At 43.5% G+C, this 219,941-nt stretch overlaps 4 protein-coding genes and 1 long non-coding RNA gene across 8 annotated transcripts; 2 read left to right on the top strand and 3 right to left on the bottom strand.

Moving 5' to 3' along the window:
* Positions 1-9,567: 9,567 nt before the first annotated feature.
* On the bottom strand, positions 9,568-25,394 carry UBFD1 (ubiquitin family domain containing 1). Its single transcript, XM_033962957.1, has 7 exons — positions 25,249-25,394; positions 21,336-21,605; positions 19,324-19,532; positions 18,856-18,921; positions 15,173-15,278; positions 14,583-14,665; positions 9,568-10,115 (listed from the first exon to the last, which is right to left on the bottom strand). The coding sequence occupies exons 1-7, from the start codon at positions 25,262-25,264 to the stop codon at positions 10,005-10,007; spliced, it is 861 nt and encodes a 286-aa protein (XP_033818848.1). The 5' UTR covers positions 25,265-25,394; the 3' UTR covers positions 9,568-10,004.
* On the top strand, positions 25,341-36,930 carry LOC117369048. The gene is made up of 2 exons (XR_004541072.1): positions 25,341-25,493; positions 36,242-36,930. It is a non-coding gene; the product is annotated as an uncharacterized LOC117369048 (long non-coding RNA).
* EARS2 (glutamyl-tRNA synthetase 2, mitochondrial) lies at positions 36,016-64,690 on the bottom strand. Its single transcript, XM_033962956.1, has 9 exons — positions 64,565-64,690; positions 57,252-57,407; positions 56,276-56,465; positions 47,601-48,073; positions 46,319-46,427; positions 43,758-43,911; positions 40,769-40,899; positions 40,056-40,188; positions 36,016-36,317 (listed from the first exon to the last, which is right to left on the bottom strand). Exons 1-9 carry the CDS (start codon positions 64,665-64,667, stop codon positions 36,216-36,218), a joined length of 1,551 nt encoding a protein of 516 aa, XP_033818847.1. The 5' UTR covers positions 64,668-64,690; the 3' UTR covers positions 36,016-36,215.
* Positions 64,691-64,717: 27 nt separating this feature from the next.
* On the top strand, positions 64,718-126,520 carry COG7 (component of oligomeric golgi complex 7). 4 transcript variants are annotated; one of them, XM_033962954.1, is made up of 18 exons: positions 64,794-64,918; positions 66,117-66,192; positions 75,143-75,291; positions 75,486-75,602; positions 75,713-75,881; positions 82,019-82,101; positions 91,013-91,135; positions 109,594-109,792; positions 110,280-110,407; positions 110,507-110,661; positions 111,034-111,150; positions 111,327-111,392; positions 116,425-116,611; positions 118,463-118,603; positions 121,708-121,791; positions 124,255-124,369; positions 125,491-125,634; positions 125,989-126,520. In XM_033962954.1, exons 3-18 carry the CDS (start codon positions 75,169-75,171, stop codon positions 126,153-126,155), a joined length of 2,118 nt encoding a protein of 705 aa, XP_033818845.1. In that variant the 5' UTR covers positions 64,794-64,918; positions 66,117-66,192; positions 75,143-75,168; the 3' UTR covers positions 126,156-126,520. The 4 variants fall into 4 exon arrangements, with proteins under 4 accessions (XP_033818843.1, XP_033818844.1, XP_033818846.1 ...); XM_033962952.1 differs by lacking the exon at positions 66,117-66,192 and having other exon boundaries at positions 64,718-64,918; XM_033962953.1 differs by lacking the exons at positions 66,117-66,192; positions 121,708-121,791 and having other exon boundaries at positions 64,718-64,918.
* An 11,173-nt stretch (positions 126,521-137,693) lies between these two features.
* Positions 137,694-193,086, bottom strand: SCNN1B (sodium channel epithelial 1 subunit beta). The gene is made up of 13 exons (XM_033962698.1): positions 192,868-193,086; positions 178,059-178,383; positions 177,659-177,977; positions 169,258-169,448; positions 164,931-165,034; positions 161,941-162,104; positions 157,688-157,795; positions 154,954-155,071; positions 154,338-154,413; positions 152,858-152,915; positions 143,981-144,042; positions 139,623-139,698; positions 137,694-139,068 (listed from the first exon to the last, which is right to left on the bottom strand). Exons 1-13 carry the CDS (start codon positions 193,067-193,069, stop codon positions 138,721-138,723), a joined length of 2,151 nt encoding a protein of 716 aa, XP_033818589.1. The 5' UTR covers positions 193,070-193,086; the 3' UTR covers positions 137,694-138,720.
* Positions 193,087-219,941: the final 26,855 nt, after the last annotated feature.

The following is a 219,941-nucleotide window of genomic DNA, read 5'->3' as shown; positions in this document are numbered from 1 at the left end:
TGTAACAAAGATTGGCCGAAGTGTCCATCCCGTCTGGAGAAGGTATCCAGATAGTAGTGAGTAGTGAACGTGTGAACTGAGGACCAAGTGGCAGCCTTGCAGATTTCCTCGATGGGCGTGGAACGGAGGAAAGCCACAGAAGCAGCCATAGCTCTGACCCTGTGGGCCGTGACAGCACCTTCCAGTGAGAGACCGGCCCGAGCATAACAGAACGCAATGCAGGCAGCAAGCCAGTTGGAAAGCGTCCGTTTAGAGACAGGACGACCTAGACGGTTAGGGTCGAAGGTCAGAAAGAGCTGAGGGGACGAGCGGTGAGCCCTGGTACGGTCAAGGTAGTATGCAAGGGCATGCTTACAGTCCAGCGTGTGCAATGCCTGTTCCCCAGGATGAGAATGGGGCTTAGGGAAAAAGACAGGCAACACAATGGACTGGTTTTGGTGGAAGTCCGAGACCACCTTGGGAAGGAATTTAGGATGGGTACGCAGAACCACCTTGTCATGGTGAAAAACAGTGAAAGGTGGGTCGGCAACCAGTGCATGCAGCTCACTAACCCTTCTGGCAGAGGTGATGGCAATGAGGAAAAGCACCTTCCACGTAAGAAATTTGAGTGAATTTGTGGCAAGAGGCTCAAAAGGAGGTTTCATGAGGGCTGATAAAACCACATTCAGGTCCCAGACAACTGGAGGAGGCTTTAGAGGTGGTTTGACATTGAAGAGGCCTCTCATGAACCGGGAAACCAGGGGATGAGCTGTGAGAGGTTTTCCGAGGATAGGCTCATGAAACGCAGTGATGGCACTGAGGTGGACTCTGATTGAGGTAGACTTGAGGCCAGCGTCGGACAGAGAGAGCAAATAGTCTAGTACAGTTTCCACCGCCAATGAGGTGGGATCGTGGTGATGTAGTAGACACCAAGAGGAGAACCGGGTCCACTTCTGATGGTAACATTGGAGGGTGGCCGGTTTCCTGGAGGCATTCAAAATACGACGGACAGGCTGAGACAGATTCTCTGGAGAGGTCAGCCCAAGAGAAACCAAGTTGTCAGGTGGAGCGAGGACAGATTGGGATGCAGTAGAGACTGATGCTGCTGTGTAAGTAGAGTAGGAAACACAGGGAGAGGAATGGGTTCTCTGGAGCTTAGCTGGAGCAGGAGGGAGAACCAATGTTGGCGAGGCCACCGAGGGGCGATAAGAATCATGGTGGCTCTGTCCCTGCGGAGTTTGAATAACGTCCGCAACATCGGAGGCAGTGGAGGAAAGGCATAGAGGAACCGATCCGTCCAGTTGAGCAGGAATGCATCCGGGGCCAGACGATGAGGAGAGAAGAGTCTGGAACAGAAATGGGGCAGCTGATGTTTGTGAGGAGCTGCAAAGAGGTCCACCTGAGGAGTGCCCCACCGAGCAAAGATGGAGCGGAGTGTGGGAGGATCCAGAGTCCACTCGTGAGGTTGAAGGATGCGGCTGAGATTGTCGGCCAGGGAGTTCTGTTCGCCCTGGATATAGACAGCCTTGAGGAAGAGACTGTGGGCCGTGGCCCAGGTCCAGATGCGGATGGCCTCCTGAGAGAGGAGGGGAGATCCGGTGCCGCCTTGCTTGTTTATGTAGTACATGGCGACTTGGTTGTCTGTGCACAGGAGAAGAACCTGAGGGTAGAGAAGGTACTGGAAGGCCTTGAGAGCATAGAACATGGCCCTGAGTTCCAGGAAATTGATGTGATGTTGACGCTCCTGAGGGGTCCAGAGTCCCTGGGTGCGAAGATCTCCCAGGTGAGCTCCCCATGCATAGGGAGAGGCATCTGTGGTTATGATCATGGAGTGAGGGGGTAGATGAAAGTGTAGACCCCTGGAAAGATTGGAGGAGTTCAACCACCATTGAAGAGATTGCTGAAGAGACGATGTCACAGAAATGGGATGAGAAAGAGGATCCGTGGTCTGTGACCATTGGTTGGCTAGAGTCCATTAAGGTGTCCTGAGGTGGAGTCGCGCCAGAGGAAGCACATGGACCGTCGAGACCATGTGGCCCAGGAGGACCATCATCTGCCGAGCTGGAATGGAGTGATGAAGGAGCACCTGACGGCAGAGGTGGAGCAGGGTCCGTTGGCGGTCGGAGGGGAGAAACGCCCTCATCAGAGTGGTGTTAAGAACGGCTCCAATGAACTGAAGTCGCTGTGTGGGAAGCAGATGCGACTTGGGGTAGTTGATCTCGAACCCCAGGAGATGGAGGAAGGAGATGGTGTGCTGAGTGGCTTGTAGCACAAGTGGAGACGTAGGTGCTTTCACCAACCAATCGTCCAAGTAGGGGAACACCTGGAGGTTGTGAGACCTGAGAAAGGCCGCCACCACAATAAGACACTTGGTGAACACTCTGGGCGATGATGCGAGGCCAAAGGGTAACACTTTGTACTGATAGTGGCGGTGCTGTATCTGAAATCGGAGGTAGCGACGTGAAGTCAGATGGATTGGAATGTGAGTGTAGGCCTCTTTGAGGTCTAGGGAACATAGCCAGTCGTGTTGAGAGAGAAGAGGGTAAAGCGTGGCAAGGGAGAGCATTCTGAACTTTTCCTTGACCAGACACTTGTTGAGGTCCCGGAGATCGAGGATGGGATGGAGGTCTCCTGTCTTCTTGGGAACCAGGAAGTAGCGGGAGTAGAATCCCTGACCCCTTTGGTCTGAGGGTACCTCTTCGATGGCGTTGAGAAGAAGGAGGGAGTGGACTTCCCTCAGGAGGAGGGAGGATTGGGAGGAGTGGAAAGCAGACTCTATGGGAGGACTGTCTGGTGGAAGAGTTGAAAGTTGAGAGAGTAGCCGTGGCGAATGATGTTGAGGACCCACTGGTCTGATGTGATGACCTCCCAACAGCTGAGGAAAAGTTGGAGACGTCCTCCGATAGGCTGAGGAAGAGGCAATGATGGTGGGAGACTGGACATGCCCTGGAGAAAAGAGTCAAAAGGGTTGAGATGGTTTTGATGGAGGGAGAGGCTTGGCAGGTTGGTGAGACTGGGAGCGAGCCTGAGTTTGATGCTGGTGACGAGGTCGGCGAGGCTGCTGTTGTGGCGGGTTGAGAGGTCTGGCCGAGAACTTGCGCTGGTAGGAAGACTGCTGTCTGTAGGGGCGAGCAGGCGGAGTCTTCTTTTTAGGTTTCACCAGAGTATCCCAACTGGTCTCGTGTGCCGAGAGTTTCTGGGTTGTTGAGTCCAGGGACTCCCCGAAGAGTTCATCACCAAGACAAGGTGCATTAGCCAGGCGGTCTTGATGGTTGATGTCTAGGTCAGAAACCCTCAGCCAGGCCAGATGCTGCATGGCAACAGCCATGGCAGATGCTCGAGAGGTCAGCTCAAACGAGTCATAAATGGAGCGTACCATGAATTTCCGGAGTTGGAGCAGACTGGAAATTTGCTGTTGGAAGAGAGGGACCTTAAGTTCAGGGATGTATTTTTGTAAGGAGGAGAGTTGTTGCACCAGATGCTTCATGTAGAAGGAGAAGTGAAAGGTGTAATTATTTGCCCTGTTGGCCAGCATCGCATTCTGGAAAAGGCGCTTGCCAAACTTATCCATAGTTTTCCCCTCTCTGCCAGGAGGGGTGGAGGCATAGACACTGGAGCCCTGAGTTTTCTTTAAGGTGGACTCCACCAGGAGAGATTCATGGGGCAATTGAGGCTTGTCAAACCCTGGGATCGGAATGACCCGGTACAAGCTATCCAGTTTGCGAGGGGCCCCGGGGACAGTGAGGGGGTTCTCCCAATTTTTGTAAAAAGTTTCCCGTAGGATGTCGTGGACGGGTAACTTAAGGAATTCCTTGGGAGGTTGCTCAAAGTCTAGGGCATCGAGAAAAGCCTGGGACTTTTTAGAGTCGGACTCTAAGGGAATGGAAAGAGCCGCCGACATCTCCCTGAGGAATTTGGTGAAAGAGGACTGTTCGGGTTTTGAACCAGTATCAGCCACCGAGGGTTCCTCGTCTGTCGACGAAGCATCTTCCTCGGTACCGGGCGGGGATTCTTCCCATAAATCCGGGTCCCTGATGTCAGGGTGCGCACAGCGGGACGTCGGTGTGGAGGGCTCGGCATGGGCGGGTCTTGGAGAGAGACTTGCCGCAGCGTACCGAGGCGGTACCGGGAGAGGAAGACCGGCGCCGTTCTGGGTACCGGGAAGGGTTGGCATCAGAGCGGGCCTGCACCGTAGGATGGGAACGGTGTGGTTCAGCCGAAAGCACTGGAATGGAAGTGTTAAGCGGTACCGAGGGGGTCGACACAGATGGGATCGTGCGAGGCTCGGACCGGTCTGGTACCGGAAGGTGTGGGGCCAACATCGCCGGCAACAGGTGCTGGAGTTGCTGCTGCAGCTGCTCGTGCAATTGGGCTTGGAGTATGGCCGCGATGCGGTCTTCCAGGGGAGGCACCGGTACCGCTTTTTTCTTCTACGGTACCATAGGTGCCGCTCCACGCTCCGGCGATGAGGAGGCCGATGACGAGGCACTCACCGATATCTGAGCGGAGCGTTTATGGGGTCGGCGCGGTGCCGGGAGGACCGGAGTCGCAGCCGTGGTAGGAGGGCGCTCAAGGGAAGTGGAAGGCTTCTTAGCCGGCTTACCTGGGGCCAGTGACCCTGAAGAAGGATCCGGTGGCGTCGAAGTAGTCGGTGCCGACTTTTGAGGTGCTGTCGACGTCGCGGCAGGTTCCATGGCAGATCTGGTACCGAAAAGAATATTTTGCTGGATCTGCCTATTTTTCAATGTGCGCTTTTTAAGAGTAGCACAGCGGGTGCAGGTGCAAGCCCGATGATCCGGACCCAAGCACTGCAGGCACCAATTGTGCGGGTTGGTGAGAGAGATCGGGCGTGCACACCGCTGGCACTTCTTAAAGCCCGGCTGAGGGGGCATGAAGGGAAACACGGCCTCCGCAAAATCAAAGACGGAGGCCTGTATGATGGCAACAGGCCCCGCCGGGGCCGGCCTGAAAAAATAAAGAAAACCGAGTTTTTTTTTTAAATAAAAAGAGAAGTAACCCGAAGGGAAAATAGAGAAAAAAAACGAAAAATTACGCGAGCGGGAAGGCAGAAACTGATTTTTCAACGGCCGTTGAAAACACATGTGTCTTCTTCGCTCCGCAGAAACGAAGAAACTGGGGACCACGCACTCCTCCGTCGGGCGGGAAGGCACTCGCGCATGCGCGGTGTGGCCAACTAGAACTTTCTAGTTAAGTGTCCGTACCGGGGCTCCGTCGGTGACGTCACCCATGCGTTAAGAATATGCTACCTGCTTGTCCTGGGATAAAGCCTGAATGTTAAATTGACAATTATCCATCAATGTCTAGGGCACCATATTAAAAGTGGTCCTAAACAGAGTGAGAGGATAACCATTGTTTTATCTTTATGTGGCAGCTGTGTCCATGAATATTAACTTGCTTCCCTGCTCATTAATTTAGGGAACTGCAGCTGACTTCCCTCAATCTGATACTTCAGATAATGCCAAGTACTAAATCAGCCATTAAAACATGGGAAGGATGTTATCCATTAAGAATTTGTTTTTTCAAGTTATAAATGTTTGCCATCATATGCAGATGCAAGATAGATCAGAAGACTAGCAATGACAACCAGCCACCTAAGGGTGAAACAGATTTTATGGCACCTTGGAAGTCTACAAAATAAATATGAAACTTTTTATAATTAACAGAAGAGCAGTTCTCTGCCTCCCACCTCCCAAAACATCAGATTCTTAACGTCTTATAGTCAGGACCCCTTTAACAAGGCTTCCTCAAGGAGTTCTACCAGTGATTTTTGTTCTCCCTGATGTTAATTTAGCAATGCATGTTTTATGTACACTGTTTAGACATAATTTACGGTATACAAGTTTATTAAATGAAATTAAATGAATATGGTCCAGATAGAGTAATGATGAAAACATTCCACCTGTACAGCCCATTGAAAGTGTTGCCTATGAGAAAAGAAGTCCTTCACCAGTAATAGCTGAGGAATGAAGAGAGAAAAAGATAAACATCCAAGTTATTAAGGTATTAATGCAAAGGCTGTTAAGATTCAGAAGACTGGGGAAGGATATCAGCCCTAATTTGATTCAAGGAAAAAAGCATCGATGGGAAGATGAGGTGGTGTTGAAACGGCTGGCAAAAGGCACTTTTCCTCAGATAGTGGTCAGGGTGGATTTTTGAAGGACTTCAGGAAACGTCAACAGCTTTTGTTCAAGTAACAATCAGTTGCTTTCCCGAGTTTATTACCCTGGAATGTGGAAAATAGCCAATGTGATGAATTATTTGGATCCCATGCTATGTTAAAACCATTGACCTGTATCAATTCTTTCTGCTCTGGTGAAAGCAATTGAATCACAAGTTATGTCTCAGTTGAAGCTTTTTCTCACAATCATGAATGCTTTAGATGTAGTCCAACTGAGCTTTCAAAAGGGGTTCAAACTAGAGCCAACTCTGTGGTCCCTTACAGATGATATGTAATGGATAATGAGTCACAGAGAAACAGCTGCTTTTGACTTGGATGACTGTGGACAGTGTTCAGTGGGGATGGGGAGAACATGATTAATCCTGCTTTTCTTGCTGAGCAGCTGCAGAGAGTTTGAGAGAAGGAGGAGATTGCTAATTTGACTCCATGGACATGGATGTCCCACTTATTCCAATTTTATTTAAAATCTATCTCCATGACAGACCAGACTAGACTGAAATATACACAAGCTCCACTCAGACCAAGTGGGAGGAAGCCATGATATTTCTCAGGTCTCTCAGTAAGGCCTGAGGCGATGATATTCAGATTATGATCCTGCAGGGCAGTAGATGGCAAGAGACCATGAAGTTTATGGGTAGATGTATGGAAATTCTCATAGAGTGAGCTGCCAAGCACAGGATGAGACCAAATAAGGAAGACAAGAAACGTGGGTAGGGCGCAATTCATAACAAATCCTATATTAAATTCAGGATACAAGAACAGATTCTGCATTGGTACCAGAGATTAGAAGTTTGGGGTTCTCCTGGACTTGCACAAACATTTGGCTAATATACTAAAGGCAGCATTTGAGACCCTCCTTAGTCCTTAAGCAACAATGACACAAGTGATTAGGCAGCTCTGCCTAGATTATTGCAATTCCATTCATACAGGATTGCTAAAAGATCTGGGAAAACTCCAGATTATGCAAAACAGAGCTGCTAGAACATGTGAACCCTCATCCCCTTTCTCATAGTTAAGCTCCCTATATGCAGTTAGGTCCAGTTACCAAGAATTTAAACTGTGTATCTATTTGGCAGCCAAGCTAAAACATGTTGTACCATCTCAAGGTCTCCAATCAAACCAAGGGAAGAAACTTGTCCTCAGGAGATAAATTATAGTGCTTTCTTGGATTCTCTCTCCTTCCATCAGCCTTTTAAAATGTCTTTTTGAACAGCTAAGCTAATTCTGCTGAGGAGCAGTTTTGATAGTTGTCCCTCCAAGAGCATCCGAAAGAGGAAAAACAACAAGAATTGCTATACTGGGACAAACCAAAGGTCCATCAAATCCAGTATCCCGTTTCCAACTGTGGCCAACCCACGTCACAAGTACCTGGCAAGATCCCAAAGAATAAAACAGATTTTATGCTGTTTATCCTAGGAATAAGCAGTGGATTTTCCCAAATCCATCTTAACAATGGCTTATGGACTTCTTATGAAATTATCCAAACCTTTCTTAAAACCTGCTAAGCTAACTGCTTTCACCACATTCTAGAATTTAATTACAAATCGAGTGAAGAAATATTTTCTCTGATTTGTTTTCAATCTACAACTTAGCTTCATCACATGTCCCCTAGTTATAGTATTTTTGGAAGGAGTAAACAAGCAATTCACACCTCCACTCAGTATTTTATAGATATCTCTCATATCTCCCCTGAAGGAAGGGGCGGGGCAGGGCAGGATAAATTATTTTTGTAGATCTTAATGGATTTTCTTGTTTGTTTTATAACTTTTGTAAGCATTTGTTTTGAAAAGTGTAATACAAACATTTTGAATTGAGCAGAAATTTCACAAAAACCAAAACCAAAATTGCAGAAAATGTACAAGGCGCGTACCGTTATGCTTTACCACAAGAACCAATCTTTGTATACAATTTTCCTTGGGGTTTTTGGTTTTGTTTTTTTAAATACCATGCTTTTATGATTTTTATTAAATAAATTCCTGCAGTTTTGGTTTGATTTTTGCATTGTAGTTCCCGTTGGTTCTTCTTACTTTGCAGAACTTTCAGAGCCATTTCCGGGTTATGGTCTGGACTATGGCATCATTCAAGGAATTTGATGGAGTTCAGTCTGTGCTACCAATTACCATGTAGTGAAATTTTCAGCAAAAAAAAAAAACCCCAAAAAAACAAACCAACCCAAAAAACCCCAAAACCAAATCAAAATCGTTGCCAGAGGAAGTAGTTAACAGTGATTAGCATATTTGGGTTTAAAAAAAGTTTGCTATTGAGACAGACATGGAGGGAAACCACTGCTTGTCCAGAGACAGATAGCATGCTACTATCTAAGTTTCTGCCAGTTACTTGTAACCTGGATTGGCCACTGTTGGAAACAGGATACTGGTCTTGATGGACCTTCGGTTTGTCCCAGTACGGCAACTCTTATGTGAGCCAACTACAGGGCAATTAAACCATTGTGACATCACTGATGTGGTTGGCTCTTAGGCATTGGTGGAATGAGGCATTATGACGACATCACAATCTCAATGTTGCTACTCTTTGGGTTTCTGCCAGATACTTGGAACCTGGTTTGCCCATTGTTGGAAACAGGATACTGGGCTTGGATTTATTTTCTGACCCAGGATGGCTATTTTTATGTTCTTAAAAAATAAACTTTTCCATAAATGTTTCCCACAACTAACATGTTCAACAGCAAGCTTGGAAACTTGCTGTCACTGCTGCCAAATGGGAGAACCTTGTTTAATTCCTCAGCTCAGGTTCTTGGAACACAAGTACCCTTCTGTAGCCCCTGGTCTATACGGGGGGTGGTTTCAAGTGTTATAAAATGTAGTTGTAAATGAAACTCACCACAACACTGGTAGAGGCTAGGATTGATAGAGCTGGAAGCCCTACAAAGAGAAGGAGGAAAAAAACCAGAGCAGGGGAGCGATAAAACCTTGGATGATTAAAGTATGGATCTGAACTTTTAAACTGGGCCTAGGTGCCAGTTTTATTCTAATACAGAGTTCCTCAACTCTATACTCACAGCCTATGATGGGATTCAGTGTTCCTTTCAGAGATGTCAGACTGTGGCTAAGAATGAAAGAAAGGATTTAGAGGTAGGAACCGAAGTGCCTGCTCCTATTCTAAGAAGAAGAGGGCCGTTCCAAGCGGAGTCTTATTTACTTATCTAACTGTTCTGCTGCTGCACCAACAAAGGAGAAATACTGTTATTATGCTCTGGGGATACAGAAAATGTTTTCATCCATCAGATGAGACAAACTTAAGGCCCAGAGCTCCACAGCAGGGCTTTGAGGGAACCAACAGCAGCAGGTTCAAAGACAGACATAATCTTCATTGATGGACAAAAGCGCTGACCCGAGGCCATAAGGACCCAGCAGAGAGGGTCTCTAGTCTACATATGATTTTACATTTATTAAAAAAGGATAAGACCTTCAAAACGTTATCATAAGCTGAATAACATTTTACTGTTTGCAATTAAAGGACTATGAAAATATCTGTATTTTATTCAAATTAATTTTAAAAAAAATTAGTTTTATGTTCTTTTGAAAAGAAAAAAAAAAAATGGAAGCTGATGGTTTTTGGCAGGCTGAGTTGTGGAAATCTTTCCTGTATTGGGCTTTAAGTATGTCCATTGCATTCACTTTTAAGTATGGCTGAAGCAAGCTGCAGACAAGGGGATCCTGCAGTGTAAAGTTAGAGAGTAAATGAGCAATACTGTCACCTCTGGCTGCCCTCTGATATTCAGTCTCCATCCAGAAGTCCCAGGGCTCTCCCCCATCCACGTCCTTTTGTTTGGCATCTGTCTCTTGTGCCAGAGGTGACGATGACTTCAAAAATATTGCCATTTCCCCAAAACTGTGTCCTTGATTGCATCCACATATTGTGTTGGCACCCAGTATACCCAATAATAAGAAGCTTCGGTCGGACCCAGCTGAAAGGCCTGTGGACAGAAGCAAAAAAATAAAGCACTATGAACCATTTAAGTCCAACAGTACTCACGCTTTCCTGCTTCCAGCACAGGAGCAGAGCAAGCTGACTTGAAAAATACTTTTCAGTTTTTCTAAATTTCCACAACTGGTTTTGTTAAAAATGTTTGAGCAAGAAGTAGTATAGTAAGAGGAAAAATATGCTAATACAGAAGGAAAAAAGCAAACTGTTTTTACATTAAAAATGTCTAACTACAGTATAAACCTCTTTAACTAATGACCACATACAAATACTTTAAAAAAGTTATATATACTACTAGTACTATTAATTATTTCTAAGAGTAAGAAAAGTCCCTGCACAAAAGAGCTTACAATCTAAACAGGCAAGACAGACAAACAAGATGTCATGGATATAGATACGGTTAATCTGCTGGCTGGGTTGGAGGGCAGAGGAGTAGGGTGAAGGATTGAAAGCTATATCGAAAAGGTGGGTTTTCAGTCTGCTTTTAAACAAGGGAAGGGAACATAAGTTATGAATATAAAAATAGTAGTAAATATGCAACTAAACAAACATTAAAATCATAAATAACCATGTGAAGAATCAAAAGCAACAAACTAAACAGATTCAAGTTTTATATGCCGTTTAATGTTTGATTTGTATGCGATTACCACTAAAAACAGTGTCCTCTGATGCCACTTTTCCTTTAAGTATGGCCACTATCTTTTCCAGCTAGTTAAATAGCATGCATAAATACAAAACTAGCCCTTTAATCAATCTCAAAATTCTTATTTGCCATCTCCGGAACAGACCCTAGGTCCATCAAGTCCGGCGATTTGCACACGCCAGGTGTACCCTTCACTTCAAAATCACTGAGCTCTGGAACAACCTTACCTGCCCTCTTCGGAACTTGAGCTCTCTCCAAGTTTTCCGCAAACATCTGAAAACCTGGCTTTTCTCAAAAAAATGTAAGTCTCCCTCCAACTTAGGAATCAAGGAAACTCTTATATCTTGGCATCCCAAGTCCTCTAAATTTTCTTCACACTTCTACCTCTAACCCTCTGTTGTAGTTCCTTCCTATTTCTCCTACTGTAAACCGCGTCAAGCTCTATGAACGTGGAGATGATGCGGTATACAAACCTAAGGATTAGATTAGATTAGTCCCCATATCACTAAGTTTCTCATAAGAGATGCGCATCTAGCTTACCCTTACCTATGTCACCTTAAGCCACTCATAAGGAGGTGTACATCTAACTTACCCTTAAACCTTAGAACGGTGGATTCCGCAATTACCTCTTCTGGGAGAGCATTCCAGGTTTCCACCACTCGTTGCGTGAAGCAGAACTTTCTGATATTTGTCCTGAACCTGTCCCCCCCTTAGCTTTAGTCCATGTCCTCTTGTCCTTGTCACATTGGACATTGTAAATAGTTTATCCTGCTCTATTTGGTCGAATCCTTTCAGTATTTTGAAAGTCTCGATCATATCCCCTCGCAGTCTCCTCTTCTCAAGGGAGAACAATCCCAGTCTCTTAAGTCGTTCCTCATATTCCAAGTTCTCCATGCCCTTTATTAGCTTAGTTGCTCATCTCTGCACCCTCTCGAGTACTTTTAAATTTATATATCTTAATTCTTACTTCTCTTTATTCTCTTGTGTCATTTAAAATCACTTATCTTTTTAAAGTTTTTTCCTTAAAGTTCAAACCTGCAGCAGACATGCACATTTCATTAAATCTGCCTCAGGGCTCGGTAATCATTACTTTCACATCCATTCTTTCATCATAATTGTTCACCCTCTTGCTTCTTTCCATGTCATATTGACACCAGTTGAGTGACACGGAAAGAAGTGAGAGGGTGAACATGCATGCCAGCTGCTCAACCAAACTGCATCAAACAAAAAGTAAACAAATAAACAAACAAAAAAAAAGCAGGGCTCTTGAGCTGGGGATTCTCTGAACCCCCTGAAGGCCCCGACAGTACTGATCTGATCTGAATTTGATCGGCTGAGCAGCATCTGCCTGTTGTCTGCTCAACCAATCAAATTCAGAATAGTGTCCTCAGGGCCTTTAGTGAGTGGGGCGAATCCCCTGAAGGCCTTCACCACACGCCACTGCACTAGTTAAATCAGTCCCCACTTTTCTAAAGTCAATATCTCACATTGCCAGTTCCAGCTGGTGAAAACTGGCCACCCCAGGTGGTTGGCAAGCTTAGGCTGAATGTCAGTGAGCATTTCACAAGAGCTTGGCTGTTGATTAGTGTCCAGCAATACAAGTGCTGTGCTGAGAAGGTGCTACAGCAGATTCTGTCCATCATCATCATAGAGCAGAAACACCATTACAATGGCTAAAAATGTAAAAGGGAGATAAAAAATTTTTCAGATATATTAGTGAAAGGAGGAAGATAAAAAATGGAATTGCTAGGCTAAAAGATGCTGGGAACAAATATGTGGAGAGTGATGAGGAGAAAGCAAATGTGCTAAACAAATACTTCTGTTCTGTGTTCACAGAAGAAAATCCTGGAGAAGGACCGAGATTGTCTGGCAAAGTTACACGAGAAAATGGAGTAGATTCTGCGCCGTTCACGGAGGAGGGTGTTTATGAGCAACTTGAAAAACTGAAGGTGGACAAAGCGATGGGACCAGACGGGATCCATCCCAGGATACTAAGGGAGCTCAGAGAGGTTCTGGCGAGTCCTATTAAAGACTTGTTCAACAAATCTCTGGAGACGGGAGTGATTCCTGGGGATTGGAGGAGAGCGGATGTGGTCCCTATTCATAAAAGTGGTCACAGGGATGAAGCAGGAAACTACAGGCCGGTGAGCCTCACTTCAGTTGTTGGAAAAATAATGGAAGTGTTGCTGAAAGAAAGGATAGTGTATTTCCTTGAATCTAATGGGTTACAGGATCCGAGGCAACATGGTTTTACAAAAGGTAAATCGTGCCAAACGAACCTGATTGAATTTTTTGATTGGGTGACCAGAGAGCTGGATCGAGGACATATGCTAGATGTAATTTACTTGGATTTCAGCAAAGCCTTTGATACAGTTCCTCATAGGAGGCTGTTGAACAAACTTGAAGGGCTGAAGTTAGGACCCAAAGTGGTGAACTGGGTCAGAAACTGGCTGTCGGACAGACGCCAGAGGGTGGTGGTTAATGGAAGTCGCTCGAAGGAAGGAAAGGTGACTAGTGGAGTCCCTCAGGGTTCGGTGCTGGGGCCAATCCTGTTCAATATGTATGTAAGTGACATTGCTGAAGGGTTAGAAGGAAAAGTGTGCCTTTTTGCAGATGATACCAAGATTTGTAACAGGGTAGACACCGAAGAGGGAGTGGAGAATATGAAAAAGGATCTGCAAAAGTTAGAGGAATGGTCTAATGCCTGGCAACTAAAATTCAATGCAAAGAAATGCAGAGTAATGCATTTGGGGATTAATAGGAAGGAACCGTATATGCTGGGAGGAGAGAAGCTAATATGCACGGACGGGGAGAGGGACCTTGGGGTGATAGTGTCCGAAGATCTAAAGGCGAAAAAACAGTGTGACAAGGCAGTGGCTGCTGCCAGAAGGATTCTGGGCTGTATAAAGAGAGGCGTAGTCAGTAGAAGGAAGAAGGTGTTGATGCCCCTGTACAGGTCATTGGTGAGGCCCCACTTGGAGTATTGTGTTCAGTTTTGGAGACCGTATCTGGCGAAGGACATAAGAAGACTTGAGGCGGTCCAGAGGAGGGCGATGAAAATGATAGGAGGCTTGCACCAGAAGACATATGAGGAGAGACTGGAAGCCCTGAATATGTATACCCTAGAGGAAAGGAGAGACAGGGGAGATATGATTCAGACGTTCAAATACTTAAAGGGTATTAACGTAGAACAAAATCTTTTCCAGAGAAAGGAAAATGGTAAAACCAGAGGACATAATTTGAGGTTGAGGGGTGGTAGATTCAGGGGCAATGTTAGGAAATTCTATTTTACGGAGAGGGTGGTGGATGCCTGGAATGCGCTCCCGAGAGAGGTGGTGGAGAGTAAAACTGTGACTGAGTTCAAAGAAGCGTGGGATGAATACAGAAGATTTAGAATCAGAAAATAATATTAAATATTGAACTAAGGCCAGTTACTGGGCAGACTTGCATGGTCTGTGTCTGTGTATGACTGTTTGGTGGAGGATGGGCAGGGGAGGGCTTCAATGGCTGGGAGGGTGTAGATGGGCTGGAGTAAGTCTTAACAGAGATTTCGGCAGTTGGAACCCAAGCATAGTACCGGGTAAAGCTTTGGATTCTTGCCCAGAAATAGCCAAGAAGAAAAAAAAAAAAAATAAATAAATTTTAAATTGAATCAGGTTGGGCAGACTGGATGGACCATTCGGGTCTTTATCTGCCATCATCTACTATGTTACAATGCTCTACCATACTTGTTCCAGTAGGAAGGAAGGAAACAAAGAAGAGAGCCTTAAAATCCTACAAAATTCCTCTTCCCTTTAACTTCAGGCAGTTTCTTACCATCATGTGATAGTCGTCATGTCCTTCAATCGGTTCAGTGATCACGTTTTTAATTGACCCCATTGGTATTTTTTCTGTTCTTTCTATGGCAAAAGTGAAAACAGAGCATAACATGATACCAATAGCTGATGGTGTAACTTTGTTTATTCACTCAATCTGTAACATTTCTAATCATTGTAAACCGCATAGAACTTCACGGTCCTGCTGTATATAAACTGTTATTATTATTATCGTAAAAGCAATGTTTATTACCCAAGCCTTTGCTGTTAGGTTAGACCAGTGCTTCTCAAATTTCTATCCAATGTGACCCCAGTTTTTACAGTCAGTCTCCTTAGAGTTGGAAAACCTTATGATACATACAAGTATTTTCAACACCACTCGAGTTAAGTCCTCTCTAAGAATAATAATGAAGACATATGAGCCCCCTGGACCAATGAAGAGCTAGATTTCCTCTGATGGTCCAATATAAAATTTTCTTCTAAAAACGTGATATTTAGACTGCCACTACTGGGCACAGCTCAGAGTGGAGGTACAGTCCTGTTCCGAGACCCCCATTTTGGGAGCTGAATCTGATATGCAAACATGTTTACCTTTTGTGCCAATCCAGAGCTGATCTTGTTCGAGTTTAAATGTTAATCTTACTTTCCCGCCCGTCTTGTTGTACATACCAGACAAAGGCACAGTAGGTAATCGCTCCTGACAAAACAAATGAAAACATGAGAAGCAATTGCAACAGAACTTATGCTAAGGACAGTCAATATATTTTTAAAGTTGAAAACTTTATTCCCAGTCAGTTGGAGTTTACAATTTTGACCTTATGAATGGTAAATTAACAGTCTTAATAACTATTCAATTTTCCTGACTTTTGCATAATTGGAGATCTGAAGATTCAATTTGATCAAAACATCAAATCATTAGGAGTCACTCTTGACCCATTTATTTCCATGAAAGAGCATTCGTTCTGCAATTATGGAAATCTCTTTTAAACTTATTATAAAGGTGGGTGAAAGAATTTTTAACCCCAGGAAAAACTTTTGAATTGTTGTTCAAAGTATGATTGTTCCACATTGTGACTACTGTTATTGTCTCCTTACAGGGGCCCAAGTTTAAAACTTCTTAAATCTGCACAAAATGCAGTAACATGTGTAATAATTGATCACATAAGTCCATTGGCTTCCTGTAGAATATCACATTTGTTACAAGTTACTATACCAATCAATACCTTGAAAAACATATCTGTTGTTGCCTCTACTTTGCACCTTCATGAACCTATGCGATTTACTAGATGTTACGTAGCCAAAACTTTAGCCTCTTACCTAGCGAATCACAACATACTCCACCCCACATAATCAGGATTCAGAGCCAAATACAGCACAGAGACACTTCTAGGAACACTAATGGACACTGCAAGACAACACCTCTGTACAGGCAAGAAAATCCTGCTGATACAACTAGACCTTTCTGCAGCCTTCGACTTGGTAGACCACGACATGCTTCTACAAATTCTCGACTCAATAGGAATCTCAGGCAAAGTACTTGCATGGTTCAAAGGATTCCTACAATCAAGAACTTAGAGTCAAAACAATGCAAGAAAAATCAAAACCAGGTCTAACCCCTGCGGAGTTCCCCAAGGATCACCCCTATCACCTACACACTATTCAATATATGCATAGCCTCCCTCAGTTACTACCTGGATAATCTTGGCATAATTTCATACAGCTACGCAGATGACATCACTATTCTCCTACCCTTCGACCAACCAGAACCCATCATGACAAGCAAAATACACAAAACCCTCAAATCAGTTGCAATTTGGATGACAGAGCACAAATTAAAACTTAACCCGGACAAAACAAATTTCATCCTACTAGAAAACAACAAATCTTCAACATTAACTAATCTTGTAATAAATTCATTCTCATACCCAATACAACCTATACTAAAATTGCTTGGAATCACAATTGACAGAGACTGCACCATGCAACCCCAAATTAACAAAATAAAGGCATCGTTCATGACCATGAGAAATCTAAGAAAAATCCGAACATTCTTCGAAAAGAAGCAATTTCTACTATTGGTACAATCTCTTATCCTTGGGATGATAGACTACTGCAACATACTATACCTACCATGTCCCGCGACCATGATGAAGCAATTTCAGACAATACAGAATACAGCCCTAAGACTTGTCTATTCACTAAAAAAATTGACCATATCACAGAGGCATACCATGACTCTCGTCCAATAGAAGCGAGAGTACACTTCAAATTCTACTGCTTACTTTACAAGGCTATCAACGGAGAAATCCCAACCTACTGGAATAACCGACTAAATCAATCCTCCTCAACCAGACACAGAAGAACCCACTCGCTATTCTCTCACCCATCATCCAAAAATGTCAAACGAAAAAAACTTTGACAACTTAATAGCCTCCAAAGCAGCTAAACTGGACAGACAAATCACCACTCTGTTATCTTCAACTACAAAACCTTCAAGAGAGATATTAAAACCATACTATTCAAAAACACATAAAACCTATCCAGCATGACCAATCCCAACCCAACATCCAACACTCTATACCCTTAGTACTCTAATATTCTTCTATCTACCAAACGTTATCTAAAACCCCATAATTAACCCTATTCTTATCTCCTAAAGACCTCTACTTCCCGTTGGTAAAAATTTTATGTCATCGCTTATTCTATTCCTTCAAATTTTGAATGTAATTCTTGTGTTACTTTGGATGTAATCCGCCTTGAACCGCAAGGTAATGGCAGAATAGAAATCACTAATGTAATGTAATGTAATTTCCTCTGATTATCTTGATGAACATAGGAATGCCATCTTCTATATTATTATTATTTTTTTTTTTTAATTTCTTATATACCGCTAAAGCCTCACAATTATGGAATACCCTTCCAGAGAAGACAGGTGTTATTAAAACCTTTAGTTTCAAGAGGCTTAAGTAAAATTGATACACGATTGCAGGATGGATTAGTCATGACTCAGACTTTTCTGGCAGTTATTGGCAGGATAAAATATAGCTGTATTTTATTGTTGAAAAGCTGGGTTTGATTATGATTTTGTTCTATGTTATTTTATTATGTTAATTTTATGTTGCATTGTTTTATCTATTGTTGTTTTGAGTATATGATTTAATTGTGTATGTGAAACTGTACTCTACCTAGAAATGTATGATAGAATGGAATATACAATTTTTGAAATAAATAGAAGTCTCCCATAGGCTCCTGTCATCCCATCTCAATAGTAACAAGATTCAGTTTTTTCTGGGATTATCAATCCAAGTGAGAGATCAAATGGCACTGAAGAACCCCTAACGCAAATCTGTTATAATCAAGTATGTTGACCTTAAAATGCTGTTATTTACAGACCCCCATACATCTTTAGTGACATTTGAAATTGATCTGTCCTGCAGAGCTTCCATCTTAACTCTCTCTTTCTCAGATCAAGCTCCTACTCCTAGGCACAGATTTTGGAATTTATGGATTTGGATTTAGCTGGTGTCTTTTTCAGTGGCAAATTCTATTCAGGTACAGAAAGTATTTTCCTGTCCCAGAAGGCTCACAATCTAAGCTTGTATCTGAGCCAGAGGGTTAAGTGATTTGCTCAAGATTGCAAGAAACTTCAGGGGGTTTTGAATCCTAGCTTCACTGGTTTTCAGCCTGCTGCTCTAACCATTAGGCTATGTCTCTAGAAATGATTAAATTTAGTTTCACTAATAGATAAAAAGGGAATCAGCTACACCAAAGTATTCCCATCTTTGAAGACTTAGAAACAAAGAATAAGCTGTCTGTTGAGACTTTAATTTCTTCCATTGCAAGTAAAGCAGCAAAACAGTGTTATCTGTGGTGCTTCCTTCTGTGCTTTATGCTATCACTACCCTGAAGGTCTCTGGACTTAGATGGCTGTCAGTCTCTACCCCTCTGCACCACTGAATTGATAAACTTAAGTGAACATTTATTTTTTTAATACCTGAGATACGAAAAAGAGCACAATTTTCAAATTAAGTTGGCAAGCAAAAGAGAATTGCTAAAATTGTGGCTGCTAGAACTACATTACAGCTAGACAGAGCTGGATAGGTTGGAGTGGGCTTCAGTAGTTGAGGAGTAGGACCTCTATGGTCTGCACCCAGAAAATGGCAAGGACAGATCAAGATCAAATATGCACCATATCAACTGTTATGAGTTTATTTTGCATGGAGCATGCAGGTCTTTATCTGCCATCATCTACTATGTTACTATGATGAACTCACCTGAACACCTTTAATAGCAGGCATTACATCTTCCGGTTTTCCTTTATCTAAAACTTTCCTGTGTTGCTATGGAACAGAAATGATATTGTAAGATTCCAGCTGGTATTTCCTAAACTGAAGGACAAGATCACAGAAACAGGGAAGGAACAAGGGTAGGGCTACCCACTTATACCCAAACCCCCCCCCCCCAACCTCCTCCTCTCGAGCTCGGAGCCACATTTGGAGTGCCCCTGAGCAGCCGCAGGTGTGACATGATGTCACCGCATCGCATCTGTGCATGTACAGATGCTCTCCAGACATGGACCCGAGCTCAAAGCTTTTCAAAATCCAGACAGAGTACCAGGTTTTGAAAAGCCATCCGGACACCTGGAAAGTCCTCTAAAAAGGAGGACATGTCCGGGTAAATCTGTAAGTTTGGGGAACACAAGCTACATAACTACCTGATTTTGTCAGTTGTCCTGTACAAACCTTTTGCCTACACAAGGGTTCCTTTGTGCTCTCCTCAGCTTTTACTTCCTGCTGAACGCTCTCTTTAGGTGTGGTTACTGCTAATACATCGTTTATTGTTGAGCCCACCACCATTATCTTTGCTCCATTTGTCACTTTGATATCCTTTAAGGTTTTTTCCTCTGGCAATAGACCTTTGTACATCACTTTCTGCATTGCAGGTGGAAGACCTACAAAAGAGACATTTTATCACCACTATCACTGTACTAGTTTTTCCAATAGCAGTACCAGATGTAAGCAGCATTGTAAACAAGCACAAAGCCAGCACTGCTAGACAAAGCTTACAATCTATCCAAAATGAACAGCACAAATAATAAATGACCTCGTCAGGAAGAAAATTAAGACCCACCTTTTCTCCTTGGACCTAAACCTCAGGAGCCTACCTCCTATCCTTCATTCAATGTTTATGTCCTCGGTTATTAAGCTTGTTGCAAACCACATTGAATCCTAGCTGAAATTTGCTGTATAGAAGAAAAATGTATGGTGTGCTTTCATTTATTATGGGAATGAATAAAAACAACAAGGATGCTAAACAGGTAAATAAGGGGTTAAGTGGCTTTTCACCTGGGTATGAAGCATGAGGTACTGACCTGGGAAGTCTATTCCATGCCTACAGCACAGCAAAATGGAAGGAGTGTAGGGAGAGCTAAGAGTAGCAAGATACTGAGGAGCCTCAGAATTAGAACACTTGTAAGTCAGTAAGAGGACTTTGTACTGTATTTGGAAGCAGACAGTGAGCAAATGAATGACTTGAGAAGAAGGGTTACCTGCGTCTAGTGACACTGGCAGAAGATAGGTTTGAACAGATTGAAAGGGAGAGAGATGGTTTAGTGGGAGATCTGCAAGCAGGTCACAGTAGATTAAGCAGCAAGTGATGAGTACGTTAACACATAAAAGGCAAAATAACCAAACCATAGGGAACGAAGCTGATTAAGACTCAAGCAGTCATTAAGGACCATTTGGGGATCTTTTTCCAGGACCAAGTGCACTAGAAATGGAGATTTTCTTGTATGTGGCTAGGAAAGGCAATAAAGCAAATTCAACTAATAAAATGAAACAAACCAAACAAAAAAAACAAAACAAAAAAAAAAAAACGTAGGCTACTCACAATAGACTCTAACGACGTTCCACACTTGTGAGACTGTCTAAGGCTATTAAAGAAGGACTTAGAAAGAGAGGGATCTTGTTCCCTATTGCTTTTCTCCATTTTGTGTGTACAGGAAATTCATTTAGTGACACGCTATTTATTATAATCATGTCTTTGACCAACCAACAGTGGATTGGACCCCAATCTAGCAGAGGATATCTGCTGTGGTACAATACCCACAATGGTTATGACTGCCCCTCACAAATTCATCTTCCGGGAGATCTCTCAACCAGTGTAAAGTGCCTGCCAAGGATGTACCCTGGAGATAACACTGCTGTTATTGTTCTCTTAGGCTTCCATGGCTGGTGTCATGATTGTAGCAGGTTTCCGGGTCTTGCTGCGTCTGTGTAGAAAGAACCGACGTTTAAACCACCATGCTGTTGCTTTCTTCAGGCTTCTTTCTACAGACGCGGCAAGACCCAGAAACCTGCTACAATCACTGCTGTTACTCATGTACTTTCATTGGAGTATAAAACACAATAGAATTTTAAATCCTAACTTAGCCTTGGGAAACATTTAAACTGATAAAACAGATGACATGAGCTTGCAAAGTGAATGGAGGGGAGGAGGGCTTGAGTTTTACCTATAAGCTGGGGGCAGTAAAGGGAGCTGGACTGTGAGACTTAGCTTTGAGCAGTATGTGTAAGTCCATTTGTGAGGAAAGAAGGTGGGCGATGATGGACATGACTATCTCCAGGTGGAAAGTGTAAGAAGTACAAAATTTACCTATAATTCTTGAGGCATGAACTTTATCAGAGATTAAGTGGGAAGGAGGGGAGGTTAAAAACTTTGGTAGGCGAGAGAGGACAGCATCAAGGAGCCTCACCTGTGAGAGTGTGGATCTTCTGCTTCAGGTTAGCTCCAGTGCTGTCCAAAGGAAGTTTAACATCATATTTATTCTTGTTCCAAATAATCTTGAGTTCCACCATTTCTCTGTCGGCCTCGGAACCACCCCCATTGCTGACCGAGCTCTGAGAAGGGGTCTGGTCTGCTTCTGGCTGTGGTACTGGATCTTCAGCCACTCCTAAGTTGCCTCCGTCACCACCTTCTGTGCAACTGAGCTCTGTGATCTTCGCCATCTCGGGCTCAGCCATTTCTATACTCAAAAAGAAAAAAAAAGAGAAAAGGCAAAAATTCACTACTCACCTTGTATAAAGTGGGCAGATGATGAGCTCACTGTTAACAGACCTGACTGACAGGTCTAAGCTTTTAACTACACAAAATTTGGAGCCATGAGGCAGAGATGGGAAGGAGATATTGAGAACAGAATAATGTGAAGGAGAAATGACAGATGGTGGAAGAAGCAGCAGGGATAAGCAATTATTGAGTTCCACCCTACTACAGGGGGAATGTGAAGGGTGGAGTGAGCAGAGAGGCCATGACACTCATTTGAAAACTCATTCTTTCAGAGCTTAAGTACTATTGCACTAATTTTGATCACTGCTTTCACGAGAGGTAAGCTTAAACAACCAAACTAAATGGTACAACCAGTAGGAAGAAATCTGAGCACACCTTCCATCTAATGCTTCCTCTTGCCAAGTCCCTTTCTGCAAGTACATGTGTTTTAACATGGCCTGTGTTGGGTTTCTGTATGTGCATTGTGTCTTCAGTGAAACAAACTGTTATTGGTTACTTCACCTTAGCTGATCTGCTGTTTTGACCACCACTCTGAAATCAATGGGTGAAAGAATTTTCAGCTCAAAAAAATTGCTTCCCGCTTTTGTATGTCGTCAGGGGATCCAAAGACAAGCCAGTATCATTTAATGCTGCCTTGATTCATTTGCAAAACAATACTACACTTAAATCATTCTAGATTTATACCCTGGATGCAGGGCTGGTGTTAGAGAGGGGCAAACAGGGCATAAGAACATAAGAATAGCCTTACTGGAACAGACCAATGGTCCATCTAGCCCAGTATCCCTTCTTCACGGTGGCCAAGGTCACAAGTACCTGGCAAAAACCCAAATAGTAACATCATTCCATGCTACAGTGACTTCCTCTATATCTGTTTTATAAGACTATGGACTTTTTCTTCCAGGAACTTGTCCAAACCTTTTTTAAAACCAGCTACGTTAATTGCTCTTACCATCTCCTCTGACAATGCATTCCAGAGCTTAAGTATTCCTTGAATGAAAAAAATATTTTGTCATGTTGGTTTTAAAAGTATCTCCCTGTAACTTAAGAGCATCCCTTACATCTTGGTCATTCTTCTTTGAACCTTTTCTAGTTCTGCTATATTTTTTGAGATAAGGCGAGCAGAATTGAATACAGTACTCAAGATGAGGTCACACCATGGAGTAATACAGAGGCATTATAACATTCTTAGTCTTGTTTACCATCCCTTTTCTAATTCCTAGCATCTCATTGTTGGTTTTTTTTGCGCTGCAGCACATTGGATGGAAGGTTTCAGTATATTATCTACAATGACACCCAGATCTTTTTCTTGGGCACTGACCCCCAAGATCCCTAGGACCTGGTAACTATAATTTGGGTAATTCTTCCCAATATGCATCACTTTGCATTTATCCAGATTAAATTTCATCTGCCCAGTCTTACAATTTCCTAAGGTCTGCCTGGAATTTTTCACAATCTGCATGTGTTTTAACAACTTTGAATAGTTTAGCGTCATCTGCAAATTTAATCACCTCACTCGCCATTCCAATTTCCAGATCATTTATAAATAAGTTAAATAGCACCGGTCCCAATAAAGAACCCTGTGACAATCTACTATTTACCCTCCTCCATTGAGAAAAATAGTCATTTAAACCTATCCTCTGTTTTCCGTCTGATAATCAATTCCTAATCCATAACTGAACTTTGCCACCTATTCCATGACTAATTTTCTCAGGAGCCTCTTATGAGGAACTTTGTCAAAAGCTTTCTTAAAATCTAGATACACTACATCAACCGGCTCACCTTTATCCACATTTATTCACATCTTCAAAGAAGTCAAGCAAATTAGTGAGGCAAGATCTCCCTTGGCTGAACCCAAGCCAACTCTGTCCCATTAAATCATGTTTGTCTAGGTGTTCCATAATTTTATTATTTATAATTGTTTCCACTATTTTGCCTGGCACTGAAGTCAGGCTTACCGGTCTGTAATTTCCAGAGCTCCCCTGGAACCCTTTTAAAAAATTGGCTTAACATTGGCCACCTTCCAATCTTCAGGCACTAAAGACTTTAGCAACAGATAGCAATTTCACGTTTGAGTTCTTTCAGTAAAAAATAGAAAAATCCAACGAATTTGCAGTAAACGGATAGAACCAAAAACAAACTGCAGAGAAGAATGTACAAGTTGCAGGAACTTTATTAAAAGTCAGTAAAATATTTTCCAAAGGATGGCTCTCGTGTGCATGAGGTCCAGTCTCCGTGCACGAGATTCATCCTTTGGAAAATATTTTACCGACTTTTAATAAAGTTCCTGCAACTTGTACAGTCTCTCTGCAGTTTACTTTTGAGTACTTTCAGTACCCTGGGATGTATACCATTCGGTCCAGGTGACTTACTCTAATTTGTCAATTTGGCTTAGTACATCTTCCAGTTTCACTAAGATTTCTTAAAAAGTTTCTCTGCATCTTCACCCTTGAAAACCATTTCTAGGTCAGGTAATCTCTTCTTCTGTAAAGACTGGAGCAAAAAATTCATTCAGTCTTTCTACTATGGCCTTATCCTCCCTGAATGCCTCTTTTGCTCCTTAATCATCCAATGTTCCAACAGATTCCCTCAAAAGTCTTCTGCATATGATACACCTAAAAAATTGTTAGTATAAGTTTTTGCCTCTTTAGCAAGTTTCTCGTCATATTCTTGTTTAGCTTTCTTTATCAATGCTTTGCATCTAACTTGCCAGTGCTTATGTCTCTTTTTATTTTCTTTATTTAGATCCTTTTTTCTGCTCTAAGCTTCTTTCACTTTACCTCTTAACCATGTCTGCTCTCATTCTGTGTTCTTTCCACCTTTGTTAATATGTGGAATACATCTGGTCTGGGCTTCTACAATGGTTTATAGTCCTAACCTTTGCCACCAATTCTTTTAGCTTCCTTTTAACCATTTTATCATAGTCGGCGTTTTGAAAATTAAGTGCCCCCCCCCCTACAGTAGATTTCTTTAGCGACATCACTCCAAATAGCTCAAATTTGATCACATAATGATCACTGTTTTCCAGCAGACCAAACACAGTTACCTCCTGTATAATGCCCTACATTTCACCAAGGACCAAATCTAAAATAGCTCCCCTCTTGTTGCTCCAAGAAGCAGTAATTTATGACAACTACTGCTACTATTTACGATTTCCATAAGGCATACCCAACACTATACATTTAATATCCCTAGCACTCCCTGATGTAACACTTATCCTGCCAATATTGGGGTAAGTCTAGGCATTTGCATTAGAAAGATCAGTGTTTCTAGGGTAGTAAAAACAATCTCCTGTTCACCCATTTTAATACTTTCTTCCATGGGCTGCTCCCTTTGTAGTATAATCCTACCTTCATATTCCTTCCCTTCCTAAGTCAAGGGGTTGCCCTCTTTGCTGCCATGCTGGTGACCCCTTTGCATGGGGGGGTGGGGGGGGGTTTGGGAGGGGCCCTAGAGCAACCAGGGCGGGGGAGGGGGGAACTGGGGGCTCCTCCTCTTGCTTCATGTCTGCCCTGGGGCCCAGCGTGTCGAACCCCGGCCGTGCCGGTTGCAGGAGCTGCTGGCCAGCGTTGAGCGCAGCGCCCCCTCTTCCCCTCGGTACCCACCGTCCGGCGCCGCCATGATGATTGTGTACAAGAGCGCAGCCGCTTGGCCCCTGCCGGCTCCCGTAGCCGCTGCCGTCGCCGGAAACAGGAAGCGCCGAGTCAGCTGAGCGCGTCATCACCGTCGTCGCGGCCCTTTATGCGTCGAGGCGCCTCAGGAGCGATCGAAGCGCGCGGCCGCTTCACACCCCGGCGCCTGAGGAGAACCCTCCGCGCCGCCACCGGAAACAGGAAGCGCCAGGGAGGAGGTGAGCCGCTGCCCCTTGGGGGGAGGGGGGGGCATTTGTGCGTCCGCCCTCATCAACCCGAGCAGCAGCTCACCCGCGACCTGGCCCGCGCGTGAAGACCTGCATCACGTGTCCCACAAACGTTGGTGAGCGCGTGCGCCACCCCAGCGCTCGAGAGAGCCTTAGAACAGGCTGCTCCTGGCTGGCTCCGCCAGGGCTTCCCTCTGCCACGTCACCAGAGGGAAGGACCCAGCAGCGCTGCTGCTTTAGGAGCCCTCAGCTCCAAGGCCTTCTCGGCTGATTTGTTCTCTGTCCCCAGGCTAGTAGTAGAAAAGACACTTAGCCCTGAAAGAATTGAGCAGCTGCTCTAACCACTAGGCTATTGCCCCACTAAAAGCAGCAGGTCAGTCTCCATCTGCTGTGCCAGTGTAGAGGGATAGGGCTATGGAGGAGATTCCTCGCTCACATGGCCAGAAACAAGTGGGGAAAGCATGCAGAGCATGAATCAGGGAGGAAAGGAGACCCTGCTTTTCTCAAACAACACTATTCCTGTCATGTGTGACTGTGGCATTCTGTTAAATAATTTGGCTTATTGAGTTCTCTCGATAGTGACAGGGATATTTATGAAGGGCAGGGGAGACAGGGGTTTTGTTGATCCTTGTTCTGTATTATTTGTCAATTGTACAGAATATTGTTTCTTTTTATACTTTAATAAAATAAGTTCCATATAAAATCATAACTATTCGAGGCTTGTGTGGATAGGATCAGAATGTTTGTGGGGACAGGGGGGGAAGACGGGGACCGAGCTCGCAGGGACAGGGGGGGAAGACGGGGACCGAGCTCGCAGGGACAGGGTGGGAGACGGGGACAAATTTTTTCCCAATGTCATTCGAAAAACAGGTGAAAAAAGAGAGTTAGTTTGAAAATGGGCTATATATCATACCAGAAAACCAAAGGAAAACTGCAGAACAAATATACTTGATGCAGGTTCTTTGACAAATAAACTTTGTTTTAAAAGAAAGACACCTTGTTTCCAAAATACCATCTTCCTCAGGGGTCCTAATAAGAGATAAGTATTACATGGTGTATGGTTTTAATGAATGATGGGAGGAAGTACCATCTAAGTGTTATGTGAAACATATTGAAAATGACTGAAAATGATATGCAAGGTGTAACATCAGTGTTGACGTAGAATCTATAATATTTGTGATGAGGAAACATAGTTCACCATATGATGGAAGGTGAGACAGGTGTGGGTGGTGGTGGAACTAGAGAGTTGCAAGGGGACAGAAATCCCACCCATCCCTGCCCGTTCCCACCAGGATCCTCTCCATCCCCACCTGTCCCCATCAGGATCCTCTCCGTCCCCACCCATCCCCGCAAGGAATTACCTCCATCCCCGCCTGTCCCCATAAAAAGCAGCAATTACTTCTGACAGGATCATCAATTCCACAGTTTCTTTTGTGTTTGCGCTGCTGTTTTCCTTGTGGAATCTCTTTGGTAGAACCCTTTTTTGATTTCTGTTCAGGTAATTAACTTATAAATACCCTCTTTTACTAAGGCTGACGTGTCCATTATATTATATGGACGAACCCTGCTTCCAAAGCCTTCCATCCCCTTGGGAGTCCCGTTGGCTAGAGGGGGGTCCCCGTGGGAGTCCCGTGGGTTAGGGGGGATTCCTGTGGGACCCACGGGATTCCCACGATCCCCGTTCCTGTGCAGACCTCTAGGTGGAACCCTGGTGAGTGACCAAAGGGAACTGCTGGAGACAGCGATATTTGGGTTGATAGTACTCGGAAAAAAAAGGGACATCAAACTGCGGAAATGTGAGCTTGATAAGTAAGACCTACCAGCCTTTCTTTTAGACAAAACTGAATGGACTGCTACAACGTGAAAGAGAACCCTATTGGAACAAAAAATGTGTGCTGTAACAGGACACTGTAAGATCCATTTTTGATTTGACTTGTGCAATTTGATGTCCCTTTAGCACATTTTTTCAAGCATGATGATCCCAAATATTACTGTCTACAAATATTAGATATGGATTCTATGTCAACATCATTTTCAAATCCATACACCATGTAATACTTATTTATTTCTTATTAGGACCCCTGAGGACCGTGTTGGGTCTCTGTTTCTTTGGAAACAAGGTGTCTTTTTCTTTTAAAACAATGTTTGTCAAAATAAAGAGCCTGCATCAAGTTGTCCAGTTTTCCTTTGGTTTTCTGACTGTTTGATATTCACTGCAGACTTATTGGATTTCCTTTTCTTTAGATAACCTCCTGTATAGCATACCATCCATTTCTACTAGGATTTTATGCAGCCCTAAAGACAGTTTCAAATAGCCCTAATTAAATCATGATTACAAACCAACTTGCAGCTAAGAGGTGCTAAGAAGATGTGTTAATATCTGATGCTTAGGATGGACAGCTTAGGATATACAATGGGTCCAGGTGCACAGATAACTAAGGTTAATCAGAAACTATTGTCAGAGGCATACTGGAAATTACATTTGACTTCCGTCTATTCTTTTCCTGTCTAGCACAAGTTTACTAAGGATGGGGATGCTTAACTTCTATTGAAGCTCAATAGATTCTATATTTAGAATAAGTTTCCAAACTATAAAAGCCCCCTCATAACATAACCCCCCTCTTCTTGTTCATCTTGCTCTCTACCTGAAGCTTGGGACATCACCCTCCCCACCCCTCTATTTCTCTCTCTTTCTTTGTGTGTTCTCTCTCATTCACAAGAACACAGAAGCAGTCTCTGTAATTGTAACATTTATGAATCCTACTTTTCTGTAAGCCTATTTCTATAATATATTCTTTATGCAATCACCTCTGGCTGTGCTTCTTATTTGAGTCTACTTCCTGGTGAATCTTCGGTGACGGTATTGAACTCGGGACCTGGCGTTTGTAAGGGCGCCTAACATAACCCCTACAACCTTACATTGTGGGGCCACTACAATCCTTACAATACCCTTGGATGTTTATCATAACGAACCCCATCACTTTAGTATTAATTATTTTTAAGTCTTCTGAAAATTGATGGCTACTTTAGTTTCACACCTATTTGTGTTTGCACTCCCAGCTTCTCCTCAACAAAGTGCCTTCATCAGCTTCCTCATATTCTTCTCGTTCATAGTCAAGTCTCATAATGCCACATTTGCACTTCTTCCTGTCAGTAACCCCCATTTTCCATCTCAGTTATTTTTTTCTTGAATTTACATCTCTGCCATCCTGTCTGATTCCAGTTTCTCTTAATGTTGTTGCCAGAGATCATTGCCTCTCTAAATGCAAACTTTGTCTTTACTTTTTCACCTCTTACCTGTATTCAATTGCTCTTACAATATTCCCTTTCAGTTGTGTTCACTGCTTTACCACTTGCTTCTTAAGATACCCTCCCCCTCCCCGCCTTAAAGTTCATTTTTCTGTAGTTTAAGACTCTGATCTTTGCATCATCCATCTTCACTTGTGCTCTAATACTGCACCACACTGTACAATAATCACTGCTCGTAGATAATCATCCACACCAACATAGGTGATGAATGTGTGGCATGGCCTCTTGGTGGAGACTTGGGCCAAGTACTTTGGATCTCTTAAGTGGAAAGATGGCATGGATAGGCAGGCAAGATGGGCCTTATGGTCTTTATGTGCCTTCATTTTTCTCTGTTTCTAATTTTAGAAATATGCTCCCCATCTGTAAGCACCAGATTCAGTATCTCACATGGATGAAGGCACACTCATACACTGGACACACTACAGCAGAACTTCAGGTTTTATTGGCTTATAAACAACACATATAGCTAACTGCTGTCGGACGCTTACATAAACAGCAAGGTAGGTTGTGCCTGGGAAGCTTCATGGACTCCGTCCCAGAATTCCCAAGACCAACTTACGTGTCCTTGTAATGTAATTTATTTCTTATATACCACTACATCCGTTAGGTTCTAAGCGGTTTGAAGAAAATAATACAGGACCAGGGCTGGTGTGAAGTATTTAAAAAGTGCTTCAAGTCATCTCAGCCTTTTCCGAGGGTGTTAACGTGCCTTTATAAAGCACCGTAAGCCTGAAGTCATTATGCCATTGTATAGATCCATGGTGAGGCCCCATCTGGAATACTGTGTGCAATTCTGGAGGCCGCATTACCGTAAGGATGTGCTGAGACTGGAGTCGGTCCAGAGAATGGCCACCCGGATGGTCTCGGGACTCAAGGATCTCCCATACGAGGAACGGCTGGATAAGTTGCAGCTGTACTCACTCGAGGAACGCAGAGAGAGGGGTGACATGATCGAGACATTCAAGTATCTCATGGGCCGCATCGAGGTGGAAGAAGATATCTTATTTTTCAAGGGTCCCGCAGCAACAAGGGGGCATCCGTGGAAAATCAGGGGCGGGAAAATGCACGGGGACACCAGGAAATTCTTTTTCACTGAAAGGGTGGTTGATCGCTGGAATAGTCTTCCACTTTAGGTTATTGAGGCCAGCAGCGTGCCTGATTTTAAGGCCAAATGGGATAGACACGTGGGATCTATTCACAGAGAAAGGTAGGGGAGGGTCATTGGGGTGGGCAGACTAGATGGGCCGTCGCCCTTATCTGCCGTCTATTTCTATGTTTATCTGCCATCTGTTGACAACCCAGGCAGCCACAGGAGAGGACGTGTGTTATTGTCAAATATGTTTCTTTAGCACTCTCCAGACCAGTAGAGGTTAACTTTACGATTGGGTATATATCTAATCATGACCAGCAGGTGGAGACTGAAAACAAAACTTTGGGACAGTATATCCTAGCCCCTCCTCTCTATTTCCCTCAGTCTTCTTTCAGTCTCCAGCAGGTGTTGAGTGATCTGTACCCATCTCCCTTGGTAGGGCTGTTGGAATTTGTTTAGAGGTTTATTGTCCCTGTTTTTAGCCGGACGGAGCTTGGACGGACTCTGTTTGGGGGTTCGTCCGACCTCGGGGGTGTCAAACCCGGCGGGTCACGAGCGGGGTCCCTCCCCCCACTTCCTCCACCTCCCCATATTTTTTTAGAGGAGCCTCAGCAGTAAGCCTTGCCCCCTAAATCAAGCAAGGCATATTGCTTCGAGAGCCTGTGGAGTCTGTTCTGTAAAAAAAAAAAAAAAAAAAAAAAATCCTGAGGTAGTGCTGGTCTGGAGGGTTGTATCCCTTTAAGAAAACTGTATTTTACTGTATTTTTTCAACTAACCGGCACTTTTTTACAGCTAGGTCGCGTATGGAGCAATGAGCACTTCTAAAGGGAAAAAGTGCTCATTGTGCTCCAGACGCGAGGCACTCGCGGCCGGCCTGTGCAAGCGGTGTTCAGGCCGGTGCGGTGGAGGAGCTCCGTCGGCAGCGGCTGCAGGCGCCCAGAGCTCCCCGCCGATGGTGCCTCGCGAGTCGGCAGGGAACGGTGGAGAAGCCCGGTCTTCTCCGTCCGCCCACGGAGGGATTCCCCGAGCCGCCGACGGTCGGGTTTTAGAGGATTCCCTCTCAGCTGATATTTTGACAGCTGATGCCGGCTTGCCTGTTTTAGCGGCTGAGACTATTCAGGTCTCTCAGCCGCTGCAGGCTGTGGAGGGAGCTGTTTTGGCGGGAAAGACGCCATCTTCTCTGTCTGGCCCCTCCATTTTGTCTTCCACCTCAGGTGACCTTCCCCCTGTTTTGTCTAAGCAGGGGCAGGTTTCTGCTGGGTCCCCTGCTGTGGCAGGGAGTCCCTTGGGACCCTCGGGGGGTTTTTCCCCTGATTTTTTCTTTTCATTATGCAAAGCCTATTTTCAGGCGGCTGGGGGTCCCGGTTGCGCCCAGGGGGTCTCGGGGGGTGGGGTTTCCTCCGCGCTCCCTGCGGCTTTGCCTCTCTCGTCTGACGTGACGTCCCCTCCGCCGCCTCTCTTGTCCAGGCGTCCGCGGGTGTCGTGGGACGAGGATTTGTGGTCGGAGGAACGTGTCGGTCTGGAGGAGGACCTGGACCCTTCTGAGGAATTCCAGGACCCTCTGGAGGGGACGGAAGCTGGCGGCGGGTTGTCGGGTTTCCCGTTCTCCAGTGACGAGGCGTCCGTGGTGCGCCTTTTTCAGAGAGATGAGCTGCCTGACCTTATTCAACAGGTTTCTTCGGCTTTGCGTTTTGAGGACGCGCCGCCGGAGACTCCGCGTGTGGGGGACCCTCTGTTACGAGGGATCCGTTCCGTTTCCCGCTCTTTTCCTATGCATCAGGATATTCGGGATATTATTCTTGAGCAGTGGAAAACGCCGGAGACGCCGTTTCGGCTGGCGCGCAGCATGGCTCGCCTGTATCCCATTCCTGAAGGGGATCGGGCTATGTTAGCTTCGCCAGTCGTGGATGCGGTGGTCTCGGCTATTTCCAAGCGGCATACCGTGCCTGTTGAGGGCGGTTCTGCCTTGCGGGACTCTGAGGAGCGCAAATTGGAGACCATCCTTAAGCAAAATTTTCAAGTCTCTGCCTTTGGGGTCCAGGCGGCTATTTGTGGGGGACTGGTCGCTCGCGCCGTGTTTCGGTGGGCGGAGCGGGTCTTGGATCGAGAGTCTGACGACTGGTCTCTGGTGGATCAGGAGGTAGCGAAGATTGAGATGGCTGCCTCATTCCTCTCGGATGCTCTGTATGACTTGGTGCGGATCTCGGCTAAGTCCATGGCTTTTGGCGTGGCCGCAAGGCGTGTGTTGTGGCTGCGCGCTTGGGCGGCGGATGCTGCGTCCAAAGCTAAGCTTACTAAATTTCCCTTTCGGGGGTCGTTTTTATTTGGAGAGGACTTGGATAAGTTGATTCAGACTCTGTCGGACTCGAAAGTTCCCCGTTTGCCGGAGGACCGTGCCCGCCCGGCGTCTCGGGGTGGTGCGGCCCGGGGGCGTTTGCGGGAATTTCGCAAGTATCGCCCTGGGCGTGGGGCTGCTTCTTTCCAGTCTCCGGGATTTTCCCGGGGTCGGTTCTTCCAGCGCATGCAGCCCTTTCGGGGGGCCCGTCGGGGGGCAGGGAACCCCTCCGCCGGTTCCCCCGCTTCCCGTCCTGCACAATGACGCCTTGCCGGCGCCCCCCTTGGTTCCGGTGGGGGCCCGGCTGCGCGACTTTTTTCCCAAATGGGCCGAGATCACTTCCGATCAGTGGGTCCTGGAGGTGGTGCGGGACGGTTATGCCCTGGAGTTCGCCCGCTCTCTGCCGGATTTTTTCCTCGCTTCTCCGTGTCAGACTCCGGGGAAGACGCAGGCTTTTCGCCAGACCCTTCAGCGCTTGCTAGATCTCAGGGCAGTAGTTCCAGTGCCCCCCCCGGAGTGGGGCACGGGCAGGTACTCCATTTACTTTGTGGTGCCCAAGAAGGAAGGGACTTTTCGGCCCATCCTCGATTTGAAAGGGGTCAACAGGGCTCTCAAGGTTCCCTCTTTCCGTATGGAAACGCTGCGGTCGGTCATTCTGGCGGTTCAGCCGGGGGAGTTTCTCACTTCTCTCGATCTGACGGAGGCCTACTTGCATGTTCCTATTCGGGCCTCTCATCAGCGTTTCCTGCGCTTTGCGATCTTGGGTCGGCACTTTCAGTTCTGTGCGCTTCCCTTTGGGCTGGCCACGGCTCCCCGGACGTTCACCAAGGTGATGGTGGTCGTCGCGGCAGCCTTGCGGTCGGAGGGCATTCTGGTACACCCCTACCTGGACGACTGGTTAATTCGGGCCAAGTCGTTGCAGGAAAGCTCCCGGGTTACGGCTCGGGTGGTGGAGTTTCTCCGGTCGCTGGGCTGGGTGGTCAACCTTTCCAAGAGTCGGTTGGTTCCGGCTCAGCGTCTGGAGTACCTCGGGGTGCTGTTCGACACCTCCTTGGGGAAGGTCTTCCTCCCAGAGGCCCGGGTGAGCAAATTGCAGTCTCAGATTCGCCTGCTTTTGGCGTCCCGGTGTCCTCGGGCGCGAGATTTCCTCCAGGTCCTGGGGTCGATGGCGGCGTCCCTGGACGTGGTGAGGTGGGCGCGGGCCCACATGCGTCCTCTCCAGTATGCTCTGCTCCGGAGGTGGTCTCCCCAGAGGCACGGGATGGATGTTCCGGTTCCCCTGCGAGGCTTGGCGCGCTGCAGTCTGCGTTGGTGGCTCCGGACCCCTCACCTAGTTCAGGGGGTGGGTCTGGATCTTCCGCAGTGGACGGTGCTCCTTACGGATGCGAGTCTCCTGGGTTGGGGGGCCCAGTGTCTGGGTCACTCAGCTCAGGGAACCTGGTCCACGGAGGAGGCCTCCTGGTCGATCAACGTGTTGGAGACCAGGGCGGTCCGGCTGGCGCTGTTGGCTTTCCACTCCCTTTTGTTGGGCAAGTCGGTCAGAGTCCTGTCGGACAATGCCACGGCGGTGGCTTATGTCAATCGTCAGGGGGGCACCAAGAGCACTCTGGTGGCGCAGGAGGCGGCTCGGCTCATGGTTTGGGCGGAGTCGCATCTTCTGGACCTCTCGGCCTCTCACATTGCCGGGGTAGAAAACGTTCAGGCGGACTTCCTCAGTCGTCACTTCTTGGATCCGGGAGAGTGGTGCCTCGGCGCCGAGGCGTTTCAGTTGCTAGTGCGTGCTTGGGGGCAGCCCCTGATGGATCTGATGGCTACAAGTGGCAACGCCAAAGTACCCCGCTTCTTCAGTCGTCGCAGGGACGGTCTGGCCGAGGGTCTGGATGCTCTGGTCCAACCGTGGCCAACGGAGGGGCTGTTGTATGTGTTCCCTCCTTGGCCATTAGTGGGCAGAGTACTGCTTCGCATTGTTCGCCATCCGGGGCTGGTGGTCTTGGTGGCTCCGGATTGGCCTCGTCGTCCGTGGTATGCGGATCTGGTGAGGCATCTGGTGGCGGATCCTCTTCCTCTGCCTCTCGAGTGCGATCTTCTGACGCAGGGTCCCATTCCCATGTTCGACCCGTCTCCCTTTTGTCTTACGGCTTGGCTCTTGAAAGGGGCCGCCTGAGTAAGAAGGGATATTCCGACAAGGTGATCTCTACACTTTTGGGGTCCCGGAGGCTTTCTACCTCTCGGGCTTATGTACGGGTTTGGCGTCTTTTTGAGGAATGGTGCCGAGCGCGGGGAGTGGTCTCCTTTCGCGCTTCTCTGCCTAACATTCTAGAGTTTTTGCAGGATGGCCTGGATAGGGGCCTGGCCTGGTCTTCTCTTCGGGTTCATCTGGCGGCCCTGTCGGCTTTTCGGGGGCTGGTGTCAGGTCAGCGTTTGTCAGCCATTCCTGATGTGATTCGGTTTCTTAGGGCGGCCAAGTTGATCAGGCCTCCCATAAGGCCCTCGATTCCCTCTTGGGATCTCAATCTGGTTCTCTCTGTTCTAGTGCGCCCTCCTTTCGAGCCGTTGGATGGCTGTTCGTTGAAGGACCTTACGCTGAAGTCGGTCTTTTTGGTGGCCATTACTTCCGCTAGACGGGTGTCTGAGCTACAGGCTTTCTCTTGTAGGGCTCCCTTCCTGGAGTTTTCGAAGGAGCGGGTTGTTTTGCGGCCTGTTCCTTCCTTTCTGCCGAAGGTAGTTTCTCCTTTTCATGTCAATCAATCGGTGGTCCTCCCGGTCTTGGGTAGTCGGGAGGGTTCTTCTGAGCAACGACAGCTGCGCAAGTTGGATGTCGGTCGGGTCCTCCATGCTTATGTGCAGCGGACCCGGGATTTTCGGAGCTCCGATCATCTCTTTGTGCTTCTGGCGGGTCCTCGTCGGGGGGCTGGCGCTTCTAAGGCTACTATTGCGCGTTGGATCAAGGAGATGATTGCTTCCGCTTATCTTCTGAGTCAGAAGCCGGTTCCGGAGTTTCTCAAGGCTCATTCCACTAGGGGTCAGGCGGCTTCTTGGGCTGAGTCGTCGCTCGTGCCTCCGGTGGATATTTGTAAGGCTGCGGTTTGGTCCTCCTTGCATTCATTTGTTCGGCATTATCGGGTAGATGTTCAGGCGCGTCGGGACGCGGTGTTCGGTGAGCGTGTTCTGGTATCGGCCCTTCGGGGGTCCCGCCCGTGAGAGGGACTGCTTTGGTACGTCCCAATCGTAAAGTTAACCTCTACTGGTCTGGAGAGTGCTAAAGAAGGAGAAATTAGGTTCTTACCTGCTAATTTACTTTCTTTTAGCTTCTCCAGACCAGTAGAGGTCCCCACCCTGTCTGTTGTTGTTGTTGTTGGGGCTGTTGCGCGGGCAGTTTTTGGTTTTTGCTGCGGGTTCTAGTATTTTTCTAGGGCCGGGGAGAATTGAAGAACAGCGGCTGTGGCTCGGCTGGCTTAGCTGGCGAGCTGTGGGGACCTTCTTCCTTCGGGAATTTCTCCTCTGCATTTTCCAACAGCATTTTTTGGGTATGTTATTTGTTACTCCTTTCGGAGTATTGTTTTTTCTCTCTGTTGTTTTCCAGTTCTTGGTTCTGCTTGGCTATTCGGCAGACTGAGGGAAATAGAGAGGAGGGGCTAGGATATACTGTCCCAAAGTTTTGTTTTCAGTCTCCACCTGCTGGTCATGATTAGATATATACCCAATCGTAAAGTTAACCTCTACTGGTCTGGAGAAGCTAAAAGAAAGTAAATTAGCAGGTAAGAACCTAATTTCTCCTTACTGAGCCCAACAAAACGGCAAACAGAAAACATAGCAAAACCAGCTCAAAGTTTCAGCAAATATCAAACCACCCTTCCCCCCACCCTGAGGACATATGTTATAAAATATAGCTCCTTGTTTAATACCCCTTGCAGATATTGTCTAAAGCAGGGCTAGAAAATCCTTTGCAGGGTCAAGAGAGAGCAGCAGGATAGTTTCCTCACACATCACTTCCTTCCTTGCTAGAGACAGCTCTCTGGATCCGCTGACATGATTCCTCAGGACCCAGTAATATCATCATCTCAGCAACACTGGGGCCATGCTGCAAATGGAAGAAAAGGAACAGTGAAAAACAGCAAATAACCATGCCAACTGCATAAAACAAGCAAAGAACAGACCTATTGCGAGTTCCTGTCCCCTCTTCTCTGTATTTCATATGCTGTTTGCTCATTTCTCTGCATTTTCTGTTTATACCTCTGCTGAGAAATTGTTTTTAAGTAAATGTTATATTCTGGGGAAAAGTGTATATTGAATTACTGGTTGGCTGATGTTCCTCCCTCTTTCTGGTATTGGAGGAATAAATTACATGAACTTTTAGGTTGAGAAGCCGCCATGACTTACTCCTCTCGCCACTTTGTCCGTATTTGGTCTCCTTATTTGGACATTCTGCCTCCCCGGAGTCATAGTCGCATTTTGAACAGACTGTAATTGTATCCTACCCCACCTGTCTGGCCTTGCTTTTTGGAATTTGAGGGAGGGGGAAGGGAGGTATTGGGGGGGGGGGGGGTTGAAGTGCCTTTGTACCCTGGGAGGACATAAGAGTCCAGTCCTCTGGGGGGGGGTCCCTGTTCTGTATAATTTCAATTTTTGTCTGATGTATTGCAATCGTTGCTGTGTGGTTTTTCTTGTTAATAAAAACAGATTTAAACATAAAACAACAAAGAACTAATCTCTGCAAGGCTCCACTGCCATTTTACTTGCTAACTGCAAAGATCAGCTACACGGAGCCAAGCTGCTTAGACTGAGAAGGAATTAAAGCAAAATTATATACAATGGAACCAGCTTGTGTTGAATTAATAATGTTTAATGCTGCTTTTCAAATATTTTTGTCATCAGGAAGAATAAGCCCCATTGTTGCCATTTTAGGACACTGTCCCAGCAGTTGTTACCAATGGCTACGAGATCCAGGGCAGCTATCAACACTGGCAGGGAGCAGAGCATCTGTAGGAACCTGTGTGTCACCCTTCTTCCCCACTACTCTCCCTTTAAGGTCAGGGAAGGTGGTCAGGTTGATATCGGACACCACAGCAGTGATGTACATCAAAAAGCAGTGGTGACCCTGGAAGCCAGCTGGATTTGCGGTTGGGCCAAGACCTACCTTTCAGTGATTTTGGTGGTACACAGAGCAGCTGGAATGTTCTGGATGTGAGCAGTAGGAGAGGAGCTCCTCAGTCTTCCAGCGAGCACTAGGGCCTTCACGGTTTGACTTGCTGGTGACGTGTGTTAGAGCAGTGTTTTTCAACCTTTTAACACCTATGGACCGGCAGAAATAAAAGAATTATTCTGTGGACCAGCATCGGTCCGTGGACCGGCGGTTGAAGAACACTGGGCTAAGACATGGGCCAGATCCTGCCCATCTCTACCCCAGACACCGCCCCCATAATAGTACTAATTGCACCTTGCACGTCCCGTGCCTCATTGGCTAGTGATGAGGGCTCAGCGCAGGTTCAGAAAAGTAATGTGCTGGGCCAGAAAGTGCAGTGATGTACAGCAAAGAGGTGCTTATATAAACTTTACTTGGCAAACAATATAACTAGTTTTCCCTACAGATGTGAGAGGTGAAATCTTGACCTCTCTTCATTACCTCTTACAAGTCCAACACATCACTTTTAGGTATTTATTTCCAAAAGTTTACCAAGTTTATTTAAGATTTGATGGATCGCTTAATCAAACATCAAAGCGATGTACATAACTAAAATCCATACAACTTTCGGGGACAAAACATGCCACATACAACCACAAACAAGACTTACGCATAGTGAGGAAAGAGGGAAAGAAATACAATATTTTAAACATTTGTAGCTGTAACAAGCAGCATGTTTGCAAAAGAGATAATGCACAGTGTTATGTTATTAATCCATATTATGTATATATATATACTAATTAACCATAACATAACTTTATTTTTCTATACCGCCTTAATCGAAAGAATTCTAGGCGGTTTCCACAAAAGAGAAAAACTGGACAATCAGTGAAATACAAAATAGTAAAAAATGAATACAATCTGTTGTATTAAAAAAGACATTAAAAATTTAAAATTAATAGGATAAGATTAATTATGTTTAAAATATAAAGATAAAAGCACAGATTAAGTGATACTGAGGCAGAATGAGGGGTTGATATCTACAAGAAGGCAAGAGTAAGAGCCCAATACCACCTCCGGACCAACTGGACAAGGTGTATGTGAGAAAAGGTAGCTTCCACCACACAAAGCGGCAACTGAAGAACTCTTCAGGGCAGATCCAGGTCTCAGGGATAGCAGGTGGAGTTTGTGAGATAAAAGAGGTCATGGATGAAGGTAAGCTTGTTGGAGACAGAGCGGGCATGCCACAGGGTGCATGAGAAAGGCAGAGAGGAGACTACCAAAATGGGTGGTTATTACACACTCCTACCAGCAGATGGAGACTAAGAATTACTGAGCTTCAATTTAACCTGTAAACAGGCTGTCCCTGAAAGCCAGTCAACAAATAGCAAGACAAACAGACCAACACCTCTCAAATACATAGAAACATGATGGCAGATAAAGGCTAAATGGCCCATCTAGTTTGCCCATCCGCAGTAACCATTATCTCTTTCTCTCTCCGAGAAATCCCACGTGCCTATCCCAGGCCCTTTTGAATTCAGACACAGTCTCTGTCCCCACCACCTCTTCCGGGAGACTGTTCCACGCATCTACCACACTTTCCGTAAAAAAGTATTTCCTCAGATTACTCCGGAGCCTATCACCTCTTAACTTTATCCTATGCCCTCTCATTGCAGAGTTTCCTTTCAAATGAAAGAGACTCAACTCATGCGCATTTACATTATGTAGGTATTTAAACATCTCTATCAAATCTCCCCTCTCCTGTCTTTCCTTCAAAGTATACAGTCTGTCCCCATATGCCTTATGATGAACACCACACACTATTTTAGTAGCCTTCCTCTGGACCTGAATTTTCACTCTAGAAACAGGGCTCTAGGAGGGGGGGGGGACCTGGCCACCTGAGTACGACACCCCCCCCAGGCAAAAGAGATTCCTATAGGCCTCAACCTAAGTCCAGCAAGGAAAACACCTGACACAAGAGAGTTTTTCTTTTCCTTAGATTGATCTGAGGAACAAAACCATGCCAACCCCAAGGAAAAAGTAAACAGTTCTTTTAATTTATCAAACCCTAAACCAAATTTTTCCCCCCCCCCCTCCTGATACTCTTTCTCTTCCCTCCTGGGAAACAATACTCTGTAACTTTTATCCCCTTTTGTTCTTTCCCAACGTATCTTAGTCAGTCCGTAATGTCAGTCTGTCGAATACCCCCTTTTAATGTAGTATAATATATATTTTAATGTTGTAAGTTTTATATTTTTTTTTCTTTTAATGTTACTCGCTTAGATTGTAATAAGCGAATTATCAAATTTAAATAAACTTGAACTTGAAACCACAGCTACCATTTGCTGAGAATGAGAAAAGACTGGCTTTCAGGGGCACTTATAGGTTGAATTGAAGGTCAGTCATTCTCAGTCTCCATCTGCTGGTAGAGGTTCATAATACCCATCTGTGCTGGTCTAGAGGGACACTATAAAATTAAAAAATAAAGCTAGAGGATTTAGTTGTTAAAAATAACAGGTAGAGATATCAGATTGAAGAACATTTGTTGTACTGTATGTGATTCTGTTTGTGTATGGAGTCTATTGTGACCCTCCTTGGGAAAGGCGGGGTATAAATAAATAGAAATACGAAACAAAACTGGCTGCCTCTATCTATGTCGAGAGGCACTGTACAGTTTAAAACTGTGCTCAGTGTTACCTGCAGGCCGCTGAGTGCAAGGCGTAAAACCTTCATAATGCTGCTGAATTTGGTTTCCTTCATCTGATCCTGCAGAGCTCTAAGTTCCTTAGCTAACACATCAATGGTTAGAACAGACTCTGATCGGAGCAACCTGGATAAGAAATCATGAAGGCAGCAATCAGAGAATGACATGGGGACAAAGTTTGTCCCCACCCCTTCCCCATCCCTGTGGACTCTGTCGCAAACATTTATGATTTTATATTTAAATCTTTTTATTAAAGTATAAAAAGGGACAATAAAACTGTTCTTAAATCCATTTTGATCTGGTTTTGGTACAACCTTCCCAAAGATTTTTGCCTATGTTTTTACATCATCTGGGAAGGTAATTGGATTGTCTTTCAGACATAGCTGTAGAAGTGAGCCTAAAATGTGTAGTGGATGAACAGGAAAATAAGTGTTTATTCGTTCGAAATGTTCCTTGATGCCAGCAATGATGGACAAATCTGATGTGGTGACAGTAAGACTTTGCAGATGGCAGACAAGACACAAGTGATGTTATTTATCAGTAGTTCATTGAAATCCCAAAGCAGCTTCTGCAGGTTTTTTTAATCATTGAATTTAGCTGCCAATTTGTCTAAGACATATTAATTCTCGTCTCAAGTTTTTAGAGAATGACATGGGGCCAAAGTTTTCCCTGTCCCCATCCCTGTTGCAACACACTGTGCCATCACCCCATTGTCAGCGATCCAATAGCAGCAGACTCTGTGGAGATGGCCTGCAGCTGTTCCAGTGGCACCGAGGGTCTCACCCACAGGAAAGAGTAGGACGGAGACACCAAATCCTTCAAACAGCTTATGTGACCCTGAAAAACAGAAGTTCTGCAAGTGAGTTTTAAAACACATTTTGCCATTTGCTCCTAAGCCAGGACCAGAATAATGCCACAACAGAGCGCGAGATTGCCACCTTTCTCCGCAGTGCAAACGACTTCAAGGATCTCGGAGCCAACAGTGATGCTTTATCATTTAACATAGCAAAATCAGCCTGAGTGCCAACTCTTAAATTCAGAGGGTTGGATGAATACACAGCTGCTTTGTGACAGTCATTTTACCATCTGTGACAAAATGGTTTACATTCAGGTACTTTATCATATTTTCCTCAAACTCTACCTAGTGTACCTGGAGCAATGGGGTGATTAAGTGACTTGCCTAGGGTCACAAGAAGCAGTGAGGGATTTGAACCCTCAGGGTGCTAAGGCTGTAGCTCTAACTCCTACGTCACACACTCCCACCTATAAGTGTTACGTTTCTAAAAATATAATAGTTTTAAAAAAAAAAACCCAAAAACTGTACACACCCAGGTGGCAAATCTGACACCACTATATTCTTTTATCAGACCACCTCTATACTGTATCTCATACAAGTTGTTCAAAGAAAACTGTTTTAGGAATACAGGAATTGTTTTTACACACAACATGGACAATTCAAAGTCTGTTCCTAGCATTCCCTCAGTGCTTTATTTATTTTAAAAATGTATATTCCGCTCTATGAACATTTCCAACAAACATACATAATTGAAAACATACAAATACATTAAAACAACAATTAAACTTCAAAACACTTTTAAAAATCTAGAAAATCAGCATTGATATACCTCCCTACACAAAAACATGTTCAACCGAATCTTGAAACAGTCATCACCAAGTCCTTGCAGGTAATTGGTTTCATAACTGTGGTCCACACACATAGAAAACAGATTTCCTATATTGCTCGCGGTGAATTTCATGAACAGATGGGACCACCAGGGCGTTACTGATCAAGGAACATAAGTTCCATGTTGGTCGATAAATACAAAGAGAGTCTAACAAAACTGGAGGTTTCCTGCTAGTCAATGTTTTAAAAACAAGTAGGAACAATTTATAACGAATACAATACTCAATTGGCAACTGGTGCAGTTCTTTAAGAAAAGGAGCGATGTGTTCAAATCTAAAAGTTCCAGAAATTAACCTTGCCATAGAGTCCCAGATTCTCAAAACTTTAACGCAGTCACTAAACTGTTTTCTGATGGTTTAGCCTGCACACATTTTAGCGGCTGATTATCAAAACAGATTATCTCTGTCTTTAGCGAGGTTTCTAGCAGTCTCCGATAATGAAATGCAAATGGGCTCGTCAACACTGAAATGAGCCCTCCAGTGGATTCTTAAAAATTGCCGAGACATTTTCTAAAAGCGGCATCAGCTTTTAGCTAGAAAAATAAGCAAATGGTCCAGGTACAGTGAGTGCACCGTTTTAAATCCTGGCATGGCAGTGTCAGAGACTGCTAAAAAGCCGTGTTGTGATGCAGCGGGAGAGATGATCATTCTCTCCCCTTGCATCACAACACCCCTCCCCAGCAGCGGCGTCAACCCCCCCCCCTTTGCAGCAGGAGAGATGCCGATTCTCTCCCGCTGCTAACCAACAACCTCCCCACCCCCTGCAAAGGGAGTGATGCCCAATCTCTCCTGCCACAAACAACACACCCCTTGCAGCGAGATGCCCATTCTCCCCCACTGCCATACAACACCCCCCCTTACCTCCAAGCGTGACCTGAAGGATGTGGATTCCCTCCACCCAGCTGCAAGGGGAGGGTTGTTTGTGGCGGGAGAGAGTGGGGGTTGTTGGTTGGCAGTGGGAGAGAATCGGCATCTCTCCTGCTGCAGGGGGGGGGGGAGGTTGTTGGTTGGCAGCGAGAGAGACTGAACATCTCTCCTGAGTTTTTTTAAAGCGCATGTGTGCCCATCGCTATCACCAGCGGCCACCATTTCCAGTGGCCTTCAGCTCCAGTCAAGTTAGACATTATCCAGGCATCAGAGTGGCACAGTAGATCTTTAAAAAAGACATCAGGCAGTGTAGAGCCGGAAAACCCTGTGACCAAAGATCAGACAACCATGACCTGTTGTAGAAAATCTCTCACAGCTCTGGAATGCACTGCCAGAGGATGTGGTAACAGCGGTTAACGTAGATGGTTTTAAAAAAGGTTTGGACAAGTTCTTGGAAGAAAGGTCCATAGTCTGCTATTGAGACTGCTTGCCCTGGATTGGTAGCATGGAAAGTTGCTACTATTTGGTTTTTTGCAATAAATATGTTTAAAGGATTATTTTATAATCAGTTTATATTATGATATTTTGGTATCACTGTACCTAAGAACTCCTTTTCTTTTCATATGAAAATATTTTTATATCCTGTTTTTCTTTTTCTCACAAACCCAATTAGTAAGCCCTCAAGTGATAAACTAGGAGGATGGTACATCATACACAATGGACAATTGTCAGTGCATAGGACCTCACATAACATACGTTATCCCAAGTCCACATTCTGTTCAATTTTACCAATAATCATTTATACCATTGCCTCCATCCCATCCCTTATCTTTTTGTAGTTTTATAATCAATGTCTATGCTTCAATATCAATCAAGCTTATTGCATAAATAAACTACTATATATTTTCTCAATTTTTTTCAGTTAACAGTTTTGTTTTTCAAATCAGCAACACTTATCTTGTACAGCAAACTGCTGGTTAAATGAGCTTTAAACTGCCAGATACTTGTGACCTGGATTGGCCACTGTGGAAACAGGATACTGGGCTTGACCCAGTAGGGCAATGAACCGGCATGCATTTTTCATCACTTGTCATTTCAATACAAATCTGCTGAATGGAATGATACCCAATCAGAAAGCCTCTTACCTTACGCAACATGAGGGTTTTCTCGATATACCCCTTTTCCAGAACCTTAGGGTCCAGCAATTGGTCTCCATGAACCTTTTCCACTTCAGCCTGAAGCTCCCTCACAAGTTGAGGCCGCAGACTCTCCGATTCAATGTGGCGGCTCAGGTGAAACCTGGATGATGAAAGCAGACACCCTTGGCAATACAGTTGAAGCTGTCCTTAGGTGTAGACTAGATTATACACAGGTTGAAGGACAGACAGCAGAAGGTTGTGATAAATGAAATTCATGAGCAGAGAAGGGTCGGTTCTTTACAAGTTTAAAGGGGGGGGGGCAGAAGTTATAAGAGTCAAGATCTCTGGAGCTGTTCCCCTATTAGAGTAAATCTGGGGTGGGGAGTTTTGGTCTTGGCTCTCTTGTGGTCCTTTCTGCACTACGGGTAAATGTTGGTTATTAGTATTTTTGCCCCCTGAAGAGTTGGGGGATAGAGCAAATTTCTTACTTAGGACTGCTGTCAGCCATATTGTCTTTTTCATTTGTTGCCTGATGGGGCTCTTCAGCTTGGAAAAGAGTTGGCTGAGGGGAGATAGGATTGAAGTCTACAAATTCCTGAGTGGAGTAGAACGGGTACAAGTGGATTGATTTTTCGCTCCGTCAAAAATTACAAAGACTAGGAGATACTCCATGAAGTTACAGGAAAATACTTTTAAAACCACTAGGAGGAAATATTTTTTCACTCAGAGAATATTTAAGCTGTGGAACGTATTGCCAGAGGTTGTGCTAAGAGCGGATAGCGTAGCTGGTTATAAGAAAGGTTTGGACAAGTTCCTGGAGGAAAAGTCCATAGTCTTATTGAGAAAGACATGAGGGAAGCTACTTCTTGCCCTAGATCGGTAGCACGGAATGTTGGTACTCCGGGAATTCCAGAATCTTGCTACTCTTTGGGGATTCTTTATGGAATGTCACTACTATTTAGGGTTCCGGAATCTTGCTAATCTTTGAGATTCTGGAATGTTGCTACTCCTTGGGTTTTGGCCAGGTACTAGGGATCTGGATTGGCCACCGTAAGAATGGGCTACTGGTCTGGCCCGGTAAGGCTATTCTTACGTTCTTATGAGTGTCAAGAGTTTTTTCCGCCACGACAGGATAAAAAAGCCTAAAGCAGCTTTGTTAAAGGTGGGAGGGGGAGTTAATTTGTAGTTCTTTTCCAATATTTTAATTTTAGAATGTACACTGCTTTGCTCCAACATAATAGTTAAAAGTGGTATAGGAAAAGCAATGTACCTCATGAACAGCTCTTGAGAAAATTAAAAAGTCATGGGATTAAAAATCTAAGTAGAGTTCCATAACCAATGCTCTCCATGGAGAAAGGCAGCGAGTGGGGGGTCCCCACAGCTCCGATGCTAGGACGAGTGAAGTGATTATTTTGCTGATGTCACAAAGTTATTCAAAATGGTTAAATCACTAGAGGATTGTGAGAAGCTGCAATAGAAGCTTACGAGACCGGGCACCCAAAAATAGCATCAAAAGATAAAGATGTGCAAAGTGATGGACGTAGGGAAGGGAAACTGAAACAACAGATACATGAGGCAAGGTTCCAGTGTTCAGGAAAAGGATTTAGGTGTCATGGTCGATATGTTCATGCTTAGCAGTGGCTAGGAAAGCACCACAAGTCATCTCGCTCCTCACGGGATCTGCCCACTGCTTTATCACAGTTTGGCAGCTTAAATTAGTATTCAAAGACCATATCAATAACATAGTTAGAACATGCTTTTATAAACTACGCTTAATACGATCTATTGCCAAATTTCTTGAGCCAAAATCGCACAATATTTTGATTCACTCACTAGTAATAGCTAAAATGGATTATTGTAATTCTTTACTACTTAACATTACTCAAAAAGAAAAGCAAATTATCCAAAATACTGCTATTAAATTGATCTATAACGCTAGAAAATATGATCATGTTACACCGTTATTTATTGACGCTCACTGGCTCCCTATTAGCCATCGCATATGGTTGAAGGTTATGTTGCTTATATTTAAAACTTTGGCTTGCAACGAAGCCCAGTTTATATCAAGAATGCTAATTCCTCACAGCTCTGCGCGTACACTCAGATCATCTTTTCAAAATCTATTAGTTGTTCCTTCTCTAAAAATAATAGGTACACGAAGATCAGACATGTTTTCTGTAATCGGTCCCCAATGGTGGAACTCTTTGCCTCAACACATCAAAAACGAAAAAGATATCCCTTCTTTTAAAAAAACCTTTTTAAAGATGCTTTTATCATTTAAACCTTTTTTGACTTTTATGATATTTTTTTTCTTAACTACCCTGTTTCCTTTTGTTTTTTCCCTTATTTGTCTTTCTTGATATAACAGATGCATCTTTTTACCCTCCTCCCCTTCCAACTAATGTTTGTCCTGTCTTAATCTCAATGTTCATGTATTTTGTATTTTTTAAAACTCTATCCTATTTTATAATTATGTACATCGCTTTGTAAACAGATTCAGCGATTCATCAAATATTTAATAAACCTTGAAACCTTCCCAGATCCCTCTAATCACAACATTCTCTCACCTGTTAAATTCTGGCAGTTTCTCCAGATCTAAGCAAGCTGAATGTGTAGTAATTCTGCTGATATCAAACTCTGTCAAAAGCTCTTCCAGGACTCTGCCCATCCGATTTTCTAGAAAAGATCCATATATTACTTCCTTAGAAGGGGAAAAGGTCAAAGCCAGCTTGCTACAACTCCCAGCACTGGAGAGAAAGATGTGACACATGAAGACAGAATGAAATTATCAGTCACGTCTGAAAAAGGATCTGTCATCTCAAACACTCATTTTCTCTCTCACCATCATGCTCATCCTTTAAAAGACTTCATAACCCGAAAGACTCCAGTTTGCTCCAAAATCTTGGCAGCCACTAGAGATCCCCTTTTCTTAAAACACGAACAAATTGAAATAACATTTTTCTGAAGGCAAATGTTATTACCATCCATATTTGGGGTGAGAGAAGAAGGAGGACAACTCTTGGTGTAGAAACGTAATGAAGATTAACTGTGGCCAGCCACTGGGAAAGGCTTTCAGAGGACTTCTTCAAAAATAAGATAGGACCCTGCTCCCTCCTCAAATCCAAAACCCCGCTTCCTTTTTAGCCACGCCATCAAAACTCATTATCCCCCATCTTGCTATCTCCAGCCCAACAGGTGCCCGATATTTCTCACTTCTCCCCCCCACCCCTCAGCTACCTGAGATCTCCTTATCCCAGAGCCTGGCACCCTCCTGTCTTCAAGCCAGAGCCCAGTCCGTTGCTCTTCTCCCTCTGCCTCTCCAATGTAACCTGCATTAGGGGCCGACAAGATGTCTTTCTAACTTGGACTTTGTTGCTTATTGAGTGATTGACCAGCCACAACAACGTTTACTAATGTGTTAGTGAGTTAACATGTTTTATTGCATATTAGATCCCATTAATGTTGCCTTGCATTAGCAGAAGGAAGTCTGTCTGTTCTGGCTGATTTGTGGGAAGATGGAAAAACACACACATACATTTTGCTTGGTTTCTCTGCCTTTTGCCTCTGAAATATTGGGACAGTGCAAAAGTCCAGTATACATTATAATGGGCCATACGGTACTTCCTGGATCGGTAGCATGGAATGTTGCTACTCCTTGGGTTTTGGCCAGGTACTAGGGACCTGGATTGGCCACCGTGAGAACGGGCTACTGGGCTTGATTGGTCTGACCCAGTAGGGCTATTCTTATGGTACTTATTTGTCCTTCTCTCCTGTTGCACCCTCCCCCAAGAGAGCCTGAACTCACATATAACCTTACTCTGCCAAATAATTCAACATTTCTCCCATTACCTTTGAATCCTGAGCCATAGTTTGTCACTAAATCCAGCAAAGCTTCAGGCAGGTAACCTCTCTTGGCAAAATGTTCAACCAAAGTATCTCCCTGCCGCTTGGAGAGTTTGCTGCCATCCTTGTTAAGAAGTAAAGGGAGGTGGGCAAACTGAGGTGGGGTCCATTCAAGGGCCTTGTAGAGCAGAAGGTGTTTGGGTGTGGAGGTAAGCCACTCTTCTCCACGAAGCACATGGCTCACACGCATCTCATGATCATCAACAACGCAGGCAAGGTGGTATGTAGGGAAACCATCGCTCTTCATTATCACAAAGTCACCCTCCACACTTGCTACCTCGTTCTGGTAGCAGCCATATACCATATCCTGAAAAGGCTCCACCCCCTTTTCCATCTGGAAGCGGACCACGTATGGGGTCTTCTGTGTAAGCTTCTCTTCTGTTTGCTGCGCCGTCAAGTGTCTGCACCTGTTGTCATAACTTGAATAGCAGGAAAAAAAAAAGTTAAATCATTCCTCAATGTGAGAATCTGCAATAAGAAAGCATCATTCTTTGATTTTATCCTAACCAAAACATCATGGAAAATACTAATGATCTGCGTGGATAATGCCACATTACCACACATGAAGTGTTATAAAAGGCAAAACATCAAATGCTTTAATAAAAGGAGGAAGGAGCCTGTGTTCTGTCACGTTCAATTAAATGTTTCCAGATAACTTTTGAGACCCTATTTTTCAAGAAATTCCGGCAAATGAATTAGTACCGCTAGCTCCTTCCTACTCCCAATACCATTTCCTAATACCTTCCCATTTCCCCAAAGCAACCTCATCCACTCATTATTTCCTCTGGAAATTACCAGATATCTTTTTTGTAATTCTTTTGTAATCCGCCTTTATCCAGGAAGCTGCTAATTTACCTGGATTCAGGTTCAGGAGAAGTTCTACAGGATGAAAATTCATCTCTTAAGCTGTAAGAGAAGAGCTTCTCGTCCTGATGTGTAAAAATTGGACATAAAACACTACAGACTTTAAACAAAATCTTCGAGATTTATTATAATAAAGGCAAAGTAAATATCAAATTATAAAGTAGTTATGTGTTCAATTGAAAGAGATATGAACTCACATTACTTCTCCTATTCAAATCTCTTCAACAGAATCAGTCAAAGCTATACATGTTATCCTTTCTCTGACATTAACATACAATAGTCTGACGTGTAAGTTTCCTAAACACGTATATCCTGAGGAGCCTAGTTCATTTACAAAAATGTATTTTTCCCCAAATAATTATCCAAATTAACTCTTGATAGTCTGAACTAAAGATAAATTTCCAATGTAAAAAATAGACCAATAATTGCTCATTACATCCAATAGACAGATGTCAGTGTTACTCCTTTTCTCCATATAACAACTGACATTTGTAACCTGTCAACCATACATTATGTCAGTAGAAAGATTCTACTTCCTGGGTTATAAAAACAGACTTCCTAACATTTGTGTACACTCCTAATTAACTTTTTGTGTTCGTTATCTATAAGAAACAGTGGCTTTCACAAGGCACTCACATAATTATGTGTAAGTCTATATATAAAGACAGTTTTCCTGTTTCCTCCAAAATCTTTATCTTTCTCTTCCCTGATTATTTAAACAATGGAATATGGATTTACTTATGTCTTAGAAGTCACAAGTCAAACTTTTGAACTTCCTTAGTATTAGCTAAAATGTAGCATCAGCAATTTAAACTTTCCAATCCTTAATTACAATTGCCTCAGACTGTGTCACTATAGATCTATCCGAGTCCCAAATCTTTAATAGACACCTTATTTTAATTCATTCTTAACCTCAATTTTCTGTGACACCTTATCCATCGCACCTGTAAGATCAGAAATTCCTCAACACCTTGAACCACAAGGCAATGGTGGAATAGAAATCTCTAATGTAATGTAACTGGTCCAAGGAATGCAGCATCCAAAATGTTACCGAACACTCGGCCTTAGACTTGCTACTCTATTACCCAATTCTCGTCTTCTTTTAAATAGGGCTTATCCCATATTCATGAGCATGGAGAAAGTGTCTTAAGAACAGAAGAACTGTTGTACTTGGTCAGCCCAAAGGTTCATCTACCCAAGTCCTATTTCAAGCAGTGGCCAATCCAGGTTACAAGTACCTGGCAGGATCCCAAAAAGTGCCTACCCCCAGGGATTTCCCCGTTTCTACCTTATTAATGATTTCTGTGCATTTCTTCTAGGAATTTGGCCAAATCTTCCTGAATCCAGCTACACTAACCGCATTCACCAGCAACGAGTTCCAGAGCTTAACTATGAACTGAGTAAAAAACATATGTTGTCTAACATTTGGTTTTAAATGTGCTACTATGGAACTCATTTGCAAAAGACAAAAACGTCTCAAATGCAGCACAAAACACCAGATGGATGTTGTTCTTGGGAAAATGTCCAAGTTGTGATTTTTGAAACTGAGGTTTAAGATGGATTTTTTAACAGTTTCTCCAAATTGCAAGGGGGAGTGTTTTAGGCAGGTCAGAATTTGGGCCTTTTCCTGGGATAATGGAACAAAATCAAACTAGGGCAAAAATTAGGACTTTTTTTAACTTAGTCTAGAATAAAAAGGTGCCCTAACTCAGCAACTGACTACTGGAGGGATTAAGGCATGACCCCCGTATGTGGATTTAATGTATTGTATTGTATTAAGACCTTTGTTATTCGCTGAATGTCCAGCCTTCTTACAATGTAAACCGCCTAGAAGTCGCCTGACTATGGCGGTATAGAAAAATAAAATTATTATTATTATTATTAAGTTGGGGGAGAGGGGGGTCATGCCTTAATCCCTCCAGTAGTCAGTTGCTGAGTTAGGGCACCTTTTTATTCTAGACTAAGTTAAAAAAAGTCCTATTTTTCTATACCGCCATAGTCAGGCGACTTCTAGGTGGTTTACATTGTAAGAAGGCTGGACATTCAGCGAATAACAAAGGTCTTAATACAATACAATACATTAAATCCACATACAATACAATACAGTGAGTCTAAATACAATACAGTAGTCTAAATGGGAAACTTACATATTAAGGTCTTGCACATCGGGAAAGGGAACCCCATGTACAGCTATACGATGGGAGGAAGGGAGATGGGGAAAGGCACCCTAGAAAAAGACCTGGGGGTATTGGTGGATACAACAATGAAGCCAGCGGCGCAATGTGCAGCGGCCTCAAAGAAAGCGAACAGAATGCTGGGCATTATCAAAAAAGGTATCACTACCAGAACGAAGGAGGTCATCCTGCCATTGTATCGAGCAATGGTGCGACCGCATCTGGAATACTGTGTCCAATACTGGTCGCCGTACCTTAGGAAAGACATGGCGATACTTGAGAGGGTCCAGAGGAGAGCAACTAGGATGATAAAGGGAATGGAGAACCTTTCATATGCCGAAAGGTTGGACAAACTGGGGCTCTTTACCCTGGAAAAGCGGAGACTGAGAGGAGACATGATACAGACATATAAAATCATGAAAGGCATAGAGAGGGTGGATAGGGACAGATTCTTCAGACTAGCGGGGACAACAAAAACAAGAGGTCACTCAGAAAAACTGAGAGGGGACAGATTCAAAACGAATGCAAGGAAGTTTTTCTTCACTCAGAGGGTGGTGGACACCTGGAACACGCTTCCAAAGGAGGTAATAGGACAGAGTACAATACTGGGTTTCAAAAAGGGACTGGATGACTTCCTGAAAGAGAAGGGGATTACAGGGTATAGATAGAAGGTTACACTACAGGACAAAAGCGAAAAGCATATGTGAGTTTTAGGGTAGGAGCACTATCAGGTCCTGGACCTGAGGGGCCGCCGCGTGAGCGGACTGCCGGGCACGATGGACCTCCGGTCTGACCCGACAGAGGCAAGTCTTATGTTCTTATGTTCTTAATTGGTGATCTAAGGGTAATGAGTGTCTGAAAGATTTAGAACATCCATGAGAGGAGTCTTAGTGGGGGAGGGGACCGTTTTAGTCAATGAATTTTGCGAATAGGGCGGTTTTGATCGATTTGCGGAATGCATTATAAGTCATGTTTGGTTCGTTTATGTGGTTTTTCAGCCAGATTTGCTGTCTGTTCGCTTGGAACTTAAAGGTTCTGTCCATGAAGGATTTGTATCTGCAGCCTGTAATCTTTGGGTATGCAAAGATGTTTTTGTTTCTGGTCGTTCTTGTGGGGTTGTGTAGGATGAAGTGAGTTTGCAGGTATGAAGGTGCTAGTCCCCAGGCTTGCCTGAAACAGGTGCAAGCAAATTTGAATAGAATTCGCGCTTCTATTGGAAGCCAGTGCAGCTTTTTATAGTAGGGGCTGATGTGGTCGTTTTTTTCTTAGTCTGAAAATTAGGCGAACGGCAGTGTTTTGTATTAATCTCAGTTTTTTATTGTTTTTTGTGGGATGCACAGGTAGATGATGTTGCAGTAGTCAAGAATGGATAGGATCAGTGCCTGTACCAGCAACCTGAATGACGTTGGGTCAAAGTATTTTTTTATGGTCCTTAGTTTCCATAGCGTGTAAAAATATTTTTTCACTAGTGAGTTTGTGTGGTCAGTCATAGTTAGATGAGTGTCTAGGGTGATACCCAGTATTTTTATGTTTTTGGAAATTGGGTATTCGTGATTGTTTATTTTTATCGATGTTCTCGTGATTTTGTCATTAGGACTAGCCAGAAAGACTTTTGTTTTCTCTGCGTTTAGTTTTAGTTTGAAATTAGTGGTCCATTTATCGATTTCGGTCATTGTGTTTGAGAGGTTATCTACAATTTCTTTTGTGATGTCGTTTAAGGGTATAAGGATGGATATGTCGTCCGCGTAAATGTAGTGTATTAAGTTGAGTTTTTGTAGTAGGTGACCTAAGGAGGCGATATAGATATTGAAAAGTGTGGGTGATAGGGGGGAACCTTGAGGCACGCCTGAAGGGTTTTTCCATGGTTTGGAGTAGTTTCCATTGCTGATTACTCGGTAGGATCTGTTTGTTAGGAACTCTTGGAACCATTTCTTTGCCTTTCCCGAGATTCCCATTGCTTCAAGGCACAGTAGCATGATTTCATGGTCTACCAGGTCGAACGCGCTGCTGAGATCTAATTGTAGGATCAGTGCGCTTTTGCCTTTGCTAAAGAGATCATAAAGGTGGTTCAGCAAGGAGGCTAGGACAGTTTCTGTGTTGTATCCTTTTCTGAATCCTGATTGGTGTTCGCTAAGGAGGTTAAATTTGTCCAGGTAGTTGACTAATTGAAGGTTGACCAATCCTTCCTGTATCTTTGTGAAGAGGGGAATGCTTGCTATGGGTCTGAAATTGGGTGTCAGAGCTGAGGAGGCTTTCTGATCTTTGGGGATTGGAGTGATTAGTATGTGTCCCATTTTTTTGTTTAGTGTTCCGCTTGCAAGGGCGGATGTTAGCCATGCAAAAAGTTCCTTTTTAAATTCTAGGGGGGCAATTGTCATGATTTTAGGGGGACATGCATCAAGTAGGCAGTTAGATTTGGTGTACTTGTTAAATAAATTTAGGAACTGCTGCCAGTTTGGGTATTCGAGGTGGTCCCATAACATGTCTACTCTGGTGTCTTGGTCATGGGGTTCCAGGAATTGAAGAGCATTTGTTGTGGATGTGGGTAGAGTTGCTCTTAACTCGGTGATTTTATTTTGAAAGAAGTTGGCTAGGGTTTATGCCGATGGAGTGGGCTCAGTGTCCTTTTTCAGTATTTGTGTTGTATCGGTTATAGTTTTTACTAGTTTGAATAATTCTTTGCTGTTTATTTTTGAAGTACCAATTTTTTTTGCATAATGCTTAGTGCGTTTTTCTTTGATCAGATTTTTGTATATTTTCATTTTTTGTTTCCAGTTTGTCTTGTCTGAATCATTGTTTGTTTTTTGCCAGATTCTCTCCAATTTTCTTAGTTCCTGTTTGGTGGTTAGAAGTTCACAGTCAAACCATTCATTTGGTGGTCTATTTTTCTTTTTGTATGTTTTATATGGTGCTATTTGGTCTAAGAGTTCTTTGCTGTAAATTTCCCATTTTGTGGGGAAGTCCTGAATTTCATTGATTATGGGCTGTAACTCGTAGTGGGTCCAGAATTCGGTTGGGTTAATAATGCCACGGCTGGTTACTGTGTTCATATTGGCGTTTTTGTGTTTTTGTTGTGTATTCTGTTTTAGCCAGTGTAGATTGAACTTGCCAATGTAGTGGTCTGACCAGATACATTTATCCCAGGGTCCTGAGTGATATTGTATTTTGGGGGCTATTATTTCTTTGTGGGAGAAGGTGATTAAGTCTAGTTTGTGTCCTTTTTCGTGGGTTATTTCTGCGTCTGGGTTTGGAAAGTCCAGTGACATAAGGAGGTTGGCGATTTCAGTTATTTCTGGTTTTGTCTTTTGTTCTAGGTGAGTGTTTATGTCTCCCAGAAGCAAGTTGTATGAACCTTTTAGGTTAGATAACGTAAGGAATTCGGCGAATTCCTCTTTTGCGCTTGACCATTTTTTGGGTGGGATGTAGAATAGAGTTGTGATTAATGATTCTTCTAACTGTGCGTTAGTGATTTTGCAAGTTAGTATTTCGAGGTTATCTGAAGATTTGGAGTCGGTCTTGATGTAGTCGAAGTGATCTTTTAGGATGATCGCTAGTCCTCCTCCTTTTTTCCAGTTTCTTGATAGTGGGATAATTTTGTATCCCTGAGGTAGAATTTCTTTCATGATAGTGTCGGAGTCAGAGATCATCCATGTTTCTGTCAGAAACAGGAGATCAGGTTTTGTTTGTAGTATCCAATCATTTATTGTGTGGGCTTTGTTTCTCACGGAACGGGTGTTTAGGTAGTATCCCTTAATGTTTTCGTAACTGTTTGCTGTAGGGATTTCCGAATATGTTATCTTTTTTATGTTTCTGTTGCAGAACTTGTTCTTGTGTGGTTTGCGGTGTTTGCGGGTGGTGTTTAATACTGTGATTTGATGAAGGTCTTGTTTTGGCTGGTTTTGTAGGAGTTGGAGAGGGTTGGAGGGCTTAGTTAGTTCGACTGGTCTGAGCCAGGAGATGGGGTAGGTGTGCATAGGTTGGGGGAGTTGTCTTCATTGCCCCAGCATTTAGAGCATAATAGGTATAGGTATAGCCTTCCTAGTAGAACAGCAACCATCTCCCAGGACTAGGCTAGCAGTTAGTGCTGTGGACCATAGAGAGGGGACCCAGGTCCACATCCCCCACTCTAACTAGTACACTTGTGGTGGAAATTGTGAGCCTTCCAAAACCCACAAAAACCCAACAGTACCTTTGGATAGGAAACACCTGTAGGTTTTTAGGTGTTCCTGAAGGGTTCACAGTACAAAATGAGGCTGTTAATGTGAGATTTGTACCTGGGTCCCTCCCTTTATGTAAAATCCATCGCACTGACCACTTGGCTGCCACTCAGCCTCTATGTGTCCAGGTACTAAGAAAGGTACCACACAGCCATCCTTATAATTTCTCTCTCTAGGATTTTTTTTTAAAAATGGTACCTAAAGAAATACGTACCGAGCACAGAAACATCTAGCCATTAGGAATTTTTGAATCAAAAACATAAATGTTTTTCCAATTCAAAAATTGCTATGTTCAGGCTGCAAATTTTATTTTTTTAAATTCTGACTGCTGTCACTGTCTGGTTTTTCACACTTGCTCTTAGTTTTTAGATTTTAAGTTTATCTGAGTATACGGTTTCAGGACAATTTTGTCTATATTTATTAGGTCTTTTCAAGACTACCCGAAATAGAGATACCTTGTTATCCTTGTTTTTAACATTTTTCAAGACTTCCATTGACCATGATTTATGATATTTACCATGTCTTATATTTTTCATGTATACTAATTATGGTTCTGTATTTTAGATGGTTTTAATATATTTTGTTCGATTTAATCTTTTATATGATTTATCATATTCTGTATGTTTTATCATTTTAATAATTGTTTTATTTAATATGTTTATTTCAGTTTGGTATGTCCCCTGAGGAAGGCAGTGTTCTGCTGAAACCAGGATCCTATCTGGGACTTTTCATAGGAACTTTCAATAAAATACCTTGTGTTGTACTGTGACATCAGCTTTGCCTTTCTTTTGTTTTGCTTCTTGCTGTGCTGGGCAACAGAAGACTCTTCTTTTTCTGTTGAGAATTTTATTAGACATTTTTACCAGACTTGGACATCATATTGAAAATGGTTCTCTAAGTCAGTCTATGGTACACGCCCTTGTGTTAAATAATCAATTTGCCAGAGGAAATGGTAAGAGTGGATATCATTGCTGGTTTTAAGAAAGGTTTGGACAAATTCCTGGAGGAAAAGTCCATAGTCTGTTATTGAGAAAGACTTGCTTGCCCTGGATCGGTAGCATGGAATGTTGCTACTCCTTGGGTTTTGGCCAGGTAGTAATGATTGGGATTGGCCACCGTGAGAACGGGCTACTGGGCTTGATGGATCACTGGTCTGACCCAGTAGGGCTATTCTTATGTTCTTACTTTTCCACTCCAGTCAGGATTTTATAGAACTTTATCATTTCTCCCCTAAGCTGATGAGCCCCAATCTCTCTCTAGCCTTTCCATCCCCTTAATTATTCTGTGTATTCCTGGGCGAATGATGGCAATGGGAAGAGGGAAGTCTTTCCTGCCAAATTATGGAGATGCCTCTGACCCTTCTCACCGTGAGATTTGCTGGCTGCGAAGCGCCTCCTTTCTCAGCAGTTCCAGTCGCTGGGGGGTACAGAAGCAGCGGTACGCAGCCCCGCTTTCCAGAAGCTTCTCTGTAGCTTTGTGGTATAGCTCAAGGCGCTGGGACTGCTGATATGGTCCTACCGGGCCACCACGACGAGGGCTTTCATCTGGCGCAATACCTGTAGCAGAAGCAAATCACAACAGGGATAGTTTTATAAGAGGGTATCTAGACACAGTTCCCCAAAATTCACTTAACAAATTTATATTATTAGAAAACTTAATATCCTGTGTTTATCAACATGCAATGTAAGCTTTGTTTTTCTTCTATTGCTTGATGATAGTTTATCATGTACTGTGGCTTTTTATGTAGCACTTTTGTATGTACAAAAAAAACAATATTAAGGAGTGGAGGAAACCTAAGACAAACACTACGATCCCCTTTTTTTTAAACTGCACTAGCAGTTTTTAGTGCGGGGAGCCACGCTGCTCCCGACACTCACAGAGTTCCTATGAGTGTTGGGAGCAGCGCGAGGCATTCAGCGTGGCTCCCGGCGCTAAAAAGTACTAGCGAAGGAGGCCTAAATTGAAACCTCCCCACCAAAATATGTTTTCTCATAGCAGAGAAGGAAAAAGCCTCAGACCATGGCTCTACCACACACACATCCCAGGCACAAAAAAGCTTCAGTGCTCCTTGTGAAATCTTGTAGACCCCCCCCCCCCTTTTTTTTAATACATAACACAGCTCCCTCTGGAGGCTAGCTTTTCATGGCAGTTCTTATGTTGTTGTTTTTAAATTGTAAGTAATTTAGATTTTTTTTTTAAGGAAGATTGTACATTTAAAAATGCATCACAGACTCGCTATATCCCTTACACTCAAAGGAGCACTTGTGAAGCAGCTCCTCCCTCTAGCATGCCACTAGCTCAGCTTTTACACAACAACGATGAATGCTTCCCTTATCACGCACCAGCCCATTCCAGCATGTCCTCTATGCTCTCAGCAGCCCCTGGCACCAGACGGCTCTGGTCTGTGTCTTCCAGTCTCAGGATAAAACTCCCTTTGTGCTTTCTGGCAAAAATGTAATTATACAATGCAGTGCGGAGGCCTCCCAAGTGCAAAAAACCTGTCGAGAAAGGAAGAAACATCACAAAGGTCATGAGAAGCAGCAGAGGGGATTCAGCTTTCTATGGATCCAAAAAGAGAGAGGGGGGGGGAGCCACCGTATTCTCTCACTATCGCTGCAGCATGAAAAGCAACAGCAAGAGTTTGGGTGATCCCAGACTCATGCCTTGCTCAAGCATTTCTAGGTATACATACCAATAACTTTGTGAGCTGTACAAAAGCTCTAAAAAGTGTATTTATGGATTTAATTGGCTCCATACTGTAAAAGCAAACCGAGTAGACAATACATAAAATTGCTAAAAAAAAAGATTAGAAAAATTAATTAAGCACAAGTCAATTGAGTGGGAGAGGTGAAAAGGTACCAAACGATTGAGAACACAGAGAATCCAAGAGAGCATGAAGAGGCTGAGTTAAAATATGGTAGACAAGAACAGAAGAGAAATTATGATGGGCTGAATTTTGCTACCGTGGTAGTTAAGCGCAGGAAGTTTAAAAAGAGCGCGCTTTGTTGGGTGCAAGCGACCAGAAAGTACAGTTACTTACTGTAACAGGTGTTATCCAGGGACAGCAGGCAGCTATTCTCACATATGGGTGACATCATCGACGGAGCCCGGTTGCAGACACCTCACAAGCAGACTTGCTTGAAGAAACTCAAAGTTTCGAGTCGCCCGCACCGCGCATGCGCGAGTGCCTTCCCGCCCAGCGCAGGGCGCGTCTCCTCAGTTCAAATAAGGGAGAAGGGTGGGTTGTGAGAATAGCTGCCTGCTGTCCCTGGATAACACCTGTTATGGTAAGTAACAGTGCTTTATCCCAGGACAAGCAGGCAGGTATTCTCCCATATGGGTGACCTCCAATCTAGTGTTGGCAAGTTAGGAGAATACATTTTGTAATACTGTTTGGCCAAACTGTCCATCCCGTCTGGAGAAAGTATCCAGACTATAGTGAGAAGTGAAGGTATGAACCGAGGACCAAGTAGCAGCTCTACAAATTTCCTCAATAGGTGTAGATCTGAGGATAGCTACTGAAGCTGCCATTGCTCTGATTTTATGGGCTGTTACTTTACTGTGAAGGGGTAATCCAGCCTGGGCATAGCAGAAAGAGATACAAGCCGCCATCCAGTTGGAGATGGTACGCTTAGAGATAGGACGTCCCAACTTGTTCGGATCAAAGGAGAGAAAAAGTTGAGGAGCAGTTCTGTGTGGTTTGGTGCGTTCCAAGTAGAAGGCCAAAGGATCGGGGAGACTTCACCTCGGAGACGTGGGCAGCTGAAGCCGATGTACGAATAGGACTAGAGGCTGTAGATCGAAGCTCCAGAGGCTTGGTGGAGGAACCTCGATGCACTCTCAAAGACTCTGCTCCTTGTATAGAGTGTGAGGATTCTCGTCGAGGCACTCGCAAAGAATCTGCTCCTTGCTTTACGTGCTTGGATGCCAGACCAGACACTCGCAGAGACTCTGTTCCCTGCAAAGAGTGTGTAAGTTCAGACTGGGGCAAAGGAAGCGGTTCGACCTCGCGGGAGTCTGCTGAATGCCCAGGCTGGATAAGAGGAAGCAGTTTTAGTCCCATATTTGTAAGGAACTGAATAAACTGCTTCTCTAACATGGTCTGGAAAGAAGCCAGCAAGGATGGATCCGCGTCTGAAACTGGATCACCTGCTTTGGCTGGAGGTTCCTTCGAGGTAGTGTGAGCGTGCTTCGACTTGGGAGTCTTAGACACTTTAATCACTACCGGCGGAACCGATTCCTGAGCTATCTGACCTGAAGAAACAGGGGAAGATACAGCAGATGACGTCGAAACAAGAGCCGCTGCAAACGACGAAGGTCTGATGAGGCTTGAGGTGGAAGCAGTAGGCGCAGAAGGAGCCTCAGTGGGAGTCGAGGCTGAAGATGCCTTTGAAGTCGAGGGATCCGTAGAAGACTCCATCTCGAAGAGCTTGTCCACCAAAATGCAACGACACTTAAAAGCACAAGGCTGAAGTGTTTGGCAAGGCAGGCAAGACCTAAGATGATGTTTTGGCCCAAGGCACTTGAGGCAGCGTCCGTGAGGGTCCATAAGAGAGATCGTACACTGACACTTGCTACACCTCTTGAAGCCCGCAGCAGGCCGGGACATAGAAGGAAAAATAGCCGCCGCAAAACCGAAGCCCTCGGGCTGCGGCCGAGCGGCCTCTCCCGGAAAACGAACGGAAGAAGAAAAATTATTATTTTTTTTTTAACTAAAATAAAATTAATAAACTAAAATAGCGATCCGTGAGGAAAAAAACACAAACCGCGGTTGAGAGAAGGCACAAAGGGATGAAGTTAAACGCAGAGAGTCAAAGACGGACTTCTCGGCTCTGCGGAAAACTGAGAACTGAGGAGACGCGCCCTGCGCTGGGCGGGAAGGCACTCGCTCGCGCATGCACAATGCGGGTGATTCGAAACTTCAAGTTTCTTCAAGCAAATCTGCTTGTGAGGCGTCTGCATCCGGGCTCCGTCGATGACGTCACCCATATGTGAGAATACCTGCCTGCTTGTCCTGGGATAATACAGTAGAAAAAGGAGCAGAGAGAAACTGGAGAATGTGAAGGAAGCAGTGAAGCAACTCTGAAGACAGGAGACACTGGGGGGAGAAAGCAGTGAATTTCCAAATTGTGAAGAAGCTGGAAACAGGGTGGAAAGAAAGTAAATATGAGTCTAGCGGCAACATTGACTTCCGAGCTACTCCCTGCTCCGCTTCACCTCTTTTGGCTCTCCGTATCTATCCATACCGGTATTTGAAAGCTGTTCAGCTACTTGACTTCTTTTCGTATTACCTTACCATAATTGTATTTGACTCTGACCTGGTCATGGACTTGTATCCTGACCTTTCATGTACGGTCTTCTACCCAATTCCTGTTAACCGCATCGAACTTCATGGTGTATTGCAGTGTACAAATAAAACTTTATGTTATAAAGGGCTGTGAATCAGGAAAACCAGGGTTCTAATCCCACTTCTTCCAGTCTAATAGTGTCATTTTGGGTTCAGGTTTGGACACACAGAAAGTCCAGAGAAGGGGCAAGAGCTGGACAGGACAAGCTATGAGGTTAAGCTATAGGAAACCTAGAGAACAGAGACAGGGCTTCAGTTACAAGGTCAGTGGGCTGGGTTAAGTTAGGACTGTGTGGGAGAAAAACTGGGGAGGTGTCAGGGCTGGTATCTGGGAGCACAAGGGAATTGATGGAAAATGGGGTTTATTGTTACCATTTCAGGGTGGAAAAAAAAAAATCAGATTTTTCAATTTAAATTGTGATTTTTAAAAAAATAAAATGCTTTTTTTGAGGAAAAATTTATCTAAGGATGGTTTCCTATTTAAGATACATTATAGTCCAAAAGTTATTCATCATGAAATAAGCCACTGCTTGCCCTGGGAATCTTGCTACTCTACGGGGAGTCCGCATGGACTGTTGCTACTCTTTGGGTTTTGGCCACTGTCAAGCCCAGTAGCCCGTTCTCATGGTGGCCAATCCAGGTCCCTAGTACCTGGCCAAAACCCAAGGAGTAGCAACATTCCAGAATCTCAAAGAGTAGCAAGATTCCAGAACCCCAAATAGGAGAAACATTCCATGCTAAATTCCCAAAGAGAAGCAAGATTCCGGAACCCCAAATAGAAGCAACATTCCATGCAGAATCCCCAAGAGTAGCAAAATTCCAGAACCCCAAATAGGAGCAACATTCCATGCAGAATCCCCAAAGAGTAGCAAGATTCCAGAACCCCAAATAGGAGCAACATTCCGATCCCAAAGAGTAGCAAAATTACGGAACCCCCAAATAGGAGCAACATTCCATGCAGAATCCCCAAAGAGTAGCAAAATTCTGGAACCCAAAAAGGAGCAAGATTCTGGAATCCCCAGAGTAGCAACATTTCATGCAGAATCCCCAGAGTAGCAAAATTCTGGAACCCCAAATAGAAGAAACATTCTATGCAGAATCCCCAAATAGGAACAACATTCCGGAACCCCAAATAGGAAAACATTCCATGCAGATTCCCCAAATAGGAGCAACATTCCGGAACCCCAAATAAGAGCAACATTCCATGCAGAATCCCCAAAGAGTAGCAAGATTCCGGAACCCTAAATAGGAGCAACATTCCATGCAGAATCCCCAAAGAGTAGCAAGATTCCGGAACCCCAAATAGGAGCAACATTCCATGCAGAATCCCCAAAGAGTAGCAAGATTCCGGAACCCCAAATAGGAGCAACATTCCATGCAGAATCTCCAAAGAGTAACAAGATTCCGGAACCCCAAATAGGAGCAACATTCCATGCAGAATCCCCAAAGAGTAGCAAGATACCGGAATCCCCAGAGTAGAATCCCCAAAGAGTAGCAAAATTACGGAACCCCAAATATAAGGTGACCATACGTCCCGTTTTGAACAGGACAGTCCCTTTTTCACATCCTCTGTCCCGTTGTCCCCACTCACAGCTTCGGGACGCCCAAAATGTCCCATTTTCAGAGAGGGCGTCCCAAAGCTGTGAGTGGGGACAATGGGACAGGGGATCGCAGCCTCCTATCTCTCCCTCCCGACCCTCTCAGCGAGTTGACAACCTCCCTCCAGTAGCTTCGGCAGCCGCAGCAAGCTAAACAGGCTGCTTCGCGGCTTTCTACTGCCGGTGAAGCGTCACTGATGACATCATCAGTGACGCGGCAGAGGGATTCGCAGGCAGGAGAAAGCTGCAAAGCAGCCTGTTTAGCTTGTTGCGGCTGCCGACGCTACTGGAGGGAGGTTGTCAACTCGCTGGGAGGGTCGGGAGGGAGAGATAGGAGGGTCAGTGGGGTTCGGCTGGGAGAGGGGGAGAAGCGGTCTGCCTCGGTGCTCCATTACCTTCTTCGGGCAGCAGCAGCATTTACAATTCGCTGCTGTTGCCAGCTTCGGGCCTTGCTCTCTGCCAGGTCCTGCCTACTTCCTGTTTTCATGAAGACAGGACCCGACAGAGAGGAAAGCCTGAAGCCGGCAACAACAGTGAATTGTGAATGCTGCTGCTGCCCGATGAAGTTCTTGGGTGACAAGGAGGAAAGGGAACAGAGGGGGAGAGAATTGGGGAGAGTGTTGAAGGAAGATGAGGGAGGGAATGAAAGGAAATGCCAGGGCTTGGAGAGAAGGAGGAAGGTATGCCAGCAAAAGGGAAAAGGAAGGAGATGTCAGAGCATGGAGGGGGAGGGAGATATGGAAGAAAAGGAAAGGAGAGAGATGCCGGGAATCAGGGAAGGGATGATGCCAGACCATGGGGGAAGGAAAGAAAGGAGAAGAGAGAGATGCCAGAGCATAAGGGAGGGGGTGGAGACATAGAGAGAAAAACGGAGAGGTGACAGAGCTGAAATTAATCATGTACAAAAGAGAGAAGGGGCATGGGATAGATAGTTTATGGAAGGAGCATAGAAAAAGGGAAGATGCCATATGGAAGAGAGAGGACGGACACTGGATGGAAAGAGCACAGAGGGCAGTGAATGGAAGGGGCGAGACAGAGGGTGAACAGTAGATGGAAGGGATAGAGAGAGGGAAACAGACACTGAATGGAAGTATGGGGGAGAGGAGGGACAGCCGCTGAATGGAAGTGTGAGGGACAGGGGGAGCAGACACTGGAAGGAAGTGGGGAGGAGAAAGAAAAAAGGGCACATGCAGGATTGAGGGAAGAGGATAGAGTTAGTTACTGGAAGGGGTGAGGGAAAGAGGTGGCAAGCTATAGGTAGACACAGTGAAAGAGGGAAATTGAGGATTGAATAGTAAGAAAGAATTTAGACAGAGGCAGAAAATAAATTGAGAAGGAAGACCAGGGAAGAACAGGAGGAAGGGAGCGGAGAGAGAGATGCCAGAGCAGGGGAGAAGGAGAGGAGACAGATACCAGACCTGGGAGGAGGAAAAGAGGAAGGAGACAGATACTAGATCCGAGGGGAAAAAAGGGAGGAGAGAGATATGCTAAAATCTGCTGGGAGGGAAGAAGGAGAGAAAGAGGCAGAGAAAAGGGGGGGGGGGGGTTGTAAGCACATTAGAAAGACTATAGAGAAAAAGGCTTTGACGAAAGTGGAAAGACAGGAGGCAGATGCATGACTATGGGAGGTTCAAACAGAGGGGGAGAGAGAGGAAGACCAGGAACAAAGGTAGAAAGGAGAACTTACACTGAATCTGGGGAGGGTAACAGAGGGAAAAGAGAGAGAGACCTGGACCCAAAGGGGATGGGGCTGGATTCTGAAAGAAATGTTGAAAGCAAAAGAAAGAAAGATTGGATGCACAGTCAGAAGGAAGTGCAACCAGAGGCTCATGAAATCACCAAACAAAGGTAGGAAAAATGATTTTATTATCAATTTAGTGATCAAAATGTGTCTGTTTTGAGAATTTATATCTGCTGTCTATATTTTGCACTCTATTTGTCTATTTTTCTATAGTTACTGAGGTGACATTGCATATTTTAAAGTAATCTGCCTTACCATCTTTGAAAAAACCCTGAAACTCATAAATGATAATTACTATTCTCTGCGTACAGTGTGCATTGTGTGTTTTTTTTTTAAATATATTTAATGTTTACCATTATGAATTAATAAGATATTGTGTATACAAGAAAATGAATGGAAGAAATTGGGGGTGGGATTGGGGGCGGGACTGAATATTAATAGATGTCCCTTTTTGATGAAAAAAATAAATGGTCACATTACCCAAATAGGATCCCCGAAGAGTAGCAACATTCCAGAACCCCAAATAGGAGCAACATTCAAAGAGAAGCAAGATTCTAGAATCCCCAGAGCAGCAACATTCCAGAACCCCAAATAGGAGCAACATTCAAAGAGAAGCAAGATTCTAGAATCCCCAGAGCAGCAACATTCCAGAACCCCAAATAGGAGCAACATTCAAAGAGAAGCAAGATTCTAGAATCCCCAGAGCAGCAACATTCCAGAACCCCAAATAGGAGCAACATTCAAAGAGAAGCAAGATTCTAGAATCCCCAGAGCAGCAACATTCCAGAACCCCAAATAGGAGCAACATTCAAAGAGAAGCAAGATTCTAGAATCCCCAGAGCAGCAACATTCCATGCTACTGATCCAGGGCAAGCAGTGGCTTCCCTCATGTCTTTCTCAATAACAGACTACGTCCCTTGTGGGGTTTGAATTCACGCAAGCCCGCTAGATAGATCCGGCGCTCGGTACCTGTCGGACTCGGCCCAAAGCGGACTCGAACGCCGGGCGCCGAACAGAAGCGTCGCACCTGCAGCAGCCACATCCTGGACGGCAGTGAGCGGCCTCCCGACATGCACCGCGCACTCCTGTCTAGTGCGCATGCGCAGTGGGCGGCGTGACCCGGAAGCGGCTCCGCTTAGCTCGCTGGCGCCTCCGTCATGGATTTCTCCAAGTTCCTGGACGACGACTTCGACGTGAAGCGCTGGGTCAACGGCGCCTTCCGAGTGGTGCAGAAGGAGACGCCGGCCAAGGTGGACGCACACGCCGCCACCCTGGTCATGAAGCTGCAGCTCTTCATCCAGGAGGTCAACAACGCCGTGGAGGGTGAGAGGGGGAGGGAAGGAGGGAGGAGGGGGAGGGAGAGAAGGAGGGGAGGGAGGGAGGGGAGGAGAGGGAGGGAGGGAGGGAGAGGAGGGAGGGGAGGGGAGGAGGGAGGGAGGGAGGGAGGGGAGGAGGGGGAGGGAGAGAAGGAGGGGAGGGAGGGAAGGAGGGAGGAGGGGGAGGGAGGGAAGGAGGGGGTGCGGCTCCGGCTCCCTTTCCTCGGCTACTGTCTGCTGGTCCCTCTGATAATAACAAACACCCTCCTACCCCCCAAATACTGCAATAAAATAGATAAAAAGAAACCCGAAGAGCAAATTTAAAAGCCCACCTCTTCTCAAGTTTATTGAGTTTTTAATATACCGACCATCAACAGGTATCTGGCCGGTTTACAATAAAATTATATAAAAAGAAAAGAGTCATAAATATAAAAAGCAGATGGGTGAACATCAAAAACATAACTTGACTAACATGAAAGTGAGGATAAAGGGGAAAGGAGGGGAAAAGTTACATATTTTGGAGAAGAAAGGGAGAAAGTGGGAATGGGAGAAAACATATTGGAAAGGGTCGCTTTTTTAAAGCGGTTGGTTAAATAAATTGGACTCAGCGGAGTGAAGGAGAGAAGAAAATAATAAAAAAAAAATATTTAAAAAACCCCCAAAGAAGGGAAATAGAGAGGAAGAAAAGGAAGAAGGCTTTAAGGATAGGCGAAAGCGTCACGAAATAAGAACGTCTTCAGGTTAGTCTTGAATTTATCTAAATGTTGTTCTTTAAGTTGTTGTGGTAGGGCATTCCATAATGTAGGGGCGACAACTGTAAAATTTATTTTCCGGGTATAGTAAAACTCTTTTACGGAAGGAATTCGTAAAAGTTTTTGGTCTGTTGACCTCAAGGCACGTGAGGAACATTGAGGAATGATGACCTTATCAAGATATAGTGGCTGGTGTGAAAGTTTTATTTTGAAAGTGAGCAAAATGATTTTATAGGTTATACGATGTTTGATGGGCAACCAATGTGCCTCTTTCAGAAGTGGGGTAACATGATCGTATTTGCCTATTTTGTAAATGAGTTTTATTGCTATATTCTGTATTAATTGTAAACGGCGGGTTTCTTTTTGTGGGAGGCCATTATAAAGAGAATTACAATAGTCTAAGTGAGAGATAACAAGAGAGTGAATCAGAATTGTGATTGCCTCTGTCCCTAGGATTGAAGTTAATGAACGGATAAGGCAAAGTTTGAAGAAACAGATTCTTACTACTGAACTGATTTGATCATGGAATGTAAGATCCTCATCAATAATGACTCCTAATAATTTTATTTTTGATTCCATTTGTATAGGAGTGGATTTGATAGAAATTTTGCCAGATAAAGATTCACTGTTTTTAATTGGGAGTAGTAGGGCGCAAGATTTATCAATGTTGAGAGAGAGTTTATTTGTATAGAGCCAATCATTTACAGTATCCAGTTTATTGTTTATGTCTGTTATATCTGAAGAATTTGAGGTGTTAATTGGGTGGAGTAGTTGTACGTCATCAGCATAGGCGAAGATTGTGAATCCAATAGATTGTGCTAGTGTAAGAAGAGGGGACAGAAAGATGTTGAAAAGTAGTGGAGATAGAATAGATCCTTGAGGAACACCATAGGTTAGTGCTATAGGTTGAGAAGTTTCATTCTTTACCTGAACTTTAAAGCTACGTTCATTAAAGTATGAAATGAACCATTGAAGAGCCAGACCTGTAATACCGCAGTCTTTGAGTCGATTAATAAGAAGAGAATGGTCAATAGTGTCGAAGGCTGCGGATGGGTCAAGGGAAATAAGAAGAACCGATTTTTGGTGTTCATGATAGTAATGAATAGTTGAAGTAAGGCCTAGTAGAGACAGTTCAGTAGAGTGTGAAGAACGAAAACCAGTTTGGCATGGATGGAGGGCATGGGTGTTTTCAATGAATTCTGTAAGTTGAGTGTGAATAATTTTTTCTGTTAGTTTAGAGATTAAGGGTAGGTTGGCAATAGGGCGATAGTTTACTGGCTGAGAAGGATCTAAGTTGTGTTGTTTCAATTTTGGGATAACGAGTGCTGTTTTCCAAGCAGTAGGTACTAGGTGATCAGAAAGAGACTTAGAAACCATTTCCCAGATGAATGGGCCGAAGAAGGAAAAAAAAATTTTAAGGAGTGGAGGGGGAATACTCTCCATAAGATTATTGGAGGTATTCAAGGATTGTAGGATAAGGAGAAGATTAGCTAGAGAGGGCATTTTGAAATTTGAACAGGTGCTGAATGAGAGATGGGAAGATTCATCGGAAGTATGGGAAAGAGAAGTAAAGGAGGGAGGTCCTAGATACGATCTAATGTTTTTTATTTTTGTATCGAAGAAAAGTGCCAGCTCATTGGCAGATGGTTGTGTAGTTGAGAGTGCATCCCCAGCCCTACATGTCATGTCTGTCTGTCCAAGTTAGATTGTAAGCTCTTCTGAGCAGGGACCATCTATAAATGTCAGCCCCCCCTCTTTGACAGTGCTTTCAACTCTTCTCACCTTGAGTCCTGCATCCCCAGCCCTACATGTCATGTCTGTCCAAGTTAGATTGTAAGCTCTTCTGAGAAGGGACCATCTATAAATGTCAGCCCCCCTCTTTGACAGTGCTTTCAACTCTTCTCACCTTGGGTCCTGCATCCCCAGCCCTACATGTCATGTCTGTCCAAGTTAGATTGTAAGCTCTTCTGAGCAGGGACCATCTATAAATGTCAGCCCCCCTCTTTAACAGTGCTTTCAACTCTTTTCACCTTGGGTCCTGCATCCCCAGCCCTACATGTCATGTCTGTCCAAGTTAGATTGTAAGCTCTTCAGAGAAGGGACCATCTATAAATGTCAGCCCCCCTCTTTGACAGTGCTTTCAACTCTTCTCACCTTGAGTCCTGCATCCCCAGCCCTATATGTCATGTCTGTCTGTCCAAGTTAGATTGTAAGCTCTTCTGAGCAGGGACCATCTATAAATGTCAGCCCCCCTCTTTGACAGTGCTTTCAACTCTTCTCACCTTGGGTCCTGCATCCCCAGCCCTACATGTCATGTCTGTCTGTCCAAGTTAGATTGTAAGCTCTTCTGAGCAGGGACCATCTATAAATGTCAGCCCCCCCTCTTTGACAGTGCTTTCAACTCTTCTCACCTTGAGTCCTGCATCCCCAGCCCTACATGTCATTTCTGTCCAAGTTAGATTGTAAGCTCTTCTGAGCAGGGACCATCTATAAATGTCAGCCCCCCTCTTTGACAGTGCTTTCAACTCTTCTCACCTTGGGTCCTGCATCCCCAGCCCTACATGTCATGTCTGTCTGTCCAAGTTAGATTGTAAGCCCTTCTGAGCAAGGAACATCTATAAATGTCAGCCCCTCTTTGACATGCTTTCAACTCTTCTTACCGTGGGTTCTGCATCCCTAGCCCTTTATGTCATGTTAGATTGTAAGCTCTTCTGAGCAGGGACCGTCTATATATGCCTAAATGTACAACACTGTGTACGCCTCTCAGCACTATTTAAGTGATAAGTACTAGAAGTAAATTTAGCTTTTATGTGTAAACTATTTTTTAATTACGTTTTTAAAATGTAGGCATAACAATCGGAGACAAAGTTATACAGAAATGTATAGGTCTGCATTTTTTGAAAATGAGTCCCTTAAGGTTCACTCAGGATAATTATGAACAAGCTCTACAGTTGCAATTGGTTAGGTCAAGGGGAAGAGCTTATGGTTTGCAAGGAATAATTTTCCAGTTCAACTATGAACAATAACCAAATCTGTACAACTTCAGAAAGAGACTTAAATTATCTCCCTCGTTTACAAACGCATAGCACGGGTTCCTATGAGTGTCGGAGCAGTTACCACCGCTGCCGGTGCTAAAACCTGCCCTTTGCATTCGTAAAAGAGGACTTCAAGACTGGATTCTAGACTAGTAGCAAGTCACTTAATCCCCCACTGCCCTGAGTGCAAAATAAGTACCTGTTTACAGTATATATAAACCACTTTGAATGTATAACCCAAAAAGGCAATATACAACTCCCATCCCTTTCCCCCTAGTACAGATGGGGCTATGCTTACCACTCAAAAAGACTGTGTTTACTTACTTCTATTACATTACTGACTTCTATTCTGCCTGTACCTTGCAGTTCTAAGTGGATTACATCAGAAGATAACTGGACATTTCCAGGAAAAAAGTTACAATTCAGGAGCTGGTTTCATAATAAAGTTTTGAGAAGAGAGTACAAGATAGGTAGAAAAATTAGGAAAACGTCAGATGAAGCGGAAGATTACGAGGTAGTTAAAGAGTGGAAGCTGGTTACATTGTTGAGTCTTAGGGGGATAATACAGGTAGAGAGGGTGAGAGGGAGGGGAATTGCAAGGGAGGAGGGGAAGGGGGGTTAAGCTACCTCGATAAATTTTTTGAATAGCAGGGTTTTGATTTCTTTTCTGAACGTTTTGAAGTCAGTTGTTGCTGTGAGCAGGTTGGAGATGTAGGGGTCCAATTTTGCTGCCTGTGTTGCTAGTAGGTGGTCGTACATCTTTTTGCGCTGAGTTCCTTTGAAAGGGGGGTAGGAGAATGGGGACTGGGCTCTCCTTTGTCTGGATGAGAGGTTCCGATTTAGGCGGTTATTTAGGTGGGTGGGTGCAGTTCCGTTTAGTGCTTTGAATAGTAGGCAGTATAGTTTGAATTGAATGCGGGCTTGTATAGGTAGCCAGAGTGAATCAAGGTAGGCGTTGGTGATGTGATCAAATTTTCCAAGTGAGTAGATCAGTCTGAGGGCTGTATTCTGTACAGTCTGTAGTTGTTTTATTAAGTATGTGGGGTATGGTAGGTAGAGGATATTGCAGTAGTCCACTAGACTCAGGACTAGGGATTGGACTATGAGTCTGTATTGATCTTTGTCGAAAAATTTTCTTATTTTTCATAGGTTGCGCATGGAAAAGCATTTTATCATTTTATTTTACTTAGGTTACAAAAATACATGTACAATTAAATATTCTAAAACAATACAACAAATAATATTGAATCCAAATTCCACTACTGGCCAGTAGGAAAAAGGAGGTATTGATGCCCCTGTATCAGACTTTGGTGAGACCTCATTAAGAATATTGTGTACAATTTTGGAGGCTGCACCTTCAAAAAGATATAGAAAGGATGAAGTCGGTCCAGAGGAAGGCTACTAAAATTGTGTGTGGTTTTCATCATAAGGTGTATGGGGACAGACTTAAAGATCTCAGTACTTTGGAGGAGAGGCGGGAGAGGGGAGATAGAGACATTTAAATATCTACTTAATGTAAATGCGCATGAGTTGAGTCTCTTTCATTTGAAAGGAAACTCTGCAATGAGAAGGCATAGGATGAAATTAAGAGGTGATAGACTCCGGAGTAATCTAAGGAAATACTCTTTTACAGAAAGGGTGGTAGATGCATGGAACAGTCTCCCAGAAGAGGCGGTAGAGACAGAGACTGTGTCTGAATTCAAAAGGGCCTTGGATAGGCACATGGGATTTTTCGGAGAGAGAAAGAGATAATGGCTACTGTGGATGGGCAGACTGGATGGGCCATTTGGCCTTTATCTGCCATCATGTTTCTATGATAGAAATGCATGTGAAAACAAAATATGCCCTCAACTGTCTTTTTAAACTACAAAAAATCAGCAAGCTCTCTTAAGCACCCAGAAACCCATTCCATAGTAAAGAACCTGCAACAAAATAGGGTTGCTTCCTTCATTTCAAGCTAATGAAGCTCACATAACAGTTGCCATACTGCGACAGAATGAAGGTCCATCAAGTCCAGTACCTGGCAAGATCCCAAAAGAGTAAAACAGATTTTTTGCTGCTTACCCTAGAAATAAGCAGTGGATTTTCCCAAGTCCGTATAAATAATGGCTTATGGACTTTTTTTTTTTAGGAATAATCCTACTGCTACTACTACTATTAATTATTTCTATAGTGCTACCAGATGTACACAGCACTGTACAGAGTCACAAAGAAGAAGAAAACAGTCCCTGCTCGAAAGAGCTTACAATCTAAACAGATAAGACAGAAAAATACTGGATACAGTTAAGGGGAACGATTAATCTGCTGGCTGGGTTGGAGGGCAAAGGAGTAGGTTTAAGGATTGAAGGCTATATCAAAAAGGTGGGTTTTCAGTTTGCTTTTAAACAAGGTAAGCCAACTACTTTCACCTCATTCTCTTGCAACAAAAGTCAGCACATCTCTTATTTTCAACACTATCTTGAATTAAATTTTCAGGAAAAAGATAAATATTTTTATAAATAAGTACTGGTTGAACTTCCTGGGAAAGTATTTCAGTCATCCTCCCCTTTTTACAAAACCGTAGTGGAATTTTTAGTGCTGGTCATGACAGTAACAGCTCCTGTGCATTGGAGCTGTTACCACCTCAGTCGACACTAAAAACCACACTACAGTTTTGTAAAAGGGGGGGGGGGGACAAGTCTAAACTTGCTTAATTATCAAGTTTATTTATTTCTTGATATGCCACTGATTAAATATCTATTACTCTGGTTTATTACTAATAAAAATAACAGTTTAAACCAGTGGTTCTTAAACTGTCCTGGGGGACCCCCAGTCAGTTGGGTTTTCAAGATATCCCTAATGAATATGCATGAGGCAGGTTTGTCTGCCTGTCACCTCTATTACATGTAAATCTGCCTCATGCACATCCATTGGGGATGTCTTGAAAACCTGACTGGCTGGGACCCCCCCAGGAAAGGTTTAAGAACCACTGGTTTTAAAACAATAGGGGAAAAAAAGACCTAAAAAGTTCAATCAGATTAATAGAAGAAAAAAATTCTAAGAAGAGAAATAGTGTTAAGTACTCACATTGAAATCAACAGCACCCTTATCCTTAGTCTGGTTCAGCACCCAGTGAGTTAAAAAAAAGGTGGAGTTATTCCTATTCCAGAGAAAGTTAACATTGATGCAGGTGATTATTCAAATTATTGACCTATTTCTAATCTGGCTGTATTAACTAAAGTACTGGAGAGAGTAGTGCTTCAGCAGTTAGCTGACACATTTCAATCACTAAATTGAAAATAAAATCATTTTTCCTACCTTTGTTGTCTGATGATTTCATGAGTGTCTGGTTGCACTTCCTTCTGACTGCATCCAATATTTCTTTCTTTCTGCCTCCTGCACTTTTCCTCTCCTCCAGACCTCATTTCCTTCCCCAACCAACATCTCTCTCTGTCCCACCATGAGTCCAACTTTTCTTCCTCTCTCCTCCACCCCCATTGGCAAAATGTCTCCCTAACCCTCTCGCTGTCCTCTCTTTCCCTCCCTTGCTGCAAAGGGAGTGGGGAAAGAGAGAGATCCAGGGGACATCCCTCCCACTCCCTCTGCAGCCACTTCCAACATTTCTCTCTTATCCCCCAGAACATGTGCAGCATTTTTCACCACTGCCCACCAGCCCCATGCCCGACATGTCTCCTATCACCCCTCTCCAGTGCCATGCCACATCTCTCCCTCCATCACTATGTTCCACATTCCTGCCCCTTGCACCTCCTTCAGTCTGTCCCTCTGTTCCTTCTCCATCACCATATCCAACATTTCTCCCTCTTATTCTTCTCTTCCCAATACATCTCCACCTCATTCCTTGCGCCATCTCTTTTCCTCTCATTAACATACCCATACCCAACAATTCTCCCTTTCTATTCCCTCCCTCCCTCCTATGTCCCAAATTAGTGCCCCTCCCTTGTGTCCAAAATTTGTGCCCCTCTCCCTGACTTTGAGCCTTTGTCCCAAATTCATGCCCCATCCCATGTCCAAACACGTTCCATCTCCCCCTTCAGTCTCCCTTTGTCCACCTTGATATCTCCTCTCTCCCTTACTTGCTCACACCAGGGCTGCACTCGCTCCCTTCAGGGCCATTCAGATGGCTGCTCCTTTCTGCCTTCAGCTGCACTTGTTTGCAGGGACGCGGGCAGTGGCTTTTACACGCTGCACATGGCTGACTTGCAAGCCTTCCCTCTGACATCAGCTCTGTCATAAGAGGGAAGTCTTCCAGTTCAGCCATGTGCAGCGTGCAAGAGCTACTGCTCGCATCCCTGCAAACAAGTGTGGCTGAAGGCAGGAAGGACTGTGGCGGTAACTGGGATCCTTGGCTGACCCAGAAGGCTTTCCTTCGATGTCAGCTCTGACATCAAAGGGAAGCCTTCCGGGTCAGCTTCGGCGATGCAACAGGAAGGCAGGAAGAAGGGCATGGGATCCCCAGCGGCAGCGGCGATTGAGGAGGAAGGGGGGGTGGAAGACCCGCACAGTGCCGCATACCCTCCACAAGCGGCTCGTGTACCGCATGTTGAGAAACACTGGTCTAGAACAGGGGTAGGCAATTCTGGTTCTCGAGAGCCACAGGCAGGTCATGTTTTTGGATATCCACAATGAATATGTATGAGATGGATTTGCATGCACTGCCTCCTTGAGATGCAAATCTATCTCATGCATATTTATTGTGGCTATCCTGAAAACCTGACCTGCCTACCCCTGGTTTAGAATACTGCTACGAAGATGGTTGTTGGAAAGAAGAAAAATTGATCACATATTGCCAATTTTGATTGATCTTTAGTCATTGGTTGCCTATTAACACTAGAGTCTCTTTCAAGCTTCTCTTATATTAGGCTGGCAGAGAAATTGAGTGTCTCTGTATCTCCTTGCAATCTTATGGAATTTCCAGTTACACTGTCTATTGCAAAGCTATAAAATTCTGGTTATTTAGAGAGAGCTTTGGGTTGTCAACCCTAAATTGGAATTTTTAGACAGACGTAATGAATATGAGGAAGAAATATTGTTGCTTTAGTTTAAAATAAGAATTTCCTACATTATATTGGTTTATTTGTGGGGAATTGTATATCCATGTATATATAAACACACACACTACAATGGGAGTATTACTTCGTAATACCTAATTCTTTCAAAAACTTTCTAAACTTTCTACAAAAAAATAATTAATATTTTTCAAACAATGCTTTAATTTAAATATTAATTAAAAACATCACAATCAATATACCATACAAACTCATAAACACAGGATGCCTGGAATTCTCCAGCAATGCTCCTAAGTTGGAATAAGCAATCATCTAAAAGTTCTAACAATTAAGGAGTCCTTATCTCTTAAAAGTTCTTATCCGAAATTCTTATCTTCTGGAATCATCAGATCATCCTGGGCTCAGCAGCTCTGCATCTTCCAAAGTGCTCAGTGGTCTCTCACAAAATCGCAAATGAAAAAAACCCAAAAAAACCCCACAAGTGAAAAAAGTTTATTCAAAAAACTCAATTTTAAAACAGAGTCCAAAATCATCAATCCAACACATCTTGTTCATAAATCCAAGAGGTCAATACAATTCAAAGACTGTACAGCAATTTAAGTAGGAGTTTTGAATGGGGAAGAGAGGTTAGAGGGGAGGGAGTTTAAGGGGGATGAGGCGTAGCCTGTGGTTGAATTTTCTACGGTTTGTTTTAAATCTACTACTTAGGGCTCCTTTTACTAAGGTGTGCTAGCCGAAAAATTACCGCTTGCTTAAAAGGAATGCTAGTGCGCGGGGCATTTTAGCGCGCCTTTGTGAAAGGAGCCCTTAGTAGTTTCATCGCATGTCCCCTAGTCCTAGTATTTTTGGAAAGAGTAAACAAGCAATTCACATCTACTTCTTCCACTCCAGAAAATATAACATGCAATGAAATGAATAAGAAGACCTTTTGGGGTAGCAGCAGAAACAAATGAATTATTTTAGGGCATAAAGTGACCGTATGTTTCTTGGGACATTACTTATGAATGCTTTCTTTCTGTACAGATAGGGTAGAATTGAATTCCTTAGATCAGGTGCACCATATACCACGAGAGTTGAGATTAGAGGCAGATTTTAAATTTTTCAAAATTATGTTAAAAATAATTGTTTTTTTTTAAAAGCAGCATTCGGGCAAGATTTAAATCAATCCAATATTACTCATATCTTCTGAATGTTCTAGATCTGGTGAAATTTTAAAGCTCAATGATATTTGTATGATTTTACATAGGAGTGAATGTTCCTTAGTATGTTTGCTCTTTATATGGGCCTGGTCTTTACTATCTAATAATGGACTTCTTTTTTATATTTGTTTTATTTTACTTTTATTATATTCTGTAAATCGCTTGGACCAGTAAAATGAACGAGCGGTATAACAAGATTAATAAACCATAAGTAGTAGCTCAGCCTGTTTTTCTTGCAGAAACAAGTCACCAGGCACTGCAGAACATGCCTCGGGTCCTGCGTGATATTGAAGCCCTGAAGCAGGAAGCATCTTTTCTCAAAGAGCAAATGATTCTTGTGAAGGAAGACATCAAGAAATTTGAACAGGACACAGCCCAGTCTATGCAGGTATTCCTTGTCTTATAATACAGAAATCTATATATCAAATTATGGTTGTTCCTAAAGTCAAAACGAATTATGTATTTGCTCATTGGGTGCCTTAATTGGAATTTCTTTCCTCTGCAGGGTTACTCCTGATTGGTTAATTGGCTTCTACTGTTCTCTACTAGTCTTTCTCTTGCTCTCGGTCTGTCCTTTTGCAGGTTCTTGTGGAGATGGATCAAGTGAAATCCCGGATGCAGATAGCTGCAGAATCGCTTCAGGAAGCTGATAAATGGAGCACGCTCAGTACAGACATTGAGGAAACCTTCAAAACACAAGTGAGTTTATATAACAAATCAAGGTATGATTACTCTGTTCTTGCACCATGCAAATTTCTCTCATAAAGGACAGTGGTGTTTTTTTCATGCTGCTGTGTGGATTTTCCCAGGATGTTGCTGTGATATCTGAGAAGCTTATGAGTATGCAGAGCAGCTTGGCTATGTTGGTTGATACTCCAGACTATACCGAGAAATGCGTGCACCTGGAAGCTTTGAAGAACAGATTGGAAGCCCTTGCCAGTCCGCAGATTGTAGCCACTTTCAACACACAGTCTGTGGGTGAGACTTCTCGATATGATATTGAGATGGTGATTTGGTGTAGGATAGGCTGGGGTGGGCTTCAGCGTGAACTCCACTAATATGGAACATGCTGATGTTACTAGCCAGACTTTACAGTAGATATCCTGCAAACCACGGGATGGTTGGATAGGCTGGAGTGAGCTTGGACGGCAACTTCAGCATTTGGAACCTAGGTCAATACCAGACTTTACAGTCTATGGCCCAGAAATATCAAAGAAGAGACAAGTTCATCTAATCATGTATTTTTTAATGGGTATAACTTACGGGCTGACTGGATGGACCGATCAGGTCTTTATCTGCCATCATTTACTATGTTTTTGTTTTTTAAAAAATCTTTATTCATTTTCATATCTTACAACAAGTGTATAATAATCAATCAGAAAAATTTTAAACAAATCACTTGACAATCTTACTTATAATCATTCAAATATAAAAGAATCCCTTCCCACCCCCACCCCCATTTATTAATAATAAAACAATTAGCAATTATTATCTTTCCCAATCCCACCCCACCTATATCTTATATAATAGCAAGGTGTTTAAGATGTCTGATCATTAGAATAAGTAATCAATGGCCCCCAAATCTTTTTAAAATTATGATAATTTCCTTTCTGTATGGCAAGCACCCTCTCCATTTTGTAAATATGACATACTGAATTCCACCAAAAGGTATAATTAAGTTTAGTATAATCTTTCCAGTTTCCAGTAATCTGTTGAATGGCAACCCCGGTCAATATTAATAAAAGTTTATTATTATTTGCTGAAATTGGGCTTTTAAATCTCATAGATGTACCAAATAGTATAGTATCATATGAAAGGGCAACATGATTTTCTAACAATGAATTAATTTGGGACCAAATTAACTTCCAAAAGGCATTTATATAGGGACAGAAAAAAATAAAATGATCTAAAGTCCCAGCTTCTAAACTACAATGCCAGCATCTATTGGACCTAGAGCTATCCAACTTCTGTAAACAAACTGGGGTCCAAAAAGCTCTATGCAACAAAAAGAACCAGGTCTGCCTCATAGATGCTGACCTTGTAGTTTTTTATTCTCCAAGACCAAAAACGTGGCCATTGAGAGGCAGAAATTTGGTGCCCAATCTCAATGCTCCAAATATCCCTAAGAATAGATTTTTATTCAAATACCCATACAACAATTTATACCACTGTGCGGCTTGGTGACCCAAGAAATCCGCCTGAAAGCATAGGAATTCCAAACTATACTGAGAGTTAAGAACTTTCCATTCAGGGAACCCCTCCTGAATAGCCTGCTTCAATTGCAACCACTTAAAATTTTGTGATTTATTTAAACTAAGCAGTGATTTAGAATAACATCATTTAGAATAACATCATTTAAAGTCCATATACCTGCAATAATCCAATGCTTCCAAACGATTTTAAATCCGCCAATTTTGATCTTGGAGTTTACCCAAATGGATTGATTTAATGATTTAGAAATTGGATCTGGTGATAAATTACTAACATAATGTAAGGTCTTCCATGTGTCAAGCAAAATTCTATTATCTTTATATTTCCTGGGCAAATTTATACTAATAAGATGAGACAAATGTAAAGGAAACAGGAGCCGCCATTCTAAATATAACCAATCGGGAACATTTTCCATAAGGTCTGGGAGGATCCAATACATACCCTGTCTTAAAATATAGGCTTGATGATACCTATAAAAATTTACTATGTTGTTATTATAATAGAGACCCAAGTATGCTCAAACAACAATTTAGAAGTATATACACTCTGAGTTATTTAAACCTTAGCTTATGAGTTTTTCCTCACTCGACTCACAAGCCATACTAAAAGGCCACTACTACAATTTTAAACAAAAAATGATAAGAAGTAGAGTAAAAGACCTCATTTAAGCTTCATGGGTCTGAAAACATTTCACTTCTTAAAACATAATAGTACTAAAGTATTGCTGGCATAAAGGAGAAAGCTAGGACACCAACCACATGAACAGTTTTCAGTAACATAGAAGGTGACAACAAATACTCAGCCACTAATTATTCACACGAACAGAGTCCTCAGCTGCTCCTGTGCAGTCAAATGCTAAAAAACTATATAGCATATCCATTATAATAGCAAGACGCTGTGTGTATAAGGAAAGACTAAAGGAGGTTTCAGCTTGGAAAAGAGATGGCTGAGGGGAGAAATGACCAAAGTCTATAAAATCCTGAGTGGTGTAGAATGGGTTCAAGTGGATCAATTTTTTACTGCATCAAGATTTACTAAGACTAGGGGACACTCAATGAAGTTACAGGGAAATACTTTTAAAACCAACAGAAGGAAATATTTTTTCAGTCAGAGAATAGTTGAGCTCTGGAATGCTTTGCTAGAGGATATGGTAAGAGTGGTTAATGTAGCTAGTTTTAAAAGAGATTTGGGCAAGTTCCTGGAGGAAAAGTCAATAGTCTGTACACTCCTCCCTCAATATTCGCGGGGGTTAGGGGCAGAACCGGCCCACGAATATTGAAAATTCACAAATAACTTTTGGGCTGACTCTGACCCACCTCCGCCTCCCTCCCTCTTCCCCCCCCCTCCAGCATCCCGGACCTTACCTGGTGGTCTAGCGGTCTTTCGGGGCAGGAGCAATCTTCCTACGCTCCTGCCCCGTGCAGATCACTCATCCAAAATGGCTGCCATGAGTTCCCGTAGATGAGTGATCTACATTGGGCAGGAGCGTTGACCCCTAGACCAGTGTTCTTCAACCTTTTTACACCCGTGGTCCGGCAGAAATAAAAGAATTATTTTGTGGACCGGCAAACTACTAGGACTAAAATTTAAAAACTCCGTTTACGCCCCATCTCCGCGAGCTCGGTCCCCGCAAACCATCTGATCCCATCTGCACAAGCCGCAATTAAGATTTTATATTGAACATATTTTATTAAAGTATAAAAAGAAACAATATTCTGAACAATTGTGATTTTATAAATACAAATATACAGAGCACGGACCAACAAAACCCCTGTCTCCCCTCCCCTTCATATATATCCCCTCTACTATCAAGAAAACTGAACAAGCCAAGTTCATAGAAATATCATGCTAACAGAATACTGCAGTCCCCAATTATGTCTCTAGCAGGATATATATTTCAAATCTGATATATTCTAATCACAAAATAGAAATAAAATTATTTGTTTCTACCTTTTGTTGTCTCTGGTTTCTGCTTTCATCTTCTTTTCACTCTCTTCCTTCAAGCGTCTGCCCTCTCTGTCTCTTCAATCCAGCATCTGCCCCTTCCATCTACTGTCTGACCTCTCCCCCCTTCCATATGGTATTTGTCTTCTTTCTATGCCCCTCTCCCCTTTCCATCCAGCCTATGCCCCTCTCTCCTTTTTACACGATTCACTCCAGCTTCACTGCTCTCTTCATTTTTATCTCTCCTACACCAGATCTAGCATCTTTGTCCCTCTCAATTTTTCTGCTGACCCCCTTCCCATCTCATTCCTGTCTCTCCCCTTCCTCTCCTCTAATCTCCCTGCAAGCTGTTTCCTTCCTTTTTTCTTCTCCCTTCCCTCCTCCCCCTGTCCAGCAGTAACTCTCTTCCCTTTCCTTTCCCTCCGCCCTCCCAGCAGCATCTCTCTTTCTCCCTCCCTCCAGGTCCAGTAGCAGCTGTCCCTTTTTCCCCCTTGCCCAGCAGCTTCCCAGACTCCTTTCCCTCCTCCCCTCCCAGCAGCATCTCTCCTTCTCCCTCTTCAGGTCCAATAGCAGCTGTCCCTTTTTCCCCCTTACCCAGCAGCTTCCCAGACTCCTTTCCCTCCCCCCTCCCAGCAGCATCTCTCCTTCTCCCTCTCCAGGTCCAGTAGCAGCTGTCCCTTTTTTTTTCACCATGCCCAGCAGCTTCCCAGACTCCTTTCCCTCCTCCCCCCAAGCAGCATCTCTCCTTCTCCTTATCCAGGTCCAGTAGCAGCTGTCCCTTTTTCCCCTTACCCAGCAGCTTCCCAGACTCCTTTCCCTCCCCCCTCCCAGCAGCATCTCTCCTTCTCCCTATCCAGGTCCAGTAGCAGCTGTCCCTTTTTTTTTTCACCATGCCAGCAGATTTCTCCCCTCCCAGCAACTCTCCTTACTTGCCAGCGCTGCGATTTCAGTAAGGCAGCCTCGGGTCCTTTGTTGGGTCGCACCGCCTCTGAGGAAAGCGGATGTTGCATCATCAGAGGCGGCCCAACTCAGCAAAAGCTCCAAGGCTTCCTTCTTCAATCGCTGCATTTGTAAGGAGAGCCGCTGGGAGGGGAGAAAGCACAGTGTGAGGCTCCCTATTATCTCTCCGGCCCTGCGCGAAGGACAGCTCCTCGATCTTGCCAGTCCTGCGCAGACCGGCAGGAAATTGAAGAAGTTGATCTTGCCGGTCCTGCGCAGACTGGCAGGAATTTTCTGTGGACCGGCGGTTGTAGAACTGTGCCCTAGACCACCAGGTAAGGTCCGGGGAGGAGCGGGAGGTAAGTGGGGGTGATTCTGTTTTTAGGAAATCACGAATAATCGAAATTGTGAGTCCTAAAACCGCGAATCGGGAGGGGGAAATGTAGTTGAGACAGACATGGGGAAACCCACTGCTTGCCCTGGATCGGTGGCATGGAATGCTGCTACTATTTGGGTTTTTGCTAGGTACTTGTGACTTGGATTGGCCTCTGTGAAGATGAAATACTGGGCTAGATGGACCATTGGTCTGACCCTTTAAGGCAGGGGTAGGGAACTCCAGTCCTTGAGAGCTGTATTCCAGTTGGGTTTTCAGGATTTCCCCAATGAATATGCATGAGATCTATGTGCATGCACTGCTTTCAATGCATATTCATTGGGGAAATCCGGAAAACCCGACTGGAATACAGCTCTCGAGGACCTGAGTTCCCTACCCCTGCTTTAAGGCTATTCTTATGTTCTCAACATCTACTATAACCAGTTCACCTGTTGTCCTAAGTGGGATAATTGACTAAATTAAGGCAATAAGTAAAGGAAATGAGTAGGGATGGGTGGCTGTGTTGTGGTGGGAGGAAACGTAGACTCTCTCTCTAGCAGAAAGTTCAAGTTTAAAAACTAGAACAGGCTTTTATTTTATGGGAACTAGCTAAGTAAAGTTTGCTCTTTTAATATCTAAAATTATGGTTATAAAGGAACCTTCAGTTTAGCCTTTATCCCCCAAATTAACAAAGTTCACAGTAAAATAAAGTGTACTTACCCAGAGAAATAGCCTGTCTCCTCTCCTCTCTGAAAGATATGTTTGCTCCGTTCCTCTTGGAGAGAACTATGTCCTCTGCTCCTCTCCAAAAGACTTATTTTGGAGAGTGTGGCGCAGTGGTTTAAACTACAGCCTCAGCACCCTGAGGTTGTGGGTTCAAACCCACGCGGCTCCTTGTGACCCTGGGCAAGTCACTTAGGCCTAGATTCACTAACCTGCTCCTTGTCCGACTGATTCACAATGGGCCTGAATTCAAATAGGGGTAATCGAAGGACCGATTACATGGATCGCTCTCCAGCGATCCAAACGGATGCACTGACCATCTACTTTACCTGTAGATGGTCTGCGCGTGCTTTTGATGTCTGTGGTTTTTTAATTTGCTTTTTACTCGCGAGCTCATGGTTTTAACCCGTGGATTTAAAGTGGGTTAAAACCACAGGCTGGCACTGCAGGGAAGGGCAGAGAATCAGGGCAGAGAGCAGGGCTGGAAGTTGGCATGGATTTCAGGTACATTAGATAGATTGTGAGCCTGCCGGGACAGACAGGGAAAAATGCATCAGTACCTGAATAAATTCATGTAAACTGTTCTGAGCTCCCCTGGGAGAAGAGTATAGAAAACTGAATGAATGAATGAATAAGTATTCCTCTCTCTCTCTCTAGGTTTGAATCGTAAGGGACTGCATGCAACAAGAGGCCCTTTGAGGCTAGCACAGTAATCAGATTGCCCTGGTGACCTTTAGAGCTATTCTAATCTAATAACTGTGTTAGCTTCAAAGGGCCACTTATTGCAGTACTTTACAAGTCAAACCTTTCTACAGAGCTTGCAAGATTTGTTTTTTCACTGCTTCTTTGTTGTGGAGTCAGGTAGTGACTTGAGTTGCATTGCTCCCTCCTTGTAATCTTCATGTCATGTTCTTTTATGTTTCAGATCAGGCCAGAGTGTTTGTGAAAGTGTTCACACAAATGGAGCGTGTGCCGCAGCTGCTAGCCTACTATTACAAATGTCACAAGGTAGTTCTTCTGCACCCACTCACAGCACTTGGGGGGGAGGGGGGGGCTTTTCTCTCTCTCTCTCACGCCAGTCTTTTTTCTATTGGGCATTAGCTAGTCAAAAGGCTGGATTATGTTTTCTTTTAGTGACATGGAGCTGAGTGAAGAAACTCTTCTGGATTAGAACACAGAGACATAAAATACTGGTGAGATCAGACTTTGTGGCATAGGACCAGTTATAAAATAAACTTCATAAGCCATTAGGTTTATCCACTAACCAGATCTCATCTGCAGCCTATTTACTGTATTATGACTTCCCTTCTGCGTTTCTGTACCATCAGTACATATCTGTCTTTTACCCAAGTTCATATGTCTGTGTGTCTGCTAAAGTTGGGTGTGCACATGCATGTGTGATCCCTTGTGTACATATGCCAGTTTATATCCTATATTTGTATTCGAGTCCTGTATTAATACAAAACGCAGCAGCAAGATTTCTGCTGGGAAAATTGAGGCAGATGACTGCTACTGAAAGAGTTACACTGGCTCCCGATTGAAAGCAGGGTGAAATTCAAGGGGAAGGGGTAAAACACGGACCTGATGGACCTCGCGGATCTAAAACTGCACGTCCTTAAAAATCTGAGGTCCGTGCCACTTGTAGTTTCTGGCTCTGACAGACCTCTATGACAATTTAGCTCTGACGGATCCATCTCAGCATAGGGAGGGAAAAGTATTAGGATCCGTCATAGAGGTCTGTCAGAGTCAGAGACTACAAGTGGCGCGGACCTCAGATTTTTAAATTTACTGAAAACAAACAATGTATATACTCTTTAAAGAGCACAGAAAATCAGTGCTTCTGGTTAGTTTGCAGACCTTGAATTCATCAAATTACAAAAATATCGTCAATATGAGGATTCGTTTTAGAGCTACTCCAGCACTAGTCTCTGACTCTGACAGACCTCCATGACATTTTAGCACTGACGGATCCTAATACTTTTCCCTCCCTATGTTGAGACGGATCCGTCAGAGCTAAATTGTCATCGAGGTCTGTCAGAGCCAGAAACTACAAGTGGCACGGACCTCAGATTTTTAAGTATGTGTGGTTTTAGATCCATCAGGTCCGCGTTTTACCCGTTCCCAAATTCAAGATCTTGTTGCTGACACACAAAATCATCCATCTCTCAGAACCACAATATCCAGCAGCCAGATTATATAACCATATGCCAGCATGTGCCTTGTGCTCAAGCTAAGAATACTTATTGGAAATATCCTTCTTCAGAGACATTAAATTCAAAAGCATCAGGACAAGAATGTTCTCAGTGATGGCTTCAACGTAGTGGAACTCCCTTCGGAATAAATTAAAACTAGAAAAGGACACTGGAAAGTTTAAGAAAGGAATAAAGACCATCTTTTTCACAGATTACTTTAACTAATAATGCAACAAACAGGGAAACTTTCAACATAGCTGAAACAGCTGGCTACTCCCACTAGGATCACCATAGAAACATGACAGCAGATAAAGGCCAAATGGCCCATCTAGTCTGCCCATCCACAGTAACCATTATCTCTTTCTCTCTCTCAGAGATTCCATGTGCCTATCCCAGGCCCTCTTAAATTCAGACAATCTCTGTTTCCACCACCTCTTCTGGGAGACTATTCCACACATCTACCACCCTTTCCGTAGAAAAGTATTTCCTCAGATTACTCTGGAGCCTATCACCTCTTTAACTTCATCCTATGGCCTCTCATTCCAGAGCTTCCTTTCAAACGACCAGCAAAGGAAGCGGTGGGACCGTTGGATGACCATGGAATAAAGGGAGCGCTAAAGGAGGACAAAGCAATCGCCGACAAACTGAACACATTTTTTGCGTCTGTATTTACCGAAGAAGATTTACACAGCATACCGGAACCCATCAGGCTATATGATGGAAACGAAGAAGGAAAGCTGACAGGATTAACGGCCAGTCTAGAGGATGTAGAACGGGGGAAGCAAGAAACTTCAAACCATTCTTCAGGTATGTGAAGGGGAAGCAACCAGCCAGGGAGGAAGTGGGACCATTGGATGACGGAGACAGGAAAGGAGTGGTAACAGAGGAAAAAGAGATAGCTGACAGATTAAACAAGTTCTTCTCGTCAGTCTTCACGAGAGAGGACATATCCAATATCCCAGAACCTGAGGAGATCATAAATGGAGACCACGATGAAAAGCTGGTCCAATTAGAGGCGAGCCGAGAGGATGTCCTCCGACAGATAGACAGACTGAAGAACGACAAATCACCGGGCCCGGACGGCATCCACCCAAGGGTAATAAAGGAACTGAGAAACGAGATAGCGGAAACACTTTGCCAAATATGTAATCTATCCTTGAAAACTGGGAAGATCCCAGAGGACTGGAAAATAGCAAATGTCACGCCCATCTTTAAGAAGGGATCAAGAGGAGATCCGGGAAACTACAGGCCGGTGAGCTTGACCTCGGTCCTGGGAAAGATGATGGAAGCACTGGTCAAGGACACAATCTGCGAGCACATAGAAAAAAATGGACAACTGAAGGCGAGCCAGCATGGCTTCTGCAAGGGTAGGTCGTGCCTCACGAACTTACTGTACTTCTTTGAGGGAATAAACAGCCAGATGGACAAGGGGGAAGCCATAGACATCATCTACCTCGACTTCCAAAAAGCCTTCGACAAGGTACCTTACGAAAGGCTGCTTAAGAAGCTGTGGAATCACGGGGTGCAAGGGGATATACACAGATGGATCAGACACTGGCTGGCGGACAGAAAACAGAGGGTTGGAGTAAAAGGGCATTACTCAGACTGGCAATGGGTCACGAGCGGAGTCCCTCAGGGATTGGTGTTGGGACCACTCCTGTTCAATATATTTATCAACGACCTGGAGACGGGGACGAAATGTGAGGTCATTAAATTTGCTGATGACACCAAACTCTGTAGCAGGGTCAAAACCAAGGAGGATTATGAAGACCTGCAGAGGGACCTGACGAGACTAGAGGAGTGGGCAAAAAAATGGCAAATGAGTTTCAATGTGGACAAATGCAAGGTCATGCATGTAGGGAAAAGGAACCCGATGTTCAGCTATAAAATGGGGGGAATATTGCTAGGGGTGAGCGACCTTGAAAAAGACCTGGGGGTGATGGTGGACGCAACATTGAAGCCATCGGCGCAGTGTGCGACAGCCTCAAAGAAAGCAAACAGAATGCTGGGCATCATCAAAAAGGGTATCACAACCAGGACGAAAGAAGTCATCATGCCACTGTATCATGCAATGGTGCGCCCGCACCTGGAATACTGTGCCCAGTACTGGTCGCCGTACCTCAAGAAAGACATGGCAGTACTCGAGGGAGTCCAGAGAAGAGCGACAAAACTGATAAGAGGTATGGAAAATTTTTCATACGCTGACAGGTTAAAAATGCTGGGGCTGTTCTCCCTGGAGAAGAGGAGACTTAGAGGGGACATGATAGAAACCTTCAAAATCCTGAAGGGCATAGAGAAAGTGGACAAGGACAGATTCTTCAAACTGTGGGGAACCACAAGCACTAGGGGTGACTCGGAGAAATTGAAAGGGGACAGGTTCAGAACAAATGCTAGGAAGTTCTTTTTTACTCAGAGGGTGGTAGACGCATGGAACGCTCTTCCAGAGGTTGTGATAGGCCAGACCACAGTACAGGGGTTCAAGGAAGGTTTGGATAGGTTCCTAAAGGATAAAGGGATTGAGGGGTACAGATAGAAGCAGAGGTAGGATATAAAAATGGTCAAATCACTTCACAGGTCAAAGGACCTGGTGGGCCACCGCGGGAGCGGACCACTGGGCGGGATGGACCTCTGGTCTGACCCAGTGGAGGCAACTTCTTATGTTCTTATGTATGTAGGCAGATTGATAGGCTTAAGAGTGATAAATCCCTGGGACTGGATGGCATCCGAGGGTCATCAAGGAACTGAAAGGGACCATAGCTGAACTGCTTCAACTAATATCCAATCTGTCGATCAAATGGGAAAGATTCCGGAAGACTGGATGGTGGCGAATGTTACGCTGATCTTCAAGAAAGGTTTGAGGGGAGACCTGTGAAACTACAGACTGGTGAGTCTGATCTCGGTACTGGGAAAGATGGTAGAATCGCTGATAAATGACCGCATCATTGATCACCTTGACGGACACGGGCTGATAAGGATCAGTCAGCACAGTTTTAGCAAAGGCAGATCGTGTTTGACGAACTTGCTGCACTTCTTTGAGGGAGTAAACAAACAGATAGACAAGGGCGACCCAGTCGACATTGTATATCTGGATTTTCAGAAGGCATTTGACTAGGTTCCACATGAACGACTACTTTGGAAAATTGCAAGCCATGGAATCGAGGGTGAATAGGAAGCATAGGAAACAGAATAGGGAGCATAGGAAACAGAGAGTGGGGGTAAATGGACAACACTCAGACTGGAAGAGTGTCACCAGTGGGGTGCCACAGGGCTCTGTGCTTGGACCCGTGCTTTTCAACATCTTTATAAATGATCTGGACATTGGTACGACGAGTGAGGTAATTAAATTTGCAGACAATACGAAGTTATTCAGAGTAGTGAAGGCTCAGGGGGATTGCGAAGATCTGCAACGTGACATAATCAGGCTCGAGGAATTGGTATTAGAGAATTGTGCGGGGACAGAAATCCCACCCGTCCCTTGAGGAATCCCACCTGTCCCCACCCATCCCCGCAAGGAATCCCTCCGTCCCCACCCGTCCCCGCGAGGAATCCCCTCCGTCCCCACCCTTCCCTATAAACTTCAGAAATAGTTATTTTATTTAATTATGCTACTGAATTAAAGGCTCTGGTAGAGACCCATTTACAAATAAGCAAAGAGACTTTATTAATTTGGAAATATTAATTGGGAAGAATACATACTTTGTAAATGGGTTTCTACCAGAACCTCTAATATAAGTATAAAATATAAATACTCAGCTGATGAGAACCCACAAGCTGTCAGCTGAGGACTTCCTTTGCAGTTGGCCGGGGGTCCCTTTTGCCAAGCTTGGCAGGCAGCAGTAGCGTCCCTGAGTCACAGATGCTGGCACCTCAGTGGCTCATGGATGCTGCCAGCGACTGCTGCGCTTGGTGGAGGGGAGCTCTGGCCATCTCTAGAGGAGGTCCTCTGCTGGCGGTGCTTGGGGATCCCCACCAGTCACAGCAAGGGTCAGCAAGTACTTCAACACTGTAGAAATAAAACCAGAAATGCATTTCCTTTTCTTTTGAACACAAAACAAAGACATCTGCCATATACATTTCCCAAAGCTAACATATTTTAGTCAATAAATTCCATTTTTTACCTTTGTTGTCTGGAGACTTATTTTTCCGTAAAGTTGGTCCCAGTTTCTGTTTTCCACTTTCCCATCTTCTGTAAATTCTTCTGTTGCTGTCCATTGGTTCCCCCTACCATGGTCCAGCATTTATCTCTTTCTCATCTTTCATGCCTGCCCACCAGCCCCATGCCCAACATTTCTCCTATCACCCCTCTCCAGCACCATGCCACATCTATCCCTCCATTCCCTTCACCACTGTCTAAAATTCCTCTCTTTTGTATCCCTTTCAATCAGTCCCAATGTTCCCTTGCCACATTTCTCACTCTCATCTTTTTCTTCCCTATCATATTCTGTACCTCTCTCCCTACGAACAAAAATTCTCCTCTTTCTTCCATTTGCCGTGTGTACACAACCATCTCTCTTTCCTGCTCATTGACACACCCACACCCAATTTTCTCTTTCTATTCCCTCCCCCACCTCAGCATCTCTTTCCCTCCCTTCCTCTCTCCCCAGTTCATGACTTCTGTGTCCAAAAATGCACTCCCTTCCACCACTTCATTCGAGTCCAGATAACAGCAGGGGTTGAAGGCAGCCTGCAGCGCGCCATATGTAGCCGACCCAGAAGTCTTCCCCCGAAGTCAGAGCTGACATCGGAGGGAAGGCTTTGCATCAGTCTGGCGGCGGCTGAGGTGTCAGGTGGGAGGGGGTAGATACTGGATGTAGGAGGTGAGAGGAGACAGACTGTAGATAGAAAGGGGGAGGGATCAGACACACTGGATGAAAGGGGAAAGATAAGACAAGCTGGAATGCCTGGGGAGAGAGAAAAAGACAGATGATGGATGTAAAGAAAAGGAGAGGGAAGGAAGACATTGAATGGAAAGGAGGAGAGGGGGAGGATACGGATGGAAGGGAGGAAAGAGAAAGATGGAGCAGACACTGAATAGAAGGGGGAGAAAGAAATTAAGCAGATGCTGGGCTGAAAGGGGGGAAAGAGGGGCAGATGCTGGATGGAAGGGGGAGAAAGAAGGGTGGATGATGGTGAGATGACAGAGGGGGCAGAAAGGAGGAAGAGCGGAGATAGATCAGATGCTGGGCAGAAGCAGGAGACAGAGGGACAGATGCTGAATGGAAAGGGACCTCAGTCAGCATCAGAATGGCTGTGCAAGTCTACATGGGTCCAAATGGTGCCACACACTGCTAGACCCACCCCCCCAGTCCATTGTGCTTTCTAGAAGCCAGTATTGTGGTGCAGCCTGGTCTCTGCTAAGTTTTCTCCCCCTAGAATGGGACAGACTGTGCTTTTGCCGGCAGAGGCAGAGTGGTGAGCCTGCACGATGGCGCAAACAAGCCCCCATCCCCTCCCCACCCCACAAGTGTCCTCCACCCAGAACAGGACCGAATCTGTGCCGTGACGCAATCCAGCCTACCGAGGCATCCCCTGCCGAGAACGGAACCAATTCTGCATTCCCGGCCTTTGTATGAGGGAGGTCTGGTGCCCCAGAGTAAGGAGACTTGCAGCCATAGAGCACGGGACTCCCACGGGGATGAAAACAGGCCTACCTAAATTCTGGTGATGCAGGCATGCAGCTTAAATACAAGTCCGGCATCGCGGCAGGAAACAGCCATGCTGAGCAGTGAGCTCAGCACGTACAAAGCTGAAAGCCTTGCTTGCTGATTGGTCCGGCGGCCCCGTGCCGCCGGACCAATCAGCAAGCAAGGCTTTTAGCTGTGTACGTGCTGAGCTCACTGCTCAGCAAGGCTGTTTCCGCCGCGACGCCGAACTTGTAAGCTGCATGCCTGCATCGCCAGAATTTATGTAGGCCTGTTTTTATCCCCGTGGGTCAGGGGGGCGTCCCCGTGGGAGTCCCGTGAGCCAGGGGGGCATCCCCGTGGGAGTCCCGTGGGCCAGGGGGGGACCTGCGGGATTCCCGCGATCCCCGTTCCCGTGCAGACCTCTAATTGGTATCAACATGGCAGATGAGGTTCAATGTGGATAAGTATAAAATGGTGCATGTCGGTAACAAAAATTTCATGCACAAATACAGGATGTCCAGAGCAGTACTTGGAGAGACCTCTCGGAAAGAGACTTGGGAGTTATGATTGACAATCGATGAAGCCAACCACGCAATGTGCGGCGGCGGCAAAAAGGGCGAACAGATTGCTAGGAATGATAAAGAAGGGGATCATGAACAGATTGGAGAAAGTTATCATGCTGCTGTACCGAGCCATGGTGCGACCTCACCTGGAGTACTGTGTCCAGCACTGGTCGTCGTACATGAAGAAGGACACGGTACTACTCGAAAGGGTCCAGAGAAGAGCGACTAAAATGGTTAAGGGGCTGGAGAAGTTGCCATACAGCAAGAGATTAGAGAAACTGGGCCTCTTCTCCCTTGAAAAGAGGAGACATGATCGAAACGTTCAAGATAATGAAGGGATTAGATATAGTAGATAAAGACAGGTTGTTCACCCTCTCCAAGGTGGGGAGAACGAGAGGGCACTCTCTAAAATTGAAAGGGGATAGATTCTGTATGAACATAAGGAAGTTCTTCTTCACCCAGAGAGTAGTAGAAAACTGGAATGCTCTTCCGGAGTCTGTCATAGGGGAAAACACTCTCCAGGGATTCAAGACAAAGTTAGACAAGTTCCTGCTGAACCAGAACGTACGTAGGTAGGGCTAGTCTCAGTTAGGGCGCTGGTCTTTGACCAGAGGGCTGACGCATGAGCGGACTGCTGGGCGCGATGGACCACAGCAGCGGCAATTCTTATGTTAAATGAAAGAGACTCGACTCATGCTCATCATTTCTACGTATTACCTATAAACGATGTACTAAACCACCATGGAAACACCAGTACAAAAGCTCATGTATGGAAAACCATCACAGACACCATTTCTGAAGCTCACGTAGACTCCCCAGTCTCTAGAAGCTTTCAATAAACAATGAACAATTTTCATGTGCTTGAGCCTGTCTTTAGTACCCTGTATTGGTCTTGTGTGTCTCTAGCTCTGAATTTCTGTCTGCATTCTCTGGTTTCCCTTCCGTAAGCATCTTGTATTTGCGGGTGCATATGCTTGTCCCAGACCCTATATTTGTATGTGCACATCTTGCGTTTGAGCATGCATGTTTTAATGTATACGTCATTCCTATGATCTAGGAGCTCTAGATTGTGGATGATCTTGGAATTCTTGTCATGTGCTGTGTTCGGCTGTTGCATGACCTAAATTATTATCTTAGCTCATGATGTGATGATAGAATGCCATATTTCTTCTGAAAGAAAAGTTCTGCTTACTTCTGATAACCTAGTCAGTCAGTGTAGGGTTCTTGGAAATGTGAAATCTGGTTCTCCTGAAATTGGAGCAGGAAAGAAACACGTTTATCATACTCAAATGAAGATCGTATTGCATGTGAATGACTCCCATGACCAGACTGATCTGGTGGCCATTAGATAGGGCACCCCAATATAGCTCATTGGGAACTTGGTATTATACTGAAGGTGAATCCAAATGACATCCGAATAAATAATTAATAAGAAAAGTCCTCCAAATATCTCCGTGGCAATGGGCGTGTCCCTGGTGGTGGTCTTTGTACTGGGCTGGGGCAGCTTTGTTACGAACCATCATTATCCTTCTCTTTGCAGGTGCAGCTGCTGAGTGTGTGGCAGGAGCTCTGTCAGAGTGACTTGACATTGGATCAACAGTTGACGGAATTCTATGATGTTTTACTTGGCTCTTGGCACTTACAACTCCAGTGGGCAACACAGGTATGGTGTGTCTTTAAGTGCAGCATGAATTGCCTGCGTTACCTCCCATGAAGTGGGATGTGAAGGAAGACTCCTTTGACCAATGTAATCCAAACACTGCATTGGATTGGCAGAGTAATGAGACTCTGTGTTTCTTTCCAGTGAAGGGTTAATTTTCCATGGCTTCCTTAAAAGTACCAGCTACCTTTTTATCTCATTTCATATTTGGTCCTGTGAATCACCAGCCTGAAAGCGCTGAAGATAACCATCTTTCCTGTAAAAAACAATCATTCTGGGTTTTATTGCCCAAAAGTTACTCTGAGAACAAGAAGTCAGATACTGTATGTTTTTCTTTTTCCATAATGATTAATTGTAAATTGCTATGACAAGGTTTGGGTCATTTATCTTCCATTGCTATAAAATTTAGTGGAGATTGTCAGAGAAAATAGGAAAGGAACCCCAGACAAAGGATCCGAGAAGGCAGTGAAAGGGAAAAGGAGGATTGTGAAAATTGCAAGAGGACCTTGTGAGACTGGGCAAAATGACAGATGACGTTTAATTTGAGCAAGTGCAAAGTGAAGAACCCAAACTATAGCTACATGATAACCGGGTTCTATGTTAGGAGTCCCTGCCCAGGAAAAGGATCTAGGTGTCATTGTTGAGGATACGTTGAAACCCTCAGCTCAATATGTGGTGGTGGCAGCAGGAATTATCTGGAAAGGAATGGAAAACAAAGATGAAAATGTTATAATGCCTTTGGATCGTTCTATGGTACAGCTGCAACTTGAATACTGTGTGCAGTGCTGATATAATGGAATTAGAAAAGGTACAGAGAAGGGTGATGAAAATGATAAAAGGGATGGGACGACTTCCTTATGAGGAAAGGCTAAAGCGGCTAAGGCTCTTCAGCTTGGAGAAGAGACTGCTCAAGGGTGATATGATAGAGGTCTATAAAATACTGAGCGGAGTGGAAGGAGTGGATTGAATCTCTTGTTTATTCTTTCCAAAAATACTAGAACTAGGGGGTATGCGATGAAGCGACTAGATTTAGAACAATGTGGTGAAATCAGCTTAGCAGCTGCTCTGCTTTTAATATTTCTCTATCGATAATTTTATTGCGTGAGACGTATTTTAATTCATGGTTTGGACATCACGCTTGTTTGATCTCTGTTTCTCTAACCATAAAGCTTTATGACCTCACAATGGAAGTTTTAATAGCTTATAACCATAAAGTTCTATGACTGGATAATTTTTTGCCTTCTCCTCTGTCGGATCAAATTAGCACCTGGAATAATAATCTAGGGTCTGCTCTTGATCTTTCCGCTCCTTGCAGTCTCTTCCTTCAGAAACTCGCTCTTCTCAATCCTGGTACCACTTGGGTCTTTCACTTCTGTGTCTTTTGTACATTGCACTACTTCAAAAATACCTCATTACACTATTCTCGTATGTTGTGTAATGCAAAGCACACATATATTTCTAATATTCTTAAACACGAGCTAAATTCATCTCTTTATCATTTGCTACATTCTCTGTCAAATCCATCTCCTTCTATTCCTCCTCCTTCCCTTACAGCAGAAGACTTTGCTCTAGGATTCCAGAAACTTGACCATTCTCTGTTTTAAAAGTGTTTCCGTTAATTTGCTTACCACAGAAGTCAGACTTACCGGCCTGTAATTCCCTACTTCTTCCTTCCACTTTTGTGTAGAGGGACCACATCCTCCCTTCCTCCGGTACCACTCCCAAATCTAGAGAAGCATTGAAAAAGTCAGTCAGTGGAGCCACCAGAACTTCCCTAAGTTCCTTCAGCACCCTCGGATGTCCACCATCCGGCCCCATTGCGTTGTCTACGTTCAATTTAGCTAGCTCCTCATGAACACAACCCTCTGAAAATCGGCCAGGGTCTACCACTTCTCCATCTCTATTCGCATTTGTCTTTTGCAGTCCCGCTCCCTGCGCTTCAGCTGTGAACACAGAACAGAAATATTTGTTTCCCCTTCACCTAAATATGACCATGTCACCCCTCTCTTAAAAACAGAGCATATTCTTCCTATTTCGTATTGCATTCTTTTTAAACATAATATCTTATCTTTTCAGATTCTGTCTAGTGGGCTTCCATCTTGATTTGATATTTTCCACAAAATATAGTCGTTCATCACATTGACATTTGCTGTCTGTTCCTTCTTTCAGGCAACTATTTCTCGATGTTCACAGAAATTCTTCTTTCTCAGTCATGGTTCCTACTTCCTCTTTGGAATTTGCTCCTCCTCCTATCCAGTCCTGCTCTGTATGTTCCTTGTCTTTTTTTCAGCGTGAGAAGTGCTATAGCAGGAAGATCCACTCGCTGCTGTTGTTGCCATCGTCAGAAGATAAGTGAACTGTTTTGCTCTTTTTCTGGCTCCCTGTGCACAGTGGTGGCTTTGGTCCTGTTTTGAAAAGTTACATTTTGAAACGTGTGGAGTTTTTTTGCCTATGATACAGAGCAGGACTGGCTTAAGAACTCATTAGGTTGCCGTCCGTATATTGTTGATAAGTTGAGGCTTTTTCTCCACCTATTATAAATGTACTTTCATGGGGTATCTCCACCACTAGGCTAATAACAATTTTTTTGCTGATTGTATTTAAACATCTCTACCAGGGGAGATTATTGCGGAATCGACAGTCCCAGGCTTCAAAAGCAAACTAGATGCATATCTCCTTGAGAAAGGCATATAAAGATATGGTGGCTATAAATAAACCAGGTGTATACCTGGCGGGGCCTCCGCGTGTGCGGATCGCCGGACTTGATGGACCGAAGGTCTGATCCGGAGATGGCGCTTCTTATGTTCTTATGTTCTTAAATCACCCCTCTCCTGCCTTTCTTCCAAAGTATAAATATTGAGATCTTTAAGTCTGTTCCCTTATGCCTTATAACACAGACCAGGGGTAGGCAATTCCGGTCCTCAAGAGTCAAAGGCAGGTCAGTTTTTAGGATCTCCACAATGAATATGTATGATATTTGCATCTCAAGGAGGCAGTGCATGCAAATCCATCTCATGCATATTTATTGTGGATATCCTGAAAACCTGACCTGCCTGCGGCTGTCGAGGACCGGAATTGCCTACCCCTGACATAGACCAACGACCATTTTAGTAGACTGACTCCATCTATTTTGTTGGACTCGATATCAGCTCAGGGTTGAACTGTTGCCAATCAGCCATTCATATGTCTGGCTCCTTTGATTAGTTTGCCTTTATCAGAATGGTCCCTACCCTCTATTTTCAAGCAGACTGTAATTACACCTATTTGCCACAGACATTTTTCTAACCTTCCATTACTTTCTAATACTTGAAAAGGCATCGTTAAATCACCCGTCACCTTATTTGAAAGATATCCAACCCTTACGTTCTGCCCAGTCTGGCTGTCGACCAAACCACAACACAGAAACGGAGTGCTTTTGACCTTGGTAAACGGTGTCACTTTAAAGGCCAGTCAGTGTTTCAACTTGTTTTCTATGTGGCATTTGATACCATGTACCATGGCCTATTACTTTTTCTGGCTAAGACCATGAGTATGAAGAGCCTCATGTTGCAATCATTTCCTTTTGTTTATTTAATATGTCTGTACGGATTTTCTGAAATGACTTATTCTTTATTGTGGACTATTCTTTCCTGCCAGCAGATGGTGATCGAGAATCACAAACCTTTGCACTGTGTCCTGGGATCGTAAAAGTCATGGTGCAGCTGGATTTCTCCCAGTATTCTTGTGAATGTGTGCTGGGCAGCAACCTATGGGATGACTTTCCCCTGGTTGAGCTTGTAGCAGAAGCCTAGTGAAACTGCTTCCATCCTCCCCTCGAGACTACCTTCTTTCCTAGGCATGCTGCTGTATTTCCTTTGGTTGGATTGTTGCTTGGATGAGTTAAACTTCTTCCTTGCATACCAGACATTATTAGACAGTCCTCTTTCACTGTCTCACGCCAACTCTCTTCCATATTACATTAGATCAGAATCTTCTTTGAGCTTTTTTCACCCCCCTCCACTTTTTTCTTCCGCATTGATCATGGGCAAGAGCCAGGATCTGTGTATTTTTCTTTCCTAATTTCCCCCTCCCTCCCATGCTATTGTGTTCTTTCCTTCTGGTTTGGGTCGGTCGGGGAGGCGCCACGGGGGTGGGGGGACCTGGCCGGCTGTGCTCCACCAGGGCGGACCGCCCCCCTCCCTTGGTAGCCACTCGAGCTGCGAGGCTACTCTACTCTCCTTTTCCTTACCTGCCCTGCCTGCAGCACAGAGCCGAACGGAAGTCTTCCCATCGTCCCCATTCCCGTGCAGCTCTCTATTCTTTACCCAACGTGTGGTGGACACCTGGAATGCACTTCCAGAGAGCATAATAGGGCAGAGAACGGTATTGGGGTTCAAGAAAGGATTGGACAATTTCCTGCTGGAAAAGGGGATAGAGAGGAATAGATAGAGGATTACTGCACAGGTCCTGGACCTGTTGGGCTGCCGTGTGAGCGGACTGCTGGGCACGATGGACCTCAGGTCTGACCCAGCAGAGGCATTGCTTATGTTCTTATGTTCAGTCATTCCAGTTTTTTAGACAGTCTGTGTCGGGTCCTTTGAACTGTTTCAACACATGCAAAGGCCTTCATTGAGACCCAGGTCTCCTCTGTTTCTGTGCTGGAATTTTTGTTCCTGTGGTATTTTGTTAGGCAAGGCTTTTGGGTAAAACAGAAGGTTCACAATTGACTTTTAATGATCATATATCAGAAGTTATTAAAAAAAGGGATTTTATACATTGAGGTCGATATGCTCAATGAAACATTACTTTAATGAAAAAACTTTACATACACTAATCGATATGTTATTTATTCCTAAGATTGGTTCTTGTAATGTAGTATACACTGGTTGTTCAAAACATATCCTTAAGCGTATGCAAGCAGTGCAAAATGCTGCAGAAAAAGTAATCGTATTACTCCACGTTATTTGGAATATCATTGGTTACCCATATAGAGTTGATTTTAAAGTGTTGACTCTGGTTCACAAGGCTCAGAGACAGTTATTCCACATACTCCAGCCGCGATCTCTACTGCATCACTGGATGATTATACCACACTTAAAAAGAGCGAAATGGGCCTCAACAGGAGCAAAAGCCTTTTTTTCTTAGGCTGTTTCTTCCTTATATGTGTGCTGAGGCAAATTTTATTGAAGACTTTACTCTTTAAAGAAGCTTTTGATATTGATTTAGAGGATGATATTAAAGTATGTTAGCAGTTCTACACAACACAATTATAATGAAAAGTGAAATATTTATATTGGTATGGCTGATTTTTAAGAACATAAGAATTGCCACTGCTGGGTCAAACCAGTGGTCCATCGTGCCCGGCAGTCCGCTCACACGGTGGCCCCTAGTGCCCTAACTGAGACCAGCCCTACCTGTGTTTGTTCCGGTTCAGCAGGAACTTGTCCAACCTTGTCTTGAATCCCTGGAAGATGTTTTCCCCTATAACAGCCTCCGGAAGAGCGTTCCAGTTTTCCACCACTCTCTAGGTGAAGAAGAACTTCCTTACGTTTGTAAGGAATCTATCCCCTTTTAACTTTATAGAGAGTGCCCTCTCGTTCTCTCTACCTTGGAGAGGGTGAGCAACCTGTCATTATCTGGAATGTTTCAATCATGTCCCCTCTCAGTCTCCTCTTTTCAAGGGAGAAGAGGCCCAGTTTCTTTAATCTCTCACTGTACGGCAACTTCTCCAGCCCCTTAACCATTTTAGTCGCTCTTCTCTGGACCCTTTCGTGTCTTTCCTTATGTACGGTGACTAGTGCTGGACGCAGTACTCTAGGTGAGGGCGCACCATGGCCCGGTACAGCAGCATGATAACCTTCTCTGATCTGTTCGTGATCCCCTTAATCATTCCAAGCATTCTGTTCGCCCTTTTCGCCACCGCCGCACATTGTGCAGACGACTTCATCAACTTATCGACCAGTACTCCCAAGTCTCTTTCTTGGGGGTCTCTCCAAGTGACATTTTAGGCTTTTCTATTATAAAATTGGAATTCCTCTTGTTTTTATTACATTACCTTTTTTAATAAACATGAATGTGCCATATTAATGTAAGATATTCCCCTCTTTCCCCCATGTTATTGTATTAAATGTTCAAGTTTGATATCTTGCCTATTAAATTTGTTAAAGTGTGGCCGTGAACTAGAGAGTTGCGCGGGGACAGAAATCCCACCCGTCCCCGCCAAAGTCCCACCCGTCCCCACCCGTCCCCGTGAGGAATCCCACCCGTCCCCGTGAGGAATCCCTCCGTCCCCGCGAGGGATCCCCTCCGTCCCCACCCGTCCCCGCGAGGAATCCCCTCCGTCCCCGCCCGTCCATATAAACTTCAGAAATAGTTATTTCATTTAATTATGCTACTGAATTAAAGGCTCTGGTAGAAACCATTTACAAATAAGCAAAAAGACTTTATTAATTTGAAAATATTAATTGGGAAGAATACATACTTTGCAAATGGGTTTCTACCAGAGCCTCTAATGTTTATAAATTTTTATCAACACAACTAATATACTACTTTATCCTGAAGCAAAATAAAAAAAAAGAAATATAATTATTTTCCTACCTTTGTTGCCTGGTTTCTGCTTTCCTCATGTTCTCATTCAATTCCTTCCATCCACTGTCTCTCTTCCTTCTGCATCTTCCATTTGCTCTGTTACTGTGCCTCTCCCTTTCTTCCCCCTTCCAAATTGGTCTGGCACCCATCTTCTTCTCTCCGCTCCCCCCATAGTCTGGCATCTGTCTTCTTCCCTGCCAGCGTCTTCTCCCTACTCTCTCTTCCCCATTTCCTTTCAGCGTCCTTCTCCCCCCATCTTCCCCATGTCCAGTCAGCGTCCTTCTCCCCCCTCTGTCTTCCACATGTGCTTTCAGTGTCCTTCTCCCCCCTCTGCTTCCCCATGTCCTTTCAGCGTCCTTCTCCCTCTCTGTCTTCCCCATGGCCTTTCAGCGTCCTTCTCCACCCCCCCCGTCTTCCCCATGTCCTTTCAGCATCCTTCTCCACCCCTTTGTCTTCCCCATGTGCTTTCAGCATCCTTCTCCCCCCTCTGTCTTCCACAAGTGCTTTCAGAGTCCTTCCCCCCCCCGCCCTTCCCATGGCCTTTCAGCGTCCTTCTCCACCCCTTTGTCTTCCCCATGTCCTTTCAGCGTCCTTCTCCACCCCTTTGTCTTCCCCATGTGCTTTCAGCATCCTTCTCCCCCCTCTGTCTTCCACAAGTGCTTTCAGAGTCCTTCCCCCCCCCCCTTCCCATGGCCTTTCAGCGTCCTTCTCCACCCCTTTGTATTCCTCATGTGCTTTCAGCGTCCTTCTCCCTCCTCTGTCTTCAAGTGCTTTCAGAGTCCTTCCCCCCCTCCTCCTGTCTTCCCCATGGCCTTTCAGCGTCCTTCTCCCCACTCCTTCTCTACCGCCCCGGGTGCAGCACAGCCGGCCAGGTCCCCTTACTTTTGTGGCACTTCCCCGACCGACTGACAACAGCCCCGGTCCGACAAACCTCCCTGCCCTTAACTGCGAATCTAAATTACCTTATTACAGCTGCTGTAAGAAGATAATTTAGATTTGCGGCTACAGGGCAGGGAGGATTGTCGGACCGGGGCTGTTGTCGGTCGGTCGGGGAAGTGCCACAAAAGTAAGGGGACCTGGCCGGCTGTGCTGCAACCGGGGCGGGGTGGGGCGGGGCGTACCGCCCCGTCCCTTGGTAGCCACTCGAACCGCGAGGCTACTCTCCTCCTTACCTGCACTGCCTGCAGCACAGAGCCGAACGGAAGTCTTCCCGACGTCAGCGCTGACGTCGGAGGGAGGGAGGGCTTTAAGCTTTAAGCCCTCCCTCCCCTCCGACGTCAGCGCTGACGTCGGGAAGACTTCCGTTCGGCTCTGTGCTGCAAGCAGAGAAGGTAGAGAGAAGAGCCGCGCGACTGAGTACATCCAGCCCCGCAGGAACCCCGCGACCCTCAGAGGCGTCCCCACGGGATCCCCGCGACCCTAGGGGGCGTCCCCACGGGATCCCCGTGACCCAAAGGGGGAACCTGCGGGATGCCCGCGGGTCCCGCGGGATTCCCGTCGTCCCCGTTCCCGTGCAGCTCTCTACCGTGAACATCAGAGCGTTGTAGCTCTTTGGCAGGTCCGTGCATGCTGGAACCCAGGGAGTATCTGTGGGCGTTTGAGTTGCCATCACACTTCCAGAGCAGATCTCGATGAGCTGATGTGTGATGGGAGTTGCTCTGGGGCTTCCCTTTTTTTGTGAGGCAACTGACAGCTCATGCTGCACTGGGAGGGCTCTGAGCTCCATGCAAAACTGACCATTTTGGAGTAGCCCCTAAGAGACTGTAGCCCCCACAACAGGTTCCCAGTGGTCAGGTGGGGCTTCTCAGTCAGGCCCATTTCTCACTGGACATTGTCCAAATTTATGTTTAAGACCTTGATGGGCTGTAGCCCTTATCTGCCGTCATCTTTCTATGTTTCTATTGTTCCGTGGTAGGGGCTGGTTCAGTTCCTTCAAGTGCAGCCTTGCCAGAATCCTAACTTGATGGCCCATAAGAGTTCCCAGGGGTATATCGAGAGACACTGGGAGGAGGGAAAACTTTTCCCCCCTTGTGGCAAGTTAGATGGATGGATTTATGTAGTGTTTATATGTGTATATAATATATAAAATATACACAACAAATAAAACAATTACAGTTTGAAAAGAAATAGAGTAAACTAAAATAATTAACAGAAATAAAGAGAGAGACAGATTCTTCAGACTGGCGGGGGTAACAAAAACTAGAGGGCACTCAAAAAAATTGAGGGGAGATAGATTTAGAACAAATGCTAGGAAGTTCTTCACCCAGAGGGTGGTGGACACCTGAAATGCGCTTCCAGAGGAGGTGGTTGAGCAGAGTACAATTTTGGGTTTCAAAAAGGGATTGGACGAGTTCCTGAAGGGAAAGGGGATCCAGGAGTATGTTTAGAGGGTTACTATACAATACAAAACGCCCTTGAGTAATAGATCACTACAGGTCCTTGACCTGGGGGGGCCGCCGCGGGAGCGGACTGCTGGGTGTGATGGACCTATGGTCTGACTCGGCAGAGGCAATGCTTATGTTATTATGTTCTTAAGCAATTATAGTGCAAAGGAAATAGATTAGGAAGAAAATATCATATACATGGTTTTAAAAATCAGCAGAATCGCACATACACAAACTCCAAAATGTCTAACTCAAATCAGGGTACAAAATATTTTTAAATCTCTTAAAAGTAAAGCAGGACAGAGTTGTTGTTTTTTTATAATTCTTTATTCATTTTCATATTTTACATGAAGTGTACAAATTTTGAGTTACAACTAATGAATACACAATATCACTTTTATATCTATTACATAATATTCTGAACAAATTTTTTTTATCCCCTCTCCCACCCCCACCCTTCAAGTACTTCAATCACCTTATACATATTGTATACCATATTATAACATGTTATGTAAAATTATTTTCACTACCCCAAGAAGACAAGAAAAAGAAGAAAAGAAGATAAATCCTATTATTCATTCAGTACAATACTTTGTCAATGGCCCCCATATTTTTATAAATTTAGGATATGTCCCTCTTTGTATTGCTATTACTCTTTCCATTTTGAATATATGACAAATTGTATTCCACCAAAATGTATAATTAAGGTTACTATGATTCTTCCAGTTATTGGTTATATGCTGAATGGCAACCCCTGTCATGACTAGTAAAAGCTTGTTATTTTCTGGTGAAATTTGACTTTTTTTTCTCATCATCATTCCAAATAACACTGTATCATATGATATTGCTACATGATTTTCCATCAATTTATTAATTTGTGGCCAAATTGCATTCCAAAAACTTTTAATGTAGGGACAATGATACAGTAAATGATCCAACGTCCCAGGTTCCAGATTACAGTGCCAGCATTTATTGGACTTAGAACTATCTAATTTTTGCAAACGTGTAGGGGTCCAAAAAGCTCTATGTAATAAAAAGAACCAAGTTTGTCTCATAGATGCTGACACTGTACATCTCATTCTCCAAGACCAAATTAGTGGCCATTGAGATGCAGTAATTTGATGCTTAATCTCAATGCTCCAAATGTCTCAGACCATTTTTTGGTTTTTTTTTCAAATATCCAGATATTAATTTATACCACAATGCGGCTTGATGCCCTAGGAAGTCTGCTTGGAAGCATAAGAACTCTAAACTATATTGATTATTCAATGTTTTCCATTCAGGTAACCCAACCTGAATGGCCTGCTTCAATTACAACCATTTAAAACTTTGTTTTTTACTAAGACCAAATCTATGTTGCAATTGTGAAAATTCCAGCAGTTTACCTTCCGAAATAACATCATTCAGAGATCTAATGCCTGCAATAATCCATTCCTTCCAAAGGATTTGAGCTCCGCCAATTTTAATCTTGGAGTTTATCCATAAAGACTGATTAGTTGACTTGTTTATTGGGACAGGTGTTAATTTACTAATAAACCTCAACGTTTTCCAAGTATCCATTAATATCTTATTTTCTCTGTATCTTCTAGGCATGTTGATACTTGGAAGATGAACTAAATTTAGGGGAAACATAAGGCGCCATTCCAAATATAACCAATCCGGTGCATTATCTATCAGTTCTGGGAGGATCCAATACATACCCTGACGTAAAATATAGGCTTGATGGTACCTATAAAAATTTGGAAAATTTACCCCTCCCTCCTTAATTGATTTTTGCAAAGATACCAAAGCTATTCTATGCGTTTTACCAAGCCAAAGAAATTTCGTTAAAATGCTATTAAGCTTTTTATAAAAGGACCCCTGAAAATAAATAGGTATCATACTCATTTGGTAGCAAACTACAGGCAAGATCATCATTTTAATAGTTTGAACTCTCCCCCACCAAGAAAGATGTAACGGATTCCATTGCTCACATAACTCTAACTTTTTTCAATACAAATTTTTCATTTTCTTTTACTGTATCTTCAATTGTATTTTTAACTTGAATGCCAAGATATTTAAATCCTTCTTCTTTCCATATGAACGGAAAAGTGTCAAATAATCCTTTTACACAATGAACATTTAAAGGTATAAGTTCAGACTTACTCCAATTAATTTTATAACCTGAAAATTTGCCAAACATATCAATTAATTCCAATAGACAAGATAAGGTAGACTCTGGATTCCTCAAATAAAGTAAAATATCATCCTCATAAGCCGAAATTTTATATTCCATATCAGAATATGGAATACCCTGTATCCCCCTTGCTTGCTGTATTGCTAACAATAAGGGTTCTAATACAACATCAAATAACAAAGGAGATAAAGGACAACCTTGTCTAACTCCCCTCTGCAATTGAAAACCATCAGATATCATATTATTAATATTTAATCTTGCAATCGGGAAGCTATACAATGTTTTTACCATTTGTATAAATCCAGAACCTATACCAAACCATTCTAAAGCCTGATACATAAAATTCCATTCTACCCTATCAAACGCTTTTTCTGCATCCAAGGAAACTGTAAAAGCCGGTTCATCCATTTTTTTTGATAAATTTAACATATGAAACAATAATCTAGAGTTATTAGAGGAATGTCTTTTAGCAACGAAACCCGTCTGATGCGTGTCTATAATATGTGGGAGAGCTTTGGCTAATCTCAAAGCCAAAATTTTCGCCAAAAGTTTATTATCCACATTTATTAAAGATATAGGCCTGTAGTCTGAAACCAAAGTAGGATCTTTATTTGGCTTAGGCAAAACAATTACTATTGATTCAGCCATAGTACCTTTAATATCACCTTTTATAAGTTGTGTCTGATATAAATTTAGTAAATATGGGGAAAGGACATTTTGAAATGTTTTATAAAATTCTACTGTATAACCATCACCACCTGGAGCGGATCCAACTCTAAGAGATCTCAACGCTGTTTCTAATTCTTTTAATGATATAGGTTCATCTAAACTCCGTTTTATATGATCAGGAACCTTAGGTCCAATAATTAAATCTAAAAAATTTTTACCATCTTTTTGCCTCTCCAAATAAGGCTCGGAAGAATACAGGTCCTTATAAAATTTTAGAAATTGCTTTAAAATTATATCCGTTTGATTGGTTATTATACCATTATCATCTTTTATCCCATTAATGTTAGTTCTTCTTTTTTTTGCTTTAAGATAATTTGCCAATAATCTTCCCGCCTTATTAGAATTTCCATAATACATTGTCTGTTTGGAAAACAAGTCTCTTCTTATCATTTTTGAAGCTAATTCGTTATATTTACCTTTTGCTTTCAAAAGAGCTTGTAATACATCATGTTCCCATTTGCTTACCAATTTAGTTTCTAGTATTTTAATTTCTTTTTCTAACTCTATATACTGTTTTTTAATCTGTTTCCTAACAAAAGCCGAATATGATATAATATGACCTCTCATAGTTGCTTTAAAAGCGTCCCATACATTTTCAATAGATGTATCTTCCACTAAATTAATTTGAAAGAAATCACTAATTTGTGTTTTAAAATTTTCCAAAAATTTTTCATCCACAAGCAATGCATTATCAAATCTCCAAAGAGGTCTTCTATTTTCTAATTGATCTAATTGTAAATCTATCCATACTCCCGCATGAACCGAAATGATAATGGGATCAATGGAAGCCTTAATCACTTGCTGCACCTTATGTGATGAAATAAAAATATAATCTATTCTTGAAAATGATTTATGAACCTGTGAACAAAATGAAAATTCCTGATCATTAAAATGAAGAATACGCCATATATCCTTCAAATCACATGATTGAACCAAATTATCTAAACCTAAAGATTTTATACTTTTACCTGGTTTTTTATCCATTAATGGATCCATTACAGCATTAAAATCTCCAGCCACCACTAAATTAGAAGCAGCCAGTGGTAACAACATACTCTGCAATTTTTTAAAGAATTCTGATTGATTCGAATTAGGGGCATATATATTGAACAACGTCAGGGCATTATTTCCCATACTTATATCAACATGTAGCCATCTTCCATGTGGGTCCGAATTTACTATCTTAAAATTGGCCATACACTTTTTATTTATAAGAACTGCTACTCCTGCTTTTTTACCCTCTGCTGGAGCAAAAAAACATTCTTTCACCCACCCACCCGTTAGTTTCTGTGATTCCTTTATATTAAGATGGGTCTCCTGCAGACAATAAGCATCCGCGTTTTGCTTCTTTAAAAATGATAATACCCTTTTCCTTTTGATTACATGATTCAGGCCATTGACATTAATAGAAAATATCTTAAAAGACATAATATATTTTATACTCCTTATCATAATCTTCCTCTTCCCTTCTTCCATAACTAAGATCTAAAAAACTTCTCCCCATGGCACACATTCTTACCTCCAAATTACCCAATCCCTTATTAATCTTTTCCTTAATCATCCTAGTAATATCTTTAATACCCACCTTCTTCCCACCCCTCCCACCCCAATATAATGACTGCTTAAGGACACACATTGGACAGTAATCCCAACTTCCCCCCTCCCCCCCAGGCAACCAATATTTATTAATAACCCCTTTATCCTTTATTGAGACAAACTCACTACATCTCCACAATATATCTAATTATATCTCTCTTCTAATCATAAAACCTTTTTTCTTTTTTTTTCTTTTTTTTCCCCATTTTAAAGTAATTTCTCTATCTATTATTTAACCTTTAGTCACATAACCATATTTATTTCCTAACATTCCATTAATGCATTTTTATCATTTCACCAATCTCTAATTCATTCCCCCAACATTTTATTTCATTCAAGAAAATTCTATCATAGTCATATATTTAATAAAAAGTATCATTTTCCTATATCTTATATTATCTAATCCATCTTCTCCTATCCTCCTTTAAATATCCAACAACAAATATCCATCTCTTCATATATTTCTGTTAAAAAAAAAAACAAACTTCAATTTTATAAGTTTTTATCCTCTATTTGTATTTCATTTTCAAAATAATTTTTTCCCCCCCTTTTTATATTTCCTCTTCTCCAAATTAAATCCAATCTTTTTAAAACTATATTATCATAACATCAATCTTTACATTCCTTCAGCTACCAATAAATTCTTATGTATCTTTCTTTTATATTATTCATTTTCCTTTCCTTTACTTGCATTTAAATATCATATAACTTGTCCTTTCTATCATTAGTCCATTCTGCAATCTTTTCCTTATTGTCCTTTCATTCTTTACTTTCTCCTTTTCTGACTTGTTAAATAAACTGAACTTTCATATTTATTTCTTATCTCCATCCATCCACTCTTAAAGACTTTTGACTGCCAATTGTCATTCATTTTTTTTATTTTTTATAATATCCTTTTAGTCTATCAGTCCTGCTTTCTTCTTCTTCACATCTATTTATTTTCCTATTCAGTCTTCACTTTTCCTTTTGTGTTAATTTGTCCAGTTCTTTAATCCTTCTTGTTCATTCTTTACTCCAACCATCCATCTTTCAGTCTAATAACTTCACTTTAATGTCTTTCCAGTCTATCCTTCTTTCTTCTTTACATTCTTTTATTTTCTTTTTCACTTGTTCATTTTTATTTCCTGTTCTTTGTTGCATATTCTTCTTTTTCCAACAAACTAAAGTCCCATAGTTCTTTATATTTAATTTTTTGTTCAATATCCACCAATCTAGTCTTAGTATTTATCCCTTCATTTCAACACCCATTGTGCTAAAATGACATAGGTTCTGATTTTGAAAGAAAGGTCTTTAGTTTTTCCGGATCAACAAAATACAAAGATTTATCCCCACAAGATACCCTCATTTTTGCTGGGTAATATAACCCATACTTATATCCTTTTTCCTTTAATTGAGATCTCAGCTCAAGGAATTTCTTCCTAATATTTGCTGTATTTCTAGCAAAGTCTGGTAAAAACCATATTTTGGATCCTTTATAGTTTAAGTTTTTATCTTTTCTATTGCTTGCTGGTATCTTAACATCTTGAATATTAATGGTCTTGGTCTCCCTTGATTTTCCAGACTCTTTATTGGAATCCTGTGTGCCCGTTCTATTTCCAAAGGCTGTTTGAAATCCAACTGCAATAATCTAGGAATTAAATTTTCTAAAAACTGTATTGCATTTTTCCCTTCCAAATTTTCCTGTATTCCAAAAAGTTTTATATTCTTTCTTCTTCCACGGTTTTCGTAATCTTCCTTTTCAATTGAATTATTTCCAAACTGTCATTTTTGCATCTTTTTCTCTCCATTTTAACTTCTAACTCTGTTGTTCTTTTATTAGCTACTTCCATTTGTCTGTGTATATTCAGGATTTCTTCCTTCAGTTCTGCCATATTACTCACAGTCTCTGTCAGCATTTGTTTGATTTGCCTCAGTTCCCCCATAACTTCAGCTTTGCTTAACTCCTCCGATACATCAGCAGGAAGCGGAACCTTACTCGGGGTAATTTGATCCTGCTTCTGCCTTTTCACAGTCCCTCCGGTTTCACTCTTACTCTGTCGGGTGCTCGCCATGCTCCCGCTGTCCTCTCCGAGGTTTTCAGCCAAAAACAGTTTAAAAGGAAATCTTTATTTATTCAACGGTTGCCCAGGTAAGAGGAGCGCTGCGATCACACGACCATTTTGTGTGCATGCTAAGCCACGCCCCTCAGGACAGAGTTTTTTAATTGCTCTTTCCCATATTACTGATCTTAAAGTAGGAATTTCCAGTATTCTTTTGGGAAGAACTTAAATTTCTCTTGAGTATAGAATTCTGAATCCTGTTTCTCCAGCAGCTTGAATACAAAACGCTTTTTAAAGGAAGCCAAAGTAATCTAGGCAACAGGGGGCATACACTCTCCCCAGCATTTGCCTCCCGACAGCAGTCTATATGGAAACTTATTTAGTTTAAAGACCTACATATAAGATACCAAAATAATCCAAGGTATTTACTACTAACTACTACGAAGACCGCTGAAAAGTTCTCAGCCAAACCAAGAAGACAATTGAAAGTTTCATGGCTCCACGTCATTGTCGTCTTGGTTTGGCTGAGAACATTTCAGCGGCCCTCATAGTAATAGTAGGAAGTACCTTAGATTATGTTAGTATCTTAAATGTAAGTACAGTTTCCAGAATTTTACACAATATTGTAAGTGAGGTCTCACCAGAGTCCTATAAAGGGGTATCATTACCTCCTTTTTCTGCAAGCCATTCCTCTCCCTATGCAACCTAGCATCCTTCTAGCTTTCATTGTCTCCCTTTTCTACCTGTTTGGCCAACTGATGATCATTGCACCCTACTCCTCTTCGCCCCTTAATCTGTACCGTTGCTCAGGTTTTTGCAGTCCAAATGCATGACCCTGCATTTTTTAAGGATTCAATTTTAGCTACCAAATTCTGGACCATTCTTTTTCCTATCAAGACCATCAGGGGTGTCTACTAGAGAATGACACAGGGAAAAAAATCTGTCCCCGTCACTGCCCCGTCCCCGGACCACCATCCCCTTCACCTCCCCGTCCCTGCCATCCCCTTCACCACCCTGTCTCCGCCCCGCCATCCCCTTCACCTCCCCGTCCCTGCCATCCTCTTCACCGCCCCGCCATCCCCGCAGCATCCATACAAGCTCAAATTAAGCCATGATGTGTCAGGCTCACGTGGAAAACATAGTGACATAGCACAAGAATTGCATTTCTTAATAAAATATATACAAAAAAGTAGCACATGTTATCAGACACAGATCCCAATCGGAATACTACACGGTGTCTAAACTGACTTCCCAAGCTGAAAATCGTGCATTTTGTGACTCTTCTCAGGCCAAGTTGGAGAGAGTTTCTGTTCCCCTACCAAGAAGTCTCTACTTTTCAGCTCTCCGGGAAAGGGGATCTCCTCGTGTGTGGCCTTAGGATCTAGAACAGCACACCTCCACCTCCTAGGGAGCCCGCAGCGCGAGTAGTTTCCCACCTCGTCCTCCATCCCCCAGTGCTACGAGCGTGCTGGATGGTGGGGTTTCCGGGGGTGAACGTGGGTACCTCACTCCGGATAGCTTCTTCGCAGCCGCTTTGTAGCAGTGTTGCCCCTCCCTGAAGTAGAGAGCGGCGGAAGCCCCGGCGACGAAGAAGATGAGCAACAGCACCACATCCGCACATCCGCCCAATCCAAATATCTCCCTACTCCCTCCCTGCCCCTTACCTTCGTGGCCGGCGATTTCTAAATTGCTTTCCTACGAGCAGCCAGAGCATTGAAGTTGCATATGGCTGCCAGAAAGGTCGTCTCTGATGCAACTTCTGGTTGCGTCAGAGATGACCTTTACGGCAGCCACACGCAGCTTCAACGCTCCGGCTGCTCGTAGGAAAGCAATTTAGAAATCGCCGGCCACAAAGGTAAGGAGCAGGGAGGGAGTAGGGAGATATTTGGATTGGGCAGTGGCAGCAGCGATCAGTAAGGAGGGAGGGAGCACGATAGGTGACCGTGCGCGTTACCTTCCTTAACTGCAGGGACAAGGCCATTCACCGCTCCACGGGGCGGTGAATGGCCTTTTCCCCGTAGCCACAGTGAACACAGTTTTTTCCCCACCGTTTTGGCAGGTTACCTGCGACTAGCCGCGGGTAACAGCCACCGTGTCATTCTCTAGTGTTTACCCTATTGCAGATTTTGGTAACATCTACAAAGAGGCAAACCTTTAGCAGGTAGCCCTTCAGCAATATTGTTACAAAAATGTTAAAAAGAGCCGGCCCAAGAACCAAATCTTGAGTCACACCACTGGTAACATCCTTTTCCTCAGAGTGAGCTCCATGTACCACTACCCTCTATCACCTTCCACTCAACCAGTTCCTAACCCAGTCCATCAGTTTAGGGCCCATACAAACAAATATTATAGCTGAGTGATCTGGCCTGAAACAGGTTTTATCAGCTCAATCTCCGTATCCCCATTTAATGACATCCCTTCAGACACAGACTTTTAAATCTAAAATATTGCCATATTGATGAATGTGAGCTTGAACCATCTCAACTAAGTCACCTGACCATAGGATTGAAATAGTAAAAGCTCAGTTACTTATTTCCAGTGATATCCACATGAGCATTAAAATGTAGAGGCCTGACCGAATTTTGATTTCAGTACTGAAACTGCCTGAATTTCAAATTTGACCTTGTTTCGGTTTCAGGAAAGCATGAAAGAAGCACGGAGGATCTCTGGGAGAGAGGAAGTATCCTCAGAGCTTAGTAGTTGGTGCAGAGAGGTAGACTAGATAGGCCACATGGTCTTTTATCTGCCGTCATTCAGGGGAAATCGGATGAGCAATCTTACTTGCCTCTCAGAGAATTGGAACATAGACTATGTATAAAAGTAATGAATTGGGGCAGGGCAAGTGCTCAATGATCTTTCTTGGCTCTGAGTTAGCACGCTCCATGTCATTGTTATTAGATGGTAAGACCCATGTTTTTTGCCTTCGATAGGAAGTGTTTGTTTATGGTGCTTTTTTTTTTCCTTTTCTAGGTGTTCAGGAACCCACATGAGGTAGTGACAGTACTGTTGATTCAGACTCTCGGTGCCATGGTGCCATCTGTCTCGGTCTGCCTGAACAGCGGCATGGAGAGAGCCAGCCAAGAGAGCAAGCTAAATACATTACTGGACCTGTACCAGACCACTGTGCATTTTGCAAAGGGATTGGAAGCTGCAATCCTTCCTCACTTAAGTAAGATTTATTTATTGAAAAGCTCTCCAAGACCCCCAAAGCAATGTACAAAATTTTTAAAAGTGATGCATAGCAAAATATATCAACTATATTGCATAGGATTGGGTTCATTATCCTTAATAAACCACTATGACAAATGTATTAAGCGGTTAACAGACATCATCAGCTGGAACTCATTGCTAGAGGAGGTAGTTACAGTGGTTAGCATAATTAGGTTTAAGAAATGTTTGTACAAGTTCCTGGAGGAAAAGTCCATAATCTGCTATTGAGACAGACATGAGGGAAGCCACTGCTTGCCCTGGATCGGTAGCATGGAATGTTGGTACTGTGACCTGGATTAGCCACTGTTGTAAACGGGAGACTGGACTAGATGGACCTTTGGTCTGACCCAGTACGGCTGTTCTTATGTTGTTCATGCTCTAAATCTGCCTTACAAGATGATTGGGATATGTGCTCAGTATATACAGCTTATTGTCTGTGCTTGCAGGAGAGTATAACTCAGTGAAAGTGACAGAACTTGTGGAAGCAGTGTACAGTCCTTATAAACCATACCAGCTGCAGTACGGTGGCCTGGAGGAGTCTCATCTGCTCATCCATATTAGTGCTGTGCCTTTGGTAAGTTCTGGTTTCTGTTGGCCAGTAAATTTGAAGAGGTGGATACTTTCTCTTGTGACGACTTGACAGCCTTGGGCTATGATCACTTCTTTTTTTCAGGAACATGGGGAAGTTATAGACTGCGTCCAAGAGCTGAGCCAGTCAGTTGGAAAACTCTTCAGTTTGTGTTCAGGAGCTATGGAGCGGTGCATTAAACTAACAGAGGGCCTTGGAGCATGTGGCCTCCTGAAGGCACTTTCATCAGTCTTCACAAAGTGAGTATATCAGTATAGACACAGCATTTAGATCAGGATAATTGTCTCTCATTAACTTTTGTGTATCAAAATCTTTTCTGTGTCTGTCTGTTCAAGAACACAATATGCAATGTTCATATATGCCCGTTGGAGGTTTTGTATTCTTCGTATGTTGTTTGTTTGCTTGCTTTGAAGCTCATGGGATTGATGTGTTTTTTGTTTCTCTGCATTATTATAGAGTGTTTCCATGCATATATTCAGTATGGAGGTTTATTTGTTTGTTATGTATAATTTATGGTTTTCAGAATGTCTGTCTTGTTTTGAGACTTTTTTTTTGGAGACCTGGGGGTGTTGTATTTTTTTTTTTAAATCTTTCTTTCTCTGCATTTGAAGATATGTGGCAGATTTCACTAACACTTTGCAGTCAATACGAAGAAAGTGCAGTCTGGAAAGCATTTTACCCGATTCCCACTTCCATGAGGACTGGCAGGCCTTTCAGAGTTCTGTCAGGTAAAGAGAACAAGCATGTGTCTTTTGTGCAAACCAGTCGGACTGCAGCAAAGATGATTCTTTTCAAGCCATGTTTTTTAAAGAGACTTTAAGTGGAGCAGTTGGAGAGGATAGTGTTAAAGTGAACATGAGGACTTAAACTTCTTTTGAAATGACACTGAGCTGTTGTTTTTCAGGATAATTGCTACTTGTGGGGAGCTCTTACACCAGTTTGGAGACTTTGAACAGCAGCTTGGAAACAGGTAATAGCCTTTCTAAAATGAAAGTCTTTGCATGATATAATGGTGGTTAGGGGCAGGCCCATGCTGAAGTGTCTGTTCTTGCACCCTAAGATGGAACCTCTCTCCCCCAAGCCCCAACAATGTTAACCTTTCAAAAGGAAAAAAAACCTAGAAAGTTATTTTATTTACTAGAACAGAGATTACAGATTTCAGAAAGGCCAACCAAGAAAAAGTCCCAAAGGAATACAGGATACAGAAAACCTTTGCAAGGAGCTTTTTAACTGAACATAGGAAGAAGGGGACAAGGATGAATTAAATCACTGCGATTTCAACAAACAGCTAAAAATGGCAAAAGCAAGCACAAGAACTGGCACAGGGAGGGCAGGAAGGATCTTAGTTAGACTGACAGTGGTACCTCGCAGATAAAGGAGAGATATTAGGTGCTGTCTTTAGGCTAAATACTCTATAAGCAGAGATTCTGGCAAAAACTTGGATAAACAGGAGTTTGCCAAAGAGAGTTTGCCAAAGAGAGTTTGCCAAAGATTAACCAATACTAATTTAAGATCTTTAATTTTAGAAATTAAAAAAAAATAAAAGCAGTATGTAAGATAGGGATTCCCAGATTGAGGGTTGTGATGGGGGTATCCGTTCTACACTTGGGGTCGCAAACTGAGCGAGTGCTACCTGGACCTTCATTACAACAGCTGCGATCATGGGGTCATGACCTCAAAACATTTGGTAAGCAGTTCTGTAGAAATAGAAATGAAGAAGAGGTTTTGGCTTCAGCATCAGAAGAAAGGTTGATGCAGAGAAGGAAAGGGGGAAGCTGAAGAGGAACATCAGAAGAAAGGTTGATGCAGAGAAGGAAAGGGGGAAGCTGAAGAGTGAAGGTTGTCTTCCTTTTTTTTTCCTTGGGAATGAGTTTCATGTTTATTAAAAAATTTATTATACCGCCTTATCATGCTTCTAGGCGGTGTACATCAATCAATTAAAACAATTAAGTTAATAAAAATAAACATGATTGGGGAATGTTTAACAAGACAGACAGACACAGATTTGAACAAAATTAAAAAGAAAAGGAACATGGAAGAGGTAGGGGAGAAATCCGAGGTGAAGAACGTATTAAGGAGTAAAGTTGTGCTTCAGGATCTCTCTTATCACATAAGCCAAAAGGAATTGAAATTCCTGCTTTGGGATGGGTTCTTCTTCCAATGCACACTTCATTTATTTACCAAACTTATAACCCATGGGGTGGGGGATTGATGAGGAAGTAGATGCAGAAAATGTGTGGTATCCCAACTGAATGGTTGTGCAAGCCCACCTCTTGGTGGTACTCATCTCATGCTGTATGGCATAGGTAGAACTGACTTTATATAGGGGTTGTGGTTATAGTCAAAGTGGGGTTGGTTGATTTACACTCCCTAGCTCCATTGAGTAATTCATACAGTTATTGTTTGGGATAATACCATAGGTTGTGGTTGTACAAGTAAGGTTGGTAGCATTTCTGGTTGGAATAGGATCTTCTATAGCAGGGGTGCCCAACGCGTCGATCGCGATCGACCGGTAGCTCAGGAAGGCAACGTGAGTCGATCGCAGAGCCCATCCCGGGCTCTGTGATAGACTTGTGTTGCCTTCCCGATCTACCGGGCCTATCAGCCTTCCTCTCCCCGACGTCAAAGATGCCGACGCCGGACATTAGGCTGTTTTTGTCATTTCGGGGGGTGGGGGGGGGGCGTGGTGGCGTGGCGGCAGCAGCAGCAACAGCCTGAAAAAGAAATCATCCTGGCCCGGGTCGGTGTCATACTCCGGAACTTCTACCTCTTCCAGCAGCCCTCTCCCTTCTACCTGCTTCCGGCCACACCCCCTGCTCCGCGGCTCTTTTCGGCAACTCAGCAGCAGCGATCGACACAAGCTTCTGACATTTAGTACCTTCTCCTCTCTCTGTCCACTTCCATCCAGCGTCTTCTCCCCTCTTTCTCTCCTCCCATTTCCTTCCTACATTTGCTCCCTTATCTCTCCCATCTGCACTTCCATCCAGCATAGGCTCCCCACTACCATCCAATGTCTGCCCTTTCTCTCGCCATCCACCCCTCTTCAATCAGCATCTGCCCCCTTTCTTTTCCCTCCAATATCCTTCCCCCTTATGTCTCTCCCCTTTCTCTGTACATCAATTCCATCAGCACCACCCTTCCATACCACCCTGCCCCCTTTCTTTCCCTCCACCACTCTTCCATTCCAGCAGTCCTGCTCCTTTCTCTCCCTTCATGCAGCAAGGTCCCACGATGACTGTAGCTGCCGGCTGCCAGTACACCCCACTCCGACGTACTTGCTCTGGAGCGTACTCGGCAGCCGCATGCTGGAAGGTCCCGTGATGACTTGTCTGCTGGCTCTGCTCCGGAAGAAGTTACGTCACGTCGGAGGGGGTGGACCCGGCAGACGCAGGGAGTTGTGGCAAAGTCCCGCCATGACTGCGTCTGCCGGGTCCACCCCCTCCGACGTAACTTACTTCTTCTGGAGCAGAGCTGGCAGATGAGTCATCACGGGACCTTCCTGCACCTCAGTGCGGCTGCCGACTCTGCTGCAGAGTAAGTAAGTCAGAGGTAATGTGAGCATTTATTTTTTTTCATCAAAAGGGGACATCTATTAATTGACTGTGTATCCTTTCTTTCATTTCTTTCTTTCTGCACTTAGGCCCAACAATTGTCCCTTTCTATTCCCTCCCTCCTTCCTTCCTGTGTCCTTAGTGCCCCCAGTACTTCCTTCCCGTGTCCTTAGTGCCCCCAGTGAAACATAGAAACATAGAACACGACGGCAGAAAAGGGCCGTCGGCCCAACAAGTCTGCCCAATCAGGATCCCGTGTCCTTAGTGCCCCCAGTGCTTCCTTCCCGTGTCCTTAGTGCCCCCAGTGCCTCCTTCTCATAAGCACATAAGCATTGCCTCCGCTGGGTCAGACCAGAGGTCCATCATGCCCAGCAGTCCGCACACGCGGAGGCCCATCAGGTCCAGGACCTGTGCAGTAGTCCTTAGTGCCCCCAGTGCCTCCTTCCTGTGCCCATAGTGCCCCCAGTGCCTCCTTCCTGTGTCCATAGTACCCCAGTGCCTCCGTCCTTTGTCCATAGTGCCTTCAGTGCCCTTTCCCGTGTCCTTAGTGTCCCCATTGCCGCCTCCTTATATCCCCCCACTGCCTTCCAGATTTTGTCCACCCCCAAAGCCAGCCTGCCTGCCTGCCTACCTATTTCCCTCCCTCCCTGCCGCGCTATAGCCAGCCAGCTTTACTGCCTACATCCTTACCTCTCTGCTGCGGAAAAAAAAAGGCGCCTCTTTCCTTCCTTTCCCCCGGTCCACGCCGCTGCAATCTTACCTCCCCGCTGCTGAAACTAATCGCCGACAAGAAATCTTCTTTCCGACGTCAATTCTGACGTCGGAGAGGATGTTCTGGGCCAGCCAATCACTGGCTGGCCCGGAATGTCCTCTCCGATGTCAGAATTGACGTCGGAAAGAAAACTTCTTGTCACAGCTGCTGCGGGGAGGTAAGATTGTAGCGGCGCGGATCAGGGAAAAGGAAGGGCAGGAGGACCCAGACCTGGCAGGAGAACCTGGACCTGGCCGGCTGTGCACCCCCCCAAGCCGTGCACCTGGGGCGGACCGCCCCCCCCCTTGGTACGCCACTGATTCAAATATCTAATGGGTTGTGATTTATTATCCCTAACAGGGACAGCTCACAACTGGGCACATAGACACTTTTTAGACATTTTCCGTTTCCTTATTATTTTCAAAGCAAAAACCAGGAGAGAAACCTCCAAGCAAAAATCAGTGGAGGTTCAAGAACGATGGTGTGCAATTTTATTCAACAAATCATAGTCTTGTGCAGTGGCTTGACACACACGAATTTAGGCCAATATGGCCTGCTTCAGGAGCCTTTTTAACTCACGATCACAATTTCTCATATAATTAAGAAACTGATGATTCAAAGTAACTTGGGAAATAAAATATAGACGTACAGAAACTCACTGCACACGCCAAATACCATTGTTCTCAAACCTCCACTGTTGTCTGCTGGCTCCTTATTGTTTTCTCCAGACCAGTCTTAATGAGTGCACATACGCTTTCCTACCAGCAGATGGAGACTGAGAGCTATTAGGTTTCTAATGTCACCCTATAAATCAGTGGTTCCCAACCCTGTCCTGGAGGACCCCCAGGCCAGTCGGGTTTTCAGGATAGTCCTAATGAATATGCATGGAGCAGATTATGCATGTTTGGCACCTCCATTATATGAAATCCCGACTGGCCTGGGGGTCCTCCTGAAGCAGCAGAATTTCTCCTTGTCAGCCATTTTGTCTATTTCCCCTAGAGCTAAATGCACTTTTTTTTTTTTTTTTTGTAAATCATGTTTATTGAGGTCAAACAAAGGAACAAAAGGCATACAAAGAAATACAAATGCAGCCGAGTGGTATACATCCATAAAAGTACAATCAGCTGGGACTAGTACAAAAACATTACATAACAAGCAGTCGCACCAGTAGAACCTAATACTGGCTAGAAGGCTTTGTGTTCAGTGGCATGATATATGCAGTTTTATAAAAAGCTCTCCCTGTTATAAAATAGGCTGGAAATTATGATTGTCCCAATGTTTCATTTCCAATCTAGATGTCCTAGGTGAACTGGTGCTTCACATTTTGACCAATTAGATTTGAGAGAGTTTAGCTGAAAACCTAATTGTCTAGGCTCAACTGAATATTTGCCTAACCTGACCAGAAATAGCCTATCTGACCTGCTTTGTCTGAGCCTTGTTACAGTTGAGAAGTTAATAGTTTATTTGCAAGCATGTTTCTTGCATGTGGAAATCCAATCCAGTGCCTTTATGATCATTCACATCTGGGAGGCTCATAAGTGGGCCAGTTTGGTCTTTTTTGATGTAAGTGAATTGCTATGAATTGGTACAGGCTGAACAAGAGAAATTTGCATCTACGCATTACAAACAGTTATAGTTCATTGTTTTATAACTTCATACAGTATGAAGACAAGAACTTTATTGATTGTGTTTCTATAAAGGATTTTGGCCACAGCTGGGAAGTACCTGTCAGATTCTTATAGCCCTCGGAGTTTGTCTAGTGTTCAGGAAATGAGTGTCTTGGATAAGAAGAATGTGACCAAAAACCCCTGGCAGGAATATAATTACCTTCTGAAGGAAAACCCAGTAGAAAATGCCAGCCTGATGGAAATCCTTTATATCTTAAAGGTAAGCAGTGTGATCACTCAGACATGACACTGAGACTCCTGAATATAAGCCTTCATTACTGTTCTGCGGGGAAAAAACAACCTATGTTTAATCGTGAAAAGCCATTGCTGATATTGTGTTAAAAGTTGAAGGTCTCCCCTGCCACCCCCTGTGCTGTGACTCTGTAGTCTGAGCTTAAACTGGTGGTTTTTACCTTCCTGATCTGTGTTTCTCTCATCAACCAGTGCAAAGGGTCCTTTGGGGAAAAGGGCAGCTCACTGCTGTCTCTGATGATGTAGGAACATAAAGCAAAGGGCATTTCATGCTGTTTCTCCAGTTCCATGAAACCTGACTTGGAACATTGCTGTCCTATGAATCTTGCTCATCTGTATCGAGCACTCTCACTTTTCCTTGGGGAAGTGTTTGACGTATTGTAATTCTGAGAGTTTCCAGTAAATGGATCTGTTTGCCATCCTGCTCCTAGCCAAAGTACACACTTGGCACTTTCTGATTTGTGTGTTTTCAGATTACAACGATTTGGGTGTTGGTAGAATCATTTGGTTCACCATCATGAGCTTTGTCCTCCCCAATTCCGTTTCCACCCATTGATTTTATTACTATTGTAAATTGCTTACTTGCCTTTTTGGATCACTTGCGGTATAACAAGTGCTTGGAAATAAATAAATATATAAAAATGCAGCTCAGTGGCATGTGTTTTTTCGAGATTGGTCACTCCTGTGTGTCTTCTAGTCTTACTAATGCCTGAAAGGAATGTATTTCGCTTGTACCAGTGCAGCCATCCACAGTTGATCGAGCAGCGTGTGCTTTTGGGTGTGTCCATACCGAAAGTGCCAATAAAATCAGGGAAGACTAGACTGTCCGTTTCAGAGCTCTCTGCTGAGGAACTTTTTTAAGTTGGACCACAGGCTTTCGACGCACATTTTTCCTTTCCGCATCTGAAATATTTTATGTCTCAGTGGGATTTGGTGATGGAGATAGGATATAGGATATTAGACTTGGTCTTGAGCTCAGTGAAAAGGTCAAAAAGTGTTCAGACTGCTGAAAGAATATATTCCAGACTCCAACTTCTGTATGAATTTTTGAGAATTAACATCGCGTGTTAATGCCTTTCCAGAGCAGATTTGTTATCCAAGAGTCTGAAAGAATCTCGTGTTTCTTGTGCACTTTCCAGTTATGTGACTGGTGCCAGTATCCCATTATGAAGATTGTGAAGAAAGAATTTTGTTCTCAGGATACAAATCATCTGGATAGTTGTGTGAGGCCTAGTTTAGACCTGGCTGAGAAACTGAATCAGATCTATTTTGTAAATATGGATCATATATATTAATTGGTGTGTGTTAAAGGGGTCAATGTCTGATTTGTTAAGAATGGTGTATATTGAGCACCATGCAGAGTAATTATGCCACCAAATATGATCATATTTCTTGCCTAGATTACTGCAACTTGCTTCTCACAGGTCTGTGATGTAACCATCTCACTCCCCTTCAATCCATTCAAAATTCAAATATTCCACCAAGTCACTCTATTGGCTCCCTATCCATTTCCACATACAGTTCAAACTCCTTGAATTGACTCCACAATCTCTCTCCTCTCTTCTCTCTCGGGAACTCTGCTCATCAGGTAAGTATCTCCTATCTGTACTCTTCTCCTCTGATTCACCTTACGCCTGGAACAGAATGCTTGAGTCAGTACGGCAAGCTCTATCTCTGCTAGTATTCAAATCTAGGCTGAGATTGCTTTTAACTCCTAACTGTTGTGTAAAGGGTTGAAGGGAAGCTTCTCTTTATTTTCTTTCGGTTGCTCTTTTGTTCAGAAAATGGCTGATGAGTCACTTGACTTTTTCTGTGATAGGAGAAAGGCACAGGCAGTAACACTTTGTTGGCCGCATCCCGCTCTGCCTTTGCACGCCTGAACCAGTCAGTACATCAGTTGGCCTTTGACTCTGTGTTCCTGCGTATCAAGCAGCAGCTATTGCAGGTCTCCAAGATGGAGGTACGTTGTAATGGTTACATTTCTATCTCTGAGTGACACTGTGAAGTTTTACCAAATGTTTTCTAATACAGTAGACTCAGCTATCCAGCACCCATGGCAGATGTCAGAAAACTGTTTTTCTGGTTGCTTGAGAGTTACTGTAAAAAACCAACAAACCAAAAACTGTAGCAGCAGGCAGCCATTCCTGACACACCCCTCCCTCCTTCCTAAGCAACCTAGCTGGTCCTGACAACCCCTCATTCCCTCCCTCCAGCCTTTACTCTCACCTATTGTTTTTCTCTCAAAGATTGTAGTTCTACCCTTCTTCCTTAATTGTGTGCAGTTAGTATTTTATGTTTTTGTATGTGTATACTAACCTAATCCAGTTCTGTATAGTATTTTAACTCCAACTTGTTTTGTTTCTTTTAAGATATTCTTTTATTACTGTACACCGCCTAGAAATTTGATTAAGCGGTATAACAAATTTTTTAATAAACTTGAAACTCCTAAGCAACGGAGCTGATCCTGACAACACTCTTCCTTCTAGTCCCCTAAGCAGCAGAACTGGTCCTGACAACCCCCTCGGCCTAGAAGCTGCATAGCCAACCAATCTTGACCACACCCCTCCCTCCCTTACCGAGGCTGTAGCGGCAGCCAGTGAACAGAAGCAATGCTGTAAGCAGGCTGCGTATGGCCAGCTTTGACAGGGCCTTTATTCTGCAATGTCGGAAGTGATGTGGCAGAGGAAAGGCCCTGCCAGGGCTGGCCAGAAGCTGCCTGTGTACGGTGCTTCTTCTGTTCAGCAGCTGCTGCTACTGCCTCGGTAAGGGAGGGGGAGGGTTTGTTTGGAGGTTGTCTGAGGAGAATGGGAGACTTTTTTTTTGGGGGGGTGCAATTTTTTTGCTAGTTGGTTGAGAGTGTCGGTTAATTGAATGCCAGTTAGCTGAGATTCTACTGTAGTGATCTTACGCAGTGCTTCTCAACCCAGTTCTCGAGATACACCCATGAATATGCATGGATGTCCCGAAAATCCATGCATATGCATGCGTTGTCTCCTTGGTATGAAAATTTATCTCATGCACATTTACTGTGGATATCTTGAAAACCAGCGGGCTGAGCTGAGAGCTACTGACCTAATGCAGTGGATCAAGCAGAGGCAGAGGCACGAATAAAATTGCTTCCTGTCTCCCTTGCATCTTGTGTGACCACACTGCTGACAGCCATGGCCTGCATTTATTTTTAACTCAAAAATTATCACCCAAAGTGGCTCAAAAAATATTCTATCAAAAATATAAGATAATACCACTTATGAAGAAGCTGCAACCACCAAAACTTATTTTCCCAAACTTTTTCACAGAACTTTTTTTCAAAATAGTTCACTCAGGGAAAGGCTTCAGAATAGGAGCCCACGCTCAGTCCTATCACAGACTTAACTTTCAGCGTGGTTTTTATTTGCTTCGTAGCTCCAATCATTGGCCAAAAAAACCTGAGAATAAATACTTTTTATAATAAATAATTCAAGTCATTTTTATAATAAATATCTTTACATACTTTTTGACTTGAATTATTTATTACTAGTGTTTAAGCCCGTTAGATTAACGGGTGCTAGATGTCTCCTGCTTTTGAACTTGGGCAGGGGCAGAGGCAGAGCCGGGGCGGGAGGGAGTGACGGTGGGAGAGCAATTTCAAAGCCTCAGCAGCGGCGGCTCCTTGACCAATCCGCGCTTACAACGTCCCCACACTTGCGGTCTGGCTGGCTCCCCCACCAAAGCCCTTTGCAGCGGCAGCCCCTCCCGCATCCGTCCCCACGTCCCAAGCCTCTCCGAAGACCGGCTCCCACGAAAATGGTACCCCTCTGTCCAAAGCCGTGGCAGCAGCCTCCCTCAAGACACATTTCAAATCTGACATATTGTAATCACAAAACAGAAAATAAAATTATTTTTCTTACCTTTTGTTGTCTGGTCATTATTCATATCATGTAGGGGTCCCAGGCTATGGTTGGCTTTTGATAACTCGCTTGCCAGGACCCCTTCTTTCTTCTTCCCTCCCTCCATCCCGGCAGCTGAAGACAGGCACCTCCCCCCAGTGGTCTGAGACAGGAGGGAGCAGTTAGGAGAGGGTCTGAGGGCAAAGAGGGGCTCAACAGCGCACAACCACCTTTCCTTCCCTCCCTCCATCAGGTGCAGTGCAGCTCCACCAATGTTAAAAGGAGCCGCGTCGAAATCGGAGGCCTGCCACTGCCGTAGCACATTCCCCTCTGCCTTGGTCCCGCTCCTCTGACATATCGTGTTACGGTGGCGGCAGGGCTCCAATTTCAAAGCAGCTCCTTTTAACATAGGCGGAGTTGAACTGAAGGGAAGGAACGGTGGGGCCGGGTGAGGAAGGCCGCCTGCTAGGTAGGGGGACAACAATGGCGCTTATGCTCAAGCCCCCGCCGCAGCTCCTCTCTCGATCCTGGTGCGGTTTGAGAGAGGAGTCGTGGCGGCGGCTTGAACATAAGCGCGATTGTTGTCCCCCTACCTAGCCGCGAGGCTGCGGCGGGGTTTCCATGGCAACCCGATCGCGGATCTCAGTGTAGGGCCGGGTCTGGCGGCGTCGTGTAGGGCGGAGGCGGGACCTCAGCACTGCACCGCCGGGCGGCTCACGCCGCCGGCCCCCAGGAGCTCGAGGCCGGTTGCGGACATGCCTGGCGTGGCATAGTGCAGGAGGAGTGATCGGTGGCGCGAGGTAGAGAGCAGGTGATGACAGTGATTGGTGGCGCAAGGTGGAGAGTAGGTGATGACGTAAAACGCGCGCATGCGCACTAAAAAAAACGGGACAGCTCAGGGAACACGTTTTTTTTAGTGCGCATGCGCGGCCTAGTATTTTATTATATTAGATAAAAAGTATTTATTCTCAGGTTTTTTTGGCCAATGATTGGAGCTACGGAGCAAATAAAAACCACGCTGAAAGTTAAGTCTGTGATAGGACTGAGCGTGGGCTCCTATTCTGAGGCCTTTTCCTGAGTGAACTATTTTGAAAAAAGTTTGGGAAAATAAGTTTTGGTGGCTGCATTTATTTTTGTCAGGAGTCAATTGACTTTTCTTTAGTGTGGGTGAGATGCTCACATTGGTGTTTCTCCATAGATCTGGAGCTTGGTGGGGATGGGTGAGATGCTTACTGGAGATTTACCCAACTTCAGTCTGACTCCGCTCGAATACATCAGTAATGTAAGAAAGACTTTTTCTTTGTGGCTGACTTTTGAATGTTCTGTTGGGAAATGTAGGGGGAGGAGGAGTTTAGAGGTTGATATTGTTTCCTGATGGTATTTTGAAGTCAGATGTTGCAGAGTTTTAGCCAGACCAGAATTAGGGGGCATATCTTTGTTGGGGTGCAGGATATGTCTATGATGGGTGCTGAGAGTAGGGGGAACAGACGGACTTGAAGATGTACTTGATAGGCATTAGGTCATGCATTTTTCAGAATTCACGGCATCCCTAAACCCAGACTCAGTGAGGGGCTTGAGGTGTATTGAGTTTCCTGTCATAGGGTCTGGTGGGGAGGGAAGGGGGACAAGTGTTTTGTAAAGTTGTGGGGGCATTTAAGCAATTGATTGGGGAGGTGTGGAATTTGAGATGATTTGCACAGAGGCTGAGTTTTGGGATACCAGGGGGATAAAGGGGGTGTATCTGAGATTGGACAGAAGGTTTGCAGTGAGGGGAGTTTGTCTTGAGATGGAAGTCTCCAAGGGAGAATGTCTTGATTTTAGGTTGGATTAAGCTGCCTTGTGTTTGTCATTGGGAGAAGAGGGATTTCAACTAGATATTGCTGCAAACATGACCCAATATCCTCACACACCTGAAATTCACATCTGAAACGGGGCCTGGCACCCCACCCTCTGGTCAGATCATTATAAATTCACCTTCAACATCAAATGGGCTCAATGCAAAAACAAACACCAACCCCACAAAACCCATCAAAAAATAGAACCAACCACCTTCTAGGACAAAGCAGACCCTGCACTCGATACCTTAGACCCCAAAGAATTCATACCCCAATGGCGAACATTAAGTGAAACAATCCTGAATGAGCTAGCTCCAGTAAAATCAAAACACAGAATCTGCAGACCGTCTGACAAATGGTTCGATACCGAACTTCTCCAACTCAAAAGGCATTGCAGACAATTAGAAAGAGCCTGGAATAAAAACAGTAACCAAGAACAAACAAAAATAGCATGGAGAAGCCTAATTAAACAATATAAAATCAAACTCAAGGAAAAATGAAAAGCTTACTACTCTAAACTGGTAGGCTTGGAGGCCCTAGACACAAAAAACTATTCAAACTAGTAAAAAAAACCTCACAGACACCAAACCTTTCCTAGGCGCACAAGGAAACCACCCAGCTACAGCCACCCAACTTGCAAACCACTTCAAAAACAAGATCACCACAATCAGGACTACCTTCAACAACACACACACACCCACCACATAGAGATAACAACGAACCCCTCAACAGGAGAAGCTATTGCAGCAGACAGGACCTGGTCAGACTTCCCAGTCGTACACTGGTCTGATATGAACCGACTCTACAAAAAATATAGCCAAGCTTCATGCGACCTGAACAACTGTCCCCCATACCTGATAGCAAATGCCTCCCCCAAATTTAGAGCTAGCCTCATGCAATGGATCCAAACCACACTCACAGAAGGGCAATTCCCACAGGACCTAGGAGAAATCATAATCACCCCAATTGTGAAACATAGAAACATAGAGCATGACTGCAGAAAAGGGCCACGGCCCATCTAGTCTGCCCACACTAATGGCCCACCCCTAACTACCTCCATGAAGAGATCCCACATGCCAATCCCATCTTTTCTTAAAATCTGGCACGCTGCTTGCCTCAATTACCTGTTGTGGAAGATTATTCCAGCGATCAACCACCCTTTCTGGTGTCGCCATGAAATTTCCCACCCCTGATTTTCAACGGATGCCCTCTTGTTGCCGTGGGTCCTTTAAGGAAAAAGAGATCCTCTTCCACCTCGATACGGCCTGTGACATATTTGAACATCTCGATCATGTCTCCCCTCTCTCTCTGCGTTTCTCGAGTGAATACAGCTGCAACTTACCCAGTCGTTCCTCATACAGGAGATCCTTGAGTCCTGAGACCATCCTGGTGGCCATTCGCTGAACCGACTCAACTCTCCGCGCATCTTTTTGATAATGCGGCCTCCAGAATTGTACACAGTATTCCAGATGGGGTCTCGCCATGGATCTATACAATGGCATTATGACCTCGGCCTTACGGCTAACAAAACTTCTACGGATACAGCCCATGATTTGTCTAGCCCTGGATGAAGCTTTCTCCACTTGATTGGCAGTCTTCATGTCTTCGCTAATGATCACCCCCAAGTCACGTTCTGCTACAGTACTTGCTAGGATCTCACCATTTAGGGTGTAAGTCCTGCATGGATTTTTCCTGGAAATGTCCAGTTAGTCTCTTTTGTAATCCGCCTAGAACTGCAAGGTATGGGCGGAATGGAAGCCATTAATGTAATGTAACTTCTCTCTGGTTCTCATATCACTGCACTTTCGAACATGAGAAGGGAAGCAGTGGGTGGTGGGGGGAGTCTTATATCTTCCTTGTACATTTGTAGGTGCAGTTATGTGGCATGTTGATGGTATCATGTGTTGCAGATTGGGCAGTACATCATGTCTCTTCCTCTTCACCTGGAGCCATTTGTTACACAAGAGGACTCAAATTTAGAGCTGGCTTTACATGCAGGAAAACTTCCTTATCCTCCTGAGCAAGGTGAGAAACCATCACAGGAGGAAATAGTTTTTCACTCAGAGAATAGTTAAGCTCTGGAACGCTTGATGAATCATTGGTCTGACCCAGTAAGGCTATTCTTATGTTCTTATGCTATTAGCTTTTTAAAAAATTTAATCATTTATATTCTGCATATCCTACTATGCTATGCGGATTACAAATTATTCAGGTACTCAAGCATTTTTTCCTAACTGTCTCGGCAGGCTCCCACTTTATCTAATTTACCTGGAGCAATGGGGATTAAGTGACTTGCCCAGGGTCACAAGAAGCAGCATGGGATTTAAACCCACAACCTCAGGCTGCCAAGGCTGTAGCTCTAATCAGTGCACCACACACTCCAGAGGTTGTGGTAAGAGCGGATAGCGTAGCTGGGGTTTAGACAATTTCCTGGAGGAAAAGTCCATTGTCTGTTATTGAGAAAGACATGGGGGAAGCCACTGCTTGCCCTGGATCGGTAGCATGGAATGTTGCTACTCTTTGGGGATTCTGCATGGAATGTTGCTCCCATTTGGGGTTCCGGAATCTTGCTAATTTTTGAGATTCTGGAATGTTGCTACTCCTTGGGTTTTGGCCAGGTATTAGTGACCTGGATTGGCCATCATGAGAACAGGTTCCTGGGCTTGATGGACGTTTGGTCTGACCTAGTAAAGCTATTTTTTTGACATGGGGTGGCATTAAGATGACAGTGGAGAGACTGAGGGGTGTAGGTAAGGCAAGGTTGGATAGTGTTGGGGAAGAAACAGGAAGGTCGGAGGAGGGACACCATTCCAGGGGATTGAGGGGGAGGGGACACATCACACAGCTTGTCACTTTACGTTAGTGCTGCTGACTTTGCTGGTGTCTCTCTTTTCTTTGCAGCCTGAAGAGCAGTTGTAATGTGTGAGATGAGGAGGAGGAGGAGGAGGAGGAGGAGGAGGAGGATGAAGTTCTGTAAAGGGGCAGAAGGGTGGAAGGTGTTGGTTCTCATGTGAAGAAAGGAGGAATTAGAATGATCCAGTAGTTTAATCTACAATTTGAAATAGTGTTATCATCTCTTTGGTAAGATGTGTATAATCCCACTCGGCACTGCATTCCCTCTTCTGCTGTGTTGGAATGTTTTGCAGGTGCTGAATTACCAGAACTGGACAACATGGCCGATTACTGGTTGGGTTCCATTGCTAGAGCGACTATGCAAACGTACTGTGAAGTCATCCTGCTGATCCCTGAGCTTTCTCTGCACTCAACTAAGCAGCTCATTACTGATATAGGTGGGTTGCTCGGTCTCCACTCTCGCTTGCAACGGTTTCTCTCTTGTACCACTGCAATACTTAGCTTGCTTTTCGGGTGCTGTGTGTGTTAGCCTTCTGATGTATTTTAGTGAAAGCTTTTCCTAAATTGCTCCGATGGGAACAGGAATGATAAGGCAAGTGATTTCTGGGTAAGGTCTATATGATGGGACCACAATGGATTCCAGTTTGGAGGTGAAAATAAAATCTTGTAAGAGCTCAGACATTGAATCCATCAGATTTTCACTTTAATTTCTTAGCTTCGATAAGAATGAGACAATGTAATAAGATTATTATTTGATTTACTATTTGAAAGAATATTTTTTAATCTTATAGATTATTTAATAAATGTAATGGACGCTTTGGGACTTCAGCCCTTGAAGATGCTTCAGAACATTGTAAGTCTCCTAAAAGTGAAGCCAGAAGAGTTCAGACAAACAGCCAAAGCCTTTCCCCGGAGGCTGACAAACAGCATCGCAGCCATGAGAAACCTCGACTACTAATCTGTAGCCATCTCGGCAACGCTGTTCTCCACCAGAAATGTGAAGACTAATCTCAGCCTGTTACTCTTTCTCCTGTGATCCTCCAGCACATGTGGGATAGTATCTGCTGGTCTATGGTAGCGTGAGCTATTGTATCAAGTCCTTTGTAGCCCTCCTGTGCAGAACCTGGACCCACTACACTGCACCAAGCTACCAGGCTGGCTATCTCGAGTCTTACGTGCATGGATGCAGCACCACTTGACAACCACACAGCTCCTGATGTCCAAAACTGAAGGAGGGAATGAAAGCACACTGTGATCCCTCTCCTCCTCTTTCAGAAAGTCTTTTTGATTAAAAAAAATCTCTTTATTGGATTTAAAAACATCCTTCCTCCCATTTTATACAGCGTGCCAGTGAGGTTTATTGATGATCCTGTGAAAGCTTTGAGGACTGGTCCCCACGAGTTCTTTTCCTGCTCTTGCCCCATTCTGGAAACTCTGGGGTCCTTAGCATGCGCTAAACGCTAACGGGTCCATTATAGTCTATGGACGCATTAGCGTTTAGCGTGCACTAAAACGGCTAGCTTGCCTTAGTAAAAGGACCCCCCTGTCTTCATCTGCACAAGCCTGAAACACTTTGAAATCATAAGTGTTTGAGGCTCTTTTGATCAAGGCTGAGCTTACAGGAATGGTGCAAGGACAGCGACAAAACTTGCGGGGATGGAACAGGGAAATTGAGTTCATTCTCTATAACAAACCATATAAATTTGTGCAGTATGAAAGAGAGAAGAGAATTTTTCAAAGCAAATTTATGGATTCAATTTGAAAATTACCCTCAACTACTTGCATATACAGTAGTGATGCAGTTTTTGTCTGGGTAGTTTCACCACCAAATTAGGTGCATAGTTTAAACAGTTCTTTAGTATTGAACCCTATTTTACCAATCTTCATAGTAATAACTTTTTAGCTTCTTTTATTAAAAGATTATACTGATGAATTTCCTTCCTTCACTTTTCTCTACCATTCTCCCAGGGAGAGCTCAGAGTGGTTTACTTGAATTTACTCGTTTACTCACAATCTATCTGATATACCTGGGCCAATGGGAGGGATTAAGTGACTTGTCCAGGGTCACAAGGAGCAGCACCGAGCCTGTAGCTCTAACATCTGTGCCACACTCTCAGACATCTCGTAGTATGGTAGAAGATAGCTTTGCAAACATTATCTGACGGAGATGGCAAAATATAATTAACAAAACAGTGTTTTCCCCAGAAATTTTTTTCCAGCCAGGTGGCGCGAAAAAGTGGGCGGGTGGGGCGGGATGGGGAAATTTAAAAGGTCCTTTTACTAAGGCGTGCTAGCCATTTTAATGCACGCTAAACGCTAACATGTCCATTATAGTTTATGCGCTAAAACGGCTAGTGTGCCTTAGTAAAAAGATCCCCAAATGTGCACTATTTTTATTAGTTAATTGTTTTTAATTATTTTCCAATGCTCAATATGACTTTCTTTTTTTTAGGTTTGACACTTAGGCAGTGTTCCAGTAGCGTTTAAGCCACCCTTGAAAAAAAGTAATGCAGATCCTCTTATTCCAAATAACTAATGACCAGTATCAAACCTTCCATTTCTTTCAAAACTACCGTACTTCAAACTCATGTTGAATGAGTTAATGCTTTGTTTAAGACATAGCACAGAAACAGTAGTTCCTGCCTTAGGGCTCCTTCTACAAAGCTGCGATAACAATTCTGCCACAACAAATGCACTGAAGCCCATAGGAATTGAATAGACTTTGGTGCATTTGCCATGGGAGAATCGCTACTGTAGCTTTATAAAAGGGACCCTTACAGAGTGAACTCCATATTAGTCACCTAGAGACCAATGTTTCTCAACTTCTTCAAGCCAAGTACCCCCTAAGTCTAACAAATGCCAATTGAGTACCTCAGCCCAATTTCCGTGCCTGACTCCACCCCCATTATAATAGTACTAATGCAATTTCTAAATCCCCTGCGGGCAGACAGTCTTGGAGGGACAATATCAAGTTCTATAACACAGTACTAAAAAAAACAAGGAAGAACTTCTATGGTGATAAAATCTCCACCAGAGTAGTACATTGTTCAACATATGGCGCTCCTTAACCTCTAAAAATGACTCTGCCATTCCCCCCTCCTCCCCATCAGCAAACGACCAAGCAAAATTCTTCAACGAAAAGACCACTCCCATAAGAAGCTCCTCCCCATCAGTAATTGCATACAATTCTCTGGTTCCCAGCGACTCTATTCCTATCCCAGCCGACTCTAACCCTATTCCAGCAGACAGATCCTGGACTGTATTTGAGCACATATCCGAATCCCAGATCTCCAAACTCTGCCTCAAACTGAAATCCTGCAAATGTGCCCTGAATCCATTCCCTTCCTACCTATACGAGAAAATTCCCGCACAGACCATTTCATCCCTCACCAGACTTATAAACTCTGCTTTACTATCGGGCCTATTTTCCACAGAAATGGGACATATTGTCTTGATCCCACTACTGAAAAGAGCCGATCTTGACCCTTCCTCACCATCTAACTATTGTCCCATAGCAAATATCCCTCTCCTGACCAAAATGCTTGAGTCCATCATCTCTACCCAACTCTTGGGCCCGATCTTATTCAACATCTTCATAAGGGACTTGGCTGAGGGGCTTCAAGGTAAATTAACGTTATTCGCCGATGACGCCAAACTATGCAATATAGTAGGCAAGAGCACAACAGGGCCTGACATTAAATCTATGCCCGACAGTATGACGTACGACCTTCTCCTACTGGAGCATTGGTCCAAGACCTGGCAACTAAGTTTCAATGCCAAAAAATGCAAGGTCATGCACCTTGGCAGCAAAAATCCATGCAAGACTTACACTCTTAATGGTGAGATCCTAGAGAACTGTAGCGGAACGAGACTTAGGGGTGATCATCAGTGAGGACATGAAGACTGCTAATCAAGTGGAGAAAGCTTCATCTAAGGCCAGACAAATCATAGGTTGCATACACAGGAGTTTCGTTAGCCGTAAGTCCAAAGTCATAATGCCATTATATAGGTCCATGGTGAGACCCCATCTGGAATACTGTGTACAATTCTGGAGGCCACTTTACCGCAAAGATGTGCTGAGACTTGAGTCGGTCCAGCGAATGGCCATCCGGATGGTCTCAGGACTCAGGGATCTCCCGTATGAGGAACGGCTGAATAAATTGTAGCTCTACACACTAGAGGAACGCAGGGAGAGGGGAGACATGATCGAGACGTTCAAATACCTCACGCGCCTTATCGAGGTGGAGGAGGATATCTTCTTTTTCAAGGAACCCACGACAACACGAGGGCATCCGTGGAAAATCAGGGGAGGGAAATTGCATAGCGATACCAGGAAATACTTCTTCACCGAGAGGGTGGTGGATCGATGGAATGGTCTTCCGATACAGGTAATTGAGGCCAGCAGCGTGCCTGATTTTAAGACTAAATGGGATCAACACGTGGGATCTCTTCACAGAGAGAGATAAGGGAGGGTCATTGGTGTGGGCAGACTGGATGGGCCTTGGCCCTTATCTGCCGTCACTTTCTATGTTTCTATGTAACTCTCATCTTACCTAGAGAGATTCTCCATTCTCTTACCTTACCAACATGGCTTCAGACCCAACTTCAGCACCGAATCCCTACTGGCCTCACTAATTTCAAAGGTGCAACAACTACACTCTCGTAATGTTTGCTGTCCTACTACAATTTGACCTTTCTGCAGATTTTGATGTTGTCCACCATGATATCCTAATTTACCAACTTTTCGAGATAGGCATCGACTCCACAGTTTTAGAGTGGTTCTCAAAATTCTTACGATCCCGTTCCTACTCTGTTAACACAAATGGCACCACGTCCTCTCCCTGGAAACCGTCTTGCGGAGTCCCGCAGGGATCACCTCTATCCCCCATTCTCTTAAACATCTATATGTCTTCCCTGAAACTCATCCACCTATCCCCCCTTGAAACTCTATACATATGCTGATGACATCCTTGTCCTTCTCAAGACAGACTCGAACCTTACCAAACTCTCTGAGAACATAACATCATGCATAACGAGACTCCAATCCTGGTCCCTCTCAGTACAAATGAAGCTGAACGAGTCCAAAATGAAACTACTCTGGCTCGGCCCAAAATTAAAACAGCTACCCACCCTCATTTCACTGCCTTCTGGCTCCACACTGCAGCTTGAGTTCTCAAGCAAAGTTCTAGGCATCATCATAGACTCTTTTCTTTCCTTCAATGACCATCTTAACTCCTTGCTAAAGTCATGCTTTTTTAGCCTCCACATGCTCAGGAAAGTGAGATCCTGCTTCCACCAACAACATTTTGCCGTCCTAGTACAATCTATCATCCTCTCCAGACTAGACTACTGTACATCTATTTAAGTCTAACCAAAAAAAGTCTTCAAAGACTTCAGCGAATTCAGAACTCTGCAGCCAAGCTGATCTTTGCAAAAAGCAAATTTGATCATGTTTCCTCACTTCTGTCCAAGCTTCACTGGCTTCCAGTAATTTCCAGGGTTCATTTTAAATGCACCTGCCTAGCTTTTAAGATCCTACACGGCATCCTCCCTCCCCTAATACCACTCTCTTGGAATTCCTTGAATTCTGATACCACCAGATCCTCCCAAAAACTTAAACTATCCTTCCCCTTGCTAAAAGGTATCCTCTATGCGGGAAAATTAGGGAAATCTCTCTTCTTCAGAATCACTGAGCTTTGGAATAACCTTACTGCCCCACTTCGGAATCTGGGCTCCTTCCAACTATTCCGAAAACATCTGAAAACTAGACTATTCACAATAATGTAATGCTCTCTTCCTTCCTACTCAACCTCCAACCTCACTAAGTTGTTTCTTCCTTATATTAAGCTCTTGTAAACCGTGCCAAGCTCTATAATTATGGAGAGGATGCGGTATATAAATTTAAGGTTTAGATTAGATTAGATTTAGATTCCATTCATTTTTCATGTACACACAATATAATCTTATTAATTCATAATGGTAGCCACAAAATTTAAAAAACCAAATCACAAAACACAATGTATGCAGAGAAAATGTTAATTATTTATATTTGTTTTATTTTTCAAAGAGGTCATGGCAGATGACTTTAAAATATGCAATGTCACCTCAGTAACAACTATAGAAAAGTAGACAAATATAGTGCAAAATATAGATAGCAGATTATAAATTCTCAAAACTGACATTTCGATCACTAAATTGAAAATAAATCCATTTTTCCTACCTTTGTTGTCTGGTGATTTAATTGGTTTCTGGTTGGACTTTCTTCTGACTGTGCATCCAACATTTTTCTCTTTCTGCCTGCCGCATGCTTCCTCTCCTCCAGACTTCATTTCCTTCCCCAACCAACATATCTCTCTGTCCCTCCATGACTCCAACTTTTCTTCCTTTCTCCTCCACCCCTATTAGCAACATGTCTCCCTTTCTCTCTGTTATGATCTTGCAGCATCTCTCTGTTCTACCTCAAGGTCTCTTCCTCCCCCCCTCCCCATCTCTTCAGTCTGCACCTCTCATAGTCCAGCATCTGCCTCCTGTCTTACTTACCCCTTTGTCTCTCTCTGTCTTTCTTTTGCTTACAACACCCCGCCCGCCCCGCCCCGCCCCATCCCATGTCCAGCATTTGTTCTTTCTTCCAGGTCTTTCTCTACCTCTCTCTCTCTCCCTTCCTTCCTCCCTGGTCCAGAATCTTTCCACCTCTCTGCAGTCTCTCTCTTCCCTCTATACACCCCCAAGTCCCTCTCTTCTGCCTCCTCTTTGTTTCTGGTTTTCCCTTCTCTATCTTCCTTCTGCTAACATTTGAGTCCTCCCACCTTTGATCCAGGTCTTTCTGTCTCTCTCACTCTCTTTATCTTCCCCCTCTAGTCCAGCATCTGCCCTGTCTTCCCCCTCCCTTTCCCGCCAATCGTCAAGGTCCTTTTCAAGGTCCCCGCCCCCATTGTCCAGATCCAGCATCTCAATGAGTTTTCCATTTGGTGGCATTTGACTGATTTGCTCAGCATATGGGGGAGGGGCGCTATACTCACAATCATTAGTCTCTCTTGTAGACCAATAAATGCAAAAGGGTTAATTTCTTGCCCCAATCCCATTTCACAATGTATCAGGAAGAATTGTGCTTTTTTGTCAAATCCAGTTTAATGGTTTGAAGATGAACATTCCCTACATATCCATCTTTCTGGTGCATTTCCCATTCTCTACTTTTATAGCTCTGGGATTCACAACTGTTAACACAGAGGCTAATTGTGCCCTTCAGAATGCTGAATCCTAATGATATTGCTGAAAACTTGAAAATCTGTTTTGCAGGGCTTCTTCTGTTTCAAACCTGCCTTTGATCCAGGACCTATTCTCTCTTTCTGATGTAACTTTGATGTTGCAGCCTGCTGCCTACCGGGGCCCTCGTGATGGGCGGGGCCTTACCTCCGCTGCTTCCCTGCCCCCTACTCCTTCACCATCAGCGGTGAAGGTTATCTCTGCTGCTTCCCCGCCTCTACTTCTTCACCTGATGGTGCATAGCGTTGATGTTGCAGCCTGACGCCCACCGGGGCCCTCGCAATGAGCGATGCCTTACCTCCGCTGCTTACCTGCAACTTGTCCCTCACTGTCAGCAGGGAATGTTACCTCCGCTGCTTCCCTGTCCCCCTACTCCTTCACCATCAGCGGGGAAGGTTACCTCCGCTGCTTCCCCACCCCTACTCCTCCACTTGATGGTGCATAGCATTCCAGGCCATGCGCCAACCCTCTTCCCCACTCCTACTTCACTGTGAGCAGGGAGGGGTAATTTGCATAGCGTTTGTGGCGTGCGCCACAAACGCTATGCAAATTACCCCTCCCTGCTTATGGTGAAGGAGTAAGAGCAGGGAAGAGGGTTGGTGCGTGGCCTGGAACACTATGCAAATTACCCCTCCCTTCTCACGGTGAAGGAGTAGGGGCAGGGAAGAGGATTGGCGCGCGGCTTTGGGCGGAGCGCCCGGCTAAAACACGCTAGGGAGAACAATGCAAAGCATGGTATGATGAGCATAGTACAGCAGTTTATCCTTCCAAACTCTTTCCAGTTGTTTCTCATGTATAACTCCTCGTTCTACTAAGAATTAGTTTTGTTCAAACAAGTGTTACCTTTTCAGACTTTTAAAAATGTACCAATGGGTAGCATAGCTAGGATTCTGGTTGCAGACATTACATGGGTTCCTATAACACCATCTCTCTCGAGGTAGCAGACAGACCCTCAATAACTATGAAATCAGTAGACCAGGGTTAGGTACCCAAGTTCTTTTGAGAAATGCACTTAGAGGCTCCTGTCTCTGTCTGCCCCCAAATGTGCCCTTTATGCAATCATGTAGGTGCCTATTATGAGCTTTTGTAAGATATTAAAGTAGGCGTCTCTTACAGAATCTGGCCCTAATCACTTCCCAGCTTTCATGTGTTCTTGAGACCTCATTCCTCTTCAAGTGAGAACAATTCCACAGCAGGTTTCAGTTTTAGAAATCACTTTACAAGTTCCATTATATTTATTTACTTGATATACTTTTTATTTTGTATTAATTACATTTATTATTGATAATTGATTGTTATGGAAGATATGTATTTAGAGAAAAAAAAATATACTTTTATCTTTTCTTTCCTTTTCTATTTTGAATGGAGTTCTTTTTAAAGTTGTTTTGAATTATATATATATATTGTAAACCGCTTGGATCCTTTTTGGCTATATTAGCAGTATATAAAGTTTTTAATAAACAAACAGAGAGGGTAGTTGATGCGTGGAATGCGCTCCCAAGGCAGGTGGTGGAGAAGAAAACAAGCGTGGGATGAACACAGAGGATCTCTAATCAGAAAATAATGGGTATACCTTGAAGGAACTAAGGCCCGTACTGGGCAACCTTGCATGGCCTGAGTCCTATATATGCCCAAATGACTCGGATTTGTGAAAAATCAACAATATAATGAAACACACTTTCACAAGAAAAAAACAAACAATGTCATGTAAAGAATGTAGGCAGTGCTGCTTTAGTTCCAAGGAGAAAGTTCAGACTGAACTGGAGGAAAAGCCTCAGACAAAAGCCCTCCCACCACCACAATGGTGGATAGAGGTGGTAGGGTGGTAACCTCACTGGCAAAAACCTCCGTTGACTCCCAATGTGAAAAACTATAAGCAGGGCTGTCTATGCTTGATAGAAGAAAAAACTTTCCACTTATCTCAATTGATCGGTACACCGACGATGGCCAGCGTTTCACTAACTTGCTGCCTCAGGGTGTATCAAAAGTCCGATCAAAACTTTGAGTAGGACGCCGCAACGTCTCATTCAATCAAAAAGATCAAAAAGCATCTTTTTGATCGAATGAGACGTTGCGGCGTCCTACTCAAAGTTTTGATCGGACTTTTGATACACCCTGAGGCAGCAAGTTAGTGAAACGCTGGCCATCGTTTTTTCTTCTATCAAGCATAGACAGCCCTGCTTATAGTTTTTCACATTGGGAGTCAACGGAGGTTTTTGCCAGTGAGGTTACCACCCTACCACCTCTATCCACCATTGTGGTGGTGGGAGGGCTTTTGTCTGAGGCTTTTCCTCCAGTTCAGTCTGAACTTTCTCCTTGGAACTAAAGCAGCACTGCCTACATTCTTTACATGACATTGTTTGTCTTTTTCTTGTGAAAGTGTGTTTCATTATACTGAGTCCTATATATGGACATTCAGTTGAGGATGGGCTAGGGAGGATTTCAATGGCTGGGCTGGAGTGAGCTTTGACGGAGACTCTAATAGATGGAACCTAAACACACTACTGGGTAGGGCTCTGGGTTTCTGGCCCAAAAATATCTAAGAAAAAGGACCATTTAAACTAAATAATTAATTTATGGAGCATGTATGGTTGGCCAGAGTGGATGGACCATTCGGGTCTTTATTTGCTGTCGTTTACTATGTTACCTAGTTTTGTTTTTTTAACATGGCAATTCAGAGATGTACACGAAAATATAAATTACAATTAATATATTCAATTTCATCTGTTAAAACAGAAATAACAAAAACCTGCACAGTCACTGAAAGAATAATAAAACCCAGTAAAAAAAATAACAGCAGCAACCTATTCCAATAATATATTGCTAAATTGCCAGAAATTGAGTGAACAACCATTACAAATAATTGGTCATTTTATTTTTAAAAAATTATATACCGCCTGGAGTTTCAACGTTTTCCAAGATAACATACATAAAAAACAATAACAGCATCTACATACCATCATAAAATAATTCAATACAACATAAAAAAGTGCAACCTGAAAAATATTCAATATTATTCATCACTTTCATTACAGGTAAATCAGAGAGAGAAATTCAGAAATATGCAGCCACAAATTGCTTTGTTTTAAGCAGTCTCTTAAAGCTATTGTGATCAGCATATAATCTTAATTGACCACTTAGCTTATTCCATAAAGACATACCCATAAATTAGAACATTTTCATTTGTATGGCCACATACTTAATATTCACAGCCGTTTGAACTATCAATTGCAGAGCTCTAGATGGTCTATAGATCTTCCAAAGATACTGAAATCAGTAAAGTACAGAGCAATACAGTCTGATGCACCAAATTGAATGTGTTGTTCAATCAGAAACCAATGAAGGCTATTTAATATGGGAGTTATAAGTGCTGTTCTGGTGGCCCCACTAATCAACCTGGCTGCTGAATTCAAGAGCTGTAATGCTTTCAACTTAGTTTTTGTCAAACCCAAAATAAATTGCAATAATCTAACCTGCTCAGGAGCAATGATTGAACAACTGTTCTAAAATCATAAAGTTGTTAAAAGATGGTTTAACCTATACAATATGCAAAGCAGGGCATAGCCCTTCTGAATTACATTCATGACAGAGACAGAGTTCCAAAAGAGAGGGCCAAACAAGGGATGGTTAACAAGATGGTTTTTAAATTAAGCTGTCTCTTCTATAAGGCCCTATATGGCTTATTGCCTGTTTACCTCACCAATCATTTCTTATTTTCCAGACCTGGAAATCCCAGTCACTCTTCCTTCCCATCAGTTAAAAGTTTCTTACATAAGAGATTCATCAATACATTCTTATCCTACCAAGCAGCTTCTAAAGATCCAGAATGGATCCATTCTTCTACAACAAACATGCATTTTAGGAAGCTCCTGAAAAATCACCTCTTCCCCAACTCTGATGACCCAGTTTTAAATTAACCCTTGGTGACCCAAAACTTTCAGTCATCATCTTACCTCATCACAAACCTAAATTTTTCATTTATTGTTTTTTATGCGTTTATTCTAATCTGTTAAAAATTACTGTTCCTGATATTTTTTTACTACTCTGTACACCACCTTGAACTGAAAGGTTAATGTGGTATATAAATCAACATTTATGTTATGTTATGTTATAATGCCCCTGTATCGCTCCATGGTGCAACCTCAGCTGGAGTATTGCGTTCAATTCTGGTCTCCTTATTAGAGAATGACACGGTGGCTGTTACCTGTGACTAGCTGCAAGTAATCCACAGAAATGGGAGAAAAAAAGTTGTCGCCATGGATACAGGGACAAGGCCATTCACTGCCCCTTGAAGCGGTGAATGACCTTGTTTCCACAGTTAAGGGAGGGAATGCACACAGTGACCGATTGGTCATTTCCCTTCCTCCTTACCCCTCACCTTACTGTGGTGATTTTCTGGGTTTTTTTGTCTCCCAGCTGCCCGAGCTGGCTTTCATCAAGTCGCATGTTTGCTGAAACCTCTCCTCTGATGCAACCGGAAACAGGAAGTTGCATCAGAGGAGAAGTTTTGGTAGCCACATGCAACTTGATGAAAGCCGGCAGCTGGGAGACAAAAATAAGAAAATCGCCAGGTTAAGGTGAGGGTAAGGGAGGAGGGAGATGCCCGGATGGCGGCGATTGGGAGGGAGGGGGGCTGCTGGACCGCACATGCACTCTGAAGGGAATGGAGAGGGGGGGGGGGTGAGAGGAACAGACACTGAAGGGAAATGGGGAAGAGAGAGTGGGCTGAAGACGTTGAAGGGAAATGGAAAAGAGAAGTGGAGAGTGGGGAGAAGAAGCTGAAGGGAAATGGGCAAGAGAAGTGGAGCGTGGGGAGAAGACACTGAAGGGAAATGGGCAAGAGAGAGTGGAGAGAAGATGCTGAAGAGAAGTGGGGAAAAGATGCTTAAGGGAAATGGGGGGGGAGAAGACACTGAAGGGAAATGAGGAAGAGAAGTGGAGGGTGGGGAGAGGACACTGAAGGGAAATGGTGAAGAGAAATAGAGAGTGGGGGAAGACACTGAAGGGAAATGGGCAAGAGAGAGATGCGAGACTATGGAGGAGCACAGGGAAAAGATGGGTGCCAGACCATTGGGGGGGGGGGTGTAGAGGGAGAAATGGAAGGGAGAGGCACAGTAATAGAGCATATGGAACAGGCAGAAAGAAGGCAGACAATGGATGAAAGGAATTGAATGAAGAGAAGATGAGAAAAGCAGAAACCAGACAGCAAAGGTAGAAAAAAATTTCTGTTTCTTTTCGCTTTAGGATAAAGTGGTATATTAGTTGTGTTGATAAACATTTATAAACAAAGCCCTGCCACAACTGAAGATCTTGCTCTATAGTTCAGTAGCCAGAACTTTGATTTATAAAATGACAATTAATATAATAAGTTCAATATCAAACTAGTCGAGGCTTGTGTAGATGGTATCAGATGGTTTGCGGGGATGGGGTGGAGACGGGGACAATTTTTTCCCCGTGTCATTTTCTAATCCGAAGAGCTCGTAATTTGTACTCACCGAGTTGGCGGTGGTTAAACATTTGCACCATGATTCCCAGCATCTGTGGCCATGCCTTCTATCATTGCATTATATTGGTAAAGAACAAAGCAGAGAAATATTTGGCTAGAGGACAGTGATGTTGCTTTCAGTCATTAAAACTAAATTGACAGCTCTGTCTAAGGATTGTGTGAGCTTCTTTGAAGCGGTTTTTATTTTTAGCTGGCTCATAACAGTCCTTTCCCGACACATATTTCTCTACTTATTTGGAAAATACAAGTCAGCTGAATCGCAGTTTTCTTCTTAATTTAAACCATTTCAAAGGTGGCTTTTGGGATTTGGTCTGTAGTCTTATGCCACTTTATGGCATCTGGCAGTGTGAGCAGCAGGGACCTTGGCATTAGAACCGAGACATTGAGGCTCCCTTCTAGTCGCAGACAAGCCTTGAGACCAGAGAGCTGCAGCTTGTGTCCTTCCTGTTCTGTACTGAGGCAGTGCTGTGCGTGTACCTGTAATGTACTTGTTCTGTGGTAGGGCATTGTGGTCTGTGGGTGCGTTCTGTCGTAGGGCAGTGAGTTTTTGGGTGTGCTAGTGTGAGAGCTGTTCTTTGGTGGAGCTGTGAGTGTGTGTGAAGGTCAGTTGTGCTGCTTCTTCTTGTGCTATGGAGGAGGCTCCAAAGCTTGCTGGTGGACTGTCCTTCTTTCAACAGGCTGGTTTAGGGCAGTGGAGGTGCGAGTGTGTGTGTTTGAGGGATGCTTCCTGGACTGGGGGTGGTCAGTGTTGCTTTTAATTGTCCTCTTCTTCACTCAGCTCCAAGACATCAATAGGATGGACTCGTAGAGAGTCGTAGTTTGGTGGCGGGGTGCCTGGGATCGGAGGGGGGTCTTTCTTAATTTCTTCTTTGTAGAACCCAGGATTAGTCTGTCCATCAACTAACTCTGACACTGTCGGAGGTGCCATATCGTAACGCGCAGCTGCTCTCTTATGTTCCCGTTGTTTGGACCATGCTATGATCTTAATGATAGTGATCCAGAAGCAGTCTACAATGATTTCTAGAAACTCAATGATGCACAAGATAGAGCCACCCATCCAGAAGCCAAACTGGCCTTCAAGGTTCGATAGCAGCAAAACGATCTGTGGAAGGAAGCAGACGGTGGGGTTACACAGCAAGTGAGGATACAGTGGTTGCTAAGCTGCACTGCACACAGGCGCTGACCAGCCAAATTCATAGTATTTGCACCCTGACAGTGACACTCGGGTCCTTTGGGTAGCAACGTTTTGCATGGTCACTGAGCCACTCGGCCAGCCTCTTTCACTACTTCTATACCATTCTCCCACGTGTTTGTAAAGCACCCATGCCTGAGAAACTCCCTAACCCCCTACTTGACCTATTTGTCTGTTTGATTAGACGTAAGCTCTTCTAAGCAGATACTGTTTCTTGAATGTTTTAACTTACAGTGCTGCATATGTCTAGCAGTGCTATAGAAATAGAAACATGATGGCAGATAAAGGCCAAATGGCCCATCTAGTCTGCCCATCTGCAGTAACCATTTTTTTTTTTTTCTCCGAGAGATCCCACGTGCCCTTCCCAGGCCCTGTTGAATATCCAACAGGAAGTCTGTGAATAACACATTATCAGCTCACATTCATGAAACCAGTGAGGAGCCACCAGAAGTCTGAATACTCACATTTGTAGCTGCAGATTCTGAAACAGTCCTGTAGTTAAATTCTTGGAAATAAATATTCACTTTCATGACCCCATTTCTGTGGAATATAAAGAATGCAATAATTGACTATTTTGTATATATTTTGCAGACATGGATATGTGCAGTCCAGCGCGTTCACACGATCTCTGTCTCCTCCTCCACCCCACCCAGCTGTAATATACGACCGTGCACACACAGATAGAGGAATTATCACAGCTGTACTGGGTACCATGATGAGTAGTAGATGGCACACATCTAAAAGGGTCTGTGCACTTCCCTCTGCTGTTTGTGGACTGATGAGAGTCAAATAGTATGGATACTTTCCAATATGCAACGTACCGCTGCTTTGATCTCCCTGGGACAACTTTTTACTACCTGTGCTGTCGAGACCCAGGCACAGAGGTAAAGCAGGTATCTGAGCTTCCCCAGTACTGAGCAGACTTCATGAGAATAAATATTCTGTAGGGTTTAAGTGGGCAGGAGAAGCTCCCACCTGCTTAAACCCTGCTCAGTGGGCCATCTCTGGACCTGAAAAATAACCCAATCACCTTTCAGTTTGAGCTTATGGAGGGAATTTTAAGGTACCAAATTAAGATAGGAGTTCCCTCAAAGGGTGTCCAAGGCGGTGGGAGAGCCTAAGCGCCTCGTTCTAAGTTCCAAGGGACAGGAAGGGAAGGAAGGAAGTACAGGGACTGTCAGTTTTACTCTCTGCTGTCCCTGGAGCAACCAAAAAGGAGAGAACTGTTCCCACATTAACTGATGACCCTTAGATGCTCAGGGACACTGCATCCTTAACCTAAATCAAAAAGACCAGAGTGAAGCTGTTGACAACAGAGAGTCTTGAAGTTGCAACAGTGGAATGGTCGAGTGCAGGGATAATATAGCCACCTAAGGCCTTATTAACTTGTTCATCAAGGATGAACACTTCACAGCACTCAGTGGCTGATGCAGAAAGCCAGGCAGTAGAACTGTGTGCAAACTTGGTTCCAAGCCAAGCAGAAAGCAAGTGGTATTGGGGGGACACTTGCTGGAAGGTTTTACAGTGCAGCTTCTTGCCTAAATGGGAACAGGAAGTGCTTCAGAGCAAAGGTCAACTGCAGCAGGATCATATGAACCTAAGAATAGCCTTAGTGGGTCAGACCGATGGTCCATCTAGCCCAGAATCCTGTCTTCACGGTGGCCAACACTACCCCTGCCTGAAGTTTTGAAACTGCAGCACCGGAGGAGATATGTGGAGATAGGGGAGACTGAGAGAGCCATACCCGGTGGGGGGGAGGGAAGGAGGCAGGGTGCTGTGGTTAGGGGGGGGGGTCAGGTGTGCTGATTTTTGGCTTGACAAATAGAGTAACCCTAAGTGGAGGAGATGGTTTCCTGGAGGCCCAGATCTGTGAACCCAATGGAATCGTTTGATCATTTTTGCAAGTATTTCACATTGTTTTTATGGACAGTTTGCCTTATTATTATTGGCCCTCTTTTGTAACTACTGGTTCACTACTGGAGTGCACTCTTTTTCCATTTTCTTATTGTGCCTAATTGTTTATTTTCTATAAACGGTTAAGCTCACCAGAGAGGGACCTTTTCAGTCCATTTGCAGTGAGTCAAACAATTGGAAATACAGAACATAAGAATAGCCTTAATGGGTCAGACCAATGGTCCATCAAGCCCAGTAGCCCTTTCTCACGGTGGCCAATCCAGGTCACTAGTACCTGGTCAAAACCCAAGGAGTAGCAACATTCCATGCTACCGATCCAGGGCAAGCAGTGGCTTCTCCCATGTCTTTCTCAATAGCAGACTTTTCCTCCAGGAAATTGTCCAAACCTTTCTTAAAACCAGCTACACTATCCATTCTTACCACAACCTCTGGCAATGCATTCTAGAGCTTAACTATTCTCTGAGTGTCCCCTAGACTTTGTAATTTTTGACAGAGTGAAAAATTGATCCACTTGTACCCGTTCTACTCCACTCAGGATTTTGTAGAAGTGCAAACTTAGGTAAATGTCTGTGGAGTAATCCTCAGCCCTGACCAGCAGGGGGCTCTCCTACACACCTTTATGTAGTTCAGGTGCTACAGAGAGCAGGACAGGAACACATGAGCACAGATGCTTTGTCAATACCCCATCGCACATAATAAGGAAACATTCCCCTCACAATACAGGAGGAACATTAAATGGGGGGGGGAGGGGGTTGGGGAAATCCACTTCTTATTCCTAGGATAAGCAGCATAGAATCTGTTTTGCTAGCCAGGTACTTGGGACCTGGGTTGGCCACTGTTGGAAACAGGATACTGGGCTTGATAGACCTTCGATCTGTCCCAGTAAGACAACTCTTATGTTTCTATGGTAGACAGTGGGAAAGAAACAAATGTTGAATATGGCAGTGGAAGGTAGAAAAACATACATTTTATTTTCTATTTGGTCAGATTTGAAATGTGCGTCCTGCTAGAGCTGGTGTTAGACAGTGAGCATGAACTAGGACCTAACAAAGAGAGGAAAAAAGACTTTTTTGTTTACACCACAGCATCGGTGTGAGATTAGAGAGGGAAAAGGAGGATGGAGTGGGTGGAAAGGCTACAAAATAAACTAACCAGAAAAAAAAAATTGCAGGAAAAAGTAATCGATTCAATAGGCCAAATCGAATTGAAAACATTTTCCTTGAATTGGGCAGCCCTAGTTGGTGTGTCAGGACTATTTCGACTAGTGCTGCCCGATTCAGGGAAAACTTTTTCAATTCGACTCACATCAGCCTACTGAATCGATTTTTTTTTATTCAGTTTGCTTTTCTGCCCAATCAGGCATTTTTTTTTTTTTTCAAAATGTCCTGGCCGATTTATTTTCTATCCTTTCCACCCTCCCACCCACCCCCACTCCCATTTTTCCTCTCCAACCTCAAGCTGACACTGTGATATAAACAAAAAAATACTTTTCCTCTCTGTTCGGTCCTAGCTCACGCTCATCAACACCAGCTATGGCAGTATACACATTTCAAATCTGACCTATTGTAATCACAAAATAGAAATAAAATTATTTTTCTACCTTTTGTTGTCTGGTGAATTTATTATTCAAATCATATTGTGCCCAGGCTCTGCTTTCTGTTTGTCTTCTGTTAACTCACTCACCAGGGTCTCCTACCCATTTGACATTTTCTTCTTTCTCTGTGCTCTCCATCCATCTTCCATCTATGTACCTTCCCTTCCACTGCCATATCCAACATTTCTTTCCCACTGTCTACCATCTCTCTTCTCTCTCACTTTTTCTCCCCCACTACTTTCTTCCATGGGTCAAACCTCTCTATTTCTCTCTCCCCATGCACCATTTCTCCCTGCCCTCCACTTTATGTCCAACATTTCTCCTTCTCTCATCTCCATAAATGTCTCCCTCCCCTCCACCATATGCAGGATTTCTCCCTCACCTTTTTTTTTGCATCTCTCCCTTTCTCTCCTCCACCCCATGCCCAACAATTCTTCCTCTCTACCCCCATGTGCAGCAGCTTTCCATGCCTCCCAACCCCTTATATGGCACTACCCAACCGCCTACCCCCCCCCCCCCCCGCCGTGAGATCTGACAAACCATCAGGCCTCCTAAAGCAGCAGTAGCAATAACAGGTAGGCAGAGGCAGTGCTCTGAACAAGCTATGCATGGCCTGCCCGCCAGGGCTTCCTTATGTCACATCATCAGTGACACAGCAGAGGGAAGGCCCCAGCAGGCCAGGCCATGAGTAGCCAGCTCAGAGTGCAGCATCTGCCCGCCAGTCATCGCTGCTGCTACTTCAGGAGATCCTAGAGGTAAGTCAGGCCTCACTGGGGGGGGGGGGGAGGTTGGCCACTGAATCAGTGAGTCCAATTTGTGGGTTAAACAAATCAATTCACCAAAGCGAATCAGTGAATTGGACAGCACTAGTTCCAACTCTTGATTTAGGGTTACCAGATGTCTGGTTTTCCACAGGCATGACCTCCTTTTCGAGGACATGTCCAGGTGTCCGAACGGCTTTTCAAAATCCGGCACTTTGTCTGGCTTTTGAAAAGCTGTCAACGAGATTGCGCATGCGCGGATGCCGTCCCAATGAGCAAACAAGTTGAGGGGGCTGGGCTGGGGTGGTGGGGCGGAAGGGGGCGGGGCCACGGATCTGGATTTTCATTCCCAAAAATCTGGTCACCCTATCTTGAGTGCACATTACAAATCAACTGCCATTGGTTGATCCTGAAGTTTGCCAGGTAATTGCAGATTCTAAGACAATCTGGCCTGCAACGCTGACCAGATTTTTGGTGTCTAGCTTTAGTCACCTCTAGTTACCCCTTAATGCCCCTCAGTCTAGGGAGCCCAGATCCAAGTTTCATTGTTCACCTTTTCACTGTTATGTTTGTGCTCGAATCTCTCTCAGAGGATAAGACGTGGTAAATCCAGTCCTAGGAGATAAAAATGGACTGAGTGTAAATATGCAGAAAAGGTTCGATACTTTTACTGTCCTTAATGTAAGGCCCCATCTCCACACTGATGGGAGGGAGGGGCCAGAGTTTCCACACTTGTCTTATTTCCACACATGTGCCTAGTATACATGCACATATATGAAGCAAGTGTGCTTTCCAGTGATGAGTGGGTGGGGCTAGAAGTGAAAGGGAGAGCTTGCAGTGGGCTTCAGCCTCTGCCTCGTAGCGAACACTACGGAAATCGGTCTGCCAGAAGAGTTTCATTCTTGGTATTGAAAAGGTGACTGTCCTGGAAACACATCTGATTGGAAATGTAGAGAATAAGAGAAATTGTCTGGTTTTTGAGACTTTTGTCTGTATTCTCTCTGTTCCTGCCCAGCTCGCTTCCCTTCAATCTTTATGTACCCTGTTTCTCTTACACATCCAAACTCAAATTTCCTAACCCAAGCTGTTCATGGCTCAGTGCACTTCCTTGCAGCAAGCCGCTCCCCTCCAAGGACATCAACTCTGTAATTATTACCTTTCTTTTAATAACTGTAGGAGTTGCACAAGACAAGCAGGTGGATTTCTTTCAGAACAGTTTTCCCTGGACCAGACTCAGCTGCAATGGATGAAAATTGTGGATTTTAGGAATGAGCTGTCAGAGGATGCATTAGGAGTGCACTGTGACAACTGTCATCCATGGCAGAACTGAATTATCAACCCTGAATATAACCCCTCCCTGTCACATCCATTCCCTATGGCGTAAGGAAAAAGAAGAGGAGCTGTGTGTAGAGGTAGGAGTGCCGAAAATTTCTCAGCCCATCCATGAAGAGAACGATGCGAATATGGTTTAATCAATAATCTGAAATAATCTCAAAAACATAGAATTCTGCAAATTGGTACTTAACGAAATAAGAGAACACACTTTTCAGCTACAGTGGCAAAATAACGTTCAGAATTTAGGAAGTTGGTTGGGCTGAGAACTTTTCCACACCCCCTGGTATGTCATAAAAGTGAGCCAAGTCTAGGACAATCAAGCCATTGTGACATCACTGATGAGGTTGGCTCTTATTGGTGGAATGAGGCATTATGACATCACAATTCCAGCTCTGGAATGTTGCTGAAAAGTTCTCAGCCCAACCAAGAAGAGAATGATGCGGATAAGGGTCAATCAATGATCTGACACAGTGTCAAAACATATGAGAATTTTCATAGCAGTTTGATTCTGCAAATGTTCATTTAACGAAATAAGATAACACTCTTTGCAGCTAAAGTAACAAAAGAACGCTCAGAATTTAGGAAGTTGGTTGGGCTGAGAACTTTTCCGCACCCCCTGGTATGTCATAAAAGTGAGCCAAGTCTAGGACAATCAAGCCATTGTGACATCACTGATGAGGTTGGCTCTTATTGGTGGAATGAGGCATTATGACGTCACAATCCCAGCTCTGGTTACCAGAGACTGAAACTCTTCAGTAACAGTGGGTGCTGAAAAGTTCTCAGCCCAACCAAGAAGAGAATGAGATGGATATGGTTCAATCAATGATCTGAAACAAGGTCAAAACAGAGAATTTCTTTTCTGCAAATTGTCATTTAACAAAATAAGAAACACCCTTTTCAGCTGCAGTGGCAAAATAAGGCTCAGAATTTAGGAAATTGGTTGGGCTGAGAACTTTTCACCACCCTCTTGTAAATTTGGCTGCAGGATATTAGCAAGAAGAGGTTTATTAAATTTCGTCTCATCAATTAGCGCCACATTAATCTCTACAGAAATCAATTCCCTGCGATATGATATCATCAAAGCTGTGGAAAAGAACCAAACTGGAACTTGATCTCTTCTGTTCCCAGTGAGGTTATGAGCATCCCATTGGTTGGGTTTTTTTGGTTGTTTTTTACCCCTGTGCAGTTTGGAAGTATGGATAAGGAGGGGTGAAGTGGGGTAAATGCTCAACTCTCTACCATTCAAATTTTACATCAGGAATTCATAGAAACATGACGGCAGATAAAGGCCAAATGGCCCATCCACTCTGCCCATCCACAGTAACCATTATCTCTTTCTCTCTCCGAGAGATCCCACATGCCTAATAGAAACATAGAAACATGACGGCAGATAAAGGCCAAATGGCCCATCCATTCTGCCCATCCGCAGTAGCTATCATCTCTTTCTCTCTGAGAGATCCCACGTGCCTAATAGAAACATAGAAACATGACGGCAGATAAAGTCCAAATGGCCCATCCATTCTGCCCATCCGCAGTAGCTATAATCTCTTTCTCTCTGAGAGATCCCACGTGCCTAATAGAAACATAGAAACATGACGGCAGATAAAGTCCAAATGGCCCATCCAGTCTGCCCATCCGCAGTAACTATTATCTCTTTCTCTCTCTGAGAGATCCCACGTGCCTAATAGAAACATAGAAACATGACGGCAGATAAAGGCCAAATGGCCCATCCATTCTGCCCATCCGCAGTAACTATTATCTCTTTCTCTCTCCGAGAGATCCCATGTGCCTAATAGAAACATGATGGCAGATAAAGGCCAAATGGCCCATCCAGTCTGCCCATCCGCAGTAACTATTATCTCTTTCTCTCTCTGAGAGATCCCACGTGCCTAATAGAAACATAGAAACATGACGGCAGATGAAGGCCAAATGGCCCATCCAGTCTGCCCATCCACAGTAACCATTATCTCTTTCTTTCTCCGAGAGATCCCACGTGCCTAATAGAAACATAGAAACATGACGGCAGATGAAGGCCAAATGGCCCATCCAGTCTGCCCATCCACAGTAACCATTATCTCTTTCTCTCTCCGAGAGATCCCACATGCCTAATAGAAACATAGAAACATGACGGCAGATAAAGGCCAAATGGCCCATCCATTCTGCCCATCCGCAGTAACTATTATCTCTTTCTCTCTCAGAGATCCCACGTGCCTAATAGAAACATAGAAACATGACGGCAGATAAAGGCCAAATGGCCCATCCATTCTGCCCATCCACAGTAACCATTATCTCTTTCTCTCTCCGAGAGATCCCACGTGCCTAATAGAAACATAGAAACATGACGGCAGATGAAGGCCAAATGGCACATCCAGTCTGCCCATCCACAGTAACCATTATCTCTTTCTCTCTCCGAGAGATCCCACATGCCTAATAGAAACATAGAAACATGACGGCAGATAAAGGCCAAATGGCCCATCCATTCTGCCCATCCGCAGTAACCATTATCTCTTTCTCTCTCCGAGAGATCCCACTGCCTAATAGAAACATAGAAACATGACGGCAGATAAAGGCCAAATGGCCCATCCATTCTGCCTATCCGCAGTAACTATTATCTCTTTCTCTCTCCGAGAGATCCCATGTGCCTAATAGAAACATGATGGCAGATAAAGGCCAAATGGCCCATCCAGTCTGCCCATCCACAGTAACCATTATCTCTTTCTCTCTCCGAGAGATCCCACTGCCTAATAGAAACATAGAAACATGACGGCAGATAAAGGCCAAATGGCCCATCCATTCTGCCTATCCGCAGTAACTATTATCTCTTTCTCTCTCCGAGAGATCCCATGTGCCTAATAGAAACATGATGGCAGATAAAGGCCAAATGGCCCATCCATTCTGCCTATCCACAGTAACCATTATCTCTTTCTCTCTCCGAGAGATCCCACATGCTTATCCCAGGCCCTTTTGAATTCAGACACAGTCTCTGTCCCCACCACCTCTTCCGGGAGACTGTTCCACGCATCTACCACCCTTTCCGTAAAAAAGTATTTCCTCAGATTACTCCAGAGCCTATGACCTTTTAACTTCATCCTATGCCCTCTCATTACAGAGTTTCCTTTCAAATGAAAGAGACTTGACTCGTGCACATTTATATTATGTAGGTATTTAACCATCTCTATCATATCTCACCTCTCCCGCCTTTCCTCCAAAGTATACTGATTGAGATCTTTAAATCTGTCCCCATACGTCTTATCACGAAGACCACACACCATTTTAGTAGCCTTCCTCTGGACCGACTCCATCCTTTTTATATCTTTTTGAAGCCAAAGCTAAGTAATTTTTCAATGAATTTTGTAAATTGGGATTTCCAACTGAAAAATCAAGTATTTTTTGAATAAGGTTAAATACAATATGAATAATGAGTTAAGCAAAATACTAAAAGAGAGGTTTCTTGGGAAAAGACAAAACAGCTTTGCTTGTGCAGAATGGTTCTCTTGGGTCGCTTTTCCCTTTCAATCAATGTGCATATTTGTAATGGCTATTATTTATACTTTGATTTAATGCTATTTATGCTGAATCTGATTCGTTTCAAGAGTAAAGCGAGGGACTGGCGTGCCAAGTGCAATAGGAAATGGATTGGGGTTTGGGCAATTCTTTCAGCCTTGGACTTTCTTTTTCCTCTTTTCAGCTTTGGTTCAGTCGCTGTGATAAACCTTTGTTTGTGAGTCCAAGGACTTGTTTCGCTCTTTCTTGTCCAGTGATACACTGCAGCTCTCCTGGGAACACCACACAGGTGCAGACTAGATGGGGCTGAGTCTCTATCCTGGGCAACCACAAGGATTCAAAGGTGGCCTTGAGAGGATCCCTAAAACACAGAGCACTTAACGGTGGCGTTCTGGAGACCTCACACCGAGCAGGACAGTTGTGTTTTGGCTTTTCTGGTGGCTTACCAGACCAGTGCTGGGATTCTGGGGCTATGAGCTTTACTTGCTGCTCCCCTGGGACGTTTCCCTTTTCCTGCTTTGAGAGTCCTAAAATCGAAGCTGTTCATCAACCACCTTTCCCATCTCCTCCCCCAACCAAATAGAAAATTCACAAGAAACAGCCCAAGAACTGAACCAGGCACCTTCCATGGGGAAGTTTGCAGCGCTCAGCACGGGGCAGTTGGGGGAGCAGAGGAGCCAGCCCTGTGGGGGCTCTGGGTGTTTGAGCATCCCCAATATCGAGCAAACCTCTTGACTGTGTCCAGGGAGAGAGAATTTCCAGTGGATTTAGCACCCCCATCATTTTAAAAGTTGGATCCTATACTGGGTGGACCCTAAACTAGTGACTTTTCAAGTTTCCACCCATACCTCATGTTGCCCGATTTACACAGAGCAGACTATGGTTTTCTCCCGCACTCCTGCCGGCTGACCTCCCCATCCTGTGGCAGCAGGAAACACCTTCATAAAAATGTCATCTCCTGCTCCTGCTAATTCCCGCTGCCAAAGGACTGGGAGGCTCCTTCTTTTGCCTCCGACTGTCAATTGACTGTGCAAGGGGTGGAACAACGGATGGTCTGGGGTGACCCTTAAATCTCCTTTGGCAGCTCAAGGTGTGTGCACATACCGTACATGTTTAGAACATTAGTGCCTAGATGTGTTTCTTTTGAAAATGAGAATGCCTCGTGTATGCAACCACGTTATTGTATGCTTTACTTAGGTTTGATTCCGTTATTTATGTTTAATATACTGCTTAAACTCTACAGACCACAGAGGTGTACAATTGCAAATTCAAACTTCTTAAAAAGGGAGAAAAGAACAGCAAACAATTGCTGAAGCTCAGATATTGTAACACCTTTACTGAAACTAATGCAAACCGCTCAAAATTGATTTCCCAGTTATTAGTAGCAGTGTAGAAGCTTCCAGAAAACATTTATTCACTCACTCTGCAGCTCCTCAATAGCTTTCCCTATACTTCTCCCTGGGAACTCTGTTCTTCAGGCAAGTCTCTCTTATCTGTACCCTTCTCCTTTACTGCCAACTCCAGACTGCATTCCTTCTCTCTTGCTGCACCATATGCCTGGAACAGATAACCTGCATCAGTATGTTAAGCTCTGTCTCTAGCGGTATTCCATTCCAGGTTAAAAACATAAGAACATAAGAAGTGCCTTCGCCAAATCAGACCTTAGATCCATCAAGTCCAGCGACCCGCACACGCGGAGGCTAAGCCAGGTGTTCCCTGATGAAGACTCTGTTTTCCCGTATCCCTCAATGTGATTTGCAAGAAGGTGTGCATCCAACTTGCCCTTGAATCCCAGAATGGTGGTCTCCGTCACAACCTCCTCCGGGAGAGCATTCCAAACGTCCACCACTCGTTGTGTGAAACTGAACTTCCTGACATTAGTCCTGGACCTGTTGCCCCTCAATTTCAGTCCATGACCTCTTGTTCGAGTCACTTTTGACAACATGAATAACGGTGTTTCTTGCTCTATTTTGTCGAATCCTTATATTATCTTAAAAGTCTCTATCATATCCCCTCGCAGTCTTCTCTTCCCCAGGGTGAAAAAGGCCATTTTTAAGTCCTAACTCCCACTCACTTGTAAAGCACCCAAGCCTCAGAAACTCCCTAACCCCCGATTTGTCCTGTTTGTTTGATTAGACTGTAAGCTCTTCTAAGCAGGAACTGTCTCTTGAATGTTTTAACGCACAGTGCTATGTATGTCTAGCAGCGCTGTAGAAATGATAAGTAAGAGTAATTAGAGGACAGGTCTCCACATGCATTAGCTATGATTCAAGTGAGAAAATCTAGTTCCCTGCAGAAAGCTGACTCACGAAGGTTTTGCACCTTGAAAGTCTGAAACATTTATTAGGTGTTCAGGTCAGTTCAAACTGCCTCTTAAGCACAACACATTCACTTTCACAGATGGGGAAAAGGGGTTTTCACCTATTTGCAATTTTTTTTACTGCTCAGGAAGGATGGTGACAAATCAGATCATTCCATTTCCCAAAGACTCTTCAAGAGCTTATGATTCTTTTAATAATATTCCAAAAAGATTTGCAAATCTAAGTTTTAGTATTCAAAAGTATGTGTGTGTGTGTTTTCTAAAAATATTTTCTTATATGTTTTTTGTTTCTTTACCATCTGAAAATGTATTGAATTATCCTGATATCAAACTATTTTCTTTAAGGAGAAGAGCTTGAGATTAATTTCTGCCCATAGTGAAATAATAGGAGTTTCTTCTCCGACAGATATGCCTCCAAAAACATCTGAATTTCTAATTGCAATAGCTAACAGTTCTGTAGCTATAGCAGAGAGAGGAGGCCCGGCTTCTGTTTTCAGCCTTTGAAAATGTGCCCGAACATTCAGTATGAGAAGAGATTTAGGTCTTCTTATGTGCCTTTGTCTTGAAGCTTGGGAAGAGGAGTATCCATGAGCTGCATTCTTTCGCTTTAAGACCTTTGTGCAATCACCAATGAATCTTCCCTGAAAATAAGGCTAAGGTTGGGCTCGGCTGTGCTACTTCCACACTGCCAGTTGGACTTGTGGCTCTCAAGCACTTTTAAGAGCTTTGAATAATTGCTTTTCTACAGTGTCTTCATGTGAGGAGGTTGGTATCTGTTGCTGTCCGCTTGCAGTCGGCTTAGACCAGACTGGGGCAGATTCCGATTTCATTCCTGCCCTGCCCTTCTCTGCACTCTCAGTCGCTTCATCTCTGTTCTGTAGCTCTTTGTGTGAATCCTGCCCAACCTTAGTATCTGTCTATCCACATGTTCGTCTTTGTTTAGGCTCTAGGGACAGTCTGAAAATGACAGAGCACTCAGGAATAGTACTACTTATCATTTCTATAGTGCTGACAGACCTTGTAAAAGACAATCCCTGCTCAATAGAGCTTACAATCTAATCAGACAGAAAAACAAGAATACTCCTGGGACCTCATGACATCCCCCTTACCACTCCTTTCTCCTGGGACCTCATGGCATCCTCTCCTTCCTCCCCTTTCTCCTGGGACCTCATAGCTTCTTCCCATTCCTCCGGGGACCTCATGGCATCCCCTCCCTCCTCTCCTTTCTCCTGGGATCTCATGGCATCCCCTCCCTCCTCTCCTTTCTCCTGGAACCTCATGGCATCCTCTCCTTCTTCTCCTTTCTCCTGGGACCTCATGACATCCCCCTTACCACTCCTTTCTCCTGGGACCTCATGGCATCCTCTCCTTCCTCCCCTTTCTCCTGGGACCTCATAGCTTCTTCCCATTCCTTTGGGGACCTCATGGCATCCCCTCCCTCCTCTCCTTTCTCCTGGGATCTCATGGCATCCCCTCCCTCCTCTCCTTTCTCCTGGGATCTCATGGCATCCCCTCCCTCCTCTCCTTTCTCCTGGGATCTCATGGCATCCCCTCCCTCCTCTCCTTTCTCCTGGAACCTCATGGCATCCTCTCCTTCTTCTCCTTTCTCCTGGGATCTCATGGCATCCCCTCCCTCCTCTCTTTTCTCCTGGAACCTCATGGCATCCTCTCCTTTCTCCGGGGACCTCATGGCATCCCCTCCCACCTCTCCTTTCTCCAGGGGCCTCATAGTGCCCTCTCTTTCCTCTTACAAAACCAGGAAAACACAAAAGCACCATTAATTTTCCTGAATCCCATGGCTCTTTGTCTCTCTTCTGATGTAATGGTTCCTGCTCTTCGTCTCCTAAGCTCTCAAAATTCTGTATCAGGCCTGATATTAGTGGTAACAGGTAGTTAAGCATATGTGGGCTCAGTGGATCCCTCTGCTGGTTGTCTCTTGTCTTGACCACTGGAGCCACAGTACTTTCCTTTAGTTTGGACCAAACTAGGGACAGGGGGCAATGTGCACAAGTATGATGAAGGAACCATAAACCTGCCAGCAGCAGCACATACAATCTGTTTCTTGTTAAAAACTAGAAGGGGGGGATGTTCCCATAGCCCTTACTTTTGCAGTAGCAAGAATGACGGGGCACAGAAGGGGAATGGTTCTTGGAAGGATTGAAGACTGTCTGATATTGTGCCTGCAATTACTCCATGTTTATGGTATGAATAGAAACTCTTCTATGGCTGGGCTAACAAAATATTCTCCCTTGTACATCAGCATTACCTTACCTCTGAGGATTCTGACGGCCAGTCTGCCATGGAGATGGTCATCCTATATTGAGTGTTGCTGCAAGAAGAAGACGACCCGTGAATCTTCATCAATAAAATCATCATGCTACATTCTATGTCATCAGTGACATCACAGTCAGTGTGGGCCAATCAGATCGAGCGTGTGCAAGGCCACTGATGATTGGAGGAACTAAAAGGAATTGCAGGGAACTCTAAGGTACGAATGTCTCGGGGCTCAAGGATCTATCGTACAAGGAAAGGCTGAAAAATTTGCGACTGTACTCACTTGAGGAACGTAGGGAGAGAGGAGACATAATCGAGACGTTTAAGTATATTACCGATCTTATCGAGATGGAAGAAGAGATTCTCTTTCTCAAAGGACCCTCAGCCACAAGAGGGCATCCGTTCAAACTCAGAGGTGGGAAATTTCATGGCGACACCAGGAAATATTTCTTCACCGAAAGAGTGGTTGATCCTTGGAACAAGCTCCCGGTGCAGGTGATCGAGGCAAACAGCGTGCAAGAATTTAAGAGCAAATGGGATGCCCATGTGGGATCCCTTAGAGAGGGTTAAGCCAAGGGAACCTGTCACCAGGAGTGGGATCCCTAGGATAGTAGACTTGGGGGGTGGGTCAGTAGAGTGGGCAGACCTGATGGGCTATGGCCCTTATCTGCCGTCATCTTCTATGTTTCAAGGGAGTTTAAGTGTGGCTACAAATAATGAGGCCCATATTCAGCTGTCTAAATAGGACATTGGGAGACAAGTAGATCGGCCGGTGACTTGCTATGTCGCATGGACTGATCTCGTGTGGATTGAATCTTTCTTTTAAAACAGTTAGCCAGTTCTGAGGGCTGTTGGAATAGAGGAGTTGTTGCCATATGTGATCTTGTTCGTGTTGCTTCAGTTATCTAATACTATATTGAGCACAGTTTGTTAATTTTAAGATTATCTTCTGTTTGATCTGTTTAGAGTAGTACCGTACTCTCTCTTCTTTTGCGTCAGCACGATTTATATTCTAGGACTTTCTGGCGCCAATTAGTCTTGTTTTCTGGGGAGGGGTGTCTGAATTTTACACCAGTAGTGCTCAGCTTATCTACAGGGACATAAGTGCTGAGTCAAACCACTGCTCTGATGATCTTTGGATTCTTTTGCTGCATTTGAGTGAGGCTAGTTTGTTTAGGATTTGTTCATTGATCATTTTCCAGTGGTCCAGGAAGTCTTGATCAGGGATGGGGAGGGATAATAATGAGTTATCTATTTCATTCCAGTACGATTCAGGGGCTATTCGGCAGCTCGGTTTGGTTATTGATCCAGAGGAAGGTGATGATAACGATAGGGGTTCTGCGTCAAAGGACATATGAGAAGAGCTGTAAGAAAAGTATTTCCTAATGTCCGAGTGTCCTTCCTTGTAGCTTCATGTCATGCACTTAAGTGAATTGTACTGTCTCCCCCATATACTATACTGGTGTCAGGCACTTACTTGCAAGGCTGTTTGCAGCTTTGAATGCAGATATCTCTGAAGTCCACAGAGTCCAACACCTTGAAATAACAGGGCACTACCGGAACACAAGATAAACAATACATGACTGGTCAGACAGTGTATACACTGGATCTTTGATCTGCTGCACAATGTAATATCACAGTTCCTATACTTAACTATATGGAACATGCAGTATAGACCACACATACACACAAATCAGGATTCCCACACTGTCCCACATACTTATACTGGTCTATGTGTATTTTTATCTTCGTTTATGCCTGGTGCCAATATTGAGACTGCAATTGGCAGTGAATCTAAAAATTCAATGTTGGGGCCTTATCTGGCACCGACATTGAGTTTCTCATCTAAGCTGAGCTGTGTTAGACACAGCTGACCAAACCAATGTTCATCAGCTAACTTTCTCAGTCTTAGCGGCCAGAGGCAGACCTGCTATTGAGGTGGCTCCATCTTGCTGCTGACCAGCATCGTCATAGCAGTAACTGGGATATCCAACTATCTCCTGCTGAATATCAGTGGTTAGCCAGCCAGGAGCCATTCCCAGTCACCTAAATAGCGCTGAATGCGGGATGGTCTGTGTCTGAGCACTTCTTACCCCAGTCTGGATTCTTGACATCGTTGCAATACTGGGATTTTTTCAGTTCTGGGTAGAGGTACGAAGAACAGCCGCACATTTGAACCATCTGAGATTGGAAACATGAGCGAAGGCAGGACTAAAAAATCAAAGCAAAAAAGTAAGGTTATCCTTTGAGCTGCTAAGAAATGCACATCAAGAATCAGTGTAGGGCAGGGTCTCCGAATGGGTCAGTTTTGCAGACAGCATGACAGGAATGAATTTGACATCACTTAGCACAGGTTCTGCTCCCCACATGTTGCTGCCCACCACTGGTGTTAAACCTGGAAATTCATTGCTGGATTATGTCCGGGCTCTGGCATTGAATTCCAGTGCAATTCTGAGGACTTAACTGGCCATGGATTGCCACATAAAGATAGGACTGAGTTTCATTTGGTCTTAAGTATGAGATTACTCATATATGCAGAAGGTTACTACCCCAAGAGTAAAGGAGGTAAGGAGTGGCCTAGTGGTAAACTACAGCCTCAGCACCCTGCGCTGCTCCTTGTGACCACCACCCCAGGTAAATTAGACAGATTGTGAGCCCACTGGGACATATAGGGAAAATGCTTGAAGTATCTGTATGTAAACCACTTTGAGTCCCAATCCCAGCACTTAACAGGCCAAGAGCCGACTCTGACCCCAGAACATCCCCAAAATAGCTGCTTTTCAGTTCAGTACTAACCACTGAAATGTCACCGAAAATTAGTGGTTAGCCCCAAAACAAGCAATCAAAGCAGCCAGGAGCTGTTTCTGGCCAATTCAGTCACTTTGAATATCGAGCCCTTGGGATATTAAATGGAGCTTTATTTATTTCCTGGTTTTTTAGATCAATTTCCCACTGTCCCTCAGAGTTTGTGTTTGATGGAGGCATTGACCTTGGAAGCCTAATTCTGCCCATGGTGGTCAGTATTTAGAAACTGCTAACCATTGCCTCCATATTGACCAGCAAATAAGGGTAGGGTGATGGGTTGTGCACTTAATATCCGGCCTTTCTGTGGCACAACCAATGTGCTTTACATATGATACACAGTGACTTGAACACTGGCGCTTACATCTGGAAAGCCCAATATTCTGGCTGTGTGGTGTTTAAAAAAAAAATAAAAATAAAAATATTTATAAATAAGACACCTAAATGTGATAGGGCAGAGCTTCAAGAAGACTAGGCAGAGACAGAGCATGAGCAAGGTACCCTCAGAAGATTGACCAATAGGCTTAGTCAGCAATGGCTCTATGGTGGTAATTAGACCTCAAAAGAGTAGATTCAAAACTCAGAAAAGCTTGTCCAATATAATACTCTTCTAGACTAGACTACATAGGCCTCAGTAATGCAGCCTAGGATCCAATTTATCACCGGGTATGTATGTAGGCACTCACTTCATCGGTCTCTAATATTTTTATTATTGTGTTATCAAAACGCCCAAATTTTAGAGCTTTACCAAAATCTTTTAGAATATTATCATCACTTAAACACTGAGCTTAAATGCACTTACCTTTATGTTGGTGGGGGCACTTTCCGACCTGTTTCGCCATCAGGCAGGAAACGTCCCCTGCAGAAGAAAATCTGTGTCACTGATAATAGTAAATTAAAAGGTTCCCAAAGTGATGTCAGGTTTTAAAACATATTCTTACCCTATTTAACCCGCTCATCTTCTTGACCACTTATCTTCTTTAAGTCAAATATAGTGCAGCGTTTGTTACTTTAATTTAAAGGACAAATCATATGATCTAAAGCAACCAATCTGCATACAGAATCCATGGAATGTATAGGAGCATAGTCCATTCATTCTCAAGGTCTAAACCATTCAACTGAATGGGGTTTAATTAAAAAATACAATTTTCTTATTTAAAATTGAATAACCAGTTATATTCAGTACCCTCACCCAACTTATAGCTAATCAATAATTCTCCATCTTAAATCTTGTACTAGTGGCTTTTCTCCAACCTTAAAGAAGATATGTGGTCAAGATGACGAGTGGATTAAATATGGTAAGAATATAAGTTTTAAAACTTGATATCAGTTTGGGAACCTTTAATTTAATATTGTCAGCGACACTGGTTTCCTCCTGCAGGGGACGTTTCCTTGAGAAAGTCTGATGGCGAAACACGTCAGAAGGTGCCCCTGCCGACATAAAGCTAAGAGCATTTAAGCTCAGTGTTTAAGTGATGATAATATTCTAAAAGATTTTGGTAAAGTTCTAAAATTTGGCATTTTGATAACACAATAATAAAAATATTAGAGACCGATGAAGAAGTGAGTGCCTACATACATACCTGGTGATAAATTGGTTCCTGAGTTGCATTACTGAGGCCTATGTAGTCTAGTCTAGAAGAGTATCATATTGGACAAGCTTTTTTGAGTCTTGTTTCAGAAGAGATGCCCTTTTTACTCGTGCTATAAATGCCATACCTAACACCTTAATCATACACAGGTATTTTACCTGTTATGCTCTAAAGGAAGTCTTCACCCTCTTTCCTTTACAGAATAGGCGCTAAAGAGGTGGTCTCCAAGTGTCTAAATACCAGGGCAGTGTTGCAGAATTCCCTCCACATGTTGTTATCTGGAGGAAGATAATGGACTGCAGGTGTTTTGGGTATCGATCGTGAGGCCAGGATAACTTAAGTGTGGTGTGAGCTCTTGAGTCCACAGAGCTCCCTGCTTCAAATGCAGCTCTTAAGTCCAGTGTTATAAGCTTTGGCCCTCTACCTCCAGTACCTGGATTGAGTAAGAGCTGTTGTACTGCCAGTACAGATTTGTCCAGGGAATATCCGAGCCATCGACTGTGCAGCTGCTGTACGGATCGCCCAAATGCTGAATTTCATCCTATAGTTAACAAAAAAATTGCATTATGTAGAAAGATACCTTTCTCATTGGACTAACTTAATATATTTCTTGATTAGCTTTCGAAGGTGACCCCCCCCTCAAATCAGAAAGGTCACCTTATAACCCTAGTGGTAGTCTCATGCTATTACCACTAGGCTATGTCATTTTGATAGATAAGGGCAGAAGCAACTGGGGCTTGCTTCTAACCAAGAACTCCACTAGTCTGCTATTGAGACAGACATGGGGGAAGCCACTGTTTGCTCTGGGATGGGTAGCAGGAAATGTTGCTACTATTTGGGGTTTTGCCAGGTACTTGTGACTACTGGGCTAGATGGATCATTGGTCTGACCCAGTACGGCTATTCTTAGGTTCTTATGAATATGGTGAGGAGGGGGTGGGGTGTGTCAACCCCGGGTGCCATCTTGGTGGGGGTACCGGCACCCATCCTTCTTCCCCACCCCCCGCTATCACATGCGCCCCCCCTTCCATTCCCTCGTAGCAGCAATCCCAACCTGCTGCTTATGCCAGCGCAAGAGGGCGGGGGAGGGGCACCACTGCCCCTGGCGCCACTGTGACCATGGGTTGGCATCATCAGTGGGTGTCTGAATCAGAGAGGGGGTGCAGCAACAGTCCACCGGCCCCTGTCAGATGCAGCCTGGGAGCATCAACCATGTCTTGGTGGCCCAATTCTCCTGGGCTGCTAGACTAGCACTGCTTGTGAAGTGGCTTGCAGGCAATGTTAGTCCTTTGCTGGAGATTATAATAATAATCAGTTTATATACCACAAGGCCGTAAAGTTCTATGTGGTTTACAATAGTTAAAAATACCCCAAAAACAATAAAAGAAGTTGAATAGAGCTAAAAAAGTTAAAAGCCAATAATTAGAGACACTAAAATCTAAACTAAACTAAACCTTAAGTTTAAATAACACGGCCTCTCCATAATTATAGAGCTCGGCACGGTTTACAGGAGCTTAGTAAAGGAAGAAATAACACATTGAGTTTGGAGGATGAGTATAGGGGGGAGGAGAGCATTACATTTTTGTGAAAAGCCTAGTTTTCAAGTGCTTACGGAATAGTTGGAAGGAGCCCTGATTCCGTAGTGGGGCAATAAGATTGTTCCAAAACCCTGTGATTCTGAAGAAGAGAGATTTACCCAATTTTCCCACATAGAGGATACCTTTTAGCGAGGGGGAGGATAGTTTGAGTTTTTGGGTGAGCCTGGTGGTGTCAGGATTCGAGGAGTTCCAAGATAGTGGGATTAGGGGAGGGAAGATGCTGTGTAGGCAGGCGCATTTAAAATGAATCTGTCAGCATAGCTATTGCTAGCAATCAGCATTTTCAGTTGGCATAACTAATGTCAGCAAAGGCCTATGGGAAATTATATCAATCTGACTCTGGAATGTAGATTCAGATAGACCCTGAGTGCTTATTCACAGAAAGCATCCAGGCAGACGGTTTCATATAGCCCTAAAGACAGTTTCAAATAGCCCTGATTAAATCATGATTACAAACCAACTTGCAGCTAAGAGGGGCGAAAAGGTGCTAAGAAGATGTGTTAATGTTTGATGCTTAGGATGGACAGCTTAAGATATACAATGGGTCTAGGTGCACAGATAACTAAGATTAATCAGAAACTATTGTCAGAGGCATACTGGAAATTACATTTGACTTCAGCCTAAGAACATAAGAACATAAGAAGTTGCCTCCGCTGAGGCAGACCAGAGGTCCATCTCGCCCAGCGGTCCGCTCCCGCGGCGGCCCATCAGGCCCATTGCCTGTGCAATGGTCCAAGACTATCCCTATAACCTACCGCTACTCTTATCTGTACCCCTCAATTCCTTTATCCTCTAGGAACCTATCCAAACCTTCTTTGAAGCCTTGTAACATGCTCCGGCCTATTCTTCTTCTGTCTAGCACAAGTTTACTATGTTTAAGTTCTATTGAAGCTCAATAGATTCTGTATTTAGAATAAGTTTCCAAGCTATAAAAGCCTCCTCTCTGCAATACACATTGATCTATCTCTTTCTCTATCTATCTCTCTATCACTTCTCTCTGTCTCGGAAACCTGAATGCTTAATTGTAATGCTTATGAATATTGCTTTTCTGTACGCCTATTTCTATAATATATTCTTTATGCAATCACCTCTGGCTGTGTTTCTTATTTAATTCTACTCCTGGTGAATCTTCTGTGAGGGTATTGAATCCGGGACCTGGCGTTTGTAAGGGCGCCTCTCATGTAACCCCTACAACCTAACATTGTGGGGGCCACTATCAAACCTTACAGAATCCTGGAAATTATTGGGAGCCAGTGGAGTCTGGACAGAAGTGGGGAAGCATGATCAAATTTGTGTTTTGAGAAGATCAACTTGGCCGCAGTGTACTGAATTAGTTGAAGTCTTTGAAGACTTTTTTTAGTTAGACTTAGATAGATGGAATTACAGTAGTCTAGTCTGGAGAGGATGATGGATTGAACAAGGATGGTAAAATGTTGTTGGCGGAAGCAGGATATCACTTTCCTCAGCATGTGGAGGCTAAAAAAGCATGATTTTACCAAGGAGTTGAGGTGGTCGTTAAAGGAAAGAGAAGAGTCTATGATGATGCCTAGAATTTTGCTTGAGAACTCAAGATGCAGTGTGGCGCCGCAAGGCATAGCAAAAAGGTGGGCAGCTGTTCTAATTTTGGACCGAGCCAGAGAAGTTTTGTTTTGGATTCATTCAGTTTCATTTGAACTGAGAGGGACCAGGATTGGAATTTCGTTATACAAGCTATTATGGTTGGTAAAATAGTGCATAATAAAATTTTTACGAATTAGCTGCCTAAATACTTTGAAAACACATGTTTTTCGATGTCTCCTAAATTCCCCATAAGTGTCAGGAAGCAAAAGCAATTGTTCTAAATCCTTACCCCATAACGCTGCTTGATAAGAAAAAAGATTTTGATGATGTTTTTTTAAGTTTACATCCTCTAACAGGCGGAAAAACAAAATTCAGATGCGAGTTTCTCTTATGTCTGTTGGTTGCAAAAGAGAAAAGCTCAATTATATATTTGGGAGCTAAACCAAACAAAGCCTTAAAACAGCACCCGCGCCTCCATTGCCAGCCAATGCAGTACATGATCATATTTCTTCAACCTAAAAATCAGCCTGATCACTGCATTTGGTACTATTCACAATCGTTGCATATTCTTAAAGAAATCCTTTCTGACCAAAGAGTTCACCTAGTTCTTCATAGTCAAGCCTTGGTCCAGTATTATTCCCAAAACGTTAATGGTAGATTGAATAGGATAGCTGAATTAATGTAGATGCAACCCCCCCCTCCCACCTTAGAGAGATTCTGTTGGGACACGATGGGATACTGAGGAAAAGACAGACTGAAAGCAGAGGGAGATACTGACTATGATGAAGGGAGAGGGTGTCACCATAGGGGATTCCCCTTGAAAACATGAGGCTCTTCGGTACTACATTTTCTTAGTCTTTGGCTCTTGGATGTGAATGATTGCCACTCCCCTCCTCCCCCCTGATTCAGGGCAGGTTGCCAATTAAGACTGCGGTTGTGAGGTACTGCTATACTCAGTGGGCAGTGGTTCCAACACGTCCTCACTGGACTGCCGGCATATCCACAATGAATATGCTGCATACAATGGAACCGCCAGGTCTAGGTAATTTTGAAGAGACTCTCAGACTCTCAGTGACCTCTTGGCTTTGACTCTTTAGGAAACATACTGCCAACTCTCATTGCTCCTGTAGTACAAGGACATGTGACCCTCGGTTCCTGCTAATGGAATTTTGCTCCATTAAGAAACTGTTTTAACAAACAAATGGCATTAAAAATATTGTTAAACTTGGTCTACTTTAGATTAATCCAGTTGAAGTTGGTCAGCCTGGCTGGCAGTCTTTCCATTACCTTGCATTAAGAACATAACGCAAGAACAAAAGAATAGCCATATTGGGTCAGACCAATGGTTGATCTACCCAACATTTTATGCCAATGAATCACTAATCCCAGGTACATGGCAGAAACCCAAAGAGTAGCAACATTCCATGCAAGCAGTGGCTTCCCCCATGTCTGTCTCAATAGCAGACATTGGACTTCTCCTTCAGGAGCTTGTCCAAACCTTTTTTACCACACCATACCCCGAGACTTACCAGTAGGATTCCAATAGATGTTTCTGCTCCGGTCTGTGCAAAGAAACCCAAGTCTTTCAGGTAGGGGTAACTCCTTTGTTCATGAAGCATAATAACCGATGAAGCTGTAGACTGAAGGTATGGGATATACTCGCCCTGGTTGATATCGAGCACTAACTTCAGCCCTAAACAAGTAACAGGAAAGGAAAAACCCATTGGCACAGCATAGATTGATTGATTTTAAACATTTGTATTCCACTTATAACCTAAGCAAATTACAGCATTTACATACATAATTCCAATTATTATTGTGTTTAAAGTGATGGTCTCTCTTCCTCTGTCAGAGCTTTAACTGACTCTTGGTGCCAGTCACTGTGATTTCTGGAGCTGTGGATGTGTCTTGACCAAAGGGAAATGAATCCCATCACTAAGAAGTACAGAGGCTGCTCTTTCATACTTAGACAGCCAAAGGGAAAAGCTGCTCTTGCTTAAAGACAGCCCATATCCAAACATTATGATTTTTCCACCATTCTTGCATTTTCAAACACTGCAAAAATAGTGTTGAGCCAACCATCCCTCCAACTGCTCTAGCACTATTGGGACAGCGAAGGGGCAACAGAGGGGATGCAGAGCAGCTCGTTCTCCCAGATGGGGCTGATTCTGAGCAGCTATTTAGAAAACCACCTGCTAGAGGACAGCGACCACATAGTCTCTCGGATTCTATAAATGGTGTGCAAAATTTTCACAGGCACAATTGCATGCTATATTGAGATGGCTAATGAGCCATTTAGTGCCAGGAATTTTGAATTTGCACGGACAACTTGCTAGCTGCTATTCTAGAAAGATCTACATGCAAATCTGAAAGGGGGAGCATGGGTAGGTGAAGAGCTTTCACTAAAGCTGCGCACATAGTATGACATGCCAAGATTTAGCCCAGGTTTCAGCTGGTGCAAATCCTTGAGCCCAAAGTTTGGCCCTAAGTGTTCATCTAGAAACGATGCTCAAGTCGGAGCAACATTTACTCCACGCAGATTTCCTCTGCTGCCATTTCTTCAGCGCTAACAACCCCACGGTTAAATCCAACAAAAGAAAGAAAGTGGGGAGGGAACTGCACACATCAACCTGTGGCAGAGTTTGAGTTTCAAATCATATATTACTTGGTTACCAATTAAAACATCGTTTAACATACAAGATTCTACTTTTGGTTTTCAAGATACGTTCTAATTGGTCTCCACCATATTGGGACAATTATTTAATACCTTATTCACCTTCTCATATACTATGTTCCCTCCAACAAAATCTTCTCATAGTTCCCTCTGAAAGACAAGTTATATATGCATCCAATAGATATCGTATTTTCTCAGTTGATGGTCCTCAACTTTAGAATGCTCTTCTGAATCATATTTGATTCGAATCTAATTTTGAGCATTTGGCTAATACTTTATAAATCCACAGCATGCTAGGTGGAGCTTTGCAGCGATCAATCTGAATTTAAGAGCACAAAATCAGCTTTTACTATATTTCATTTACTTCATTATCAATTTTGTATTTCTATCTTTTTATTCCATTTTATATTTTCTTAGAAAGAATTGTAAACCACAGATGTTTTACCTATGCGGTATATCAAATACGAAATAAACTTGGAAACTTGGAGTATTTGCATCAGCTCTTTCGTTGGTGGGGGGGGAGGGTGTTTAACATGGAAGGCTGCACTTACACATGCAACTTACAGCAATTAGGGAGGCTAACAAATTGGGTAACACAATAATAATGGCCGATTTCAATTACCCCGATATTGACTGGGCAAATGTAATATGCTAGGGAGATAAAATTCCTTGATGAAATCAAGGACTACTTTATGGAGAAGCTGATTCAGAGGAAACTATTTGAGACCTAATCCTTAGTGGAGTGCATGATTTGATGAGAACTGAGGCCAATTGATAACAGTGATTATAATATGATCAGACTTGATATAATCACTGGAGTAAGAAGACACAGGAAGTGCAATACATTAGCATTTAACTTTAAAAAAATGAGGAGAATGGTAAGAAAAAAATGAAGCAACAGGAAAGGTCAAAAATTTACAATAGGCCTGGATATTATCCAAAAATGATTATTACCAAAACTCTTTGAAACACAACAGTGAACAGCCAAATTAACAAAAATGTGGTGAAGAAAAAGACCTCACAACAAACTTATTGCTCTACCTCTGAACGATATGGTTTCAAAATTGGGGAGCTTGTTTCATCATCAGTCATAAACAACTCCACACACTTATGTATAATAATATGTGGCATGTCAAAGACTGCTGTCATTCTCCCGTTCCAATTTGAATTCTTGCATATACTGTAGAGGTCCTGAGTGAATACGTTCCACTATATGCAAGAATTCAAATTGGAATGGGAGAGTGGTAGAAGTTATTGATATATAATGTTGCCCATGTTGCCATGTTGAAGCGTACGTTCCTTGGTAAATACCTTAACACATTAGCAATATGGCAGCTTGACCTTGAAGAAGAGAGTGAAATGTGAATTCATGTTGGGGGGGTGATGATTGAGTCAATGAAGATTTGAGATGTATTATTACAGAGTTATATACTCTGGGAGCCATCTCAAGATCTATAACTAAATACATGAGACATGAATGCCTATATCCGACATACAGATTTGGAAGTCTGTATTCTGAGCTGGATGTCCTTTCTAAAATTCTGCTCCATGGTCGTAGGTGTGAGTGTAATTTGCTGCTTGCCTCAAGGGGTGGAGAGGTCATATAGATGGTGAGGGAGAGGCACCAGCATCCAGATGGTGCTGCTTGTTTGTAGGGTGGGGGAAGTATGGGGGAGGACTGAAGTGTTAAAAACTCTAAAATTACTTGGCTTGTGATCTCAAAGCACAATTATAGATTTAACCTAGATCTCTCATGGAAACAATGATAGGACATCAGTGACCTATCCAACTTACAAACCCTGCCTTGACCTTTTTCCTAGATACAGTGTAGGATAGAACTCTCACCAAATTCTACTCCAGGATTCGTAGAAACCAGTACTTCCTCATCCTGTCCCCAGTTGAAAACGTAGCAGTTTCCATAGATGGGATGGTAAAGTTGGGTGAAGTTTCTGTAAAATAAGCACAACGTAATGGGAAAAGAAATTCGGAAGTAGACAGCAAAGATTGGAGTAGCCATCTAATGGTTCGTGTAGGGAGCCGAGATCCTGGGAACTGCAATTCCCACTGCAACTCCTTACAACTTTGGGCAAGACATTTAACCCTTCATCACCCCAGGTATGAAAACTTAGATTGTGAGCCCATTAGAGACAGAGAAAGTACCTGCGTATGATGTGTACAGCACTGCGTACGTCTAGTAGCACTATAGAAATGATATGGACTAGCAGTAGACTCCTTCCTACTGACAAGCTTGGGGTTACTTTCTCATTGAGGAATGAGAACATGAGATAGTAGCAGCAAAATGGCAAATGGTGCAGGTTCTCATAGTGGAGTAGGGAAGGGGATTAGAATGCAATGGGGGTTGGGTATAGTTTCCTTTGTGCAGAGATTGGATAGAGACTGGATACTGTGCCTTTTCTTTAAGCATAGAGTTAGAATCTACTCCCTAATCATCCTCCTTGATCTGTCTGCTGCCTTTGACACTGTAGATCACCGCCTACTCTTCGATATGCTGTCCTCGCTTGGATTTCAGGGCTCTGCTATTTCATGGTTCTCTTCCTCTCTCTTCCATTGCACTTTCAGTGTATACTCTGGAGGATCCTCCTCTGCTGCCATTATATTATCGGGCTCTGACCTTGGACCTCATCTTTTGTACATCTACACTTCCTCGCTTGATGCTCTAGTCTCCTCCCATGGCTTCCGGTACCATCTCTACGCTGACTTGCAAATTTACCCCCCAAATTTCTACAGGGATCCAAGCCCAAGTCTCAGCCTGCCTGGCTGACATTTCTACCTGGATGTCTCGCCACCATCTAAAATTAAACATAGCCAAGACAGCACTCCTTTTCTTTCCTCCTAAACCTACCTCTTTCCTTCCTCCATTCTCTATTTCAGATAATGCTCTCATCCTCCTGGTCTGTAGATTCTAACTCTATGGTTAAAGTAAATGCACAGCATTCAGTCTCTATTCAATCTCAGCACGAAGGAAACTACTAATGTGAATGTTATCAGTAGGGTTACGACGTCCGGATCTACCCAGGTGTGTCCTCTTTTTAGCGGACATGTCCGGACGGCTTTTCAAAACCTGGCACTTTGTCCAGGTTTTGAAAAGCTTCCTCTTCAGATTGCATCACTCTCCCGACCGACGAGAACAGGCTGAGGGGGCAGAGCTGGGGGGGGGGGGGTCTATGGGTAACCCTAGCTTATCAGCAAGTCAGAATCAGAAGTTTCCAAAACTGGGGGTTCACTAGATCATCTTTTTGCATTTAACAAATATGTCTGCACTATCGAAGGCAGGAATTCAGGGGATATTTTAACACCTCAGTCACATACTGAAGAAAACCTTCCTTAACTGATCTCATAAGTAATTTAGCTTACAGATGGCTAAAATAATGCGGACCACTTTAGCGTGTCCTATGCTAGGCGTGCGTTGGAGTTTAATGAAGCATAACATTTATTTATTTTTGATATTTCTATTCCACACTATCCAAAGTTCTAGGCTGATCACAACAGAAATGCACAGCATTGAATGAAACAATAGATGATGATCAGTTAGTGATGATTAACAACTAAACCAAGATGGTTAGACTGGGTGGCTACACTCATGAAGACCCCTTAGGCACGAAAGGAAAGAACAGTCTTGATCCAAAGCTGGAGAGTGGAAGTTTAGGTCCCATGACATTAAGAGAGATCTTCTATAAACTTTCCAGCCAGACCAATCTATTTTTGTATAATTGATGGCCGTTATTTGAAGTAATTATTATTACAAACATTTTTGAAGGTTTTTCCCATGTGCAATGATGAGCAAAATATGACCAGCCTGATTTGATGGTCGGTTGGATTGGATTTCTTGATTTTATAAGCCACACTTATGCTTTAGGGTCCCTTTCACAAAGGTGTAGTAGTGATTCTCCTGCAGCGTCAAAGCGGTTTACAAAGTGGTTGGAGTTGTTTCAGTACATGATTTGTCCTTTGTATCGGTTTATTGAACATTTTGATGTCTGAATCATGGTGAATTTATTTCTAGTCTTATAGAAGTGTCCTTATCTCTTTTGCTACCCTTGTTTATTATGGACCCGCTTTGTAAAACACTTCACCTCAACAGCTGAGAGAAATCAAGAACTATTTCCAGTTTAGAAAACTGTGATTACCGTGTTAGTCCAGTACATTTCTCCCTCTGTATTCGCTGTGATAGGGGATTCACAGAACCACAAATACCTTTTTTATATGTTATTTGCTGTTTTCTCTTAAAAACCATCGTGAATATGGTGAAACTGTGAATAACATGGTGGGAGACCTGGTCTGTTCCTGAAGGAGAGGCAAAACACGGTGAAGAAAGTGCTGGGAATCAGCGATTTTCTCTATGCAAGCTGATGTGATTTGGGAGGAGGAGCCAGCAAGCTAAAAAACCGTGAATCGAAACTGCAAATGCTGACACCGCAAATAAGGAGGGAAAAGTGTAAAAAGTTTATTACTTGCAACTTGGTCATATGACTTTATTCCGCCTAACAAGCTTTGGAGGGTTCAGTGGCCTGCAACGAGGGCTTTCAGGGGATTCAGTGAATCCCCAGCTCTTGTATTTTTCTGGTTTACTTTTTGCTTGAGGCAGTTTGATTTCCTGCTCAACCAGTCAAACTGCATCAAACCAAAAAAAAAAAAAAAGCAGAGCTTTGGGGATGAGGATTCTCTGAACCCCTGAAGGCCCCGACAGTACTGATCTGACTTTGATTGGCTGAGCAGCTTCTGTCTGTTGCCTGCTCAATCAATCAATTTCAGGGCCTTTAGGGGGTGGGGGTGAATCCCCTAAAGGTCCTGACCACACGCCACTGGGAGGGTTATATCTCTTCACCAAGTCGGTGAAGGAACAATGCAGTTACCTGCATTGTTAGTACCAGTGAATGAGGGGAGGGGATAGATATACATAGTAACATAGTAGAAGACGGCAGATAAAGATCCGAATGGTCCATCCAGTCTGCCCAACCTGATTCAATTTAAATTTTTAAATTTTTTCTTCTTAGCTTTACCCAGTACTGTGCTTGGGTTCCAACTGCTGAAATCTCTGTTAAGACTTACTCCAGCCCATCTACACCCTCCCAGCCATTGAAGCCCTCCCCAGCCCATCCTCCACCAAACGGCCATACACAGACACAGACCGTGCAAGTCTGCCCAGTACTGGCCTTAGTTCAATATTTACTATTATTTTCTGATTCTAAATCTTCTGTGTTCATCCCACGCTTCTTTGAACTCAGTCACAGTTTTACTCTCCACCACCTCTCTCGGGAGCGCATTCCAGGCATCCACCACCCTCTCCGTAAAGTAGAATTTCCTAACATTGCCTTTGAATCTACCACCCCTCAACCTCAAATTACGTCCTCTGGTTTTACCATTTTCCTTTCTCTGAAAAAGATTTTGTTCTACGTTAATACCCTTCAAGTATATGAACGTCTGAATCATATCTCCCCTGTCTCTCCTTTCCTATCCATAGATAGATGTGACGAGACGGTGACTCTTTACAGTTCAAGCAACCTGTCTGGCCACTTTAAGATCACCCCAGATATAATCCCTTCAGATACCTCCCTGTCTCAGCATCTCTTCTCCACTGGCGCATTCAGCCTCGTCACACATTTATCTTATTCCCTCCTTTGCTGTTGATATTAAATAGATGGAACCTATTTGTCCTATAATAAAATTACAGTTCCAAAATAATGATGTAACTTTTATCTTTAAATGTACCTGGAACTCCAACCAATATCCCAAATGCATATAAATTCCAAGTATAATATCTTTGGCCTCAGTCCCACCACTCCACAGCTGGAAGAATTACGTGCACCATTGTCACTGGCCCTAAGATCTTCATTCTAATTTAGTTTAATTTATGCTACTTTTAAGTTCACCATTCACATATCATTTTTCAGCTAATATGACCCAGGAGAGGCTGACAGTGACGATGATGCACGTAATTCTTCCCACTACATAAAACTGATACAGCTGTGGAGTGGTGGGACTAAGGCCCAAAGATATTCTACTTGGAATTTATATGCATTTGGGCTAGAATAAAATTAAACATATGGCTAAAAGACTTTACACACGCTAGCGGTTTGAGCTCTGTTGGTTTATGGACAGATACGATAGATGTGTGTACATGGAGAAGATGTGTGATTTACATGTTACTGACCTGTAACTGCAAGGCTGCACCCCAAAGAGGCAGGTGAGGATCATATCTTTGGCCGTGTAGCCCATCTCGATCTTTTCTGCCTCAGGAATAGCAGATAAGATATTGTTGAATTGCAACACATACCACTCGCTGACAGCCTGCACCGCGCTGGAGAAATTGCGGTAAGAGCATTCAGTACCATTATTGGTACACTGGAGAAAGAAAGAGAGAGAGAAAAAGAGAAAAAAAAGAGAAAGAGACAGAGACAGAGAGAAAAGAGAGAGACAATTAGTAACATTTTTCAGGAAAACCTTTGCTTCTCTTGCACTGTTATAGGACAATAAGCAGATTACTGGGAGGAACCAATGGCATAGCCAAAGGTAGGCCAACAGTTGGTGTAGGAAGACACCAGATACCCCATTTCCTCTGTCCCTCTTTTCCTCTTCCTTCCTCCTCCCCCCAAAAAAGATAAATTCCTTTAACTGGAGGGGAATCCCAAGCCCCGCCAGCGGAGGAAGTCTAGAACTGTCCAGAGTTGGCAGGAGCACAGTGACCCACCGATGCCGGCACTGTGAGTGTGTTCAATTCATGCTCATGAACTAAACATGGCAGGATTCAGCAAACTCAGGGTGACTCAAATTTCTTCAGCAGGAGGGGCTTGGAATACTTGGGGTTCTCTGCTAGCTATATGATAGGAGGAAAGGTGCGAGAGGGGAGATAACATAAGAATTGCCTTACTGGGACAAACCAAAGGTCCATCAAACCCAATACCCTGTTTTCAACATTAGCCAACCCAGGTCCCAAGTACCTGGCAAGATCCCAAGGAGTAAAATAGATTTTATGCTGCTTATCCTAGGAATAAGCAGTGGATTTCCCGAAGTCCTTCTTAATAATGGCCTATGGACTTCTCTTTTAGGAAACTAGTCAAACCTTTTTTAAACCCTGCTAAGCTAACTGATTTCACCATATTGTCTGACAATTAATTCCAGCATTTACTTCATGTTGTGTGAAGAAATATTTTCTCTGGTTTGTTTTACATCTACTACTTAGTAACTTCATTGCATGCTCCTAGTATTTTTGGAAAGAATAAATAAGAGACTCAATCCACCCCTTACGCTCCACTCAGTATTTTATAAACCTCTTATCATATCACCCCTGAGCCGTCTCTTCGCCAAGCTGAAGAGCCCTAGCCACTTTAGCCTTTTCTCATAGGGAAGTCATCTCATCCCTTTTATCAACTTTCTCTGTACTTTTTCTAATTCCGCTATATCTTTTTTGAGATATGGCGACCAGAATTACAGACAGTATTCGAGGTGCAGCCATACCATAGAGGCAATGACTCAGAGAACTGATGACAAGGGGTGCAGGAATTCCAGTTCAGCATCTATCTTTCTAGAAGTCTGAAGGCAGACTGGGCTGAGATTTTGGCACATTTTATCAATGGCGCACCTGGTCCATAGGTTGAGCCAGCTCCGTAGATTTCCCAATATCCATCCTTTTGGCCATAGACAATCATTCCCCTTCTGAAGTGGGGGATATTTTTTTTATTGGGATTTATTAACTGCCTTGATGAAGAGAACAAACATTTTGGGGTCAATATCCAAAGTGCTTTGAGTGGGCAGGAGAGGCTCATCAGGTCAGTTGCTGATATTCAGCATTCATTGGGCAGCCATTGGAGTTGGGGGAGAAGCCAGCAGTTATACGGGTGCTGGTGAGAAGATAGCTAAGCTTTTTGTGCAAGTCCTATGTGGCTGCAACCTCGAAGGAGATAGTCCCCTCTGCACACGAAGCAGCAATATCCAAGAAAAGGAGCAGAGTGTGCCTGGTCTTCAATAAAGAAGGGTTTTGAAGACCAGGTACACCCTGCTCCTTTTCTTGGATCTTTCTGAATAAGAACCAACCTCCACACAGCTTCCAGGTTCCAGCCTATACCTTGCATTGTTCTCTCTTCCCTCCAAATAGGACCCTATCTCCCGTTAAGCACAACCTGATTCCTCCTCTCGACCCCCCAAGTATCAAAGTATTCTACCAACAGGACCCATTCCCCCCCATCAGAGATGCCCTTTCTCATCCCAGTAGGCCCCACCCTTGGGCCTACCTGACCATCCCTGGTGATTCAGTGGGTGATCAGAGAAGGAGCACAATGGCTGCCACAACCTCTAGCAATAGACTCGTGGTACTAGCACTAGGGGCTGTCCTAGCACTGAATACCCAGGTATAATTTGGCCAGTTGAGGTGATCATTTTAAAAACCGACAGCTGAATATCAACCAGTATAAGGCTCTTAGCAGCAAGATCATAGGCTATCAATATCCCATAGCATTAAATTTAGGATTCAAATATGACCAAAACACAGATTCTTCTGGTGTCTCCTTTGAAAATAATTTCTTTTTGGCCGATGGGATTGTTATTCCTGTTTTAAGAGAAATGGACTTTTGGGGGGGTTATCACTACATCAAGCCCACACGCAGAGTTCATATGTTTAGCCACGCAACAATAAAGGCCTGCCGATACGAAAGATACCTGGACAGAACTCTTGCTTTCCAAGCAGGCCAACAGAACGATTGGCTGGGTAACATCATCAAGCACTCCTCGTCCTACCTTAGCTTTAGAAAACTAGTCCAAACAAACTTGTTTAATTGATTTGTAACCTAAGAACTCATATAGCCTTATTACATTACATTACATTATCTTACATTAGGGACTTCTATTCCGCCTATACCTTGCAGTTCAAGGCGGATTACAAAAGAGCTAACTGGACATTTCCAGTGAAGTTACAACAGTTTTGGGGGTTTTTTTTTTGGTTACAAGGGAGGAGAGGTACCTGGATTAATTCCGGAAGAACTTGCAAATTGGATATTAAATTGACTGTATGTTACTGTGTGATATAACAAATAGATTACAGTTAGAGTACAAATAAGATTACGTTACATTTCAGGGATCTGAATACTTGGTTGGTGTTTTGGGGAGGAAGAGATTATTTAAGTGGAGGTTTTGGGGGAGAATTTATCTAGGAGGAGGGGGAAGGGTTGGGTTATCTCTGTATTCTACCTACATGTACTCGATGACCCTACATTGTGTCTAATTCTCTGACTTTCTCCCTTTCTCCGATTACCTACATATATTCGACAACTTTCATTGTAATTATTTTGCTGATTATCCAACTGCCTCGAACTACTATTATTACATTTCTAGTTGAAAGCAATGACAAATCTGCATCTTGTATGTACACGTCACTTCAAGGTCTACTTTTTTCTGCTGTATTATTCGTGTATTTTAAAAAAGGCTCTGCGATCAGCAGGCCTTTTGCGAGATGTCTTCCAGATTTAGTAGGTTCCAATTTGGACATCCTTTTTCTGATTCAGATGACCTCTATCATGTGGTGCTGTTATCTAACGCAGATCTGTGGGAGGTCCTGCAGGATCTCACAGTGCCAAAAGAAGAAGAACTGAGCTCACTTAAAAGTCTGTCTATGGAGAGTGATCAAAAGGTTTGTTAGTTGCTCAGAGGCACCTTCCTAGTGTTGATATAGAGTTTACTTTCCAGTCATTGCAGCTTTTTTTTAAACAATGATCACACTCCAAGACAGGGTTGAAAAAGTAAATAAAGAAAGTGTCCCAGTCCTTCACAAACACTTTAAAAGATAACGTTGTTTGTTCTTATACTTCTTCTTCAAAATGCACATGCTCAAAATAAGTAGGTTGTAACACTATTACTTAGCTTTGTTAAAGGATTAGGGGTCCGAGACCTACTTATTTTGAAGAAGAAGTATAAGAACAAACAACGTTATCTTTTAAAGTGTTTGTGAAGGACAGCTCCGGAGAGGCACACGAGCACCGCTCTGCCCCTCCCCCGAGCCAGCGAGGAGAACACTAAAAGTTTTCAGCGGGCGAGTTCTTTCGACAGGAGTCCAGCTCCGGAGAGGCACACGAGCATCGCTCTGCCCCTCCCCCGAGCCAGCGGGTTTAACAGCCTACGGGATTCCTCCCTTTTACCCCCGCACCAGCTACCCGCAGTCGGCAGGGGATTTCGGGTCTATCCCGTGGAGCGTGGGAGCACGCTCATCCCCTCCCCCGATCCAGCAAGGGACAAGTCTTCTTCCTTAAAAACTACACTGCCTACGGCATTTCCTTATTGAGTTTATAGTATTATTTTCATATCTGACTTTTGCAGCCATCAAGTCTCACCAAGGTTCGGTGAGATCCTGAGAAATTCCAGTCCCCCTAGTTTCTACTCTTGATCCCTGACCCAAGCCTCTCACCCCCACTCAGCAAAATGGCACCCTCCACTACCAAACTCCTATGCATCATGTTACTGCTTTCCCTACTCTCAACAAACTGGAAAACAGCAGGCTACCACTTTTCAACAATTCCAATAGTGACAACAACACACAGACAGACACATCCACACAAGAAACTTCAGTTAGGAAACCTGATAGAATGCACAACAACCACACAAGAAAGCATCCCAACCACATGGGGACGAAAACCACCCCACAACACAAAGAAGTCAGGTCACAAACTCTCCCATACTTCCAAGAACCTCCTTCACCCACAGCTTATTCCCAACATCCACAAGAATCAAATCACAATCCCCTGTGCGTATATGAACATAAGATCAATCAGCCCAAAGGCAGACCTATTAAAAGACTGGATAGTTAAAGAACAGTTAGGCTGCCTTTTCCTAACCGAAACCTGGCTATCCTCCGACTCAGACCCTAGCATTACAGAATTCTGCCCTAAGGGATACAAACTCGAATTAGTCTGCCGAGAAAAAAAGCGAGGGGGCGGTCTGGCTATCCTAGTGAAAAACAACCTTACCATTACAGTCCTAGACAAACACTCCACCCCCCAATCAGACCTGCTTGCCTGTCAAATCTCCAGTAACTCACTCAAAGATACCCTAACTTGCATCCTCTGCTACATCGTTCCAGGAAAATGGAATACCACAAAACATGATCTTGAAGATTTCATCTTCCGGAACTCATTAACCTCAACACACAACCTGCTTCTCGGCGACATAAATCTCCACCTAGAAGACAGCTCCTCCAAACAAGCTGAAGGCATAATCTCATACCTCAATGCACTCTCCTACCAAATTCTGTATCCGCAACCCACACACGAAAAAGGCCACCAACTCGATATTGCAGCTTACATGGCCCAACACCCCCATACACCTAACATTCATATCTCCAATGGGGCCTGGCACCCCTCTCTATGGTCAGACCACTTCAAATTCACCTTCAACATCAACTGGACACAAAGCACAAGCAAACACGAAACCCACAAAACTACCTTCAAAACCCGACCAAAAATCGACCCCTCTACATTCTGGACCACAGTAGACCCCGCAATCGCCTCCATAGACCACAATGTATTCATTCGCCAGTGGCGCTCCCTGAGCGAAACAACCCTGAATAGACTAGCCCCAGAAAAGACAAAACACAAACTTTGCAGATCCTCTGACAAATGGTTCGACACAGAACTTCTTCAACTAAAAAGACACTGCAGACAACTCGAAAGAGTATGGCAAAAAAAGAACCAAGAACTAACCAAAGTAGCTTGGAGAAACCTAATAAAACAATACAAAGCCAAACTTAAAGAAAAACGAAGAGCTTACTACTCCAAACTAATCGGCACAGAACCCATAGACACAAAGAAACTCTTCCAACTTGTGAAGAACCTCACAGACACTCAGCCATTCCTAGCCACTCAAGGAACCCAACCTCCAAAGGCCACCCAACTAGCAGACCACTTCAAGAACAAGATCGCTACCATCAGAGCCTCCTTCTCCAATTCACCGACCCTCCTAGAAGAGATCATAATAAACCCCACAACTGATGAAGCCACTGCAGCCGACAGACACTGGTCCAACTTTAAAAAGGTGCAATGGTGGGACTTTAACCAACTCTACAATAAATATAGTCGAGCGTCATGCGACCTGAATAATTGCCCCTCATATTTACTAACAAATGCCTCCCCCAAATTTAGAGCTTGCCTATTGAAATGGATTCAAACAACACTCACGGAAGGCCAATTCCCACAAGACCTAGGAGAAATCATAATCACTCCAATACTGAAAGACCACAAAGGACCAATAGACACCCCTTCCAACTACCGACCCATAGCCTCTATTCCACTATATGTTAAACTAATAGAAGGTCTGGTTGCCCAATACCTCACCAACTACCTTGAAGACCACAACCTACTCCACCCAACTCAATCAGGGTTCAGATCCAACCACAGCACTGAGACACTGCTAGTCTCCCTTCTAGATACAGCCCGACAACACCTTAGCAAAGGAAGAAGGATGCTGATAATTCAACTAGACCTCTCAGCCGCATTTGACCTGGTTGACCACAGTATACTTCTTCAGATATTAGAAGCAATAGGGATCTCAGGCGGAGTATACAACTGGTTCCAAGGATTCCTCAAAACAAGAACATACAGAGTAAAAACAAAAGATCTAATATCGGAAACCTGGACCAATCCCTGCGGAGTACCTCAAGGTTCACCACTCTCACCCATGCTCTTCAATGTCTTCATTGCCTCCCTTGGTACCCTATTAGACAAACTCGAAGTAACCTCATTCAGCTATGCAGACGATATAACCATACTCCTTCCCTTTGACTCACAAGACCCCACTACAACAGATAACCTGGTAAAAACCCTAGAAATAGTGGAAAACTGGATGACAGAACACAAACTGAAGCTCAATCCAGACAAAACTAAATTTCTACTGCTTGAAAAAGACAAAACCCCTTCGATAACTGAACTAGATATAAAAACCACCAAATATCCTATACAGACCACTCTCAAACTCCTTGGAGTAACAGTAGATAGATGCTGCACTCTTCAGGTGCAAATCAACAAAATCACACAAAAAGCATTCTTTACCATGCGCAACCTTCGCAAAATTAGAAAATTCTTTGGCAAAGAACAATACAGACTCATAGTTCAATCCCTAGTCCTAAGTCTACTGGACTATTGCAATATCCTCTACCTTCCTTGTCCCACCTACCTAATAAAACAACTACAGACTGTCCAGAACACTGCCCTCAGACTGATCTATTCCCTTCGAAAATTTGACCACATCACCAACGCCTTCCTAGATTCACACTGGCTTCCAATACAAGCCCGCATCCAATTTAAGCTATATTGCATATTATTCAAAACATTAAACGGAACGGCACCCTCTCACTTAAACAACCGCCTAAATAGGAACCTCTATTCCAGACAAAGGAGAACCCAGTCCCCTTTCTCCTACCCCCCTTATAAAGGAACTAAGCGCAAAAAGATGTACGACAACCTACTAGCAACACATGCAGCTAAATTGGACCCCTCCATCACCAACCTACTGACAGCTTCAACTGACCTCAAAGCTTTTCGAAAAGAAATCAAAACCATACTATTCAAGAAATTTATCCCAATTTCCTAACCCCACTCTTCTCCCCTCTCTCCCCTTCTTAGGATCCTCCCTTCAAAATGTGATTTAGACCTAACGCCTTTAACTGTATTCCTCTTCCTGAAAACGTCCAGCTATCGTTTAGATGTATTAGGCCCAACGCCGTTAATTGTATTCCTATTCCTGGAAATGTCCAGTTATCTTTTTGTTGTAATCCGCTTAGAACTGCAAGGTACAGGCGGAATAGAAGTCATTAATGTAATGTAATGTAATGTAATGTAATGTAATGTTTAAAAAAAAGCTGCAATGACTGGAAAGTAAACTCTATATCAACACTAGGAAGGTGCCTCTGAGCAACTAACAAACCTTTTGATCACTCTCCATAGACAGACTTTTAAGTGAGCTCTGTTCTTCTTCTTTCTGACTTCCTTCGGTTTCATCCCTGCAATTTCTTAAGAATCTCACAGTGTGGCAAAAGTTACAGCCTCGGCACCCTGGGGTTCTGGGTTCAAACCCACACTGCTTCTTGTGACCCCAGGCAAGTCACTTAAACCCCACATTGCCCCAGGTACATCAGATAGATTGTGAGCCCGCTGGAGCAGACGGGGAAAAATGTTCATGTAAACCGTACTGAGCTCCTGGGAGAACTGAATAAATAGTGTGAAGAGTCTCAGTCTCTGGTAAGAGCTGGTATTGTGATGTCATAATGCCTCATTCCACCAATAAGAGCCAACCTCATCAGTGATGTCACAATGGCTGGATTGTCCTAGACTTGGCTCACTTTTAAAGCACCCTGAGGTTGTTGGTTCAAACCCTGGGCAAGTCATTTAATTCCCCCATTGCCCCAGGTAGATTAGATAGATTGTGACCCCATCGGGACAGACAACCTGAATAAATTCATGTAAAGTGTTCTGAGCTCCCCCGGGAGAAGAGTATAGATGATGACAGAGAACAGAACCCAACCGTACATTCAAGTTGAAAATAACAAAGACATTTGTTTTGGATTTACATCAGCTTACCATCTGCATTGCTACTTTGATTCTCTGTGAATAGGCTCTTGGATTTGGTGACCTGGAACTGATAGAGTTAGTTATATTAGAGTTTGGTGTATTTTCAAAAATATTAACAATAACTGGATTATCTGGATCAGTCTCGTCAATGATAAGTAATGGGATGTTGTTCCACAAACGCGGATCTAAGGTATATGATCCGTTTCCAGTAGTGTTGGATGAAAGAGCTGCTCCTGCCATAGAAGGTTGATTGGAGAGCTGGATTCTCTTCAGAGCAGTGGAGACCAAGTCATCCAGCTCCTGCAGCAAGTGCTTCACCTTTGAATATCTAAAAAGAGAAGAAAAACGGAGTAAGTCCTGCTACCTCACAGTGCCAGAGAAGCTGTGGAAGCAGGAAATGTACACTTACTTGAAAGGGTTGGCATTGCAGACAGTGACTGCTGGGAACTGGTTGGTTCGGAATCCAACGGACAGAGATACGCTGATTTCATACGAGAGGTAGGACTGTATGAGGAGTCCCCACTGCCAGAAAACGAGCCCTGTGAAAACCAGGGTTAGGATGAACCACATGACCTTCTTCTTTGGCCCCTCAGAAACGATGCGTTTTGGTCCATGGGTGTTGGTATTTTCACAGTACCAGACCCAGAGCTCCTTGTAGGTATAGCCAGGGCCCTTCTGCAAGCGATGCAAAGCTCGGGTACAGTATCTCTTCAGCTTCTTTATCATCATGTTGACTGCGAGAAGAAAATTCAAGATCAGAATCTGCTTATCCCATAGCTTTGTGGTTTGGTCCATCTCATTGGTTCTGAAAGTGCCACAGGAATAAACTGCTCAGGCCTCACTTCATGCAGTACAACGACCCTTCAGTAGTTGTTCACCCTGCTCTCTCTAGGTCACCTGTTCCTTAACTCCACCCCTCACCTTTCCACAACCAACAAGCCTGGAACTGCAACTCACTCCTGGCTTTCCATATCCAAATCATTTTGAAGATGCAATTTCTTCTCTCGGACAAAATAAAAGGGTTTTGATAACCTATCCACCCTATCATTTCTCTCTTGCTGATCTCATAATCACTTCCTTTATTTTGCAACCCTGCAGTCTATTTTGATACCACGCATTGCAAGCTTGACCTCGCCCATATCCATAATACGCCCTGGATCCACTACATCCATGAGTGCTAAGCTATAAAATATTTGTTGCCCTATGACTTCCAAAACCTGAATCTTTGGATACAGTTTTTGGGCCTTTTTTGATTAAGATATGCAAATTCTGAGTGGTGAGCTGAGGGTGATCATTTTTTGGTCCTGTGACTCAGATGTTCTTCCCGTCTTCCTCTTTCTTGCTGTTATGCCCCCTCTTTCCATTCCTCTGGTTTATTTTATCCCCCCTCCCCCACCAATTTATACTGCATTGTGAATGAACTTTGATATTAAATAAGGAGTATATCAAGGGATTAACAAACATGTGGATAAAGTGAGCCAGTCAATATTGTGTATTTAGATTTTCAAAAGACTTCTTGGTCAATATCCTCAATGGAGAAGGGCAAATAGTGGGGTTCCTCAGGGTGCTGGGACCGCTGCTTTTTAATATATTTGGGTCACAATCTAAGAAAAGGTACCAAGTCTTAGAGCACGCTTACTTGAGAAATGAGGCAACAATGTCAGTTGGGTTCTATTTTTAGCTAAAAAATTTTAGTTAATGGAAACGGTATCTCTGGCAAATGAAATGATAGAAAGATGTGGTTTGTTGCATTTGAATCAGCATCTTCTTCATTATTTAGCCAGCTGAATAATTCAATTTCTAAGACTTGGTCGTTTTTCTTGGATTATGACACATTTATCAATGATCTAGAGATGGGAATAACTAGTGAGATAATTAAATTTGCTGATGCTACAAAGTTGTTAAATTGCAAGAAGACCTTGTCAGACTGGAAGACTGGGCGTCAAAATAGCAGATGACGTTTAATGCGAGCAAGTGCAAACTGATGCACGTGAGAAAGAGGAACCTGAACTATAGCTACGTGATGCAGAATTCCACATGATCTTGGTGTCATCATTGAGGATACGTTGAAACTCTCAGCTCAGTGTTTGCGGCATCTAAGAAAGGCAGGAGAGGGTAGATATGATAAGAGATGTTTAAATTCCTATATGGTATAAATGTGCAAGGGGGAAATCTCTTTCATTTGAAAGAAAGCTCTGGAATGAGGGGGCATAGGATGAGAAGAATGTGGTGAAATCAATTAGCTTAGCGGGGTTTAAAAAGGCTTGGATATTTTCCTAAAAGAGAAGTCCATAGGCTATTCCTGAGATGGCTTGGTGGGAGATCTACTGCTAACTCCTAGGATAAGCAGTATAAAATCTGTTTTACTACTTGGGACCTGGGTTGGCCACTGTTGGAAACAGGATACTGGGCTTGATGGTCTTTCTCAATATAGCAATTCTTTTGTTCTTCTATTACTCCTGAACCTATCACTTCTTAACTTCACCCTATGCCTTCTCATTCTAGAGCTTCCTTTCAAATGAAAGAGACTCGACTCTTGCGCATTTCCACCACATAGGTATTTAAATATTTCTATTATATCTCCCCTCTCTTGCTTTCCTTCAAAGTATACATATTGAGATCTTTAAGTCTGTCCCCATACACCTAATGACGAAGACCACGCACCATTTTAGTAACCTTCCTCTGGACCGACTCCAACAGTGGCCAACAACAGTGGCCAACCAGGTCCCAAGTACCTGGCAGAAACCCAAAGAGTAGCAACATTCCAGAGCTGAGATTCTGATGTCATAATGCCTCATTCTACCAATGCCAACTTCATCAGTGATGTCACAATGGCTCGATTGTCCTAGACTTGGCTCACATAAGAATATAAGAGCTGCCCTACTGGGACAGACCAAAGGTCCATCAAGCCCAGCACCCTGTTTCCAACCCAGGTCCCAAGTACCTGGCAAGATCCCAAAAGGGTAAAACAGATTTTATGCTGCTTATCCTAGGAATAAGCAGTAGATTTCCCCAAGCCATCTCCATAATGGTCTATGGACTTTTCTTTTAGGAAATTAGCCAAGCCTTTTTTAAACTCTGCTAAGCTAACTGTTTTCACCACATTCTGCAGCAACAAAATCCAGTTTAACAGGGTATATAGTAATGTAGAGCACAAAAATACATATTAGGTCAGGACATGATAGGACAATAGTGTTCAATAAATAGTAAGTCTGTCTTTGTCCATGAATTTGTTTTATTCTTTATTTAATTTTGTATACTCCCATATTTTAATGTACATCGCCTAGAATCCAGGATAGGTGATTAATCCAATTCTTAAACTTGATAAAACTTGCAGGAGAAGCCCTCATACAGCATGGAGTGGTGATGTTACGCGTTTGGAATAAAGCTTGACTGTACGAAGCGTGGTAAAACAGGACATAATAGAGCACGGCAGTGCATTAGGATGTGTGACAGTGCATGGCATAGCTGTGAATGATGAAATATGCTAGGTGTGGAATGTCGGCAATGACACACGTTATCACGCGCTGGTAGGAACGTATCGGTGGTGGCTGATCTTGTTGTGTAGATAATAGCATTTAGACTGGAGCTAGTTACTTTTGTTTGGTCTGTAAACCAGATTTTGTAGCAAAGAACCAGTAAACACAAACATGATATTGCAGCGAGGGCTCCTTGTTTTGCTGGTTCTGGCACTGGCTGCTCCGTGATGCATCGAGAAGTTTGACCTTGTGCCCAGCCCAGTGTTGTGGATCTTGAAATCTCCTCTCACTGTTTCTCGCTAATGGTACTCTTAGCATTTCACTGCTTGTGTGAATGACGGTGTAACCCCCCCCTCCCCCCCTGCTATTCTAGCCATAAAGTCTCCACGGTGCCCTATATTCTCTGTGGAATGTAGGACTCACATTGCTTTCTTTTTATAAATTCTTTATTCATTTTTAAACTTTCAACAAGTGATTTATAATACAATCATATACACTTTAATATCACTTTTTAATCTCACATATATTGAGTCATAATATAATTCCTGCCTCCCTCCCTCCAATGTAACATTATAATTTTAAATAATTTAAAATTAAACCCCCCCCCCCACCCTATACTTCAATAAATAAAAGGGAAGAAATAAATGTTAAATAACATCAGTCCTTCCAGTAATTTGTTAATGGCTCCCAAACATCAATAAATTTTTAATATCGTCCCTGCTGAATAGCTAATATTTTCTCCATTTTAAAAATATGGCACAATGAATTCCACCAGAAACTATAACTTAATCTATCATAATTTTTCCAATTTTTTGTAATTTGTTGAATGGCAACTCCTGTCATTATGAGTAATAATTTCTTGTTTTTAGAGGATATTTGACTCTTTTCCCTCATTGATGTACCAAATAATATCGTATCATACAAAAGCGCTACTGGATTCTCACCTGCCCTATATTTTGTACCCTGGTGTCATGATGTCACACCGATTAACCTCTTTTCATCAGATCTCTGAGATGACGGTTACGTTTACATAGTAACATAGTAGATGACAGCAGATAAAGACCCGAACGGTCCATCCAGTCTGCCCAACCTGATTCAATTTAAATTTTTTTATTTTTTTCTTAGCTATTTCTGGACAAGAATGCAAAGCTTTACCCGGTACTGTGCTTGGGTTCCAACTACCGAAATCTCTGTTAAAACCTACTCCAGCCCATCTACACCCTCCCAGCCACTGAAGCCCTCCCCAGCCCATCCCCCCCCCCAACAGACCGCGCAAGTCTGCCCACTACTGACCTTAGTTCAATATTTAATATTATTTTCTGATTCTAGATCCTCTGTGTTCATCCCACACTTCTTTGAACTTTTACTTTCTTACAAAATGTGGAGTGCTGGAGCTCTGCCTGTCACCTCTAGGCATGATACCAAGAATGTTATGGAGTTCAATGTTTCTACCTAAAATCCTAAATTTAACACCTTCCTGTTATTCTTGCTACATAGAAACATGATGGCAGATAAAGGCCAAATGGCCCATCCAGTCTGCCCATCTGCTACATCCACTATCTCCTCCTCTCCCTATTGGCTAAGACTCTTAACACTTGCATTGTGATGTCATATAACTTTCTGATTATAGAAACATGATGGCAGATAAAGGCCAAATGGCCCATCTAGGCTGCCCATCCGCAGTAACCATTATCTCTTTCCCTCTCCAAGAGATCCCATGTGCCTATCCCAGGCCCTCTTGAATTCAGACACAGTCTCTGGCTCCACCACTTCTTCCAGGAGACTGTTCCACGCATCTACCACCCTTTCAGTAAAAAAGTATTTCCTTAGATTACTCTGGAGTAGAGGTAAACGGAAACGGGGATCGTGGGAATCCCCCCTTAACCACGGGACTCCCACGGGGACCCCTCTCTGGCCCATGGGACTCCCAACGGGAACCCCCTCTAGCCAACGGGACTCCCATGGGGATGGAAGGCTTTGGAAGCAGGGTTCGTTCATATAATATAATGGACACGTCAGCCTTAATAAAAGCGGGGGTTTATAAGTTAATTACCTGAACAGAAAACAAAAAAAGGGTTCCACCAAAGAGATTCCACAAGGAAAACAGCAAAAGAAACTGTGGAATTGATGATCCTGTCAGAAGTAATTGCTGCTTTTTATGGGGATGGAGGTAATTCTTTGTGGGGATGGGTAGGGACGGAGAGGATCCTGGCGGGAATGGGTGGGGGCGGAGAGGATCCTGGCGGGGATGGGTGGGATTTCTGTCCCTGTGCAACTCTCTACTCTGGAGCCTATCACCTCTTAACTTCATCCTATGCCCTCTCATTCCAGAGTTTCCTTTCAAATGAAAGAGACTCGACTCGTGTACATTTATATTGCGTAGGAAGACTTATCTGGAGATGTGAGGATACAGTGGCAGTTAGAGAAGGAGAAACCAGAGGCTCTGCTTCCCTGATGCTTCGTTTTAAATTGAGCAGCAAGTTGGAATTTCTGTGGGTGGTTTTAAAATGTCTATTTTTTTTACACCAGTAGCAGAAGGGAAGTAACCACAGCCCCCTATGGATTCCTTTATCTTGGATTGCCAACAAACAAGGACAGGTTAGATCTATGTAGAAACTTCAATTATCATTCCCCTACCAAACCTATCTCTTTGATAAATTTCTCCGACTCCTTTCCTGTCTTGTTGTATCTTTGAAATACTTTCGGATAAATCCTGACTACTCTTGGCATGCTAATGTAATTTGAAAGTCTTTTTCTGTAACATCACTGTCTGTATACAGTCTCTTCCTCTGTAAACTGCTCTGAACTGCTTGTGGTATTGTGGTATACAAAAATAAAGTTATTATTATTTATTTATTATTATTGTTTCTTCCAGCAAATTGGGTAAATTCTTCTCATTCAAATTACGCGAATTCTGGAACAATATTTCTTTGTGGCTGAGAGATTCAGATACTCTTTAAATCTTTCGTAAACATTAAAAAACCTAGCTATTCACCAAATTGTAAATCTGCTTTTCTTTTCTATTAATTTTTGTAAACCGAGTTGAGCTTCACTCTTGTGAAGACGACCCGGTCTATAATTTGAAGATTTGCTGCTTGTGGAAGTAGGAGTGGGGCACTCATTGTTCTTTCTTTGCTAAAAGAGAATAACAGTAGCTGAAATATGTTAAATCCTTAAATTGATATGAAGTTTGTGGAGAGAATCAGAAAAGCTTTGTGAGAACTGGATGTTAGTTCACTGCTTACGTCATGTGAATGCTGACATTTGCACCCATTCCCTCCGTAGGAATCCCAGGTGAAGATGCAGACTTTCCAAGCGAGAAATGATTGGTTGTAATTTAGAATAGGTGGGGTAAGGCATTTAGTAGATGTCATCAAATATAACAGAGCTTCTGGAGCCACAACTAGCCAGTTGGGTTTTCAGGATTACCACAAAGAATATGCATGACAGAGATTTGCATATCATCCATCTCCAATATATTCAAATGTATATCTCATGCATATTTTTGGAAGTAATTCTGAAACTCCAACTGCTAGGAGTAGCACTGAAAATAGAGAAAGAGGAGACACAAACCCAGTTGGACTCCTGTTACCTCCCTAGAATTATAGAATCACCTGCTCAATACAGGGTTTAATTTGTAATCTATAAGGCTGGAACAAAAAAGTTGCCTAAAGCACTGCTATCAAGCGTAAGAAAGAAGAGATGGTTTCAGGATCGGACAGATCGTCATGGCTGGGACACCTTTCGTACATCAAGTGGTAAGTGAGAAGAGAAAAAAAAGAACATTTTTAAAAGCTGTTTATGGGCATATAGAGCAAATAAGACTGTGTGAAAATGTCTCTCCCTCCTTGTGGCCAGAAATCCATTTGCAGGTTTACAGCCTAAGTGTTTTAAGAACATAAGAATTGTTGCTGCTGGGTCAGACCAGTGATCCATCCTGCCCAACAGTCCACTCACGCGGCGGCCCCCAGGTCAAAGACCAGTGCTCAAAATGAGTCCAGCCTCACCTGCGTACGTTCCCGTTTAGCAGGAACTTGTCCAACTTTGTCTTGAAACCCTGGAGGGTGTTTTCCCCTATAACAGCCTCCAGAAGAGTGTTCCAGTTTTCTACCACTCTCTGGGTGAAGAAGAACTTCCTTACGCTTGTACAGAATCTATCCCCTTTCAACTTTAGAGAGTGCCCTCTCGTTCTCCCTACCTGGGAGAGGGTGAACAATCTGTCTTTATCCACTAAGTCTATTCCCTTCAGTATCTTGAATGTTTTGATCATGTCCCCTCTCAGTCTCCTCTTTTCAAGGGAGAAGAGGCCCAGTTTCTCTAATCTCTCGCTGTACGGCAACTCCTCCAGCCCCTTAACCATTTTAGTCGCTCTTCTCTGGATCCTTTCGAGTAGTACCATGTTCTTCTTCATGAATGCCAACCAGTGCTGGACGCTGTACTCCAGGTGAGGGCGCACCATGGCCCGGTACAGCGGCATGATAACCTTCTCCAATCTGTTCGTGATCCCCTTTATCATTCCTAGCATTCTGTTCGCCATTTTCGCCGCCACCACACATTGCATGGACAGCTTCATCGACTTGTCGATCAGAACTCCCAAGTCTCTTTCCTGGGAGGTCTCTCCAAGTACCGCCCCAGACATCCTGTATTCGTGCATGAGATTTTTGTTACCAACATGCACCACTTTACACTTATCCACGTTGAACCTCATTTGCCATGTCGATGCCCATTTCTCGAGCTTGATTATGTCACGTTGCAGATCTTCGCAATCCCCCTGTGTTTTCACTACTCTGAATAACTTCTTATTGTCCGCAAATTTAATTACCTCACTCGTCGTACCAATGTCCAGATTGTTTATAAAGATGTTGAAGAGCACAGGTCCAAGCACCGAGCCCTGTGGCACCCCACTGCATTTTGGGGAGATTTTCCACAGAGCATGTTTTGGGAAGAGATAGAAAACAACACGTGTAGATTGTATTTTTCAAGTTTATATGCAATATTTTGTGTCTACATATTCTGCCTGCTCCCTCCGCCTTGCATTAAAAGAATCAGGTGCAAAGGTATTTTAAGGGCAACCTAAACATGTGTCCGGATCATTTCAGTATCTGGAACCTGTTTCAAGGGAACAGATCTTCCAGAAGGAGACACTGAGCAAATATTGCTGGAGGCAAAGAGCGCCATCTTGTGGTGGATGGTGGTAGTTTAAGCAGTCACAAAGCTTTTGAGGGCTGAGAGTGCATGGTTTTCCAATGTGGAGACAGCAGAAGGCAACTCGTGTCTGACGGTTTGTATGAAATAGAAACATAGAAGCATGATGGTCGATAAAGGCCAAATGGCCCATCTAGTCTGCAGTAATCATTATCTCTTTCTCTGACAGGCTGTGACGGCAGAATTGAACAGCAGCTGGCTTTCTCGGCATTGTTCTCTTCTAACTAGAAGTTGCTACTGAAAACACAGGTGTTAATGTCTGTATGGCAGGTGTGCAGTGGACATAGGACGATGGAGGTTTTTCTAAAGATTGGTGTTAGAAATGGAAAAGGGGGTGCCAGGGGGAAATAAATGGGGCTTTCATTGCTCTTCTAACCAAGATAGACAGAGTGCGCTCATCTGTCAGGGTTTATTTTCTGTGGCTTGAAGCAGCAGGGTCAGCCCAACCATATTGCAAAGTTTGGTGGTGTCACAGCCATGACAATCGATGTGTCTGTATTCAGCATCTCCTCATTTTCTCTTTCCTTCCCTCCTCCTCTGAGGCATAGGCATGTCGGTCAGCTTGCCAACACATCTGATATACAACCTTCAGTATCTGTCATTAGCTTGGCACGCCTGGTGTGGGGCATGGAGCATCTACACAGGGTCAAGAACCAACAGCATTTTCAAAAGGATACCCAAGTCAGAATTGGGGACATTCACATCAACAAGAACGTTTTTGTGCCTTGGCCCGCAAGAGTGAAATCGGGTGCCTATGTATATACGTCAGAGGGGCAATCTTGGTGTTTTCAAGAAGTTGTTGAAGAGACACCTGTTTTGAAATATGAAATATGGGAATTGATGTTTTGGTCGCTTGTCTGTTAATGTTTTAAATATATATGATTTGTATTGTGTATGTTTAAATCGTGAGCTGCTCTATAAAAAGCAGGTTATAAATAAATCAAAGAAAGAAACATCAGAACATGCCAAATGGAAGCCCATCTCACACGTAGTTCTGAACAGGAAAGAGGTCAATATTTCCTATTTGAAAATTCAGGACATGGAAACATTGGTGTGTTGGAGATGTCTCAACAGGAACAGACATTTTACAAATTGGGGGAAGACAAGGGATAAAAACACGCTTAAGAAATGGGCCATGACATGGCAAATGAGGTTCAACATGGATAAGGATAAGGTGATGCATGTCGGTAATAAAAATCTTATACACGAATACAGGATGTCCGGGGCATTACTTGGAGAGACCCCCCCCCCAGGAAAGAGACTTGGGAGTGCTAGTTGACAGGTCGATGAAGCCATCTGCGCAATGTGTGGCGGCGGCGAAAAGGGCAAATAGGATGCTAGGAACGATTAAGAAGGGGATCACGAACAGATCGGAGAAGGTTATCATGCCGCTGTACCGGCCCATGGTACGCTCTCACCTGGAATACTGCATCCAGCACTGGTCACCCTACATGAAGAAGGACACGGTACTACTCGAGAGGGTCCAGAGAAGAGCGACTAAAATGGTTCATGGACTGGAGGAGTTGCCGTACAGCGAGAGATTAGAGAAACTGGGCCTCTTCTCCCTTGAAAAGAGGAGATTGAGAGGGGACATGATTGAAACATTCAAGATACTGAAATGGAATAGATTTAGTAGATAAAGACATGTTGTTCACCCTCTCCAAGGTAGGGAGAACGAGAGGGCACTGTCTAAAGTTGAAAGGGGATAGATTCCGTACAAACGTAAGGAAGTTCTTCTTCACCCAGAGAGTGGTGAAAAACTGGAACGCTCTTGCAGAGTCTGTCATAGGGGAAAACACCCTCCAGGGATTCAAGACAAAGTTAGACAAGTTCCTGCTGAACCGAACGTACGCAGGTAGGGCTGGTCTTAGTTAGGGCACTAGTCTTTGACTTAGGGGCCGCCGTGGGAGCGGACTGCTGACCACGATGGACCACTGGTCTGACCCAACAGCGGCAATTCTTATGTTCTTATGACATGGATGTCTGTAAGGAGGCATCCTTACAACAGAGCTACACAGAGCAGAGGGGCAGTCATTCTATTGCGTAGTGCAGTACACTGCAAACCAAGGGATCCAGGTTCAAATCCCACTTTAATTGTTGATTGGTGTTTTTGGGGTTGTAGTGTTTTTTTTTGGTTTTTTTAATAATTGTGAAAAAAACCCAGGAACATAAAAATACCCACTGAACCACTTCAATAGCTTTCAGGCCTTGTAGGTAGTCATGTTAAAGTCATTAATGTTCACCACGTATTTTAACTTTTTTTATTTTTTTAATTATTTGTACCATTTCTTTTAGAAAAAACTTTTTTTTAAAACTTTATGTAAACCGGCTAGATATTTGCTTGATAGTCGGTATATTAAAATTCTAATAAACTTGAAACTTCTAAGAGCTTCTAAATCAAAAGCTCTGCCTTGAGGTAGGAGGGAGGGAATTAACACCAAACAGAGACTTTCCTCAACAGTTATTTGTGCCCTAATCTGATTTTATGCCCAGAAAAGCAACCTAAAACACTGTTTTGTATGAAACCCTAACAGAGACTCTGCAGACTGTGAAAACTCTCTTTAATGCTGAGCCTCTACAAGCTCTCTCTCTTAGGACCAGGCTTAGTCTGAGTGTGTGGCATAGTGGTTGGAGCTTCAGCTTCAGCACTCTGGGGTTGTGGGTTCAAACCCTGTGCTGCCCCTTGGGCAAGTCATTTAACCCCCGCATTGCCCCAGGTACATTAGACAGATTGTGAGCCCACCGGGACAGACAGGAAAAATGCTTGAGTACCTGATTGTAAAACCGCTTAGAGAATCTTGATAGGTGGTATATAAACACCTAATAAAGGGTTAGATTCACTAACCTGCCTGATCTGGGCAGGTCCTATGAATTCACAAAACTGCAACATGCAGATGAGGGCGATCAGAGGAACGCCCACATCGCTCTATAGCGATCCCTGCGCATGGGCAGACCATATTTAGATGGTCTGCACATGCGCTGGATCTCCGGCCCAGCACTTTTTAAAAACTTTTTTTACAGCCGTGGTTTTAACCCGCTTTAAAGCCTGCAGGTTAAAACCACAGGGAAGGGTGGGAGAGTCGGGGCAGGCAGGCGATCAGGGCAGCTACGGTCGGGGCAGCCAGTCAGATCAGGGAAGCAGGAGATCGGGGCTGACAGGGCTGAGAGCAGGGTGGGAGAAGGCAATCGGAAATGGCTTCAGCGACTGGTCCTCAGAAGTTGCTTTTTGGGTTGATCGGCCAGCACAGTTGAATCGGCAATTTTGTTTAGTGGATCACATCCCTGCCTACTTTGCATGCAGTTCCCCTCATTTGCATGCGCGGATCGGAATCGGATCACAAATACTGCAGGAGGGAAATCGGGTCGCAAAGGACTCACAAACCGATGGGTTTGCTTAGTGAATCTAGCCCAAACTTAGGCATTCCTCCCGTCAAGGGTCACCTGTGGAGTCTGATCTCTAAGAAAGTCCTGAGAGTTCATTCCTTTTGAGTTTCACTTTCAGGGGAGGGAGAGAGGGAGGGAGGGAGAGAGCAACCACTGAGATTACTGAGATGTCATGCCTTAATCGGAGCAAGGGTAAGAGGTACCCGGGGCAGTGGTGCCCCCATACCCTCCTCTCTGCACTCCCACCATATCGCACCTTTCCTTTCTCCTTACTTCTTTAAATCTTCACCTATAGGAACAGCTTCTCCGGCCTGCTGCTCATGCTGGGGCTGTCTTTCCCTCTGATGACCTGGAAGTGATTTCAGAGGGGAGCAAGGCCAGCACGAACAGCAGACTGGAGAATTTGCTTGTGCTGGGGAAGATTTAAATTGGTACAGGGAGGGGGAAGGGAGCCACAAGTGTGGCATGGGGGGGGGGCGGAGAGGCACCATTGCCCCCACCAAGATGCCACCCAGGGTGGTCTGCCCTCCTGCCCCCCTCCACTGCCTAGATGTGATCGAAATAGGTCTAACTAAGAATATCTTTTTTAGGCATGGATGCTTCCTTCCCTTCAGTAATCGCTATTGGATGTTCTGATTTTTGACCCTCCCAAGTCCTGCCCAAAACACACCTCCTTGATCTTTGGACATTGGTAACTGTGCCCCTAAATCAGTGTAGCATATCATTTTTTTTCTGTTTTCAAAATGTGTTTTATTAAAATTTCAATACAATTCAAAAAAAGTGCCACACAGAAAAGTACCACAACAAGCAAACCCCACCAGACCCATCCAATCATCCCACCACCCTCCCCTCCCCCACTTCCCTCCACCCCCCTACAAGCAGTCATGAACCAAAAATGCAATCTAGCTCCAGAGTGGCACAAGTCAAAATAATCAGACATTTAACAGATGACTTTGTGTCCTGGGAGTTAAAGTGGTCCAGAACGGCTCCCACCAAGCACAAAATGCCAGTCCAGGCAGAGTGTCTAGCAGATACCTGTGGATGGCCCATCTAAGGCAAATTTTTCAAGGTCTCCATCCAGGGATCCTGACATTTGTACTAGGCAAAATGGTTGCCATATGACTCCAGAAAAAGGAGGATGGATTGAGTCATCCAGGTTTTACTTCTATTGCTTTCGATGGCCGTAAAATCCAGATGGCTCAACCCATCCTCCTTTTTCTGGAGCCAGATGGAAACCCTAGCTATGCTGTTAATAGGTAGGAGTCCTTTTCAGCACATTCCCAGTGGAGAGAGAAATTCCCCCCCCTCCCCCGCAGATATCCCTTTGATTGTCCTTTCTCAGGGTTATTTCCAGTGCACGCAACAGAAAAGCCCAAGGTAGGGAGCTCTTTACCTCCAGCAATGTGGTTAGCATACAGGCACCCGATAAATCCCGTTCTGCCTCTCTGTTATTCCCGGGGTGATTGCATCTTGAGGACTGTGGGCAGTTCTCCTTGACCATCTCAGAAAGAATGAAGTGAAAAGGTTCAGAGAAGGTACATTGAGAGAGGCTGAGAGGGATCATGATAGAAGTTTATAAACTCATGACTGAAGTGGAAATAATTATTTAACCTTTCAGACCTAATTAAGAGGACACTCCATGACACAATGAAGAGATTGAAAGTGAATCATAGAAATTATTTTTCACACAGTTGCACAATTAAGTTATTGCTTTAGGACGTGGTGAAGCTGACTAATGTAATTGAATGCAAAAGAGATGAGACATTCCTGGAGATGACTAGCCTGGTCGATGTTAGAAACTGAGCTCTAGATTTGCTCTGCTGGGTTCTTGGGACCTGGGCTGGCCACTCTCTGTGACATGCTGAGCTTGACCGATCTTGGTCAGTCTCAGTATAGCTTTTCTTATGCTCCTATGTTATGAAGACTTAAATAGTAAAAGCTCACTTTGAAACCAGATCCCTCCAGGAAAACTAGAAGTTGATCAAAATACATCACCTGGGTCACATACACAGAACAAGAAGCTACAATGAAAAACCAGAAACAAGCAGACAAGAATAAAGAGAATGCAGACAGAGCAAAATATCAAACGGAAGACATGGTCAATCACTAAAACTCAAAATCAATTTTTTGTTGCACTTGCATCTATCCGTTCATTTGATTTTTCCAATTGGGTTGTTCCTGGTCTCTTCTCCCCCCCCCCCCCCACACACACACATGTTTCTGATTTCTTTCCTGTCTTCTTCCTTTTCTCCTTCGCCTCCTCCCCTTCTCTCATCCTGCAGTTGTCAGTACCCTTCTTTTGGTTTCCCTCCCATCTCTCTCTTCCACCCCCCCTTTCTAGCTGCTCATTACCACTCTTCTCCTGCCCTGGGTCTCATTTCCCTCCGTTACTTATCCCTTATCTCTAGATCCCTTCTTCTGTCTCTTACCTTTTTCTTCAGCCCCTCCTCATTTCCACCCACCCTTCCCTCTTACCCTCCACACCCAATTAATGACTCCCTCCTATCCTCCTAATATCTATGTCTTTGATCAGCTCTGTCTCCCTATTTGCCTCCTTCAAAGCCCAGAGTCCTCACTCTCCCAACCTCCCCAGTACCCCAACCTAGCATTTGCTCTGCCTTCTCTGATCCCCAGACTAGTTCCCTGGATGCATTTTCTGCATCTTCCCCCCCCCCCCAGCATCTGCCACTCCCAGCCCTGGTATCCAGTCCTTCTGATGAGGGGAGGGAAGGGGGAATCTGCGACTACTTTTAGATCAAGAAAAGCAGAACCACTGAAATCTCAAGGGTTGATTATCAACGACACATGTTCTGGGGCACTTTGAAGGGCCTGAGCCCCTCACACCATGCTGGACCATCTTGCTTTACTTTCTGAAATGATCCTTTCCACCTGCCTCCCACCACCTTACAAGCAACGGATGAACAGAAAAACACACACTAGTTCTTTGTTTAAACAAATTGTGGAATCTCTCGCCCAATATCTAAAAACCCAGAACGAGCCACAGCAGAAAACGTCTCCCTTTGGTTTTCTAGGGCAGCGGTCTCGCTTGTGTTTACAAAACACTTCAGGAAAGAATTGGAAACGTTTGTGTGCAATCGGAAACAACCGGGCTCTTGTAAGCAATCCAAGAACCTAAATGTTCCCACCTACCTTCAGTCCGGAGCAGCCAAAGCTCTGGCCCCCAGCCCTCCCCTGCCGGCTGTCCTGTCCTCGACTGGGAGGGGAGGGAATCTGTGACTGGAGTTAGTGGAGGAGGAGCAGCTCCTGGGGATGGGAGGATCCCTCTGCTAACGAGGGACTTGGTAGGAGAGGTGGGTCCGCTCGCAAAAGCGCTAGGCAGTTCCTTCCCCATAGAGCTTACTGAGCGCATGAGGCTTTTGAAGCAGGACAGAGGCTGGATGACCCCCACCAGGGCCACTATGAAGATCTTAAAGATGCACAGGGGGTGGGGAGGAGCTCAGAAATGCCTCCCCCCGTGGAAAGCATCAATGTCAATAAACAAACTGAGTTTATTTTATTCAGACGTCTCTATTCAGCTCGGTGCAGAGCAGACAAGTAAAATAAACATGAGTAAGAAAATCATAATAATTATAATGACAAAAACTCAGGGAGGGTGATTGTGGCAGCGTGGATGGCATTATTTGGGATGTGTTCACTCTGCCACTCCTCAATCTCTCCCTATAATCCGCCTGGGGAAGGGGCAAGTCTCTTGGTCTGTACCCCTCTCCTCTCCTGCCAACTCCTAACTCCATCCCTTCTGCCTTGCTGCATCTGTCATAATTAAGTTGTAAGCTCTTTCAAGCAGGGACCATCTCTTGCATGGGAAACAGGAAAAGCAAAGTTGGGCTGTTGGTCCAGTGCTTCCAGCAGGTGTCCCTACCCGAGTCATTCCTAATACCAGGTCACCGAAAGGAGCATCCAACTTGCTAGATTTTGAGCCCTTAGTGACCCTCTCAATGGTGTGAACTTGCTGCTGCTTCTGTATGGGTAGAGAGTGTCGGCTGCTGGACCTGGCACCATGGATGAAGGCTTTAAGAAGTGACAAGATGGTGCAGGTTCTGGTTGGCTACTTGGACTGGAACTGGGTCTGAAGTCACTTAAGTCTGAAATATCATTTGATAACTGGATGGGTGTCTCAGATCCTCAGACAAGAAAACCTGCCCTTTTTCTTCTGGGATATCTGTGGATTCCTTCTCATTACCAGGACAGTGTGGGGAGGGGTTTAGTGGCCGGTGAGAATATAAGAATTGCCATACATGACAAGCCCAAAATCCTATTTCCAACAGTGGCCAACCCAGGTCCCAAGTTTTTAATGGGTATAACTTATGGGCCGACTGGATAGACCGTTCAGGTCTTTATCTGCTCTATTTTACTCTGTTACTATGTTCCCTGGCAGAAACCCAAAGAGTAGCAACATTCCAGAGCCGAGATTGTGATGTCATAATGCCTCATTCCACCAATGCCTAAGAGCCAACCTCAGCAGTGATGTCACAGTGGCTTCATTGGTCTATACTTGGCTCACATAAGAATATAAGAGCTGATCCAAGATGGCGACACGTACCGGTGTCTGGTGAGACGCTGAGGGAATTTCCGCTTCTCATTTCTACAGCGATTAGATTTTTCTTTGGTCACGATGCCGAAGAGACAGGGTAAGAGCGCTGCTGCAGCCTCGCGACGTCTTGAACACCCCCCTCTCGCTTCGATTGAACATTTTCTCCAGCGTCTTCAGAGGGAGTCAGTGGCGTCGGGGAGTCGCCCGTTGGACTCTGCGACGTGGAGTGACGCCGGACCGGAAGTCCTGGGGCTGGATACCACGCTGAGCCCCGCCCAGAGGAATCCACCTCCCCCACCGCTGAGTGCAAGTTCCCCACGAGAAAGGAGTGGGCCAGAAGCTGCAGCACTCTCTGATCGTGAGGCTGTAACACCGGGGAGCCAGCAAGGGGAAGTCTCTATGGCTTTGCTAAGCCCAGAGATAGTTCCAGCGGATAGAGCAGAAGGAGGAGAAAATCCAGACCAACAGACAGAAGGCAGTCAAGGTGAGCCTTTTTCAACTTTACATGAGACTTTCTTTAAACATGAAAAACCAGCTGAAGTGACTCTTGACTCAATTTGGGACTTAGTTTCCAAACTGGGAGACTCACTAACTAAACAAATTAAAGAAGGCGAAAAGAATATAAAAATTCAAAAACAGACAATAGAGGAAAATAAACAGGAAATTTCAAATATTAAAGAAAAAGTGGGAGAAATTGAAAATGAAGTGAAAACGATTAAACAAGTTTAATCTACAATAATAAAAGATAATCAAATTATTAGAAGAAAATTGGAGACTATGGAAAATAACTATCGGACTAATAACCTACGATTGCTGAATTTTCCTAAAATTCTATCTATAAACCCGAGAGAGATGATAAAAAGGTATTTTATGGAGATACTTAATATTCCTGAGGAATCATTGCCTCCTCTCACTCGAGTATACTATTTGCCTATTAAAGTAAGGGATCAACAATCGGAGGATAAGAAACAGGAAATACAAGACCTTCAACAAGATTTGACAGCAATCCTGGAAACATCAGATAAAGATTTGGCTAAACCAGCAACTCTTTTGCTATCTGTGGCGTTGTTGCCGGACAAGGATTGGATACTAAAGATGTTTTTTAGGAACAAGAATAAAGAGTTTTTGGGTTTGAAAATTCAAATGTTTCCAGACGTTAGTAGAGAAACTCAGAACCGCAGGCGTCAGTTTCTTATGATGAAAGCAGGAGTTACACAGTTGGGTGGTATTTTCTTTTTACGTTTTCCATGTAAATGCATAATAAGGTATCGAGATAATAAATATGTGTTTTTTGAACCATCTCAACTTACAGCTTTCCTGACACTGAAACGTCTGGAAAAAGAAGGAACAACAGCAACTACAATAACAACAATGCAATAGTAACAACAAATTGGATTTGATAATAGAATAATTCCTCAAGCCAGGCACACGATACTGTTTCTTTTGTATAGAATTAATAAATTGATTTCCTTAAGTTCAGTCATATAAATCTTGGATCACATTATAGAGGACTTGAGATTGTTCGATTAGAATATTATCAATACTACGTAAACAATTTCTTATTATTTTATGTTTGATCTGACAATCTTTCTGTACAAAATGTTTTGATTTTGTTAAATATCTTAAAATGATAAATAAAGAATTAAAAAAAAAAAAAAGAATATAAGAGCTGCCATACTGGGACAGACAGAAGGTCCATCAAGCCCAGCTTCCTGTTTCCAACAGTGGCCAACCCAGGTCCCAAATACCTGGCAGAAACCCAAAGAGTAGCAACATTCCAGAGCCGAGATTGTGATGTCATAATGCCTCATTCCACCAGTGCCTAAGAGCCAACCTCAGCAGTGATGTCACAATGGCTCGATTGTCCTAGTCTTGGCTCACATAAGAACATAAGAGTTGTCTTACTGGTACAGACCGAAGGTCCATCAAGACCAGTATCTTGGCCAACCCAGGTCACAAGCGCCTGACAAGATTCCAAAGAGCAGTTAGTGCCAATACTGTGCACATCTTTAATGTACAAAACCTTCCAGTTTGTGTACTAATCTGTATGCTAAAAATCAGTGCAAATTGTATTTAATTGCATGAAACTGGATTGCAATCCAGAGATTCTGTATTCACTCCAAAGGCTCAGAGAACAGCGCAGAAACGAATCCTGACCTTCATGCTGGAAACACACCGCCAGGTCGGGAATGGGGTTTGGAAGGGAGGATTTTGTCTTCCTTTTTCACATTAAATTGCTCGTTTTGGGCTTCTTTTGAAAGGAGGAAGACACTTGTGTATCTGTGAGTCCAAACAAAACCAGGAGTGAGGACAGACATTGGCACCTGCTTTCCTATGAATTTCTTGGAGGATTTAAATTGCAGAATAGGGTTGTTCGGATTTTTTTTGGGGGGGAGGGGGGGTAGAGGCTTATATTTCATGGCTCAGGGGAAGGGCGCTAATGTGCTTTTGCACAGGGGTTGGTCATCTGATATAAAGGCAATATAGCTGCTAGTTTCGATATATTACGCTCAATTTGATAACTTTATCAACCATGGGAGGGGGATAATTCTTTGTCTCGTGTTTAGCAAAATGCTGTTAGTCAAATTAATGAGAATTCAGCAGGATATAAGATGGTCCCCCCATTTGCTTGCCTCTAGCACCAGGGTATGTGTAAGCTCCTCATAGGAACTAGTTTTGCTGATCTGGTCCAATCGTGAAACATCTCCCTTGATGGGGTGTCAAATGCTCTTCACTACAGGAAGAAAAGTTAAGATTTCAGGAGGAGAGGGTTAAACAGCTTCTGCTCCAGTAACACCTGCTAAGGTGGAGCTGCTTTAAGATAGGAATTTGGTAATTTGAAGAGGGAGGGTGATATAATTAGAGTTTAATTTGCACTTTTGGATGGCTTATCTGTCCTGCATTATGCAAGATGTTTGAAATTTGGATTGCTTGAACTTATCCTCTCTCTGAAGACTTGATTGCAGCATTATCTTCATGAAGTTCAGAAAGTGCCAAAGACCTCCACCGCCAGAAAGCTTTAGTGTATTCTGGTTCAGATGGATAGTTGGAGCTTTTCAGGTTTTAGAAAGTCTAGGAAAACACCTTTCTCCTGGTGACCTTAGGGGGGGGGGTAGTTTTTTCATTTTTTCCTCAGAATTGCAAAGCTATATTTGAGTTGCAGAGTCAGTATATTCAGGAATGTACCTGGGCAGATATTTCTGGCTGTGTGTGGGAGGTACTGTAACCTGTTTACAAGCCTCCTGTACTGTGAAATTTCTTTGCAAATGTTTACTTAAACTATCTGATATGAAGTATTTCTTGGAAGAGTCCTCTCATCTTTGGGTTTGGATTTGAGATTTTATGAGGTGGAAAGGTTAACTCCTCTTTAGCTTATGCTGCTATTACAATTTGGAAAAATCTACCTATTCACATTAATTATTTAAGGTTTTGTAAAAATTTGAAAACTTTTTTATGTGATATTCATGGTATCATGATCTTTTAATTATTGATTACTTTTGTATTCTCCAGTAGATTTTATGGCTTCAACCTTTTTGGTATAGTATGACTAATAAGTGGTGTATTAGATTGGGGGGGGTTTGAGAGGTGACTTGATTGGAGTGTAGGGAGGGGCTTTTAGGAGCTTTTTGAGTTGGGGGGGGTGGAAGGGACTCAGCATTTCAGTCCTCTGAGGGTTTCCCCCCCCTGTTCTCTGAGCTGTTCTTTGTTAGTACATGCAAAGTGTTTCTCTTGTTTTATCTTTCCTTTTGTAAAGTGACCATGTTCTGGTGTATTTATTTCATTGCTAATTGAGATTCTACATTGATGCTAACTAAGAAACATAGGAAAGAGAAAGTTGGGAAAAACCCATCCCCAGCCCAGCTTCTGATGCGGACTAGTGGGAAGGCATGGGGGAGGTAATCGTTTAGGCTTAGGAAGAAGTGGCTTCAGTGGCACTTCTTGAAGCTGAGGAGGTGCTGCTGCATTATTCCCATAGGCTAAGGCCATTCTTGGGGTTTCCTTTCTCCAGTACACAGTATTCCAATCACCTAGTTTGTCCTGTTGGCCAGTCTTTCATCTTATTTACCTGTTTGGCCACTTTAGGATCAACAGATGTGTTTGGCACAGCTCTGGAAGTGCCTAGATGCTCGGCATGGAAAGATCTGAGTAGTTTGCTGGGTGCTGGGCGTGCACATGGTGGAGAGATACAGCTGCATGGGTGTGGTGCTGCTGTTTTGATGGTGGCCTGAGTTGCTGCTATGACCCGATTATGACTAGACAGATCTGGATGGGCTTCACTAGGGCTTTGACTTGGGGAATATGGTCGGAGACATCCACAGTAAAGGGGCAGTGCCTAGATGCCCATCAGCTGCTCCTTCTAGACTATGCTCTAAGCTTTGATCTGCCTTCATTGACTGTTACAATATTGTGTTTTGACATCATCGCAGGGGACCAGAGCAAGCTGCAGTCTTGTTTTGAATGGGTTTGCCTGTACTGAACATTGTGTCTACACAACAGAACTGCTAGCGGCTACACTGAAAAGCATAACACTTGCTGTTTGTCATGAAGCGTCAATAATTAGGTCCTCAAAATAAAGAATGTTAAACCAGCCTGTTTTCACACTACATTTAAATGGAATAAGGGTTTTTTTAGGGGCCATTTTGAAATCACCTGTTTGAGGCTAGTTTTCATAGTAACATAGTAAATGACAGCAGATAAAGACCTGAACGGTCCATCCAGTCTGCCCAATAGTCACACTTTTCTTTAACCCTTTATTTGGCATTGTTGCTCAGAAGCAATGTGTGTCTTCTATGGCATCTCCAAATGCCTCTTTGCTCTCATTCAACAGCCGTTTCACCATCAGCTCATCCCAAACCAAATCACCATATACGGGACGCCCAGTACCAGCCTTACTTTGTTCGATACCCTTCATTTTCTAATTAGAGATCTTCTCTGTTCATCCGTCATCTCTTTCAGGAGGACATTCCAGGCATCTTCTACCCCCTCCGTGAAAAATAATTTCCTAATCTTACTTCTAAGTCTACCACCCTGCAACACCAATTCATGCTCTCTAGTTTAACCGGTTAGCACTGAACTGAAACCAGACTATTTGGGGGTGTTCCAGAGGGAAAAGTCAGCACTTGGCTGGTTAAGTGCCGATATCCAACACTTAACTGGCCAGAGAAGTGTATGGCGCAGTGGTTGGATCTACAGCCTCAGCACCCTGGGGTTGTGGGTTCAAACCCCGTGCTGCTCCTTGTGACCCTGGGCAAGTCACTTAATCCTCCATAGCCCCAGGTATGTTAGATAAGATTGTGAGCCCACCGGGACAGAGAGGGAAAATGCTTGAGTACCTGATTGTAAAAACCGCTTAGATAACCTTGATAGGCGGTATATCAAATCCTAATAAACTTGAAACATATAGAGAGAAAGAGAGTGAATGAAGAGAGGTAGAGAAAGAAATGACCCCAGTTTGCCTATTAAAGCGATTAGGATTGTAACTCCATGCAAGTTTCTTCCCATGCCTTTGTTTAGGGTTGAAATTGCTATTCTGGTACTTCAAGCCTTTTCCCATCTGTCCCAGTGGACTCACATACCTGGGGCAAAAGGGGGGGTTAATTGACTTGCCCAGGGTCGCAGGGAGCCATGCAGGAATTGAACCCAAAGCACTGTAAAACGTTATATAACTGCAGTTCTGCTTGTATCTACCTTATTGTCATTTCAGAAACCTCTGTGTTTATCCCATACCTTTCTATGAAGAAATATTTCCTCAGGCTGATGCTCAAATAACAGAAGAACATAAGATTTGCCTGGCACCAATGTCGGACTCGCTGGTCTATAATTTCCTAAATCACCCTGGAACTCTTTTTAAAAATTTGTGTTACACTGGCAATCTTCTGGTACCATTCTGGATTTTAAAGATTTAAATGAGATTTTATTAGTTTTAATGTTAGTTTGTTCAAAGTGATTATGTTTTATTGTAAGCTGCCTGGGTTTTAGGCAGATAATAAATATTTTAAATAAAATAAACTACTAGCAATAGCTCTTCTAATTCATTTTTCAATTTAATCAGTACCCTAGGATGTGTGCCATCTGGTCCAGGCAATTTCCTATTCTTCATAGAATCATAGAAAAATGAAGGCAGATAAAGACCATGAGGCCTACTTGCTCTGCCTTCAATTTGTCAGGTTTCTCCATTACAGCTATCAGTGTTATAGAGATTTGTTTAATTTTCTCTGACTCATCAGCATTGAACATCATTTTTGGTATTGGTATACCCCCAGTAAAGACAGAAGGAAAGAATTCATGTAATCTCTTGTTTTTCCTGAGTGCTCCTTTTACCCCTCAGTCATCTAACAGTTCAATTTTTGTCTCCAATGCAATCTTCCTTTCGAGGTCTCTCTTTACCTTTGACTTACCATTCCTTATGCAGATTCCTATTATTTTCAGTTGGATTCTTCTTCCACTTTCTGAAGGATTTTCTTTTAGCTCTAATAGCTTCCTTCACCTCACTTGTTAACCATGCTAGCTGTCATTTGGCCTTTATTCCTCCTTTTTTAATGCATGGGATATATCTGTTTTGGGCGTCCAGATTGGTATTTTTGAATAACATCCACACCCAATGTAAATTTTTGACCTTTGCAGTTGCTCCTTTAAGTTTCTTTTTTTTGACCATGGTCTCCTGTTGTTAAAGTTAACTGCTATTGGATTGGATTTTGTGCATGTTCTTACTACCAAGATTGCAGTATATCAGATATGATATAATCAAATATGATCACTGTAATTAAGTGGCCTCAGCACCTTGACCTTCTGCACCAAATCGTGCACTCCACTAAAGTTAAGGTGTAGAATAAGTTCACCTCCTGTCTGTTCCTGAACCAGCAATGCTTGATTCATCCAGGAACTTTACCTCCCTAGACTGCCATGGCATGATGCTATATTTATTTATTTAATTTGTTTTCTAGCCCCAAAGAGTTCAGAATGGGTTACAGGTTCAACAAACATAATTTTTGTACAATTTTGCAATACAAGTTTTTATCCTAACTTGATCCATGCCAGGGGCTAATGATAATATACAGTTTGCTAGAGTTGTCCTTATGATGCAAGGTTTCCAGCATAAGTTATACCTAATTTGACACACAGAAAGTAACAGTGTATAATACAAGTTATACCCAGCTTGTTTCTCGGGGGTTTCCAGGGCAGGAGGGAGTAGGCATCCCTCTTTCCGGCTGAGTTTGCGTGGGGGTTCAGGAGTTCTGGCGGGAGGGAGATTTCCTTGTCAAGATCAGCTCAACGGTTGCAACAGGCTCAGCGGCTGCCTCAAGGTTTGAAATGTAGGTTAGCATTTTGCTGGCCTACATTTCAGATGTCTGTTGCAGTTCTAGGGAGATGCCTAGGGCCACTTCCAGCCTTGGGTGAGCTTAAGTCCCTACGTGTCTTCCTAGATCCACAAAAATACCTACAGTGTAGGCCATCTACCTCAGTTAGGTTTTTTCTAAAATCGTGTGTCCTGATTGGCTGGTTAGACAGTGGTAGGATGCCTACCATTGCCTAAAATTGGGATGCTGTTTATAGAATCTGCCCCAAAATTTCCACCCATAGGGATTGCAAGGTGTGCTTTGGTTCCTGTAGAATTTTTAGTCTATTCAAGTCAAGGTCCTCCTTAACATATAACACTACGCCTCCACCGATTCAATCCACCCTATCACTATGATATAGCTTGCACCATTGTTTATCTTCCTTCCACCAGGTCTCAGAGATGCCTATTATACTATCTTTTCATTTATATTCATTTATATTATACTAGTCTTTAAGCCCGTTAGATTAACGGGTGCTAGAACATATGTGTGTGTGTCTGTCTTTTTTTCTCTCTCTCTCCTTAGCCGCTTTCTTTCTTTCTGCCTTTCTTTTTCCTTGGCTGTCCATCACCACCCCTTGCCTGCTCCCCCTGTCCATTTTCCCTTCCTTTTACCTCCCCTGTGTCCACCACCACCCCTTCACTGCTCTCCTTATGCTGCAGCAGCCCTTCTCCCTTTGTTTTACCTCCCCCTTGTCCAGCAGCACCTCTTTCCTTCTCCCCCTGTCCAACATTAGTCCTCTGTTCCTTTTTCTTCACCCCCCCCTGTACATCAGCATCTCTTTCCTTCTCCCCCTGTCCAGCAGTAGGCATCCCTTCCTTTTTTATCCCCCCTCCTCCTTCTTATCCCTATGATACTCTTACCTTGCTCTGCCCCTGATCAGAGGTTCCCGACAGCCGCCCAGTTGCACCCATTGGAAAAGTTCCCACTGCCGCATCCCGCACCCCTCCTGATGCGGCTCCCGCTGTCCTTTCTGTCTGTCTCTGTCCCTGGCCCCCTTTGCCTGTCTGTCTTTCTGTGTATCTCCCTGCCCCTGTGTCTTTCTTCTTTTCTTTCTGTCTCCCTTCCTCCCTCTGTCTGTCTGTCCAAAGCAGCATTCCATCCCCCTCCATTTCCCTCCCCCCCACACCAGTTCCCTGTGCACCTGGCCCTGTGTCTTTCTTATTTTCTTTGTGTTTCCCTTCCTCTCTCTGTCTGTCTGTCCAAAGCAGCATTCCCTCCCCCTCCATTTCCCTCCCCCCCCACACAGTTCCCTGTGCAGCAGCATTAGCGTTTCCTCTACCCCCTCCCTTTCCCTTCCCGTGGTCTGGACTACAAACATGGTGATTCCAGCAGCATCAGTCTCCACACACTGCTTCGGGTCCTTCTAGTGATTTACTCTGGCACGTCCCTGATGACATCATCAGAGATGCGACAGAGCAAATCAGGGCAGTAGAAGGGCCCGAAGCAGCGTGTGAAGACTGATGCACACGCTGCTGGAATTGCCATTCGGGCCCGCGGGAAGAGAAGGGGGTGGGTGGCAAAGGAGGAACGGAGATCGGCGGCGGCAGGAGGAATGGAGATCGTCGTCTGGCTGCGGTCCGGCTTGTGTAGAGCAGGGAGGCTGGGACGTACTAAGCGAGCAGGTGGTGACATAAAACGCGCGCATGCGCACTCGTATTTCCGCGACGGATCAGGGAACACGACTTTTGAGTGCGCATGCGCGGCCTAGCATTTTATTATATTAGATACTATCTTTTCATTTATATTCTAACTTGTTTCTTAGGCTTCTGGCATTTCAAACAATGTTTGTCATTCCTATTTACAACTTGCTCAGCAGTTGACATGGAAAATTTGCAATCTTTAAAATCTGTCTGCTCTGTATTTAAGGACACCTGATATACTATGGTCTCTATTGTACCCTCACTACTGGAATTCCTGTCTTCCCTGTTTTGGTGACATCTTTGAAAGATACCTTGTTCCAAACCATTCTCTTTTGAATGACTGTCAGCCTCTGCTCAGTTTCTAGTTTAAAAGCTGCTAAAAATTTGGGGAAGGCTGACAGTCACTCAAAGGAGTATCAAGTTATATATTTATTGGCAGAAATATTGGGTAAAAAGGAAAGAAAGAGCCAAGCCTCGAACTACAATAGAACAAACAACGAAGAGAGGCAATGGAGATGGTTACATGTCCTTTAATGAAATTAAAACATCTAAAAAGTATATCTCAAATAAAGTCCCAACTAGGATCCAAGTTTCGGCGTAATGAACTAAAGGAAAACATAAAAAGATATATATATGAATGATTACATATATAAACATGATGGAAAATAAGCACATCTATACATTAAAAATAAATTGTACATGTGAATGATCACAAATATATAAAAAAGATAAACAATTAGTACATTTATGCATTGAAAAACTTTTGCCTAAAAATTTTTTTGTTAAAAGAAATATGACAGGACAAATTGCCAAGATGATATAAAACATGTACATTAATCAATGTAGACTAGTATTTTTTGATTAATACTTACTGACCAAATAGAACTAACAAGCCAATAGACCCCTAAAATTCATTTTTGATCTGATGGGAAATGGAAAAATACTTAATGAATGAAAAATAAAGTGGCAAAATAATACTGTGTACACTTGAATAGCTAAACTAAATTCAATATATCAACCCATATAATTGATGAATCTTTAAGCCCTTAAAGAATCACAAATCCAACCAAAACATTATATTAGACAACCAATTATGGGATCATTTAGAAATTGATCAATAAAAGGTTGAAAAGGATTGAGCAAATAAGAACATAAGCATTGCCTCTGCCGGGTCAGACCAGGGGTCCATCGTGCCCGGCAGTCCGCTCCCGCGGCGGCCCCCCAAATAATAAACACAAGATGATAGATATTATACACAAAATGGAGGAACCACCTTGAAGCACTTAAAATATTATCCATAAATAAACTCATCACCTGATATCTAATATAATAAAATGCTAGGCCGCGCATGCGCACTCTAAAGTCGTGTTCCCTGATCCATCGCGGACATGAGAGTGCGCATGCGCGCTTAGTACGTCACCACAGCCTCCCTGCTCTCCACCTCGCGCCACTGCAGTAACGACCCCACACTCGCGACTCGCCTTCGTTCCGGAGCCGCCAAAGAAGAGCTCTCCCCAATTGGAAAAGCTGCCCGGACTCTGAGAAGGAGGTAGAGAGAGATGCCGGATCTGCACACTGACGTCATCAGGGACACGGCAGAGGAAATTAGGCCAGTAGAAGACCTGAAGCAGCGTTTAGTATGGCTGGGACACTGCTGCTCCTGCCGGGTTTGTCAACCGTGTAGCGGTGGGAGGGTCAACGGGGATTTCTGTTGTGCTGGGTAGGGTCGGGGTGGGTGGGGGGACTCGCGGCGTGTTAGAATAGGAGGCAGGCAGGCTGGCATCGGTGGGGGGTTCAATGGAAGGCAGACAGGCAGGATGGCATGGGGGGGTTCCATGGAAACATGCTGTTCAGGGGGATGGGAGGCAGGCAGGCTGGCATTAGAGGGGGGGTGGGGGGTTCAATGGAAGCCAGGCACACAGGATGCCATGGGGGAGGGGGTTTCCATGGAAATATGCTGCTCAGGGGGATGGGAGGCAATGGAGAGGGGGTTTCAATGGAAGGCAGGCTGGCATCGGAGGGGGGGAGGAAGGAGGAACTGGGGGCACTAAGGACATAGGAAGGAGGCACAGGGAGATTCACAGAGAGAAAAAATGACAGACAGGCAGCATGCAAGGAGAGAGAGACAAAGAAAAAAAAAATACTCAGACAGACAGACATCCTACTGCAGGACAGGGTAGGTAAAAGGAAGGGAGAATGGACAGGGGGAGCAGGCAAGGGGTGGTGGTGGACAGTCAAGGAAAAAGAAAGACAGAAAGCGCAAAGGAGAGACAGAGAGAGAGAAAGAATTAGAGACAGACACACACAAATATATTCTAGTACCCGTTAATGTAATGGGCTATAAGACTAGTATAAAACATAATACATTTAAAAACCAAATGCAATATTCTAAAACTACACATGAAGAAACACTACATATAATAAAAGACTGCGCATAATGAAAACACAATGAACAAGAAGCTTATTAAATGAAGCAGAATGCATTTAGGACAAAATTAATATGCAAAAACTCTAAAACGACTTAAATTTATATCACAAGATTAATTCTAAAACCATAACGATGAAATGTGAATTCCACTTGACCCAATAAATAATGATATAGCAGAATTAGAAATGGTAAAGAGAAGGATGGAACAAGTCTCTTGTGAGCAAAGTCTAAATTCCATGTCCCCTAATTCCACCACCTTCCCTCCTCTGGAAAAGATAATAATGGAACTGCCAACTTTTCTAGGGTCAAAAATTGTCATATGTGTTCTACTGCTAGACGTACACAGCACTGTACTGTAGTTTAACATGTAAGAGACACTCCCTGCTCAGTAGAGCTTACCATCTAATTAACAGAGAGAAACAGGACAAATAGGGGCTCGGGAATTTCTCACAGAGGGAATGAACTTTTAAAAACATACCTATTTAATGATGCCTTCGACCTTTAGTAGTTTTTCTTTTTTTTTTATTCTTTTAAAACGATTTACGAACTGGTTTTATTCTTATAGAAGCTAACGAAGTTTGCTTGAGCCATTTTGTTTTATCTTTTTACCCTACCTTTTGTACTTTCCCTTTTTTTTCTTATTACCCGAAATTGTAACTTTTTAATTTTCCCATGCCCCTCAAGTATGTTTTAAATGTTTTTATTTTATGTCATGTAATTAATTATTATGTTAAGTTTCTTATCTCTTTTTATTATTATATGTACATCGCTTAGTAATTGTTATAGGCGATCCATCAAAAGATTGAATAAACTTGAAACTTGAAACTTGAATGATAAAAGAGACATGGGTACTTCACAAGTTAGTAGGAGTTAAAAGCAGCCTTGAAAAAGTGAGCTTTTAGCCCAGATATGATCCTGCCAGAGACGGAGCTGACGGTGTAGGGCTTCACACTTGATATTCATGTCTAAGTGAATACTAGTCTGTGGATGCAAAGATCACAACTGCATGGTGTGACAGAGGGCTCCAGCGTCCTCACTAGTTATCCGAGTTCCTGTTTAAAGTGAGATGTTTGGGCAGAACACGAAAATCACCGGGCATTTGATTCTCAGAAAGTAAGCAATCCAGTTCTACCACTTCAGTTTCACTGAGAGACATACTGTGATGAAACCTTTCTTGCAATTAAAGCAGGCAGCGATACAACAGCAATGAAAAGATGCCCAAATCATTCCCACCTTAGCATCAGCTGAGACACTGCCAAGGGACCAGGTAAATGATGGCAGCAAACGACCATCTGGCCCATCCAGTCTTCCCACTTCAATCCACTCTTGGAAATATCTCAGCTGTCAGACACAGAGTGGGGGCTATCGTGTACAAGAAGTGTAAGGGTTAATATTTAGCGCTGGTGATTTATCAGATAACATTGGAAAGTAGGGGACTTGAGAATGATGCTAAGGGAGAGTGGGGGATTGTGAGGAAGGGTGAAGGACCTAGAAAGGGACAGAGAGACAAAAAGAAAGCAATTGGAAGGTAAAAATGGAGGAGATAGAAGAGGGAATGTCAGAATGACTTCTGCATAAGAGACAAATGGGCATGAGGGCTGGTGAAGAGATGAAAAAAGAGGAATGAAAGCTGGAGAGGGATTAGGACAGGTGAAAGAGGGCCTGAGAGATCAGTTTAAAAGGTGGAAAAGCCGTTAGGCAAGTGAAAAATAGAGAGATTGAAGACTAGATGGTCAACAGACTAGAGGAAGGAACAAAATCTAGCTATAAGTAGACAGAGAGACAGATTAAAGCGATTAAGCAAAATGAAAGAAGAAAAAGGAAAAGGATTTAGGAAAGATCATGGAGGAGAAAGAGATCAGGAACAATCCCATTTGGAAAATTGAAGGAAATTTCTTTTCACTCAGAGAATAGTTAAGCTCTGGAACGCGTTGCCAGAGGATGTGGTAACAGCGGATAGTGTAGCTGGTTTTAAGAAAGGTTTGGACAAGTTCCTGGAGGAAAAGTCCATAGTCTTATTGAGAAAGACATGGGGGAGCCACTGGAATGTTGCTACTCCTTGGGTTTTGGCCAGGTACTAGTGACTTGGATTGGCCACCGTGAGAACGGGCTATTGGGCTTGGTCTGTCCCAGGAAGGTTCTTATCTCAGCTTTGGAAAAGCACTTTTTTTTTGTCTGCTCTGTATGGGATAATGGCCGTTTTTGTTCCAGTTTCTTTACTGCTCCGTTGACAAGAGACTGGTTCTTAGGTTTTCTATTTCAGTTCTTGTACCGTATGTGTGCTTTTGTTTCTAATTTGTACTTTTATTTTGTAATTGCTTGAAGGTCTGTGTCTGCAGGTGAGGCATTCTTCTAATAAATAGGGCAAATGCAATTTCTAAAGGCTTTGTAACATTTGCTGTGCCAGAAATCACTACTGCAGCTTTGCAAAAGGGGCCCATAGTTTCTGTGGGGGGATCTATAGCAGTCCAACTTGTTCTGTCTGGGATTTGGAGTCATCTTTTTCTAGGTTGTTATTTGAGTCTTGGAAGTTAGTACGGTGTGTTAAAGATGATTTCTGTTACGAAAACAAGAGGGCAGTCGGTCTACTAGATCCTCTGTGTGGCAAAACAAAGAAGCCAACCAAACAAGATCCAAAAGATCCCAGGAACAGAAAAATGTGCGTGATGTGGCCACGTTTCACCTATATGACTGCATCAGGGGCAAACCAGCTAGAGAAATGGGCAATTATAAAAAATAAAATTGTGGAACCCACTTTTTTGGCTTGCAAGCTACTTTCAAAATGACTAAGTCAAAATGATCTACCAACAATAAAAATGCTAAACATATATTTATTTATTTATATATATACCGAGTGTACTTTTTATTTAAAATATGTGTTGTTTACCGTGCATAACAACGTACACATGTATGGCACAATACAATTCTGTTAGCAAAGAGAAAGGGGCATAAAGGATCATTTATAATATTTACTTTATACAATCTTCTTTTGCACATCAGTGTCCTAATTTATAAATGATTAAGATTTCACTCTTATTCACCCACTGTTCTAATCATTTAGATGATATCCTAATTTAACAATAGAACTCATCTCCACATTTAATAAAGAGGCTGAAGGCGCTTCCAGAGGGCGTAATAGGGCAGAGTAAGGTACTGGGGTTCAAGAAAGGATTGGGCAATTTCCTGCTGGAAAAAGGGATAGAGGGTTATAGATGGAGGATAACTGCACAGGCCCTGGACCTGTTGGGTCGCTGCATGAGCGGACTATTGGGCACGATGGACCTCGGATCTGACCCAGCGGAGGCATTGCTTATGTTCTTATGAAAGGCAGGGCTCTGTGATCGACTCGCGTTGCCTTTGTGATCGACGTGTTGGGCACCCCTGACGTAGACAGACAGAGTCAACATGGGTTCAGCCAAGGGAGATCTTGCCCCACCAATTTGCTTGACTTTGAAGGTGTGAAGAAACATGTGGACAAAGGAGAGCCGGTTGATGTCGTGCAGGGCCACATTTTGGATTTGTAGGTACTTGGAGGGACGTAGAAAAAATAGTTAATGTCTTATTAAAGAAATGACAACTTTGCATGAGGTAAAACTCTTTCCTTAATTGCTTCTGATCATTTCAGCTGAAGTTTAGATAGTTTTTCACTTTCTGCATATTGTATAGCTGAAATGATCAGAAGCTATTAAGCTTTAAAGAGTTTTACCTCGCACAAAATTGTGATTTAAATTCTAAAGTATCAACTGCAAGAGACAAGATTTTGGTGGAGTCCTCTAGAGGAGAATCAATCTCCGACTTGTGCCTGGAAAACTTGTGCTTTCAGAGTCTAGTGGTCGCGTCTGCAACCGCCTTCAGCTCTCACCTCCCCCATCTTACATCAAGCAGTCACCACCAGGAGAGGTGCCGAATTTCACGAGAGTTCACGAGATTACGTACACGCGCACAAACTGTACCTTACGCTCTGGAACGTTGTCCGCCTCACTGCTGTATCCTCCCGCAAGCACTTTCATGCGTCTATATGCAATTGTCCTTTCCACTCCACCTCACAATTACGTACAGATGCAGGAAAGCGCTTGCGTGAGGTTATAGCAGTGAGGCGGGCAACATTCCAGAACAATGGTAACATACCGAGGGCCTCAAAATAGTACATGGTGGGCCGTGAGTTTGAGACCACTGATGTAATGTATCTGGATTTTCAGAATGCTTTTGATAAAGTTCCTCATGAGAGGTTCCTAAGAAAATTAAAGAGTTAGGGGATAAGTGGCAAAGTTCAGTTGTGGATTAGGAATTTGTTATCAGACAGAAAACATAAGGTGGGGATAAATGGCAATTTTTCTCAATGGAGGAGAGTGAACAGTGGAGTGACACAGGGGTCTGTACTGGGACCGGTGCTATTTAACTTATTTATAAATGATCTGGAAATTGGAAAGACGAGTGAGGTGATTAAATTTGCAGATGACACTAAACTGTTCAAAGTTGTTAAAACGTATGCGGATTGTGAAACATTGCAGGCGGACTTTAAGAAATTGGAAGACTGGGCGTCCAAGTGCCAGGTGAAATTTAATGTGGACAAATGCAAAGTGATGGACATTGGGAAGAATAACCTGAATCACGGTTATCGGATGCTAGAGTCCACCTTGGGGGTTGGCACCCAAGAAAGGGATCTGGGTGTCACTGTAGATATTAGGCTGAAGTCTCCTGCCCAGTGTGCAGATATGGCCAAAAAAAAAAAAAAAAGCAAACAAGATGGTAAGAATGATCAGAAAAGGAATGATAAATAAGACCAAAAATATTATAATGCCTATGTAGGTGATTTTAACTGTAGTAAGTGCTCAAAATAGTTTAGTTTAAACATTCAATATGTTACTCATGACACATAATGGCTTTTTTTTCTCTCTCTCTCTCTCTTTATATAGTAACAATTATCCACCACATTGATATTACCTTAAATTGTGGTATATCAAACAACAATAAAACATGGAAACTTGGAGACATGACGGTTGTTGTAACTACTGTACTTTACTTGAAGTGGAACTAACAGGATTCAGACCTGTGTCTAATTCCCACTCCCATAGAAGTTATTTCTGGTTCCTCCCAATATGACATCAGTGTAAATTTCTGAAAATGTCTGTAAATATGTCAGACTAACCCCCTCTTCTACAAAATTGCGCTAGTGGTTTTTAGTGCAGAGAGCCGCGTTGAATGGCCCGCGCTGCTTCCGACCCTCATTGAGTTCCTATGAGCATCGGGAGCAGCGCAGGCCATTCAGCATGGTTTCATAAAAGAGGGGGTAAATGTGAAGACAGAGTGAAGTGATAATGTCATTTTTAAGATGTGGCCTTTAGCTGATGGTCAACGGTGGCAGTGCAGGTGGGGATCTGCTCCTTGAGCTTCATTTACTCTAAGTAAACCAACTGGTTTAATTTTCTTGCACTTAGGTGAGGAATGAGAAGTGAACAGACCTAGATGTGTGACTCTGACCTTTTGTTCTGAATTACTTTTCTTACATCACATCCAAGATCGATGTTTGTGTTCATCGGACTGTGCAGTTACATAGTGCAGAAGTCGAGATAACAATTTTTATGTACATTGGAAAGAGCCTGCTGAGATTTTAATCTCTGTTCCAAGGGCAGTCTCAGAAAATGTCAGTCTTCACTCCCCATTACCTGCAACAAATGAGCAGAACATTGCAACATGTTTATCAGCACAAGTACAAAAGCAACAGACAAGAATTTGGGGACAATAGAAGGTCTTGCTGTAATTTTCAGCTACACCGGCAGAAATTTCCACCTGCTGCCTCTGTGGGGCATTTGCGCATCAGAAACAATATTATCCAATCTCCCTCTTCAGTCCACAAGTAAAGTTAGGAATATGAATAACACGGGTACTTAAAATACCAATATCATTCAATTAAAGGTTCTTTAGAAAATATCGTTTGGGTACGTTTGAGCATTCTTTTGTGACAACTCAATTGCTGTTACATAGATGGGACAGATACGTTAAATTCCTTTAGTCATTTTTGGAAGACACTGGAGCTGGATTTTCAGAAGGCATTTGAGTCCCCATATGGTTAAAAGATTAAAAAACAGAGCATAGGGTTAAATAGCCAGTATTCTGAGTAAAGTGGGGCTCCTCAAGGGACTGGACTGGGCTGGCTGCGTTGAACATATTTAGAAACAATTTAGAGAGAGGAAGAACTAGTGATGACACAAAGTTGTTAAATCGCAAGAGGACCTTGTCAAGTGCAAAGTGATGCATGTGGGAAAGAGGAACATGAACTAGAGCTACGTGACTTTGCTCATTGTCCCTGTGTCCTGTGTGTCTGTCATAATTAGATTGTAAGCTCTTTCGAGCAGGGACTGTCTCTCGTGTGTGCATCTGGTAGCACTATAGAAATAATAAATGGTAGTAGTAGTATTGCCGATGATACATCAAGGCAAATAAAACATTAGGAATTATTAGAACATTATGATGTGTTTATATCACTCCATGATGCATTTGTGCAGTTTTGGTCATTACCTTTCAAAGAAAATATAGCAGAAATAATAAAATGGTATAAAGAAGGAAGTTTAGCTTGGAGACAAGGGGACACTTGATGAAGTTACAAGGAAATACTTTTAAAACCAACAGGAGGACATTTTTTTTCACTCAGAAAATACTTAAGCTCTGGAACGCATTGTCAGAGGTTGTGGTAAAAGTGGATAACATAGCTGGTTTTAAGAAAGGTTTGGACAAGTTCCTGGAGGAAAAGTCCGTAGTCTGTTATTGAGAAAGACATGAGGGAAGCCACTGCTTGCCCTGGATCGGTAGCATGGAATGTTGCTACTCTGGGGATTCCAGAATCTTGCTTCTCTTTGGGGATTGTGCCTGGAATGTTGCTCCTATTTTGGGTTCCGGAATCTTGCTACTCTTTGAGATTCCGGAATCTTGCTATTCTTTGGGTTTTGGCCACTGTGAGGAGGGGCTACTGGGCTAGATGGACCATTGGTCTGACCCAGTAAGGCTAGTCTTATGTCCTAAGAGATGGCTGAGGGGAGATACTCTACTTGCACGGAAAACCTTTGAGCATCTCCTTCTAAGTTCTAAGTCCTTCTAACTTTCTCAGAACGTTACCCCAACAGAAGCTATAAGGATGGCTCTCCTTGTAGTCAGGGGCAATTCTGTATAAAAAGACCTCTGTGTGCATACAATATCGATACAGAGAGCAGCGTTCAGTAAACCAACGGCTGCAAGTTCTTCAGCTCCTCCTTTGATTCTGTGTTTGGCAAGAAGTTAAGATAACAAAGGAAACAGGTGAATAAGTGGAAGCGATAATTGGGCAGATAAAGGAAAGCTTGACTGCCATTAGCTGCCGTTTAGAGAAAAGATAAGAAAGGAAGGAAGGAGAACTGATGGCTGGAAGTTATGAGATCGGCAGGAACTTTTCCTTCAGCTTTAGGAGAGATGATTTTCACTCCTATTATAACAAACAAACCTCCATCAAATTATTCATTTATTCATTCAATTTTCGAGAATGGTTTACATGGGTTTATTCAGGTACTCAAGCATTTTTCCCTGTCTCACAATCTATCTAATGTACCTGGGACAATAGGGGGATTAAGTGACTTGCCTAGGGCCACAAGGAGCAGCGTGGGATTTGAACCCACAACCTCAGGGGGCTGAGGCTGTAGCTCTAACCACTGTACTTCAGGTACTGAAGCATTTTTCCGTCTGTCCTGGTGGGCTCACAATCTATCTGATGTATGGAAAACTGTCTGATGTATGGAAAACTGTCTGATGTATGGAAAACTTTTCATACGCTGACAGGTTGAAAATGCTGGGGCTGTTCTCCCTTGAAAAGCGGAGACTTAGAGGAAACATGATAGAAACCTTCAAAATCCTGAGGGGCATAGAGAAGGTGGACAGGGACAGATTCTTCAAACTGTGGGGAACCACAAGTACAAGGGGTCACTCGGAGAAATTGAGAGGGGACAGGTTTAGAACAAATGCGAGGAAATTCTTTTTTACGCAGAGGGTGGTGGACACATGGAACGCGCTTCCGGAGGTTGTGATAGGCCAGAGCACACTACAGGGTTTCAAGGAAGGTTTAGATAGGTTCCTAAAGGATGAGGGGATTGAGGGTTACAGATAGATGTAGAGGTAGAAACATAGAAACATAGAATATGACAGCAGAAAAGGGCTATAGCCCATCAAGTCTGCCCACGCTAATGACCCACCCCCAGACTTCACCCCGCTAGAGATCCCACATGCATATCGTTTTCCTTGTGGCATGACACTCTTCTTTGATTGATTTGTGGTCAGATTCATTCAAGTGTCAGTATATCTCGTATATCATCATTAGTGACTTTTAAGACTCCTGAGGCAGGCCTGTTGGCCGAAACATGCGCATGTCGAGTCAGTTTGTCAATTTGATGTTTGAACAATAAAGATCATCATTATACCAGACGGATTTTAGGACACTTTTTTAGTGCACATCATTTTCTTTTGGACAATTCCACTCTGGTTGTTGCATATTTGTGTCTGTGGTGTTGTTTTGTCCCCTGTTTTTTTCTTAAATTTAATGAAGGACACGGTTGACATTGTATATCTGGACTTTCAGAAGGTGTTCGACAAGGTTCCGTATGAACGACTACTTCGGAAAATTGCGAGCCATGGAATCAAAGGTGAAATACTCATGTAGATTAGAAACTGGCTGGAGCATAAGAAACAGAGAGTGGGGGTAAATGCTTGGACCCGTGCTCTTCAACATCTTTATAAATGATCTGGACATAGGTACGACGAGCAAGGTGATTAAATTTGCGGACAATCCGAAGTTATTCAGAGTAGTGAAGACGCAGGGGGGACTGCGAAGATCTGCAACGTGACATAATCAGGCTCGAGGAATGGGCATCGACATGGCAGAATGAGGTTCAACATGGACAAGTGTAAAGTGATACATGTCGGTTACAAAAATCTCATGCAAGAATACAGGATGTCCGGGGCGGAACTTGGAGAGACCTCCCAGGAAAGAGACTTGGGAGTTCTGATCGACAAATCGATGAAACCATCCATGCAATGTGTGGCGGCAAAAAGGGTGAACAGAATGCTAGAAATGATAAAGAAGGGGATCACAAACAGATTGGAGAAGGTTATCATGCCGCTGTACCAGACCATGGTGTGCCCTCACCTGGAGTACTGTGTCCAGCACTGGTCGCTGTACATGAAGAAGGACACGGTACTACTCGAAAGGGTCCAGAGAAGAGTGACTAAGATGGTTAGAGAAGCAAAAGATAGAGAAACTGGGCCTCTTCTCCCTTGCACAGAGGAGATTGAGAGGGGACTTGATCGAAACATTCAAGATACTGAAATGGAATAGACTTAGTAGATAAGGACAGGTTGTTCACCCTCTCCAAGGTAGGGAGAACGAGAAGGCACTCAGATTCCATACAAACGTAAGGAAGTTCCTCTTCACCCAGAGATTGGTGGAAAACTGGAACGTTCTTCCAGAATCTGTCATAGGAGAAAACACCCTCCAGGGATTTGAGACAAAGTTAGACAAGTTCATCAGAAACCCCCTGGGAAGAAGGCAGCGGCAATTCTTAGGTTAATATTTCAGACTTACTGGATTACTGTAATGTCAACTATTTTGGGATGTCTTCTATCCCTCCTGAAAATTTTACAAAGAGTTCAGAACACGGCTCTACATTTGATATATTCATTTAAAAAAAACGGTTCTAAAATTCATTCTTACCTATACCAGCTCCAAATTTTGTTTACATTTTCCTGTCTTCTGCATAAAGTGTTATATGGAGGGGCCCAATATTATTTGACTAAACACTTTCTATCTTGTACACACGTCACCCATTTACTTTTCCCTCTTTGAAGCAAGTGGATAAATGTTTTTCTTACCAGGCAGAAATTATTACAGTATTTAATACGTTTCATATCCTGATTACAGGATAACATACATGAGATAAAGTCATAGACATACAATACAGTGAGTTTATCCTACAACCGAACTAACTTATCGAGAGAATCTTGTTCCAATAGGCAGGGAAAGTTCAGGAGTTACAATGCTATTGCATTTGCTGATTATAGATATTTCAGACAACCAAATTCAAGCATACTTATTTAGGAAAATATGTTATAGAAAAATTGATATTATAGCTCTGGGTAACTCTTTATTTTTTAGAAGAGATTCACCCAATTTTAACTTGACAAAACTTAAATTGTATTAACAGCACAATAGCAAAATGACCAAATAGCAGGGTCAACAGAATATAAATGATGATTAATAGCAGCATGGAACAAAGCAGAGGAGACGCATGTGCGGCAGAATGTGGAACTTGTCTGAGGTCAGGAAATTGGGACTTTCTGGTTAGCAAGACAAAAGTGCTGGTTGGCATTAATATAAAACCAAATCTTTTCCAGAGAAGAGAAAATGGTAAAACTAGAGGAGGAAGACTTAGGAGCAATGTTAGGAAATTCTTCTTCATGGAGAGGGTGCTAGATGCCTGGAATGCCCCCCCCACCCACCCCCCACCGCCCGAGCGAAGTGGTGGAGAAGAAAACGGTGATGGAATTCAAAAAAGCGTGGGATAAAAATAGAGGATCTCTAATTAGAAAATGAAGGATGTAAATTAAAGAACTAAGGCATTGGACAGACCTGGTGATTCAGTGTAGGATGAGCATCAATGGGAACTCCATTAATATGAAACAGGAGGATGTTACTGGCCAGACTTTACGGCAGATGTCCAGCAAACAACGGGATGGTTGGATAGGCTGGAGTTAGCTTGGACGGCAACTTCAGCATTTGGAACCTAGGACAATACCAGACTTTACAGTCTACAGCCCAGAAATATTAAAGAAGAGACAAGTTCATCTAATCATGTATTTTTTAAATGAGTATCACTAATGGGTAGACTGGATGGACCAATCAGGTCTTTATCTGCCGTCATTTACTAGGTTACTGTACTATGGTGCAGGAACAAATAATATAATTTTTCTTGCCTGGGACCTCAATATTCTTTATTTCCAAAATGTATAATCTGCACAATCTAATTTTCAATGGCTCACATTACATACATACTTAATCAAAAGCATAAAATAATACAAAAATATCAATCAACATAAAAATCAACCTATCTTTAGCGTACCAAGGGGGGAGGGAATGGTCCACCGTGGGAGCATGCTCTAAAATGGAAATAAGGTGATGCTTTTAATGGACTAATTGTAATACTTTTTTGACTAATTCAGAGACCAAAACCCACTTCCTCAGGTCAGACAGGATACAAGATTACAGGATACCATAACAGCAGTATACTTTACTGACCTGAGAAAACTACCGTAATTGAAAAATGTATTAGTCCAATAAAATGGTATCATCTTATTTTTCATGTTTGTTTTATTTCCCCCACCCCCCTTTGGCCCCCTTTTAAGAATACGAATTAGGCTTTTGTATTGCCAGTCATGGCGATATTAGCTCCAACACTCATAGATATTCTATGAGCACCGGAGCTTTAACAGTCATGGCCAGCAATAAAAAAAGCCTTACGCAGCTTCATAAAAAGGAGGGGGGGGGGGAAGGGGAGAGTTATTTGTTCATTTGTAAAGTGATGATTGCTATTTCTCAGCTTTTTCAAATTTACATCTTTATATTTTGTACAATATTAGGAGACATGCATCACTGTTTCTGTTTCTGTGGTGTCTCATTGTATGCAGAGTCCAGCTTCTTGGTGGTTCAGTTTAACTTTTGTTTAATTATGAGTTGGAGTTGTTACCTCTGTGGCTGGTGCTAAAAAAACTCACTACGGTTTTGTAAAAGGGGGAGGGGGAGTTAGTTTATGATTCCATATTCCATATTGGGCGAAGGTGTTTTCTGTGTTCTGTGTGTATGAAAGACATGGTTCTCTGTTAGCATTGACTGTGCAGGATCAATCTGTACTAGTCTGGCTTGTTTAGTTTTACAGTGGGTGAGTATATATGATGCTGTCTTTTCCGAGGTACACTCTTGTTGTACAATATGTGGATTGTTACTAAAAAAACATGTTTTTCATATAGATGAGGGGGGGAGGGTGTCAAAAAATGATGGGTCCCGGGTGTCACATATGCTAGGTACACCACTGATCTTTGCATCAAGCAGCATCTTTAAAAGCACACTGAAACAAATAAGTCTTCCAAGAGTTTTTGAACTGGTCCAGATTTCTGAGTCCTCTCTAGAGAATGACATGAGGACAAAGTTTGCCCCCATCCCCAAGGCTCTGTCCTCATTTGCACAAGCCTCAAACACTTATGTTCTATTTAAATCTTTTTATTAAAGTACAAAAAGGGACAATATTCTGCACATAGCCTTCCATTTCTATCTGGTTTTTACCAAGTTTCCAAGTTTATTTAAAATTTGATATACCAACCTTATCAATAGTTTCTTTTTTCCAATTCTTTATTCATTTATCCATCTTCCATCAAGTATACAATATTACATAAATTGAATCATACACATCACTTGAAATTATTTATATCATCTAAATACATAAATTTACCCTCTCCCCCACCCTCATTTTTCACAGATATTATAATCTAAATTCAATAATCATATGCTATATTCACAAATATTGATTAATCCTATATTATAACTATATACCCCCCTCCCATAATTATAATTATACTTTCAATGTAAAAAGGTGACTAATCATTACAATATTGTAATGATTAGTCATCTTTTTACATTGAAAGTACTTATCAATAGTTTCAAGGTGGTTATACAATAAAATCAGGGGGAGGACAAATAATAACAAAGACATCATCAATTTAAACAGTGGACAAATAAGGCAGAAAGGAAACGAATGGGAAAAAAGGGAGAACTACAATATAAATAAAGGAAAGAAAGAGGTCTAGCCAAACACAAAAGGTAAGGGTAACACATAGCAGTCCAACTTAAGTGGGCTGAAAGTAAGTTTTTATAAAATCCTTAAAAGGACAATCAGACTTGGAATGCGTCTTTAAAAAGAAATGTTTTAAGAAAAAATTTGAATTTCTCCATGAATGTTGTCTCTCTCAAATGGTTAGGCATTGAATTCCAAAGGGAGGGAGCAACAACCCAAAAGATGGAATTTCTCCTTGTATCATAGCCACCCAACTCTCATCCTATCTTGAGAGATTCTCCATTCTCCTACCCTACCAACATGGATTCAGACCCAACTACAGCACTGAATCCCTCTTAGCCTCTTTAATTTCAAAAGTCCAACAATTGCACTCACGCAATAAGTTTGCTGTTCTTCTCCAATTCGACCTCTCTGCAGCTTTCGACATTGTCCACCATGACATACTAATCCTCCAACTTTCTGAAATTGGCATAAGTTCCACAGTTTTAGACTGGTTCTCAAAATTCTTACGTTCCCGCTCCTACCTCGTTAGCACGAATGGTACCTCATCCTCCCCTTGGAAACCGATCTGCGGAGTCCCTCAGGGTTCACCTCTATCCCCGATTCTTTTCAATGTTTATATGTCCTCCCTGAAACTCCTCCAACTATCCACCTCTGAAACACTTTACACCTACGCCGATGACATCCTTATACTTCTAGAGACCGACTCTAACCTCACCAACCTCTCTGACAACATCTCATCTTGTATAACAAATCTCCAATCCTGGGCCCTCACCGTTCAAATGAAGCTAAATGAGACCAAAACAAAACTTCTTTGGCTCGGCCCGAAACTGGATCAGCTACCCTCCCACATCCCACTTCCCTCTGGCACCAACCTGCAGCTTGAGCATTCTAGCAAAGTTCTGGGAATCATCATCGACTCTACACTGTCCTTTAACGACCACATCAACTCCCTAGTAAAAAAATGCTTTTTCAATCTTCATATGCTAAGAAAAGTCAGATCCTGCTTCCACCAACAACATTTCACTGTCCTTGTCCAATCCATCATCTTATCCAGACTTGATTACTGCAACTCCATCTACCTAAGCCTAACAAAGAAAAATCTCCTCAGAATCCAACGGATTCAAAATACCGCGGCTAAACTAATCTTCACAAAAGGCAAATTCGACCATGTCTCCCCGCTTCTGTCTAAGCTTCACTGGCTCCCAGTCACCCTCAGGGTTCGCTACAAATGCGCCTGTCTCACCTTCAAATCTCTTCACGGCATCCTTCCTCCCCTCTTTCCACTATCCTGGCTCTCGAGTACCCACCCCACCAGATCCACTCAGAAATTTAAACTATCCTTCCCATCTCTAAATGGCATTTCCCACACAGGAAAACTTGGAACATCCCTCCTCTTCAGGA

The sequence above is a fragment of the Geotrypetes seraphini genome, chromosome 11, assembly GCF_902459505.1.
Source record: "Geotrypetes seraphini chromosome 11, aGeoSer1.1, whole genome shotgun sequence".
Taxonomy (NCBI): Eukaryota; Metazoa; Chordata; class Amphibia; order Gymnophiona; family Dermophiidae; genus Geotrypetes; species Geotrypetes seraphini.
This window is presented reverse-complemented; position numbering and strand designations above follow the sequence as displayed.

What these genes read in the sequence shown, in the direction of transcription:
- UBFD1 (XM_033962957.1), bottom strand. An exon ending in GAAGATCCACACTCTCACAG is followed by an intron (nt 19,533 to 21,335) that starts GTGAGGCTCCTT and finishes TCTCTTTTGTAG; the next exon opens with GTCTTCCACCTGCAATGCAG. An exon ending in GCTCTGGATTGGCACAAAAG is followed by an intron (nt 14,666 to 15,172) that starts GTAAACATGTTT and finishes CTTTTGCCATAG; the next exon opens with AAAGAACAGAAAAAATACCA.
- COG7 (XM_033962952.1), top strand. Translation starts at nt 64,753, where the DNA reads ATGGATTTCTCCAAGTTCCTGGACGACGACTTCGACGTGAAGCGCTGG. An exon ending in AACTCCAGTGGGCAACACAG is followed by an intron (nt 91,136 to 109,593) that starts GTATGGTGTGTC and finishes TTCCTTTTCTAG; the next exon opens with GTGTTCAGGAACCCACATGA. An exon ending in ATATTAGTGCTGTGCCTTTG is followed by an intron (nt 110,408 to 110,506) that starts GTAAGTTCTGGT and finishes TCTTTTTTTCAG; the next exon opens with GAACATGGGGAAGTTATAGA.
- EARS2 (XM_033962956.1), bottom strand. Translation starts at nt 64,667, where the DNA reads ATGTCGGGAGGCCGCTCACTGCCGTCCAGGATGTGGCTGCTGCAGGTG. An exon ending in CTATGGCTCAGGATTCAAAG is followed by an intron (nt 46,428 to 47,600) that starts GTAATGGGAGAA and finishes GATCTTTTCTAG; the next exon opens with AAAATCGGATGGGCAGAGTC. An exon ending in ATTGGATCGCTGACAATGGG is followed by an intron (nt 40,189 to 40,768) that starts GTGATGGCACAG and finishes TTTCTTATCCAG; the next exon opens with GTTGCTCCGATCAGAGTCTG.
- SCNN1B (XM_033962698.1), bottom strand. Translation starts at nt 193,069, where the DNA reads ATGGGGAAGGAACTGCCTAGCGCTTTTGCGAGCGGACCCACCTCTCCT. An exon ending in AGCTGCAAACAGCCTTGCAA is followed by an intron (nt 152,916 to 154,337) that starts GTAAGTGCCTGA and finishes TTCTTCTTGCAG; the next exon opens with CAACACTCAATATAGGATGA. An exon ending in ACAAACATAACAGTGAAAAG is followed by an intron (nt 139,699 to 143,980) that starts GTGAACAATGAA and finishes TATATTCCACAG; the next exon opens with AAATGGGGTCATGAAAGTGA.